This window comes from Columba livia, chromosome 20, assembly GCF_036013475.1.
Source record: "Columba livia isolate bColLiv1 breed racing homer chromosome 20, bColLiv1.pat.W.v2, whole genome shotgun sequence".
NCBI classification, from domain to species: Eukaryota; Metazoa; Chordata; class Aves; order Columbiformes; family Columbidae; genus Columba; species Columba livia.
In genome coordinates, this window is record NC_088621.1 from 1,757,093 (window position 1) to 2,042,288 (window position 285,196).

General features: G+C 45.0%; 11 protein-coding genes and 2 long non-coding RNA genes across 39 annotated transcripts in view; 5 read left to right on the plus strand and 8 right to left on the minus strand.

Moving 5' to 3' along the window:
* Window positions 1–43,066, minus strand: part of LOC110359378 (uncharacterized) — a 201,331-nt gene extending 158,265 nt beyond the window's left edge. Inside the window, exons 1-7 of the long non-coding RNA XR_010467325.1 lie at window positions 43,022–43,066; window positions 29,477–29,640; window positions 26,590–26,672; window positions 17,311–17,468; window positions 14,830–15,663; window positions 11,380–13,579; window positions 8,058–8,152 (exon numbers count right to left, since the gene is read on the minus strand). This is a non-coding gene — a long non-coding RNA (uncharacterized LOC110359378). The remainder of the gene's footprint in view (window positions 1–8,057; window positions 8,153–11,379; window positions 13,580–14,829; window positions 15,664–17,310; window positions 17,469–26,589; window positions 26,673–29,476; window positions 29,641–43,021) is intronic.
* Window positions 43,067–58,332: 15,266 nt separating this feature from the next.
* MRM1 (mitochondrial rRNA methyltransferase 1) lies at window positions 58,333–65,654 on the minus strand. The gene is made up of 5 exons (XM_021288684.2): window positions 64,689–65,654; window positions 64,164–64,257; window positions 62,294–62,414; window positions 58,901–59,020; window positions 58,333–58,769 (listed from the first exon to the last, which is right to left on the minus strand). The coding sequence occupies exons 1-5, from the start codon at window positions 65,435–65,437 to the stop codon at window positions 58,720–58,722; spliced, it is 1,134 nt and encodes a 377-aa protein (XP_021144359.2). The 5' UTR covers window positions 65,438–65,654; the 3' UTR covers window positions 58,333–58,719.
* An 854-nt stretch (window positions 65,655–66,508) lies between these two features.
* DHRS11 (dehydrogenase/reductase 11) lies at window positions 66,509–87,688 on the minus strand. Its single transcript, XM_065036769.1, has 7 exons — window positions 87,496–87,688; window positions 76,784–76,993; window positions 71,565–71,659; window positions 71,003–71,132; window positions 70,573–70,665; window positions 69,894–69,959; window positions 66,509–69,159 (listed from the first exon to the last, which is right to left on the minus strand). Exons 1-7 carry the CDS (start codon window positions 87,625–87,627, stop codon window positions 69,118–69,120), a joined length of 768 nt encoding a protein of 255 aa, XP_064892841.1. The 5' UTR covers window positions 87,628–87,688; the 3' UTR covers window positions 66,509–69,117.
* Window positions 87,689–88,411: 723 nt separating this feature from the next.
* On the minus strand, window positions 88,412–110,830 carry GGNBP2 (gametogenetin binding protein 2). 5 transcript variants are annotated; one of them, XM_065036761.1, is made up of 14 exons: window positions 109,127–110,830; window positions 105,926–106,043; window positions 102,118–102,198; window positions 99,921–100,174; window positions 98,857–98,955; window positions 96,401–96,514; window positions 94,550–94,759; window positions 93,403–93,577; window positions 91,736–91,930; window positions 90,940–91,090; window positions 90,639–90,764; window positions 90,406–90,557; window positions 89,760–90,008; window positions 88,412–89,068 (listed from the first exon to the last, which is right to left on the minus strand). In XM_065036761.1, exons 2-14 carry the CDS (start codon window positions 106,016–106,018, stop codon window positions 88,865–88,867), a joined length of 2,103 nt encoding a protein of 700 aa, XP_064892833.1. In that variant the 5' UTR covers window positions 106,019–106,043; window positions 109,127–110,830; the 3' UTR covers window positions 88,412–88,864. The 5 variants fall into 5 exon arrangements, with proteins under 5 accessions (XP_064892833.1, XP_064892829.1, XP_064892831.1 ...); XM_065036757.1 differs by lacking the exon at window positions 109,127–110,830 and adding an exon at window positions 106,966–107,086; XM_065036759.1 differs by lacking the exon at window positions 109,127–110,830 and adding an exon at window positions 106,966–107,085 and having other exon boundaries at window positions 94,556–94,759.
* MYO19 (myosin XIX) lies at window positions 106,944–128,935 on the plus strand. 15 transcript variants are annotated; one of them, XM_065036736.1, is made up of 25 exons: window positions 106,944–107,105; window positions 114,220–114,310; window positions 115,592–115,736; window positions 116,486–116,634; window positions 116,868–116,981; window positions 117,738–117,870; window positions 118,080–118,149; window positions 118,503–118,605; window positions 118,788–118,884; window positions 119,367–119,443; window positions 119,789–119,879; window positions 120,026–120,197; window positions 120,383–120,456; window positions 120,546–120,667; window positions 121,367–121,480; window positions 121,812–121,988; window positions 122,430–122,576; window positions 123,056–123,163; window positions 123,831–123,901; window positions 124,288–124,397; window positions 126,170–126,342; window positions 126,836–126,965; window positions 127,151–127,236; window positions 127,590–127,904; window positions 128,090–128,935. In XM_065036736.1, the coding sequence occupies exons 2-25, from the start codon at window positions 114,299–114,301 to the stop codon at window positions 128,216–128,218; spliced, it is 2,919 nt and encodes a 972-aa protein (XP_064892808.1). In that variant the 5' UTR covers window positions 106,944–107,105; window positions 114,220–114,298; the 3' UTR covers window positions 128,219–128,935. The 15 variants fall into 15 exon arrangements, 12 of the variants coding, with proteins under 12 accessions (XP_064892808.1, XP_064892812.1, XP_064892809.1 ...); XM_065036740.1 differs by having other exon boundaries at window positions 126,179–126,342; XM_065036737.1 differs by lacking the exon at window positions 106,944–107,105 and adding an exon at window positions 107,148–107,330.
* Window positions 110,922–113,359, minus strand: PIGW (phosphatidylinositol glycan anchor biosynthesis class W). Of its 2 annotated transcripts, none has more exons than XM_065036766.1 (2): window positions 113,048–113,359; window positions 110,922–112,458 (listed from the first exon to the last, which is right to left on the minus strand). In XM_065036766.1, the coding sequence occupies exon 2, from the start codon at window positions 112,445–112,447 to the stop codon at window positions 110,927–110,929; it is 1,521 nt and encodes a 506-aa protein (XP_064892838.1). In that variant the 5' UTR covers window positions 112,448–112,458; window positions 113,048–113,359; the 3' UTR covers window positions 110,922–110,926. The 2 variants fall into 2 exon arrangements, with proteins under 2 accessions (XP_064892838.1, XP_005503297.1); XM_005503240.3 differs by having other exon boundaries at window positions 113,087–113,356.
* Window positions 128,888–135,490, minus strand: ZNHIT3 (zinc finger HIT-type containing 3). Of its 3 annotated transcripts, none has more exons than XM_065036767.1 (5): window positions 131,171–131,311; window positions 130,949–130,980; window positions 130,796–130,882; window positions 130,647–130,727; window positions 128,888–129,310 (listed from the first exon to the last, which is right to left on the minus strand). In XM_065036767.1, exons 1-5 carry the CDS (start codon window positions 131,248–131,250, stop codon window positions 129,120–129,122), a joined length of 471 nt encoding a protein of 156 aa, XP_064892839.1. In that variant the 5' UTR covers window positions 131,251–131,311; the 3' UTR covers window positions 128,888–129,119. The 3 variants fall into 3 exon arrangements, 2 of the variants coding, with proteins under 2 accessions (XP_064892839.1, XP_064892840.1); XM_065036768.1 differs by having other exon boundaries at window positions 129,284–129,472; window positions 131,171–131,330; XR_010467331.1 differs by lacking the exon at window positions 130,949–130,980 and having other exon boundaries at window positions 129,283–129,310; window positions 131,171–135,490.
* Window positions 135,491–141,201: 5,711 nt separating this feature from the next.
* On the plus strand, window positions 141,202–159,218 carry CA4 (carbonic anhydrase 4). The gene is made up of 8 exons (XM_005503238.3): window positions 141,202–141,409; window positions 152,248–152,301; window positions 152,630–152,800; window positions 155,353–155,510; window positions 155,744–155,836; window positions 156,100–156,163; window positions 156,273–156,436; window positions 157,494–159,218. Exons 1-8 carry the CDS (start codon window positions 141,352–141,354, stop codon window positions 157,680–157,682), a joined length of 951 nt encoding a protein of 316 aa, XP_005503295.2. The 5' UTR covers window positions 141,202–141,351; the 3' UTR covers window positions 157,683–159,218.
* Window positions 159,219–169,895: 10,677 nt separating this feature from the next.
* On the minus strand, window positions 169,896–223,326 carry USP32 (ubiquitin specific peptidase 32). 6 transcript variants are annotated; one of them, XM_065036725.1, is made up of 35 exons: window positions 222,551–222,785; window positions 217,567–221,456; window positions 207,924–208,051; window positions 206,760–206,865; window positions 206,058–206,176; window positions 202,876–203,035; window positions 197,915–198,046; window positions 196,323–196,430; window positions 195,434–195,549; window positions 194,993–195,055; window positions 194,060–194,143; window positions 191,685–191,746; window positions 191,461–191,563; window positions 190,552–190,744; window positions 189,356–189,531; window positions 188,973–189,113; window positions 186,914–187,073; window positions 184,635–184,789; window positions 183,849–183,930; window positions 183,523–183,597; window positions 182,264–182,402; window positions 181,873–181,978; window positions 181,029–181,202; window positions 180,561–180,735; window positions 180,132–180,283; window positions 179,393–179,504; window positions 178,680–178,891; window positions 177,103–177,287; window positions 176,439–176,525; window positions 175,715–175,835; window positions 174,895–175,086; window positions 174,030–174,318; window positions 173,157–173,590; window positions 172,732–172,824; window positions 169,896–172,212 (listed from the first exon to the last, which is right to left on the minus strand). In XM_065036725.1, the coding sequence occupies exons 2-35, from the start codon at window positions 217,601–217,603 to the stop codon at window positions 172,039–172,041; spliced, it is 4,845 nt and encodes a 1,614-aa protein (XP_064892797.1). In that variant the 5' UTR covers window positions 217,604–221,456; window positions 222,551–222,785; the 3' UTR covers window positions 169,896–172,038. The 6 variants fall into 6 exon arrangements, with proteins under 6 accessions (XP_064892797.1, XP_064892799.1, XP_064892801.1 ...); XM_065036727.1 differs by lacking the exons at window positions 217,567–221,456; window positions 222,551–222,785 and adding an exon at window positions 223,306–223,326; XM_065036729.1 differs by lacking the exon at window positions 217,567–221,456 and having other exon boundaries at window positions 186,956–187,073; window positions 190,699–190,744; window positions 222,551–222,784.
* Window positions 223,327–237,198: 13,872 nt separating this feature from the next.
* CHCT1 (CHD1 helical C-terminal domain containing 1) lies at window positions 237,199–243,921 on the plus strand. Its single transcript, XM_005503269.3, has 6 exons — window positions 237,199–237,397; window positions 238,143–238,271; window positions 238,804–238,979; window positions 239,444–239,543; window positions 242,331–242,504; window positions 243,677–243,921. Exons 1-6 carry the CDS (start codon window positions 237,347–237,349, stop codon window positions 243,701–243,703), a joined length of 657 nt encoding a protein of 218 aa, XP_005503326.2. The 5' UTR covers window positions 237,199–237,346; the 3' UTR covers window positions 243,704–243,921.
* A 5,858-nt stretch (window positions 243,922–249,779) lies between these two features.
* APPBP2 (amyloid beta precursor protein binding protein 2) lies at window positions 249,780–269,858 on the minus strand. Its single transcript, XM_005503237.3, has 13 exons — window positions 269,681–269,858; window positions 260,176–260,264; window positions 259,610–259,761; window positions 258,943–259,066; window positions 255,094–255,262; window positions 254,318–254,407; window positions 253,779–253,846; window positions 253,593–253,698; window positions 253,157–253,281; window positions 252,882–252,967; window positions 252,437–252,627; window positions 252,035–252,200; window positions 249,780–251,220 (listed from the first exon to the last, which is right to left on the minus strand). The coding sequence occupies exons 1-13, from the start codon at window positions 269,819–269,821 to the stop codon at window positions 250,967–250,969; spliced, it is 1,761 nt and encodes a 586-aa protein (XP_005503294.1). The 5' UTR covers window positions 269,822–269,858; the 3' UTR covers window positions 249,780–250,966.
* On the plus strand, window positions 269,849–275,834 carry LOC135575902 (uncharacterized). Its single transcript, XR_010467332.1, has 5 exons — window positions 269,849–270,016; window positions 270,372–270,481; window positions 272,294–272,519; window positions 273,168–273,258; window positions 274,712–275,834. It is a non-coding gene; the product is annotated as an uncharacterized LOC135575902 (long non-coding RNA).
* Window positions 275,835–276,512: 678 nt separating this feature from the next.
* PPM1D (protein phosphatase, Mg2+/Mn2+ dependent 1D) overlaps window positions 276,513–285,196 on the plus strand; it is an 18,800-nt gene continuing 10,116 nt past the window's right edge. The window contains exons 1-3 of the mRNA XM_065036764.1: window positions 276,513–277,114; window positions 282,589–282,817; window positions 284,706–284,830. Coding sequence (XP_064892836.1) covers window positions 276,676–277,114; window positions 282,589–282,817; window positions 284,706–284,830 — 793 coding nt within the window. The 5' untranslated portion in view covers window positions 276,513–276,675. The remainder of the gene's footprint in view (window positions 277,115–282,588; window positions 282,818–284,705; window positions 284,831–285,196) is intronic.

Consider the following 285,196-nt stretch of genomic DNA (forward strand, 5'->3'; position numbering starts at 1 on the left):
CTTTGTCTCGTCACCCTCCCTGCCCCAGCCCGGCTCAGCGCCGTGCTGCTCCTTTAAGGCTCGCTGCCTGTAAGTGATTACTCTTGGCTATCACTTTTTCTATATCAGACATGTCATGGTGAAGAATCTTCAACCTTGACTCTTACAGCTGCCCTAATTATAGGACATATTTTTGGTGCTGTGTCTTTATTCCTTTCCGTGCTGGCACTCTGACCCCGGTGCTTCCTCCGTCGCGCTTGTGTTAACAAGGTTGTCCATTCTACAGTTTCCTCACTCTGATTTGTAACTCGAAATTACCATATCTGGCTTTCACTCACTGACAACCGTCACTTTAAATAGGCCTTTTAAAGTTAATACGATGTCCATTCTAAAGTGGAGTATTACTTTTCAGTGATGTTAAATGAGCAATTTAAGGAGCTATAGGCTTTTCTTATAAGAAAAATTAAATTTTATCTGCCACTTAATTTATGTATAGGGCTAACCCTAAACAAATCTGTCATAAGCTGCTGCCATCCCTAGAAAAAAATAATAATACAAGAATAACTCTAGTTAATGGTGGTAAAATACAGAAGAAATACGTGAGTTATTCATAAAAACATGTCAAGCTCACACTTTTTAGAGCCTCAGGTACAGGCTGCAGCAGGAATATACTCCCTTTCAGGTCTCATCCAGTGGGCCCAGTGGATGCGTGGCCAGCAGGGACAATATCAGCGACTGGAAACGTTTTGTCAGTGCTATCATGATATCAGCGGTGCCTCAGGAAGTAAAACAGCTTTTGACTTACTAGCTCACACTGTCTTAGAAAAGGATATTTACACTAATGCAGGTTTTTGCTGAGAGGGATGGAGTTCAACTGCCGCTGCAATGGGCTCTGTCCCATTCCTTCAGTCCCCAGGATGATCAGTGAGGAGCCCGCCCAGCTCTCCTCCAAAAAAACCTGTGGAAGAGGAAGGGAATAATGATGATATTCACCGTCAGATGAAATCAGGGGAACGGGAACCGCAAGATCCAGCCTGTGTCCGTGGTTTCTCACTCACACCCTGCTATGCCGTGCTCTCTGACCAGGCTTTTCGGAGCAATGCATGGGTGCCTGATCTCCTCCGAAAGCCTCAGCTTCCACCCCTCCACCTTCCGCCACTGCCTAAGTGAGGCCACAAATCGCCCCACTTCTTACTGGGTCACAAGACCAAGTTCCCTCCTATTCGGGAAATTATTTGAGAACGAACCTCCCTTCTTGAAGAAAGTCCCTTATCTCCAGGCAGCTCGAGCAGCTCCAGCCTGCCTGAGATTTCAGTGTTCATGTGGGATCAACATGCTGGGCCTAATGCTTTTCCCCTGGCTTCCGAAAGGTCAGGATGGCAGTATATTGAATCTCTAAACATACTGATCATACAGCTCTGCTAGCTCACTAGAATCCATTAATATCCAAGATACTGGAAGGGAAAGGGAAAAGAACCTTCCTCCACGAACTTAAATCAATTAGCTGGGACTAAAAAATGTAGATTCTTGTGGAAGAATAAAAAATGGAAAACACCAGGCCTCATTATCCTGTCCCTGAAGTGCCAGAGGGTAAAATTATCCTTCATGATGATGTTCTGCATTGATTAGTCAAACATGGAGGAAATCATATTAAAGAGTTGACACCCGACGTGGGATCAGAAGAGCTGCATGCTACAACAGCACATGCAAACGCTGTGGCGAAGTGGTTTGTGCTCCAAAGGAAAGGAAGACGAGAGAGTGTGGAAGTATGATGGGATAAGAAAACCTGGAAAATTCCTTGTGGAAGAATCTTGGAGGTTTTAACACTCAGTTCAAGAAAAAAAACACCAAACTTTTTCCATAGAAGATACTTCAAGAAGCTATATAATAACTTCCAGATCGTTTCTTCTTTGCTTTTTGTTAATTATCCAGTAGAACCCTGTAGCCAGAAGCTGATTAGATGCATTCAGGTTCAACAGGCAGAGTAGGTCCTAGACAGCCATAGGCAGATACCCAGCACCCTCAAAGAGCCACGTTATCGAGGGTTATAGCTGCGGAGTGACCCCACTGCGGATTCAGTAAAACAACAGATAAAGCTAGAATTGACGGAAAGAAATATTGCCCTGAAACGGGAGACCAAGATCTACAGGTGAACTGACTTAACTTCAGAGAAGCCACAATGAGACAAACCAGCCCCCTTATTGGCAGAAGCCATTTCACTGAACTCCACAGATATTACAGACCCACAGCAGGAAGGGGAAAGAAAGAATTTGTACCTATATAAGTGATGCCACTACCAGAGTGAGGGATCTGGCCTGAGCCAAGGCCAGAAACGTGGCTTTGCTACAAGAATCTGCAGTTTAACATTATTATTAAACCAGGAAACCTGCCAGAATGGCTTTGCTCATGATTCGACTGGTGGTGAGGATCATAATGTGCATCTCTCTGACCAAAATGCTGACTGCCTTCAAAACCACACGAACCATTTGATGGAAACGTTGTATAAAATCATTATAAGCCTATGCTCTTATCAGACAACCATAATCAGCAGCTCTGGGATCTTCCAGCACTTCAGGGCTAATTTCTACGTCAGAATTAAGTAAATTCCAAGGCATGGATAACCTAAATTATTTGGCAGATTAGACTGCAGGAAGCATAGCAAGTATTACTTAAAGCATTTTTCAAACTGCCGTACAAAGTGCACTGTAGTGATAAAACAGAGCAATACCTAATTAATATGCACAAAAAAGCCCTATAGTTAAATAATTTTAACCCCTTTCTTACCACTGACTCTGGAGGGTGGCATGAACAGAACACATAACTGCAGTCAGCTAAGCAGAAAACCATCTTGGTTATAAGATAAGGCTGCCAGGAGTGCAAGTCTCTAACAGAAGAAAAGCGCCTATTAACAGAGTGATCGAGACTTTCCAATTCAAAACGGTATTTTTCCTCTTATTATTCTGATGGTGGCATCAGTCTAGCAATTCATCCAACTCTCATAGCATCAAGCTCCTTACCTCAAGTTCTCTCTCCCTGTTTCTTTCCATCACCTTTTGAGTATGAACATTTTTATCCCTTCTGGACCAAAGAAGCCAAGAATTTTTACTGTCGGGCAAGACTCTGAACATTATATGGCCCACTGCTTCAACTGATATGTGCTCCCTACTTCATCCCACCACCCTACCGTGTTCTGTCTCCACGTGTTGTTCCACAACACAAAGGTCTGCGCTTGATGTATGGCGCACCCACCTGCCGAAGGTCCATGCTGCCTTCAGCAAGGTTCTCACCATGCTGCTCTTTCAGGAAGATCTCCCCTTTCTCCTCTGGCTTTACTTCCACCTCACTCTTGGCATTTAGACCCAGCGACAACCGTCACAGTCCCTGGGCAGTTGTCCCTGCAGATGTGGGGCCAGCAGCAGAGCAGCTTTCCAGATGCTTTACAACCCCACGCAGCTGTATTGAGACCGAACACTTGAACTCCAAACTGAGCAACTGAACTCACATCAGAATTGCTGCTGACAGTGTAACTAAATAAAAGAGCTACTTTTCCAATCCCTGCGGCCAATGCAAGAAACAGTGGTGAAGAAATGGATATTTTTCATCCATTTGTCTACAGTGATCGTCATTAAATTTGAACATAAAGCTCAAAAGACCCATGTAGCGTCACCAAAAATCCTGGAGTGGACTGTCACATGGTAACAAATCACTTGGAAATGACTTTGTGGGTGGAATCATAAACTGATTTTGGAGCAAAAGTTTGGTGGAAAGTCACTGAGTTCTGTGAGGAAGAAAAGTTTGGATTTTTCCTCTTTCTCCCCGTTTTCCTCTCAGCCCAGCCCAGCCCACCAACAAAACTAACCAGAGTTCAGCACCCACTGTAAAACATCTGGGGAAACATCCTTCTGGCTTGTTAGGATTTGCAGATGGACAGCACGTCCTGCTGAAGACCACGACTTCCTGGTGATGCTTGTGTCACCCTGGAGCCAGAGGTGACCTAATCGTGTGAGACAAGCAGGTTAAATCTGCAGAAAATGACTTTATGGGCACAAAGTTACCGAGAACCACTGACAAGAAGCCAGCGTGGCTGATGCACTTTCCTGGACTACTTAGACAAATGGTCCACACAATATAGTCCCACTGGCAGCTCATGAGTAGTGGGGTAGCAGGAGGCAAGTACAGTATCCATATATTCACAGGTACCTCTAATGTACACAAAAATATATAATAAGCATCAGCAGTCTTCATTAGAGTACAACCAAGAATTATGGAGATCCTAACCTTGCAAGCCAAATAATTTATTGCCAGAGGATTATTATGTATTCTAACAATATCTAATGTACCTCTTTGTCTCTCATAAATTACAGGGCATCCTCTGACTCCTAGAATACACTCTGTCTCATGCATAGGGGCTATATAGTCTTTTTTTTCTCTAAATACACGCAATAGAAACTCTAATCTGCATGGTCTTGCATAAAGATTTTAATAGCCGGGACAAAACATACTTGTAGTCACACGTTCACTGGCCTGGTGGAACTATTTCATTTACCAAAGCAAATGACCACAATTTAAATGTACTGATAAAGGGGAAGCTCATTTGCAGTGTGTGTGTAAGAACATCATTATTAGCTACGCACACACCCCTGTTCACGGTTCCATGAGAATTTTACCATTGTACAAAGTATCCCCACCCAGTGTAGGCGGCAGCAGAGTCTCCATGACCTTTGGACTTTCTGCCATCCCATCAAAAAATCACCAAAACCACCTCCTTCAGCATTGACTTATCCAGTGCGGACTTACCAACGACTCCCAATAGTGAATCATCTAACTCAGTTCACTCCTGCAACCAAACTCCTGTATTTTAACACCTTCCACTCACAACCGATTGGAAATGACACCTCACAGGGAACACCGGCTCTCCGTGTGCATCAGCACCAGCTACGCTACCTGATTTACATCAATAAATAGCTGGCCCTCGGGTGATCTTGAAATTAGCAGAACCGGGTGCATTCCCCTTTCTTTGCTGAGTGCTTTCGTCCACATCCGGGCAGCAATGGAATTGACTGACAACTATTTTCCAGTAGATTTACCCAGACATTGGATACCTGCTTCAAAATTTGTAAACGTCTAGATATACCAAAAAGCACCACAGACTTAGAAAGTTCCGTACCCCAGAACCAGCTCTTTTATTGTCCATTTATGCTGGGAAAGACAGGAAAAACACATTTGATTGCATGCTGCATTAAAACTGCAAAGAAATCTAAAATTACTTTTAAACGTTCCGTTCCATTTACAAGGCCACAAGGACAATTGTTTTGCATTGTTCTCTCACGTTCTTTCTGTTTCAGGTTCCTTTTACCACTTAGACTGTCACATACACACACACACACATTCACACCCTCCTTCAATATGAAGACTCCAAGAGGGGTATTGTGCGTAAGCCTCCATGGGCTGTATTTTTATTATATATTAACAAGATGACGGATACCCTGAGTAGAATGGTCAGGGAAAAAAAAATGAAGACAAGAAATATTCTCAGGGTATTATTGATTAACTGTTTTTCGGAACAGAGGGAATCATTTTTGACTGGTTTAAACTATGATGGACTCAAGTGGAAAATGCAAGCAGAGTTAGCACAGAGCATAATTGACTGGGCATGGAACTAAGTAACCTCTCAGCACGCTGGAGGTGGTGCAGCCAGGGGGGCTCCAGCCGGGGCTGCACCGAACCCAAAGCCCTTTCTTTCCAAAGTGAACTCTGCCAGCAGCCAAAGACGACGACGAGTAAAGGGAGGAGGAAAAAAAGGGAGAGAGAGGGGGGAAAAAAAAAAGGTCCAGCCACTCAGTTACATGATCTAAATTCTAATCAAACATCATTTAAAGCATGTTTTATTTCAGCCTCTGGAGAGATAGTCCCTCCTGACTCCTCACCATGGCAACCGGTGTCTCATTTCAGAAGTGTCATGCCACATTATCATCTTGCCGGCTCACACACTCCTGCCTGACAAGTTCTCTCTGCCCCTTGTGACAACCGTTCCAGGCTTATGCTGTTTATTTTTGGTGTCAGGCTGGCCCTGGCAGATTGAAAGGCAACCTCAACCCCTTGAACAACAAGCACCACACCCCACTCGGTGGTAAGAGATGATTTGAGAAGATATTTGCTTACATGTGTATAAGCAATTTGCCGTAGGATGAAGCCGCGCTGTCTGTGTGAATGCACGCATATGCTTATGTGTGCAAAGGGGAAGGAGACAGAGAAGTGTTAACATTTCATGAGAAAGCAAACAATTCATTTCAGATCCCACACAGTAGATTTCAACCCTTAGATTCTGTTACTTGAGGAGAACAATATGAAATATGGGCCAAAAAGGCATCGCAGGTAGTCTGTCCTAAGAGACGCAAAGCTAGACGTTGTCTCTGCCAAAGACCCTGGCGGTGTCCCTGCGGAGCGCTGCGGGCTCCGCAGCAAGGGCACTCCACGGCAGAACGGGGACAAAACCTAACGTTAATTTGCTGATGGAACACGCTAGAGAGACACTGTGGGCCATACTCATCTCTGCTATCGAGGTGTAAATTTGGAGCAACATCATTACTGTCAAATAATTACTTGGGATCATCTGCAATCAGAATTACAGAATTTCCACTCATATTCAAGTAACAGATTCCGCTCATCGCAGCCAAGAGTTTAACTATGCGTTTTGTACAGCCTCTACACAGCTAGGACTAAGTCTACAGCTGGGCTTCTCGGTGTAAGCACAATGATAATGCTGATACTAATTATAAAAGCATGTATTACATTTGCTTTTAATAGTAAACATAAGAAAACAGCAGGATTTCTGACAGTCACTTGACTGCTGAGACAGTGGCCTCTCTTCAAGTAGGCGGAGAAAAAAGTGTGCTTGGATTAATTGTTTTGCTGCTACCATCACTAAGCCAGGAGGCAAGCGCCAGGGAGGCAGATACCATGTCTACGTAGCAACAGCACAAAGAAATGAAGGAATAGGTGTTGACAATAAAGAGGTCAGCACAGATTTAATATTTACTATCCTGACCAGTTTCTTTGGCCCACAGGTGAGGATCCACTCTGGAACAACACACTAAACAACAGAACATCCCTCCCAGCTGAAACAAAATGAGTCACAGAAAGTGATTTTTTTCAGAGAAGTCACAACTATGCTGGGACAGTTGGAATCTTGGTCTCATGTTAATCAATAACTGATTTCCCAATTATCATTTTCATGGACAATAATCAATCTTACTGTTGCTAATCAAATTAATTGAATATCATTTTCACAACGCCACACAAACGCAGCAGAATATCTGACTGTGATGGGTCACTCAACACTGTCACAGTCGTGAGAAACATCGTTATCGTAAGACTTGTACACTTTTTTCACCAGAGAGCCAAAATAGTAACTTACAACAGTGAAAATCAGCCAGTTGCTCGGGAACATTTTACCTGAAAGGCGAAAAGGAGCATTAAATGCACTATGTGTGATAAAGGGCTTGTTTATTTCAGGACATCTACAGACACTGGAGCTCCCATCCACACATTTCATGGGATAACAGAGCATCATCCTCTGATAAGTAGCCAAAAAGGGCTGATTTCTGGAAACTTTGTCATGATATTTTTACGCAAGTGATCAGGAAGCTGGTTACTGACAATGTGCCACAAATACAATTGCTGCAGTGATCTCTTTTTCCTCCTTCACACAGGTCATCAAACCTCTATACCAATTTCTCTGCTCAGACAGATAGCCAAACTCCTCTAGCAAAGATCACCAGGCTGTGAATAATATCTGCAGAGTTGTTGATGGAAAAGACTGATTCAAAAGTCAATCCATACAATGGGACAGCATGAAAAGAAAAAGCTCTTTGAACAACTTCTGTTCAAGACAACCATCCCACGGACACAAACGATGGTCTCTAAGCAACACAGCAGTGGGACAGTGACCCTGGTAAGAAGGTCCCCACCAGCACCAAGTGGGACGATATCGAAAGCAGGGGTTGGAACTACAACACAACAGTGATAACTGTTGTGGGCAAAGCTGGCGTCAGCCATGCCTCGCAAATTGTTCTCACCTTCTCAAAGCTGTGCGGTGAGGAAGGAGCCCGTGGTGGAAGAAACGAACGTCGGAGAAGGTCAGAAGAGGAAGAGTCTGAAGCCGGGTACAGCACTGCAAAACAAGTGGCAACAGCATTGAAAAGATGGCCAAAGGCTGCGATAGTACAAAGCAGAGCTTCTCCATCACACACATGTCATTAGGGATATCAATGAGTAGCACACTGTGAGTGTGGTTTACCGTGGCCTTTATATGGGTCACAACGCGAACAACACCTGACCCAACATCTTTGGTGCAATCTCAGAGAAAGAACCGTAAACTGGGCAAAACCCCACCATGAACTCAGATGCAATCTTTGATTAAAATAAGGAGCTAATTGTAAAGCAGTTTTCATTAAAAACAAACAAAGCAATATGTTCATTTAATTTTTAATCCATTTTCTGGTAACTGTACCATAGAAAGAGGCTTACTACAGCAAGGCATCTGTAAACAAAATATGATCATCCCAAGACACACTAATGGCATTTTACAGAGTTTGTAAAAGTCGAGCATGTATATTTTTAAACCCATAAAATGAAGAAAATTAACATTTATTATGGAGCAGCAATGAAACTCCGGAGTTGCAAGTCTCATAAAAAGCTATAAACACAGCAAATGCTACGGGAGGTCTTTCCAGCAAAGACAAAAGGAAGCCAAGGGGAATATTTCACAGTGCAGAAGGAGCATCCAGGGAACAGGGAAGGAAGCGAAGCCTGTACGGCTGGAGGGACCATGGGCTCAGTTCTGCCCCCAGCAGCACCACCTCACCAGCTGCTGTTTCCCAGTTTCCCTATCAAATGTATTCACATATATAGAGGCAGAATTTAACCCGCTCCCTCAGACAACACACAGCTAATGGAAATGGACACCCGTTGTGGCAAAACTTCACACTGCCCAGCCGCTTTGCTTTGCTTTGTAGGAAACATACGGTACTTTTTTCCCCTGAAAGTTCCTGGGTACATCTACTCACAGCCATATGCACAATCAAGTGCATAAAAAAGTATATCCATGCATATGTTGCTACCATCACACAGCCCAGCCTGGGAGACTTCCATTCCAAGCTCCAGCAAGCAAATCCCGTATTTTTGTCTTATATTTGCAGTTGCTGGTGCATATCTGTACATTCACCTGTACACCTATCTTCATAAAAACCTAACTGCAACAAAGTAAATAATCATAATTCTGCTGTTTCTCTGTTTCCGATATTCTCCACCAGAAAACGGGTAATAAAACAGCAAGCTCTCTAAAGTAGACATTATCAATCCAGGCCATGCAAACAAACACTTCACCGTTTTATAATCTCACATGTCAAATGAACATCATCGTTCCCTTTGGTGCCTTAAAATATCAGGTCCATAAAATGACTAAAAGGCAGCTCAGCAATGCTGCCTAACGCTAGGACTGCCTAGAACAGACACCAAAGCTGACGGGGCCTTTGTTCCCCAGAAAATCCCCTTCCCCCCACAGACCCAGGCAATGGGTCTCCCTAACTGAACAGCTACATTTTGATTTCTCACATTTTATATACCAGTTTGCCATGTTTTTCCCCTTAAAGTATAAAAAGACCGCATGATGTATCTGCGCCTCCACAGCCCTCCTAGCTACACACAAAGATACAATCACACCTGCCTCTGAGAAACTGCAAGTAAGCCCAAAGCCTCCAAGCCACGTCTGTATCATCTTCACTCATTTGCGGCTTCGAATTTGCAGAGTAGTGTTTACTGTGTGCAACGGGCAAGTGATACCCACCCTGTACAAGAACTTCCCTGGGACCTGGAATCAGCATCTCCCCAGCACAGACACGAGTGCTCAGGCCAGGGGATGGTGGCCAGATGCAACCGGAGCCACTCTGTGTAGATACAGTTAGACCTGCCTGTCTGCAAAAACAGGATACCAGCACTTCTTTAACGTTTATTTCTTGTTTACCCTTCCTATGCACTTCTCAGCAGCACAGGGAGGCTAAACAAGAAATACTGCGCGCCACTGAATATGGGAATTAGAGTGGGAGAAAACCCTGATGTAGTCTGGTCTGTCCATTGCAGCACTTGTTTTAAAATAAAAGTGTGCACGGCATGACAGATACTGACAGAGAGAAACTGCCTTTTACAGGAAATGGATAGGGCTTTCCAGCTTTATCCTTAAAAAAAAAGGTAATAATTATTAAAAAAAAACCTGGACCAACGTCACTGATGAAAAACACAAAATGAAAATATCACTGCTAAGGGCTCTCCTTAGTTCAGAATGTCATGTTTACGACAAGGCTATAATTTTACAGACTAATAAGATCAAGTTGGTGGCAAAAGAGGAGGGGGGGAGCGGAAATAAAGTCTGAGCTTTGGAGAGAGGAGGAAGGAGGCTGGTAAAAATGCTGATATTTACTTACTGTAAATGTTGAGCCTATAAAACCTTCCCTCACACAGCAGCCTAAAGTGCCAGGCAGACAACAACAATAGCATGCTTGAATGAAGTTGTATATTGTTTTGTGAAAGCGGCAGCTCACAGCAGAACTGAGATTAATAACAACCACAGCTTTCTTGGTGTAAGTTACACAGCACAGCAACACTCGCTGATGGCGCCGGGCCCAGCACGGCCATCGCTGCAGCGCCCGGGCCGCTGCTGCCACGAACCCACCAGCTCGGGGTTGGTTTGTTGTTGTTTTACAAACCCAAGTGAAAAAGGAATTAATATCTGGGGTGCAGTCTGAACAGCAACACATGCACCAGTTCCTCTGAGACAAAGGAATTTAGCTCACAAACAAGATCTCACGCAAATCTTTCTCTTGGGAGATGTTTGCAAGGGGCGCCTGTTTAGGTGCATTTCTTGCACAACTGCCTGGCAAAGCCACCAGCGATTGCTGGGATCCCAGAGCAGAACCCTTGCTTTATATAAATATTTTTATTTGAGGCTCTAAATTCTTACAGATATCCCCACATCTTTCCAGTACATGGGGCAGGGGAGGCCAAAATCTCCCCGTTCGGGATCCCTCCATCTGCAGAGACCCTCAGGACGGCGGCCATGGCGGCGGCGGCCGCCCCGACTTCACCCCGACCCGCCGCCAGCTCCGGTTGGCACGGGCTCCTTCATTAATGGTTGTTTGTGTTTATTTAATGAGGTGAGGAGCAGCCTCTAGCGGCGGCTCAGCCGCCGAGCTCGGCTAAGGAGCGGCCGCCCGAGCGCCGCCGCGGCCCCTCGCAGCCCGGCCGCCATGTCCACGTGTGCCCCACGCAGCCTCACGGAGCCCGTGTCCCAGGCAGGGACAGAGCCACGACCCGCCCAAAGTCCTCCCCCGCCCCGGGCTGTACCTGAGGACAACGTGCACGGGAGTTTTGGCCTCCCCCTCGCAGGGTGCCGGTCCCCGAGGAGCAGTCCGAGATGGGGCATGGGGCAGCAGCCGTGCCACAGGCAGCACAGCCCGGCCCAGCTGGCCCTGCGACGTGCTGGCCTCCACAGAGACGTGTTTCTTCTTCTTTTCTTCATTTCCTTCTATCTGCACAAATTAATCAGTCTTGGGTGGGGATGGGGTGGGGAGGGGGTTCCTAAAGGCGGCACAGTGTGGGGCAGCTGTCTCCTCACTGGCAATGGTCTGAGGCAGGTGGGGTGTGCTCCCTCACAGCCTTGCTGTGGAGCGGCGCTGCAGAAACTGCCTTTTGGTTCTCTTTCCTTTTTACTTACTGCCCCCAATGCCGTGCAGAGCTCCCTGGAGCTCAGAGGAGGGTCCCCGTGTAGCCCCACGTCGCCCCCCAGGCCAGCACCGACCCGGGGCTGCTCAGCCCCCGCTGTCCTGCCCCTTCCTGCTGGGACATTGCGAGTGGATTCATCCTGGAAAACTTCAGTGAGTCTGGATTTACAAGACCGACCTAAGAAGGACCAGCTGTGGGGCACGGTAGCAGCTCAACACGTTGCTCTTGTCAAGGCTGCTTGCAAATACAGATCCTGGCTCCCATTTTGTTCCTCTGTAGAAGAATGGGAATTTTTCCTGAAACAAAGACATAAGATTTAGAAGGCAAAGTCCTTCCCGTGGTCCTTTTAATCTGGTTCCTGTAGGCAAAATGCATGTGAGTGCTTTAAAGTTGTTTGGATACCAAATAAATGGGCATCATACAGCTGGAGAGAACCAAAACTATTCTGTTTTCCTCCCAAACACTTACTGAGGTTTTTGAAGAGTGGTTTCCCCCTGGTTAACTGTTGGAAAGTCGAATGCATCATATTGGATGGTAGCTGTTTAGCTTCTACTTCAGGATACTTGGAGTTTCAATTAATTAAGAGTGTGTGAATCAGAAATCTTTCATTGCAATTTGTTGCAGAAACACAGAAAATTGCCCCATCAGTGCTTGTGTTGACCTTGTGCTCGCTGGTTCCCCAGCCAGGCCAAGTGCCCTCAAACCCTTTGAGCATTTGTTCCCTTCCTCTTATCTCTGAATTGTGCCTCCTTCAGTTAAATTCACCTCCCTAATCACTTTATGTTGTGTCCTGAAGTTCCTTCAGCATCACACCTCCCCGTTCTCGGCAGTACAAGCCAGCACATCCTCACAAGTAGCTCTGCTGCACGGACCCGCCAGCCCAGTGCTCAGCCAGACACGTGTCCCACACTTGTTTTACTCCAGATTACACTTCTTGACTGTGTTACATCCAACCTTTCCTGCCACTGCAGAAATTATATCTTTTGGCTTTCTCTGGCCTGTGATTTGCATTAATTCCTCAGAAAGCCACTGTCAGTGTTCTTCTCCCTTTATTGGCACAGCTTTCAATTTTTTAATCCTTGATGGTTTTCCTTAATTAAACTCATAATTTCTCCTAACTATTTCTCTACTGCAACCCCCAGATTAAAGTGCACATTGGCCTCCCAGCCATGCAAGGTACCTTCCTCTGTACCACCAGCTTGCATTGCTGGAAATCTTCCTCGGCGCTCCGGACTTGACATCCGCAGGAACTTCTCCATCTCTGGGCTTCAAAGGGTCTTCATTGCCCTCGACAGTTTTCCTGGGTTTTGTTGACTCAGCTCTAAATCCTGAAAGGGATTTGACATGGATCACATGCTTTCAGGGTCTTTTAACACTCTTAATTTCTCCATCACCTTTGCTCAGTTTCCTTCAATATTTCTTCTTTATGCAAAAGGAAATGTATCTTTCATTCTGCCACTCGCCTTTGGGAACATGAAGGCAAAACCATCAGGGATTATTTTTTTCCTTACATAGTGTCTATCAATAACTCTCGGCGGCTTTTAGAGTCTTTCCATCGCTGATCTATTATTCCTTTGGCCCGCGCAACATTTCTGATTATTTATTATAACCATTTTCAGAGTCTTCCCTTCATTTCCCACAATGGCTCGTGTGTCTTGTCACTTCTTTTACTCCTCGCTTCATCCTGAAGTTGCAGTTTCAGGACCAAACGCTGGCACATCCGTGTTCTCCGCACGGGCAGGGCTGCGGGAGCTCCCAGGCAGACACCCAGCTCCTTAGAGCGGGGAATTCAAAGGGTGGCAAAACTCAGACCATTTTGATCCTGCGGATATACAACATATGAGAGGGAAGGCAGCAAACACCTTGTGTTGATTGTGAATGTCACTTGCCACTTTAAACTAAGTATATTTATCACATCATAATATTGTATGTTGCATTTCTGAGACCTACCCTTGTATATTTAGCACTTCTGTTTCGTTCTGATTTTCTTCCAGCTTTCCAGTTATTTTTCCCCAAGAAAAGATCCCCTAGTCCCTTTCCTGAAACCCAGTTTATCTTTTGTGACAGCGGTCACAGACTGCGGTTGCTCCCTCTAGACAGTATAAAGCACCAGCCAGAATGAAACCAAACCCACGAGTTTTAGTTTCTGGGTGATGTACACTACAAGGGCTCTAAACACCTGTAATAAGTAATAAGTAATGCTCTGCTCCATCTCAGTAGAGCTCCAGGAGGAAAAGGTTTGGCTCTGTGAATTTGCAATTGGGTACCTAAGAAAATAAATCACTCCTTTTACCAAAAAGCAAATTGCCACCACCTATGTAAATAAAGCCCCTCACTTGAGGGCAATTTCAGATTTTGATCGAGCTGAAACTTCCAGTGAGATCTTCTTTGGAAACCCTATTTTTTTTCTGTTATCCTCACCTGAAGTTGTTCTCAGCTCCTCTTTGGTTTTTAATGGCTGTGACCACCTTACCTCCTACAAAAGTAAGCGCTAAAAAGCCACAGCCCTGAGGGTCAAAGTAGAAATGCTCTTTATTTATAGGGAGCACATTTAACTGTCATGCAGTTCCTGCCCGTTCTGCGTGTCACCGTTATTCACGGGTTTCTCTGGTCACTGCTGCTGGTGCTCAGCTGCTGGGGATGAGCAGCACCACCTTGGACACTTTGTGGGACAAGGGAACCAATAAAAAGGCATCCAGGAAAGTGACCATTTCAAGGGAGATAAAATATCATTATGTGAAATGGATTTGCTGGCACTCCTCACCAAATTTAGCACCTATTAAATTATAGAAACCATTATTCCTCTTATACAGAAAAGTCTGAAACTTTCCCTCAAAGATATATTTTATTGTTTTAAGTGGGGCTTAAACGTATAAATTTATAGTGATAAATTTCCACATATGAATTTTCTTAGAGATACAACAGGTTATTTTTCTGCTAATAATTTGATTGATCAAACAGGACAATACTTCTCTTTTCCCACAGCCCAGGAATATTTTCCTCCCAAAGTGATACAGCTTCATTTAATTAACAACACAACCTGTCTCAAGTAAACCAAGTGCTTTTACATACAAAACCGCTGCTGCACGTCCCACGTGTGATCCATCTACTTCCTCTCCCTGCACTTTCCTACTGCGCTTTCTGAACTGTGTCCTCACTGGCCTTGTCCAGCGTAGCGTTAAACGTGGTTAATGCGGGATGGCCCGTTTGGAGCTGCAGGAAAGGTTCCTGTGTTTGTTTGTTTGTTCTTCCTTTGGCTGAGCGAGCACTCTGGGAAGAGCGGAGCCTGCAGAAGTATTCAGAGAGTCTATAATCAAACTTCCCCTGGCTGGGTGCAAGAGGCCAAACTAATTAAACAGAACATCAGCACAGCGATGCAGTCAAGTGTCTGCTGAAAGGTGACGGGAGAAGGAGCGGGTTGGAAAAGCAGGTGCCTTCCAAAGGAAGGAAACGTGGCCTTGCAGGACAAAACTAAAGTGCATTTGTACAAAAATTTTCTGTGGATACCTGAGGGAAATGCATGCTGCAGATTTTTTTTGCCCCTGAGGGTGGTGAGAGCCTGGCCCAGGTTGGCCAGAGAGGTGGTAGATGAACCATCCCTGGAGACATCCCAGGCCAGGCTGGACGGGGCTCTGAGCAACCTGAGCTGGTGAAGATGCCCCTGCTCATGGCAGGGGGGGCACTGGGGAGCTGGGAAGGTCCCTCCAACCCAAACCATTCTGTGATTCTATGATTCCCAGCAAGTGCTGGTATGGACGTGCATCCAGGAGGCAAACGTGGAGGGGAAACTCGAGAAGGACTGATCCCGTTTGATCACCAAGCGTAGAAAAAGCGGAAAAGAGCAGATGCACCTCTGCAAACAATTTTTTCCCTCTTCCTTTTTAACATCAAGAAACTTTGAAACACCTGCAGTGGGAAACAAAAGGTTAATTAAAAAGAAGCCCAGTCTTTGCACTAAACTGATTGCTGGGACTCCTGCCAGCCGGGGAAGGTTAAAGAGCTCAAGCATGCGTGGGTTGCACGGGGAATGGCTAAAATTTACAGCCAGCTCCCTGGAAAGTCACAGTTCAGCTGTTCTCCCCGAGCAGGTGCTCATGGGAGCGGGCCTGTCCCTTTCAAAGCGTGAAGATTGATGAAGCCTTCGCTCTCACCAACTGTAAATATACAACCAGCCTTGTCAGAGCAGGTTTGTAACATCACTTGCTGACAGCAAGAGATTTTTTTTAACCTCCTAAACACACGCACGCCTGCCCCACACAGACTCTCACACACAAGTGCTAAAAACAAAATTAGTAAAAGGCTTACCCAGGAAACAGAGAAAAGCCAATAAATAAAATGGTGGGAAAGGCATTTATGCTTTCCTTGCCCATAAAGGCAATAGATAGAGGATGTATGCGGGGTGATTTCATCCTGTCCTGAAAACAAGCAACGTCTTCCTTGGGCTGTGGAGTTCATGGCCAAGTCCTGCCCGTCAGCTCAGGCACTGGGGCAGGAGAGGCAGCACAGGAGCCGGGCGAGCCGAAATCAGCCCATGGACAACAGCAATTCCTAACATTGCAGCCAGTTTAACTAAAATAATTCTGCAGCCTCCTTTGCTAATTGCTTTCCCAGGGAATTTCCTTCTGTGTGATCATTTCTCCAAGGCAAAATTTCAGTGTAATAGAAAACATTTAGCCTAATTCCCTAAATTTCTTAAGTTTGAGCGTGTTTTTGGTTTTGCCTTTGATCCACTGATTCTGTTAACTACTTTTATCTACTTATCATTAACAGATTAGCAGAAGGCTGCCCTTCCCTAGGGCTCAGTGATATATAAACCCTGTGCAGCTCGGCAAAAACAGGCCTTGGATAATTTCCTGAAATTTTCAACGCACTGGAGATTCCCAAACCCATTGGAGATCCCCCCTAACCCACTGGAGATTCCCCAACCCATTGGAGATCCCCCCTAACCCACTGGAGATTCCCCCTAACCCATTGGAGATCCCCCCTAACCCATTGGAGATCCCCCCACTCCCATCGGAGATCTCCCAACCCATTGGAGACCCCCCCAAACCCTCTCTTTCTACAAGACAGAGAAATTCCCACACGTCTAACATGAAGCTCCAACAGACCCAGCTTGCACATAGGCTTGTCCAGGATAAAATTCATTTGCATTTCCTTCCGGATACTTAAAGAACACACCTATGAAAAAATCGGGCAACTCACTCAGTGTTTGCAAACTGTCACATTCTTCCTTTTGCTGTGTTACGTCCCTTTTCTCAAATTCTTTGACTGACGTGGCTGTTTGAGTCGCTAACGCTCTGTGATAGGACTGTCACTGTCATTTCTGCTGTGTTTACCCAGTGCTGCTCACAACCAGGTTCCCCTCCCCGGCACAGTCCCTCGCACTACCATACATGCTAATAAATAGTAAGGAAAAAAAAGGTACTTCCCTCTTTTCAGTGGCAGAAATATAACAATCATCCTGATGAATAGGCCAGGAACTGGGAATGTTTCCAGAAGCTCTAAGGAAAAAAAGAAGTAATTTATTGCAGGTGCTAAAAATACATCATATACCTGTGAATACAGGTGACCATCGCTTGCTCAGACTACTGCTGCTGTCCTTGGAGGGAAAACACCACGAAGGTCTCTTGCTACCGTAGTGAAGAACAAACTGCAAAGTCCACCCCGAGCCGCAGGAGGGGCCGGCATTGATGTTACACCCCACAGGAAACCTGAAACACAATCATATTTTCTCAGTAAAATGGCATTTGGCTCTTCCATGAGGTCCAAAATGGTTAAAGCCATTTTTCTATCAGCTTAATTATTCCCCTCCAAACAGTGTTGCTTTATTTTGCGTATTCCTTCACTAAACTCCACCTGCTAATATTTCAAATCCACACTTATTTGCCTGTTTGTGCGCTGGCTCCCTGCGCCACCCTGCGCTCAGGACAGGCTGGGGCTCTCCCTTCCCTCGGCAGGGGAGCAGTCGAGGTTGGGGTCCGTGCACCCCCTTTCACACGGGTATAAAACACCCTGTACCATCAGGCTGCCCCAGCAGGGCCCTGCTCTTCCTTGCACTTCTCTCTTTACACCTCTGGGATCGAGCTGTCATTCCCTGCTCCAGTCCAAAACCAGGTCCCCAGTGTCAGAAATCTAATACAGCTGTCCCATTGCCATCAGCTGAGGGTCACATCAAAACCCCTGCTTTCATTTGCTCATTTTTGCCCAGATGTTACAAAGAAGGCGGCTAAGGCATCGTCCCCATCCCCTCCCTCACCCGTCTCCCTGTTCAGAATTGGTACCGTGAAGAGAAGGATCCTGAGACCTGTTCAGCCCCCGCTCCCCCAGCCCGCCCGTCCCACCTGGTTAAACACAGGGCATTACAAACTTCTGCAGCTGGGAGCATCTGATTATTTTTATGGAAATTCACTCCAACTTCAGAAGTGGATCAATGACAATTTCTCAAGCTGGCTCCATTTTGAGAACCAAAATTGACTTTCTGGAGAAGCTGCTTGATTTCCCAGTTTTCCCTCACCAGAAAACAGATTATTGCATAGGGCAGGGGTGATACAATTCAGCTCCAAATAGGTTCTGGGCCTATTAGACCCCAATATAAAACTCACCCAGGCTCCGAGGAAAACAGAATAGCTCCCTGCCATACTCTGCCTTGTCACCCCTTTACACCAGAGAGACATGAGAGTGAATCCATTGGCTAATATTCAATATGCCACACAGATATAAATGGCAGCTCAGGACATAACACAGGAGAGACTCATTTTGAGCAATTTAGTTCAGCTATTCCTTTTCTGAGCTCCCCAGTTTGCCCTATTTCCATTACCCAGCCGCGCCACTTCTTCGCCTTCTATATTGTCTTGCTGTCTGCTCATCTCTTTGTTCTCCTTTCTTTTTACATTTGAAAAGACTTTCCTTCCACTTCCAAGGTCTTTCACTTGTGCGCAAGTCCCTCGGTTTCCCTCTCCCCGCCGGGTCTCTGCATCGCGCTGGGACCACAGGAGCAGCGACTCGCTCACTTTTCGGCACTGAGCATCCTCGCGATGAGCAGCTCCCAGGGCCGTTCTCCCCGCATGGAGCTGCACAGCCCACAAGACAAACTGCCAAAGCTTTTCTCATCTCTTTGCCCTCACACAGCCCTACAGAATTCAGTTCACACTCACGGGCTCTTTTGCCACCGTGTTTATCCTGGAGAAACCTTCTATGATTCTGTGAAACCTGATTCACCTTTTGCTGCTAAGTGCCACAATTCCTATCGTTTAGGAAGAGTTTTAATTGGAGATTCTGCTCGTAAAAGGTAGTGCAGTGTTAAAACTGCATTTTTACAGGGTGTAACTGAGTCAGTGGAGTGCATTCTGCACTGGACAGGCACAGGAGGATAAGCAAAGCTTATCTTAGGTTCAGCTTTAATCTAGCCAGCACCTCCCCAGGCCTTGCTCCTGCCTGGCAGTCACCGTGGTGCACAGCCTGCACCCCAGCCCAATCTGGTGAACAAAGAACAAACCCAGGGGCCAGAATGGTCCGATGTGGTAAACTCACATTTCGTGGTCTGTCTGCAACAGAGCGAGTGACCCTGGACACTGTCTTAGTCTCCGGGTGTCCCTGATGGCATCACCTGGTGGCACTGACAGGTTGTCCTGCCCCACGGCAAAGGCCCCTCTGCAGCTGGGAAAAGCAGTGAACCTCTTCCAGCTCTCTTTGATGGAAGAATTCAGATTTGCACATCCTTCTGCACATCTTTCCTCTCAGCTTGGCCTTTCTCGATAGCAGGATCTGCCCACAGAACATGTTGTGCTGCAGGAGAACGGTGTTTGCTTTTGCTGCAGCTCTGGTTAACAAATACATTCACTCAACATGTTAAAATCATCTTGGAGGCACCAGAGGTAACCAAGATTGAGGCTGTTAATGCAGATTCCTGGCTGCAGGTGAGCACAGCGCAGCGCCTTCTGCAAGGCCTCTAGAAAGAGGCTTTTAATTTAGCACTAATAGGGAGGTTATTGTATGTTAAATAAATACTAATTGATTATTTAATATATATGCGTTGAGGGTTAACTGCTATGTAATGAGCTCCTCTCCATTAGTGGAGCTGCTAAACGTCAATTAATATGGGTTTTATAATCAATTGATATTTAACATGCCCTAACTTCCTTGTTTAGGCTTAATGGGTCAGCATTTCTGAAGTGGCCAATGCTGATAGTTTCTTTAAAAAATTAAAAAACATTTGTCGGAAGATTTACGAAGGGATGGAAAGTTATGATGCTATTAAATGCTGAGCTCGGCAGAACTGGACGCAGCAGAGTTATTCTGTCTGATACCCAGAGCTGCGCCAACCAGAAACCTCTGGAAAGGGCAGAGGAGCCACGTTCCCTTGACTTCTGCAGGACTTGGGCTTTTCTATAAAGAGTTTCCCTGAAAACGCTCTGTATTGTTTCAAAGCTTTCTACCATCACCCTCTCTCCTTCCTCAGAACATTAAGCAGTCTATGGCAAAGAGCTGGGCTTAGCCCCTGTGTGATCCTGGTTTTACTGTCCGTTTGCACTTACACACGCTCTGGAGATGGGGTGCGCAATGCCCCGTTTGGAAATGACTGCGAGACGAATATTAGGGACAAGATTTTCAAGGATGACCAGGGGATTTAGACACACAGTTTCCATTTATTTTAATAAGCATCATGTCTCTAAATCTCCCAACTGCCTTTTTGAATGAAGAAGGCTAGGATTTTGTTCCCTTTGCCTCTCCTCCCCAAACACACACAAATAAACCACATGCAAGCTGTTTGTGGTGTGCACCAGAGAGAAAACAAGGAAGTTTGTAATGAAAGAGGTGATCTAACATGCCATTATCTAACACTATTCCTTCTCTAATTTCCTTACTGGCAGCTTCCAGGCAGTTTCTATGATGTGTCAGAGTTCAGCTTTACCTGCCAAAAAATCCGGGCTGGAAGAGGACATACATGGAAGTGCAGAATCTTCTCCCATTTGAGAGCGTCTTTTTCAGGTTTGCCCTCTCCTGTACCCAGCCAGACCCCTGCACCCTAGCAGGCCATTCCAGCAGCTAAATGCTCCATTTAATTAGGACTATATTTCTAATCAGCAGGGCTGGATGCAGGATGATGGATTCCCGTTTCAGCGCTCTCACTCCAGTACGCAACATCACTCATTAACAGCAACTCCATCACTTTGCCGCTGTGGAAAGCAGCTCGTGTTACCCACACTGAAAGCAGGTCAGTCTTACTGATATGAACATCGCAGCCTAAATCCTAGTCTAGACAAAGTCCCCACGTCCCACACTTGCCTGGTAGGTTCTGTAAAACGTGCGGCTGTTTAAAGCAATAAAAGTCTCTGTGCAGAGCAGATGAAAGCACAGGAATAGCTTCTCTCGCCGCATTTGTACAGCACAAAGACAATGGAGCTGAAAGCATCATTGCAGCTTTCAGGCAGTGTTATGATGCAGATAATAAAGATGAAGAAAGAACAAAGAGGAGTACGTGGCCTGATCACGGTTTGAAGTCTACAGGCTGATTTATGTCATCTGAGGATCTGGCCCAGTTAGATCTAATTTTAACATCCTTGACAAATTCCCTTTAACGGCAAACTGTCAAAAGGGAATCTTTTCTCCGCCCCTCATCCTTCCGTCTCCACAAGCTGTTCCCTGTGACAACACTCTTCTCCAGCAGTAATTGGCACTATCATTCTATTATCACTTATTCTTAAGGCCTGAGGATTTCATTCCTGTTGTACAAATTCTTGTCTGTTAGTTTAACACATGTGCATGTGCGTGCATTTATTCCCTGCGAGTATGCGCGTTTGTGTCCGTGGAGGAAAACAGTACTTAAACCTAAAAGGACCACTGTCTTATAAAAGATCTGAAGGAAGTAAAAGAGCTAATTGCTGATGACATGTCACTGTGACTTGCAGGAGGAGGTGCCCCTGTTGTCTCCAGCAAACAGTCTCAATTCTCCTTATAAGCATTTTGAATGGATGATGATCCTAATGAACTTAATAGCATCACTATCCAAGGACAGCATCAACTCATTGCCATCCTGCATTTTGCAGAAATAGCTTCTCTTTAAACAGTGTGCCCCTGCTTTGAACAGTAATGGTTTTTAAAAGTGTCTTAGCACACAAAGGCAAAATCTTTTTTGAAACAGGGTGGAATTGGTTGGTGATTATCACTGAAAAGCTGGCAGCCACCAGCTAACCTTCTAACAATGAAATATGGGAATTTACCTTCATGCTTCAATGCTTGCTATTCAGCTGTCTACCAGGGTCTAAATCAATGATTCTACACCCTCCACTCAAGGTTTCTCTTTCAAATGCTGCAGATATGACCTTAAGTTCATCATCTAAACAATGCAGTTCACGTTTAATTTCATTAATCTAAGATCTTCCATAAAATTGCAATATGGCACCATACCTTTCAAGTACCTTCATTAAAATCCATGTTATTTCTAAATCCTATGCATATCTATGAGGTCATACGGTGTTTTATTAAAATGGATTTTTGAAAGGCTCAGCTCTTTTATAACCAATAGTCATAAGGTAGTTTACAATATTTTTTTATATAAAATAAATCCTCTCCCATTGCTCAGATGATGGACAGATCACCGTTTCCTGCAAATTAGCCCCTTGCCTAATTTTTAGCCTTTTTCCAAGGATTTTACATTTGGAAAATAAATACATTATTAAACCCTCTTTGTTCATCTATATTCTACTGTTTGCCTAGTGCAGTTACCCTTTGGAAATGTATCATGCCATTCAGATCAAGTGGACATTATTTACAGGGTTTGTCCCCACATGTCTATATGGCACCATGTTCTCAAACCACACATTGGATTTCTTTGCCGTTCTTGGAAAAATACATCGGCACAAGTTTATTTTTCTACTGCATCCCTTTCCCTGTCTCTCGTCTATATTATATATTACTTGGTATTGTGATAACACTTTATTCAGGAGCAGGGACCTCATAACAGTAGATAGAAAAAGCACAGAAGAGAGATCTTGACCGCAAAGCCGCCCTCTCTCAGCACTTCCCACCCATTTAGATCAGGAGATATTCAAAGGAAATCATTTTCCTCTTTATTTTGTGCTCACAGTGAGCAGACGCACTTTGTGCGGTGAAGTTCTTACATAATTCAGGCTTATGCGCATAATAATAATAGCAGTAATGCGAAATAAATAGATTAATCATCTTCCTAATAAGTGTGCCCTGAGATCAGCCTCGAGTGCCCTGATCCTGCACAGGTCCCTGGGCACAGCTGCCCCCGGACACCCAGACCCCAGACCCTCCTCCTGGCCGCTTGTTCTGCACAGGAATATCTCCAGGATCAGGAAATAAGTTAATCCTGCCGATACCTGATCTTACCTGAGCTGTGCTTGACTCTGGGCGTTCACAGACACCCCCCCAGCTTTAATAAGCAACATCCCAGCAGGAAAGGAGGGCGGGAGGGCTGAGCTCCTCGGAAAGCATCGCAGAGGTGGGGCACGTCCCCCCAGCCTTGCACAGGAGGTGCCAATTTGGCCTCTTTATTATTAGCACTTGCTTCGCTCCCTTCCTGTCACAAAAGGCAAAATAAAGTGCTGCACTCCACCATTTAGTGCAAAGCCACCAAAATCCACTTCCATAAGGAATCAAAGCAACAACATATTCCTTAAAACACAGATGTTTTATGTGTCTCCGTTTGCCACTGGGGAGCAAAAGTGCCAGAAGAGCCTGGCTGTAAAAAAATGCTGCTATGAAAGACTCAGTAAGTCAAACTTGGTTCCTGCACCGTGAGGGAAACCAGCAGAGCGGTACCGTGTTTCCAGCGGGACCGTCCCAGACCGCGGGGGTACGAACAACGATCCCAACCTCTCGCGTTTCCCCAGGCCTTGCTGCACTTCTGGTTTCCATCTGCAAAGCCTGGAGTCTACCGAAGCCACTGTAAGACTTCTCTGTGTGTATGGGCTCGGTTTAGCCCTCATCCTGTAATTAATTGCAAGTGATGCTGCATTGGAGCAACCATTGCTCCCTCCTTAATTAAACTTGCCACTGAAACGTAAGTTCAGCACCCGTTCTATCGATCTCTTCTGGAAAAAATCCACCCCTTACATTAGTGCTAAACCAAAATAGATCCCTGGCAAAACTTAATGCAAACAGTCAAGATTTTTCACAAAGGTAAAGAGGACACAAATGATGATATCTGTGCCCCCTCCCAAATAACATTCCACAATGTTTCCGTCTCTTAAGCAAAATATTAAGCAGCTTGAAGAGACAAAGCTGTCCCATGGTCCTGCCTCATCCTCTGCACTATTTTACTGAGGCTCCAGCAGGAGACACGGAGACACTGCTATTGAGATGTCACTTGTGACAAACCTTCCACAGTTAATATTGGTTGATGACTTCAACCTCGCCTTCCTTCATCCTTCCATAAAAACATACCCCAGCTGCAGTACCGCGCTGGCGGTGTAACATTACTCTGAAGAAGCAATTACAGTGAGCAGAGCAAGGAACTAAAGACAGGTCACCTAAATGAACTGAGGGAAAACTACATGAGAAAACAAGAAAATGTCTTCATCACTTTTCAGGCTTCAAATTGGAAAAACAGGGATCAATACAGCAGAACTTCATTTAATGGTGTGAAAAACAATCCACCCCAAGACAGGCAGGAATCACTTATTGCAAAACAAACAGGCCAATTAGGGCCGGGCAGGGCGCAGCGGGACGCGGCACCGGAGCCATTCCTCCAGCCTCACCGCCCGAGACGCGGGCACAAGGGACGAAGCCACCAATGCAGGATGTTCTGAGACCACACAGCAAAATATCCACCTACACAGGCCCACATGGCAGCAGTTTGCTGCTTTTTGTCACCTATTTTTTCACCCATGGTACTTCCCATTTGCTTTATGATCACAGGAATGGCATACAGCGCTGGCTGATGAAACACCAAGAGACCTGGGCTGGAGATAAGGACATGAAATAGAATCATTTTGGTTGGAAAATACCTTTAAGATCATTGAGTCCAACCATCGACCCAACACTGCCAAGTCCACCTCTACCCCCTGTCCCTGAGAACCTCATCTCTGTTGAACCCCTCCAGGGATGGTGACTCCACCACTGCCCTGGGCCACCTGTTCCAGTGCACAACAACCCTTTCCAGGAAGAAAGTGTTCCTAATATCCAATCTAAACCTTCCCTGGCACAACTTGAGTCCATTTCATCTCGTTCTGTCACTTGCTGTTTGGGAGAAGAGACCAACACCCCCCATACTTCAACCTCCTTTCAGTTGTAGTGAGCAAGAAGGTCTCCCCTCCACCTCCTGTTCTCCATGTTCTCATACGCATTGAGGTTCAGCCAACACCTCTGGGCCTGGCCCTTAGTGTAGCAAGGAGAACAAGGCTGTTATTGCTCCGTGGCTTTATGTTGTCCCCAACGATGGGGATGTGCAGGAGAACCCCACCACCGCAGCTGTCACCACTAACTAATACCATTCCTCATTGAAAGCCACAGAGCCATGATTGCATCCTTCCCTCATCCTTCCTCAAGGTTTGGTCCAGTGCAGCCTCAGAACTTCTGGTATCCAAGTCCAGCCCCCTCCTCAGTCAACTCCTTCTGCCGAATGGCTTTTAGTATGTTGGCAAGTTTCTCTTTGTACATAAAGGCAGCTCCTCTCTCCAGCATGACACTGTACCTGAATACAAACACCTGCCACGCGAGGATTTTACTGCTTTTGCTGTCGTTGCCACCTCCAGGTCCTGTAGCATATTAAGCAGATTAATGGGAGTGATGTAGAGGGAGTATAAAACCCTCCAGTCTTCACTGCGGGCCAAGTGCCGCCAAAACGGAGAGAGAGAGGCTGGAGCTGACATTTGCAGAAGTAACGTCATGTTATTAAAACAAATTTGGCAGGAGGGGAAAATATGTTTGCTTTGCACTTACTAATGGCTACGAGAGCATATTCAAAATCAAATATTTGTAAGGCAGTAAGTTCGTGTTTTCTCCTCCCTTTCTCCTCCCCCTGGCCAGTCAAAACCATTCTGTGTGTCACCAAGCCACAGGGCTGCTGTTTTCAAAGCACATGAAAATGCAGAGTGGACATGAGGCCTAAATCTCAAATCTAACTTTGAGTTGATATTTGCCTTTGGGAAAGTAATCAACCCCAAAACATGTGGCCACAGTCTTGGCTGCATTTACAGAAAACTGCTACACATTGCAGTTTTTCTCTCTTCTTTTTTTTTTTCCTCCTTCTACTGAAACATTGCTTGTATTTTCTCCCTTTATTTATTGGAGTGCTAAATGGATTATTTCAGTAATAAATCAGGCCCTTTCATTACATTTTTTAAGGTGTTGTCACTGTTATGAAGTACAGTGTGCCATCAAAATTAAGCTCAGATTGCATTACCACCTATTTTATAGATAGAGAATTACTTGATGGATTTTTTTTCCAGCAGGCTAAGCACTTTGTATCTTCCCTTTGAAGAACAACCGGCTCCCTGGTTTCACAGAAACTTTCCTCTACAAGTTATGAAGTTTTCATTCACGTTTTCTCACAAATATCTTTGCATTACGTTTTAAAACAGAGGGCTTATATTTCTTTTAGCCCAGGCTAACTATTCATGTAAATGCAAGGAGTTGTTCATGGGAACAGGCAATGCTTGAGCAGAATTACCGGGGGTGTCTGACCACTCTCTCACTTCCCAAGGTATAAATCAGAAGTTACCTGACAGCAAAAAGACCAAAATTGCCCATTTGACAGTGGAGCAGGGCAGCATTTTGAGCAGGGCAGCATTTTGGTTCTGCTGTGTTGTAACAGGGGCGACTGAAGAGACGCTGATTTCCAGGGTAATTTCTAGTTGAGTTCACCTGAGCACGAGTCTGTCTCCTTGCCCGCTGTTCCTGGTGGGGTTACGGAGCAGTCTCCATCATCCTCCCATTCCACAGCTTCACTGCAAGGGACAAATAGCATTACTGGGGCTTCCTTTCCAAACACATCTCCATCTATGAGAGTTTGCTGTTAACGTTCTCTAATTAGCAATGGAAACTTCTACTTGGCTGTTTTAATATGCAACAATCATATATGAAGTTATGTGAACTATATGAATATTAATAATAACTCTGCTTGTGTGCATGCCTGTGAGTCAGAGGCAGGACAGCTCAGAGAATCCAAGCTGACATCTCTGAGCTGACACAGGGGACGGTGGGAAGAGACATCAGACATCTCCTTGTGGCAGATGGAGCTGTGCTGTGTCTCCATCTCCGAGCTTGCAGGCAAGTGCAGGCAGGAAAACTTCCAGAGAGCTTGCTGGGGTGAAAGCCCACGCTGCACCCCACGTTCCGCACCCCGACACAGGCATGGGACACGCACACCCCTCTGGGCCCTCCAGCAGATAGCCCACGTGCACATGGGGTGGGACGGACCCACCTGAATCACCCGTGACAAACCCCAAAGCAAAGCCCCTCTTCTGTTAAACACTTCAGCTGCAAGGAGCATTAAAATGCTGCTCCTTATAAGTGCTGGAACTTGAGCATATGTTTAAAGTTAAGTGCGTTATAAAAGGCTTCCTGAATTGCATCTTTATGAGTATTATACTTATCTGAGATGTAAAACTTAGAAAAGAGATCCGTAATGCAGTCAGCGTGCTTGTTGCGCAGGGGAACGGCCCGAGCTGCACAGCTGGGGTCCGGCAGATCCAGGAAGGTGACTTTTAGTCACGTAGGTTAAATTCAAACCATGGACCCACCGTCTCCTTCCCACCGCTGCTGCGGTGCTGCTGGCTTTAAGCAATAGGTGGCACTTGAGGAAATAATTTCTTCTAAATCTTCAGAGCGCAGAGTTTTTAGCAATTCCTCCTCTGTGCCTTCCCTTTAAATTAACAGTAGCGTTTTTATCAGGATTTTTAGAAACTCAGATGTCCCAGAAGAAACTAATAAAGTGTGTCTCACCTTCAAATAATACAACACCCTCCAAGCTCCACTGTGCCTGCTCCTTCTTCCACTCCCCCAACACAAACTGGGAGCAATCCAGAGGAATTAGTGACATTACCCTCCGGTAGCCTGCTGACACTTATGTTCCAGTCCTCAGAAAAGTAACTGCGGATCTGTGGACACGTCTGCCTAGCGCTGCAACAGTAATTTTAGCCAACTAGCTGCTGCACATTATGGGCGATACTTTGAGAGCCGTACATGGTAGTGAACTGCTGCTGCATCCTCTGCCAGAGCTTTTAATCGGTGCTCGCCGAGGAAGGGCCGGCACCCTGCGGGCCCACCAGAGAAAACAACTGTTTACAACTCCAAACTTTCCTTGTTCATTAAAGACATAGCAGAGGACAAAGCTGCTCAAGGAGTTAAATGTATTAAGCAATTTACAATTAATATAGAACTCATTCCAGAGATATCTACTAGAGAGTACAACAGGGCAATTAACCCACTAATACACTAGGCTATTACATCGCTATGTCTCTTATTTTAGCCTGAGGTGATTTGAAACGCATTGGATTAAAGGATATTACAGGAGATAGCATGAAAAATAGCTTAATGTAATGAGCCATCCCGTGATGTCTGCTATTAAAGATGATTTGCAGTTGAAAACTACAACATACAGTGGTTCAGCCATTTAGAAACACGAGTATATTTAACCCTTTTCTAGCCCATGTCCCTTAGATGAATCAGTGCAAGACTTTCTCCCTCTCCTCCCCCACACTTCCAGTGCCTTTATCTGAAGATTATCAAATGCACCTTATTAAAGTACAATGGTACTTTGGGAGATTGGTGCCTGAGGTTGATAGAAAACCAGTAATCTGCTAATAACTTTTAAAAATAGATCCCCGAGAGAGTAAATAGGCTCAGGCGGAGGGAGGCTATTCGGCTGGTGACACGTTTGCGGAATGGGAACTTGTAACGAATTTCTGTACTAGCCTTAGGCCTGTCATATCAGCTTCAAATGGTAACTCAGAGCCGGGAAACTAAAGCACCTCATCTTAAAATCTATAACCGTACAGCTTAGCATGGAAACAGTGGCAGCAGGGAGAGGAGGGCTCGGCGGAGGGAAAAGATCCTGCCCGTGGAGCAGAATTGCCCCACACACCTCTGACAGCTCGGGCACGTTTGGTGCTGGGTTTGGACCACGGGCAGCCAAGGGTCGTCAGCTCCTCTCCTCTGGTTCGGTCCAACTTCGGTGAAGAATCCAGCACTAACAAGTCTGGGCATTGAATAAAGGCATCTAGAAGGCATCTTGCTCCCAAAGAGAGAAGCACATGTGAGCAGATGCTCAGCTGCAGGCACAGCGCTCTGGCCACGGGCTCCATTCGTCCCTGCCAGCATGGGGAGGATGGTGCCACCGATGTGCCAGTTGGACGGTGAGTGCACGGAGGAGCTGGGGGGCAGATCCTGCCCGTGTGAAAGCCCCAAATCCATGTTGCAGCCAAGGTGGCTTTCCATAAGTCGTTTTAGCACAGTTATGCAAGGTAGGTTTTTTTGCCCTTGTTCCTGTGAAAAAGTGTCTTTCCTCAACAGATAGAAATTTAAAAATCCCATGCAGCCCATTAAGGACATTCCAGGGTGGCTGGGAAGCCAAATTAAAACAACGAAGAGAAGATACTCATAGTAAAGGCAGGATCTTATGAACAAGCCTGTGTGTACCAATGCTCCGCTGATTCCTATTTCCATTTTCTCCCTGGAAACCCAGCAGCAGACAGGCTCTGCACCCATAAAGCAGCATCGGGGCTGCCCCAAAATGTCCTCCTGTCCTCACCAGCACCCGATGGGCTCCCCACGCTGCATCTCTCCAAGTGCACGTGTGCTCCTCGGCATCCCGACAGGCATCTACAAAGGAGCATCGCTGCGGGATTCGGGCTGTTGGTGCCGGTTCCTGCCCATGGTGAGGGCCTCTGCCCTGCTCACAGTAGCACTCTCTGCCTGCAACCCAAATAAAAGCACTTGGTTATAAAATATCTGTTAGAAGGGTCAAATGAGGATTTTCATGTTTGCATGGAAATAGAAAAACAAGTAACAGTGCAAACCAGACCAAACTGATCTCATGGAAAGCACCTTGTTAAGGTGTGCCTTACACAAGGGGTAAGTTCAGGGGAGCCAATATGAAGAACCAGCAGGATGGTTTTTGGGAGGACACGGATGCTGCCTCCACCCACACCTCCCAGGTATCCCCCACTGTGGCTGCAGCTGCTTGGTTCCAGGGTTTCCATCGCCTGCACCAGCACTCCGCTTGCACAACCTTCTCAAAAGCATGTGTAGACAGAATAACCAGTTATCCAACAACTAAAGCAGAGACACAAACACCACCGAAAGTAACTCTCCACCTGAGAAAACACGACCCTGCAGCACTTGCCACCTCCCAGCCCATCCCAGCCCCAGCCACGCGGGCAGGGGAGGTTGCCCAAAGTAGGGTCGGTGGCTACTTGGGGATGCTGCCACTGATTGCATTTCCTTTTGATTGTTAACCCATGCCCTGAGATTTAAAATATGTGTACCGACTTGCACTGAATTATGAGGAGGATGGATGGTATCATTATGGTTCCTCCTTTGAAAAGTTTGTGAGGAAGGAGAAACAGAAAGAGAAAACAGCCAAAGGTGCTCGCAGGCTGAGATCCTCCTGGACTTGAGCTGAGACACTTTTGCACCAAAGTGGAAAAAGAAGACAAAATCAAGTCCATTTCCCCAGCTGAGCCCCCCGCAGCAGCGTTCAGCGGGGATTTTAGGCAAAGGGACATGCTTTCCACAAACCTTCCGCAGGGGCCAGAGGAAGGAGGTGCTGGGGAACCTCTTCCTAATCAAAGGACTTGTCACTGTCACTTTGGTGTTAGCAGATGCCACGAACAATAACCAGGATCCGGTGCCTCTGAAATGCATTATTAACAGGCGACATTCATTGCTATCCACCCCTGCTCCAACCAGCTTTCCTTTAAGCTTCACTCGGGGCTGCCTGTGTCCCAAGTGGCACAGGAACCTGTCATTTCTCATTTCCATCCAGAGGAACAAGTGATTTGGGAGAAGAGGAGAGGATGACCAAGGCTTTCTGACCTTTTCTCCTTCAATTTCATTCCTCTCCTTTGTGGGGAGAAAACGGCAATCACGCTAGGTGGAACCGACAAACTCATCTCTGCGTCTCCCGTCCATGCACAATCGCCATGTCACTCGGCATCAGGGATGAGGAGGCTGCCATGGGATTATGGGCCCATGATGGTCCTAATCTGGGGGCAGATTTAAACCTTCCCCATGCGCCCTGTTGGTGTCGGCTGCGCTGGGGTTATTTAATTGTGAACAGCGTTATGCAAAGTGCACCGAAGAAATCTACATGCCCTGCGTGTTTTCCCTGCCCAAGTGGGGCTGGTAAGAGCTTGTGGCTGCTGAGGTTGCGAAGATCTTCTCGTTGCTTTATAAATTAAAGATATCTCAGTGGTAGCGATGGGGAAACAGAGGCACAGACATGAAATGGGGCTGTCTCAAGGTCATGCCGTACCTGTGAGGGTACCAAGCACCCATGTCCCTGTTCTGCTCACCATGGTCTGTCCTGCAGCCAAGTATACGGGGACAGACAGCGTGGGAAGGGGGACAGATGTGTAGGGACAACCTCTGCTCAGCAATGGGCACCATATTGTGGTATTCCCCTGCCATAAGTGCCAAGACCCCAATTGTTTTCTCCTTGGGAATTCCAACTCAATCCTTTCCTTGTGACAAGAGCTCCCTGGGCCTGATCCTTCATGCTGGGAACAGCCAAATTAAATGCATTGCTGAAAAGCCTTTATCTGGATCTACACTGGCCACAGGTTGGCACCCAAAGAGCCACAGGGTCATCTTTTTGTTTTCCTTCACAGTTGTCCCCAAATCCTTCCAGATTTGCCTTGGTCATAGTATCCATGAGCTTGCGATGGTAAGGAGACCCCCAAACCTGCACCGGCACAGCTCAGCCCCGGTTAACACCGCGGAGCCACCGCCACAGTGGTGTCACCGGTTTACACAAACCATCAGCTGCACCTGTTGGACGGGGACGGACAATTCACATCCACCTGGGAGCTGCGCAGGGTTTGCAAATGCACCTTGATTTGTGAGGGAGGTGGTTTATGGTAAATTAGAGACATCGCATTAAAGGGGATTTCTCTAAACCACTCTTAGCCTCAAAAGACTAGAGCCTAACACAAAACCGCCGGAGAGAAGAACAAAGAGCAGCTATAGCATCGTTTTAGTCCATTGTAACTAGTTCTAGATGAGCTATGGTACGACAGGTATTGCATTCCTGGCCGGCATGATGCAAACCAGCTGATTACTCCTAACGCGTGAACAGAGAAGCACAGGAAGGCGAAGGGAGTGAAGCAGAGGAGAAGGTTTTGTACAGAGAGATCTGCTACAAGAAAACTCCCGTTTTGGAGGGTGGGAGGGATATTAGTTGGTAACAGCAAGAGCACAGATTTTTGCACTCCTATAAATCATTATTACTGGAATGTCCCTGAGGGGATCAGAAGAATGAATCAGTTACACATGCAGCCAAACTTTGAGATGGAGAAAGAAAAGAGAAAGAAGAGGGAAAAAGAAAAAAGATAAAGAGAGGGAGAGGAAAAGAGAGAGAAGACTAAAAAGATAGAAGAAAAAAGGGGAAAAAGAGAAAAAATAAAGAGAAAGAAATAAGAGAAAAGGCAAAAGAGAATGAGACAAAGGGAAGAAGAGAGAGGGAGAGAGAACAAAAGCAAAAAGAGAAGGAGGAAAAGAAAGGGAAGAATGAGAAGAAGGGAATGAATGAACTTTGGAAGCGATTTATAATTCCTTTCACCTACATCATGAATTGAACATGCAAAAAAAAAAAAAAAGGTAGGAAGGAAAAATATTCCGCCCAGCATGCAGATTATCATTTGAAAAGATTCTGTTGCTGTGTTTTTGTCCCTGGGTGATGAAAATGAAATTGTCTGATGTGAGCGCCGTGTTAGATTTACCTTTGCAGGGTTCACCCACAATCAGTGGAGAGGGGTCATGCCACAATATGTCATCTCACAGCTCCATCACACCAACTCCAATTTATACGAGGAGGTATTATGCATTTCAAAGGAACCCCCTGCGCGTGGCTCTTGTTACTGATCTATATCACAGCCCAGCTGAGGGAAGATTAGTTCTGCTGCAAGGGCAACCAGACTTATTTGTTTATGATTATATTCTCCTTAAAGACGCACTATTCCTTTTTTTAACGTCTAATTTAAAGTGTGCGTTAAAGGCACCGGGGAGAGGGTGGGATGTAAAAGGTGAGAGAATTCTGCACTCTCCCACAAGGAAACCTAATAGTCTGAGTCTCCCATGCATCCTGCTCATTAAAAAAAAACACACCAAACTCCATTTAAATGCAAATTTGAGTTTTAGCTGGGGACTCCCCCAAAAGCTTCTCTGGGAAGCACCAGGGAAATAGGATTCAGAAACCTAAAATGGCTGACAGCAGCGGAACGCCTGCAGAAACGCTTCCCATCCAAACACCCTGCTCCTTCCCCTGGGCAGCCCCGGTCCCCGCGTCACATCCCGCACAGCCCGGCTGGCTCGGGCACAGCATCACTTATCACCGCTCTCCACCGCCGGATTGTTTTACCTCAGGCAAACACCACCCCAGCGAGCTAAAACTGATAATATTAGCCTTTCAACTCCTGCTCGCTGTTGCTTTAATCAACGTTTTCCCAGAAAGTCGGCGGTTTTGTCCCTGATAAAGGCTCTGAAGGATTTAATGAGGCCGCTGAGCTCTGCAGACCCCGGGAAGCCCCGCGATCGGCTCCCTCTGTGCTCCTGAATGTGGCTTTAGTTTGAGGGGCTCCAGATGATGGTGGTACCCAGGGCATCGTGCAACCCCACAATGTTAAAAAGCCAGTGAGTCCTGGGAGGTTTTTATGGTGGAAAAGCAGATTTGTTCGATGAGGACAAGACGCAGAAGAAGGGGGCGGTTGCAGCCCATGGTCCTGCCTGCGGTGGTGGGACGTTCACAGCTGCCGAGCAAACCCCACGGCTGCTACCAAACCTGCCCTGGGATGTCCCCCATGAGAAACACCCCTAAAAAAAGGCAAATGCAAAAGACAGAATCGGCGGTTTCTAAAGCAAAAAAGTAGAGTGGTGGGATGAGGGAGGTGAGGACACCTGTGAGCGTTCCCACTGTGTTTGCACCCAAGTTCTCACACAGGGACACTTCAGCTTGTCATCGCTGGGCCTGTTTCTGACTCCTCGGCCCATGATTAACGTATCGCTGGTTATAATAAATAGGCCCATTCCCATATAGGAAATAAACGGGTCCATTGAGGACCTGCGAGGAGCGGAGACACAGAGATGCTGCTCTCTGGCCCCATCTCTCGGCACCTCCCACCCCTCCACAGCAAAGCCAGCAGTGCCGCTGGGGTTCAGCAGAGGTTGTGTGGCCACCTCAAGTTTTTCTGACTGTTTTCTTGAAGCATTTTGTCAAAGTTTGCCAAATCAACATGCAATCAGAAGCATCGAAGCTGCTGTTGCCTTGGCTTCAAATTATTGTCAACCACGTCAATTAGATGTACAAGACTGAAAGCGGGATGCATCCCTCTCTGCAGTGCCATCAGCACACTGGAACAGTAGATGAACAGATAAACACATATGGAAGAAAATGAGCATATTGATGAATGGTGGAACGGGCTCATATTTCGCTTGAGGCGTACCCTGCCTTTCGTGGTGTTTCCCCTCGCCCGGGTTGGAGCAGTTGGAGGGACAGCAGGATGGCTGCGCTGCCCTGGGATCCCACCCCAAAGAGCTGCCAGTCCCAAAACAGATCCCACTCACCCAGGGGCCTGATCCTGCTTCTCCGTGTGCTGGGGAGCACCCAGGGAACCCCCCCATGTTACTGAACCGCTGTGCGTTAACGCAAACAGCCACGCTGGGAAAGGAGCACTCCTGGCAGCTCAGACCTCAAGTGTTAAATACTTTCCTGCTTAAGTGCAAAATCTTTACATTACGGCTCATTGAGTTTCTCCCTACACCAACTTTCACCGGAAAATGAAAAACTGAGACACCAAGGGCCAGTCACAGATCCCAGAAACCCAGGTTTATCCAAAGAGCTTCATGGCCATTGGGCTCTGACCTGAGCAAACAGCCCATCTGTGCCGGCCATGGCGTCACCTGCACTAGCCACATCATCACCTGCACTGGCCACAGCACCACCAGCCATCACCCCGGGCAAGGAGCTGAAAGCTTGACGCAAGCAGGGAGGTGTCCACCACTGCCACCACACCTGGACTTCCAGGAGATCATAGAACAGAATCACTTTGGTTGGAAGAGACCGTCAAGGTCATCAAGTCCAACCTAACCTGACTCTAGCACTGATCCACGTCCCTGAGAACCTCATGTCCATTTGTCCAACCCTCCAGGGATGGTGACTCCAGCACTGCCCTGGGCAGCCTGTTCCAGTGCCCCACAGCCCTTTGGGGAAGAAATTGTGCCCAGATCCAACCTCAACCTCCCCTGGGCAACTTGAGGCCGTTTCCTCTGCTCCTGGCGCTTGTTCCTGGGGAGCAGAGCCCGACCCCCCTGGCTCCAAGCTCCTTTCAGGCAGTTCAGAGATCAGAAGGTCTCCCCTCAGCTCCTGTTCTCCAGCTGAACCCCCCAGGTCCCTCAGTCTCCATCACACTTGTGCTCCAGCCCCGTTCCCTTCTCCCAACTCGCTCCAGCACCTCAAGGCCTTTCTTGGTGTGAGGGGCCCAAAACTGCCCCCAGAATTCGAGGTGGGGCCTCCCCAGCAACCCTCCAGGGAGAGGAGCCAGCCTGCCCCCTCCCCGCCATCGCCTCCCTTGTTCTTCATAAAACCCACACTCATTTCACTACTTTGGAAAGCTCATAATATGATGGGTGAAAACAATTAAATGAAATAGACTGTTAATACCCATGGGAAAACATTTTTAGATATGATATTACAATCTTGTTTCAAAATTGGATTTTGCCAAGAGGAAATACAGTTTATTATAAAACACATTTTCTTTTAATTTAATTATATAATCTTTGGCTTCAGAGAAGGGATGCTTAAATCAGACCCATTTAATTTTCAAGTGTATTCACCCATCACCTAGGGCAAATTGGTTTAAATTAGCAGGTGACTATGTAAGTTCTAGATACATGTCAGACAAAAATTTATCTGGAAGTCTGTATAAAAGACCATCTACATCAGCAGCAGAAATTACAGGGGATGCACAGACAAGTATCCAAAGAGTAGTATTTGCTCTTATTTCAATGATACCCACTACAAACCCCGATCTAGGCTTAGGGTTTTTTTACCTTTGTTAATGTTTTGCCAGATCAGTTCATCACACTGCATGTCTGCACTATGCCAATAAAAACTGATGACCTGCAGTTAGTTTCTACCAGGTGCATTAAATTCCCATAACGTGAACAGATCTTGCTAAGTCTACCATAGCCTCTCCTTTTGCAGAGATTACATTTCCAACCTAATGACAAGAGCGGTTTGTTCAGACGCTGCACTCACTGAACTCTTCCTCTGATCCATCACGGTGACCCGGCACATGGTGCTCGTGCAAAACAGCTCAAGATGGACAATACTTGGTGAGTTATATCGCACGAATCTCCTCTCAACCCACACTTTACCCCCATTGCTGGGTTCCCAGAAGCCGAGAGTGGACCTTCTCACAGCTCACTAGGACACAGCACTTAGAAGTGGCCAAAGAAAAGGCCTCCAGACCCGCAGCTTCATATGCAAACATGCTTTTGCACAAGCAGCCGTGCACTTACAGATCCCAGAGCTTAAAAATCTGGGGTTTACTGCTGCTCGCTGTGGTTTGGGATAATAGCTCTCAAAGAGAGGAAATTCCTCAGCAGAGGGAAAATACTGCAGTGCAGTCAAGTCTGACTTGGCGAGAACAGTACAGTAATAATAAATAATAATACATGGGGCTTGTAAGGTGTTTTTCATTGCAGGTATCAAAACGCACTGTGAGTGCTGGCTGGGGGAGGATGAACCCCAAGCAGCCTCACCCCGAGCATCCTTCTGCCCGGGGGCTCCTGCATGCAGAGGTTCAGAAACCTCCTGCTCCAGAAATGGTTCTTAAGACCCAGCTGAAAGCCTGGATCAGCCCTGCTGCATTTCTGCTCAACTGCCCAGCAAACACAGTTTTCTGCAGTAAAAATGGGCACCAAAACCAGGCACAACCATCCCACCAAAAGCAAAGGTTTCTGCCCCCCATCCGGTGCCGGCTGGGCCAGAAACCCAACCAGTGTCAGGAAACAGGGAATAAAAGCAGTACCGAAACACCATTTGGTTATTACGATTCTTGCCGGGCTGTTTCATTTTTAACAAATTACAACAAAAATGTCTCATGCTGGGTAGTGAGCGCAGGTCCCTGTAGAAGATGAAGCCTGCAAAGGCGCCCACTGCCGTAGCACCAGAGGCACGTGTATGGATATAAATATGTACATAAATATACACAGGGAAATCCTGCAAAAGTGATTTGAATGAATCAAATGTGCTGCTTGAAAGGCAAATACTTAAACTCCATCAAAATGTTATTGGCAAAAATAGCTTATTTGAAAATACAGCTCAGGAATCCAGAATTCCCATGGCCAAGGGCTGAAGCCAAATTCCAGGTTAGACCCAACTCTGGTGTCTTCTGCTCCCTCACCAACACAGCGTTTCCATGGGGTGGAAACTCACTTGTGCCCAATACGCGTAGGTGCACATGGGTGCGTGCGTAATCGTACCTATATATATATAGGTAATCCATGAATAAATCAGTATTATTATTTCAACAGGTGCTGGACATGCGCCTCTTTCCGGGTCATTGATGCTCTGCCCCTCAGCTTCCCAATTTGGAGGGGTATCCACATCTTCCTACAAACCCAACCCCGAGCCCACCAAGTGCCGAGATGCAGATGTGCTCCAGGTGTTATGAGAACATATGATCTCAGCGATGTCTGGTAAATAAACATTACAAGAGGCTGTTTCAAACCTTTGTAGTAGCAAATCTCAGCACTTAACTAGTAATGCAATAAGTCCTATCAAGAGCATGCTGAAAGGTGGAATAAATTTCCCGGAGAACAATGCGGGTGATGTATGCATATGACCACGGCACAATAAAACTGTAGAATGGGAGGAAAAAAATGCATACAGTCAATACAATAAAATCAGCACAAATATAGGCTGTGTAAGCAAATAAATCTAACAATCCAAATATTTTACAACACACTCACATGCAGAACATTTTTCCCCCAGAAATCTTAGGGTGAAAAAGAAAAAATTGGACTGTTTTGCATCTTAGTGTATTGTAAAGGCATCAGCGGCTGTCTGCACAAATTACCATTCATCTAGGCGTTGTTGTGGAAATTTTCAAGGGATTTGCAGTAATTATATGACAAAATGCTTGCAAATCTCACTCATTGCTGAATAGAAACACACGGGTCAAAGATTGAACACTCTCAGCTTGGTAATTTGTAAATGTCAATCAGACGGGGGCCGCGGGAGGCACGGAGGCGTAAGCAGTGAAAGGCAGAGCGATTCCGTAGCAACCAGAAAAAGCCTTTTCAATGCAGATTATAAAAGGCACGGGATAGTTTTACTTCCCAGCCTCTTTATTTTTTTAAGCAAACTGATCACCTTGCACCAAGAGGAGGAGGAAAAGGGGGGAGATGAGAGGAGGGAAGTAAAGAAAGGAAGGAAAAACAGTTTGAATAAAACTGGTGAGATTAAATTAACTGATACATACATTCGCAGAGGTAGATCGTTTGCTCTGTAATAAATATGGACTCCTATCTTCCCTTCTCCGCGACAGCAAGGAAAGCAAAATAAAATTAAAAGATATAACAATAAAAATTATAAATGCATTGCAGTCCCGCGGACCAACAGCTTGTAATGAAGGCTGCTGAGGAGCTGGGTGGCGCGGTATCTCTTGGGATCATAAATAGGTACAGGGAGGCAAGGTGAGGGGCTCCCATGTCCCTTCCCAAACTGCCACCGGCCTCCCACGGGGACACAGACCTTCGGGAAGCCAACTCCATCTTTCGCCCGTTTTCCGGAAAGTGAGATTGGGAATGAAATTGTTTTAGAGTGTACAAAAGAAATAATCCTGGCGTCTCCCACTCCCCGGGGAATACATTAAAGCGACCTGGTTCGCTGCTAAAGCATCGTCTGTTCTCCGTGGGGGCTGTTTCAGACACAATTACACCCCCGCTCCTCGGGCACTGGGAATTCCTGGCACTTGCCCCCGTGGCTTTTCTGCCGCTTGCCCTCTATTTCAGTACTAACAAAAATGACATTTTTGTTTAAAAATGGTGATGTTTGAGGCCTCCTGAGGTTGGTTGCCTTGGTTTTTTAAAAAATAAGTAGAGAAAAAACCCACAGAATGACAAGATGCTGCTGGTTTTGCCCCAGAGAGTACAGTTTTAGAACTGAAAACCCCATTGCCGGGGAGCTGCAAACACCTCGAGGAGCCACCAAGCCATCACCATGTGTCGCCAGGCTGGTGACACGGTGACGGGCGCCTCAAGCTTCCCCCTCACTCTTGCCACACAGCTGTGAAGCCACAGCTGGCTCTGGCTACACCAACACTTCACCTGCTTTGTGTCACAGCCAGCTTTTCTTAAATTCAGCGTCGTATTGGGAAGATTTCAAACGCAGAAGGAAGCGCCAAAGCCAACAAGCTGTGGAATTGTTTTCTCCCTACAAACGGTCCCTACGACCACAGCGAGATGCCATCACACACCAGAGGGGTTGGCATCAGCCAAACTGCAAGGTGAGGATTTAACACCATGTAACACCCTCAAAACAGAAACCTGGCTTTGGTATGTGGTGCCAAAGTTTGGCTTGGAGGGACCTTCAGCATTCAACCAGTGCCACCCCCGCCATGAGCAGGGACATTGTCACCAGCTCAGGTTGCTCAGAGCCCCGTCCAGCCTGGCCTAGGATGTCTCCAGGGAGGGTTCATCCACCAGGGCCGGGCTCTCGCCACCCTCAGGGCCAACAATCTCTTCCCCATGACTTCCCACAGGTTCTCCTCACATGGTGTGAACTTGGCCAACACCTGGAGCCTCCTCCTGCTCTTTGCAGAGGGGTCACGGGTGGCTCGGTGGCATTGGGACCGCACCACCTGCTCTGCCATGGGCTCCACCCTCCACTAGATTTAATGAATCTGAGAAAAAATTATGAAGTATCATAAAGCCACAAGTATCATAAAAAGTATAATAAAATTGAGAAAAGCTATTAAGTTATAAATACAACCAATACATGCAACATCACTCAGATGGCAGAAACTAGCTATAAAATAAAGTCATTTTAAACCATCATTCTACAAGTTACCAAGTCTCTTAATTCACAAGTCACACGTCCCTTTATGACACACAATCCTATTGTCTGTATCGAGAGCTATATAACATATATCTTCCCGTACTGGTTAAACATACACACACCCTCATAGAGAACGTAGGACAAAGGGCTCTGGTCCACAGCCTCCCAGTAAGTAGTTGTGCAAATCTCCACTTCATCCCTGTGCAATGTCTTATTTGACCAGCTCCCTAAATATCTCACAAGTGGAGAAAACACCTTTGGAATTATTGCACCAAGTGAGGATGCAGCGGAAAAAGGGTTTGGGGAATGGGGAAAAAGGGGCTCCAGGCACAACTTCAGCAAAAAGCCCCAAAGCAGGTGGTTTTACAGGAATCAGTGACCCTGTCTGCAGCACCAGGCTCCAAATACTTCTCCTATTTGAGACCAAACTTACTCTGAATATACCCAGTGTCCATTTAAAATAAGTGGTTCTCTTAATAAGTTGCTTAGTAGGAGGTGTATTTATTTCTTAAACACATATATATAGCAACTGCAAAAGTGGAGATTTACAGTGCAGGTGTATTCAGTTTGGCTCACTCCATTTAAAGCTGAGACTTTGCCTATCAAGCTCCCAATCGCCATGGAAAATTCCTTCTCTTTATTTACTCTAAAGGTCCTGTATGTTATGAATATCCATGAAAATAATTAAACACCCTGTTCACAGCTTGTTGTGTTTACTGTTAGCCCAATAAAAACCAAACAGGTTAATGATGAGCTTTAATATGGGAATTTAATATTATTTCATCTATATATCGGCTAAAAGTTTAGCTTCCCCTTTAAGCCTCATCAATTTACTGGAAATAAGTAACCACCATAACAACACGCTATGGACTGTGAGGCAGAGGTACGCGCCTCTCTATACACTTGTCTTCTGTGCTTTTCTTTCTGAATTTCTCATTTTGGTGTTAGAGAGAGGAAAACAACAAGGTGTGATTTCCACCCACCCAAGAATTATTCACGCAATGGGGAGTTCGCCGCAGTCACGAGCAAGTTGGGCGGAACAGGAGCACAGTGTGGCCTGACAGTGGAAAAACCTCGTTATGATCCTGCAGTCATTAGAAAAACCCGTTTAGCGAAGCTTGTATCCTAGCGAGGAAGCCTCTTACAGCAAAACATGGGAGGAAGGGGCCAGAGCAGCATCCCAGGCTCCTCGGGAGATGCCGCCCAACCCAGGGCTGGTACCTGCTAATTAACCTGCTCCGCCAAGAGCTGCTCGTTAGCTATTTAGAACGGGCTGTCAGAGCCACGCAGTGAGAATAGAAAGGACCAGCACAAATCAGGCGAGTTTATGAGGAGAACTTACATTAATTTTATCCTTTATAGGTAATAAACCTTTGCTGGTTCATTACTGGCCACTGTTAAGTTTTAAGGGAGGTTTTTAACACGTGGGGGGGCTCTGCCCATCCCCGCGGGTGCTGTTCAGCCTCGTGCGGTCACCACAGAGGAGAGGGGGGTTTGGGGACAGCGGAGGGGACACGCGCTGGGGTCTCACCTGCGGGCACAGAAGGGACATCACCAACCCTGGGGACAGCATTTGTCCCCAGATGGTCCTGTCCCTGCTGGTGGTGGCACAGAATGGGGTCCCCCCACTGAACCTCCTTTGCTCACAGCTTCCTCTGTGTCCCGGCTCAGCGCTCCTGAGCTTGTTGTCTATTTTGGAAAGGGTGCGCTGGCTGGTTAACTCTTTCCTTTCTGCTTTCAGGACATCAACCAGCGCCAGCAGCCCAGGAATGCCACTGCAACACCCCAGCGCCACGGGATTGCCCCATAATTAAAATGCAGATGCCAGGGCTTCGTATTCCTTTCTCACCCCTGTACTGAATGGGACACAAACACCACCACGTGTAATCAGAACTACACCCCGAAAGGGCCGGGGGCAGAACCCGGCTGCTCCAGCCCATCTCCTCCTCGGCACCACCGGCTCTGCCATCGCACAGCAAAGACAAACCTCGCTTTGTTTGCTCCTTCCCTTCTTCAGCTTAAACACCCAGTGAAAGCGAGTGCCATTAGGTCAGAATACAGAGCAAAATATCCAGCTGCAAGCAAAAATTATACTAAAGGTGCAAAGCTGGAAAATAAAGAAGAGGTGAGGTGGAAACCTGCACCCACCACGACTGCCTTAGCTGGAGTTTTGTGATTAAACAGGATCGACTTGGCTGGAGACTTTCCCTGGGTCTTGAACATTAGAGAAACATTATTCTCAGAATTACCTGAAGTTTTATTTAATGCAATAAAAGCTCATTTTCTATGGGAATTAGTCCTGAAATAGATGACTATTAAGGAATGCTGGGTGATGTATAGCTCAGCCCTCTGAACTAATGAACTCCCAAATACCTAGTGGGGAAGCACAGGGGAGGGGGCTGCGGGGGGACTGGATGTCTTGCTGTCGGAGAGGTGGCTAACAGGACAAACAATTAATAAAATGTCTAATTTAGTGCTGGAATTAACAGAGCTCTCAGAATTCACATAAGCTCAGCTGCTCTTCCTCTACCAGAGCTTTAGTATTTGAGCCCAAGCAAAGTTCCTCCCTTTTCCAAACTACTCAAGGGAGATGAGAAACTGAAACCAAACCAACAAACAACCCCCACCCCAGAAAAAATACAGAGCAAGAGAAAAACCCCACAGATATTACCTCCTTCATGGGGTTTTACAAGGCATTTTCTATTAATAGAATTGTTAGCATCATTTAATGAGACACTATTCCCAGGGTCCCCTCCAGCCTTCACCAAAGAGGGTTATTGCTAATTTTAATAGAAGACATCAGCTGTTTTTCAGTGTATTTCCTCCCCATTCTTGGCACCTTTTAATAAAGTGAAGGAATCCAGGGCAAACGGAGCAGCCAGAGTGGGGTCTCAGGGGTGCACCCCATGTCCCTGGGAAACTCAGCTTGCAGGAAGAGAAAAAGGCAAGAAAATCACTACAACAAAACCAGTAGCAAGGAAAGCAGATCCTACCCCCACAAAGACAACAACAAACCTCCAATTCCCTCCAGAAGGCTCCAAGCTGAGGGCAGGAAATAAAACAACCCAAGGAGATAATCTGCGTTGCAGGTATTTATAACCTTCAGTGATCCTTACCTGAAACCTGGCTGGGGGAGCGGAGGTTCCTGAGGAGAAGCTCCACCCGAGCGATAACTGGGAGCACCTGAGCGCTTCCTCCGAAGCTCTCACTGAGGAATTAAGGGACCAGTTCACTTAGAAATCATTTGTTTCTCTGTAATTTGCTTTAACTCTGCAGTGGTCCCCAGCACACCCTCCCCAGCAGCAGCCAGGGCAGCTCTTTAGCACGTTCCCTTGAATATTTCTTTATATAACAGGGATAATTAACCCCATTTCCAGCAGAAAGTAAAGGAGGGGCGGGGAAGGGAGTCAGGGCCACCCTCCGTGGAGCTGCACTTTGGGGCAGTTTGGCCCAGAATTGGTGTGTTTGGCACCAGGGCTCCCGGGAGCATCCATCCCTTCCCGCCCCTGTTCAGAATAGGGTGGCCAAGCAGAAATTCGGAGCTCCATAACAAACGACGGAAAGCAGAAACAACCCAACCTAGAAAGACAGCTCCTGTCCACAAAGTAAATGCCATATCTCATGAAGTTGTCCTTTTTAGTTGTCTATATAAATAAAAAGGCTCCCCTTCGTCTCCATTTTTTTTCCCGCCGAGCAGCCTGTGTTCATTGTAGCAGTAAATGGAGTTCTTTAAAGAGCTGTACAGGAGCTCTCCGTACTACGGCTGCGACGCTGATGGACACCATAGATCACACGTAACACAACGCAGTGAGAATGCAGGGTCTGATCCTGCCCAGTGCTGTGGGGATGCGGAAAGTTCCAGGAACCCGTGGCCCAAACGAGGGGGACGGAGCCCCGAGAGCCTTGGGGGGCCGCGGTGCCCAGCGCTGGACTTGGTTCCTGCGTTGGCAGCACCTCCAGCACCTTTACAATGAGGCTCCAGCTTTATCCAAACAAGCAGCCAGGTCCCCGTTCCCAGCGTGCAGCAGCAGCATCCCTGGTGCTGCAGGTACCAGCCTGCGGTACCAACCTGCGGTACCAGCCTGAGGTACGAACCTGTGGGTACCAACCTGCGGTACCAGCCTGCAGTACCAGCCTGTGGGTACCAGCCTGCGGTACCAGCCTGCGGGTACCAACCTGCGGTACCAGCCTGCGGCACAGTCCTGCCCTCAGCTTTTCTGGGGTTTTAACAAGCGATTTTTGTTTGCTTCACGAAACCAGAAGCTGCACATTTTCAAACCATCGGGTTTAAGAAAGAAATAACAGAATCACTTGTATTTCTGAAAGCCCAGCTAGTGTGTATATACATACATATATTTTTCATATATATATATTGCTTCAAAAGGAAATTACAGTAATTAGGCTTCCTGTTCTACCTCTCCAGACCGTCTGTACCGAGGGATGGGGACACCTGGCCCGTCCTTTGGCCTAACCACCTGGGAATGGGGAGGGTGCCACCATCCCGCGGTCCCGATGGAGAGCAACCCTGCGCAGACCGAGCTGCCCGTGGGACTTTGGCCTCTCCAAGTATCCGAAGGCAAAAAGCTGATGAGTGGATGTGACAGTTTTCTCAGCCACCTCAGCTCAGGCGCTGGCCTGGGCAGGTGGGGACATCGCAGCAGCAGCGTCTTTCGCCCATCCCCGAAGCAGACCCTCCATAACTAATGAAAAAATGACCCCAAAAAGGGTGTTTTGTTCCCATTTGCTCAGTGCTGTGCCACCCCCAGCACGTTTCTCAGGACAGCCCCGTTCTGTGTCTCTCATGGGAGGAACGTGCCACCTCCAGTGGCCAGCGAGGACCTCAATGCTTGGGTGTTCCCCTCCCGCTCTCCAAAATGTCGTCCTTCTGGGTGGTCGCAGGGCCCCAGGACTCACCTGTGGGTGCCCATGAACCCCCATGTCTAATATCAGAGCTCCATCTAGCGCTGCCAGCCCGGCCTGCCAGGGCGAGGGGAAAGGGGGAGGAAAGGGGAAAAAAAAATTAAAACATATTAAAGGTGTTAATAAGCGACTTATTTAAACGGAGTATCACATATTGAACATTAATCACCTTGCAGTAAAAGTGTAATTAAGGAGTCACTCTGCCTTCTGGGGAAGGCTCGCTTGGAAGCCGAGAGAAAATGGTCTCTTTATTAACACAAATTATTTTATTTGGCTAAAGGTAATAATTCTAAGTGAGGTCAACGGGACTCGCGCACACGCGAGCGGCGCCGGGTCCCGGCCAGCGTTTCCATGGCGACTGAGCCAAGTTCATCCTCCACGGTAATGGCTTTGCTCTCCCACCAGCGCTCGGGATTGTTTCTTGGGGAAAAAAACAGCCTTCGATCTGTCAGCGGCGTCTCCTCGTCAGGGGCCGCGGGAGGAGCCCCCACGGCCTTTGGGGTGGTTTTTGCACAAGTGGTGTGTTTAAACGGTGGCGGCACCGTCCCCCCAGCCACTCGGTGCAGGGGGTCGTGGCACGGCACCCACCAAACGTCCTCCCCGTGAGGATGGCGTTCAAGAAGCAGGACGAGCACACCATATCGCTTTCTGTATTTTGTAGCCCAGCTGCAGCGCCTTTGGAGTTTCCCCGTCGCCTTCCCAGGGCTCTGCGGAGCTGCAGCTTCCCCAGGGAACCCCAACAAGCTGCAGACCCGCAGGAAAAGCCGCGCCCGGGATGTGCCCCCAGATGTTTTCCAGGCAGAAACACGTTTTCCTCCCCATTTTAGCGCAGCTCCAACTAATGCGTTTGGCGTCCTAATGGGCAGCAAGTCATTTACCTGTGAGCATTTCCAAGTTCCTACAGTGCTGAGTGTCCATTATGAGCAGGGAACGGCGTATTTTGAAGTATATCTAATTCCATAAAATCAAACTCTAATAAACATACCAGTAAAAATCAGAGAGGATTTGGGCTGTAAAACCCCGTTTTCCCCAACACATTCCTATGCTCAGAGAGCTCATGTGTTATTCTGTCTCCTGCAGATTATTGTCTGAACACAGCGGTGATTTATCTGTCTCCCATGTCATGTCATCCGTTTATGTACAGTATTATATGTAGAGTATGGCATTAACATTTTACTATTATTCTTACCTTTCAATGCAAAAAGATAAGAGTGTAAATCTGGGAGGCGAGGGATGTGTCAGCAGAGCTGAGCCAGCGCGCGGGGCTGTGACATGGTGGGGACATTTCCATCACCAGCCCCCAGCGGTGTGATGGGTGCGCTCGTGATCCCCTCCGATAAAACAAACCCCCTCAATGGGAACATCCCTTTTTCAGCACAAAACATCCCGTGTGCCACAAACACAAACCACCTCCCTGCCACGCCAGACGGAGCAACAAACAGCCTGTTCACAAGTTACGGCCGGGCCCGTGTAACTTATTAACACCTAGTCGAGATTAATCAAGCAGGGAAAGCTAAAGCAAGTCCTTAATTAGTTGCTGATGATAACTATATTTGTCATCCTCTCCCAATTAGTCTACTGTACGTTTTGGAGTTTAATTGCACCTTGTTCTTCATTATGTGCATATATTCTCCTCATTCTTTAGAAAATTTGAAAAAAAAATGACATTAAATATAGATTATCTTTAGATTTTCATAATTAACACAACTGAACTGTCGTCACCCTAAATATATCTCCTTATGCCATAAATCTGGCCACTCTCTTGGAAGTGGGTATTTGCAGGGGTGCTGTGGGTGTGGGTTTGCATCTCCCGGCACTGGTGACACTGGGGCCCTGCACAGGTGGCACTGGTGGCCATGGTCAGGACGTGGCCTTGGGATCCCCCGCAGAAGGAAGAGATGGGGCAATCCTTAGTTTTTCTCTCTTTTGGATTCCTTTTTTCTTAATTTCCATAGCTGTTATACTTTTAGTGGTCCAATTTGCAAACGGTGGGTCAGATTATACTCGGGGAAATGAAGAAAGTGAGGGGACTGTCCCACGTCCCTCCATCCGCTGCCAAACCTGCTCCAGGCAGCCCTGCTCAGCCCTCCCGTCCCACATCACCCTTAGGACAAGGCACATCTGCTGCGCTGCGTGGGTCACACCGGGTCCCCGCGGATCCAGATTAGAGGATATTCAATATATTGACGTACAAGAGAAAGCTCTGACCAAAGCTGCTGCCCAGTGACCTGCGCCTCTGTGTCCTGCTGCCTTTAACCCTTCAGCTGCTGCACAGAGCAGCCAGCAAAGTTGTCACCAGGGCTGGGGACACGCAGCTCACATGCACCCGCTGCACTCCCGTTTGCTAACCTGCTGTATCACCCCCAGGTCCCTGAAGCAGCTCGGAGGGAGGACGACCTGGGGAATGACTGATCTGGAGCAATTCCCAGCATCACGGTGGGATTCAAAACACCATAGGAGCCTTTGACCTGCCATAACCAACCTGCCCCAGCCGCAGCCCGGACCCCCATGTCCCCACCCCAAGCCCCCAGCCCAGCGCTGAGCCACCACTGCGAGGGGACGACACCAAAGCGAGGAAGAGGAGAGGAAGGGAAAAAGCAAGGAAGGAAGCTGTGTGGTCCTACCTGTGCTTTAGAAGAGTGTCGGTGCACAGTTCATCCCTATTGACTAGTAAGAGCAAAGAACCCACGGTGGGCTGTGCGTTTCCCAAGTGCTGCGGGGCTCGGCGTGTCCAGCGCGGGGCTGCGGCCGCTCGCTTCCACGGGAGGAGGCTGCTGCTGTGTGAGCAGACGGGGGAAGGAGAGGAGGAAGGAAAAGTGGGGGAAAAAAAATAAAATAAAAAATCAAGGAGTAGTCAAAAAGTGTATTAGAAGCAAATTTGGAAAGAAATCAATGGCGTGTAATTAGATTTGATTTTTCTTCACGTTTTGTTTGGCTGGGGGTCATGTATAGACTCTGTATGAGCAGAGTAGAGAGATTAAAGCGCAGGGAACAGGTGCTGGATCATGAGCCGGTGGCCACCAAAGCATGACAGCTCCATCACCGCTGTCAGGAGGCACGGCAAAATAAACATGTAAATAAATAAAGGGGAAAACATGCAGGGGGGAGACAGGCATTTGCTTATTTACTATTTTATCTGCTGTTCCCCCTACCCACTCGCAAACCTGTCCCATCAGCAGGAGAGGGACGTGCAGGGACCAGGGCTGTGCCCAACACTAAAGCCCTCCCGCCACCATGAGGGATGCAGATGAGTCCTGCCCTGCATGGAGGGGCACACAGAATTATAGCGATGTCCCAAAAACCTGTGTCCCTGCTGTTGGGAATGCTCCTACATCCCCAAACCTTCACCATCCTGCTCCAAACACCAGTGCAAGCCCAACACGGGTGTGTGGTCACCAGGAAAAAGGAGAGCACTGTGCCAGTTCATCCCGTATCTCCACGCAGCATTGACACGTGCCTTTAAAATCAGAGCTGTTCCTGTGCGAGGTTTTAGTTCTCCACCTCTAAACAGGAGAGATTCATATGGTGTTTGGGAAGCGAAGCCAAATCCCTGCCCACCGTGGCACGGGCTGCACACAGGGATGCTGCTTCACACAGGGATGCTGCTGCACACAGGGATGCTGCTGCACCACGATTCCTCTGGTAAAAACAGCAAACACGAGGCTGAAAAGCATCTCCCACACCCCATGGCATGATCTGATAAACCCGGACTGACCGTGACCCTCAGCCCTTTCCACAGGCAGCAGCACCGAGAAAAAGCTGCTTTATCCTTTATATTCAACCTGCTTCCTATGGCACCTTCGCACAGCTGGAGGGTCCGACCCTGCACAGCAGCGTTTTCCAGCCAAAACTTGGAAAATGGGAGGGAAAGAGGGTGGGAAGCGCTGAGTGGAGCATGTGTGCAGCCAACTAGAGACACACACGCAGAGGCTTGGGTGCGGTGTGGGTCTATATGTCTTTGTGCATATGCATATGTCTATACACACATACACCCCCTGCATGGCTTTCAGTGTTGCCAACCGTCACTCCTCATCCTCTGAAGTTGTGAGCTTTTTTTTCTTTACCCTTTAACCTTGAAAATTAACCTAAAACACAGGCCGCTGTACACATGACTCACTCAAATAAATTACATCCTTAATTATGAACACCCTCGGCTCCTCTGCGCTCCAGGCCACGCTGCCCCAGCGGACACCCCCCTCCTGATGAGTGGTTATTGAACACGCGAACAACAATCAACACTAATTAAATACTCAGCTGTTGAGAGGAGACAATGTTTATCAAAAAATGCAAGAGGAGGGGAGCGCATCTTCTGTTTTCTATAATTAGTTAGCAATATTCCCCAGGCAGTCTTGGAAATCGAACTCGGGTTTGTTCGCATCTGTTTGGCACGGGCAGACAAAGGCCAGCGCGGCCCTGGTCCCTGTGTCACCCCCCAGCTTACACCCCAGCGAGGCACACGGGGTGCAGTGCCCGCACGGGGCCACCACAATGTCCCCAGCCCATGGAGGAAGGGCACCCGTCCTCCTCATCCTCGCCGCGGGTGTCACCGATGAGATGAGGATGCTGGAGGGGAACGAGCCACCCCAGCAGCTGTTGGCTGTGGGGGTCCCATCCTGGGCAGTTACTCCATTAAAACCCCTCATCAGCAGGAAAACCACTTTGAATTCAAACTTATACCTGTTAAATGATTTCTTTAATTCTTTAGCGGTTTTCAGCCAGGGAAGGGGCAGGACGAGGCCAGTAATTTCCCCTCTGTCTCACATTATTACCGGCTTAAAGATCTACTCGGTGGCAGAGAACAAGAGTTAAAATTTCCCAGAAGGAGGGGAAATAAGGCGATTAGTGATGGCTGGGGTTTGCACACGGAAGCCTGGGAAGGGCTCCAGATAAGAAAACGCTGGTTTCATAGTCTGTACATGAATAAGGAACAACGGGAACACAAAAACCTCTCCGTCCTAGTCTGTGCTTTGGTATTTATCCAAGGACTGCTGAGCTGGCCCTGTCCTGCAGACCCAGACTAGTATTACCCACGCTGCTGATAGTACGGACAGTCTTGTAATGAAACTAGGTTTGCTAAAAACAAAACTACTTCAGGCAATGCACCGCAGTTGCTGTGCTGGCAGGCTGCAAGCTCTTTGCATATGCTCCTATAGGGACGGCTACACCTTTACTTCATACTTACTACTAGCACTTGTGGGCATGACTCTGTATGCAACTGTTTCTAGGGTGTGCATCCGAAGGGACACGACTGCCCTTCTGAAGTCTACTACACTACATTAACAGTTCATCTTTCCAAATACAGTATACAATTCAATATTAATGAATATTTCCCATGCAGCACTGTCCCCAGCCCAATTCCGCAGCCAGGCGGGATCCTGGTGCTGGGAGGACGCTTGGGTGATGCTCGGCTGCTGGTCCAGCGGGATCACGAGCCCTGGGGACACCCCCGCCGTGTCCCCCTCCTGCTCCCCGCCTGCAGCCGTCACTTCCCAGCCCCAGCCCCGCTTGTAACGTCGATCCATCAATACTCGTTGCAGTCATTGTTGGGGACATGGCTCCAGCCCCCATTGATCCGCACAGCCCCCTGGGTGCTGCACTTGTTGAGTGAGGCCGTGGTGGAAGAAAAAGCAACCACGTCTAATACATTCCTCCTCCATACAAACCCAAAGGTGCTGGAGCAAGCGAAGGGGCAGTAACACGGTTCGGAGTCTTGCAAGGGATGGATAACGGCAGCGCCAGCAATGCCGGGACCGGGCAGGAGCAGAGCCTGGGATGTGAGCCTGACCCACAGCACATCTGTATCACCGCTCCTGGGCTTCATCCGCTGCACCTGACACTGCTAATGATGTCCAAGCTCTGGTGGTAAAATACACCAGAAAAAAACCATTATACTTCATTATACTGCTGGGCCCCTTGTCCTGCACACTCCTGCTCCTGGTGACTGTCGAGGCTACAATAAACAACAGATAATACTGTCATGGTACTTTCCATCCCAGTGATCTCAAGTTGCTTTTATGAAGAGCAGGAATTAATCTGTACTACCGCCCATTGAGACAGAAGGAGCGGTAACCGCCGCTATCCCTGGGCCGTCGCTGCAGGTGGGGAAGGGGGGTTGGCACCGATGCCATGAGCCGGCATGCACCGGGACGTTGGCAGAGCAGAAGTGGCCACCACTGCAGATGCACTTTCTGACTTGCTCGGCTTGTGGCATCAGCGTTACAGGTTTATATAACCAGACTCAGAAATCCGTACGTTGCCCTTACACTCCACTGCGATCTGCCCTAAATACCTACAATATTTCTGGTAGTAAACAATCTCCAAGACTCATTTCTTATAGCAGCAGCAGATGGTCAAGAGCATTTCCTGAAATTGAATATTGTAATGAATTTAGGATCAAAAAAATTTACATAATAATCTGTTTTAGATTCTGATAGTGAAGAAACCTACACAGAAACTGCTTCTTTTCAGCTATTTGAAGTATAAATCTTCAAGTAGTTTAATTATAAATAAACTCTTTGCTATTGCAGATCCATGAAAGAGATTGAAAAATTAACTACCCAGTGAAGCTCAAGGCCACATGTCAGGCTTAATTCATTGGCGAGTTTACCTCTCGCGACCCAACCGCTGATCCTGAGTCCCCATCCAGCTGCACGGCCGGCACGATCCCACCACGCTGGGCGCCGAAACCTGCAGAGCTGCTCGGCAAAGGCAAAAGCAAAAGCTCTTGGTCTGGGGCACAAGCGTGGCCTTTGAGCTCTCGGCTGCAGGGGGTCCCCAGGTTTGCACCCTCAGCCGGGATGGGGATGGAGATAGGGATGTGGATGGGGATGGAAACAAGGATGGAGATGGATGGGGTGAAATGAGAGGGGAGGGATGGGATGGGATTTGGATGGGGATGGAAACAAGGATGGAGATGGATGGGGTGAAATGAGAGGGGAGGGATGGGATGGGATTTGGATGGGGATGGAAACAAGGATGGAGATGGATGGGGTGAAATGAGAGGGGAGGGATGGGATGGGATTTGGATGGGGATGGAAACAAGGATGGAGATGGGTGGGGTGAAATGAGAGGGGAGGGATGGGATGGGATGGGATTTGGATGGGGATGGAAACAAGGATGGAGATGGATGGGGTGAAATGAGAGGGGAGGGATGGGATGGGATGGGATGGGATGGGATGGGATGGGATGGGATGGGATGGGATGGGATGGGATGGGGTGGGATGGGATGGGGTGGGATGGGATGGGACAAGACCACGCTACCCTGGGGATTAGCCGTGCCCAGGTACTGTTGAAGCCAAATCCTCCAGAAGAGGCACAAAGCCCCGGTCACACACAGCACATGGCAAAACCAGCCCGGTGCAAAGCACGTCCCCAGGTGACGGTGTCAGGCTGTGATAGAGCCAGGGCAGGGGCAGCTGGAGCAGACACCTCCATCCTCCCGTCGCTGCGGAACCACAGGAAAATGTCACTTCCCGCTCTCGTGCCGGGAGATGTAGAGGGCCTTCTCTTTTAGAAAAGCAAATATTTAGTCTAGATAAAAAAAACCCTGAGAGCGTTTTCCCCAGGTAATACTAGTAACTAAAATAATCACATTCACTTTGCTGGTTTAATTTTATATTTCCATTTCTACCTTATCTTTTTTCTGCAAGCATCATTAAACCACACCATAACAAAAAATACATGAACTGTTATTCTTTCAAGAGAAGCCATAAACCACCTCAAAGCTTTTCAGGTTTATTCTTATCTCGTACATCTTCCTCTGGTTCCTTATTTTTTTTCCTTCATGCATTTCAGAAGGTAGTTTTCCCTAATGTTAAGAATAGTTGCATTGAAAATGAGATGCTGTCTCTGAAAAGCCCCTCTGGAGGATTCAGTAAGTAAAATATAGCCAGAAAATAAACTGGAACCTCATTAAAATAATTTTGCAAGAAGAAATCCTACTTTACAATAGGTTTTCAATATCACTTAGAAAATTCTTAGAGTCATATATATATGTTCTTAATTCAGGACCTTCCATTAAAAAAGACATTACAGGGGGAACTGAAAGGCCATTTAGTACCCTTGTTTATATAAAAATGCATATTAGGCACAGATGCAATCTCCAGCAAAAGACTTGTGAGGTAGTTTGAATAAGCTCCGCTTTGCCGCAAGGTGCTAATGAGGGTTGGCAAAGCTGCGAAGGCGCCGCCAGACACCACCAGCTCATTTATTCTGCCAGCTAACGCGACCCCTCGCACATCGCTCTTGCGTCCCCCTCGCTTTTAACTCTTCTCCCACTTACCGATTCCCCACCAGCACTGCTGGGAAGTGGGGGTTTGCCCAGGCTCCACTCGAGATGGGTTTACAGCACCGATCTGCTCCATCCTCAGTGGACAGGGATGGGGCTGTGCCTGCCGCTTGGTCCAGGGTTGCAAAACTGCCAGATTCTGCTCGTGGGATGGAGCTTGTGTGCCAGCAACGATCCCAAATGGAAAAGGGGTAACTCTGCTTGCTGTGACCCTGCTGTCACGTGTTTAATGTGTGATACCATCCCATACCTTGCTATAAGCGTGCACAAGGACACCTGGCTGCAGCACTGGTGGGACAACCTTCATCCCACAGCATCGCTCCATCGTCCCCCACAGCTCTGGGTCCTCAGCACAGGACACACATGGAGCTGCTGGAGAGGGGCCAGAGGAGCCACAGGAATGACCCGAGGCTGGAACAGCTCTGCTGGGGGTCAAGCTGAGAGAGTTGAGGTGTTCAGCTGGAGAAGAGAAGCTCCGGGGAGACTTTAGTGTGGCTTTTCCATACTTAAAAGGGGCTGAGAAGATGGGGACAGACTTTTTAGAAGGGTCTGCTATGACAGGACAAGGGGTGATGGTTTTAAACTAGAAGAGGGGAGATTCAGGCTGGACACAAGGAAGAAGTTGTTGGCCCTGAGGGTGGTGAGAGCCTGGCCCAGGTTGTCCAGAGAGGTGGTAGATGAACCATCCCTGGAGACATCCCAGGCCAGGCTGGACGGGGCTCTGAGCAACCTGAGCTGGTGCAGATGTCCCTGCTCATGGCAGGGGGGGCACTGGGGGACCTTTGACGGTCCCTTCCAACCCAAACCATCCTGTGATTCTATGATTCTCACCCCGGGACCCTCTCAATCCCATGCCCACCTCCAGCTCCCGCTACCCCAGTCCACACCAGCACCCAGCTGGGAAGGGGACGTTTCCCAAGGCACCAGCACCCAAGGGCAGGTGAGGGGGCAGTGAGGGGAAAAGCAATCACAATTTTGGGCAATGGAAAGGGGAGAGGAGGGAAAGCATCATTTTACTATTAATTGCCTCCTGCAGGAGAACCAGGCAGCAATTGCTCCCATGATTAATTAAACATTGGAGTGTCACTAATGATTTACATAAGCGTGGAAGCTTTGATCTGAGAGCCTCCCAGCTCTCGGCCAGCGGCTGCGAAGTCGCAGAGCCGGGGCTGGATCCGTGGGATGCGCAGGATGCGACGCTGGGATCTTCAGAGAAAAGAGCTGAGCTGCCGCTTCCCGGGTGCAGGAAACTGCTGAGTTTGCAGTTCGAAAACAGGGCAGCCAAAAAAAATTGGCAGGTTTCACTTTGCATCAATTTAAAGGGTATTGTTACATTTTTAAAGTGAATAAAACTATTGATCATAAGCAAGGCAATTACCTCTGCCCACATGTAAAGCCACGCGGCCAGCAGCGAGGAGCCAGCGCTGAACCCACCTGGCGCTCACATGAGGGGACGAAAGGTCTACCAGAGGGAAAAAATCACGAGCAGAGACCCCTCGTACATCCGCGGGGCTGGAGGCCTCTGAACCAGGGTCATGGTGAAATCACAGGAATTGTCAAGTTTTGGACATCCTGCTTAACAAGGAGATAAAATACACATGGCCAGTGGGTGGACCCCCAGCGTACGGACAAATAATTTATATCCAAAGGCTTCAAAAACCATCATTAAGCATAATTACTATTGCCAGTCCCACTGAAAACATGAGAACTCCTTCAGCTACCTCCAAACCTCCATCTTTTTGAATTTGGCCTTGGAATAGCTTTAATAATCCCGAGGCCGAAGCGCAGGAGAGGTTAAAGCATCTTCCCTTGAAGCAAAACCACCCCTGGCCCTCCCGTTCCAAACCGTCGGGATGGGGTCGGTGCAAGGTCCGAGTTCTGCAGGAGGGACACGCGGCCCGGCCGCTGCAAACGCCCTGTGGTGACCGGACCCCGTCGTACGCGATACTTGGGCAGCAAGTTTTGTAGAGAATAAATATCACACTTCAATTTCATGGTAACTTAGGCGGGTTTACTGGCAAATACCATGGCTTTTACATGGTTCTACCAATTACCAAGCAATTACATGTAACCTAGATCTGGAGGACATACAGTAGCGGTATAATGTATTCCTCTCTGTGTTAAGAAGAAAAAGGCTGTTAACAGAAAACACCTTTTTTTCTTTTTTACATTATAAATCCCTCCGCAATATTCCTGTGTGACATTATTAAAACTCCACATCAATATCAAAGCCAAAGCAAAGACTGCCATCCCATTAACACATCAGTCGTGAGATGATCAATAAAAATTTACTTGAAACTGTGCCATATGTTGCTCCCCACAAAGTTTTATTATTCAGATTCATCAGTTTGTACCTCGACCCCCGTGCAATTAAACCCCGTTTAGCAGCACTGACCTTCTGATGTGAACTTGTCATTCCTACAGCTGGTTTGGAGTTGAACGGCACTTTTAAATAATGAAAGCAAAATGTCTGTGAATTAATGGTGGGGTACTGGGAGACCCCCCCGTGCCGGAATGGGCAGAGCAGAGCGAGAAAACGCAAGAAAAAAAGAGTGCTGCACGTTTTAACATGTTGTAGCATATTTGTAAACATCGTTAATCACGGATTAGCAGATGGTAATGTTAATTGCACCTGTGGAAGTAACAAGACCTCAAGGTTGATTACATTTACCGATGCGATGGAGGATTCCCCGCCGCCGGCGAGGACGGGTGCGCGCTTCCTTCAGCCCTGGGACCACCTCCAGCTTCGCACAGACAAAGCAGCTGTTTCTGCCCCAAAACCTCCTGGTCTCAAGAAACCTCATTGGGACCCAGGGATGCGCTTGATGGAACGGGATTTCTTCCGATTGTGTTGATAATCTGCGCACAAACCCAAAATTTGGGGTATGAGCTGAGCTCCTCTTGCCGCTGGTTCTCCCTGGAGCTGACCTGGGGATGAAAAGATGGGTGTCCGCCCTTGTCTGAGGATGGAAAGGCCAAGGTGCAGCTTCTGAACCAAGGAGGACAAACATTTTGCCACTCTGCACAGAGACACTTTGATTATTGAGAAATCAGTTTGGAAGGGCAATTACTAAGTTTTAAAATCAATTTGGTAAATAAGCCTCTGAAATGAATCCATGACAAGCAGCAGGGAGGGAAACATTGACTTTCAAATTACACACACACACTTTATTCATATCTAAATATCAAAGAGACTGTATGTACAAACAGAAGTAATCAGGAAGCATGTTTTGATCTTGCTGATGTACACAAAAAATGACAATTAATGTCCTCCTTTATGATATAAAGCTGGCAGTTCTTTACAGTTACATTACAGGGACGATTATAGTTAAGCTTAAGGCTAAAAATAATGAAAGACTATAAAAACTGCATTTTAACATTTAAAAATATCCAGGAAATTAACTGGAGAAGCAGGCAATGATCCAATTAATGGATCGCATTTATTAGATTGGGGCGAATCACACAGCACAAAGCTCCATCTCCAAAGGTGCAAAGCGTGCAGGGGTCTGAGCCCGGAGCAGGATGGAGCTGGGGGAAAAATATATCAACCACAGGTACCCCCAAAATCCCGCCGGTTGATGGCAGAGGGGGATCAACGTGAAACAACACGGGACCAAAACTTCGCACCGAGGGAAAGAGGCTGAATGCGAACAGCAGAGTCCTGCGGAGCGGGAGTCACCGCGCTCACAAGAGCCTGTGCTGCCGTCTGAGCTGCAGCCGCGGTCACACACCCAGATTCCTGCCTCTCAAACTCCAAGCCTCACGCAACTCCCCATAAGCCTCATCTGATCCAGTGCCAAACCAAGGTGCTCCGTGGGAAACCCACGATGGCCATGGGGCTGAGGGACAACCACCGCGGGAACTTCGGTCCGTCGCACCCACCCCATCGGTGGAGCCGCCGTGGGCACCGAGGTTTGTGGGAGCCTTCAAGAAGTCAAGTAGCTGCTCCATCCTAACTCACCTGCCTCCTCCTCGGTGAGCCACTGCACTCTGATGGCGTCTGGCTTTTCCAAACACATGCAAACCTCCTCTATTAAAGTACTGCTTGAATAAATATAAAAAAAAAGGGGGAAACTACAGTTCCTATGAAATCGGAAAAATGTATGTACTTACCTATAGGTCAATAATAAAGGAATGCTTTATCCTCGTCCCTGCTGCTGGGAAGGAAGGCTCCGTTAGCCCCCAGCGCTGAAACGTTTCTCTGAAAATGAGCAAATCTGAGCCACGGGCACCCTCTGCTGGGGCAGCGCCAGGCGGAGGGGGCGGCCTGCGGCTCCCCGGCCCTGCGCCTCTTGATTTCAGCATTAAAACACACACGCAGCTCACAAAATGCAAGAGCTGCACACCCATGTGAAAGCATCACTCCAGCAATGCACCGGTTCACGGTTATCCAGCGACCAACTTTGCCTTCAGAGCAGGGCAGAAAAGCCTGGCTCATGCTACAGCTGTTGTTTAGGGGGAATTTGGGGTTTGTGGGGACTCCCAGCAGGACACAGGGGCACGCGTGGCCATGGGGACAGCACCGTGGCGGAGGGACGGAGACCACGGCAGGCACAGGGCTCCAGGCCCTGACCCCAGTGGGGCACTGGGGTGTCCCCAGCCCCACAGCACCCACCAACCAGGGCCCCCAGGGACCCATCTGAAAAACCTCCACATCCACAGACTTCATTTAGCTCAAAGTCCTAATTAGTCACCCCGAGTGATTTACTTGTTCATTTGGAAAGGGGGGAGGGGGGAGACTAAGCTGAATTGTTTGAAATTATCCCTAAAGGGCACTGTAAATTAAGTGTTAATGAGGAATCCTATGCAAAGGGCCGCAGTAGCTAAATAAAATAATTAAGGTGCTAAGTGATAACATTCATTTGGTTCTCAATAATCTAGCCAGCCTGGTTTTCAACCAGGATATTTGCAAATAAAGCCACCTCCTCCGTGTCATCAGTGGGACGGTGGTGCTGGGGCAGCTCAGCATCCAAGAGGATCAGGCCCAGCGTGGAAAGGAAACTTCGCCAGAACAGAACGAGCTCCTGATTCCCCTTCCCACCCGAAGGAAGCGCTCTGTTCCACTAACCACGCTCTGGATTTATACATGACACAAAAAGGACTGAGCGGAGCCTACAACCAATCTTCACAGAGGTTTTATTTCAATGGGCTGTGCTTTCCCCACTACAGCTGTTCTCTAACAGCTCGTGTCCATCCCGCCTCTCACTTCCAGCCCAAATTCTCTCCACATCACGAGTGATGCACAGCGTCCCCCGCGCAACAAGCACAAAGCTCACAGCAGTCACTGGCATTTCAGTGCAAGAACTGAAGGATGTGGCTGTTTTTAAAACCCAGCTTGGTGTCCCTTCCTTGCGGCTGCTCCTCCGAGGGGCCGGTGGGCGGTGTTACCTGCCACATGCTGGTCTCCGACTTCAGCATCAAACCAGGGTTCTGGTGGCATCGTGCGTCAGCCAAGGTGCAGCTCAGGACCATGGGAGCAGCTTCTCCCACCAAATGAAAAACACATTCAGTCACCATGCCTCAGCTTTTGGCTGCAGATGGAGTGCAGGAGAATACCTGTAGGAAAGTAAAAGTAAAGAAAGATCTTTTTTTAAACCACAAGAAAGTTATTCTGTGGGTCTGGATGTTTGATTTTTAAATACCGAAATTTGGACTGTGATGCCTTTGGGCATCAGAACCGTTTTTACCGGTAGCAACGGAGACGTTGAGCGACTCGATGCCGGGGTGCAGCGCTCTGCCGGGGGGGATGGTCAGCATCCGATGGCACAGGAGCTGCGTCTCTAGGGAAAGTCCGTCACCTTCGCTACCTGCGGAACAAAGACGTCGCTCAGGCCATCCTGCAGCTGCTGCCACGTCCCTTTCCCCACTCCCGAGTACAGTTCTTGCCGATGCTCTGTCACAACTACAGCCTTGCCGCTGAGCTCACCAGCAACCTCAGTAGCTCCCACGCAGCAACTGCCAAGAACTATGAATGGTGAGACAGGGACCTTGCCTGCCTTTCCTTCCTGGCCCACTCCAGCCTCCCCACACCTTTTAGATTGGATATTAGGAACAATTTCTTCCCCAAAGGGCTGTGGGGCATTGGAACAGGCTGCCCAGGGCAGTGCTGGAGTCACCAGCCCTGGAGGGTTGGGCAGATGGAGGTTCTCAGGGACATGGGGCAGTGCCAGAGGTGGATTATGCTTGGACTCAGTGATCTTGAGGGGCTCTTTGAACCAAAATGACTCTGTGATTCTCTCTGTTCTCCAGTATCTGGAGTGGTTTTGAGGAATACCTGTGCAACACCCCTGCGGGCACAGCGCAGAGCAGGGCCGGGCAGGCTGAGCCCCCGCACACCGCTGCTGCCGGGGGGACAAGGCAGACAAGGGGCCACAGGCCTGGTTTAGATCCAGCAAATCCCACATCCCTATCAACAGTGACGGGTTCTGCCTTTTCAGCACACAGTACCACCAGCTGGGTGCAACTTGTGAATGCAGACAGTTTAACCAGAGGCTTCAATTGATTAGTTGTTAAACCATCCAACAGCCCTGATATGTTTGGGCTGATACACTGGTGAAACAGAGTTGAAATCTATCCCAGGTCATTAGTAGTTGTTTGACTCACACTGTCACAAAGGGAAATGGAAAGGGAGAGGCTTTAAACAATCCTGCGCGCAGACAAGTGAAAATGCAGAAGAACATGGACCTCCCAGCCCGCTCGGCTCCCCAAAGATTTCTTCCACATTCATTATTTAAAGCTACACAGACAGCTACAGGGCTGCAAGAACAACCCGCTCATGTCAAAGACGGGCTCATGCTTTTCTGGCCTGATCTAACCAGCAAGATGTACTCTGTAAGGAAAAGAATGCTTTGGGTAACGTATCTTGCATCACCTTCCCACATGAAATAAGCCATAAAGGCAAAAGCATCCTCTGGCTAGGGTAAAGGAACCTTCAGAAACTATCCTGCTTTTTCCTGATTCAACACAGAAAAGTTTTACAACGTAGAGAGACGTGTCTGCTCTCAAACCACGTTCTCCCGGGACTCTCCAACTGGGGCAGCAGCTGTTGCCAGAGGTGCAAGGGCTCCCGGAGCAATCCCCCCCCTGCCCTGACAGGGTCTTATGATTCCTAATAAAGGCAGCAATTCTGCTTCCAGCTTTTACAAAGCTTTTTATGGCACTGGCTGCTTAAAATAATTAGGAACCATAAATTCAGGGCAAAAAGACTTGCACAGAGTGACACAAGGGAGGGAGTATTGACTGAATGAGATTAAATCTGAGTTTATTCTGGTGAACGAAACGCCTCCCACTTCTTTGGCTTCCATCTCTCAGCTTTGTCCCTCACCAACAGGCCTCAAAATTCAGAGTCAGGGCTTGGCTGAAACGATAAAACAAATTTCCTGCCCTGTTTACAATTAGCATCACTGTAACTGCAGTTCCCAGTGCAGGGAGCTCAAGACCAGGCAGAAGAGAAATATGCATGATGAGCATCTCGATAAAACCATTTCTTAAACCCTGAGCTAAAACTTGGGGGTGTAAGAAGAACAAATTAACCAGAAACTCCTCTTGCTCAGACATCTAAGCGCTCCCCATCCGTTCCTGTTCGCACAGGTCCAGCCTGCCCGTCACCTTTGGCAACCACCCCAGCACAGACCTGACGCTGGACTCTCCAAATCACTCTGCCAAGCCAGCGAGGATGTCAGGAGGGGGAATTCACATCTGCAAATGCTCAAGTTACAAGACAATCTCTGCAATGCCAGGAAGCTCACTACCATGCTAAATTATTTCTGCTGCTCTCTGTTTGCAGCACAGGTACGCTCCATATTCAGATGTAGGACATTTCTTCAAACAACCCCAGCATCAGATGACTGTAATGTTCAATTTTCTTTTCAGCGAAGAGTTAGTGCTCAGCAGAGAGTTGAAATGATTACTGCTGCAAGGTCCGGGAGCTCTCCTCATGCATCTACCAATCTGCCTCCAATCTCCCTTGACAAAAGGATATTTGGACTTTTTCCTGGAGAAATCTCTCATAATTCAAGGTAACGACACCACTGCCACTTTCACCCCCTTCCTTCCTCCTGGTGCTGTTGTCGTTTCTGGGATGCATTTCTTTGTGGTCCATCAGCAGCACTGCCAGCCTCCCTGCTCCCTCTCTGATATAGCTCCACACATCTTGTAGAGATGCCAGATTTGCGGCGTTGTCTTGTCAGTATTTCTAGGAGTTCAATAAACATTTTAATTAAAGGAATGTCTTCTGAGCCAAGGAAACCGCAGCACGGGGCAGGATTACAGCCCCTTGATGGCTCGTGGCCAGCACGACGCTACTTCCAAGTGTAAATGCTCAAACCAGCTCTTGTGGCAGGTGACACAAAGCGGGGGCTGAGGCACGGTCACACAGGGGGGCCTGAATTTCCTTCTCTAGCTGCCACGAGGCCATTATTCCCCTTCTCTTCACCTCCTGGGAGGCTGCACAACCCCAAACTCTGCCTACAAATGACAGCATCCTTCACAAGCATCCTCTACGCAAAGAGAGGGGAGAAGCAGGAGGAATCGCCCAGTTTGGGTGCTCAGGAAGCGGCGCCCGCTGCTCAAACTGCGCAGAGATACAGCCCTGGTTTTCTTTTTTAAGAGGAAAGATGATGGAGCAAAGCTGCAGCACAGCTCAGCATTGCAGCTCAGCGCAGCAAGAGCAAACACGCACCTCCTGGGTCTCTCATGCAGGTTTGTGGTTCGCCAACACAGAAAAACCAGGTTCAGGCTTCTAAGATAGGATCAAACTCAAACCAACACACTGTGCTGAGCCTGTCCTGCCCCTACAAACTGTGATCCAGACCCACAGCTCCTGAACGCCCGGTTCATCTGCACAGACCCGTTTGTTCCTGCGGCTCCTACTGGGAGGCTCCTCAGCCCCCCTCTTCTTCTGGGTCCCCATTTCACCTGCAGCCACATCATTCTGGCACTTCTTGCTCAGCTTTTCTTGTCCAGACCAAAGCGAGATGTAACATTACAGCCCTGCGATCAGCTCTGGAGCGCAACATCACCCTGATCGTTCCCTCACACACGCGCTTCCACCGAGCCCCAAGCTCTGTCACTTGAAATACCTATTACTAGAATAACGGGTTTATTCCACTGGAATTCCAAGCAGCTGATGACAGGAACATTTTCCACATCCTCAGGCTTGCTCACCGTCCCAACGACTTCCCAGCCTTCTGCACTTTTAGCCTAGAAAGGGAAAGGAAAGAAATGTTAAAAAATTGCCTGCTTTTCAAGATTAAAAAGAAAATAAGTCACACATGCAAACTTTTTGTTTGGATGTTTTCAGTTCAGCTGATCGCTTTCCCACGTTTTTGTAGCATCCCTTGAATTTTTACCACCATACCAGCACACAAACCTTGACTTATGAAAAATAACCACTAATTTTCCTTCTGGTGTTTATTCCAGTTCAGCAAGCGAACAAACAGCAACTGAAAAGCTGAGGTTTCGTTTGTTTTCCCCCATGCAACAGTTCTAGGAGGGTTTTTGCCAGGAAAGCACACAAAACAAGTAGTGTTAAACAAATTAGCATCAGGCTAATCCGCAGAGCAGGGCAGTGCAAGTCCTCAAGTGCACGCTCAGCCATCAGAACCCCCAATAATGTTTTCCAACCCAGATGCCAAAATTCGGCTCATACAAAAGGCCGGGCACTCAGCGCACAGAGAACCAGCCTTCCCTCTCACACCCTGGTAAAAAGAGCCTTCATTATTTCTCTTGGAAATCCATTTTAACAACAGAAGAACTGCTGCTTCTTGCCAGCCTTATTCCCTGTGAAACCAGCACTTTCTATATTACCTTATATCAAATTTACACCAGCCACGCAACGCAAAGGGTTAGGCCTGCGAATCCGGGTCCAATTAAATGAACTGCTGCAATGGCTCAAAATGTTAATAATTCAAGCTTTAGAGTAACAAAGTGATTCTTCCAGCTGTTTCAATTAAATATCAATGTCTTTTATCTACCTTTCATTTCACCATCACCCAGAGCTCCAGCTGCCACGGACCGACTGTACAGCTGGACAAGGGTTTTCCAGCACCAAGAGCCCAGGTTTACCTCTGCTCAGCCTCCTCGTGCTCACACCACACCACGATGATTGTCCTCAAAGGGACACAGACGACACAGACACACAGTGACCCCAGCTACCCCCGTTCTCCCGCGGATCTGCAGCCCCTGCCCTCCCACCCCACTGCTCCCCGGGTCTGGGGGACCCCACATGAATAGGGGAGGCAGAGGAGACCTGCAGCTCTCTGCTCCTCGGGCACAGGGAACCTCCACGAGGGGCCAGCGTGGTAACACGCTGCCACTCAGGTGATGGACGCACTGTCAATTCAAAGCAACATCCCTGGGTTTCAGTTTAAATCATGTTTTTCCACGCGGATTCCTATTTTTCCTTTTGCAGCACGTTCTGCAAAGAGCCCTGTCTCACAGGTAGAGCATGAAAGGATTCCCAGCAGCTGGCACCAGCCCTGCTGTCTCCGCTCTCCCCTGCTCCAAAGGCTGCCCAATGCTGCCATCGTGTGCCTGCGCCCCGGGATGCTGCCTCGGCCACGCGCTGGGCGAGATCTGCTGCAGGCAGCGCCAGTCCCCATGGAGAGAAAGGGAGACCGACCCCATCCTCATGGACAGAAAGGGAGACAGACCCCGCCTTACCGAGCTCAGATACACACGCAGCGTTATCCTGCTATCGCCATCCTCCAGAAAAAAAGACCCCCAACACAGCCCTGTCACCCCACGCGATGGAAGGGGACTGGGGGTGCGCACCTGTCAGAGCTGGTCCCACAGCACAGACCACCGGCAGCAAACGGGAATGCAGAGCAGGAGCACAGGGCACTGCAAGTAACAGGGTCCTTTTCCTGTACCTCCTCGCTGCTGGTCAATACGTGCAATATTTGAGATTTCTTGAAAGGAAAAGGAAACAAAAACCATTTATCATTGTACCTTCAAAAAGCTGCGGAGATCATCTGTGCTGTAGACATCGAAGACTTCCATAACTCCAGAGCTGGCTTTGCTCACTGTCGGTGTCAAGGGGCAGCTGCAAGGATAAAAGAGAAAGGAAAAGTGCCATATGAGAGCAAAAAAGGAAATCCAGGAGAATTCCTGTTGCTGTATTTTTTTTCTCTTGCTGGTACCACCCAAAGCCAATCAGTCCACTGAAGATCCCGCTCACTGTGTATATTGTTTTCCTATGGAGAATAGGAGGGCTCAGAAATTAACCCAGGAAAGAGGCTAGAGCAGTTTTGTGCACAAATGGGCAACTAAAACATCAAGTGGGCTAAAACAAAAGGGACCCAGAGAGATTCCTTGCCAGCCTGGAACATCACGTCCCATGGCCTCCCTGCAGGGAACGCCAAGCAGCAGTGAGCTGAGCTCAGCACCAGCAAGCCCTCTAAAGCAGCTGAGCAACGCAGGCTGGGAACCAGTTTGGGAGGCAGCAAGAGAAAAGCTGAAGGAGCAGCCCCGTACCTGTTCCTCTGGCTGGTCACCACCCTGTCCACCCCCAAGAAGTAGGCAGAGCGCAGCAGAGCCCCCAGGTTCATGGGATCCTGGATCTGCTCCAGCACCAGCCAAACCAGCCGTGGCTTCGGCCTCTCTTCATCCCCCACCTCGGGCTTTTCCGCCTCCTCCAAGCTCTTGAAGCGGAGAGGGGTGGCCTCCAAACACACGCCCTGGTGGACGCGACCTCTGCACAGGGCGTCCAGCTCCCTCCTGCGCACCCGCTGCACCGGGACCCCCCGCGCCGCGGCCTGCAGGGCGAGCTCGGCGGTCACCGGGCGCCGGGCGCCGCTGCTGGGCTGGAGGAACAGGCGGAACAGGCGCCTGCGCGCCCGGGCCAGCGCCAGCGCGCACGGCGCCACCCCGAACAGCAGCTCCGAGCCCTCGGGCCTGGCCACGGGTGGAGGTTTTCGCTCCAGCCGCTTCGACGCGCCGCTCGCCCGTGGGTTCCCGGGCTGGCCGTGCCAGGAGAAGGGCCGGCTCTGCGGGGCCGGGTGCCCACGGGACACGTTCAGCCGAGAACCCCCCGGGAGGGCCGGTGGGGACAACCGGCCGCCATCCCCGCCGCGGGGCGGCCCTTCCCCATCCCCACCCGCGGCTGCGAAGGGCGGGGGCCGCTCCTCCCGCGTGGAGCGGAACCTCAGCCCCCGCCAGCAGCGGGGTAACACGGGTGACAGCCCCACGGTCCTACGGACACCGGCCCGGAGCGCCGGCTCCATGGGTGCCCCAAAGGCCTTTCCACGCGGGGAGAGGGCGGCGCTGACACCGGCGGGCAGCCCACGGGAGGCGGCACAGGTGGGGTGAGGGGAAAACACCGAGCCCAGTCCCAGAGACAACCCGCAAAACCGGGAGCGCGGACACGTGGAGAGACACGGGGTCGGGGACACGCGTGGGTCCCGCGGCCGCCCCGCCCCTTCCGCCCGCTGCTTCCGGGCCGCACCAACGAGCCGGGGGATGCCCCGCCCCGCGCGGCAGCGCCGCCTGGCGGCGGGCGGGGGCGCGGCCGGGCGCACCGTCACTGCAGCACCGGAAAGTTACGCGAGGCCTCAAAACTATAACGAAGTTGGTTTTGCAGGTGTAAAGACCAAATAAAATCAAATAAAATCACGTTTTTCCGGCTCACAGCTCCTCCCCCCAAAAATGCGAGGTGAGACCAGTACCCTGAGATCACATAATCTGCTAATAAAACTGCCATACCTCCAACACACACATCAACATAACTGACGATATATACTCTATAGGACCAAAAAAAACCACCAAACCCCATGGTTTTAATGCTACAAATGCCCTCTACCTATTTACAAGGTATACAAAATATCTGCCCCAAATCCAGCAATGGCAGCCAGCTCACCTATTCATTAGATCTTTGCAAAAACCTTGTATTTTGACAGCAAAGCTGAGCTTAGGATCGTGCCTCTGCGTTTGGACAAGCTGAAGGAGGACTGAATGCCTTCATTTAACAACGATGATACTCGGTCTTGCTTAGAGGCAAGCATGAGAGACCAAAAGCAATTGATACCCAACTCTGGCTCATCCCTTGCTCAGTTTAGTTAAACCCAGCGTACCTGGGGGTTTCAGTGAACCCCTCTGAAGGAGGACAGGCAAGCCCAGGCTCCAACGGTTATCCCTGAGACAACTGGATGCTCTTCTGCTCTAGAAAGCAATTACAGCTTTTCTCATGAAGAACCAAACCCACATGTTTCTGTTTGAACTCTTCACAAAGGTTTGGCTGTGAACGGTAAAAAGGATGTTATGTTGTAACACAAAAACCACAATATACACAACAGAAGAACCACAGTGTGCCTCTCTTTTTATTCTTTATTTTACAGTTCACAATTAGGATCCTACTGATAAATTACAGAGTTTTAAAACGCCTCAGAGTTGTGCTGCCAATCCCATCTCATCCCGGGACGATGGCTCGAGGGGCAGAGCGACCACACTACCCCAACAAACCCCTCCGGAGGCCGCGCTTCATGCGGGAAGGCAACGGGCAGCAGGAACTATCCCCTAAAAACACACATTTGAAATGGAAAAATATACCGGATATCATTTCAAAGTTAGTTTATAGACTAGCAAATGTTACAAATGTTCTTGGGGAGGAAAATAAACCCAACTTCCAGGGCTGCAGGTCAGCCGGGTTGTATCTGCAGGGAGCAAATACTCTTTTTCAAGGCCCTACATCTTGAGCAATTCCCTCTGAATCCTCCTTCCACAGAGCAGAAAGATAAGCCAGGTCCCTCCTCGGCCAAGCATTTCAACATCGGCTTAACATCCAACACAGTTGCAGACACCAGTTCAGGTGTTTCACCAGTGCTACCCAAATGCCTCATTCGTTTGCTGCTCAGAAGTTCCTAATTTCTCAACTTTTCTCTTTCTTGGCTTCCCAGTTCAACCACCTTCTCCTAAAACGGCAAACACTGCACAGCGCATCTGCTGAACTTCAACAATCTCCTGCAAAAGCAACCCTACGAATTTCTCTCTCAGTCAGTTAAAAGGCCAAATCCAGGGACAAGACCATGGGTACTTGCCAGTAAAAACCGGTGGCAGATGAGAAACGGATAGAACACGTCATGAGCATCTATTCATGAAGAAGAAAAAAAGGGGCAAATTGCTTTGTTTTGTCATTACAAAGGAATGTTTCACCAGTTGTCTCCTTGTATCCTTCTACAGTTACTCACCTTTGGCACAAGGAATTCTACGTACCACGAGATTCAATTCATAATAATACTTCATATCAACACCCAGCACTTACATAGCGCTTCTCATATTCAAAGTGCTTTACAAAACGTTTGTGAGTCCTCACAACACCCCTGTGAGGTAGGTAAGTATTATTATCCCCATTTTACAGATGGGGAAACTGAGGCAGAGAGGTAAAGTGACTTGCCCAAGGCTATACAGGGAGTTGAAACTCATAACATAGTGGCCCAATTCTGGTCTCCCTTATGGTGGTGTAACACAGGTGAACTCCCACAGAGCTGTACTGGTGCAAGCAAAACCATCCAACCCAAGCTTCTCCGGCTCCTAATCCTCCACTCCGATCAACCAACCGTACCCACTCCACCAAAACCAACTATTCCACCTTCAAAACACCACAGGAAGTCCAGCGCGCAGCAGGAGCGGGTCCGCAATGTCAAGGCAATGCGTTCGTGAGCAGCCACGCAGCCCTGTGGTGAGCCACACGGCACAGGGAACATGTTCCTGCTGTGCCACAAGGGGCTGGAGACACCCCAGCGGTGCCCAGCTCTGTGTGTCCCAGCTTCGAGGCCGATCTGCTTCTCCCTCCGGTTACAATAAACCCAGAGCTAAACAACGGGGCTACACCAGCACAGAACTAGGACGAGATCTCAACCAGACCTCTCACCTGCTGCTTTGTAGGCAAGCGCCCCACTAATATCTTCTCGCTTTGGACAGCTTCAGCATGCTTCATTTCACTCTCTCTCTCTCTGAATTTGTACCTCTGCATATAAACAAACTTTCAACATTTCCAGCTCATCAGCACCAGCATTTAAACAGCACCATACATCTTTCTAAGACTGATCAATATTTCCAGAAAAGTGTCAATGCATGCAAATATCACGTACAAAAACATCGAGAGTGCTGGGAGATGATACCAAGGATAGAGGTGATCACAAGACAGCACACATTTAGTTTTTATTAAAAATACCAAACAACTCGCTCTTACTGTAACTATGCCACTTAGATGATCGTTCTAACCTGCAAAAGTACAGGTACTTTTCCTCCAACTATCTACCTACCTACCTAGAAAGAAAGAAATAGCAAGCACACACACTTATACTCCTCAAACCTGGCAGGCATGATTCATATGAATGGGAAAGGAGGGTTTGGGGAGGTGAGATTGTACACTGGGCTTAGGGCAGTGGAGTATGAAAGGCGTAGAAAATATCACATGCGTCATTACCATCAGTAATCAACCTGATGAAAATAAGCCCCAAAATTAGATGGATTCATGTACGACATCCATTGAAAATCTCAAACCCTACACACGCTGAAGCCGGCAAACACCTCGTGCCGCTTCACCTGTGTCCAGACACAGCATCAGCAAATCAGATCAAACAAACCTTGAAAAGAAAGCAAAAGGAAGAATAAACCAGCCTGGAGACAACAATCTTCCACAAACCACTTCCCTGCATTATTTTCAGATGCTTTTTACTCTTAAGCAGTTTCAGAAAGGAGTGGGGGAGAAACGAGACCCACTACGACTTTTTCTTAAACTGGCTCAGCACCAGCACCAGCTCAGAGAGAGGGAGAGAAAAACAGTTCTTCAACATGATCCTTGGTACTTGATTAAAAGGTTGCCAGCCAGCCGACGAAACCCTGAATTGCCAGAGGGTTCGAAGTGGAGTGGAGACACGGTGCTGCTCACGGTCCTCTTCATTCGCTACGATATCTGCTCCGTGGGCCTCATCTGTATATCTGCAATCTAGAAGAGACCAATGCAGGATTTTACTGGAGCACTGGAGTCCATTTAAACCCTGCATGTCCATGCTGCACGTGAAGCTCCCGTGACTAGAAATGAGCCTGCTTATGAGATATTAGAAAGAAATAAAAGTGAATGTGACTGCTCTGCCTTTAGCGGAAGGGATAAAAGCACAAACATGAGCATAAAAGAGCGTGAGATGACGCCGATAACAACTCTCATGGTTCACGCCTTCAGTTTGGGTCTGCTCACAGAAGGTCAAGCAGAAACACTGCTCGACCAGCCACGGGCAGGAGATTTTATCCCTTGAAGAACAAAGACCAGCTCTCACTACGGATCCAGCGTCAAGACGGCCACGTCTTGCTCCAAAGGAGCAGAGTTCACACGAGGGGCTGCTAAACCTCTCATGATCAAAGTTTGCTTTGCAACAGGAACTCTTGTGTTGCGTGTACTAACCTTTGACACCGCTCCTGCCTCCTCCTGGCTCCAGCTCAAATCTGGTCACTTATTTCTTGTTTAACAGGAGGGAAATCCCTCTGGCAGCTCAAGCACCTCACACCACCCCTGGGGAGGTGCACAGCACTCGGCAGGATGAGGCCCAACATGCTATTTGGCAACTGGCAGAACCCAGCTGCAAGAGCATCAGCAGATCTCAGACGGCACCATCCAAAAGGCCAGAATGCGCCCAGGTCTCCCTGCCACCCACCGCAGAGTCCTCCAACCCAACCACAGCCTACCTGTACATGGGGGGGGGCACTGAGGACGTAGATGACAGCGTTAGCCATATCTTCAGCTTTGAGACACTGGAAAGGCAGGAAAGAGACTCTCAGTCAAAGGGCACCTCGGGAAGTTTGCCACAAGGTCGCGTCTTTCCTGACCATCAATAATGAGTTTTGACAGTGTCAGTGGGGCACGTCAAAAAGATGCAAGCAAGCAGGTAGAAAAGAATCCATTAAAAATTTAACAAAGGACGTGTCTGGTGCTGAAAATTCTCCATTTGCTGTGAATAACCTTACTACAGGCACAGGAATTCTGCCATCCAGAGAAGCACATGAAATCCTGCGCTAGCCACCTGCAAGACAACACGCTGTCGCTCTTCTTGTGTAGGCATGTTTGCTTATTATGCCTTCTCTTCAATAAAGAAGTTACAGCCTGCCAAGTACCAAAGCTGGCTGATATTTATTTACAGGAACAACAAAATAAAAGGAAAAATACAGGGAGTGGGACACTGAAACTCTACATAGTGTGTAAATACGAGTGCAAAACCTGAGGTCTGAGACTTCGGGGATGCTGATCACATCCTGGAAAACACTGAGCACTCTGCAGAACTAGTTCTTTGTGTGATTAGCCAGGAAAGGGACTGTTACAACTAGAAACAGAACCACTTCCCTCCGTGTCCATTTCTCCATGTCCTACCCGAATGCTCTCATAGGTTGCGGCAGCTCTCTCGGGGTCATTATCATGAAGTTTAAAAGCAAAGCCCGTTTCCACCAGTCCTGGAGATATACACTGGAAAAAAGCAGAGCACATCCTAATAGGATTTGTAATTCCCCCTCGGTAGAAGAATGCCAAAAAAAAAAAAGAAAAAAAGGAAATAAAACTTTTTAGCACTGAAAAAGCCCCCAAATCCAGCCCCCTTTCTATTGTTCTCCTTCCCCACTCTGCCTGGGAAAGAGAAGTGGCCAGGGCCAGTTGGCCATAGGACTTGGACATTCCCAGTGTGCTGAGCCCTGTTTTTGCATTTCCTTGCCTGTTTTCCAAAGGGAAAACCCTCTGTCCCGTAAAATCTGCCAGTTCTCTACCACCCACAAAAGCAGGACTGAGGAGAGGAGCCCGCAGTACTCACTGTAGCTCGTATATGAGTCTTGGCTTCTCGGAGCTCTTGCCTCAGCCCCTCCGTGAGGGCTGTCACCGCGTACTTGGTGGCACTGTAGAAATGCACCACGGACTGCGGCACAACACTGTGGCCGTTCATGCTGAGGGGAGAACAACATGGAAAGTGCTGAGAGCGGGGAGGTCAGCGGAGACCCCGGAAGGAACCAACGGGAGACTCGAACCACCGTAACGCAGACAGAAAGAGATGGTGGCGCTGGGGTGGCGGCTCCTCTGTGGGGAACGCACATCACCAGAGGCTCCTCTCGACACAGCTCTTTCCTGGAGCTGGTCAAGAAGTTTGAGCCTCTAACCTCGCGCCATCGCAAGCGGTGGCATCAGCCTTTTCTCCTTGGTTTGGTCTTTCTTGCATTTAGACCAACAGAGGTTAAAAAAAAATGGTTTGAAAATCAGCCCATCGCAATCCTTGGAAAAGCCCTTCTTGGGCACCATCAGCCCACCCCGAGATTAAAGCTTCTCTGCTTAAATCCTCCCTGCGAGGCAGGAGGCTGATCCCACATTCCCCCATTGTGTACCTGTTAATGTTAATAATATGCCCATCGTCGATGTTTCTCTCTTTCATGGACTGGTAGGCCTCCCGGGTGCAGATGCTTACAGCCATCACGTTGACCTGGGGGATGAGAACAGAAGTAGAAACTCAACCCAGCAGCACATTGCACGCCCCACATCCCCCTGGCAACCCAACTCGGGGCTGCAGTAACAAGGGGTTTGGGCAGGAGAGGCAGAGAAAGTCCAGTTTTCTAAGCCACGCTTGGCCTCGGCCAGAAATAAATGGACTTAATTGTTTTACAGACAAGTGTGAGGGTAGAGTGCAAGGTAAGGCAGAATAAACTCACTTCCCCACAGTCAGCACTCTGTCCCAGAGACAAACTTGTTTATTTTGTACAACACTGAGCACACTGGAGTTTGGGCAGCTGACAGGGCAGTAACAGCAGGTAATTAGGTCAGCTAGTTAACGAGGAAATCCCCAGATATTGCCTGTCAGGGAGCCAGGCGCTCCGAGGCGCTGCGAACCGCGCAGCCAGCAAAGAGCTCCTGCGCACACGTGAAGCCAAAGATCACGCCGTGCCGTGGGGAGAGCCGGGGTGGGCCAGCGACCCTGCCGAAAGGAAGGCCACCGATGGCACGCTGTCTCTTGGTGTTCTTCTCAGCCCCAACTGCGTGAGCCAAGGAAGAGAGGACATGGCAATTTCTCTGGTCCTTTCGCACAAGATCCACAGCTTTCCAGGCTCTTGCTCTTTGGACCAGTGCTGCCCAGCACACCGTGGCTCGGTTAAACTCAACCTCTGCAAGGTGCCACTGCTAATGCTCAGGTGCCTTGAGCATTTGCTGACCGTAAACCACAGAATCAAAGTCTCCAGGAAGGCAGAGATGTGGATATTTCCCCAGCTGGAATACAAACCAGCCAGAGGCGTGTGGGAGACTGATGAGCAAGCTGTCTCAGCAGCAGTGCTAATTGCTCACGTTCGTAGGGGTCGAGATTTGGAAAAGTGCCTGAAAGGTAGAAAGTATTTGCTGAAGCTCTTTAGAAAGGGTGTAACCGTTTCAAGGCAGGACATGCTGGTAGGTCCTACCTAGTGGCATGTCACTTTGCTAACTAAATGAGCAAGCCAGACAAGCCTAAGAACACTGCTGTAATCTAAATATCCAGGCAGAACTAGATATCTGATGAATCAGAAGTCAGGTGCAACTGTAAGCGCCGCAGGAACAGGCCATGCGGACCGCGAGCGAAGGGTACGCGAGGGCTGGCTATCATCACCGTGAAAGCTATAAACAAGAACGGGACAGGCCAACTAGGACTTGCTAGCACAAAAGGACGTCCAAGAGACAACCATTAGTCTGGAAACCAGAAAGTAAGAGGCAGAAAGGGCTGAATTGCAAAGCTGTAATTACTGAGCAGCACACAAAGGATGAGCGGGGTCAGCTGAAGGATCTTCCGGTCACTGCTTGTATCTCAGTCATTATTTCTATTCATTACTAGAGGCCGTGCTTACAGGTTTTTGTCTTGGCAATAGATAAATAACGTGCTTATCTGATCTTGGAGCACCCAGGCAACACAACAAGTAGAGTCATCGTTCTCATCCAAGTGCACTTTGGCTGAGCACACAGTCACTGCCGGATCTCTCAGTCATCATACCTGGAACTGCAGCGATAAGTTCCCTGGCACCAGGTTGAAGATTTACCTGGGCTGTGCAAGGAAGAAAGCTAGCAGATGTGCCAGCTGAAGTGGGACCGTACAACGCCCTCAGCACTGCCGCGAAGCCCAGAGCAGGGAGTCTGATGCTTCTGGATTTCACAGGGAGGTGGTCAAGGAAAGTGGGAGTAACCTGCTCCAGTCTGGCACACCAACCATGTGAGGAGCCAGGTCTCTCAGATACAGACCTGGGCAACTATCAGTACAAAAAAACCTTGTTGACAAGCACCATCCCTACTTTCCTCCCTGTCCCAGGATGCCCTGAACCCACCAGGCGCTGTGTCTTTGGTGCAGCATCGCTCCCGGCTCCACTCCATCCCTGCAGGCCACTAGAGGGTAACATCAGCCTAAAGCCTGAGACCAGCTCCAGCGCTGGGATGGCACTCAGCAGCGCTTCCTTACGTTCAGCAGCGCTTCCTTACGCTCAGCAGCGCTTCCTTACGCTCAGCAGCGCTTCCTTGCATGGGGAGAGCTACATTTTGACAGCTACTGGCAAAGCGAGATACTGATCAACAGCCACATGGGGAAGTCCAGAGCCCGTGCGATAAGACACTCTGGTACAAAAAAACAACCGGCTGGAAGGGAGCGGAGCTGGGGCTGCCTCGCTGCCTTTTCCTGAATGCACCCGCAGGATTTTGGGGTGAAATCCCATTTCAAAACATGGTACAGGCACTCAGAAACCTACAAATGTGCCTGGAAAATGAGCAAGGCTTAGGGCTATATCACTTTGAGAAATAACCTAAAGGCTGTTTTTACAAATAACCACGGAAGACATTTCTCAGCCTTGTTCCTATTTTAAGAACAAAAGGTTCAAAGGTCCCTTAGCAGAGCCGGCCAACACATCTGCGCTGTGCCTCTGCACCAGGGCTGCGGCTGCCGCCCGCGTGCGCTCATGCAACAGAAACAATGAAGGCGCATTTTCTAGTAATTAATGAGTTCCAATTGCCAGGTTGGGAGAACATGAAAGATCCTGTTCCTGGAAGCGCTGAGCATTTCACTTCCCAGAATCAGCCTTTTCTGAGGCATCAGAAGGAGTATTCCAGCTCCTAAGCGCATATTAAAATGCAGCTTACAGAAAGCACATCTCTGCACAGATGGTATATAAACGCAAGAAGAACAGACCCTTGCTGGTCAATAGATAATGCCAAGAAGAATCAAATCCATTTAGTGTCTAGAGGAGCGAGAGGATATGTGCTGCAGCCCTTTGTGCCCCCAGCAGTGCAAATGCAAAGTTCAGCTTGAATTCCTAGCTGTAAAGGTCAGTAGGTGAAACGTGAAGGAGCTGTTTGAATCCCAGGGCCCGGAGTCGGTGTGTACACAGCATCCAGCCCCGGCTGCTTCCACGCCGAGTGGCGACGGCCGCAGGACTTTGCTCCAGCCCCATGTCAAGAACAGCCTCGCAAACAAGTAGAGAGAAAAGCGGGGAGAAGCTGTGAACCAAAAGATGACAGACTCAGAACCTGCCTGCGATGACAGGATCCCTCCTGCTAGCACACCGAGCTTGCTTTAAAGTAATGGAAACACCATTCCTAATGTGAGACTCCTGCAGCCCAGGGAGAAGCAGTTCCCCGCTTGGGAATAAATACCAGACAATAAAGAACTGGAACGTATGAAAAAGAAGATGAATAGGTAAATGAGAACATGATTTTTGACTGTTAGATGTATAGCAGGGTATTTTATGAAACAGGTATACTCAGAGGGGAGCCTAGGAGACAGAGCCCTTGTGGAGCCACCACCCTGCCTCTGCCCCCATCCCATCCCATCCCATCCCAACCCAACCCATCCCATCCCATCCCATCCCATCCCATCCCATCCCATTCGTCACCCCCAAGCAGCTCCAAAGGGTGCACGCAGCAGCACCCACAAGGATGGGGACCCCAAACTCTGAGCCACTGTAAGCACCAACACTGGAATGCCTCATGCAGGACAAACCCCATTCTGAAATCTTTCTCCCCAAAAGCGGTGGGAGGCGAGATCGAGGGAGCGCTCCCACCCCAGCAGCCAGGGAAGGGAGCACAGAGACGGGAAGGGCAAAAGCCACATGTCCCCCCCAGCCTGCCCACCTCACAAAGAACTAAAGGTCAGAGGAACAAAGGCAAATGGACACGCAGCATCTGCAGAAGACACAACAACAGCGACCGGGACACAGGGCTCACAAGGCGCAGGCGACCCACAGGGCCAGGCTTGCAGCGAGACAAGGCTGGAAGTGCCCTGCTTTATATCAGCTCAGCCTCTGCTACACTTCACTTAATTTTCTTTAAAGACTCCATGGCAACCGGGGACAGGGGGATGCGGCTGTGCTGTGACCCAGGCTGGGCAGTCCACAAAAGCCCGGCTGGACAGACAAAGCTGAGCTGAGCTTGCTTTGGCTGCGGTCACAGCAGCCAGCAGACCAGCCAAAATCCTAATGAGAACTTAATTAGTCGGGATATGGCAGCTCTTGCTCTGGCAGCAGGAGTCTGAGGCCTCAGTGTTTCTCTCTGGTTTGCTTTATTCAGCCCCTGAACCTGCTGCTGGATGGAGAGCTTTACCAAAAACTAAAAATGCCTTTAATTTGAGGCTCTAGTGCCTCCTAAATTGATAGATCGATGGATGTTGAGATGGGTGGAGAGCCAGCGGATGCTGCAGGAGCTGACAGATCCCGGCTCACTCCGCTGCCAGATGCTGTAGCCCCAAGCCTACAAGCTTCGAGCAGCTTTTCAAATAGAAATGTCTTCTCCTGCACCAGGACAAGTTGCTGGGGGTGCTGCAAGGTTTACTCCAAGCCCAGAGTTCGACTCTTGTTCCTACGAGGACGACACTTTCACGCACAAAGGGAGCACAAGAGGGGAACATCACCTTTGGGAAAAGTTTCTGTCACAGCATCTCACCAGCCAGAGCTGCAGAAGGCCCATACAAAAGGGCCACTGCAAGGGCAAGCAGGCTGGCCCGGGGTCCCACAGCCATGGCCACCACGAAAAAAAGGCCATCGCATAATGATGAAAGATGGAGAAGACCCAAAAAGATGCACAGCAGCACCTCAGGACAGCAACACCCAGGGAGAAGCGCTGCTGGTAAATGGCATAGACCGTTTGCACAAACTGCCTCGTTCACATCCAGCCCTTAACTAGATTATGGGCAGAAAATTAAGCTATAAAGACAAAAAGCATTACAGCTTTTTAAGCCAAAAAGAATCTGCCCATTTTACAACCCACTGCTACAACTAACAGGATTAGCTACAAAAGCCAATGCTTGGCATTCAATTTCATATTTTATTGAAGAAAAAAAAATACCACGAGGCTCATCACCCTGTAGAAAGCCATCGAGCTAAAGGAAAAAATGCTGCTGAAAGTCTTAAGTGATTTATACTGCAAGGTAAAAGCACATGGCCCAGCAGTGCACGATGTCTTTCCACTTCACAATCAGCAAACCCCGGCCATGGCAGAGCCAGATGGGAAGCAGGTTCCTCAGCTCCGAACACGTAAAATAAGTGGATGGGGACAATGGTGCTGGTGGCCAGAAGAAACAAAAATCTAGCAGGGTTCCTGTGGCACTACTCACGTCTATCATCGTCCGCCAGCCCTCCGTCCTCCCCGAGAGCAGGGGCTCCGGGCGAGCCAGCCCCGCGTTGTTGATGCAGACATCAACGCCTTGGTGAAGGGTCTTGATGGCGGAGAACATGGACAGGATCTCCTCTTCGTTGGAGAGGTCGCACTTGTACGGGATGAGGGTCCCTGGATAGCCGGCACTCTGGCATTCAGCCGCCAGTTTCTAGGGGAGAGAAAGGAAGGAAGAAAACAGCCATCAGCCTCCGATTCTCGAGGAGAAGGTTATCCAGCCATTTGCTTAAAAACACACCCCAGGGTTAGCAAAACACGGCAGCTCCTCAGCGAGCCCATCTTAACAGCAGGCACTAGGGAAAAATTATTGGAAATGCTAATTAAGAAAAGAAGAAGTATTGATATACATGAGAGTATGAGAGCTGCAGCCTCTAAGTTATTAAACTTGAGGACACACTCCGTGCTCATCCATCACCCCAGGCAATACAGGTCGAGGTGAGCAGGTGCTGGCAAAACACAAATAAATACCGTCGCAGTACCAGGCTGCACATCTGCGATACTGCTGTGTGGATAAAGGATGCGGCAATCGCATTCCTGACAATTCCTTGTTAGCCATTACCAACAATTATTCCAACCATCCAGATCTTTTATCAGACTTGATGATATAAAGCAAATGAAAGGCCAAGAGCTGCTGCCGGCCGCCTGTGTTAATGATGCGGCAGCACGGCACCGAATCCTCCGGAGGATGCCCTTTACCCCCGGATGCTAATGAGAAGCAGCATCTCATCCCCGATGTGTCACATTAGCGACAGCGACAGCTTCCAGCGTGAGGCGAGGGCCACGTGATGTCTGGTTCCTGCGGAGAGATGGACTCTGGCTACAAACGTCCACCGCATCACTCGAACGCCATCGCCCGCGGCGGTTCCACCAACGTGACATTTCAGAGGGTGCAATAAAGTCCCGCTCCTGCCAGGGGCAGCTTCCCCGCTCCTCCCAGCGCTCCCTGCACGCCAAGGACTGCAGTTCACAGCTGTTTGTGTAAAAGCAGGAGCGAGGCCCAGCACAGGAGGACAGGGAGGATGGTGATTGCACATGAAGGCGGCTGCCGAACATCCCAGCCCCAGCCGAGCATCTGCGCTCAGCCAGGAGGATGTGGGGAAGCTGGACCAGCAGCCACAGCACCCTGGACCACCCAAAACACCACTGGAAATCTCATACAGGAGGGATGCTGGCATTTTTGCTTGCTGAGGTCCAGCATCACCTCCCAGGCTGGCCCAGCCCCTCCCGGCCCTCCAGGAAAACACATGGAGAAATCCTCACGTTTTGGAGAAGGCAGATGCTGAAACCAGCATTTTCTAAATGCTGCTCTTGCAGGTTTTTTCCCCCAATTGTTTTCTCAAGTGTATACTCTGAGCTTTAAAAAGTATATATTTTTCTACTATTATCAGCACATAATCAACAAGATTGCATGTATAGCAAAGCGAAAGCAGCCCCGGGAGGGTACAGAGAGGTACGACTCAATCCCAGGGGCGCCTTTGTTCTCCACTGGGCAGAAATATTGTCTAGCTCAGCCCGAGCAGAGCCCTCCAGAGAGTGGGACACTGTTGGGATGTATCGATCTCTGGGCTGGACTCAGCACGTCTGTCCCCTTCTTCCTTGGTGCTGTGAGGGTAATAATAATAATACTAATGATTCTTGTGTGACTGCAATGGCTTCACCGAAGCGGTACCCAGAAAGGAGAGCAGCTTCTGGACCAGAGCATTACACCTGGGCTGGTTTCGGTGTGTGCTCAGTGAGAGCTGTGGGTTGCTGTGAAAGGCAGATCAGAAAAGCTCAAATTCACTGTTCAGGGACTTGGGGCACCTCTGTGGTGGTCTTAGGTATTGAGAAAAGTTGAAAATCATTTCCCAAACAGAGCCATTTGTCCCACAGTAATTAAAATTAATATGTTCGGGATGCAGAGAGGGGTTTGGAGGTCCTGGCTTGTCTGTCCCGCTCCCAGTGAGGATGCTCAGCCCTGCTCTGTGCCAAATGTGGCCAAGAGAAAGCGGGTCCAGCAGCATGGACGGGCAAGGACAGACAAGCTCATCCCCAGCCTGGAGGGAAACACCGTGTTTTGTATCTCCGCTTCCACGTTGGGCTGTCACTTTTCACTGTTCGGACAGCTCGATGGAGGCAGACGGGTCCTGAACACCACGGGCTGCAGCCCAGACGAAGGAGCAGGTGAACAGGGGAGCTCGGGCCAGCGGCAGCCCAGCCCGCTCCCCAGTCAATCTCTTCAGCTTGTGTCTTAGATACACCAAGAGAAAGCTCCTTCTCACCCAGAGAAGGGTTTCTCTGCCACGACCGACCACAGGAATCAAATCTCCCTCAGGATCCTTCTTTTCCTGCCTGGCATCTCGCCACCTCCAATGACTCAATGCGGATCCTTTCATCTGTCAGGCTACACTTGTGCTAACAAATTCTCTTTGAAAACGAGGTGCCGAACAGCACTGACATCCAGGCGGAGCTGAACACGCTTCAAACATCTACAGATAAAGAGTCATCACGGGCTCTTCAAAGAAGCGTCAACTGCGGGCAAGTTTGCAAGAGCAGACGTATGTAAAGCAACTCCGCGAATTAGGGAGCTCACAATATTTTTTCAGAACACCCATTAAGTCATTTAATCAATGCTCATTCCACTTCAAGCGCACACCACATGCACAAGGAAAAATTAAAAAGCTGTTTTTCCAGATTTCATAAGCAACGTGAGAGTCGCCCTCTAACGCAACATCACATTCTTCCAATAAAGGGTTAATGCTCTCCGTGCCTACAACACTTGGAAAGGGCACAGCGCATTTAGACTCAGTCCTGGTAAAACGGTTTTACACAACTAATTGATACAAACATTTAAGGGGAGTCTTAAGTAGAGGAAAAAAAAGAAGAGAGTCATGTAGGGCTTTATTTGGCAAACCATCCTATTAACTTCAGACACATTTAGTTCAGAGAGATTAAAGCCAGAAGAAACCATTAGGTAATTTTTAATCTGACCTGCCATTCATCACAGGGACTTGCATCCTACTGATTTAGCTTATGCTTAAATCCATAGCTACACCAAGAAACCAATTGGAAAGAAACCAAAGTCACCCCAATTACTTTTTCTATCTAAAGGAAATGAAGGAGAAAAACCCCTAACGAACAGCATCACAGTGGTGAAAGAAAACTGGGAGCTTACCCATCCTTTCATTCTACTGATTGGCAAGTTTGAAGCTTCTTTTAATTAAGATTTAATACCAGTGCAGCAGCACAATAGAGGCAGAGATACACGGTGAATAAAGCACTAGACTGGGGTTTATTTCCACAGCGTGGTCTGTGACCACGGGCAGGATTCAGAGCTGTTTCCCCACCTGTAAAATGGAGATAATCACATTAAGCCCCTTCCTAGAGCCGCTGGGTATCTGGGGCTTTGTGCCTGCGTATGACCCAAGGACAAGCAGTACTTCACAATTCTTGCCATTCCTTTTGCCTGGCTCCAGCTGCCCCAACAGGGCATCCATGGGAGTCTAAAGAGAGCTCTCAAATTAATAAAACACTATGTGATTCTCCTTCCCTCTCACGAGCTTTAAATCGATGCTTTTTGCTGGTTGTTTGCCAGTCGCTGCTCCCAGCTCGGATCCATGGCTGCTCCAGGACTGAGAGCACAACGGCGGGGATGGGCAAGTTCAGAAATAAGGTTTAAATGGAAAAGCAAACATGCAGTACCCAGCTGGGGGCACCGATACAAAAACCCAGTGCAGAAGGAGGACAAGCACCAGTTTTGGACCCTTTACCTGAAGCACATCTCAAGTACAAGCTGCCTGACCAGGGAGACTGAATCTTACACACAGCTCGAGAAACCCACTGGCACGGGGAAAGAAGAAAGCAATCAAAAGTTGGACAAAATTTAAGTCCCTGTGTGTATTTTTTCCACCCTGTATCATCCTAAATATACTGACTTTGCAGTCCTTGCCAAGACTCGCAGGTGGCACACAAAATCAGCACTCATATAATAAATAACCCAGAAAAATCACATCTTGTTTTGTGGAAGAGAAGTGAATAAAACCCTAGGGAACCTCTTGGACCTATTTGCTGTTTATCAGCTTCCAGCAGTGAGATGCCAACTGCGGAGCGACACTGAAGGGGTGACAATCTGAGCCGTGACCGCAGCCGCTGTCAGGGCTCCAGAGCTCGGCACCGCAGCCCCCGCACCGGCTGCTCCCACCAGCCACCATACCCACCACAGACAGCCCCAAATTACATCTTGGCATATCCCCAGCATCTGGGACATGTCCTGGATGCTGCGAGGCTCTGGACATGGAACATCAACATGGAAACTGCCCTTCGCACAGGCTGCGCAGGGGACAAGCGGCATCTCCTGCCCATCACCTCGTCACCTCCTGCCCATCAACCACCTCCTGCCCATCAGTCACCTCCTGCCCATGGCTGAACACAGCCCAGGGAGCCGCTCAGCCGGTGTCACCCCTGTCATTGAAGCCAGCCCTGCTGCTGAACCGGGCTCTGGTTGAGCAGCAATGCCTTCCCACCGCTGGTATGTGTCCTCCCAGGCTGCTCCAGACTCACGCCACTTCTTTTCCAAGCCCTCACTCCTCCCTGTGCTTTTTCAGTAGTCAAACATCCGAGGTTATTTTTCTTCCTAACTCGATTTCACATTTCCAGCATCACACACGCAAGCCAAATCGCCCCATTTACGCTGCCCTGAACGCCCCTGCTACCTTAAGGCATTCAAACAGTCGCTCCTTACGTCAAGGCTGAAGGCATTTCGTGTGTTTTTTCACTGCTTGCTCAGATCACGTTGCTACAGGCTGGCGTGGGGGAGGAGGAAATACGCTGCTCCTGCAATGACAGCTCATTAGAGCAATGTCTCTTGCTTATTCTGAGGTATGACTATCCTAAAACAAGCACCAGAGGTGCCTGCCTGCCCTTCAGCTCCAGCGTGCACGAAGCAGGTTCCCACGCAGCCAGGCACGTCACGCTTTCCTTCTTCAAGGAATCCCAGCGCTTTTGTGAAGCCTGGAGACGCTGCATTGCGGCCGCCCGTGGAGCCCACCAGCCTGCGGGAGGAGGCTCAACAACCACGCAGCTCCAGACGCCCAAGTGCCGGCACACAGCCGACCCGATGGTCTGTGCCGATCGCCGCCTGTTCGAGCACAGATTTCCAAGGCAACCTGCAAACACAGCGCTGGGAGGGCAGAGCTGAGCCCCAGCTTCAGCCTGGCACCCTCGGATCACAGCACGTGCCTTCTGTGTCATCTCCGCCGGGGCGAACACACCTGCACTACGCTCTGGGAGTCGAGAAGGAGACTTATTGATTTGAATCACAACAAAATCCACCTAATCTTGCAGCAGCGATGTATGAAATGCCCAGCGATGCTCTGAAATTACCACTAACACTTCCCACGTGGACAGTGGCAGGAGCGAGGGTTAAAGCTGGACTTTAGCAGAGCTGCTACTTGCTGCGGAGCTTAAACTATTCACAAGTCCCGGGAAAAACACCATCGCGTTTATTCCCCAACATGGTGCCAGGCGCATCTGGACCTCCCTGCCCTGGAACACTCTCCATAAACCCGAAACACCGGCCAGAAACCCCCGTGTGTCTGAGTCCTGCTCCAGTACAGCCCTCGCTCCTCCCCAGGGCAGCTGCTGGGTTTTACACGGGGAAACTGAGGCACGGGACAGCTACCTGATCTGCCTTGTTACACAGCAAGGCAGAACAAGCACCCACCGCATCTCTAAAAGGCTCAGTTATTAATTAGGGCTGCAAGCACAACATACCCCGATATCACTGCTCTATTGCGAAGCCAAAGGGAACAGCAGAGAAGCAGAGAAGGGGGTCTGCTGCAATAAGACATTTTTAAAGCACAGTTTGGGGGGTAGGAGGATGAACCCAATCCAGTTTAAAAGCAGCTCTTCCCCCACGTGCCTCCTGAGCTCCAAGGCTGAGGAAAACCATCGGGACATCCAAGCGTTTGTTCCTGCTGCTTGGGACAGCAATTACAGGATTTCTTTCGTATTTATGAGGAAAGGATCTGGTCAGGGACAAGTGGCAATAAAAGCACCTCAGAGGCCTTGAGAACCCTTTTGCCAAATACAAAACAAGCCCTTCCAGAGGCCAAGGAGATTTTGAAGGTCATTCATTTACATGGGGACTGTGCCTTGGGAGCTGCGACTCCTGCCTTAAAAACATAATTCATCGGGTTAACAGCCAGCTCAGCAGCTCTGCAGCTCAGCAGCCTGCGTGCCAGCAGGGCCAGGGGAACAGGGGAAGGGGAGATGGGGAGTGACAAGGTCCATGACGAGCATTTGGGGACAGCAGCTCGTCCACCTTGGGCATGGGGAGAACAGGAACCACCGAGCCCAGCACCCAAACCCACACCTCTCCCAAAGAGCACCAGCCTCTTCGGAGACCAGGCTGCTCGAATCTGCAATAAATAGCTCAGCTTATCAAAGGCTATTTCTTGAGCAAGACCTAACCTTGACAATGCAGTCCCTGGTTATAAATGTTACCTTTGATCAATAACTGTCACAAATGCATTAGAATTAACTGCCTAAGCCTCGTATCTTAAACCACATTTATTGCTTCCTGCACAGCTCACTCTCTGCACCCCAACAAAGACTTTACGTTCACCACAAACCCTCCCAAGTCTCCCCACGCCCCAGGGGAAGAACACTGCAAAATAAAACTGATGCATCACACTGAATAAAAGACCAGAGAGTGTTTTAGCAGCCAGAGGAGGAAACGCTTTGTCCCATGCCCGTGGAAGTGACCTGCAGTCACTCTCTCCTTTTTGTGCTGCTGCAAGAGGTCAGACACTAAATACAAATTTCTGGAAAGTGTCAGGAAGAAGGAAGTTGAAGAGCCTTGTAGTGAAGTCATCAAAGGCAACAGTCTGCCTTTTGCCTGCCGTTTAACGTGCTATCGCGTCCCAGCTAAGCTGGAGTAAGTCATTAAATCACAGCGACTCTTCTCACCGCTGGGGACCTGAGTGACCAGCGAGGGGGTCCCTGGGGAGGGGACATCCCACTGGGAGCAGCTTCCACCAAAGCTCGGCCTGCAGCCTGCTAAAAACTCTTGGTTGTGTCATTAAGGCACTTACGCTCGCTCCTGACTTGGAACGCGTGTAGGTATCTGAAGAGCAGAAAATACTCAGTAAGAACACAAGCCAAAAAGTCTGTGACAGCTGTTAGTACCTCAAGGCTTCTCACTTAAAACAAGCTTTCAACCCAAATTACCTCCTGGCAGGCAGAAGTAAAATAAAGCCATTTTAATTATATTTTATTCCTCGAAGTCTGACTGTAGTGAAAATGTTACTGTTGGACAACCCACACACAGTCTCCGCTCACAAGAGCGTCAGGACGAGGGGGGAACATGAGCAGGGGCTGGAGGGGGTGAACACCGCGCTTGGGGGGTCACACCTGCACGCGATGAGAGGGAAACCCAGTGCTGGAGCCTGCGTTCGCCAGGTCAGCACATGAGAATGGGACAAAAGAAGAATAAAACCCAATTTTGAATCAGCAGCAGCCAAGTCAACCCAAGCACTGACTCAAGGCAAGCTGAGCACGTGGCTCTTCTACAGAGCCAGGGCAAGAAAAGATAAAGAGGCTTTTGCAGGGTTCGCAATCCATTAACATTTTTATTTCCAAAGTCAAATAAAGAGCACTGGAGTCAAGACACGGGTTTAAGACTAAAACTGCAACTTTGCAACTCCTTCATTATCTTGCCTCGAGCCCTTATCTGATTTTCCAATAGATTAAGAAATCTTGACACAGCTTTTATTGCCTGAGTTAAATTCCCCACAAGACAACATACTATTTCAGTCACCAGTCAGGTTACAAACCCACCATATAGAGTGGTTCCAGCCTCCTTGTGTTAAAATGGATAACTGCTGCATAGCACTAACGAAAACGTACGCTTTTGTGCTACAAAATGAGCACCGTATTCCTGATTTTAAACTATACCCTTTGCACTCTTTCTATTGCAAGCTGCCTTGATTTGTGTTTTGGGTTTGCTCCTCAGAACACCATTATCCACAGTGGTATGGCGTGAACTGTTCAGTTTTATATGGCAACAAGATTTGTCCTCCAGCGACTACACCCATGATGCTCTGACCTCTCCTTTATTCAACACGGAGCCCTCGGCTCCTTCGTGTTTCTCTCCTCCCATCCCTTCATCACCTGAACACCAGCGCAGCTCCCCCATCCTGCCCCTTGTGCATGAGCCGCTCTCCCTGAATTTGCGCATCCTTGGAACCCCAGCAAGGCTTCCCGCACGGATGCCGGCCTCCAACCAACGACGACTTGTAAAACCAGCGCTGGGAGGTAACGGGTGAGTGGATTTTGTGGCTAGATCAGGTAATACAATAACTAATCAAGGCAACAACACACTCGCAGAGCAGCACAGACCTTCCCACTGCCCGGAGCATCCCCAGCCCGTCCGGTGGGTGGGAGCCCCAGCGGCTCCCGAGCCGGGTCCGGCTGCATCGCAGCATCGTCACCCCCGCACCCAACACCGGCGCCTGCTCCTCCGGGTGGCTTCTCACAGCCACGGCCAAAGTCCCAAGTCCCAGGTTCCAGCATGAGCTCAACAGTCTGAAGCCTGAATATCTTCCTCCATTTTTTTTTTTTAATTAAAGAGAGAAAATAGAAGAAAAAAGGAAGGGGAAAAGGAGGGGAAAAAAACCCCCACCAAACCCACAAAGGGAAGCTCCTGGAGAAAAGCTTAGTTACCATCGCACCCCCTGCTCCGAAGGCCTGGCAGGACTCATCTGTGCCGACAGAAGTGTCCCTGGCAGCCCGTCCCAGGCCATGGAGCCGTTCCCGGAGTGACCTGGGACCACCTCGCGTTCCGCCGCCATCCCCTCCCCAGCCAGCAGCACCTCTGGGATTTTCTTCCTCTTTAAGGAAACACGCTTCGCAATAAATAAAACCAGAATAGCAACAGCGCTAAACACAGTCCAGACACCTACCAAAACAAACGACCACGTGCTGCAAACACAATTGGGTCCTTAGACAGGACGGGAGACAGAAGCAAGCAGGGACAAACATGAGCAGTGGAGTTAAAGCCAAGGTTCTGAAACAGGACGGGAACAAGAGACTTGGAAGATGCCAGAGCATCTGTACAAAATGCAACTGCATCTTGTGCAGATTCATATAAAAAGGTAAAGCCTTTACAAGACTACTCTCCCTTAAATTCACACTGTGTTTTTGCCAGAAAAGTTTCAGAAAAGAAGGAAAGTCCTCTGTAGCACTGGAGGAAAACAGAAGTTTCATTGATTTTCTTTACCAAAGAAAAATCAAAGTATTTCAAAAGAAAATCAACAGAAACGGCAATACTGGAAATGGCTTTTCTTTCCTTTTTGGGGGAGAATGGGAACCAACAGCATCCTTTCCCAGCCACTGTGAGGCCACAGCAGCCTCATGAAGCCAGGGAAGGAAAGGTCATTAAACACCATCCGTCGCACGTGGGAAAACCTTTGGAGAGCTCGGCTTTCCCTGGAAACCGCAGCACCACCACGTCAGGAAGCCCAAAACTAGAAGCAAGCCCCAAAGGACAGCTGAATAAGTCACATCAGTGTATCTTCTCCTCTCTACAAGTGATGCCTTTCCGATTCATGATGAAGAATGGAAAAAGTTTCGCTTGTTCCGAGTGTTTCTTTATTTGACCCCACTTCTCAGCGCCACCAGCAATGTCAAGCCTTGTTTTGGTGATTTTTTGGATGATTTATGATTTATTCTTCATGTGGTCAACTGTGCACAGTGAGTCCTTATCACCTTTGCAAACGCTGGCTGTTTGTACAGATCTCCTTTGGCTCGGCAGGGACCAGATCACCAAAATGACAATATTTAATCTGTCTGACTGTAACTTTTTCATCCCACAGAGGAAACTTCTTAAAAAGTAAATTAGCTCTTGCCACTGCAAGGTAAAGCCTACGAACGTATCCAACTATAGAAAATCCAAGCATCCCACAGAAACTATTTCTTTTAAGCATTTTTATTTTTAAGCCAATGTCATGAGGTTTTTGACTTAGCTCTAGAGATACTTCTTGTAGGGGCAAACACCACGTTAAGGGCCGAAACCCTATTTTAACATTAACTCATAAGAGCATCCCATCTCTGAATCCAGCGTGTGGACAGAACATTAAATCTCACACCGGGGGGGTTTAAGGTGCCCTTAAGACACTTCACACAACCTCAGCCCGCCGGATGCTATTTTTGACCTCGATAAGAAGCAGCTCAAAAAAAAACACCCCAAAACCGAACCTGCGCCTCGGGCAACTTCCAACCAACCGTCCCGGACCGCCCGGGGTGCGAAACCCCCCAAGACTCCGTGACTGCGCCCGGCCGGGCAGCCCCGCACCCGGCTCCTCCCGGTGCTCCGGGAACCGGCTCCCGCAGGGGGCGAGGACCGACCCGGGAGCTCGGAGGGCGCCGGGCCCGGCGGCCACCCCAGCCCGGGGACGCTCCGGTACCGGTACCAGCCCCGCCCGGCCCGGGGCACCGCCCGCAGCCCGGCCCGCCGCGCCCCCGCCTCCCGCGGGCCCGGCCCGGCTGCCGGGAGCAGCTCCCGCCCCGGCGGAGCCCCGTGGGGAGGCGGCAGCGGCGCGGCCCGTGGGGCGCTCCCGCCGTGGGGCTGCCCACGCCCCGGTCGAAAGGTGCCCGCGGCCCCTGCCCCTGTACCTCGATCTTGTCGACGCTGCGGGCGCAGCCCACCACCTTCATGCCGTGCTGCACCAGCGCCCGCGCCACGGCCGCGCCGATGCCCACGGAGGCGCCGGTGACCAGCGCGACGCGCCCGGTCCAGCGCTCCATGGCCCCGGCCCGGCCCCGCCGCCGCCGCCGCGCACAATGCGCCGCCCGCCCGCTGCCGCCGGCCACGCCCCCATCCGCCGACCACGCCCCGGTCACGCCCCTCTCCGTGCCACGCCCCCCCCGCCTCGCGCGCCCCGAGTTTGTGGGGGTTCGGCCCGGTCCCAACCGCCTTGCACTGACCGGGATCGGGGATTTTTCACCCCAAAAAACGTCCCCAGAGAGGAGGGTGAGTCCAGAAATCAGAAAGGGGAAATGCTGTTAAATGGCTTTTTGGTTTTAAATGTAAAACACAATGGCAGTTGGGTGAGAAGTAGAGATGGGCCAGTTTAAATCTTAATAGCTACTTATAGCATGAAATATATACCTTAAATAAATAGGCCCTTTGGATATTAGTTAACTTGGAAAAAAAGGTGTAAAGAATGTCTTCCTCCTGCCTAACCTGAACCTCCCCTCCTTTAGTTTCCAGAGCACAAAGCTGCTCGGCCCCAGGCAGCTCTGCACTGAGCTCTTATCTAAGGTCCTGGAAGCGGAACAGCCGCTCAGGCTGGGCAGGTTGTGTGCAGGGTCACGGTGACACCGCCGGGCAGCGGGAACAGAGCCAATAACTCCGAGATCCCAACCGCGTGTCTGCGGGGAACGGCGGGTTTTGAGGATCCAGGCACCTCCAGGGGGTTTATCCACCTTCCACCCACCTCCACGCAGCTCCAGACTGAAGCGACCGCTGATCAAACAGCAGGAACTCTGAGCGCGGGGACGTGTTTAAAGCACAAGCATGTACACCCACTTTTACTATGCATATTAATAAATATTCTTTATTTAAATTTTGCACATTGCGCTTTAACATATTACATCCAAAACATTTTGCGAATGGATGTCTACTTTGTAAAATCTTATATTCAGCTCATTGTCATTCTGTACAGAATTATAGGTACAACATTACTTTGCCACTAGGTTTGCTTTTTGTAAGTCTCACAGTAAGAGAAACATTTAATGAAAAGAGATGGCTTAAATTATAAGAGAGGCTTGCACAGCTACTCAACTAAAGATACAAGCCTGAAGAAAGAACAAAAATTAATGAAATCACCTCCACCAGCCTCCCCAAAAAAAAACAAGAAAAAAAAGAATCACATTAATTTAAGATAAATTTTGCCATAAGTCACTAAATTAAGTTTTTGAAAGAGAAGGCGCAGTAGTCATCTTGAGAATTTCAGTGAAAGACAGAGCTATTTTATTGTGTTTAGTTCGCTCCAGCCGTTGTCAACCAACCATTACAAATTGGCCTCTTGTGATCGTTTAAGCGGCAGTATTTATTAAATTTCTCCTTCAGATGCTGTCGGTATTGTTCTCTATTGCTGTAAAAAGACTTGTTGTTTGCCATGAAGGACTGGATTTCATCTTGTGAGATAAAGATTTCCTCATCAGAAGTGCATTCAGACTCATCCTACAAATGAAAACAGGCACGTGAGAACTCAGGCGTTGCCCTTCCCGTGCAGAACGTGTCCCAAATCGTACCCATCGTCACGGTTGCTCTGAAGAACGACGTGGCCTTCGTGTCACAACAGCACGAGGCTCTGCTGGCTAATCCAGTCACTCCAATCACACACAAAGCTCTGCTATTTTTTGGGTAAGAGGCAGCCCAGACAGTCACAAAATCTAACAGAATAAGGCTTGCACTCTTAAGAGGCTTCCACTGAAAGAGGATGGGTTTATCAGGGGTTTTACAAGGAAAAAGAAAGGAAAAGAGATGTAAAGCAAGGGGAAGAGAACAAAACTATCCAAGGAGCCTGTAGTGGGAAGTAATATTTGAGGCACGACAGCAACAATAATGCACACTTCATTTTACGGAATAATACGATCCTTGATAATGAATACTTATAATACAAGTTCTGTCACTTGCATTCCAGAGACAGGCAATTTCTCCTCCTCTGCAAAGCGTCTGAGTTACACACTTCACAGAGAACACGCAAAAGCAAACAAACTGAACACTGAGGGAGTCAGCTACGGATCTTGGCTTCAGTTACATGCTCTTGTAACTGCTCTTCACTGGGATTTGAGTTCCAAACACCATCCTCAATCCCAGGGATTTAAAGCAGCATGCTACAACCTAAAACCCAAATCAAGTGGCTACTTACAAGGAGTTCCACTAAGCTCTTGGCACCTTTTCCAGTATCAGGAACAAGTGACATTTCTGTCGGTTCTGCAAACTGTGACACATTTTTCATGTGCTCAAACCAAGGCAACTGCTGCCCGCTTTTTTCTGAGCTACAGCAGCTTTCAGCATGTGTGTCTTTGGTCTTGTCACGATGAAACTCTGTGTGCATGATGTTTCCTGAGGTCTCTCTGCTCCCTGAATCTGCCATACAGCTTCCAAGTTTCTGAATCTAAAATGGAAAACAGCCTGTAATGAACAACCAGCAGCATTAAACATGAAACACCCCAGTTTTACGTGGATGCAGGGGGAAAGAGGAAAGGAAAAAGCTCAAAAAGAGACAAGGATATATATTTATGTGTGTGTGCCTGGGGAGAAGGGGGGATAGTATATTAATTCATTGAGAGTGCACAAAAGTGCACATGCTGAGGAACATGGGAGAGAAAAGATTCCTCCTGCCACAACCGATTCAAGGAAGGACCTTGATTTCAAAACTTGGATGGAGAGGTAACAGAAGATCCACATTACCCAGTCACAGCATTAGTCACAATTGAAATTTGAAATAGCTTTGTAACTACTTCGAAATGTCTGCATTTCAAGAAGCATTCCAGAATAGCTGTGCTCCTTACGTGTTCATTCTCGCACTTCAAAGTTTTACTTTTCTTTTTCTTCTTTTTGTTTTTGCCTTTTGTGTTATTCTCTTCTGAGTTAGCCCAACACTCCACACAGCTATCTCCATCCTCCTCTTTGTCGTCGCAGCGATGGACACACGAGTCATCTCCTGCAAAACACGGCTCATTTTCTTCTCACATACTTAAGTTTTGTGGACGCTAAACCAACACGACGTTGTTACCAAACCCACCGTTTTCATCGTGGTTGCAAATGCCTTCAGTGCAGGCCACATCCGATCCCTCTCGAGACCCCGTTTCGCTGCCCTCCATGCTGGACGAGTAGCCGCAATCGCTGCCGTTACAATGCGGAGATAAACCTGAGACAAAGGGAAAAGTGACAGTAAGCTATAGCAGCTGTTGCGTATTCTTTATTTATGCCTCTAACAAGGAAGAATTATTAAAAAAAAAGTTATTTTTACAAACAGCTGAGCGCTGTTTATCCCACAAATCCTACATGTTTTTAGAAATTAAGAATAATGTCATTCAACCTACCTTTCTTGATTTTAGGTGAACCTAATAGGGTACCACTAGTAGGACAAGTGCAAGAAGTGCTGTCGTTAGTAACAATTACTTCTACACAATTGTTTGCTTCTTCGGTGCTGCCACAGGCTTTGCAGCTACTTTCCGTGAAGTTTGAATTTTCCTTAAAACACAAACAAAAAGAACATTTGCAAGTACTGCAAGCAGCTCAGCAGCGTCTTCGGAAAGGATTCTCCTTCCACAGGGAAAAACAGCTGACGCTGGCTGATAACAGCCACAGCACTGCTTATAGTTCTGCAGAAGTACAAGACAACAAAAACACACACCTACTTTCCCCACAATAACCTACAGTTAGCTCAGTAAGTCCCATCAACAGAATAGTAATTGCACTCAGTCAATTAGAGCTTTCCCCTTCCCAAAAATTGAATGGTAATTGTCTGCAACTAGCATTTGAATTCCCATATTCTAAGTGATCTTTATGAACCGATAGTTGAAAAATATTCTAGCATAACCCGACCCCCTACATTTAGGATTTAAAAACCCAATAAAATACACCAAACCAAAACAACCCACAACAAAAGACAACCCACCAAAACCAAACCCCAAAAGCTACGCAGTTCCAGACAACTACTTTATAAAAGACTGTGCTAATCTGAAAAAGCATTCAATTCCACCAGTGATCAAAAACCAGTTGCCAAAACTGAAACACAGTCAGAACCTCTCAAGAATTCTAACACGGAACAGTGAGCTGATGCGTGAAGCACCAGGTCAGAACTGCCGTTCTTTAAGCCCAGCTCTCAGTGTTCACCTTGGCTTGACTCAGCTCCTTCTCTTCTGTCGCCGGCAGAGGAGCAGGGATCTCACACACACACTTATTTTTCCGTCTGTTCTTTCGTTTCTGCCGCTTCTTCTCTTGTTTAAGCTCCCGCACTCTTTCTTCTTCTGAAAATTCTTCACACAGCTGTTCCAATCGACTAATACCCTGTACTTTTTCCACAGCCATCTGTTTATAAGAGGTTAGATCTATTTATAGATGTTAACACAATTCAACTTTTACTTTTATAAAAAACGGAGGAGGAAAATAGCTGGTAAGGACTATTTATTATAAACTCACAGCAACACAACTATCAGCTACAGGAGAAAAATGCCCATCCAGATTTAGTCACTAAATTTACATTGCTGGGGAAGAAGCGTGTAAAGAGGGAGCACTGCATTTAACTTACAGCCCAGATTTGCAATTTGGACCTGTGTTTACACGGTAAATACTCTGATTATTTAACACAACAGCACATTAGAGCTACTGCTACAGAAGTCCTGCAGTTTTTTGTCCAGGTTAACCAGTGAAAAATCAAACCGATTTTCTAGGCAATCCAGTTTCTGAAGTGTAGGCATATCTCAAAATATAGCAAGTATCTAAACGTGCTCCTTAATACTAAATGTAGAAGAAATATCACAATGGCACGTCTACATAGAAAGTGACACAAATGTAGTTAAACTAGTAAATTATTCTGGATCAGTGCTCCTGCAGAGGTACAAACACGTTCAGTGAGGGGGAGAGGGGTGGGTTCCACATCCCTCTGGGAACTCCTGAGGCCAAAATGAGACATCACGGTTCCCACTCACCTTAGAAAACGTACTCCATAAAAAGAAATAACAGATCTGTATTTCAAATTCATAGCCAACCTTGCATACCAGTATAATTACCCGAGTTTAATGACGTAAATGCATTTTCAATGCCATACTTTACTAGGTTAAAACACCTAGACAAAACCTAACAAAAATGCCAGAGCACACACAGCCCAGCGTCACTTCCATAGCATTGTAAGTCTTTAAAACAACCAACCAACTAACTGCATTAGCGTCCCTCTGTCATCTTTCCCAAACTGATTTTGTTCTTCCTCCTCTGATGTTTTACAAGTTTTTAGAGACAACAGTCCTTATGAATGGATGATAAACAGAAGCAAAAGGATCTGTGTCATGCCAAAGGGCAAGTATACTACTGGCATACGTTAAAGGAACGCATGGAGTTCCCTCTGAAGTGCAAGTTCCCACAGGATGGAGTGCACTTGTATGCAAGAATAAGCAGTTGTGTTTGTAATTCAAAAGCACATCCTCCATCTTTACTAATAAGTCAAATAAAAACTGTTGTAGCCAGAGCTACTTTAAATGCTACCAGATAGCAAAACCTCCTTTGTGAATTAAAAACACAGATCTCCCGTACTGTAATATGCAGCTTGGAAATTAAAAGCAAGCCTCAACCTTTTACGTTCCGGGAGACTTCCCGTCGGAACGCGACTCGGTTGTGCCGTGCACTAGTATTGCACAACTGCTGCCTGCAGGGAACACGGCATTGAATGCAACACCCTTGAAGCTCCTTCCAGCCCAACATTAGTAGAAAGCAGAAAGATCATTTCAGTGAAAACACACACAGTCACTAGAGCAATTCAAACAAGTTAGATAAAATCTGATTTTTACCTCAAAGCTCTTGCGTAAAGCATCAACACCTAGGTAAAAAAGCATCTGCCACGTTTGTTCCTCAGCTCGCAACTTTTGCCAGATTCGGTGCAATCTTTCATAAAGATGAATACCCAGGCAGGTCAAAACTTCTTCTTGGGCTATGTCTATTGTCTTAGCATGCCTTTCTCTTCGTCTAAAGGAAGAGTCGAACCAAAGTACAGTACGGTTAAAGCAGCTGGAAGTCTACCAAGAGATCAATGCACTTCAATGATGTATTTTCTGTACGTACAACTGAAGCTAAGTTTGCACAAACAGCTTTTTAAATCGAGTTCTGCTGTGCTGCATGCAGATGCAAAATAGAAAGGACCAGGTCAAAACCACCACTACACTCCTGACTCGTTAACCTGTGCTCGGCTCGTTCTGCCGCGCTGTGCCTTCCAACCCGCGACTTCTCAAAGTGCTGCCAGGAAGGACCAGCAGAGTTTTAATGCCAAAGAGATGCAGCCATTCTTTTGTTTCCTAGAGCTTGTATTTAGTTCATACAGCAAATATTTCAGCTTCCTAGACGTTTGCACATCAGTTAACTGAAACTGAATAAATACACATAGAAGTTTATATATTACTTACCATACAAAGTAAAAAGATTTCAGTATTAATCTGTACCTACTAAGGCAAAATCTTTATAAAAGGATTTACCTTCCTAATCAAACAGTTCTAAAGATACTGGACTCAGAAATGTATTTTTCATTGGAAGATTTTAAGATGCTAAAACAGGTTCAGAAATTACTATAACACACAAATGGTGACAAAACTAAATTGAACACTTGTCATTTCGTAGAACTGTCAACCAAGGCTCTTTCTATTTCACATATTTCGAACACCTCAATGGAAAAGCAGGCAGCCCTAGGGAGGGAATAAATGAACTAGAAGACATTTGGCAATTTCTTTCAGTCTTGCCTTCAGAGCTGAATGCACTTTAAAGGCAAGAGCACACATCAAATCTTCACTACTTCGAAGCACTATCTTCAAAGTCTACTTCAATACAAATATTTACATCCAGAAGTTTCTTATGCAGCAAGGAGGCAAAAATCACTTTTGCAAAACACATTCCGTAATAAAATAAAGAAGCAAAGCGCTAGATAGCCCACTCTAGCAAATTACATACTCATACCCTCCTGCGAACTCTGGTTCAGCCCGACCCAAGAGGTGTGCGATGAAATCTGTTTCACAGCATACGTGTATGTGCCGTTCATGGGGACAGCAGCGCAAACCCTCATAAAGCGCGGCGCAGTAGCCCTTTTCTTTGCTGCAGTCCAGCTCACCAATGAGAATATTGTACGCCCGAAGTACTTTATTTTTGCAGTCAGTGCAAAACCTGTGTTAAAACAGAACAGAATTCTTAGTCAAGCAGAAATGTCGACCCGCTTAGTCTAAGTTATAACATACAGAGTTATTTAATAGTGCATGCTATATTTAAACTAGGTCACATAGGGTTTATGTTACTTCAAATGGTAAAATAGTAAGGCTTTGGCTGCAAGCCACGTAAGTTTACTATATGTACTATACTACCTATCGTATATTACAATTCTGGATGCTTCATGCTCAAATCAGGCTAGTTGTTAACATGGAGAAATTCCTATATGGATATGCAACTCCGTATTTGTTCAAAAAATCCGAAATCTAATAGTGAACAAAGTGAATCATTAGTGCAAGCCAGGCAATATTCTCCTCGAGTAACACACTCCAAGTTACGTTACAGCAATTATTTAAAGTATACTCAAGCGAGTGATAAGCAATAAGAAAAAACAAGTTTCCTTTGTTGTCTGCTGTATCAGAGTGTTGTTTCCAGTACAAGCACCTTCAAACATACTTTAAATTATTAGATTACCGCACAGATAGCCAAAGAAGGTTTATTTCAACACAACATATTTGATTTAAACCTGTGATAGCTCAGACCACTAATCTGAGAACAGTTATGAAGTCTGTTATAATTAAAATACGACCAAATTAAGCTCATTCTATTTTATAAGAGGAAGTAATCTTCAAGAAGCTACAAAACCTCTTGCTGTATTATTTTAAAAATGCAAGTCAGACAAGCTGCTCACATTTCAGCTCGAAAAGCTGGCTCTTCAGGCCATCTCTGGATGGTGTTTTTCCCTTTCCTAGTCTGTCGAGTCACTTGACAAGACTAAGTCAAACATATTTGGATGTTTGATACAACTATGATAACTGGCTAGTTTCTGTGGTGAAAGGAAAGAAAACAGCAATATTATTGCAGGTTAGCATCAGGACCGCTGCCATCACCATGTTTAATGTCACCGGAGATTAAAGTTATTTTGTTTCCAAAGTGTTATTTCCACACCACCACCGCCCCCACACCCATCTGTGCTCTCACAGTTTGTATGAGAACCTTGAGACTACTGGAAATTAAAACTTTTTAATCAGCTTGGTAGCTACCGTACACATGCAACAATAATTTAGTGGCCTGTTTTTTCCCTGCAAGAGAGACCTAATAGCACTAGCACTACTAAGCCATAAACAACTGTTTTAAAACAGTGATTTACAAGCCCCAAATCTGCTTGTACTCATTTAGTTCACTTTATTTTGAAACCACGCATGCTCCCCATAAGCCTAAAAGAAGACATAGTCCCAAACAGAGTAGGCTGTATGTCAGAGAATGAAAGAATATGCAGAGCTTTAATACATCAAGTTGTCAATCAGAATTTAATCCTGACTCAAAAAATTGAGACAAGCAGTTATGAGTTCATTGGAGGTCTCTGCACTTCCCCGACAATAACCCAGAACAACAAGTAAAACAAAGATTATTTCACCATCTCTGTCATCACCTGTCGCAGTGCAGTCTGGCAATGTTCCAGCACCACGAAGCTCAGATTTAAAGTTTGAGAAGAATGCTCTACACTTTTAAACATCGTGTGAACTCTACGTACACTTTGATTCACAAAACAACGCAGCGTGTGTTCCTCAAAATGCAGGCGTCTCTGTTCTTTTAACATACCTGTGTTTTCGTAGATAGGTTTCTAACGTTTCTAGAAGACAACTAGAGTCAATTAAAACTACTTCATCCCTGCACTCCTGGGACATGAGCTCCCACACATCCATCCAACAACCCCTGAAAAAAATAGCAGAAGGAACAAAGGCTGTACATTACCCTGTTAGTGCTTTAGAAAAGACGCAAAATAAAGCACTGTTGGTTTACCTGACTGCTCCCTGGAAAGGTCCACAGTGGAAAGTGATGCTACACTTGCTCTCTTCCTTCCTGCTGTCTTCACTATTTTTCTTATCTGCACTTATTTTCTCTGTACTGAGTGTGTTACTGCTCCCTTCACTGTCACATAGTATTAAAAAACATTTTTTTTAAACCTATACCGTATCTATTATGAAGTAGTTATTTCTCCTAAACAAATGCTATGTAAATGCTACTGTGTTCCTTAATTTACTTTGAATCCTTTACAGGCTAAGTCTTAACTTCCACTAAAGTCAGGCTCAGACATGAGATACAAATTTTGCTGTCCATGTTTATAAACCCAGATTCATAACAACTTTTTAAAGCTACAACTGAAAGCCAGCAGTAATTTTCCAGAATATTGCCTTAAATATAAGCATATGCAAGTTTTAATATTCCTGGCAGATTACATTTCATATGACAACTTATTAAAAGAAAAAGGAACCCCAAACTTCTACACATCTACCACCATAAGAAACCATAAAACACCCTACGTTACATTTCCAAAATTTGTTTTTGAAAAAAGAAACCCAAACAACTTTACACCACACATTTGGATATGTTAAAACTACGCTTATAGAGGACAGAACAAACTTTAAATAGCAAGTCATGTTGACTTACAGGCTTGTCTGCACTTGACATTTTATCAGAACAGTCATTTCTGTTTAAGCTCGTGTGTGGATACAACAGCACAGGAGACCGGGGAAGAGGCACTCCTATTTAATAATTAGCTCCTCAAGACTATTTATGTACACTATTATCTACTTTGCCAGATCATATGGCTTTTTTATGAGAGGTTAAAATGCTCCGTAGCCCCGAATGGCACCGAGTAGCCATAAAGCAGGCAGAGTGAAACTGCAGATGCCATGTACCTCTCAAGCGGTTTACCTAGTTAGGCAACTTGGATAATTAAACACACCACTACAAATCAAAGCCCTTTTTTCTGTGTACAAAATGCCTAACAGATGCAACTCATCTGGAGAACTTCTCTGTAATGAAGTCAAGCAGAAGCTTTAAGTTGATAAAGAACGTTTGTTCTGTAAGACAACTCTACTTGATGCCTCTACATCTAGTTTGTGAGCATATTTGTTTCCACTTAAAGCGGCAGATTTATTTGGAGAAATATCAGTACTGATACACCCTGATACAAACAGGTATCAACGGAGCAAGCAGAGCGCAAGCCATGTTTCTTTAGGAAATGACACTCATTGTCCACACACCATATTGCCAGATAAAGCTGAAAGCTTTACTCACAATATATTTAAATACTGCTTTTCCACATATTCCCTATTAACCTTCCAGCACTCAAAATAAACCCCCACATTTTCATAATGCTCTGAATTTACTTTATATTAAAAATATATACCCCTATGATCTTTTGCTTGTGTAACACAAGCTTTCAACTAATTACATGAAAGGCCTGTCTGTAACCAAAATGTAATAGGAGATAATGATTAGCTACCACTGTCCTCAAGCAGCACAAGTAAAAATCAAGTGTCAAATTCCACATCTCAGGGGATTTAGCTAAATCCAAAGAGACTCAACTCTGCATAGAAAAATACATATCCTGTAACTGGAAACCATGGCCGAGCTTTCCCAGGTTGTATGCTTAACAAGAAGCAGAACACAACTGACTGAAGGTCAACTAAGCATAGTAGTCTAATTTATTGGTTATCATTTAAAAAAAAGAAAATATACAAAAAACATGCCACAAATCTGAAAAAAAAAACCAAATCCGCAAGAGATTTACAAGGAGTGTTTTTCTGGTTAACCAGTTGGAATAAACCATTTCAAGACAGAGGCGTAGATGCATCTTTTTCACTGGTATTCAAAACACGTTGTCATGTTTTGAGAAAATACATTTTACAGAGTTTTAGGTTTAACCTTGCAGCTCAGCCACAATAAAGCCCTTTATTAACAGTCGCATGGGGCATTTCTAAGAATCCCAAGCAAAATGATGTATATTTGTTCAGCATGTACCCTTTCACCTCAATGTGACAAAAACTGCTGAACAATCATTTTGGTGTAGAGCACAAAACCCAGTTTGTCTTTGCAGAGCATTGTTTTTATCACAATGCAGGAGCCATCCATGCCCTGAGCAGAATATATGCCAAGTTATGTCAGACAAGATGTGACAAGCATGTCAGAGGGCACTGGTCTGTAATGGTCAAGCTGCATTTGGGCAACTGGTTTTGAAATTAAACATGGATATTTTCATACAAACTTACCCCAAAGGTTTTGGTTTGTGTGTGTCCAGGGAGTGTAGCTGACATCTCTTGTTCTTCTTACTTTTTGGAATTGCATCAATCATATCATTCAGTTTGGACCTATGGAAAAAAAAATGTAACTTAGTATTCTGAAAACATGGTGATCCAGAGAAATTTCAAAGGGATTGATTCAGCTCATGTATCAGAAACAAGTATGCTGATGAACATGAAATCTAAAACTTTCTTCCTGTCCCGAATTTTTACTTCTTAGGACACACAATCCTGCAGTACACAAGGAAAACACAGTATAGATTTTCCAGACAAATCCTAGCAAGCAAGACCATAACCCACATCTGAAAAGCTATTGCGTAACTTCCTAAGTACCAGACCTCAAGCAACGACACCCATTTCAAAAGCATGGGGAACCCACTAAGACCCTTGTATAGAGTTACCCTACCTCACCCTCCAAATCTCAATATCCGCAGTCCTGCACTAACCTGTCCTGCTTCTCACTGGCCTGGCTAACGGGAGCAATAAGAAGCTGAAGCCAGCAGGAAGGCCAAGGCACACAGCGGGGAGCAGCCGCTGTTTGGGCCGCCGACAGCTGGGAAACAAATGGCACTGAGACCGAGAATATTTATTGTGCTGCCAAACCCAGAAGGTTTCGCTTTCTCAGCGTTACCTTTCTACTCAAGAGTGGAAAGTTTTTTAGGGGGAGGGTGTTAATATTTTTATAATTTTATTTTTTACATGCAAAGCAGTGGGGCGAAGAAACACTCTTTTTCCAGAGATCATGAAAAACCCACAGTGCTCATTTCAGATTCATGACTAAACAATTTCATAAAGGTATATTTCAATTGCAGTCACTGCACTGCAACTGATGATATGAAAGTTTAGGTCTTTCAAGTTTGCTTTTTCTCAGTTTAGGCAATAACTGGTTTAATGTGGCTGTAAAAGACAAGTATGGGTTGTAAGATTCAAACTTCCAACAACTGAGTATCACCGAGAAAGCAAAGTCAGGTGCACAGAAGCTGGCCTGCCTTTTCCCCCAGTAAGAATAACCTGAGCAGTTCCAAGACACTTACCCATGCACATAAAACAGTGTGTAAAGCTTCTTTGCATCAGTCATACAGCTCCGAGTTACAGAAAGAACCCCCTTTGGCCCTACTGTCAGGGGCTCAAGCGCTGGATTTCCAGACTCGACGAGCTGAGAAAACAGCCGCTCCACGCTACGGCGACAGCCAACACACGGGACCAGCTGAGAAAGTGCACTCAAGACTTCACGCGATGTCACCATCATGGCGATGTTTAGATCCTGCTGTTTAAGCATGCTATGTCTCTAAAAAAGAACAAGAAATTAAATAATTAAAAGATAAATAAAACCACAAACAAAACCACACTTGCTAATATCACAGGAGCAATCCTGCTTCGAGTCCTACAGTTTACCCTCTGGAAGGAAGCTAATATTTTTCTCCTCATGTTCCTTCCTCCTGCCACTCAAATCTGTAAACGCTGCCTCCTACCAAACGGCACAGCTCCCTGTCCTTGGCAGGAAACCCTTTTTCCTCTCCACCTCAGCACAGGTGTTTTAGTAAAGGGTCTCACATACAACTCTGCAAGTTTTCATCTTCTACTCACACTTATTTTATCTTTGGCACATAGAAATGAAAATTCCTGGACACTCAACGGCATATGTGGAAATCTCATCTACAACAAACTTGCTCTGTTCAGACCAAGACAATTTAGCAATATTTCTCCTGGAAGGCTAAATGCCATTTCACATTACAATTCTGACACCTGAAATTAATTTAAAAAAAAAAAAGCATGCATTGCTATTCAGGGTGAAACATTTCACTTCAGCAGCAAACATTCAATTTGTGCTAATAATAGAACATTAAAGAGAACACCTTCTAATATTTCTTACGTCAATAAACAATTTTAGGAGCTTCTCCTGGTTCCTCTGTCAAACACATCCAGGCACACAAACACACAAAAAGCACATGCCCTTCTATTTCTTCTTCTAACTGTTAAATCACTAACTTGGACTTCACCAGCACTGAACTGCCGGTAGCACAGCTACACAGAGTGAGAGCCCCTTCCTCGCACACCAGTCAACACATCTGCACTTGGATTATCAGAACTACTGGCACTTTCCAACATAATCTGTAAAAGCAGAGTCCTGTCAGTATATTCGTTGACATTTTTCCCCGGTTATACAGCTTTGTAAGCATAGCTGTATCTAGACGGGGAATATTTTGCCACGATGGTATTTTCTGTATTATTGCCGCATCACACCACTTAAACACAACTACTGTAGAAATGACTTGTCACAACTTCTGGGGAGAGAAAGAGAAGACCACACATTACAGTGAAACTAATCAGTCCCTTGGAACGTGTAAATACATCAAGTGAAAAGAGAAAATACTTTCAGCTCATTTTATGTAATACACGTTTATGAAGAGTAAAGCTATTATCAGACAACATTTAATGTTTGTGCTCTTCAAGGCAGGCACGTTAAACAATCTGACAAGTGATATCACTCTGCAATAATCCTCTTTCCTGTAATTAATAGTACTAGTCACGGCAACAGCAGGAATGAGCTATTTTCACAACACAGCTATACTTTATATGCAGCATATGTCTGAACTGCTGCTGGCAAACCACGAATGAAGACGTGCAAGCTGCCTATCAGCAACCTGACCTGCTCCTTTGGACATCAAATGGCACAATTTTTTAGTTACTACAGGTGCTACAGTGCTACAGTTATTTACCAGAGATAAGCAGATAAGTTTCTGTAATTAAAGCTTCAGGGGCACCACAAAACGGTCTCTCCCTATTCAACTGTGTATAATCTATAAACCGGCACATTAACTCTATCTTGGTCTGGTACTAATCATAAGAACTTGATCTTAAGCAACGCACACTTCCACTTGAACAAGCAGTTCAGAACTGTTTAGAAAAAAATCAAAATGTATTTAGAAACTGTAGTTTCCATGTAGTATAAAACTGGCAGTAACCAGAAGACACACTGTTTTTACAAGTTTTCAGTTCTAACTAGATATGCAGCAAATGCTTCCTGACATGATAACAATGTATAAATCCTGTTAAGTACAGAAACCGAATGCTCCTGTTGTACTTTGGTACCAAGACATAATCGCATATACATGCTGACGTGTCTGAAGTCATTCCAGGAGTGAGAATCTCCCTGAGAAGCAAAAGCACGAGTCTAAGGAAAGCAAGATCTGATATGTGGCTGCCTTAAAAACCAAAGGATGCATTTACCTGAATGAACTGTTTTAGCTGCGCACTGTTATTCTGATGTCCATCAAGGTTTAGCACGTTATCAGGAAATTCCATCACCATCTATGCAAGAGAGGAGAAAAAAGCTTTCAGAAAAGAGTCAAGCACAGAGCATCAGTTTATTTTACTTTTTTGGGGGGAAATAAGGCAGGAATTATGTTAAATCCTCATACTTTTCACGTAACTATCAGAAGCTTGGGAAAGGACAAAAGTAACAGTTTAACATAGTGAATGTTTCAGCAAATTAACTAAATGTTTCACTAATATAATGTCCTAAAGGCAGTTTATAAATGGCAACTCAAATAGCTGTTACAGAGAAAGCAAAAGTTGCTAAGTGGAACATGAGTATTCACTCTGTCTACATGACTTGAGACTCTGTTTCATTAAAAAACCCCCAAAAATAAACCCAACGTACTTCACCACAGTGAGATCCAAATTGATGCAACAGCCTAACTCGATTTATAAAGCTATGAAGAAACAGTCACAACAGCTTAATGACCGAGTGGACTCCTTCAAAGGCTAATTTAAAACCATATTAACCCAACGAGGTACTCCAAGGTATACTTTGTTTTGTACAATTGCAGCTGCAACTCTCAAGAGGCTGAAAGTAAAATGTTAAGCCTACAGAACAATGCAATTACTCGTAAGTAATTAATATTTCTCTTCCAATTACTGAGCAACAAAGACAGCGATTTCTTGGAGGAAGGAGGAAATCAGTAGAATAATTTTCAGTCAAAAATCCAACTTTGCAACCATGGAAATAAATGAAACCAACTAGAAAAATGAGTAAAGACTGGCTTAGTTTATCCTCTTCGGACAAACTGAGAAATAAAGAATTTATCGGTATGAATACTGGAAGTTCACTTTAAAATCTGAAAGACAAAATAACAACTTGGGTTAATAACTCTAACACCAACCAAGAGCAAATGAAATGGTCCAATTCATCCTTTTCCCCTCTCCGCCTTCCCTCCATTGTCTGGTAAAGACAGAATTCCCCACAGTCTTCATAATTGCTGATCCTACCTCCAGAGAACTTAGGCATTTACTTTCACAGACACTCAACACTGCTCCAAAATAAACACCTATTCTCTAAGGGCAGAAAGCAAGGAGATATTTTGATTTCACTCATGCTACAATTGGAACATGGGCACAGCTGCCCCATCTCTGTGCAGAACTGTGCCAGTCCATGCTACTTCTGACCCCCCACAAGTTTCTTTCCCCATTTCCCTCGCCCCGACCCACACACGCTAAGCTGCAGCATTTGCTGCAGAATTACAGGTCTCCTACATCGCTAATCTGATATTTCTGTGGGTAACAAGCTGCATGCAAAAGTAAAAGCTGTATCTGCCAATAATGGAGAAGAGAGATAAATCGGTATTTTTTTTCCCTTTACCTTCATCTCCCACTATCAGAGAACACTCTGAGGTGTTTTGTACAGCAGAGTGAAATTATCAAAGATTAAATTCATTCATGTGTCTGATGAGATTTTATTAAGTGGTTACACATCAACCACCATCACTCCCTGAACTGGAAGAAAAAATTCCCATAATACCACATCAAATGGAATGCCTTCTAGAAATCATAAAGGCTGCTGAAGAAATGAATGGGGTTCAATATTTAAACTTCCTCTAATTTCTAGCTGAGCCATAACAGAAAAGTCAGAGTGAACAATTCATTGAGAGGAGCAGTATCACACTGCACCTACACAGCGTTCTATGCTACTACAAAGCAACGTTGCACATTTAAGAGCATAATAGGCCATTCAGTCACTAATTTGCAATTACTAGTTCACCATTTCTAGATTTAAGGCATAGATGAAGTCTTCCAGCTGGCTGATAGAAAGAAGTTCCATTATTTTTAAAGTCTGAGTTTAAAAGAGGTCAACACAAGCCAGTTACCACCAATAAACACCACTGCATCTTAAAGATAATGCTGCAGATGTTAAATGATGTTTCAAAGACAACCGCATCTCTTACAATAGCTCTCATTAAGAATTTAAAAAATACATTATAGAAGATTCAGAGACAAGGAAGGTAAGAATTCATTTACCTGCTTCTGCAGGTTTATTTAATAAAAGCCTCCAGAAACCACCTAGAAATCTGAGGACATTGTAACAACATTAACAGAATTAAACAAAAATATTGACCTGAGCTAAGATTTCTTCATGGTGAGGATGACTTGCACTTACATAAATGCCTTTGATCCAGATGGATACAAAACTGATTTACAGCTATGGGAACCTCTTCAACCACGAGGACAGCTTGCCTCTGGTGTAAAAAGTAGAATGACAACAACAACACCATGCAATTGCACAAAGTTTGGGCCTGGAATTAAATTCTGGAACTAAATCACAACTGGAATTTTAGGTCGGTTGAAGCCATCTACCTGATGCCAGGTTTAGCCACATTTTCTCCCCCAGCTTGTTAAACAGAAAGGTAACAACAGCAACGACTAGGGACTCCAGGGGAGGGAAGTGAAAAGAGAGGAATCTAAGATCTTCAAACTACACGGGGAGGTGTGTCCAAGACATGAGAAAAACCTCCAAACTTAAACGGTTTCCAGGTAACCAACCACTCTAGGAGAGGCAGACATTGCTTTGGACAACTTAAGGGGAAACTTTGCCCAATGTACAAGCACAGTTAACTGGAGAGGACAGACTACCTAAAGCTAAAACCAGCGATGATATTTGGCAATTCATTATTTAAAGCAATCAAAACTAAAATACAGCAAAGACCCTTTCTTCGACTGTAGCAGAACCAGATGGGATCAGGACAGATCACCTTTAGCAGTGGAACGGAGGGTTTAGACACTGTCTGAAGATACTCAATTGTTTTGTTCTGGAAGATGGAGGAAATTACATTACAATGTTGATCAAGTTAGCTGATGCAAGTCAGGCGTTCTTCCACATGAAAGTGTGAAATTAGGAATTTAAAGCACACACATTTTACATCATCAGAAGTAACAGCAGTTACTGTCACACCACTGACAGCAACAGAAATAAAATATGAGTAAATCAGATGCCAAATTACATTAAGTCCAATTTAATTTTCACCCCAACGTTTTCACACCTTAAGAATTAAAACAACCAACAGGGCAGTAAGAGAATTTTTCCATTTGCTGTGTGTTCACCTACGATGCAATTTCTGAGCCTTCCTCTAGACACACGAGGAAGAGAAGCGAGACTAGAGAGCCTCCAAGCTGCAGTTAGTTCATTTTTCCACTGAATCTTCTGGAAATGGCAAAACTCCCATGTTTTTCAATTGAGAATAATCCGCTGAAACGGAAACTCTCTCAGATTTGTTGCTGTAGACACAGCAGCACGCTATTACAGACTCTGTAACCCTCACTTTCAGCCAAAGCTTTCAGAAATGCCTTTAGTCTTTTCCTACCTATTTAAGGGCATAATAATTACCTAGTTGTAAACCTGGGGTTTAACGTTAATATGGCTCCTTTCCTTATTAACTGTAAAACGGCTTTGCTCCACATTTGGGCACCGAGACACGCTTGCCACCCGAAAACAAGTTATGTGCAGGCCCCAACCTGGCAATAACTTTATTATTATTATGCGGTTTCCGTGTTTTTAGAGCCGGGAATCAGATTAGAAAAATAAAAAAGTTGCCACATTAAGTGCTCTTAAGCCGAAGTGTTGCAAAGTCCCCAAGATTAAGGCTGCGGCAGCCAAGGAGGAGCCTGTGAGGCCTGTCCGGGGAAGAGGCCTCGCCTGGGGATTGCAACACGCTGCGAGCTGGAGCTGCGGGGACAGGGGCGCTCCCGGGCCGCGGGGACTCACCGTGAGGGTGTCATCGATGTAGAGGGGAATCTGCCTCTTCTCGAAGGGGAACTCCTCCTCTCCGTCTCTGCAAACGGCCACCAGCCGCGCCATCTCCGCCGCTGCCTCCAGCTCCGGCCTGCGAGCAGCCAAACCCCGCGGAGGTAAATACCCGCCGCGCTTCCCCGCCACACTTTCCGCAGCCCGGGAAGCAGCCTGCGTTACCCCATCGCCTGATTCACCACGCCGAGCGCCGGCCCCTCCGCCCAGCCCACGCCCGCCGCTTCCAGCCTTGGAAGGGACTCAAAAAGACTCCGGGCCGGGAACGGGAGAGGTGGGCAGGCAGCGAAATGCGACATGAACATGGGAGGGAGGGGACGGGCCGGGTGAGGGAGACTGGGGGGGATGGGGCTCCCCCCGCCCCGCCACCGGCCCAGACAGGCCGGGGGGACCCGCCCAGCCCCGAGCGGGGTTTGCGGCTCCCGCCGCCCCCGTCCCGCCCCGCGGCGGCCGAGGCGGGGGATGAACAGCGGCGAAGCGGGGCCGCTTCTTCTCCCGGCAGACCCGCTGCACCCCCAGCCCCGGGGAGCGGACCCGCCGCCCTCCCGCTCCCCAGCTCCAGCCCGGGGGCACCGCCACCAGCTCCCTCCGGCGGCCGGGAAGGAGAGCGAGCCCGGGGCTGCAGACCCACCCCTCTCCGCCCTGTCCCCGCGATGGCGGGGAGGCAGCTCCGAACGGAGGCAGCCGGCGGGCCGGCTCCGGGCCTCCCTCCCCTCCCGCTTCCCTTCAGCCCCGCTGGGGCCGCCACCCTGTCCCCTTCGGGCCTTTACCGGCTCCTCCGCGAGTCGGCGGCCCGGGCGCTCTGACAGGCGGGCGGACACCCCGGACTCCGCCACAGAGCCGCCTCCTTCCTCTCCCCCTCCCGGGCCCTCCCCACAGGCGGCGGCCGCGGCCCCAGGCCGCCCCGCCCTCCTCTCGCGAGAGCCCGCAGCCCCGCCGCTCCCCCGGGCCGCGGCCCCGCCTCGCCGCCCCGGGCCTGCCCGCAGGAGGCGCCCGCTCACCCGTTACTTCGCGGCCCCGCGTGCCCCCCGCCCCGCGGGCTCGGCCGCCTGAGGAGCTGCGCGGCGGCCCCTGTCACAAACGGCCGGAGCGGCGCGTTCGACCTCGAGTCACGGAGGTCGCGGCCGGGAGGGAGGCTGAGGTAGGGGGGCGGCCCCGGGGCCTGAGGGCGGGGACGCGGGAGAGGCCTGGCCCTGCGGGCGGGGGAGCCGGGCGGGCCTTCCCCGCCGTGAGGCGATTCCCGCCCTGGGACGCGGCGCTGAGGTGCTGGCGGGACACAGGGAGCCCTCGCTGTGGGAAGGCGCCGTGTCCGCGGTGGCTTGTGAGGAACCGGCCCCAGAGAGGTTTGCGAGCGACCCCCGATGAGGTGCGGTTGAGGCGGTGGGTGAAGGGGGCGGGTGGGGTTAAACCCCAGAGCGTTGGCGGGGTGAGAACCCGTCGCTGTCTCGAGTGGGACCGGGCCCGTGTGTGGAGGTTTTGCTGTGGGTGCAGCCGGGAGCACAGGCTGACAAAAATGCATCGAACGCCTGCACTTCAGACACAGCCCGAACATCAAAGTGCGGCCGCAGATCTCCCTGCCAGGGAGGCGGTAATTGGACTTACGGGCTCTAACTCCGGGCTGTTGGCTTTTGCAGCAGCCTAGTGCAACCAGCTAGAAATCCCGTGGCTGCTTAATTCAGGCAGCCAAAAAAAACCCCAAAGCCTTTCTTGAACTATTAAACAACACAGTTGATCTGTTCATTCTTGTTATTTATGTAGACAGATACTGAAGTCCTCACAAGAAAATGCAGGGGAGGCAATTAGGGAGCAGGATTTCTTTTTTCTTCTTTCTGCATAAAAACCATCTTTAGTGGAGGAGTTAATTTACTTGAACTCATCATGCAGCATCTCTACCGCTAACGGAAACATCGTGCAATGCCACATCGCTGCACAGTTTGCAGTTTGCGTATTTACATGGGTTTTTTCATTAAAAAAAGAAAGTTGGCATTTTGTAGCAGGGGACGGTTTCTCACATTAGTGTCATGAGCACATGGGACTGTGATGAGCAAACGTTGTCTTTGCAGGGTCCATTGGGCGTGCAGGCTCCTCTGTCACTTCTGCCCCCGCTCCCGGAGTGTGGTGGCATCACATTAACAAAACAGCAATGCCCCACATGTTGTATTCTCAGGGTGCACATTGGTAAACTATATAGGAGAAGCACCGTAACATTGCATGTATGTTTTATCCATGGAAAAGGGGTTTTTACATGGCTAGAAAATGCAGCACGTTCTCGTATCTACAAAACACTGGGAAGACCAACAGCCCCTTTATGCTGTTCATTTGCATGCCGCATCTTTTGCCTGGAAGAAATACCTGTTCTTTAGGACAGAGCAGCTTTGAAATAGGATACTGCCCAATATCTTTATTGTAACATTTGACTTCAAAAGAGACACTACCGGGTTGGAAAGAAAGGCATGCCAGTGAGTCGATCCTTAAAAATAATTACATTTGGTAAGAAGCTACTAATGTTTAACAAACAACAAGGTTAGGGATAAATGTAATCAGCTCTGTTGTCCCACCACGTTTTTTTTCTGTCCTGCAGCCTTACAGAAAGGTCATTTGGTGGAATTATGGCATTAAAGAGAAAACAAGTTATGTTTTCCCAGTCCTCTGCTTTACTGTTATTATTGAAGTCAGCGGTATGCTATAGTTCAGCCATTTTAGTCTTACTAGTTGAAATATCTTTTTACAAATTATGTAACAGCTAAATCAAAGTTTCGTATTTTTTTAAAAATATATCTTTGATCTGTACAAGCTTACTTGTCTAAAAACACCCCAAAGTGAACTGAAATTTACTGTTCTTGCTCCTACCAACCCCTGTGCTAACAACAGCTATTGAGTGCGTGTGGCAAGAGTGTCTACAGCAGCGTCGTGGTAACTTCTCTCGCATCTTTTCAAACTCACTACGGTGCCGTTTCCTCGTACAGACTCCGTGATCAAAGGCTGCCAACTTGCATTTCTTGGTTCTTTCAGAAGCATGGTTAATTATCTGCATCTACTCATAGCCTAAACATTCAGCATTAATAACTATGCTGGCTGCTTCAGGGCAGAGCTCGCCACATTTATTGACAATAAGCAATGGGAATTAATTGTCTCTCATTAATTCAGCAGTGAACAACTTACGGCTTTAGAAGCGGGAGACAGCCTCACGACGCAGTGTTGTGCTGTTGTTGAGAGAAGCGGATTGTTCCCACTCTCGTCGTTACCTGTGCACCGCAATCCCCCGTATTTGCCGGCTCTGTTGCAAACCGCAGCTCCCGTCCTGGGCTGGGGGCGAAGGAGGCTCTGCGCAGACACAGCAGACCTCCCACGGAATTTTTGCTGTGCAAAATGGAGTTGGCATCTAGTTTGCTGCTTGTCCAGACACAACTCTGCTTTGTCACACCCAATTAATGCCTTAATTCTGAATCACATTGATAGACTTGTGCTCACAGGCAGAACTCATTGCAGGTCTTGGGCTTCAAATATTTCAAAAATTAATACCCATGAGTAATTTTGCATAAACATATAGTGCCATTCAGTTCATGGCGGAGGCCTCTTTTTCCTAGGAGATGTTTTAAAATAAATACACCAGTTACCAGAAGGCTGTGCTATAAACTGCAACAACTATAAGACATTGTTGCCAATTCATTGCAGTTGTCCCCAAGATAATACAGGCTGTTTTTCTTTAATTCTGGAGACTATAGGGCTAGAACTGGGAAGTAAACAAGCATGAAATCAGCATGGCCACAGCCTATAATCCTCAGACTTCACGTTTCCATTGGCCAACGGCTTAGAGAGCCTTATAAATTTAAGAATATTCCCCAGCATGTCTGCCTCAAGGAATCTGATTTAGTGGCTTAATCTCCATAGGTTTTATGACTCATCGCACTTGATTGACAAGAAGTTTGAAATACGGTCCACATGGACTTCTTAACTCCACTGACATCAGGCATCTATCAGCAACCACCTTTTATATCCTACTTCTTGAGTATTTATATCTGCCATTATTGAATTCCTCACAATATTTAAATGTATTTATCTTCTCAACAACTTAATGAGGTCAGGAAGAACTGTCACAGTTTGGAAAGTGAACAAAAAGGGTGTTCTGCTCTGGGCTTGCAGAAGGACTGTGATAAACTGAGCACAACTCTTGCCAGTGCCCTGACCCACCGCCTCATGCTGCTTCCCATCTGCACACCGTTTGTTTGCTAATGAAAATTAATACAGCATGTTCGCACTTGAAGACATCTCAGCTGTCAAAATACAGTACTAAATGAGCTGCTGTTTAAAATCATTTTATAGACAAGTAGGTGGGCCCTGAGTACTTTTGAAGACCGTATTTTACACTGTTCCTAAAGATGAGCTGTCACAACATGTTGGTGTGCAGGCTGGGGGTGAATTCGTTTTGGATCTTTGTATGTTCTGATAAAAGGCTGTACTGCTCGTATTATCTGCTCCACAAATTCCCACATCTGCAGTTGAATTTTATCCTTCAGAGCATCATACTTTATCTAAGGTCTTCATTTATATTCATTTGTGAGGATGAAAATAAAATTTAGCTTTAATTCAAAGGCTAATTTAGAGTTCAGTATATGATTAACATTCCACATGCAATTACTCTCATCAAAGTTGAGCACATGCATGAATCTTTGCAGGACTGGGGCCAAAACATTTTTAAGTATCCACTTTTTCAACATCTCAGAACTTAAGTTTTCAGGAAAATGTGTAACAACTCCAACAGCATTGACTGTATGATTTGGAAAAACAAACCATTAAAAAGAATCAATATTAAATCATTAAAAGTTATGCTAAATTATAAATTACTGCAATACGTACCGGAAAAATACTGTTTTTTCCATTAAAATACCATAATTCAACTACAGTTGTAGTCAGCTACAGTTGACTACAAAGTTCAACTAGTCCACTTGAGACAGAATGGAATCACCAAAACTTTAATACTATATTTTTGGCATGCAATATATACATAATTAAACAGTTAACAAACATATACAAGTGTAGTATACACAATGTAAATGCAGTCCTGCTGTGGATTGTATCTATCAGTATATTCACAGTACCTGTCATAACATTTGCTAGCAAGAAAAATAGTAATTGATTTTTATTAATAGCGCTAATTAAGCAAATGTGCGACAGCGTGCCTGCCCTCCCCACAGGCATGGCCTCTGTTCCGCGCTTTCCACTGGTACTGTGCGGCTTTAGAATGTTCCAGCAACAGGGCACGCTGGAGCCCTTCACCAGCAGCTTTGTGAACACCAGGGCGAGATCGGTCACCACAAAACAGACCAGGAACATTAGGCTGTGAGCAACCACCCACATGCAGTAGGATAAATTAGCCATCCGGCGCGACACGGGGTCCGCGTGGGCTTGTGAGAAGTGAAGAATTAGGAAGAGCATGAGAACCGTGAGCAGCGACAAACACACCACTTGGATCCAGCCTCGCACTGAGTTCCTGCACTTGAGCAGACACAGCCCCACTTGCACACTCGCCAGATAGATGGCTAAATATCCAAAGAGAGAGAGCAGTCCTTCCCTGTTGGCATTTAAAAAGCCAACCCTGGTACCTCTGCCGTCGCCGCCATGCAAGATAAACATCTTCAGAGAGGTAGTGTTAAGAGTAAGCTGATAAAGTACAGCCAGGTTTATAGCAACGATCCAAGAAATATTTTTTGGAAATATAGCTAAAAGGAGAGATGCTGCAAGCCTCACAAATGCTAAGGTAAAGAAAAAATTCCAGTGCACTCCATACTCTGAAGTATGTTCGTGGTACTCTATAGATTTGACACTCAGCAGTCGTCCAACGCCAAGAAAAATCAACGGCCAAACAGAAAAGAACTGCCTGGCCAGACTGGAAAATTTGGATTGTGTCACACAAGACTTTTGTCTAACTTCAGGACAAACAAGAGCATTACCAAAAATAAAAGCTCCAACCCCAAAATCCATAACTCCTGTTCCATAAGTCTCGGCTTTGGCAAATCGCCGTGGATATTGCGGGAAATCCACTGCTAAAATGCTGATTGATGTCAACACGTTGACATAAACACGAAATGCGGTTATTGCTGGAATGTAGTCTGGATCCAAGTACGTCTCCTGGAAGTCTTTTACAATTTGCCTAAAAGGGACTCTAGTCTTATGTTTTCTTTGGCTGTATATTTTGGAGAATATTCCAGCACAGAAGGCTATGAGGATAGCTGGCACGCAACACATGACTGGAGACAAGACTGTGCAGGAGAACACGAGAGGAGACACTAGCACAAGGAAGTCTAGCAGCAGGCTGTATTTCCTTGAGTTTAAAGGTCTCCCGTAGTGCAGGTAATACAGAATCAAGAGGAGCCCTCTGCAAAGCAGGCAGAGTGGAGCTAGAGTCAAGCCCAATGAAATTTCCAGCAAGCTGGTCCCATTTAAGTTGCTGATGAAGGCTTCCTTCAGGTGCTTTTGCGACATTCTTTCTTCCTCTGAAAATACAAACGTGAACTTGAGTTAGTTTTGTAAAATGGGGCTCTTAGAACTGCGTCAAAAATGAAACTTACATTAACATTAACACATACATTAACACATACACTGATTAAGAAGTCATCTGTTCTTCAGTTACTCTTCAATTTAAATAATCCAGAACAGCCCCGGTGCTGCTGGGAGCCTGACCCACTTTCACCATCACAAACCTCGCTGTCCAAACAAGATTCTTAACATATTTTTGCTAAAGATCTCTAAATGTCAAGTATTCTCTGGAATATTCACATTGTGAATAATCTCACTATATGTCCTGCTCTGTAAGTCGTATTCTCTGTAGTATAAATGAAACAGATACATAAAATATGTGGCCCTAATGGAGTTTCTGGTCAGCAATAAAACCAGCAGCTAAAATCCCCGCTTGCAACAAAAGTGCCTTTTAAAAAAAGGCCCCAGACCCACAGGCTCGGGTGAGCTGCTTCAAGAGAATGTGTTAAATGCGAGAAGCATTATTTAGAAACCCAAAATTGTTGGATTTGTTTAAGCCGCAGTGTGGGGTCACAACAAAGACTTTATCAGCTAAAACCCACTGACCTGGGCAGCCCTTTCCCCCCGCGGGGCGGCATCGCTTACCGGCTTCGGGGTCAGCTACCGGTTTCTGGAGAATTTCTCGGTTTCCGGAAAGCTTCTCGGTTGGGGAGATGGATGTCGGAGGGACCGAACCCGCATTTCAGCGCTGCCGTCCCCTGCAGAGGCCGAGGTGCCGCCGGGGTGGCAGAACAAGCCCCGAAGCACCCCGGAGTCCGTTCATCCCCTGCCCTGCGCATCCCGGGCCGTTCCTGTGGTCCCGCCGGTGCCGGAGCCCCCGGCGCGGCTGCCGCAGCCCCAGCTCCGCAAGTAAACGCGGCCCGCGCTCGCCGCCCGCACTTTCGGCAGCGGCCGCAGCCTGCGCTTCCGCAGCGGCCGATTCGCTACCGCCCGCAGCCCCCGCCCCGGCTCCGCCTCGTCCGCCGCCCATTGCCCGCGGTGAGTGCGCCCGCTCCCGCTCCCCGGTCCCGTTCCCGCTGTCCCGCACCGCCGGGCCCTGGCCCCGGAACGCGTGGTCTCGCTGTGGCCGGGTGAGCGCCGGTGGGAACGGTGCTGCCGTGCGACCTTGGGGGCCGGGCCAATGTCGGATCTGCCCGGGAAAAGCCTCGGGGAGCGGCTGCAGCAGCGGGAGCTGCGATAGTCCGTGTGCTTCGGGGAACTGGTTTAACCGGCACAAAGAACTCTGCCCGCTGTAAGCAAGGCTTCTCCCAGGAAAGCGTAATAAATAGGTTAGAAGCGCTTTGGAGGGTCTCGGTGATGGTTGCGTGTCCCGTGAGCTCCACACGCTTCAGCTCATGGATCAAAGTGGTCTCTAAATGGTGTTTTCATGCCAGGTAAGAATAGACTAAGACTTAGAAATGGAATGGAATGGATGGCAGTCTCAGCTGCTGGAAGAAGACAGAATTCTTCCTGGCTATGTGGCCGGAATCTCTGTTTATCGCAGAAATTCAGAGGGCAAGTTTGACTCACCTTGGGTTGGCTCCCACTGATTTTCGGAGGAAGCAGGAAGAGGACGGCAGGCCAGCAGATCTTATTTCTGCTGCAACGCAAAACTTCTCTGAGTCACTGCTTTCCCAAAAGCACCAGCTTCTCTGAGGCCATCAGACCCACGGATCTTTCAGGAGTAATGCAACAAAAACAAAGTTATTGTATTTTAAATGCCCTTTTTTTTTATTTAGGGGCTCTTCAGTCTGATTTGAATGAGATACCCGAGAGTAAAGGCCATCTCCAGCGTTCCCGTCCATAGGGCTGAACAAGATGCCAAAACAGGTAAAAAGAAAACTAGAAATTTTGTGTGCTAATTAAATTTTACTGCCAGGAAAGAATTCTTGGCTTGTTTCCATGCAGTCCAGATTAGGTAACTGCTAATGCATATTTACTCCTACCATTAATTGACTGGACTTATTAACTGTGTGGTTTTGGGCTGTGTTACTAACACCAGCATGTGATTTTTGTTATGGTATTGGTTTTAACGGGGCAGGTGTTAATGCATGTAGCACATACATTCTTAAATGTATCTTTTCAGTTAAAGTAATGGACGCATGAGTTACGCAGTGTAGGTATGAGAAGTGATAGTATTTTCAAATACTTTTTCTTTTGGCTAAGCGATCACCATCTCAAATGAAGCAATGTCGAGCAAGGGGGTGCAGGGGATCAAAAATAAGCCCTTTCTCAGGTCGTGCACTATCAGCTGCACGGTGGATTGAAGAACTTGGCTGGTGCCACCGTAATACAGCAAACACATGGGAGGGCATGGGAAGAATGGGCGATTGGCAGATACCCATCTTGTCTGTGGAGTATTTAATAATTGTGTCTGTTCTCTGTGAAAGCAGCAAACTTCTCAGAGTTCATTGAGAATTACAGAAATCAGTCTGTTGGCATTACTGAACAGAAAAGCAATGTCCAGAATGCAAAAAGCAGGACTGGCATCTTTCCCCTTCTTCATTTTCCCCTATAGCTCCTCTCTCCTTCCTCCCAGAAATTACAAAGAGAACCTGAAATCTCTCTGGCTAAGTTTTCCATTACGTTTGCACAACAAATGTGTCCTTCCAACTAATATTGTCAAGGGCATGGGAGCCCAGAGGCTAAGATTTAAATACTTGAGGTGATTCAAAAAAGACAAATCTTCACCTAATGCAGGCCAGCTCTTACGCCACCACCACCAGAAATACGCCAGTTAAGAACATTGTGTAAGTGCGTCTGTGCTAAACGACCTGCAAAATTGCAAGTGCTGGGTAGCGTAAGGACACATTCTTTCCAAGTGCCTTTGCTTACAGCCAGAAGTCCCAGCGATGAACTCAGTTCACAGACAGCACTGTCGGCCTGCCCTCTCTCATAGGACGGATAATACCTTTCTAAATACAGAGCACCCCATGGGAACCGTTGATGCCGGGGGACGGCAGCTGGGAGGAAGAGCAGCTCAAAAGCCCTAAGTTGTGGCTCCTGCTGAGGCTGAACTTCTGTTACATGGAAGCAGCAGAAGAGCTATACATTATAGCAGACAGGTGAAAGTCCAGCCTTTGACTGATGCTGATCTGCCCTCTTCTCCAGGAAAATGGCCAAAAAGAAGATTCCGTCATCCAGAATGACCTCAGTGAGGCATTTGGAGAAGAAGTTAGAGCGTTCCTCAGTGATGAAGAGAAACTACATCTTTTTGATGACCTCACGAAAGTTAATCCGGTGACAACTACAACAGGTAAGCAGCCAGGCAGGGGAGTATGTCCTGAGGAGCCACTTGCCCTGGTGGCTACTAACATATGGTAGTTACTGTTCTCATTGCACTCATGCTATCATGAACACAGGATTTAACGATTCAAAGCCTATTAAAGCCTGTTCAAAGCCTTAGAGATTCACATTTGGCTTGGTTGAATTTTTATTTTAGATTCAGCCCTGCTGATCTCTTATCAAGTTCTGTGGAACTCATGTTTGTATTGTTGGTTCAGGTCGCTGGGTGCTGGGAGTTAATGCTGTTGAAGGGCTCCTGCATGACCTTGTGGTTGCAGTTTGGTGCTACACGAACATATCAGAAAATGAGGCTCTAACTTAGATTAAAAATACATTCATGAAATTGGTTTTGAAAAGTAAATTCCACACTTGACTTTTAAAGATGATGCTGTTAAGGGAAGCTGAGGCCTGTTTCTAGTGCAGATGGGGAAGTCTTGCCTCTGCTCTGCAAGGGAACAGATTTACTTCCTAGGACTATGTGAAACCTCATAAAAGCACAGGATTTATTGAATGGAATAGTTAGCAGATCCCTTAAGATTTTTAAGAATGAGAGCAACTCTTAGAGACATTGTTATGTGTCTTGATCTATAGCACTCCCTTGATCACCTCATTCTCTATTAAACCTAATAGGTAACATTTCTGAAGATTTTTGTTACAAACAGGAGCAGGAAGAGTCAAAGACACTTTTCAAAAGATGCTAACAGAAGGTGTGTCTTTCAGTTCTGAAATGTCTTCAAGCAAGATATAGAGTAAACTTGTTTTATACAAATGCTGGCTGCAGCCTGGTGGCTTTAAATCCATTTCAGCCTGTCTCCTGCCTCTATTCACCCGAGCTTATGAGAGAGTACCATGGTGCACTTCACCCTCAGGTAATCCTTACGTGTGAAATAACTGTCCTTCCGCAGAACCCAGATGTCAAGTTCTTCAAAATCTATATGAGCAAAATAATCCTAAAGGATAAAACCCATTTCTACTGAAATACGAGTTCTGTTAAAAGAGCAATACTCTTTTCAGACAAATGTGAGAAGAACTTTGCTGTCCTTTGCTGTTGAACTGGGTAATTACTGTTCTCTGAAATATGAATATTCTCTTTTACTGCCAGGATTTAAAACCTCACATCTTTGCGGTGGCTGAGCAAACCTACAGAAACGTCCAAAGCCAGAGAGAACCTGTAAACCAGTCCATAATTGTGAGTGGAGAAAGTGGTGCTGGGAAGGTAAGGAGATTGTTTTCTGACATTGCTCCTAAGTTTTGAGATTTGCAAGTGATTTGTAGTTTATAGTATTTCAGTGAACATGCAAAGCTGAAGAAAAAAATCTGACAGAGCACGTAGCCAGTCTGCTCCAGCGTGACTCCTGAAATATGCATAAAGCATGAAGTGATTGCTGCAGTTAAATAGACTCTGCTTAGTAGAGCTGCTCTTGAGGGGACATCTGTAATTTCTGTGAGGGCTTGATTTGAATAATTCAACAGGAACCGCACCTGAGTTAATGTCTCATGCTGATCTGTCGTGGGTCTCAGCAAACCCTGTGGAGAGACTTAGAAGCAGCAGAGAGTTCAGATCCTGTCCTGGGCCCTTCTGTAGTGGTCTGTACCTATTCAGGAAGAAATTGAGGATATTTTTAAGCCTGAGAACAAAATGATATGCTGAGTGCTAACGACTCAAAGTCAGTTTATATTCAATTCATCTTAAGATGCCAGTTTTTAGTTCTAGCTGAGCTTCCAGATGGTTACATCGTGATAAAACTGCCATTCAGCGAAGCACTCCAACAGCATTTAGATGTGAGGCTGTTGCACATAAGCATATGCGCAGCAAGTTTCCACTGAACTAGAGCTGTAAACCTGACGTGATCACTCTCTTTAGCATCGTTGCCAGCTGCATACTGTGTTTTCAGAAGCCAGCACTGTTTTACTAACTGACATAACTAATGTGGTAAAAACAAAGACCTATTGTGAAGCCTCTCTCTTGCAGACCTGGACATCTCGCTGCCTTATGAAATTCTACGCTTCCATTGCTGCTTCAGTTATCTCCCCAAAAGGCAATGAAACCGTGGAAAGGATAGAGAAGAGAGTGTTGGATTCCAACCCTGTCATGGAAGCATTTGGTAAATGAGGCTTTTTTAACAGCAAAACCAAGTAGCAGCTGCTGTGGGAGTTGTCTTTGTTAATACACAAGTCTAAGTTAGCTCTTGGTCCTCTTCTTAAAAGACAAACTCTTCAAATACTGAAGATATGTACAAATCACCCTTAGTTCTGTATGTCCAACATGGAAGAGTCAAACCACTCTGATTATCTGTCACTGGCAACTTCACAGGAAATGCATGTACCCTGCGGAATAACAACAGTAGCCGTTTTGGAAAATACATCCAGCTTCAGTTAGACAGGTAATAATTACTGTGTAAAAACCGTATCGTTTTGTTCCTTTGAACCTTTACAAGCCTGTTTCTGAGAGTCTGCCATATTTTATCTGGTTTTAGAACCTGTTTTGGTTTGCTGGCAGCTTACATGATTATGAATTCTTTTTTCTGCAAGCTCTCACCCTGATCTCTAACAGAGAGCAATGGAAAAACAGAGAGGCAGTTAAGAACTCTGAACAAAATGTTACATTAAACTTGTATAAAATTGAAGGTGAACTGCAAAGCATTCATAGTCCGTTGGTATTGTAACAACACAACACCTATCAATCAGGTTCTGAGAGGAAGTTTTGTTGAAATCTTTGCTTGTTTTTCCACTCCAGATCCCACCATCTGAGCAGTGCTTCCATTCAGACTTTCCTTTTGGAGAAGACCAGAGTTGCCTATCAGGCCCCCAATGAAAGAAACTTTCATATTTTTTATCAGGTTTGCCTTTAGTTAATTTTGCTCGATATTTCTGATTTAGCACAGTTGCAACTTCTAATATTTAACAGCTTTCCTGTCTGCCATGCTTACAAATTCAATCATGCTCCTGCTACGTTATTCTTCATTGTGAGCTGTAAAGACCAAAGGCAAAATTCAGTTGTTAACTTGTTTTCTGTTTCCAGATCACAAAAGGTGCCACTGCAGAGGAGAGGCTGGAATGGAACCTTCCAGAAGGGGCTGAGTACCGCTGGCTGCCAAATTCTGAAAGAAACTTAGATGGTAAAGATTATTTTCACAGACTGTCCCTTAATAACAGCAATAACTTTAAAGGAGGGCGGGCAAAATGTGTCTGTCCTGTTAAATGCCATGACCCAGGTTGGTTAGTGCACAGCAGGCGTTTTGCAAAGGCGCTTGCATTAATGTGATTCTTTTAAAGTTTCAGTTTGCGCTATTCAGAGTTTTCACCTGGCTTAAACCAGCGGTTTCTGGCCCAGCGAATTTGCGTCTCTGTGGCTGTGTTTAGAAACTGTCTCGTCTGTGGGTGTGCTTCAGCAACCTGCTGCCTGACTCAGAACCACACAGAGTCTGGATTAAGCTGATGACTTGGTTCTCCAGCTTGTGCTGTGGGATTTACCAAGGGAGCACCTGGCCGCCTTGATCTCCTTTGGCAATCCCAGCTCAACTGGACATGGTGTAGAGCGTTCTGCTTGCCTGGTTGTGTGCACGGCTTTCTTTTAAATAGCACTTGTCTGGCTTTTCAGAGGACTGCTTCGAGGTGACCCGAGACGCAATGTTTCACTTGGGCATTGACCGCTCCACGCAGAACAATATTTTCAAGGTCAGGTACAACACACAGTCACCGGGAGGCTGCTAATGACGTTTGGAATGTCTTTTTAGTGTGGGAAGTAAATCCGTATCAACGTGCAGAGCTTGGGTTGTTCAGTACTCCTGACCAGAGGGCCTGCAGTTACACAAGAGGTTGTGTAGCCATATATTAGAGCCTATACCTGTGAACTTTAGTTTCCCTTCAGTAATTGGAGCATTAGGAATTAACATAAAGCTTGAAATGTGCTTGCTGTTTTTGTGCAGAAATGTGTTGACTTGTCCTGTTTGTGTGGCTAAGAGGACACTGCCTTGGAGGGGAGCTCTGGTTCAGAAAACTCAATGCTGGATTGTATTTCAGGTGTTGTCAGGCCTTCTCCATCTCGGGAACATTCAGTTCTCTAATCCAGTGGATGAAGCTCAGCCTTGTGAACTGGAAGACAAAACCAAAGGTGAGGCAACGTCCACATTTGAGTTGGTGATTTCGCAGAAGTGTCATTTTTCCATAATCTCTCCAGACCTTCCGTAGGTTTAAAGGGGCTGCATTCATTTGACACTCCAGGTAACCTCGCAATGTCGTTTTTTTTTCCCGAACAAGATTTTGTGAAGACCTCTGGAGATTTGCTGAAAATACCTGTCGAGGAGCTACTGGAATCATTAAGGATTCGAACAATAACTGCTGGAAAACAACAACAAGTCTTCAAGAAGCCGTGCTCCAGAGCCGAGTGCGAGACCAGGAGGGACTGCCTGGCCAAAGCCATCTACGCCAAGTAAGGACACGCAGGCCTGGCTGCTCTGCTGAGCCCCATCACTTCTGTGAGGCCAGAGAGGTTTACCTTCCCTGGTTTCTGCTTGGGCTCAGGAACAGTGTGACCCTGGTATAAACAACAGTAAAAGAACATGACTGTGTTGCGAGCAAGCACTTCCCAACTAATCCAGTTGTCATTGTCTGCAGATTGTTCGAATGGCTCGTTCTGGTCATAAACGAGAGCATCTACGCAGATCCATCAGCATGGACCAGCTTCATAGGTACGTTTTTTCACCTTGGTTTAACTGAGTAACCGTAAGTCCTTCAAGCTCCTAGACCCAAGCGTACTCTCTTCCCGTACTCCTTCTAGGTTTGTTGGATGTTTATGGTTTTGAAGCCTTCCCTGAAAACAGCCTGGAGCAGCTTTGTATTAACTATGCCAATGAGAAGCTGCAGCAGCACTTTGTAGCGCACTATCTGAAGGCACAACAGGTAATACCCCACTAACATCAAATGTTAAATATCTAATTTTAAACCAGCATATTAAGCCTCTATAATTGTATTTCTGTGCCTCTGGGCAGATTGCAGCCTTCAGTCAAGTAAGCAATGCCACAGAAATGAGTAGGATGTGCCTAACAATCACTTTTTTAAAGAGGAGAGTGTGGGGCAGTTGGTGGAATGAAACAGCTTTCTCTCTTGGGTACTGGAGATCTGTTCTTATTATACAGCTCTGACATGATGGCACCTTCTGCCTCCCAGCATAGTTTTATCAGTTCATTCAGAAAATAAGTATCTCTCTGACCATAATTTGTGCTTTCATATGCCCAGCCTTTTTTGCCTGCCTGCCCTTGTCACTATGCCAGGGGTTAATGGTCAGTGAAGATGAAAACCAAGTTCAAGCACACAATTACTTTCCTTGAAACTGATTCATGCCCCGTGTTTATAGAACCAGCCCGGTAACCGCCTTTACTGCAGCCTGCTCTCCCTGGTCCCGCACGACCAGCTGCGACGTCCTCAAAAGCTACCTGCGGCAGTGTTTTAAATCAAGACTGCCATAGAACATGAGCTGAGCTCTGGATGAGCAGGCTGAGCCTGGGATTAACCTGTTAAACAGTAACTGCAAAAAGGCACGTGGTTATTTGAGCTCCAGTGCCCTCTGCTGCAGAACAAACCATTTCTCTCTGACCGCAGGAAGAATATGCAGCAGAAGGGCTCCAGTGGTCGTTCATCAACTACCAGGACAACCAGAACTGCCTCGAGCTGATCGAGGCCAATCCCCTCAGCATTTTTTCTCTGCTCAATGAGGTAAGTGTGGATCCAACCCTCTCGTGCTTCTGGCCTGGTTGCCTGCCTTCCATCCCATGCTGCCAAGGAAAATGCTGAATTAGTAGGAAACTTGTCAGCTATAAAAATTCTGTAGAACTTACTTTTTAGAACAATTATGGCATTGCTTCATCCTGTTCTAAGTTCTAATGCAAATAGGAAGCCTCACTTTTTTTTTTTTTCACAGTATTTCAGGGCTTGCATACTCAAAGCAATTCTAAAAAATAAAACAGTTGTGATTTAAAGCGTCTCAGCTTTTAAAGACCGATCTTTATGACAAATATGCTGCAGTTTTGTCTTGTTTGTTCTGCAGGAGTGCCGTCTGAATAGACCCTCGAACACCCACCTGTTCCAAACTCGGATTGAGAAAGCCTTGTCTAATAATCAATGTTTAAGTCGAAACAAGTTTAGTAAGGAGCCTAACTTCATTATTTCACATTATGCTGGCAAAGTCTGCTATCAGCTGGCAGCAATGGTGGAGAAGAATAAGGTAGGTGTTTTCAGAAATAGCTGCTTAAAAAATGAAAAAAACACACAAAATCTTACAAACTAAAAGCGATTTAAATCAAAGCACCACTAACATGTATATTCAGTGATGTTTACTGGATATAGATGGCTTGTGCCAAATAAATCCTTCAGGCCATGTAAAACTGGGTAACGCTCTTGGTCTTAAGTTGTATAAAGAGAACAATGTTAGGAACAGTTGTATATTTGACTAGATTTGCTGGATGTTCAGCCAGACACTGTTTTCTGTTCCTGAATCTGACTATGAATTAATGTATGTAGTCGGATTCAAAACCACAGCTGTGGTTAAAGCAAAGTTTGCATCAGAAATACTATTCCATCTCTATTTGTGGAATTTCTAGTCATTTCAAAGCTGGCAGGTTTCTGCCTAAGTTCAAATACTGATGAGTCACGTTTGTGTTGGCAGGACCCCATTCCACCAGAGCTGGTCAACGTTTTGCAGAATTCTAAGGACCCTTTGCTTCAAAAATTATTTCCTGTGGCAGAAGGGAACCAAAATAACATCAAAACCCAGAACAGAGCAGCTGTTGTGACAGTGGTGTCAAAGTTCAAGGTACATCCTATTCAAGTTCTGTTTTCTACTGCTGTCTTCATAACTAGACAAGAGAACAGTAGGGTTGGACCAAGATCACTAAATGTCATTAAAATTAAACAGCTGTAAAACAGAAATAGCTCCAGATTCCTGAGATTCTCTGGGTTTTTGGTTGTAAGTCACTCCAATTTTGCCTTTAACAGTTGGACATCTGACTTTGTGAGGCTCCTTCCTACCTGTTCCTCTTGAGGGGTTACCTTTGACTAGTGGCCCTGCTATAATTTTGGAAATGTTGTCAATTTACTATGAACAGTTTTACAAAAGCATCCATAGAGTGGGTTTTTTGCTCAAGCTGTCCTTATGGAACAGCTCGAGTAATACTGAGTCTGTGAAGCCATCCTTGCAAAAAATGGCTTCATTGTTTTTATAGATGACCACCGGTGAACTAATCTACCTGTGGCGGAGGAGTCCCTAATTAAACCTGTGTTTGTTCTCTACAGGGTTCACTGGAACACCTCATGCAGCTTGTGAACAGCACCACGCCGCATTACATCCGATGCATCAAGCCTAACGCTGGCTGCAAGGCAATGACTTTTCAAAGAGAAGAGGTAACCTTCCAAAAGCTTTTCCTCACTCAGTTGACGAGAAGCTTCCTGGAGACATCACATGGGGCTTTGCATTAGGTCTCTTACGATCTTTAGTCACTTGCAAAGCTCTTTTCCCAGCACATCTTGAAATAGCTTTTGCTCCTTTCAAGATGAACATCCTTTCAGAATCACTGATGATGCTTGTCCAAAATAGAGCTGGTGAGCACAGCAGCTCTTCCAGATGCAACTTACTTGTTGCTGTATGAGAAGTTCTCTTACCAGAGCACTCCTGGGTTATTTGGGGTGATCCCATCCCAGTCCTCAAAATACATAAAGATGATCTGAGTGCTCAGCAGTCGCACAGGTGAATGCTCACAATAAGACTTTGCTTTCTCCTGCAGTCTAGTCTAGGACTAGCGTGTCTCTGGGAGCAGAGCAGCAGGTGCTAAAGCTGCAGTTAAAGAACCTCATCTGATGCAGAGGGCACACGAGGACTGTCCCTCTGTCAGTGCCGCCTTGACCCTGCTCCGCGTGTTCCTCAAAGCAGCATCTCAGTGGCCACACAATCCCCTTCTCTGCCCTCTCGGTTCATTCCCCAGCGTGGGGCGCACCGGGCGAGCTCCCCCGAGCACAACGGCTTCCACAAACAGGACAGTGGGTACCTAAACCATCTCCATTTGTGCCTCAGGTTCTCAGCCAGCTCCAGGCGTGTGGGATAGTCGAAGCCATCACCATCAGCGCAGCGGGCTTCCCCGTTAGGTAAGTCCAAACTTGTTAAGCAACATCTTCCAGTGTAAGCAACATCTTGAGTGCCTCTCTCATGTTTTTGGAGACAAAAATACCTGTTGCGTATCTGGACTGCTCTTCAGTGTCTTGGATGATGAAACTCTGCTGGTTGTGTGAGCCCAGAAGTGCAGCAGCAGTATAGAAACCAGGGCAGCACACCTTGCACTCAGGGCGATGAGATTCTTAACAATATACCAAATACTAACGAAGTCCAGAGGTGTCTCTAAAACACCCCTGCTCTTAGAGCTCACTGCGCTGGATTTTTGAAGCCATTCTGCAGTTTTTCCCCCCACAAAGGATAGGTTTACACATGTAGTCAGTGACACTTGCCTAGAATTAACTGTACATTTGTCCAACAGGATCCCTTTCCAAAGTTTCACTGAGCGCTATGAAATACTGAGAAAATCATATCCGTCCAATAAAAACAGAGTGTGTGATAAAAGCAACCACCACACTGCCAAGAACAAAGGTATGTTTCTTTAGATAATCCACCTGCTGTCAAGTAAAATCATCACTGCACCGATTTGATATCACATAGACCAGATACAATTACTGTATTCGGCACTAGGGACCCCACTATTCTCAAAATACTTTTCTAATCTATCACCAACTTGAGTTTCTAATTTGCCCAATTCTTGCAGCAGGCTTTTTTTAAAAGTGCAAATCTTTCATCTTAATGCTGATTTTCTTTGTTCCTCTTGGGTAGAACAGTTAAAGTTACAATGGTGTTTGGGCTTCCCCCCAATAGATTATAATTTGATTTAGATTTGGTTCTTGAGTAGACTTGAAAACCACTTATCTTTTTGCTTATATTCCTTCTCCTTCCTTTCTTTTTTCCCCACCTTGTTTTCTGGCTCAGCACACTGACTTTCTAGCTTACCTGGATTCTGCTGCTTCTTCTGCCTTTTGCAACCTTCTGCATGCGATTCTTTTTTCTGAGCGAGGATGGACTTTAGAACACACAATCCAGTCTACAAGGTAACATCTTTGGTATGAACCCCTGAATGAAGGAGCTCATCGGGTGGTTACATTTAATACTGGAAGTTACTGCAACCCCTTTCTCTTCCCAGATTAATCCCATCTTCACCCCGTGGGTCTGTCCAGCAACAGGTGTGGGAAGCAGGACCAGTAAGCACCAGCCTATGTCAGATTAGTAAAATGGCTGGAAATCCATTCGCCTTGCGGAAATGGAATGAAGTAACAAAGTACAGGCTGGACAATTACTTACAGACCGTATCTTCCCAGTTATAAACCCATTAGCTGAAGTGCCTCATTGCAATAGGCTACTAGTCCTTTTTATCTTTAGCAGGTAATAAGCCCCAAACAAAGCCAAACAATTTCCTAAACACAGGGATAAGCTTTGGTTCCCTTATCAGCCCAGTCCCAGAACGCCATCGTAGTCACCAGATGTCTTCCTGTAGGCAAGAATGGCTTATATTTGTTTTCAGTACCTTAAAACACTCATCTCCTTAGCAATATTTATAGAAGAAAAACAAACAGTATCCAGGATGGAAAGATTCAAAGCCCATCAAGTTCCGGCACTGGGCATGCAGCGACTCATGCAGCGTTGCCTTGAGCAGCAGAGTCTCTGGCAAGGACAGGTCTGAATTTGGTCTCCCCCTGTTTCCAAACAGATTAATCTGGCTAACCTCTTTGTCTCAGCATGTAAAAAACTGTGTCCTACGTCCCAGAAATGGTTTTAATAAACTCTTATTGCTGCAATAAACTCCTGCGTAGTACATGTCCCTGTAGCTGCTTCCAATGCACTATGGAAGCTGTAGAATTGCACAGAAATGGTTTTATATTCCTGCATCTTTCAGTACATTCAGGCTGTGAGTCTCATTCCTTGCTTTTTGCTCTTTCCCAACAGCTTTGAGTTTTGGATATTTCATCAGATTTTCTTAGGGCCAATCTGCTCAAAATCTGTTCTTAATTGCATCGCTCTTGCTTTCTAATGTTTCCATGTAGGATGCTTTAGAGGACGTGGGAACAGCCGAGCCCTCCGTATGTCTGTGTCATTGTCTAGATCTCCCCAAATGACGTTTGTCACCTATGGACAGGCTTAGCAGTGGCAATGAGACAGCACCCAAACACACCAGGCTGGTTATCTAGTTACCAGCACACGGCAAAATCTGTGCTCTCACATTTTCCCTTAAGCACAGCTCGATCTGGTAATGTCTGAGCCGTCTCTTCCCCAGAAAATCTCAGTGCAAAGACAGTTACTTGGTCCTGATTTCCCAGTTTTTGCAGGTGAGGCTCCACTGGAGGGTGATGCCGAAGCATCACGTTCTGTCATTTTTGAGATCCTTCGGAATGTTGTTACGGGACAAACCGCTGCTGAGCAACCGCGGAACAGAGCAGAGAACACTTCAGTGTACTGCGGCAAAACCAAAGTGTTTATGGCTAATTCCGTGGTAAGAGCGCTGTTTCCTTGGCTAACGGCTCTGGAACGTAATTGCGTAAGGGGGATTCTGGCACCAATTATCGTAATGGTTTAGGCAATACTTGAGCTAATGCCAGCGTGACCAGACTTTGGTATTAACTCCAACAGGCCCGAGTGGCTGCTTTGTGAAAGATGAAAGAGACAAAGGCACTTTTACAAAGATCACACACTGGAGGGTGCAGCCCTAACAGACCCCCCATAAAGGCAGATGGTTTAAGCCAGCTGCTGCTTTGAGAGTATCCACTTTTCCCCCCACAACGCTCTTTTTGCCCTTGGATACTTACATTTTCATTTTACATGTTATCAGATAAGCATTAATGAAGCGCTTCCACTTCAAGTCCCATCCAGCACTTGTGGGACACAAAGCTGCCACGGTCCTGCACCAAGGGACTGCAGGAGGGGGGAGGGTTGTGAACAGCGCTCCATCCCTGAGGATTAAGTGCGGTCTCGTATCCCCAATGCAGCTGGAGCAACTCGAAGCTAGAAGAGCCCAGGTGCTAAATCAGAAAGCGTTTTGCATTCAGTGTTGCTGGAGGAGATTTAAACAGAAGAAACTTGCCAAGGAGAGATGGTCTGCAACTGTCATCCAAGCAGGTAGTTTGATAAGGTCGTTGCTGAACATAATATAACAAGTAACATTTCCAGTTACACTGGATGTTTAAGGTGGCAGGAGCAGTTATGTTAATGGTACATGGAGAAAGCTTAAGTGCCATCTCTCTTAGTATGTGCAAGAGCTTTGGAGAACCTTTGTACTCAGATTTCTTTAATTAAATCTTCAGCTGTTCGCTCCTGGTTAGCCAAGAATCGCTTCCAAAGGATGCGCAGGGCTGCTGATGCCATTAAGCGCAGCTGGAGGAAATGGAAAGTGAGTATGTTGGTACAGGAAAGCATTGAAATCGGGTGACTGAGGCTTTGTCGTGTTGGAGAAAGAATCCACCTCTGTCAAGTAACTGTACAAACCCAGTGCTGTCGGTTCTCCAAAAACTGCTCCAGCTGCAGAGCAGAGGAGGGATGCCAGTCTTGTACAGGGTGGCAGCGCAGAGACTGCAGAATAAACTCATTCCTTACCTTCACAAAATGGGAAGATGTCCCAAAGGGTGATGCGGGGGTCTCCTTTAAGATGCCTTCTCTTTTAGACTCTTAATTTTGCAGTTTTACATTTTGTTCAAGATGTTTGAGAATCTTTTCCCAGCATATTGTTCTGCATCTCTTCATCAGGCAAAAATGGCTGCGTTAGCAGCAGCAGAATTGGACGAGGGTGAAGAAACGGCGTTTTTCTCAGTTCGCGGAGCTACAGTCGCCTCAGCCAAACCACCTTGCTCCTGGGAGACGCCTTGGCCGCTGCCCACGGTGACTCAGTTCTGGCCGCTCGGCCTCGTCCTGGCTGCTGCCCCCGTGACCGTTCCGGGGCTGCGGAGGGACCTGTCCCTGTCACTGCTGACGAGCCTCCGGGTGCTGCGCGAGAGCGACTGCTGCAGGGTGGAAAGCTGCTTCCTGGGCTGCGGCATCACCTCCGTCAGAGCCCTCCCGCAGGTACCAAACCCCCCGCGCCCCGGTCGGCAGCAACTCAGCTGCCCTGAGTTGAGGAACCTGAGCTCTGCTCTGCTCTCCATTCCCACTTAGATGTGCAAGGCTGACACTACTTGAGTTTGAATAGCAAAATTAGCTCCAAATGTGGCAAAACCATCACCTGACCTCTCCACCTCTTTTCCTTCCAGGGCTCTATTAAGTTCCACTGTAAGAAGTCTCCCCTGCACTACGCAGACGTCAGCCCGCACACGGCCGCCTACTCCATCACCGGCTTTAACCAGATTTTGCTGGACAGAAAAAACCTCCTGCCAACGTAGGTTGTGGCCGGCTGTACTTTTTCCTTCAGGGAAGGACCGTCTGCAAGCTGCTGCTTTCAAATTACTCAACGTCCGTATCTGCTGCTACCTCAGAGCTTTCTCTATTGATGCATTGTAGGTATAATATATTTCAAATTTAAAATGCATGAGGGGGGACGTTCCTCCACTCACACGCACATGCGTTTTAGAGGAAATACCAGTACTAGGAAAACACTTAACATAATCAAGTGCTTTAAGCAATATATACTTGAACTGAACATTTCTGGCACTACCTGGGAGAAGGAAGAGGCTGGTAACGGGAGAGCAAATAAGGCAACTGGTTCTGGTGCGTGCTGGGTTCTCGCTGGAGGTACCACCAGTCAGTGGTGTCACAGCGCTTCTGACTGCGGCCAAGGAAGGAGCAGCAGCCAGGCCTAACAGCACAGGCAGATGTCTCAGGGAAAAGCAAAACTGGACTCTTTATCTATAGGACCAAAGCACGGGTACGCTCACCACTGCCGCGCGTTTCTAACGCTGCCGAGTCAACAGTGTCACCTCTGCCACGGTTCCCATCCCTGTTGCTCGCATGGGTCTTGAAAATGTTCAGCTCTCCTGTGTATCATTAAATACCTGGTAAAGGTGTCTGAGCATCTGCAACGAAGTTTAGTTAATGAAAACATATCAAATTAGTTTGTGGATTAAAATAAATGCAAATAGATTTAATATTGTTATTGGAAAGCAGCATTTCCCATGTCTGACAGTATTTCTGCACAAACAGAAAGTCCACAGAACATCAAGTTGAATTCCTCTTCTCCAACACTATGTCACTGTGAATCAACTCTAAATTGAAAATGAGAGCACTGAGATCCATGTGCTGCCAAATCTCTTCTGTCAGAGGGAGAAAAAGAGTTCCCGAAGTATCTCACTCAGGAAGCACGTTCTCCTTCTCCGGGGGTTCGACAATGCCCAGACAGCAGTCTGCAAACTCCACGAACAACGGCTCCTGCATGTACTTCTTCATGAGGGAGCTTTTATCTTTTGCTTGATCGAGTGTCTGTAGTAGCTGCCTGAGATGTGGATTCAGAAGCAAGGCTCTCAGTTCTTCCGATTCCGCTTTTTTTAAAGAAAAGATAAATAGTAGTAACCTCCATTACAAATGCAGTTGAGAACACCCTTGTTTTCCATGTGAACTTTCAAAGAAAGACAGTGAAGGACCGGGTATATGATACTTAAATCTGTGAGGGCCTGCGGTGAGGACTGGGATGGACTGCGCGGCTCCATGGAGAATTAAAGGGCATTGTGTGTCTGCCTGTTGTGCAGCCAGCCCCAGCGCCCTTGACCCCAGCGCCCTTGACCCCAGCCCCAGCGCCCTTGACCCCAGCGCCCTTGACCCCAGCCCCAGCGCCCTTGATCCCAGCCCCAGCGCCCTTGACCCCAGCGCCCTTGACCCCAGCCCCAGCGCCCTTGATCCCAGCCCCAGCGCCCTTGACCCCAGCCCCAGCGCCCTTGATCCCAGCGCCCTTGACCCCAGCCCCAGCGCCCTTGACCCCAGCCCCAGCGCCCTTGACCCCAGCCCCAGCGCCCTTGATCCCAGCCCCAGCGCCCTTGACCCCAGCCCCAGCGCCCTTGATCCCAGCCCCAGCGCCCTTGACCCCAGCCCCAGCGCCCTTGACCCCAGCCCCAGCGCCCTTGATCCCAGCCCCAGCGCCCTTGATCCCAGCCCCAGCGCCCTTGACCCCAGCCCCAGCGCCCTTGATCCCAGTGCCCTTGATCCCAGCCCCAGCGCCCTTGATCCCAGCGCCCTTGACCCCAGCCCCAGCGCCCTTGACCCCAGCCCCAGCGCCCTTGACCCCAGCCCCAGCGCCCTTGACCCCAGCCCCAGCGCCCTTGACCCCAGCCCCACCGCCCTTGATCCCAGCGCCCTTGACCCCAGCCCCAGCGCCCTTGACCCCAGCCCCAGCGCCCTTGACCCCAGCCCCAGCGCCCTTGACCCCAGCCCCAGCGCCCTTGACCCCAGCCCCAGCGCCCTTGACCCCAGCCCCAGCGCCCTTGATCCCAGCCCCAGCGCCCTTGACCCCAGCCCCAGCGCCCTTGACCCCAGCCCCAGCGCCCTTGACCCCAGCCCCAGCGCCCTTGACCCCAGCCCCAGCGCCCTTGACCCCAGCCCCAGCGCCCTTGACCCCAGCCCCAGCGCCCTTGACCCCAGCCCCAGCGCCCTTGACCCCAGCCCCACCGCCCTTGATCCCAGCGCCCTTGACCCCAGCCCCAGCGCCCTTGACCCCAGCCCCAGCGCCCTTGACCCCAGCCCCAGCGCCCTTGATCCCAGCCCCAGCGCCCTTGATCCCAGCCCCAGCGCCCTTGATCCCAGCCCCAGCGCCCTTGACCCCAGCCCCAGCGCCCTTGACCCCAGCCCCAGCGCCCGCAGCCGCCGCTGCCCCGTCCCCCTTACCGAGCCGCCGCAGCCGGTGCAGCGGGACGCGGTCCTGCTCGTCCCCGTCCGTCAGGATGTCGTCCACCGACCAGGGGCCGCCTGCGGGGAGCACACGGAGCTGCAAGGGGCCCGGGCCGCCCCGCACCCGCCCCGCCCGGCCCACCTACCTGCCCGCTGCTCAACGGGGCCGCCCGGCCCGCCCGCCCGCTCCGGCTCCGGCTCCGGCTCCGGCCGCGGCTCCGGCGCGCATCGCTCTGCGGGGACACGGCGTTAGCAGCGCGGCGGGGCGCTGCGGCCCGCCCGGCCCCCCCGGCACTCACCCTTGTGCGTCCTGCAGCACGGCACGGAGCAGCTGCGGGGACACCGCCCGTTAGAGCCGCCGGGGCGGGAGGGGGCCGGCTCCGCACCGACCGGCCGCCACCCCCCTCACCGAGCCGCCACCCCCCTCACCGAGCCGCCGTACCCCGCACCGACCGGCCGCCGCCCCCCACCCCGCCGCTCCCCGCAGCCCCCCCCCGCCGCCCCGGCCCGGCCGCGCTCACTAGGCCGCGGCGCAGCGCGGACACCGGTACGGGGCCGCCCCGGCCGCCCCGCACACTCCGCACGGCCGCGGTGCCCTCATGGCGCTCGCTTCACGTCACTCGCGGCCAGCGGAGCGCCGAGCGCCTCCACCCAGGCTGGCGAGTCAACCGCCGAGCGGCGGGCGGGCCGAGCCCAGCGGTTATTCAATATCCATGTAATGCAGGGGGAGGTTCCGGCTGTTTTCCAGCTCTCACCCTACTTTCGAATTAACAACCACTGCAATAGACAGTGATATGTTAAATATTCCGGTCACTACAACCACCTCGCCCATGTAAATCCGGAGGTGAATAATAATAAATATCACCTAAATAAATACCTAATAAATATCACACCATACAGCCAGCTCCAGGCTGATCTTCACCACCTGCCCGCGGGAAGTTTGGGTTGAGTCTCCTGTCATTACATGTGCGGTGTCCTGAGGTTGTTGGTGGCCGAGTTACCGGAAAACACAGACGGGGCATTTGGTATAAAAGAGCCCCAATTGTCTTGCCCGAATTACATTATCCATTCAAATAATTCATTCTAATTATGTGTCATTTAGTGCCATCCATTTTCCTAAATGCCTGAATTAAAACTGAGACGAAAGTTCTCCCACAGCTCTGCAGGGTAAAGTGGCACAGAGGGGTTTGGTGGCAAAGAACATAAACCGCTCAGTAGCGGATTTGTTAACGTAACATTAGACAGTGAACCCATTTCTAACACAAACGGGCTCTTTTCTCATACCTGCTCACAAACAGACTAACGGGACTTTGTTCTTAGTTCACTCGAGGCTTTTGAAACGCTGAAAAAATCAGAACAAAGAAAACAAACCATAAATAAATCCCTGAAAATCGCGACTTGTCCTGGAAGGGCCGATGTTGGTTGGACTGTGTGTGTGTCTGTTTCACGACTGTGAGAACACCATCACAATGTGGTTTATCACACCCGTGTCAGACCACTGAGCAACAGTCGAACACACTGCAAACCCCAAACACAAGCTGATGTCACCAGGATCTATTCCATCAAGGCTTCTACATTGGTAACTGTGCAAGAGGAAAGAGAAGAAATTTAAGTATTGGGATTCTTCTAGATAATTTCCCCTTGTTAATAAGAATAAACATTAATTTTTACTGGGGTTTCTTCTAAATCAACGCAAATTTCAAAATCCATGGACTCAAATGTGCCTCTATTTATAAGCAGAAATATGAAAAGCGTAGTCACAGCCGTCTCACAAAAAGCGTTATCCAGCTGCATACTGCATTCACAATTACAACAGCGAAACAGTGCTGAGTGCCCCATTGATAAACACATTCATCAAGTATTTAAAGATACAATTTGACTGGCTGTAAATGAGAAAGCAGAATTACGTTTCCCCCACACCACTGAAAATTTTCTAGCCGCGTAGCTGTCCCCCAAACCACACAAATAACACAAAAATGGGGCAAATCGCAGCGGCAAAGCGAGCGCAACCGCAGACTGTTTTCAGACAGAAAGCAAACACGATTCTACGGCTAACGGAGATATTGTTATCTGTGAGTGAAGCAGCTCCACCGAGGAAAGCTGCAAAACACCGGCGCTCAGCACCACTGCCAGAGACACGGAAAGATGCAGAGAGAAGGCACAGAGCTCCAGTGCTCAGTCCCGGCGCTGTTTCCGTGCCCCGGAGCCGTCCCCTGGCCGGGATGCTCTGAGCACACCGGTCCCCGCTACGTGTGCTCGATGGCGCAGGCTCGAGCTCGGCTCAGGGACAGACATTTCAGAGCCTTGAGCGCAGCCGCCGGGGGTTTGGCTTTCAGGGTGTATATGACGGGGTTTCCCAAGCAGTTTGTGGTTATCAGCATCGCCGTGCAGTTTCGGAAGATGTAGATGCCCGGGTAGAGATCGGTGTGGCACTGGTGGTTGGTTGCATCGAATATGACGCCTGCGACAAAAGGAGCGTAGGAGATCAGCCCCAGGAGCCAAATGAAAATACTTGTCCTGGCAACCTGGATTTCAGCCGATTTGTAGGTGCCCGTAGCTTGTCCACACGCTTTCATGCGCAGTTTTCTTTTCCTCAGGATGATAATGATTCCAAGGTAAGTGAACAGAGGTATAACAAACGCCACCACAATATGGGGAATGATCATGAAGATGAGGTAGTTGACGCAAAAGGGACTGTAGAGGACAGAGATATTCTTTTCTGCATGTAAGCAGTTCCAGCCCATCAACGGCAAGCAGCCAAAAAAGAAAGCAAGGACCCAGTTAATTAAAACCGCAGCTATGGAATGGTTTCGAGAAACCCTGAGCCTTGTCCTCATGCTTTCAGCCACAGCCAGGTAGCGCTCAATTCCAATGCTTACCAAGTTATAGATGGTGGATAAAATAGATGTAGTGTGCAAGGCATAAGGTGCAAGCGTATCCTTGGATCCAAAGATTGTAATGTCAGGGTTGGTGATGAAAAGTACTGAAATCCAAAAGCCGGAAAAGCTGGTGAAGAGATCAGAAAAAGCCAGATTGCAGAAGAGTATGGAGATGGGCTTGTGCAGATCCTTTGTCACCATTCTGGTGACGATGACCGTGCAGTTGAAGATCACAGATGCTATGTTCATGGTCAGCTGAGGGATGCCCAGCGCGAGCACTAAATGGTGACTCCAGATTCTAGTGTAGTTAGTGGAGCAGTTTGGGTAGCTGTTCATGGTGCAAAAATCTTACTTTCGACCCCAAACGAGGTCTGGCTCACACATCCCGTGTTCCACGGGAGACCACACGACACCAGTGGTACCGCCACCTTCTCCAGGTGACGAATGAATCCTGACACACAGCTTCTATTGCGCTCATGACACTGGATTAAACTTTAACCACTCCTGGTTTTAAATATTTGGGTTACCAAGTCAGAGCACAGCCAATTAGCTTCAAGTTGCTAGGATAGCCAAAAGTGGAGAACATATTTACCGCTGTACAGATGATCTGCTCACAGCAACCTTTATCAAAAACAAAATCTGGCCGGTTCTTGTGGAGCTGTGTGATCACACCAGTGGGTCAAGAGTCTTTGAGCATATTCTAAAATTGGAATTAGCGTGAATTCAGCTTTAATTCACAAACAGATCAGTTAGACGAAGGATTAGAGTTGGACAATGGAGAGCAGTCATATTTTTGTTTTGGAGGGGGGGAGAAGAACATCACTGTTGTGTCCCAACCCTGGACTGCAGGTCAGTGAGGGATGTGAGTCCTGATTTCGGATCAACCCCACTGACACTACAAAACTTCTACAGTGCTCGAGGTTGAGCAAGAGACAAATCCGGTTGCTCACTGTCTCTTGCTCACAATCAGAAACCCATGTGGCCAGCAGTGGTGGTTTTTCTAAGAGCAGTTAGGTCACATCCACAGAACAAACCCCAAACCCGTCAGCACAACCGTACGATGAACTGCAGCGCTCCAAGGGGAATCCAGCGAGGTCGGGGGCTCTGTGTCCACAGACGCTCTTGTGCTTGGGCCCACAGAAGTATCCCTGCACTCAGTACTGGAGAACTCAGAAGCTGTCAGAATACACCTGAAACTGTCTGGCCTTTCTTTCCCTTGTGTAAAACCAGATGGACTGATTCTTTATAAGCTAAAAAAAAAACATATTGAAAGAGTTGTTGAATTAACTATTTTCAAACAAGGAAATGCGGGAGAATGGCTCAAATCTTTAGTGGATTAATTGTTTTGGAGACTTAAGATGCCTAAGCAGCCCTGAAAATGCCATTTTTCCACCTTAATTGTCGGATGAGAACATAGTCAGAAAATGAGAGACATGGATGTCCATACCTTTGTTCTGGGATATTCTGTGTTTCCTTGTTTAACGTCAGGGTGTAACTTGTACGTTAATAAACCAATGCGTAATGATATCATTTCTTTCTGCATATTTTCAAAAGCAAAAGATTTTCAGAACCGGGTTTAAAATCCGTGAGGCCCGGTGGAAATCGAGCGCTGGACGCAGCGGACAGCAGAGGGCACCAATGGAACAGACAACGCAGGAGGCGGCGGGGAACGCGGGGGCTGCAACAGCAAAGCGGCTCGGGTGGGCGGCACCTCGTACATCAGCATCAACAGCACCAGGGGTGTTTATCCGACGCAGAATTGGCTGCTTTTGGTTGCTAAGGCTGAGTGCGGGTCACCCGCGTTTGATTCAAAATGCCCACGTACAAGGATAAATCTGCGGCTGCTCTGGCTGCTCCCTGGCATCTGCAACTGAGCCGAGTTATTGCAAGCTTTGCTTTAGCAAAATAGCCCAGGTGAAGCCATGCTACTTACAAATGTCTTCTGAGGTTTGGTTGGTTGGGTTTTTACCATTACCCTAAGAAAGGATTAATTTGCATTAGTAACAAATTTATGGCATGATATCGCAACAGCAGCTCAGCTAAGTTTATGGGCTTTCCACATTCAGTCCTGACATCTGATCTTTATAGCAGCAATTCCAGCTCTAAAACTGTAAATCTGTGAACTATATGATAGCTCTGCCAGAATTTACAATGTAAGAAATTTGTGCTAAAATATTTGGCTTAAAAAGGAAAATTCTGTGGCTTCTTTTTTCTGTTGAAGTTTCAGATGGTCACAGGGAAGTGCAAAGAATGATAATAGAGAACTGATGGGTGAAAACTGATTAATCAAGTCTGCTGATGTAGTAACATCCTATAAAATATCCTTCTCAAAGTGTCACAGATAAACCGTTCTTTGTGCATCCTATAAGGAGCCTCATACAGACTTGTCAACCACATCTTTGGTGTGTGGTTGCTGCTGAACAAGGATTCTGCTATTTCTGTCACCTTGTCAGCGCCAGCACCGCGAGTCAGCAAAGTCCTTTCACCAACGGTGACAGTGTCAGCAGGTGACGTCCACCCAGGCCGACGTCGCTTGGGGACGGCAGGGGACACCAGACCGGCCACGCGCTCCTCATCCCCTCTGGTTGTGGTTCCCAGGGCTCTGTGAGCTCAAGAAGGGGCCGGGGGCTGTGAAGAACGATGGAAGCATCTGCAAAAATATCCTACTTACTAGGAAGAGCATATCCTTGAACTCGGACCCCAAAGTGCCCTCGATATTCCCAAAAATGCTACTTGAAATTTCTCTAATTTGAAAATTTGGTGTTCAGCACGAAAACGAAATGACATGAGATCACAATGGAATTTAGAATAATATCAAGCAGTACAAATAGCTCTTCACAAAAGCTCTGTAATATTATTTCCCTAATATAATTGCATACAAATTCACATAGCGTTACTGCTTTAAAGGAGACAATATTATTGCGGAAACTGCTTTTTCAGTGTGCTTCAACACACAGAAAACTGATTTGTATATTCCAGCCCTCAGCAATGAAGACTGAGCTCTCAAAACCAGATGAAATTTAGTTTGAATTGAAAACAGTGTGTGGAACAGAAGGCTACTGCATAAACCAATCTTGATTCAAGGATATTCTCATCCTCCCATGTTCTGGGAACTTCACAATCTTCCTTGTATTTACGCTCACAACACACCCACAAGGAAAGTGTGTTATCTACATTTTTATGAGTGGGACGAGAGCAATCAAATGATTTGCTTAAGGTCATGCAGAAGTTCAGTACGGAGCAAACTGAACCTAGTCTATATCTCAGGCTAACACTCTGAACACCAGCTGTCCCTTGCTATGGGCAACCCTCCGATCAAGATTTGTCTACATTTCACCTTCTACAACACTTTGTAGTTCTATAATTGTTTTTATGTTTCTTTATCTGAATGTCCAAATTGCTATCGTTTTTATATTTGTCAGTAAGTAATGACATTATGTAGTACAGGATCTCAACATTCAATAATAATTCTCTGACAGTTATGCCTGTGGAGAAGACAATAATCATTGAACATATTGAAGAGACTGAGAAAGACACATGGGAAGCTTCAGGCTGGATTTTTAATGACCATTCATTTCAAGTGGCTGTTGTGGAAAATCCAGCTTCACGCAAAGCGCCCGTAACCCGCAGCTCTCGGACGCGCACAGCTGTCCCCAGCACTCGGCAGTGAACAACAGCTCCAGCTGCGAGCGCCAAACCTGATTTCAAAACAGGAAATCAAGTCCAGGAGCTGAAAGTCTTAATTCTGTGCAGTAACCCTTGGACAACATACACTTTTGCCTTAGTGTCATTCAACAGCAATTCTCTGTGTCCCTTATGGTGATAATAATCTTGAGCTATACTTGAAACTACAGGGAAAAAGCACCAATTCTGCACCTTACCAAGCGGCGGACAGCACACAACCCGAGCCAAAACATCCCAAGCGACATGCAGGCTGACTGCGCATTGGGGAGACTAATTCCTGCTTGCCATGACCTTCAGCAAAGCCTTGAGACAAGAATATCCGTCTGCTCGGTCTTTCAACAGGCATCATGAGGCCTGCAAGTAAGGAACATTCAGGAAAGTGAGTAATACAAATAAGGAGTCTATTTACCCAGTTTATGTTTTAATTTATGCAGATTAAAGTCTTCCTCTTTGGAGAGGAAGACACAAATGGGACCTATGATCTCCTTCCAAGATTTTTTCTGACATGTTTTCAAACCAGAAAGCTCCCCGCTCCTCCTCCGTCCCCTCTCCTTGAGGAATTTTGGCCTCACAGGTTCTATCTGATGTCCCAGCTCTGCTTTCACACACCTCCCCGGGAAAATAAAGCATAGACAATCGTCAGGCTTGAATATCTCTGAGTGCTGTCCAATGTTACACCAGCTACAAGCCACAAAACAATGGCGAGGACAGCTTGTTGCAAGAAAACCCCCACAAACCAGACCCTCTCCCGTCTACGCACAACCTGAACATTTATTTGAGATACCGGAACTGTTGTTTCACCTTTCAGGAGCTTGTATTATGCTGTCTAATGGGAGACAAACATTGAGAAATCCTTGAAACCAAGGTTGTATGCTAAACAAAGCCTTTCACCGATAATTCGTATGTAAGGAAGCCAGAAAGCATGTTATCCCTTTAGATATGAAACAGTTCACATAAAGGGCATCTTCTTTCTGAACTAAGCAACTACAGCAGTGGTAAGAAATGTGTGTGCTTCAAAAGAAGCAAACTAACCAGCCAGGAGAGCAGAAGGCCAAATAAAAAGCTATTGCAAATGCTTCTGACTGTTTCATGGAAATGACCTTGTATTAGAAGAACGTTCCCAACAGAGCAGACTCAGGGAGACTCACAGCCAAACCACATTTTCACATGGAAGATTAAGACTTAATGTTTGATTCACCAAAAGCTACTGCTCATGAAATTCCAGATTTCCTGCTCAGTGGTGAGGGAATTCTAACGAAGAAAATTACAATACACAACTAAAGGAAGATCCCTTGGTGTGTTCTCTCACTCTGAAGGGAAGGTTTCCCAATCACCCAGTCACTAATCAAGAAATCAATCTGAGTTTCAAGTCTCTTGGAAGTGCTTCCCTCTCCCACTGCAGGGACGATTCCTCCCAGGTCAGCTCGTCCGCAAACAGGATTTGGTCTCACAATCCTTAGATCTTCCTTCTAAGACCAACAGCTCAGGCTCCCGGCACAAAGAGCCGTGTCGCACCGTGACCTGGGCTGCCACGGCACCGGACCCGCTCTCCTCCCGTCCCGCCTGCGCTGCGGGGACACGGGGCTCTGCAGCCGCTCGGTGAGGGCTGGGAACAGCCTGGGCCGTCCTCCGGCAGCACCTGGTAGGATCATTTGGCTCAGACACATGTGAGCTTCATCAGCCGTCACGTCAGCCCCGCCGAACTTCCCGTGAAGCCCTTTTGGTAGCAGCGGGGTGGTGTCTGATCTCACGCATTTCAGAAACCGGGCTGGGGGGAAACCTCCAGAATCTTTGCTGCTGTGGCTCTCAAGGCAACAAATTAAATGCAGTTTCACTGTTTTTGATATTTCCTCCTGTTCTTACCTATCCTGGAGCTACACGCGTGACTGCCATCATTGTGCCAAAAGAAACTAGGCGTGAGTTCAGTGATCTGCCATACACTCTCTGCATAACTTTGTCTCAGATTCTCCAACCAATATCCTCATATGTATTTCGGTTCAATGTCCAAAGGCCATTATGTAAAATCCTCCTTCAGTGCAATTCCTTTCAAAAATACTCCTGAGTACAAAGTCATTGAGAACTGATAACCAAGCACCTGTCAGGTAAGTTTCTTTAGACAAGAAAAGTGGAGATCACATGATGTCTGCCCTGTTTATTTAGATTACAGACTTTCTAAGGAGCGGAAATGTCTTTCCTTGAGTGTGCCTTCAATCTCTTGCACAAATAATAACTAAGTTAACATGACTGTGGTGCTGTTTATTATCACTTTAATACTGGCAGGCTAGGAGGTTGACAAAAGGAAAACCAAAAAAATAAGAGTGAATCCTGAATCTCAAGATCAAAATTTCTAACTCTCAGATTTTTCTAGTCCTGAACGGAGGGTTTCTTGCAGGCTCTTCAGAGAAATCAAGAGAAATATAGAGCACAAATAGAGCAAAAAGAATTCAGCTTTGGTTCAGCTGCCCCACTGCAGACCTTTCCCAGAGAAGAAAAAATAAGCCCAAGAGTAAAATATCTTGTAGATGCCCTTGAAGGCTGACACGACACCACCCCACGCCGCCACGTTCACGCCCTCATTTCTCTCTACGTGCTCTGCATGCACCTTGCTTAGATTGCTCCACCGAGACCGCCAGACTAGGAAGTGCAAAAATGCAACAAATTCCCTCATTGTTCTTGTCACTGCAGCAACTGTTTATCTTAGCACCATGTGCTAGGCAAATCATCGTCTGTTCATGCTTTAATCTACCTAATCCAGGATGGAAAAACACTACCCAGCAAACCTTCATTGTTGGAATGTTATTTATAGCCATCCTTTTTATGAATAAAAGCCCTCCTCATAAGTCAGCTGTCAGATTTCCCATTGTTACTACAGGTCCCGATCCTGTGTGACCCTACTACAAGAGCAGAATGGCCATGCTCCTCAACCGGTAAAGGCAAGAAGCGCTTTCTTGGTTCTCTTCTTTTCAATTCAGCCCTTGCTGATGACTGGGCTGGCTCAATGCTGACAGCACAGCACCGCTTGGTTTTGGCCACCCCTTCACGAGGAGCCCCGGGTCAAGCATCCCGCTCTCCTTGCACCGAGCCCCGCGTGTGGCAGCATCCCCATGGACAGGGAGGAATCCCCATGGACAGGGAGCAATCCCCATGGACAGGGAGCAATCCCCACGGACAGGGAGGAATCCCCATGGACAGGAAGCAATGCCCACGGACAGGGAGGACTTGGGGAAGGGGAGGAAGAAGTTGCAGCCCCCCCAACACCTCTTTTGTTTTCCTCAGCTGTTTCAAAATCCAACCTCAAATGAAAAGATGAAAATTTGTCTACAATAGGCCAAAAAGTAGTAGTGCCACTTCTCTTTACACACCTTTGTTTGTTGAACATAAAGCCTGAAGTGCCACTGAATCAGACACATGCAATTAAAGCATTCAGATAGGAAAGCAAAAGGGGACGAAAAAAAATCTGTATATATTGTACTATAGTACTAGAGTCAGGAATTATTTTTTTTAAAAAAGGGTATTATTAAAAAAGGAGAAAGGACCAAACCATCCCCCCAAACAAACAACAGGTGTGCTCTGAGTTAACTCACAAAGTGCAAAAGCATATATAAGTAAGGTGTTGATATGCCACCTAATAAACATTTCCTGTTACTGCCACAGAAGTCCCGTTTTCCAGTCCTGAGCAGCTGTTAGGAGGGTTGTGGGGGTGACCGAGCTGGAGTTTTGCTTGTTTCATGGAGGTTTTTTGAGGCAAAACACTAACCTTAATACTCACGTTAACTGAATGTCATGTGGGCTGTCAGGAGAAGGAAAAAAAAGCTACCAGTAAATAAAAATGTAACATTTTAGTACTAGGTTTATAAATGTGCGTAGGTTGCAATGTGCCAGTTATTCACTGCTTGCTTAGTGCTAGAAAGCCTTATTCCTTTTGCCATTCGCTTTGGAGAAATGAATAAATTTAGGCAAATCAGGAGTAGGGTAAATCTGGAGAAATTACAAAGGGGAGGAGTTCACCTTCCTGGCTATGGCTTTCAGGTCTGTCCAGGACTTCTTACTCCAGTATAAAACTGAGAGCAGAAATATGATCACATCCTAAGAAGTCTAATCAATTCTGGTTTCAACACTGAGCCTATTTAAAATAGAGAATGGAATTGCTGTTCCTTGTTCTGTTCGCTCTGCACATTCTCAAGACAGAGGCACTAGGTAAGTCCTTGCCTGCTCTTTCTAACCCCATGTACCAAGGTTACTCTTGTTTGTGATCTGTGTCTGAATACCGGTGCACACAGTACAGACTCTCATTCTTCTATATGACAAACGAATAATGTTTTATTTATTTCTCTGCATTTTATGATTTGTGCTAAAAGATGAAGTATAGACTTTTCTCATGAATGAATGAGTGGGGTTTTTTCCACCTTTAGAGATTCTAGTTGCCTTCCTCCTCCAAGAAAAATCAATGAGGTTTGACTTGATCTCTGTAGTTAACTACATACATAAATTTTTAAAAATCAAAATGCATATTTATTTACCTGTAAACTTCTTAAAACTTCAAATAGCTTGGTTTTGTTTTCTTCTCATTTTGCTTTGCTGTTTATGATATGATTAAATTCTTGTGGTTCCCTGCTGAGAAAGAACAATATGTCTTTTGCTGCATTAGCTCAGCAGATCCATCTATTTTTGCACTCTGTGCACTATGTACATAAGTACACTATGCACTTACGATGAGTAGATTCAATATCTATCTATAATTAATATCAAAAATGCATAAGGTATTTTTTGCTTCTATTAGATCAGCAATGCTATAACATTGAATAAACCACCTTTCCAATGTAAATATCAGCACACAGCCTCAAAATTAAAGATAAACACTGCAGTTCTTAATAGTGATGAAGGGTCTATTGTTTGCACTAAAATAGACTGGACTGCATTAAGGGAAAAAAAAAAGAGATACAATATTATCAGAGGTATCAGAGGGAAGCACTGCAGCAAGAGCAGTTAAAGGGACAGGGTTTGGGTTGCCAGACTCGCAGTGACACAGGTCTGAGGAGCTCCGGAGGGGCCTCAAGGAGCACAACCCGAGTGCTGGGGACGCACAGGGGGGTTCCCACATTTTATTTATCTGTTCTTTATGAATTCTCCTTATCCATGCCTCAGTAGCTCGCCTTTTCTAGATTCTTCCCTGACAGGTCAAATACCTTTCCTCTTGTTTAGTCTGTATTTTGTGTATTTTGCATTCTCTCTCTGGAGAGCTTCCCACACCTGCTACAACCGAAACACAAAGAACCTTTGCTCTTCCAAAGTCTACAAATGTTTGCTCTATATTGATTACCAACTGATTAACACTTTGCTAAATGTGCTGCTCTATTAAGGGATTTACTATAGGGTCTTGAAAGACTATTTAGAAAACCCTTATGGGCTTTATTAGATTAGCATTAGTAATTAGTGCTTTAGCAGATGGAAATAAAAAAGGCAACGCATATCATATTTTGTATTGCTTTTTTCCCAAGCATGATGATTTCCACTTTCTTCCCTCAGTGCAGAGGCAAACTGCACAGTCATTAATGTGTGAGAAACCCCCCAGCTTCTTTTCCAGGCTTTTTCCAGGGGTAGAAGCTTCACAGGATACGTTGTGATACATTAAAGGCTGAACATTTCAAGAAACCTCAACTTTTGATAATCAGCCTAAATTATTTTTTGTCATATTTGGAAGGTAATTTTAAACAAGCATTTCATTTATATTTTATCACTTTTCAGAACTAGCTTGAGCGATATCCACTTATCGGCTCATTTAACATACCTCCACCAGGGCTGTTTTTCTAATCTGGGCAGCCTCATAATTCATTGCACTTAAATAGCCAATAAACCTGATTGCTAATCTTTCAAATTCCTTTCAGCCTCGACCTGTCCTAATATCATAGTACATATATTTTTAAGTTATTACTAGGAGTCCTTAAAGGGCTTTATAGAGAAACAAGCTTCATTAGCCCCATTCTACAAAAGGGAAACTGAGGCACATTGGTGCAGCCGCCTGCCCAGAGATCAACCAGCACCAGGAAGATAAACCATCTAAGCTTGAATCTGTCCAGCACCTCACCCACCAGCTCGTACGGATCTCATTTTGCATTAATGTCTGCACTGCTGCACCCCGGCTTGCTTGAGTCCTTCGGGAGATCAGTGACCCTCTGGTGCTGCTATTAGACAGGAAAAACATCTGCAATGTTCCAACAGGAATATTCCAAATCTTTGGAGAGAGAAGTTTCATTAATGGCAGGTTCAATCTGGTGCCATGCAGAGAACAATTGTAGGGAACAGTAGTATCTGTCTGTCTAGGAGCTTTGTAGTGGGCTTGCAGCAAGCTCCATGTCTTACTGAAAAGTAATTTTCTTTAAGAAGAAGGGAATGAACCCCAGCCTTTTTCATCCTTTTTCTTTATGACAGAGCAGGACTCAGCCATAAGACATTCTCCCACAGTCCATGCTCTAGTGCTCCAAAAGATTGATACATGATAGAACATGATTCCTCTAATTTTCTCTATTTCTACTTACATACTTTTAACTTTCATGAACATAAAATTTACATAACCATGCTGGCACTGACGTCGTCAGCATTAATTCTCGGTCTGATGTTTCCTCAGGGTTATTCGAAGTATACCTGATATCTCTATAAGCAGCATAAAAATAAACAGTTTAACTTCTTCCATTTCTACTTCTAATGGTATAGAACACACACATATTTGTGTTTCGAATCCAGTTTAGGGTTGGCAAAATTGGGATGCCGGTTCACTTTGATACACTCTGGGATGAAAAGTTGCATTTTCAGTTGTCTAAGAAAGAATAATAAGGACAATATGAGACCTAAAACACACAGAAAAGGCAATAAGCTGTAGCTACTTTAGGTAGTAAGTCATAGGTGCTTTCAGAGGTGTGGATTGTCTGTATTTCCCTCTCTCCACCCACCCAATCCACCATGTGATAAGTATAACTCCCAAGCAATCACTGCCTTTATCTCAAAGTAGTTACCTCGACCATCTCAGTGCAGACAGACTTTTGATCTCGACTTGTGATCTTTATGCAGAATACATTGCTTAGGGCTTCCTTCTCTTTCCTCATTGTAGTCATTCCAGCTGCCAAAACAGATCAAAGGCTTATCTGAGCCTGCCTCCCATCATTCCTACCGATCGGGGATCTTGTCAGATCCACCGCGTGCAAGATGGAACGAGAGCTCACATGTGCCAGGCTGCTGAGTGTGCACCGAGAGCAGGGGACACCAGTGACACGGCTGTGCTGTTCCCTCTCTGTACAGCTGCACGGGCTGCACGAGCGGGATTCAGGCAGCAGAGAATGTCCCAGCTCCATCGTCTGTGCTGTACCAGTAGCAGTATTTCGTATTTAATACCTCTGAAACCCTGAATATTTTTTTTATAACTAATGAACTTATCCACTACACTTGGATCCTACAGTTAAATTTTAACAAATGAACTCTATAAGAGGGACTGTTATGGTGAACAGAGGTTTAGCCACTGTCACGTTACAATTGGAGGAGGTTTAGGGCTGAGAGAAGGATGGACACAGATTGCTTGACCAGGACATCTTAGGGTGCAGATCCTGTGATCTCAGAGTACACTTATTTCGTTCAACAGCTTATGATAAAGGCACAAAGTGGTGAGGTATTGTAATAATTTCATTCTCACTCTCTTTGACACAAAAATTCAGCAAAAGGCAGAAAAACACTCACGGCAGAGCAGCAGATGAGACAGTGGAGCCACAGAGCAGCTCCTCGGTTATCTGTCACGGCCTGTTTCATTTTGGGGAGCAGGGAACCAAGCCCAGCAGGCAAAGAACCAACACTGGGCGCTACTGGAAGACTCCCAAAAGGCAGCTACTAGACCGTATTTGAGTCACATATGGAATAAACTTTGAAATGTTTTTAATTTCTTACATTGCTGTAGCCTGCCACGTGTGGCTTTCAGAAATATCTGTGTTGCACAAATGGATAATTTGTCTCAGAACAGGAACACCTTGATTCTCTTCAAATTAGTCTGTGTGTGAAGTTATTCAAGAATATGTACTGGGCAGTCACACCTTGCTGTAATCTACACTCATCTGCAGATCCCAACTTCCCCTCAAGGAATAATGCATATAAGCTTTGCGAGATACCTCTGCTGTCTCCATCACTTATGAGTTCAACAACTGTCCCCCATCCCCATGTGTGACTTGTAAACTGCTGAGCAGCGAGTGCATACAGTGTGTAGAGATGGATGACCGATGTCCCCAATGACATGACTCCTGCCTTTTTTAATGTGTCCTGTGCCCAAGGCAGCATCCATCTATGTGATGCCTTGACAGGCATCGAGGTTCTTGAGCAGACAGGTTTTTTACAAGGCTGATGCATCCAAGGGCATCACAGCTCCAAGTTCAAAAATCATCGTTCACTAGTTTGCAGCCTGTTTCTGGCAACACGCAGTGAGTGGACACTTTTCCATGTACACAGTGGACCCAATTACATTATTAATGCTCCATTTAAGGATCAGCCTGACTAGCCTGAGTACACTACATCATCATCAATTTGTATTAAGCCACTGTTGAGCTGACCTCATGCAGAACTGCAAGGTGTTGCATCACCTTGTCCTTCTCCATGCAAACAGGCTTTTTTCCCTGTTTGCGGTGTTGCAGAAGGTGCTTTGTTATGTTACAGAATATATCTAATGGCCTGTTATTAGACTTTCAGATACGTTTCTAGCTACAGCACCAGTCGTCATAAACCCAGCACGAAAGACTACAAAAAGACAGTAAAGCCACAAATTTGAATTGAATTTTTAAAGTACTAAAAAAAGGATTTGTGAATTTTATTTGACACTCCCTCTGTTGTAAACGAAACAAAGCAAAATACTCCACTGAAGCAAATCACCTTAGCCCTGGATACTCCTTTTTTGTTAAAGGCCGGTTTCCTTCAATACAGCACATTTATGAGGACACGTGACAGAGGTTAAAATAGTATCACAGGTCACAGCTAAAAATATTTTCCTCACTCTCTGACACAAAGAAAGTAGTTTGTAAGTGTTCATAGGGCATATCTAGAATCCTCCAACCTCTTTGGTTTTTTCCTTTAGTTTATATGTGCTACAGACAAAGGCCTCATTGAGCGCGTGATTTATGTATACATGTGCAAATTATAAACACTCTGCTCAAATCAGATGTGCTTACTTGTAAAGCTTCACTACTATAATAAAGCTTATTTTCAAGGCTAAGCCCCCACAATATCTTGGGATTTATATACATACAGATGTATATCTTTGTGAAAAACAAAATTGTCAGGTGAAAGTGAATAGGAGAGAGATAAATGATCACAAACGTTTGGTTTTACATGCTTAGAGACACACAAATCTAGAAGTAAACATTCGGAACTGATTTTGCCTGTCAAAGTAGTGGATCAGGACTTCCTAAGGATGTGTAATACTTAAGAATGTATAAATAGACTTATGTATATAGCTCAGTTTGTGTTCAGCGATCTCATTAATTAGAAAGACAGGCTTAGATTCCATTTTCTTTTAAGTTGCTTTGTCTTTTGTACTAAAGATAATAAGTTTCACAAAACAAGCTAAAAATAGAACAAGCCCAATACAAACCAAAGCTAAAAATATACCGCATGCAAAACTAGCTTCGCCCTGCTGCAAAGCCAGCGCTCACAACTGATTGTAGGGATGGGTTTGAAACCAGTGGGCGACAGAGCAGTAATGAGAACTCTGGCATCCAGGGCAGGCTGGGTGCTCTGAAAAGCAGCAGAGCGGAGGGAGCCCCATCAGCTGCGTGTCTCAGCAAACAACGAATTGTCAGTGAGGACATGGCTGAAAGAGGGTGACAAGACATCGAAAGGGACAAACAAAGGAGTCAGTCAGTGAAAGAGAAGGGATTTTAACTAAAAAGCAAGAGAAGATACTCTCACTGTCTCATTACTCCATGATACTCGTGGTGTAAAGGTCATTCACACTTCAAGAGATTATATATGGTTACTAAAAACACCTGTCAGCACAGAACATTAATAGATTTCTAATCACTTTGTCCAGAAGGACAAAACCTGTTTTAGCGACTCTTGTGTGCAGATGGATGAATTAAAAGGGTGGTTTTGAGCCAGCCTGAACAGCACTTATCTCCCAGCACTGACTCAGAGGAGCTGTGGCCTTCCCAGCGGCAGCTCAGCAGGTCGCAGTAGAGCAGCAAGTGGGGAACAAGTAGGACAAAGTAGATTTTGGAACTTTTATGGAATGCAGGCAATCTGGCCACGGTCCAAAGAGCTTAAGGGTCTTTTCCTAAATCATACAATAGCACATCGGCAAACTGCAAACACCCGGGCTCCCAGCCAGCAGCCCCGTCCTCCCTCCAGCTGCGTAAGTGAACAGAAGAGGGAGTACTCAACTGAAGGGATTTTTTCCTCAAGTTTCCATGCTTGGTTTGATAGCTAAAACAATTGAAAACATTAACAATGAAATGAAAACAATACTTAATTGTATTGTTTTCTAGATCTTCTGGTGCCAAGAAACAGCTTTGGTCAGGAAACCAGTTGTAAATTTGACAAGGAAGAAACAGAGATAAGTAGGACTGCTCACTTGCCAAGAGAGACTCCCTAAACTTCACTGTCTTGAACTCTGTAAAGGAAGAGGCCTCCAGCCCAGTTCAGCCACACTCTGCATTACACCCAGTAAAGTCAAGGTGACACCTAGGATATGGTGTATTGCCACGTAAATCAAGAATCTATACTACAACGTAAGAGCTAGATAAAATTGATAATATAGCAATCGTAAGTCTGGGTGTATATGTATCCTGAATGTATATGTATACTGAATTATATTACTTCCAATGGTGATAACAACAGGAATGTCTCTATTTAATGTCAATTAGGCAAGAAGTTTTTGGAAATCCTGGCTGGCATCTTATACTATCCTGAGAGAAGTGTGGATGCTCGTCGTTTAACTCATGTGTACCAGCAAGATGTGGGAGTAAGCCATGAAATCCTCCATAGCAGCTCATATGACAGCAATGGTTTCAGCACCTTCACTACAAAAATAAACAGAAAACCTCCCAAACACCAAAAAAAAAGACTTTCTGCTGCATTTTCCTGGGCAATAAACAGCAGAATGGAGAATGGGGGAGCTGAGGTTTGATCGAAAGAGCATTCAAGTGAGAGGACTGCAGGATGGGATCTGATATGTACTGGGTCCCTGCAAGAAAGGGGCTTCAGAGAGTGAGGTGAAAGTCTTTGAGGTGGAAACAGTGGAAAGGTGAAGGGCACACTGTCAGGAGATGGGATGAAGGATGGATGAAGCGGGAACAGGAATTACAGATAAAGAAGGAACTATTTGAATGCTGTAGATACCAGGGAGGGAAAAGAATTGTTTAGGGTGGTTCAGTGATATTTCTAGGAGTGATGGGACACAGATAAGCAAATGGAAAATATAAGCTATTAAACAGGAAACATTTCCTGACAGTGAAGGCAAATAGACTGTGGAAAAGACTCCTAAGGGAAGCGGCAGGAGACACTCAGACAATTAAAACTAGACTAGACAACACACCTTAGGGCACAATCATGCCTAAGACCACAGACAACTGACTGGATGTGACAAGTGTCTTTCCTTCTTGCTTCAGAAATAAAGCCATAAAGCCCAGGGGGGAAAAAGGACCATTATAAATGCAAGCTCCCTATACGTAGGGAGGAATCACAACTTTTTCTGCCCATAATCTTGATGTACAGGCTGAAAGGTTTTAGTGCGCTCATGTGTTGATCTACTAAGACGTGATTGAAACCCACAAGTTTACCAGAGAGAACCTCCCAAACGCCTATCAGCTGGAAAAACGTCAGTGGTTGCTTTGTTTGAGAAGGGCTGGATCCAGACTCAGCATGAAAGGCTCTGTAACCCACTTTCATTTCACTCCTCTGGTACAGAGACTCTGGATCAGAACCACTGACAATGTGATTTGGTGATATTTCCCTTCCCTCAGTGTTTCCTGTGGTTGTCACTGACTCTCACTGTTCTGTGGTCACGCTCTGAAAGCTCCATGGCCTTTCAACCCAATGAACTTGCACTTACTACTAATTGTGAATCATATTGACCGTAAAATTTGATTTGCATTACAGTAATGCCTTGAGGTCTAAGTCACGATCACGGTCCCATTGTGCAAGTCACTATACAAACCCAGAACAGCAGACCTTGTTCCAAAAGTTTACAGTAAACAGACCGGAATACCTCCACCGACCTTGATTTCTCACCTGACAACGTTCCTCTCTGTTTTAACTCACATCCCAAAGAGCTTGAGATGAAATCTTTGCGGGTAACTGTCCTCTCATGCTGCATAGATGCTGCCACCTTTAAACATTTGTGTCCAGGCTATTCCTGCAGTGCAGCATGTTTTGTTCTGGAGGTTCATGCACATTTAACTTCCACAGAAAGGCCACCCCAGCCACGGGGTGCTGGTGCAGTGACTGTTAAAGCAGATCCTGAACACTGCGCTAGAGCTCTTGCCAAAAATACATCTGCACCCATTCATCCATTCAAACACTAACACATGCGAAACATAACATCGTGAAGACTGGCTTACCTGGTGTTTGCGAGGCATTTATGGATTCAAATATCGATTAAGGCACTTGGAACTTGTGGATCTGCAGTTTCCCCGTGGAGACAAGAAATGGCTCGGTGCTCCTGCAGGTCTGGCCATCATCTTGTGTGCACGGGCCTGAAAAAATGCAAGGACCAGTTTTAGAAATGACAAATCCTAAAGCTAAGGTTTGCGAATGTTTAGAGGTGTGTCAAAATAAAACTTTGTTGAACCAATTTTTTAAATAATTACAAAATATTGGTGAAACAACAACGTAGAAATAGCTACAGTTCTTACCATACAAATGTAGTGACGTTGTTTACTTTTCTTCTCAATATTACTAAATATTTGCTAAACCAGAAAGTGAGTCAACATTATTTATAATTTTCAGCATAAATTTAGCTTTTTCAAGATTTTATTAATGTGATGCCACAAGCTCATTCAAGTCTCTCTCTGTCATTATAGCTATATTAAGATTCTATGTATTCTAAACACTTAATACATGGATAGCATTGCTATGCTATGGATCTGAAGGTAAAGGTGTTAAAAGTGGTTATGAGCCTTCCAGCAGATGGCTCATAAAATATCACAAATTATGGTAATTAGCAATCTAATGACAGGACCCCTCCATAACAGTTATTAAAAACTGACTAGCTATTTGTTAAAAGCCTATAATTTACTAATCAGAGACAAAAAGCCCATTGTAGTATTAATCAAGCTTATAAGAGCTTTTGAATTGTTATTGATTAAGTAGGCAAATAGAACAATTCCTGTGAAAGTCAATTTAGGCTTTATAACTGCCATAAAGAGCCACTGCAGCATGCTGTGATAACCAGAGCGGTGCTTGCTTTCCTGACCAGATCAACACACGGTGAAGTTAAACCAGCAATCTTCCTCTGAATTGTGCGTTTCTTCTGACGATGAAAAAGTAAGATGCAGATGTTCTGTTGAAAAACTTTGCAACCATCTGTGTGGGATCACAGTTGAGTTAGAATAAAGATTCTTCATGTCTTTCAGGAAATACTTTATTTCTTAAAATTCCTTATTGCACCAGGTAATCTTTAAAATAGTTCCTGGAATGGACTGAGATAAGTCATCTTGCGCAAGTGAATTTACAAGCATACAAAAGTATAGAACCAACAAAAGGAAATTTATTTTAACACTACATATATTCAGATGTGGAACTTTTGCCTCAAGATATTGATGAAGCCAAAGTTTCAAAATCAAATTATTCAGAACTGCAACCACAGAATCCCAGAATGTCAGGGATTGGAAGGGACCTGGAAAGCTCATCCAGTGCAATCCCCCCATGGAGCAGGAACACCCAGATGAGGTTACACAGGAAGGTGTCCAGGCGGGTTGGAATGTCTGCACAGAAGGAGACTCCACAACCCCCTGGGCAGCCTGGGCCAGGCTCTGCCACCCTCACTGAGAAGAAGTTGCTTCTCACATTTAAGTGGAACCTCTTGTGTTCCAGTTTGAACCCATTACCCCTTGTCTTGTCATTGGTTGTCACCGAGAAGAGCCTGGCTCCATCCTCCTGACACTCACCCTTTAGATATCTGTAAACATGAATGAGGTCACCCCTCAGTCTCCTCTTGTCCAGCTCCAGAGCCCCAGCTCCCTCAGCCTTTCCTCACACGGGAGATGCTCCACTCCCTTCAGCATCTTTGTTGCCCTGCGCTGGACTCTCTCCAGCAGTTCCCTGTCCTGCTGGAACTGAGGGGCCACAACTGGACACAATATTCCAGGTGTGGTCTCCCCAGGGCAGAGCAGAGGGGCAGGAGAACCTCTCTGACCTACTGACCACCCCCTTGTAACCCACCCCAGGTACTATTGGCCTTCCTGGCCACAAGGGCCAGTGCTGGCTCATGGTCATCCTGCTGTCCCCAAGACCCCAGGTCCGTTTCCCCTACGCTGCTCTCTAATAGGTCATTCACCAACTTATACTGGAACCTGGGGTTGTTCCTACCCAGATACAAGACTCTACACTCGTCCTTGTTATATTTCATTACATTTTTCCCTGCCCAGAGTTCCCATCCAGAGTTCTACTATTCCATGCTAACGCAGTTTTTGGAGGGAATAGTAACAGGTATAAACGGATTCATTCAGAACCAGGAGGAGATCTAGAGAGGCAGAGCTGCCTACTGCAGGATTTTTATGGTTTCTTCTGAGTGATTTGATATTAAAGCCAGCTAGACTCGCTCTATGATGTGCTCCACACTTCACAGCAGAAGCACTCAACTCTCATCAACTTCTGTTGTTAATATATTTAAGAAAGGAAATACCTTACTCTAATAACATTGGGCAAACAAAACCAAGAATTTGCCGAAACCGTATGCCCAGTTATCACTCTCTGAGGATCACAAGTTGTGAATCTATTTCACATCTGCTTTTTGGGGGACAACTTGTACAGCTTTTCATTCACCTAATTTGTAATATCTGATTTCTTTTTAGTTGTAAGCCATTGGTGCTATCAGTCACAGAAGGATGAAGACCCACACTGTCAAGGTACTGCACCACCACCACCGCTTTCTTTTGGTATTGTTTTGTTATAGTTTCCGAGTCTTTATAGTGTCAGTAGTTCACTTTCTATTTTACAGCCGTTTACATGTGCCTATTAAGCTTGGCAGAACATCCTTGGCAAATTGTAATATTTATAAATATACAAAAAATTATATGCTAAGAAAGTTCCTGTATTAGATTCTACCATCCAAAGATCTTTTCTTCAAAGATGTCTCCAGTTTCCCAAGCAAGAATCTATTCACTGTTTGGTAGTTCAGCTTTATCAAGGATTTGCAGTCTAAAGAAAGAAATTATTTTCTTCATTCTTAAATAGATCCTCGAAAATGGTACCAAACATATGCCACCTGCAAAGGGAAAAAACAGTCACCTATCAATATTGTCACCAAAAATGTCGTTCTGGACAAGAGCCTTAATCCACTGAGCTTTGAGGGATATGATGTGAAGGGATCTTCTGCATGGGACATAGAAAATAATGGACATACAGGCAAGTACTGTGAAATTCTTACTGTTATTATGAGATTTACTGGTGCCTTCACTTGGAACCATCCATTTGCTTCTTCCATGTCCTAGGCAAGGTGTTAGATATCACTACTGCTTCTTCAAAGCAAGCAAGCAAAAATAAGATAGCAGCCCTGTATTTCTGAAGCGAAACGGTCTGAACCAAGGCCTCCTGGGACCTCTGTGGGAATTATCTAGGTTTTAGATCCTGGACATGGTCCTTGAATGTCTCAGCAGAAATTGGTTCTGTGCATATGCAGAAAGAGAACTTGAGATGTGCAGGGAACCACTGGGACTAGGAGGCAGGTGAATACAGAGGGTGAAGACACCGCTTTTGGCAGAGGTAAATAACTTCTGCTGACTGCCCCTGTACCCTTTATTTCTGGCCTTGCCTTTTCTTGCTCTTGCTTCTGCACAAAGAATAATTCTCCTGAAGAGAAGGTCATCTGGGAAAGTCATTCCACAAGTGGCTTGCTGGGTGTGTTTCTTACTAATTCTTTAAATAATGAGCTGAAATCTTCCCGAATTTCAACCTGTTTCCTCTGCACACAGAAGTAATCAAATGTGAGCTTGTTGGTCACCTACTCACTGATTCAATAAACAGTGAATCGATGAACAGCAGATCAGTAAACAGTGCATGAGTCAGTGAGCAGTGATTCTGTTTCACTTCCTCCACTTCGCTTCACTAAAAGCGATAGCAATGGTGATGCTTCAACAACAATATTTTGCTAAATTACAGTAACTTTTAAAATAGATCTGTTGTGTTTGGTTTTTGTTTTTTGGTTTTCTTTTTTTTTTTAAATCTATAGGTGTTCTTAGAAGCTTTAGATGGATTGTTTTAACTACTAAAGCCCTAAAATGGAAAGTTGCAAGTGCCAAATATTTTCCTAACTTAAAAAGGAAAGGTGGGAAGGTAGACAGCTGGGTAGATTTTCACAGCCAGCGATTCTAGTTTAAAACAACAGTATTTTGACAGGCCATAAGAAAAAGATAGGTTTTGATTTTTCACTAGTCTATGGGTTAATGACTTTCTCGTTACAGAATGATATTCTGGAATCTCCACATTACAGTCGCTGGGCATAGAAATACCTTTTACACAAGAATTAATATTCATACAGATTGGACAGAATTCTCATCTTTCCCAGCTATCCAAAAGGATTAAGTTTTCAATCTGGGATTTTTAAATTGCTGCTTCTTGCTTCTAAGGACAACCGGTTTCTGTGCTACAGTGAGCACAGTACTGGAACTGTTACTGCTTAAATCACAGCTGCAATTAGAAGCTCTGCATGCAGTTAGACTATCATTATGTTTGATGTGCAGATAGTAAAGGTCAGTGTCTCAAAGGTCCTACAATCTAAATAAACAAAGCTGACAAAGATATGTTTCTCATCCATTTACAGATAAGAAAGCAAAGTGACTAAATGACTCGAGTGAACTTCCAGTTCATTTGGAATTCAGAACAGAAATGAAATCTCTGGGGCTTCAATCTAGGTCAAAACAATCTTTCCTGTAGAGAAAAGTACGGTGCTTAATGTAGAAGTCTTAATAAGTAAATTTTTAAAATATATCCCGAATATCTCAAGCACAGGAAGCGATGGTGATAGACATGTAGAAATATGTCTCCTAAGAAAATTCTGCTTTGCCGTTAACAGCAGATCAAACATCACACTAAATAGATATGACAACTCAGATGCTTAGGCTTAAGTTGCAACACTAAATTAAAACAGAATACCTTTAAATCCAGCCTAAAGCAAACGTTACAGTGCAGAAAACAGGAAACCAAAAGAACGCTTAAAACCCAAATAAGCGGTGTAAACGGTGATCGAGTTTACTTTTATGAAAACTTTGATAGAGGTTGTTCTCCTAGACAAAAAATGAAGGAATATATTATCTTCTGAAAGGTAGAAGTAGCTCTGAGTCATGGGGTTTTAACGGCAGTGAACAAATCCCTACCAATCCCCTCAGTGCACTCAGGGAAATACAGTCTATTTCCCTGTTTTCTTCAAAATGTAATTAGCCCATGATGCTCCGAATGACACATCAATGGATGCCATAAATCTATAAAACCCTTACCCCAGAACAATCCAAAGCAGCAGTCTGTCCTTTTCTTCCCTTTTACAACGGGAAACAAGTATCATCAGATTGATTTTGCTTTTTTATTATTTATTCAGCTGAAGTAACAGGTAGCTCAGCTCAGCTCTACGTGAGTCACTGAAGATCACAGAGCAAATCCAAGGCAGAAGTGGGAGCGGAAGCTCCAAGGGCTGTGCCACAGAGAGGTGCCCAAATGCTGTTGCGTGGTCCTGGGAAGTGGGCTATGAGATTTCTCCCTTTCATCTCAAATCAGCCTCAGCTAGCATTTTGTAAGAGTTCAGCTTCTGCAAAGTTGGATTTCTGTATTGTCCAGTATGAAAAACCAAGCCAGAACTCCAGAATAAATTTTAATCTCAAGAACATGCATCTCTCTACTCTCATACTATTAATGTATGATCTGTTTGTTTTGGTTTGTTTTTTTAACAACTTACTTGTTTTCCCCAGTTAAAGTAACATTAGATACATCCCCTAAAATTGGAGGCGGAGGTCTGGGAAGAAAATACAAGGCTATAGAATTTCATTTGCACTGGGGAGTCCGAGTCGAGCAGCAATACCTTCCCGGGTCAGAGCACAGCATAGATGGAGAAAAACAAGCCATGGAGGTAGGTGAGACTGTTCGTGGATTATGGCTTTTACTCAAGAAATCTGGCTTTTTAAGATACTGTTGCACACAAACTATTGGCTGGTTCTCCTATGAAACCCCAACAGAGGGAACAAAGAACTGAGAACAAAACAAAGCAGCTCCGGCCACGCTGCAGGGCAACCGGGCTGCACTTACAGCAACAAACCGCAGAGCAAACTGAACAAATGATTTGCCTTGGCTATTGTGTTACAGCTTCATATTGTCCACATAAGAGAAGATGCTTCGGGTATAGAAGAAGCAAAGAAATATGCAAATGGAGTGGCTGTGTTAGCATTCTTCATCAAGGTAAGAAGCCTAATCTTTAATTGCCCATCTCAAATCTCCCAGCGCTTTGGTGGAGTGGTTGTGTTGATGTTACAGCAGTTCGAGACCTGAGCCTCCCTGTCCTCTCAGGCATTCGGTGCCAGCACTTAGTTCCTTTACCCTTTTTATATTGTGCTTGCTGTTATCTTTTACCCTGTGGTTCTTTTCCATTTTATTTACAATTAATTTAAAGCAACCAGTTGTTGAGAAACGTATGATTTGGAATAAAAATATTTCCATTTCAGATTGAAGAAGAAAACAGAAACTATGCAACTCTAATAAGTGAATTAGAGAATATTAAATACAAAGGTAAGACACTTGTGTTGGTCAAAACACAACATATATTTATTTTGAGCAGTGTTATGACTAACTTCTGCAGCCGTGCTTGTTCCAAGCAATATTTCCCATGGTTTTCCAGGGCAAACAGCACAGATGGAGCCTCTGCCACTGAGTTCTCTAATCCCACCTAAGGAAGACCTTGGAAGGTACTATCGGTACGAGGGCTCCCTCACCACTCCCGACTGCTATGAGGGTGTCATCTGGACAATCTTTGAGAAGCCAATTGAACTCAGTCTTTCTCAGGTGAGTCGCAGAGGGGCAGTGCATATAGGTCTGCTTACAGTCATTTTGCCCCTTCAGCTGCCTGCTCAATCCCACAACTTAAAACAATTTATTAGTTGCTCCACTGCTTTGCTCCTATCACACACCCACTTGCTTGGCATTAGCCTAAACATAGTCCCTAGTGCCAGTTTTTTGGCACTATTAAATTGTCTATCAAAAAATGGCAGGAAAGGGGAAGGAAGGGGAAATGACGATGTGGAAAGAAAGCCAAAACCCCTCCACAGGTGAACACCTAGGCCTTCCACTGCAGTCACCTGCTCAGCCACAAGTTTCACTGCATTTCTCCTGCTGTCACAAGTATCAGGATAGCAGAACAGAATACTTCAAAATCCAAACTTTAAGTCTATCACTATCAGCTTTAAGCAGCCCATTTTTGTCCTACGGAGAGGAACATGAGGTTAATCATGACTGCCTCTAAAATACAGATTGTTCAGCTGGCAGAGTGCGTGATTAAAACAATTCCACTGTCCTGGAGTGGACTCTCAGTGCTACCACCAGCCAGCACAGCCTGGCCAAGGGCCAGCGTCTGTATTTCAGTTCCTGAGCTGCGGTCTGCTCACCATCGCTCCAGGCACAGCGCAGTGCTCGGCCCCACGCACGGCAGCACAGCGCAGTGCACCAGAGCGAGCGGCTGCTGCTCGGGGCCGGCTTCTTGCTGAAGCAATCAGAAACCTGAAGCGAGGAAAGAAATCCTAGTCCCCACACTTTGTGTCACAGTGACGTGATGGACAAGGACAGGACCGTGTGCGTCAAGAGGACTGGTGTAACCAGGCCCTCGAGCTGGACAAAGCATTTGGCTCGCGCAGAAAGGAAGTCCTCGTGATGCGCAAGGCTAACAGAAGTCATCTGCTGGTGACCTCTGGCAGTAGCCTCCATCACGCTGTTTCCTGTGAGGTTTAATGCATCCATACAGTTGAAAACAATGCCACTGAGTAAGGCACTGCAGATTTATATCACAATTTCCAGTGTTCCACGGAAAAAGGTTTTAACGAACTGTTTTTTATTTCGATGCCTGCAGATAACTCAGTTTTCAACAGTCCACTTTGATGGGAAGAACTCAACCCCCATGGCTGAAAATTTCCGTCCTGCTCAGTTTCTGAATGAACGAGAGGTGTACTGGTCCAGTGCCAGCATCCTCCTGCCTACTGCTAAGCTTTTGCTGTTGCTCCTGATGCTCACGTACATCCTGACTTCTCTTTGCCAATGAACACTTCTCACCTCATTCAAGGTTCTGGCCTTTTTGGAGGGTTTTTTATTGTTGTTGCTGTTGTTGGTTCTTTGTACCAAGTAGTCTCTCTAACTGCCAGCTCATGAATCATATCTCAGTACAGGATTTCACCTTGCCCTCCACCAGACACTGACCTAGGACTTCTCTTGGCACTCCTATAAAAATTGAAACCCATTGCACTAAATCACAAGAATTCAAAAGAACGGTAAGATAAAGCTACAAAGATTCAAATTAAAACAAACACATACACACAACACACTTAAAGAAAACATTAAGATGGTTTATCTGCAAGCCTGTAGTTTTAACACAGCACTGGAAGGACAGTCTACAAGCTATACAGAGGACCTTGAAGAGGAATTTGCTCTTAAGTGCCTATGAAGAGTTTTGTTTGCAGTATGTTTACATTCAACACTGTAAATCAGAAAGACAGTAACACGTGGAGTCATTATCATCCCTGCGTTGTCCTACACGAAAGTACAAGACAAAGAAAAATTGCTCACACGCAATTGAGAAATATCTGGGTGGTCCTAGCGAGTGAAGGATGTGTGACATCTGTACTAACACTATTTTACCCCTTCTTGCTTCAGAATGTCCACAGTTAATTTTTCAGTAAGGAAGCTGGATTCCTTTCATCTAACCTACTGATTCTGGACTTCAGGTTTCTCTATTAAGCCTATTTATTCATCCTAGTATGGAATCCTGCTCTGGGATGCCCAGGGATATGATGTGCTAGAAAGAAGAAGGGAAACTCAACCACATGTACCCTTTGCACATCTGTGGAAATTCCCTCTCTTTGGAGGGCTGCGTTTGAAGCATGAGACTTTGACGATCCTTTACAGTTTTCATTTGCCTAATAAAATGGGACAGTTCAAGAAATGGCTCTTTCCAGTATCACATTTCAGAAGTTTTTAAATGTCGGTTTGAATGTATCTTTTTTTTTTAATCATAACATACCTGCAATATTCCCGTATGATGAAGATTCACAGTTTGTCTAAGAAGATTGTGATTTGAACTTCAAATTCTTCAGATCTTACCCTATTTACTCACAGAAAAGCTCAGTATATTGGGAAATGGGATTTGCTTATATTATTCCAGTTCTCTCTCTGAAGACAGACATAACAGTTTTCTCTGGCTATTGCCATGTAACATGTTACAACTACTTTTAGAATTTTAGATTTTGGCCACACCAAAATAGGATTTCGTATTAGCAGGTTGTATTTTGTTCTCTAGGGCAATATTCGCAGAGGTGCCTTTATGCTACAGCTCTACGGCCATTTTCAGGAAAATCACATCAGTGAGACTAACCACAGCTCACCAAAGGAAAAAAAGCAGGGTGAGAACTTATTTTTGGATTTAACCATCAATTATATAAGCTTCAGAAAACCACAAAGGAAAGCAAATTCACCTTTTGAAGTTTAGAGGGATGATTAAGACTTTGACTGTATTTTTAGCTAACCGAAAAACTTTTGAGGAACGGACATAAATATTAAAGTTGAACAGAGACCTATAGTTTCATTGCCTTGAGTTTTTGTTTCTTCCGTCCTTGCTGAAGGTGAATCCACACAACACTCATTCAGAAAACGAATGCGACTCTTTTCCCCACTTTCTTCACAACGTTCAGGGTTGGGTTTGCATTTGCTGGGGGGGAGGGATTCGCAGCACGTTGGGATGTTTCTGGTGTCAGGAGGCTCTGGGGATTCTGCCTCACATGGGTCATATGGGATGATCTGTGTTTGAAGGAGGACCTGAGTTACTATGAAATATATTAAAACATAACTAAGAGGAGGAAACAAACAAAATCTTCTGAGAAGATGGCTAGTCCTCTATAAGTACTCTTCCGCACAAGCCTTGGCATGAATAAAATCTGAATAGACAAGTATGACCATTTTTACTGGGTGAATCTGAATGTTATGCTGATGAGGGAAAGGCAAATGCTACAATCTGCTTGTGCCAACGATTTAGCTCAATTTGTTCTTTGTCAGAGGCACCTCTTGCAACCAGGCAGACACATTCTGTTCTTGTGCAGGACGTGACAATTACAGAACTAGTATCAATGCAGCAAATCAACACAAATCGACAGCAAAAGCCATTCAATTTAAAAACTGGTAAAAGACAGGAAGGCTCGAAGTGGAACATTTGGTTTTCTTTTGTAAAGGTAGTTATGGAAAAGTAATCTGCTGTTCCACAGGTAGCTTCAGGCACTGATTTTCAAGAATTTTGTCTATGCTACATTTGGCATGAGACTTCTTGTATTGCAAAGACGCTAGGAAGCGACGGTAACTCCTGAAGAACTAATAGCCAAGCTGTGACAATACAGGAAAGGGTGGAGGAAGGAACAGGGATATTTAGAAAGACCCAGAAAGAACAGTGTTTTCCTATGTACAGAAAAGTTAACACAGAACTTTGCTAACACATTTCACATATGTTGGAGCCAGAGTTGAAGACTCTGTCCTACAGCAGCAGGTTGTGTTTGGTTTAGGGCACATGGCTCTCACGGTACAGTCCATTCACCATGAGGCTGAGCAGCATCTGGGGGCTCACCAGACTTCAGCAGGTCCTTCCCATTTCTACAAATATACCAAGCTGAGATTACACGGTGTTGTATAACGCATCCAAAGAGCAATCCTTTCCCAGTTCTGGGTCAGACCTCGGTTTGGGTGCCGGCCTTCAGAGGTCCGAGAGCTGCAGGAGCAGATCTGCCATGTGAACACAGGCCCAACTCCAGTCCTGCCGCAATCGTCTGACAATCACCAGGGGAACAGGGAGGGATGACAGAAGGGTCAGGCACACAAAAAAAATAATAAAATATGTTTTCAGCAAAACATTTTCTCAGGAAGCAGAAAGAGACAAGGAAATGTAACCATTACTCACAAGAAATGTATTTACATTATCCACAAAGAATTTCAACAAACTTGCCAGCTTCATTGTATGGTCAGCTCCTCCTTCTGACAAACTCGAGCTCAAAATATACTTTTCCTCTGCACAGAATTATTTTTCCATGACTCCTTGGAGAAAAGGATAAAGCTTTTTGCTTTTTCTTTATCTCCTTTGCCCATCCAGAGGTGGATTTCATAGGGAAGACAGCATTTGCTGGCACAGCCAGCAGCCTCCCCATTAAACAGATGTCACCTTGGGAATCATCATAAACATTTCTCTATCCACCTGCAGTCACAGAAAGGATACGGAGAAGTCTACCTAGCTTCCCAGGTTGGTTTTGAAGTTTAATAAACGTGTTAGTACCAGGTGTAACTTCAGCCATCCCCGATCCAGCAACGGGGAGGCCCATTCCCTACACTGCCCCTTGCAAAAGAGATCACATTGCACCACAAAAACAATTATGCTTGAAGACACGCAGCTCCTTTCAGCAAAGTTAAAAGCGGACTGGGTGATTTTCTTCCACTACACACTGCAAATGACATAAGACCTAGAGATGTTTCAATGAGAGAGAAACAAATGTCATGGTAGCTCTGTGCAGCCAGAGGTGGCTATGGGAAGTGTATCATATAGGAGACAAACCATATACAAATTATTAAAAAAAAAAAAAAAAGGGGAATGTAAGATTTACTTATACATTAATGTATATCTGTAGAAAAGCCAACAAAACTCCAGCTGAGATGCACCGAGAAAAATACACATGAGGAAACCGAGGCGGGAGCCTCCTGCCACCCTGCCCAGTGCTCCCCACAGACACGGGGTGGCATGGCCCACCACAATCCGCTTCTTCTACAAAAAGCACCTAAAACCCACCTCAGTCATAAACGTGACTCTCACTTGCCGCTTAAAAAGCTTTACAAAAGCATCTGTTTCCACATGAGGCGATGCACCCACCAGGAAGAAGCCAAGGCAGCCGGGATGCCCATCTGAGGCGTCCTGTACCCCGGGGCTGTGCTCAGTCTTTGTGTCCATTGTTTTTCCTGGTGTTTTTTCCCCATTTGAAATCTCTTTTACAGACAGGAGGGACTCACGGCTTCGCTGTTCCCGGGCTGTGGGAAGCGGCAGCGTGGCCGGGCTGGGGCCCCTCTGAGGTGGCCATGGCGGGAGAGGCAGCTGCAGCACCCGCCATTGCCAAAGCCGGGTTCAAACAGCAGGTGGAACAGCCCTGCTGCTTAAAAACTGATCTGAAAGGAAAAAAGGAAGGGGGAAAAAAAAAGAAAAACAAAAGGGAGAAAGGATAAAAGGGCCCTCTCGGCGTGGCAGGGGTGGCAAGCAAGGGTTGCGTACCCACAGACCTCACCTGCTCTGGCCGCCATGTTCTGAGGGCGCGTTCTGCCAGGCTGAGGGAGCACAACAAGCTGGGTGATCTCCTCGCTGCCGGTGTCTCCTGGGGGAGATAAAACAGCCCTGTGCTGCCTTCCCCACCATGTTTCAGGTACTGTAGCGCTGGGGTTTCGGGTGGCAGGGACACAGCAACAACCGCTGTGTGATAAACCCCTGGCGCAGCATTGCCTGGGGCTGGCGGGGGAGACCCCCGTGAAGTGCTGCTCGAGCTCTGGTGACCGGGAGGACATCTCCAGATCTGCCGACACCTCGGGGCCACCGGTGCAAACAACGTGCCCATCGCAGGATAAAAAAGCAACCCCAGAATTCGGGAGCGTGAGCACCGGAGCAGTATTGTGAGGGCAGCACTGAGCTCCAGGCCGGGCTGGGTAAACCGGGGCGGTTTGTGTTCTCAGTGCCCTCCAGACTCTTTCTGAACAGACACGACTCATTCAGGACAACTGCGGAGAACAGGAACATGCACTTTTCATTGCGAAGTTTAAATATGTTTCCTAAAACTAACCCGCTGTTTGCAGCTTTTAGTGTCAGAAATAAATCCATATATACCCATAAAACCTGATTATAATTAGTCACACAAGTAAAATTATGAGTCCAACTAACTACAGCAATTAATTGAAATGCCTTTGGGACATTATTTCCCTTCTTGCAGTTGGATGCAATTTGCAGTTAAAGTTATATTACAAATGGTATACGATTGTAATAAATTTGGGTTGTTTTATTATCTTTTACCTATGAATATTTTCTGAAATGCTTTAGACATCTAGAACTCAAACACAGTTCTGATTTTAAAAAATCCCGACAGTTTACACTATGTCACTAATTATGGTTTTTGTTTTCTTACAATCTATCTCCTCCTGGCTCAACTTTTCCATGCCCTTTCTTTTCATCGTATGAAGAAAACCTCGCAAAAAACTATTCATTTCCATCTACTGAAATTACCTTTGTAATGTCAACATCCATCCACTTCCCACATTACTAAGGCTGCTCGTTGTTCCCAGCATGTAGGAGAAAGATCTTGATTTATTAGTTTACAGATATGTGTGGTTATGAAGAATTCATGAGAGAGAAAGGGAGGCAGAAGTTGAACATTTTGCTGATTGTGCTGATGCTGAGATTAAGCCCTAAATAAATCATAGCAATTTTCTATTGAGAATGCTATGCCTTTGAAAGCCTAGAATAACGTGGTTTTATTGTACGTGAAACTCTCGGCATTATACAAAATGCTTTCTTACGTGCATTATACATAATGTTCTATGTCCTCAAACCCATCAGCCACTGCTGAACCAATGAACAATCCTGAGAAAAAACCAAGTGAACTGCCTCAGGTAAAGGAAAGCAGGACGAAGACACAAAGTCAGCCACCGAGGTGCTGAACTCTTCCTCCAGATGCACACACGGAAGCACCTCTGATGGTCAACATTCATTTACAAAACGAAATGAGCACACACAGTAAGCAATATAAAATATAAACCTCTCAATAGCTCATTTCCCCCCCTTTGAGTAAGACATACATGGCTAAGGAAGTCTTAACTTCGCCAAAAGACAGAGCTGCCTCGAGTTTTCAGCTTCTTGGCTAAACAGAATGGAGAGACTACAAAAATAATAAAGACAGAGATAAGGGTAAAAAAGACCGTAACATATGAGAAAGTAGAAGGAAGTTTTTGCAATAGTTGCCTCCAGCAGAGCCTATAGAAGTGAGGGCATAACTTGCCTCTCCATTTAGAAAATCAGGAAGAACAGCACAATCATAAAATCTGCCGGTCGCATGGGCAGGGGTAATAAAAGCTTCACTATCAGTGCCTGCTTGGCTGTACCTCACTGCCAAGTTCCTGTCAAGACAGCTGAAACGGAGTGATTAACATATCCTGCACCCTCATTATAGCGCATTCAATTATCTCAGAACACTCTGTGGCAAATAGATCATTTCCAAGCCGGCTGCGGCCCCGCGCTCTGCACCGCACGCTGGGAGAGCCGGCCCGCTGGGCTGCTCTGCTCCGCATCCTCAGCACAGGCCTTCGCTCGCTTGTTTTCTCGTCTTCAGACTTACCTGGAAGGGAACGTGAGGACAGGCAGCGCTGTTCTGCCAATGCTCTTAACGCTCCTGGCGTTGAATTTATATTCAGCAATTTTTATAGGCAGCTCCTTGCAGCATGTTCTCAATCAACAGCGCTGTTTGTTCTTATTAAGAGGGATTTGATTGTCACTGCTGGTATCTAAGAGTACTCTGCAATCGGTGGCATTATCTCTAATTCTGGAGGGACAGTAGTTTCCTCTCCTTCCACCCCTTGCTCCTTTTTCTCCCTTTTTTAAAAATCCATCCCAGTATTACAACTGGCACACAGAAAATGCACCATTACCAGCCTTTCATACGAGCAAACCAGCTGTGCTGCTGCCCACCGTTCGTGTTTCCAGGGTCACACCTTTGGGCTCAAGACACCAACAGCACTTCAACCCAAATCAATGCGGAACACTGTTAAAGCAGGCTGGTTTTTACACGTTAAATCAAAGTGATTTACGATGTGAATCTGTAACCCAGGCAGGATCATCTGTGTAAAGGCCAAAGGTTCCAAAGCCGATAGACTGAAGCGCACAGCCAGGGAATAACCTGCCACAGGAGGGGCGCTCCAACAGAGCTGCAAAGACCACATGAAAATACTCATATTAAAAAAAATAATCATCAATTAGGGCCCTGACAAAAGAAATGAAGTCCCATTTGGGGTACAGCACAGCACATCAACATTAACCCAGCCGTGCAGCACACGAGGGGCACGAACTGCAGAGCAGAGAGCAGAGCTTTAGTCACTGACAGCAACTGCATCGTGTGCTGGGACAAGGTAAAGTATCTAACACATTTTTCAGACTGACCATAATAACGCTTATTGGAGAGCTGCGGCTTTGGGGAATAACACAGGCGAATCGCAAGGCTTTCAGTGAAACTCTGAGGACAGACAGCGCCAACCATTGAAAGAATCCTGGCAAAAATAGAGGCTGTGTGGACACTCGGAAACTGGTTCACTGGGAATCTATTCACTGAGAGCCAGAGCGTACAGCCCTGGACGTGGAAAAACTACAAACGGCACAATTGACCGCCCGTAACACACTCCATTTTTGCTGTTGGTACTCCAATTATTTAGGGGATCTAAGTAGTAAAATTACTGGAAAATATTTGGTACAGCCTGCAAGAAATTGTCAACATGAGTCAGTTCAGCTAGGGTGGGTATTCTCCACCCAAATTGTGGTAAAGGCTGTAAGCGGGTTGAAGGTCTCTGTAAACCGTGCAGGTTGTTCTCTCGCTGACAGACCAGAGCAGCCAGTCAAGATCAACCTGGCCTCTCTCTGCAAGGGCCCTTCCTCCAATGCCTTCCTTTGGAGCAAGCTTTTATTTTAAGCAAAATACATAAACAAAAGAGAATCATGTCAATGTTTTACTATTGTACACATGAATCCAAAATATCCGTTATAATCGGCACCAAAATAAATTATTGTACTGGTTTGAAAGCATGGGAAACCTCAGTTTTCCTCTCATTCAGATGGAGAACATTTTAGAGCAAGACGTTTCTCTGGGATCATCTGCATTTTCATGGACTCAGATAAAATATATCATACATTTTTTCATATCAAGTGTAGGTATATATGAAATTTGAGTGAATGTAGCCCCTTTCTGTAGGCTTAGTAACTCCGCGTGGCATTTTTCCAGTAAGCAGCTTACTTTCAGTAACCTGAATTATAAGACAGAGAACCCAGCTAAGAAAACACTCCCCTGTCCCCCTTTTCCACCTTTTTTTTTTAACCACGGAGCAAAGAAAAAGCAGTTTTGTTTAACAGCCTGGAGCAATCCGAAAAATCAGAGCTCAGGTTGCGTACGTGTCAGCTTTTCCATCGCCGCTACTGTTTCCTTCAGCTATTCTGCATTTATTTTTAAAAGGTCGTTGAGCAAGACACAAAAGGTGAAGTGCAATGTTACAGATTTATAACCTGCCCGGGCACTTGTTAGAAAAGGGTCAATGGTGCCTCCAACAGAAAAGCCCCGGTGAAGCTGGCGTCTGCTTTCTACCCTGAAACATCAAAGCCCAGCAGTTAAAAGCAGCGAGACCAAATCTAGTTAAGAGTGAAATGTATTAGGAGGGGATATTGACACCTGTGTTCTGCCCCTTACCTCCCTTTAATCAACTCTTAATATATTTTATTTATTTGAACTCTACCGTTCTTCACACTCAACTTGTCATTGCCTGCTGTCACAGCACAGAGAGGGCAGCTTTCAAATACAGCCAGCGCTTTTCCCCCAGTTCAATTAAATAAGTTAAACAACAGTCCAAGCTTCTTACCCCTCTGGATTTTGTGCTAGAGCTGATCATTCTTCAGGTCACTCTTCATTCTTCCTACTTCAAACTGCTGCTGGTTTGCCTCACGCCTTGTTGAGCAGTCAAACCTCTGGATTATGCTAAAATCAAAATTTAATGACTTCTTTAATTGAGCCGCTATTTGAAAATATCGTGTACACTGAAGGCAATCATTATAGCTTATATTTGGGACATAATCATCTAAAGAAATATAATTAGAGGGAAAGGTAAAAAGTTTAAACCCCCAGTGTGACATCATTGCTCACATCTCATGGGCAAACTGGTCCTCTGATATGCTGCCAACTTCTTATCAAAAAGCTTCCACTAAAATTCTCATTGTTACAAGTGCGATGCTGGGGCTGCCTGTGCTCTGAGCCTGTGGGCCCAAAGACCTATTCCCTTGAGTGTGTCTTTCAAACAGGAACATTTTTATAATCAAAACTGAAGATAAAAAGGCAAGCAAACATTTAGTGTTCACTTGGTCATGAGCAAGGTCATAAACATGAGCATCTGCTAATGGTCCATGTGCATGGTTTGGGTCTTCCTGTGTGGAAACCCTTCCTGCCCCTTGACGAAGCACGTTGATAACGATGAGATTGATTTTGATTAAAAAGACTCCAAAGGGGTTTTGTTCCATATCAAAAGGAAAACATCGTTAACCAAAATTAATCTTTCTGTTCTGTTTGCTGGTGGGTCACAACAGAAAACCTCCAGTATCTAGATGAGGCGTTGAGCTACGATTTAAATTGCTGCCTGAACACCCGAACATCAGAGCTTAAAAATTCAGCCTGTTCTACCTTAGTGAATTTGGAAATGAGTTCAAGGCACAGAATTTGGCCTGAGAGGCCCCTGCGAGGTCTCCAGTCCCATCTCCTGTAATCACATTGTTCCTTGCATTGTCTCGTTACTCCAAACATCGTAACACAAACATCATTTTGAAGGCTTTTTTAATTTGCCACTGGTGGTGCTGGATCCTGTTCCTGGCTCCGAAGCAGCAGCTTTCCTTGGTTGTCATCCAGTTCCCAGCTGACGTGCACTCTCCACTTTTCCCGCAGTTTCTTATCGGGAGACTGAGGTTTATCTATAAAACAGATAAATATTTGCTACATCAAAATGCTTCACTAATGAAGGGACAAATTTTCATTTGCATATCATCTCAGCCATTGTATGCTAAACGTAAGATTCAGATCCATACGGCACTTTCTGTATCATATTTCAGCAAATTTTAAACAGGATTACCCACGTACCCAGAGCTGCTGAAATACCTGGGCGGGCTTCTCTCTGATGGCAAGACTGAGTTAAGCCTGTTACCACAAACTATTCCTTTGAGTCCCACCACAGCCTGCAGGTAACCAACCACCTTCCCAATGTATGTGTCAGTTTTGTTCCTTTCTTCTACCTCAGTTTGACCAAAATGCTCTCAAATGGATGGTGGTGTCGTTTGTTTCTGAGCTACTGAGACTTATGAACAACCCTTCTCAAGAGCAACATTGCTTGATTCCACAAATATGCTCAGAAAAGTTTGATTTATATTAAGTGTCCTTAACATATATTTGAACAGGCGGCTGATTTTGCTAACGCGACCTTATCAACCATTGCTTTTGATTTTCACAAACAAGAAATCTTTTACACACGAACAAGGAAGTCAGAGGCTGGGCCCAAACAAAAGGCTCAATCTTCCAAACTTCTGTCAGGTTGTTATATTCCTGAAATGATAAATCAGCACGCACGGACGACTGCATTTCACTAACTTCTTGCTCCAATTTAGTGGACCTAAGGGGCAAAACCATTAACAAAAGCTGCAGTTAATCCCTGGGCTGCTCCTACGGGCCCTCGGTGCTTTCTCAGGACACTTAATGGCCCCGACCTGTAGATAATGGATAATTGATGATATAGAGAAAAATCAGCGACACAATCTCCTGTGCCGACCGCAGGAATTGATAAAATCTTCACTACTGAAAACAGCACGTATGAACATTGTTCAATACCTAAAAAGCCCTAACAGGGGAAACTCATTACAGGAGCAACCGAAGATCATATTCCTTGATTCAAATTACATTTTCTATTGGAAAAGGCACCAATGACTCAAACAATACTGTGGAACTATCACACTTGTGAAGAACAACCACTGTGAATGCTCTGAAAACTTCTCACTAGGCAGCAGCAATGGCTGCACGGAGCAAGTGTCGTCATTTACCGCTGCACAAACGCTCCGGTTACAGCTGATAAACACAGCGAGAGTCAGCAGCTTCTCTGATCATCCTCGGTTAAGTATCCATTTAGCATCTTCAAGGGCCATAAAATAAGAACGGTAATTCATTTCCAGCTAAATATAACCACATTGTTTTTGGAAACATTCAAAAACCAAACAACCCCAAGTGCTATGTGACTGCTAATAAACCAGCTTACCGTGGACTTTGGTCCAGTTGCCAACTCAACCAGATTTACTTCCTTTTTGGAAAAAAGCATGACTACAATTGTAGTCACATATAGACAGTGTCTGCTCAGAGGAAATGTCTCAGCACCATATACAATCAAGAATGGAATACGTGAAGATCAGCAGCACACCAGCCTGTACAGAAAGTACCTTCAGATCCATGTTCCAAAGGCATCGCTTCCGAGAGCAGAACCTTCGCATCCCTAAGGGATCATGATTCACTTGCTTTTGAAATGGATTGTTTTCCAAGTGTCATGACTATGAACAGCAGTACTGAACCAGGGATTCAACTGCAAAAATATCAAACCTATCTTTTGTAAACAGAAGAGTTTCAGACGTAAATACAGTCCTGGTAGCAGCGGCTGAACGGAGCTCCCGGAGTCACCGTTTCCTTTCTTCTCAGAAATCCCACAACTGGATTCACTTTCTGAAGTTTGATTTTACTTCTGAATTGCTATCGATCTGCAAGTGCACATGTCCAAGCAACAGCAAGATCAATTTTGTCCTTATTCCTGTAGACTGTCTCAGAGTTGTTATCCCTCCAGTGACTAAATTAAGAGAATTTTGCCTTTGACTTTGCACTCTGTCAACCTTAAGTCCGGCATCAACTAGAACCCAGCAGGATACATCTAAACCCACAGAATCCCAGAATGTCAGGGACTGGAAGGGCCCTGGAAAGCTCATCCAGTGCAATCCCCCCATGGAGCAGGAACACCCAGATGAGGTTACACAGGAAGGTGTCCAGGCGGGTTGGAATGTCTGCACAGAAGGAGACTCCACAACCCCATGGGTGCATCCCATCCGGACCCTGTGGATTTATGGATGTCCAGATTGCCTAACTGCTCCCTAACGCAGTCCTCATTAACTGAGCCATACATTAAAATAATATCAACAGACATACATCATGAATGGAAAACATTCTAGAAGAAAACTAAAATAACTTAAACCCAAAACTTCAAAGAGCTGCAATATCTTGGCACTTAGAACAAGTGCTGTGCTGGACAAACTGCTGTTGCTTGCTCACACGTTCCATCATTAGGACTGACGAATCCATTCAAGCTTCATGAAAATAGTACAGAACCAGCAAAGCAGGAACCCAGCTAATAAAAAATAACTGATAAGAAGTGACACTTCATCTGCATCCACAGTATTTAATTTGTTTGAATAATATAGTTACAGATAAACAGGTTCACTCCATATACAATTACCGATACCTTTTTTTAATACAGCTCATATTCCAGTACATCAACACTATTTTATTTACAAGGTATTTATGTACATTAACATCTTTCTAAAGTCAGTGCATTGTCAATAAGTTTTATACAATAATTTACAAAGTGAATGTAGTTAATAGTTAACTTAATAAATTTACTACTAATTCATGAATTAATTTAATTTAAAAAATTAATTACAACCAATAGAACAAACACAGAAGATCAAATAACATTAGTAGATTGTGCTACCTGCTTAAATAAAACATTTTAAAGTAAATCAGTTGAAAATCTTTCACTTTTCATGGAGTTTGCGTAGGGAGGAGTAGACAAACGGGTATTGAAAAAGCTTCTAACCTAGAAATCCACGAGTCAGGTTTGCTTCGCTTCAGTGTCAATGTTTAGGCCATTTTAAAGATAAAAGACCACGTAGGATGGGAGCGACACTTCCCAAGTAGGACACCACTTGTTCTGGAGCTGATCTGCTGCGGCGCGACCTCCACCAGAGGCACGGGGGGATCTGCCCGAGCAAAGACAACTTCCTAAATGGATAAAACTGGAAATCATCAACCCATCGGTAGGTTGGGCATTCTCGTAAACCACATTAAAATGAATCCAAACTTCTATTTCAGAGATCAACCACGTAAGCGTCGATTTTGTTAGTGAAGATAAACACATCTAAAGAATTTGGAAGATGACATATGGCAAAATTAGTGAGCTCCTTAGACTCAGCTGAAGAACAAATGCCCGAAAGAGTGAAACTTGTATCGTCATTCAGATATGCAAACAATTTAACACTGAAAAGGTTTAAAGGAATCTTTTTTCCAGTGTCTGCCAAGACTCGGCCATGCTTTCCTTCATGCAATGAGCCCATCGACTTCCAAGAGCATGTTGCGAGGGCAGGGAAAGCAATTCCGGTTTAATTGCAAGTATAGAAATAACCTGCTGCAAAAAAAGAGAATTTGAAAAGGCAACCAAATTCTGAAAAAAAGCAACTCCATTAAATTATGAAACCGCTAAACAAACCATCCATGAATGCTACGACAGCTACCCGACAGCCACGGCTCCGTATTCGGTTGAAATACACAGTGGATAATTCACAGCCATTCACTCCAGAGCCCTTACAACAACAAAAAACAAACTATGGTTTTGAATTCAATTATACGACTTTTTAAAAGTGCAAATTCAAAAGCAACACCAGTCATGAAACATCAGCTCAAGCATCTTTCCTTCCAAAACCTGGGAACACCTTGTGCAATGTGCACGTTAAGATACCGCTCGCGTAATCACAACTACTCTCTTCAACCTGAAGTTTCTCTGTGAGGCATCTCGGAAGGTTGAGACGACTCTCTCCAGGCAGAAAAGCCGTTCCTGAAATATGTTGATCTGCACAGCCAACACATGGAGAAAACCATTATCATAAGCCATTCAAGTGTAGAAATTAATCTCTCCTCAAATGATGATTTGGTTGTGCTCCCAACATACAGAAAGAAAGCAACCGACACACATTAGTGGTGGCAAAACTGGAAACTTCTACTCTTGATGATAATTCTTTCCATTTGTGCACTTCTCACTCTCTTTCTTTCCCTGTTTTGCCAATAAAATGCAATAAAACTGCAGGAAAAAGGAGGTAGCAATATCACGTTGTCCAAAGACAACACTACAATTTTTATTTTCCCCGTTATCTTAAACCTAAAGAGAACCTTAGGGGTTTGTTAGAACAGTTGGTAAACTTTACACTACTTCGTTTAGCTCTTATTTGGACTATTTAATTTAGCTCTTATTTGGTCCTAGTCGGCTTTTCTCAAACCATTTTGTTTAAAGGCCAATGGCAGTCTCAGCCTGATGTCTGACATCAGAAATGTTTAGAGCATGTAGTGAGATAACAGAACAAAACAATACTATCTTTATATTAACTTCTATTTAATTAGGGTTTTCCTTTTGTGCTTTCAGATCACCGGGTACAATAACTACACTTAAGTCATCCGTTTCAAGAACATTTTCGCCAAAAGCAAGCTGCAGGATGTCATCCCTCACGCTCCCAGAACAGCCCCCGGAAGGTTATCTGCTCACTGCAAAACGCAGTATTTCTTATAGTCCGACTCAAAATCCTCGTCCATGCTGCTCGTGTCTGCCATCTTCTTGCCGTCGATCTTTGGCAGAAATTGTGCATAGTCTACCCCCTGCTGCTCGTAGAAAAGAATGTAGGCAGAGTCGGTGTCGATTTCATCGGGATGCAATTCCTGCAACAGAGAAAACCACCCTCTGAAATACCCAACAGGACAATCGTGTTGCTGTCTCTGAGCTTAAAATACACACAACTGCCCTAGAAACAGTATTTTTAACTGGCTGTTTACAAGAAGAATCCCATTTCTTGTCTCCCTTATTACAGTTATCAGCCTCCGTTATTTACTTGAAAAGTACGCATTTTATAGTGATAAACACGCACACTTAGAAATGTCGGAACTTAATTATTTGGGAATTGAACGCAAAACTGCCAGCATCAGGAAACAATACTCTCAGGCTTCCATTTTTAGTAATTTTTCTATCTTTGTACAAAATAAGCATCTTTCCTTAGCCACGGTAGCAGCTGATGAACAGATGTTAACCGGAAAATAAACTCATCTACAGTTTCAGTTAAGAATTCTAATATTTATCGGATGCAACATTTGAGATGCTCAGGATTTCAAAGAATGGTTCTCATTTCTTTGGCTCTAGGTAACAAAGATGAAAATTATTTGCCACAAAAGCAAATGCTTTACCTTACAGCTACTGTCATTGTAGCAGTACCACTTGTTGTTCGGGTTTTTGGCATAAGTGACATAATGACCCCCTCCCATAATTCCTGAATGGCACTGAAGAAAACAAAGAAGAAAATAAATTCTGGATCAAATATCAAAACTCAAAATTCACAGAATGAATGACTCACAAATTCAGGATCTTTAAGTGAGTGACAATGGTTCATGACAATCTATACACTGGGAGCTGACTAAGCTTATATACTCAAGCAGAAAAGACATTACGCGCAGATATACTTTTCAGCTGTACTCAGTTGTATTTTGCTGACAATGGCTCTACTTTGTTCTCCTTCTCAACAGATTCATACTTTTTGTAATGAAAACAACAGAGTGAATGCATGTAGTCCAAACAATGCCACATAGCTCACTGATACAAAAAATGAACTTACCGAAATTGCATATAGATTGTAAATAGGGTTAACACACAAGTCTTCTCTTTGGTCATCGGCGATATCGTCCTCGCTGTGGTTCTCGATCTGCCCGTTGATGCTGCCGTTGCTGTAGGTGTTCTGCTCACAGATGTATCCGTTGGCCAGGGTCACCTCGCTGTCCTGAGCAGTGAACAGTTCACTCTGGCTACCGCCCAAGCTCTGCCCTCTGGTCAGAGCATCACCTTGCTCAGCGGACAACCTCTGCTCCTGGTCTGTACCGTTCTCTTTACTTGCATCCAAATTTTCTTTGCTACTCGACAGTTTGTTTTTACCCAGCTGCGGCAGCCGCAGACGCCCTTTACCTCTTCCTAAAGTCCTTGGGCTACTATTTGGGCTACTGGTTTTACTTGAAGGACAGCTGGCTCCACTCTTCCTCCCCAGAGACGGAGATGCTAAAACAGAAAACACATGGACTACTAAGATAAGTAAACACTTAGTCTAGATTTCTTTCTTTAAAAGTGCTTTTTTGAATAACCAAACATTAAAGCCCACTGTTTCGCTATGGTTAGTATGTATCAATATCTTTGCACACATGTATACATACACCTATAAACTGAAACTCAACCTTTGTACGCAGAAGCACGTTCCTCACTCTTAACACAGCCACTTACACAAGCAGACAGTGCCAATACCTGTCGTCACTGAGTACCTTTTCTTTTTAATTTTTGTTATATCTTCACTAAGATTTCCAGGGCAAACACACCAGAAAAGAGTGTTTCAAAATAAGTCTAGCTCTGTAGCGGAAGAAACATTAAAATGTTGCTCATAATAGATTTTTTTTCCCCTTCCACATGTCAGTATTGACCGGAATTTTCCCCCATTGTGACCTACCTTTGATATTATTCAAGACAGTAGTGCTGAGGGAGGACGGGCTCCTGTTCAGCGCGTCTCCCTCTCCTGCTGCGTAAGTGACCTGCAGGTCTGTTTTCCTCGGCTCCCCTGCGGGAGCCCGTGGTTCAGGACTCTCGGCCGGGAGCAGGAGCTGCTTTCTTTGCAAATGACTTGGGTCCCTTTGTACCAAAAAGGCACTTGGGTCAAAATTTTCTCTGGGGAATTTAACAATTTTCTGAGATTTTATCCAGCGGCCATTTACAAACTGAAATCTTTTCAGGTGAATGATCTAAGGAGAGAGATGTCAGAGAAAATTAAAGGAGGACAATTACATCACAGTGAATAATCCCACTGTTTAAAAGTAATTTTTCACAAAACAAACAAGTTCTATCATATGCTAATAAAAAACCCTGTAACAATGCTGTATGTGACAATTTAGATTTTGGAATCAAACAGGAACTAATATTCTGATGGGGAACCGATAGAAGAGGTTGCTTCAGCTCAGCGACCTGTGTTTTGAATAACCTACCAAATTGGGAAAGCAACAAATGCAGGTGTGATACAACCAGACAAAAGATCACGTTACCAGCAAGAGCTCCTAAGGGTGAACTCCGTGTCAGAACGGGTGACACTGACTGCAAGCACCATTTCCTGCAATTTATCAGCTAAAAAGATTCAAAAGGATCTGAGGTTTGTTCTAGTCGCCTGCATTACAGAAATGCACGCAGCAAACTAAGGCAATGCCGCTCCCGAGACTGTGAACAAAAGCAGATTTTCTTATTCAGAACAAGGAGACATGCACAGCAATTCACATCTGTGATCAATGTACTTTAGTTTTGTTGCTGTAAATTACACAAGATCATACCAAAATAGGGGGAAGTCTCCAAAGATCCAGTTTTTTGGTGGCCAGACAGTGGGTCTTGCACTTGGAGCAGTAATACATCTCATCCTCGCCCAGCTCCTCCTCACTGGTGAAGGCTCTGAGACAACTGTCCAGATTGATGGGCTCTGCTTGCGCTCGGCGGCTTTGCTCAACACTTTCGTGTTCCTCTACAATCTGAAGGGAAATAAAACTGTATCTGACTTGGAAACATATACGGACTGCTCGGAGGAAGGCTCTGTTCAGTGTCGTACAAATAGCATCACATAGTTTTTTAGGATTATAGATAAAAACTAGACGCACTAAGTTCTAGTAGAAATTTTACTTCAATTATGAAGAGGCAGCCATACGAATCAGGCACTGGCCCTATTCTTGGGTTCTGATTACAAAACAGACTTATTGATTCAACTCACAAGTTTGAACAGCTATTCTAGCTTAACTCAACTATAGCTTTACCTTTAGATATGCTTTGTTGATGCACATAACCGTTTATAGCACTGTTGTGCTTAGAAAATTTATCAAATTAACATATTTTGTAATATATTGTGGAGGCTCGATCAAAACCAACTCACAACAGACAGAAAATACACTGCTGTGGTTTCTTAAAAGCTTCCCTTCCACTTCGTGGTCATGCCAGAGGTCTAACATTAAGACATTAATTTATCTAGAATATACTGTTCGATGACTACTGAGTTCAGTTTAACAGAAAATGGACAAAAGAAGCATCCAGTTAAGAAAAAGTGGTGAAATGGGTTTTGCTTCAGAGCTATTAACAAACAACAACAGGTTTACGCTGAAATTGTACCCGTTCTTGCGAGGTCTGGTAGCGCAGATGGAGTGCAGTTGGGTCCCAGTCCACAGCGATGTACGCGTTCCCAACACAAGCTCGATCTTCTGTGCACTCGATCTTACAGCCACGGCAAAATCTACATAAAAACATTATGCGTGGTGAGTAAACTGTCTAATAAGTAAGTCTGACATTACTTCACACTCCAGCTCTGCTCCTTATTTCATAACATATGCACCCTCGAAGTCCAGGTCTTGTCTTCAGTGAGTTCCTTCCAGCAAGGATCTGGAATTTTCCATAGTATATCTTTGTTTAGGGAAAATTCCAAGCATGCTTCCAGGGTGGATTTCTTACTGTCCATTTTAATTGTCACTCCTTAAATGTCACGGGAACTAGCAAGGGTAGATGATTTACATCATCCAACTACGGACATGTATGTGCCTGCATATACGTATACACACACATGCACACAGAACATTGTGGCAGGTTAAGAGGGTTTTTGATAATCTCATGTCTGTCTCCAAATCTCAAGTTTCTGTGTCAGCAGAGCTGTCAGCTCTCCAGGTCAGGAAAGCCACATTGCAGTGAAAATCTGCCACGTGAGAGCTTTGGTTAAATTAGATTCTAGATTCTTTTTGTTTGATATTACCTCAGAAATCTGAAATGCAGCACAAAGCCATTACCATAAATCACCTTTCTGCTGCACTGATTCCTCTCCTTAAGTCTAAAAAGCACCATTTACCTGTACCATGGACACCAAGCACAAGAATTTCCATCCTTCTGGACGACCCTGAGGGTGAAGGGATACTGGTACCCCATGCTGTCATCACTGAAACAGAAGAGAACGCAACATGAGACATGAACACGCAGACTGCCAATTACCTTCCTTCACTATGCTTGCTACGTTCACTTCAAAAAAACACCGAAAACCCTCTCCAAATTGTAATTTTGATGGGATTAAGCTACTAAAACAAGACCTGCCTTTGTATCACCGAAATTTGCCAGATATACTTCATTATCAGTCACTGGATGCGAATGAGTCAGCCAATTTGTGTAAAGCCAACCTTTAAGTACAGCTAGAAGCTATACTATATTTAAGTGCACTTAAAAGGATTAGAAGTTATTTTTAATTATTGCCATTATTAAATTGCAGGACTCTGAAATTACTTCTTCCAAAAATAACCCACTAGATGGAATCTGCAGGCAGAAAGCATTTGGGGTACAAGCGCACACAATCATTCCTAAAGTTGTTGACATTCAAAGCTTAATTATACGTTAAAAAGCACAGGTTCATTAAACAGAGGTATTACAAGGAGTCAAAACTGATAAAGGTGAATGTAGTTTGAAATCTTGTAGGCAAGTGAAGGCCGCTGTGTGAAGGCCAGAGGCGGAGGTGCCGCGCTCACCAGTCCTGTGCGTGGTTACTGGCCTCCTGTGGCGGGAGCGGGCTGGCGAGCCGCGACACCTGGATCCACACGGCATCATATAGATCCTTCTTCCGTGTGTGAACCGTGCACGGAACGATCAGTGGCATTCCAAAGAGACTAGGTCGATTCTTCTGAGATGAAAGAAAATATAACTCTGTCCGCATCTGCATACGTGAAATAAAAGAATGACTCAGATGTAAGTGTGCGTTAATGCATGTTACCATGATTACTAGGATGCCGACCTTGTTACTTATTTCAGACTTTGGCAATTAAAATAAAACGTTAATTCTACTAAAAGTACTCTACTTCAGCATTTTTTCCCCAATATTAAATACTGTAAATTTTTATCATTGACTTGAAAACTTTTTCATGTTATATGACGTTATGGCAATGTGATTTAGGCATTAGACCACAAACACAAACCTGTATTCCAACCATGTACAGTAACATTTGTATTTCTTATAATGTGTATTTCTTACTTTTCCCACCACATTGTAACGGTGACATGCACCTAAGGAAGCTGATCCCTGTCCTCTACACCAGGGAAGTGCATGTTTGCTAGAGAAAGAAAACCTTTACGTCAAAGGAGGCACAACAGACTCGTACACAACTTATTCCAAGCCAACTAACTAACCTTCGTGCCACAACTCCCATTGATAAGATAGATTTAACACGTCAACTTAATGACGCCGAGGTACAGCAAACTGCTACCGCCTTGCATAGGCTTTATACAATTAACCCTTTCCATAAATGGGATTTCTGACGATGACAAGCGTGGATTCCTGCAATTGCTTCCACAAACAACTTGCCGTACAACCAGCAGCTTGTAATGGCTTAGAAGCATTATGCCAATCACCTAAGAGATGGTGCAAACTTTGAATCAAGAGAACGGTGCTAACAGTGGTGAGCGGCCACTGCTTGAGAGAATGAAGCAAAAAAGCCTCACAAACCAGGCAGTAAAGATGGGAGTCAAATGGCCTCCTGGCCCACATCCCCCGGGCTCTAAATGCCCACAGAACCAAGTCTGGACGCAGCGCACACAGAGCACGAGGCTATTTGAGGTGTTCGGTCCCCCCGCTTTGACATTTAGAGTTCAGCTTCACTACAGATGCTTTTACAAAGAGTAGTTCATGCCAAGAGAATGACCCAAGAATGTACACTGTATCTTCACTCTGTTCCCGTGTAAGAAATAAAGCTTTTCCACATAATGGGAAAAAAATGCGTTTCTCGTAGCTCAGATTTTTTTTCTGCTCAAAGAATCTGGAACATTTAATCAGGGAGTTCGTGAACGCCCAAGTATGCATCTCGGCATTAAAGAACTGGGAAGCATGCCAGTACTAGGGGAAGAAAAATACACCAACATCAGACATTATGATTTAAAGTTACACGAGCTGTGTTTCTGTAGAACTTGGCACTCGCTTAGGAGGGAAATGTATTTATGATCCCTCTTCTTAAGAATTAAAGATTAATTTATCATATGGACATAAAAAAATCCTCACTGACGTTCGCTCAAAGCGCGTTATGCAAACAATTTATAAGAAATGCAAACTACCAACCATTTTTCTGTGCACTGCAATGATATACCCCGTACACGGGCTGTCAGCGAGCGATGGCACGTGGCCGTTGAGAGCCCAGCCGGCGACGTTACGCTCTGTCCCACATGGCACTACAGTATTTGGCATTCCGTTGGGAATCAGGGTTGGTTTGGGAAGGTCCCCATTCATGATGATGTTGGGTGCTCCATTAGCTGACGGCCCAGTTGAGACATCTGTAGACACAGTTACATTCTCAATTATCTACAGCAACCAGAACTGATTTATCCTTTCTGTTCTGTTCTATGCACTTCATGAAATATCTTCTTCTCTCCTCAAGACCAACATCTAACCTTTTATTTGCCCACAACCTTGCAAAATCAGATCACGCAAAAGCAAAGAATAGCAGGTGTTACAGCCCATATATGAAACCACAAACAATAAAACCAAAACCATGCTTCCAATGTTTTACATGTCCTGCCTTAGAGCCAATCCACAAGTAAAAAAATACTTTGCGTGTTTCTTGAGTCTTTAACTAAAATAATTATACAGCAATCACAGACCATCAGCAGACACTGAGACTGCTCGCAGATCCTCTGTGGATAAGAACTATAACTTATTTGTCTTTTCTTTAATCCTCACGGATACTCACTACTAAGAATTTAGGTTTTCTCTTGATGTTCCCCAGTATCTAAGCATTTTAAATGAATAAGAAAATAAATACGTTCTTGTTTTACCTGTCTGCACGGGACTTGAAGCTGACGTAGGGGATCCTGGAATTGGAATTTCAAACGCACACAAAAACCCACTCACTGATAACCGGACTTTCTGGTTGTCTTGAGGAAAGTTCTTCAATAAAAAAGGGAAAGCTAGTGAGTCATGTATATACTTCTGTCTGTGACTCGGAACGTTTTGTTCTTTTGAAAACAGTGTGTCTATCAGCTCATCACCTTTCCCCTCCCATTCGCTTTCTTACGCCTTTCTAGGAGACAAAAAGGGAACCAGCACGCACAGCCCTCTGCAGATCCCAGACCTCAGCGTTATTGCTGGTTCTCTAAGCAGACTGAGAACACCCACTGACAAGCAGTTTTAATCCTAGTCAATGACAGCAAAAATAATTTCATATACATATACGCACACACTGACATCGGTCATTACTTACGCCTGCAACATCTTGACAGTGTTTCAACTCCGAGCACTCTAACTTGAGATTTATCACCTCAAGATGATTTTAGCCTTTTGCTTCCTAAAAATATCAGTACTCAATTCATTTAAACTTCTGCACACTTCTACATCACTATTACTTTTGTTTATAAGTGGTCTATTTTGGTTGTTTACTTTGATTTTATATCTATTTAAAGCAAACTTTACTACAGTTTAAGAATGAAATAAAAGTTCCTACAGAGATATAACTTGGTTGACAAACAAAAACATGGAAAGTATGTTGCAGTAATGATTAATCTTTCTTCTTCTTACCTTTATGTTGGAGCTATGCACTTCTGCAAGTAGAATCTGTTCTGGTTTTAGCCCACAAAGTTCGCTTAACTGTTTTTTCAAACCCGTATACTTTTCATCCATGTTCAATCTCAGGCCATACCGAACAGGAGTAGTACCATCTAATTTAATTACTTTAAACGGGGAAAAGAAACACACGGGTCAGCAAGCCAGGAAAGTCCTTCGGTCAAGACTGAAAATGGGCCATCTATGCTCTGTTTTTAAAGGGTTTATTTTCATTTAACTGCATTCCAATGAAAATTCCTATACTGCAGTATATTAAAACAGTTACACTATTTTTAAGTGTAACTGCTAACACAAAATCTGGATTTTTATAGTTGTTGAAGATCTGTTCTACATACACAATTATTTTAGCCCTGACAAGTTAGAGAGTTAAACACTCCTACTCACCTGTAATTTCTAGGTGCATGTAGCTGTCCATTGGCAAAGGCAAGGATAAAAAATTAAAAGGGTCAAATCTAACGCTTATATGTCCGCAAGTTTTACATTTGACTTGTGACTTCAGCTGCCCATGAAATAAATCTACAACAATGGATCTATTTCTTCTCAAATGGTTTTCCCAGGCCTAAAATGAAGTACAAAAAACACAACGCAAAGTTAGAAACTGAAGGCTACTTGCTGAAACTACAGAAGGAGGATATGCTGCGAGACCTCCAAAGCTTCATCAACCCATGGAAGTCAAGTTATTTCCATAGAAGTTGCTTACCAGTTTCTAATAAATAGGAAGTATTTAACTTCAACATGAGTAAAGAAAATTTCAATTTACACAATAATCAAGGTATGACATCATATAAAGCACTTCTGAAAGGACCCATCAGCAAACAAACAAACCCCAAACCCAAAGCTGTTAACCCATACCTCTGCTGCTACCTCCCAGTCTGGCCGACCATCGCTGTCTTTCAGTTCCACATACGGCTTGTCATGAACTCTGTTCAAATCTTCGTGAAGACCATCCAAAAGAAAAGCCAGAAGCTCCTGTGAGTCTTGCTGTTGAAAGCCATTAAATCTTGGAGCATATTTTGCTATTGTCCACTATAAAAAAAAAGCCGGAAAGTTAATTTTACATCATGTAACAAAAGTCATAACAATAAATCAAAATATTGTAGCCAAGACTCATGCTGTCAACAAGAACAAATTCAATTCCTAAACCCCTGATTCTTTCAGAACAAAAGACGATTTGCAGGCAAATCCATGATCTTCTGTCCCTAACAGGGCTATAAAAGCCACGTTTTATATCATAATCCCTGATTCATATCAGTAACTCCTTTGACCTTACAAGCACTGAACCATTATTATATTCCCCAGAAAGCCGCTCAGGTCCTGAGCACCAGCCCTGCTGAGCTCTGGCCTCCTCCAGATGTGCCTCTTGTCCCCCCAAGATGCACCTCTTGTCCCCCGCTGAGATGTGCCTCTTGTCCCTGCACAGCCCTTTCCTGAACACTCCCCGACATTCCTTGCAGGCAAAAAGCAAATTCTGTGACCAGTCAGGAGTAAGGCAGGTGATGACTGATGGCCAGGATACGGTTACTGGCCTCTCAGCCAACTTCTAACACTTGAAATGTATGTCCAAAGTTTCCCCTCTTTCTCTGCAGGAGGTCCTGAGTCCCAGAACCACCTCAATGCAGGTAAAATCAGGAAAAAGTGCATTAAAAGATTTCTGTTATCCAAAGAAATTCTTGCTTTCCACCTCTAAGTAACCTACCCGCAACTTTAACGGTGCTATATTCTTCTGAGTTCCACTCCACAGCTCCTGCACCAAATCCCCATAGCACTTGGCCATGTGTCCTTTCATTCCTATTGGATTTGTCCTAGAAATCATAAAGTAATTAATATCATACTGAAATTTAAATAAAGTTCAAGCATGGGGATATGCAGGGATGTGCAAAGGCTTCTTGCTGAACTGTTTCAGCTCTCTCAGGAACAAAAGCGGTTTATACTTTTGTGTATCTAATCTAGTATTTGCTGTATAAATGATGGTTGGTAACACTGAACTTCAAAGGATTTATTCGCCCTGTCTACTTCTGAAAGCTGGAGCTCATTTTAAAGAAATGTTACAGCATTTAAAATGCCAATGGTCTCAGTCAGAAGATTACCTGTTAAGTTCATAAAGATGTCTTCCTGAGATGAAATACCGAGTGAGCGGTTGGGTGTTACTGACGCACTGGATACTGGAGTTCATGAAACACGTGTTCCCCAGGTTGCTTAATCCGGTAGCACCCTTTTCAGTAGGAACTGAGACAAAGAAAACAATTATAACAGCTGTGCCAACGTGAAGAATTCAGAATAGTGTATCAGTAAAGAACACGACCTTTTCACAGTAACCAGTTCAGTTTATCCTGCTCCCAGTTACAAGACTACAGCTACCACAGATACAACAGGTCCAGCCTGTTAAAAAAACTGTGTTCTCAACTCAAGTTAACAGAAACCGAGGCATTTCGGTACATCCGATCGACTGTGGACATCAGTATAACCCATACAAACTATTTTCAGGTTTCTTCTCAAATTTAAGTGGAACCTCTTGTGTTCCAGTTTGTACCCACTACCCCTTGTCCTATCATTGGTTGTCACCAAGAAGAGCCTGGCTCCATCCTCCTGACACTCACCCTTTAGATATCTGTAAACATGAATGAGGTCACCCCTCAGTCTCCTCTTGTCCAGCTCCAGAGCCCCAGCTCCCTCAGCCTTTCCTCACACGGGAGATGCTCCACTCCACCATCACCTGCGCTGGTGAAGCCATGTTGACTGCCCCTAATGACCCTCTTATCCCTGATACACCTTGAGATGGCACCAAGGAGAAGTCGTTCCATCAGTTTCCCAGGGATGGACGTGAGGCTGAACGGTCTAGAGTTACCTGGGTCCTCCTTCCTGCCCTTTGTGAAGACTGGAGTGACATTTGCTTTCCTCCAGTCCTCAGGCACCTCTCCCGTTTCCCAAGACTTGGCCAAGATGATGGAGAGCGCTCCAGCAATGACCTCAGGCAGATCCCTCAGCACCCGCGGGTGCATCCCATCCGGACCCATGGATTTATGGATGTCCAGATTGCCCAACTGCTCCCTAACCCAGTCCTCATCAACCCAGGCAAACTCCTCCACTGTCCTGCCTTCCTCTGGGGCCTCAGCGGTGCGGGATCCTCAGGACAGCCCCCGGCAGAGCAGACAGAGACAAAGGCGGCGTTCAGTAACTCTGCCTTCTCTGTACCTTCTGTCACCAGGGCACCCACCTCGTTCATCAGTGGGCCTACATTGCCTCTGCTAAGTTAAGAGCACTAATATTAAAATAATTGTTTTAACATAATATAGTCTCTTGGATTTTGCTTCTCATCATAGTACAACTACTACACGGAAACACTCACCTTTATGTCGGTCTATTTTACTGCTGTTGGCTATAAAAGACATCTCTTCTGGCCAGCTCATGTCTTTGTTTCGAACTAGAAAGAGATACGGTATAGGATTTTTTTAAATTGTTTGTTCCTTTCTCCAGAGAGCTTACACAGCTCAAGAGGTTTAATTATCATTTTCTATATTTAATTTCAAAAATAAAATGTTTATTCAGGAGACCTGTATATTTGTGTAATTTGGGCAATTGCAGAAATGGGTACCACACGCAATTAACCGTGTATCTACTCATACAAAAATATTTGTTTCTAGTGTGTAAAGCAATTCTAGGCCATCTTTATACCTTCTATTACTAAATGCTGCTCATCTTGGATTTTAAGATACTCCAGTCTGTGATCTTCATCATCCAGCAAAGTAAGATAGTTCTGCGGGGGAAAAATACTTCATGTAGTTATTACTTTTAGATTTAAAATTCTCTGAGGATATTTTAATCTCAAAGCAATGAAATTAAAACAGCATCAACAATTTCTCCACAATAATGAGTACTGGTTTCCTACCTATGTTAATTAAATACAGTAGTACACTGATCTCCAGGAGCATTGAGTTCAACGCTCTGAGTTTATGTGGTGTTCCTTTAGAATGAGAGAATTACATGCACTTAATGATTTGGAGGAACACATTCTGCTTGTTCGTGGTGATTTGTTCACATACGCACTTGGAAAAGCCCCTGGACGGCCGCTGGTTTCTGTGCCAACAGAGCCTGCAGCATCATGCGTGGCAGCCAGAGAATCTATTTTGGTTTCTATTTAAAACAGTTTCTGTGACACTTCCTATCAAGTCTTTTAATAGGTCAACCAATTGCCAATTTTTAAATACACCACAGGATAATTTAATGTTTGTCAGGCTACTAAGAAAACAGAATATAAGTTTTCTGGGTCAGTAAGACCAAAATCTAAATTTCACTGCTAGAAAATAAGTGGCAGGAGTTTTCCTACCTGGGTGCTTAAATGGCAAAGGAAACTTAAGTCCACTTTTTCCTGTGTGTGTGTGTATTTAATAGTTTCTAGAAAAGAGTACGATAAACATCCAATACCTGATTAATAAAAATAATAAATAAGACTGATATTACCTCACTATTGTATAACCAGAGACGCATATCTTCTTCTTTTATCCGTAGCCTCTGGGAGAGATATTCGTGTATCTCTTTAATAGTCTGCATTCGACTGAAGCAGCCTGTGTAAGCCAACACCCTTTTTAAAGGAGCATTCGGTGAAGGTACGTTCCCTGGATTCACAATCACAAGAAAAGGGTAAAAGATAACGTATATACCCACAGGCCAACTGAAACCAGAATAAATTTACCTCCCGTCTTACCAAAACTTCTAAGAATCTTTGGGGAGCAATTTTCTAATAGGAAATAAATAATTTCAAAGTAGTTTTAAAGGACTGGACTATTCTTGTTTGCTCTTAAAGACAGAGTATCAGAGACAATGGTGATTCTCAAAGTAAAGGACTTGAAAAGGTCATGAGGAATTTCTTTTTGAGAGCACATTGTAAGTAAAAAATAAGGTCAAAAAACCCAGCCTGGCTGCTCCTGGAAGCAGCGTGACTCTGCTCCAGCTCTTCTGTGGAGATGAATGCTGGTCTGTGCAGATGAAATCAGCCTGGCAGCTTCACAATCAAAGTATTCTTCAAAACTAAATTCCTCATAACACATTCTGTGAAGATGCTGAGGATTTTCACCACAATTTTTCAATAATCTCATGTTTGCAACACAAACTAATTCCATCAGTTGAGCTTGTTCCTCTTCTCTATACTATGAACTCATCTTTAAATAAAACATTGGTGCAAGCTCAGGTTGAAAGAGATGAGACCAGCTTTACAGGCTTTAGTTTTTGAGCTTCTTCAGTTTAAACTTAGCAAGTTTGCCACTTTTCACAGACAGGTCTGTAACATATTCATGAGAAGCTTTTATTACACAGCCAAACCCATTTGCACAACTGCATTACTTAAGTAACCAAAGAAGTGACATTGTTCTACTGTCACTGTCAAAAGATGAAAATAAAATAAATAGCACCATATGAAAAGACGCAAGATTACATGCAATTTGACAAGAGAGTAAAACTATACTGTAATCATCTTCTAAGTCAGCAAAGCATCACTTTTGCTTCACTATACCAAGCAAAGTACTCTTTTTTTTTAAAGAAAACAAAAAAGCATTTTCTGAGATTAGGGATCAGAGGATTAGTTGTAAGATTACAGCAAGAAAGCATATTTGAAAACTCAGAAAGATTAATAACTGATTGGACAAATAAATTAGTGCAGAGCAAAATAATTCCAAATCAAGATCAAATTTGGCACATCAGAAGATTCTCTTTATCTGAATTTGGGCATTTTCAGATGTCCAAACAAAGCGGTTTCCATTTCATTAGGTCAAGTAGGAAAAATTAATTTGGGCAGCAGGCAGTTTCTGTAGCGGAACTTGATCAAGCAGGGAGCCGCTATCGACACACGAAGATTTAGAGTCTACCGAAGCAGTGAAAAATGGAGCATCTGCATTTTGAAACACAGGCTAACACCCGCCACACTACAGGATTTAATTTCCAGTAGTTAGGTGCACCCATTTCTGGACACACGTTACTGTGGATGTATATCTGTGTGTATCCAAACACACGCACGTGAACTGCAGGTATTTCTTCAGACCAAAAGTCAATGAGGTTGGTCAAGCACAACTTCCCCTTGGTGAAGCCACGTTGACTGCCCCTAATGACCCTCTTATCCCTGATACACCTTGAGATGGCACCAAGGAGAAGTCGTTCCATCAGTTTCCCAGGGATGGAGGTGAGGCTGACCGGTCTAGAGTTACCCAGGTCCTCCTTCCTGCCCTTTGTGAAGACTGCAGTGACATTTGCTTTCCTCCAGTCCTCAGGCACCTCTCCCGTTTCCCAAGACTTGGCCAAGATGATGGAGAGCGGCCCAGCAATGACCTCAGGCAGCTCCCTCAGCACCCGCGGGTGCATCCCATCCGGACCCATGGATTTATGGATGTCCAGATTGCCCAACTGCTCCCTAACCCAGTCCTCATCAACCCAGGCAAACTCCTCCATTGTCCTGCAAAGCAGGTAGGGAGGTGGGGTTGCCCACAGCCCCGAACTGGAACTAACTTTCGACCCTCCTTTCTCACTGTCAACTCAATCTATTTACAATAACTATGCGTCTCAACTGACTTCACTGCAAATGCTCCCTCACGCCTCTTCCTTTCAAGAGAAAAATCGGAGCAAAGCGTCGAAATGTCTCCCAAAGGCTGATTGTGCCTGACGGGTGATTAGCTGGTGCACAAGCACAGCGGCAGCAAGCTCCTACAGCTTCCAAACTGCGTGCTCGCGTTCTTGCTGCATTCTTAAGTTACCTCTAGGTAAATGCTGAGGAAACATTCTCAGGCTCATCATACCCATATTGACCCAGATGTTGGACTGCTGCGTGCGAGCGGCCGGCTGCTGTCGCAGGAAGAGCAGGTACCGAGGAAATAACTCCAGCTCGGGCACGTTTGTTTTGCTGTTTTTGATCACCTAGGAAAGGTGTTTAAAGCACATTTGAGACACAGCTGTTGCAAATATGTAGAAAATCCCAATAAGAACAAGAAGTAATGATTAATGGTTAAAAAAGCAAACTATGTTTTACTAGGAGACAAGAAATGTTCTGAACTTCTTATGGGGTCTTAAGCAAATATCCACAGGAATAACATTGGAGTGATTTCTAAGCACTTTTTGAAGCTCATTAGTTGCAGACTGTCAAAAGCAAACACCTTATTTAGTGGAGCACAGCTTCCTGTACACCACCACAGAAAGAACATCGTTATAATTCCTGAAATATATGTGAATCTACAACGAACCTCATTAATTCTGCTCAGTGTATACTTCAATATGACATTTTGATATGTTGACCAAAAAAGCTGAAATTACCCCAGAACACAACCTGCGGCTTTTCAGTCACCATTTCTACAAATATTTTTCTGTCCAGATCCTCCCAAACACAGACACATAAAAATGGCAGGAACATCCACTGTTTTTGTGACCACGTGAAGCAGAAGAAAACACCCTGAAGTTGTGAGAAGCAATATAACGCACTGAAGTATCACGGTATCAAACTTCAGTTACAACAAAAACAATAGTGATGACATGTCCTGGAAAAAACCAACACAACAGTCCCCACTGCAGGTGTGAGACTGGGACTGTAAGTGCCTGTATCCACGGATTCAAGTGTTCAGGTAACCAAGTGTTGAAACATCCCTTCATTATGGATTGAAAAGCTAAAGTTGATATATACGTTATATTTATTTTGCAGACAGGATGCTCAAACTAAAACTTATTCTGGATAGAAGTCACTTTCCTAATGGCCCCGTGGCAAAGATCTCAAGCACATGAGTTTGTGCTGTGCATAAAGAGATGTGGCCTTTTCTGGATCATGAAAGGTGTTTGTTTCCATGGAGAATGTGTGGGAGGAGGGGAACAGAAGCCCGTGATTTTTCACTGTAAAATAATCGCCAGTTCTACGGCTAACAGACCAAATCATCAAAAATCATACCGCTAATTCTCTTTCATTTGTGACACTGAATATTTATGACACCAACCACCGAATCTCTATTGCTACCATAAAAAAAACAATCCCCCCAGTACATTTTTTAAGTGTAGCTCCTATAGCAGAACACCCAGTATGGAATAAACCAACCACTATATAGAATAAATACACCCAACAGAAATTAAAGGAAGTTTCCAAAGCCTCTAAGCGAACAGAGCAAATTACTTCAATATTTCTTGCTTCTAAGCTCAGCCTACTTTTTTATAAATTCAACATTAATAATTCAAGGCATGCCAGCTCCAGCTCCAAATCATTATGACCTGTTAATCGTTTTGCAGTATTACACAGAGAAAGAGAGATAGCTCAATAAATTGTGAGTAAATTATATGATTTAACAATGACTATTGCTATATAATTACTGCTTCTCTTTCAGAAATACTGTTGCTGTTTTAACTGCAACAAAAAAAAATCTCATTGGGATAACACAGGCTAATTATTAGTCCACTTAGTCAATTCCATTTAATTTATAGCACTTTCATATGTGGAAGTTATATCCTGCAATACATTCTGCATTGTGCTCAAAATTATTTTAATTAAAGACATTACAGCTTTAATATAGAAAATACTAGTGTTAGTTACAGAAAGTGAATTTCAATTCTTCAAGGGTTTTTTTTCCTCTTTTAACAAAACTTCTGTTGGCTGCAGAAGGTAAATCTTCTATGGTCATCTCCCGCTTCATCCAAAACCAGCGGTCTACATGAAAAGTCTTGCAGAGCGAGCTGGGAAAATGCCGCCTTAGGAATGGACCCGGGTAGGAGGGAACACATGAGGTTGTCCTTATTATTCTCAGTGGTTACGGCAAGACAACAGTGTCTATAATCACAACGTACCGGCCTGGGCAGGGACAGATTCGCTCCGTACCAATGGTAAAGTGCTCTCCAGACGGGTTCTGGTACCATTACGTAGTCCTTTCCTTCAACGAGCTGTGGAGATCGCTTTAATCTTCCGCCCTCCATTGTTAATGATGCAGCCTTGAAACAAAACGGGATTTTGTCAGATCTCAAGTGGAAAAAAAACAGTATACAGCTACAAGGATTTTAGTTCAGAAACGCAGAACACTGTTTAATTATCAGACAAAAAACTTTGTTACGTGACAAAGCAGTGTCAATTCAGAACTAGGCCACAAGCTGAAAAAACCCAACAGATTCAAAGCTGTGACGAACATACGCTAAAAGACACTTTTCCTGTATTCATATGATTGAGATGCATTTACCTTCACTGGTTCTTGTGTTACGAGGGGTTGGTTATCGATAGCTCCTGGTTTCTGAGGATTAAGTTGTAGCAAATTACTCCCATTGGTTCCAAGGAAACACTGGTTATTATTGTCCGAAGTATTATGCTGCTTAGCAAAACACACATCAGTCCCTGGTGTGCCAGGGTACAGAGTATCTGAAAAGAATACAAGGAAAAAATAAATCTCTATTTCAGTTCATGAGTCCGTAACATAAATAAATCAGTTAAACTGTTGTATTGGTTTTTATTGGTGTTTTTAAAAATCATTGTTGAAGAAATTTGCTGTCCTTCACACCTCAAGAAAACATGCAACTCTACCAAACTACAGAGTGACAAATATACCAGATCTCCCAGAAAAGATAAAGAAGTGGATATATGAGATCCAAATACCAAAGCAGATACTTAGACAAATAGTGGTTTAAACCATCCTAACTAGGTTTGCGTGAGCAAACGTTTGCTTGTTGTCTGGATGTTCAAATGTCAAACTCTCAAAAATCTTACATACAACTTGCCTCCCTTCCTGGCCTTCTGCTATTCCCCAACCCCACCCCAAAGAACGACCACTGTAATCTACCTACTTTATATTGAACTTACAGTTTTAAGGTACAGATTTAAAATAGCAGATGCAACACTCAGCTGTCTTATAAGAAAAAAAAACATCATCTCAAATTCTCACAAGAACTGACTGAAAATCACTACTAAAATAGCTTCTTCCACAGTCTCCTAGAATCTGCACAAACTCAATTAAATCACATGCCCTGTAAAACTGTAAGTACATTTGTCCTATTTTTATTCTGCTTCTTCCCTCTTTGTATTATCTGAGGTCACCCCATTGCAAGACACAGTACAATACCAACTAGGCGTGAGCTAGAAACCACTCATTGTGAAGGGGGGCGGAAAACGCACTCAGAAAATAAGTGATAGGACAAAAACGGCGTGGAAAAAATTCTGAAAACTAATCATAGCATAAAAGATGAATTGCTATTTAAACAAGACTCTTTCTTGTTTACCCACCACAGACTAAAAAACCCCAGTAATTCACTGACGTCCACATATAGGACACTTCTGCAATGTAAACCGCGTTATCTTTTTGCCTGGAGGAATCCATGCAGTGTCTAAGTTTTCTCAAAACCTGTTCTACGTTAAACCTCCAAGGAAATAAGATGTTATGCTTACTGCTGCTAGTAGACTCTGAGGCTTCTGATGCAGTAGAAATATTATCTGAAAACTTTTCTTCTGTTGCACTGAAGTAATTAAGACCTCCCACTTTGTCTTCTCCCTGTTCTGAAGTATTGGCTGCGGCAGCTACGAGCGAGTTCTTACCTCCACTCAAGACAGATGAAGGCTCTATCACAACAGGGTCTGCATCCTAAAATTGGTAGGCAAGTAGAAAAGTTAATTATAAGCCAATATCCAAGACTTTTAGCAGCAGCCAAACCAATCACCAAGATTCACAGCTGTGTGACCACTTTTGCATGTGACAATGAGCTTTAAAAAAACCAACTCGTATACATTTTCTTAAATTTAATTTTATTAAATATGCCTTATTTTGTAAAATTCATAGGGCTGCTTTTACCTGAATATTATAGTTGAAGGGTATTAAAGGGCACTCTGTAACTACAAGGTTTTAGTAGGACTCCTTTGATCAGCCTGGACTGGACTACTTCTCATCATTCCCTATAAATCACATTATATCAATTCCCTCCTTTCTTTGTGCAGAAAAGGCACAGTGTCTGTTTGTGGCCCAAGCAAAGTTAAAGCCAAAACAGGTAGCTTTATCATCAAATGGATCGATATATTTAAGCGAAATACTATTGTGAGAGCATGTTTTTATTCAAAAAAGTATTTTGGCACACAGGAATGATGAAAAAGTCCAGAAGGAGCTGACAGTTTAACAAAATTATAGCGGAAAGCTCATCATGTAACAGTGATTCAGCACAACAATTATTTTCCACTGAGAGGCAGAAGATGCTTAATTTCAAGCATTATTGGCTATGCAGTCATTTGCTCCCCACTCTTTTCTCTTCAAGACATTCACAAATACAAATAAATCACTTATTCGGTATAAATTATTAATCTACTTACATATTTGACATATTCTTTCCACTGGTGCCACCATGGCATCGCAATAAGAAACCAGTTGTGCCCCGGCTGAAGGCCGTACCTGCTTTCTCTTTCTAACCAGCCCCTGCATGTGAAGAATGAACAGCACAAAGCATCAGTTGAACCAGGGAAATCACAGTCCTCCTTTTGAAAATACTGGAAAGGTGATTCTGAAACCCATTTAAGGTTCGGAGCAAAACACGCACCTAATAATCTGTCCTTCCTCTTCTGGAGTGGCTGGTCGTAGCCCCAAAACTATATGGCATACCTGGAAAAAGAAAGTTATTCTTATTAACTACACCACTATGAAACAAGTGTTAGGTAAATGAAAGAAGAGAACAATTGTAGTGGGACTCTAGAGAAAATTCTTCTTAATTACATAGCAAAGATGACCTAAAATTGGACCAATCACTAAAAAATAAGTATTCTGAGCTATGAGGTTCGCAACCTGTTTCCACTGTTAAGACAAAGATACCAAGACTGTCAAATGCTCCAAGGCAAATTAAGGTCAACAGAAAATGATTTTTCATTATTTCCACATCTGGAGGACATGCTATGAAAGATCACAGTAATGACATGGATCAGATATACATTAACATGTCTATAGGTACTGGAGAGAGGGAATGAGGAATTGGGAGAAGGCAAGCGGGTGGAAGCTAAAGGTTTAAAAAAAAAAGAAAAGGAAAGGGGAAAAACAGGGAGAAGTGGTTACATAAAGGACTGGAAGGAAAATGAGCACATGAAATTCAGAGCAGTCCAACCAACCAGTCACCACTGAAAACGCTCTCGAAATTGCAGAACGTTCTCTGAATGCCTGATGCTTTTTTTTTTTTTCCCTCTTTTTTTCATTTTGAAAGAAATAGAGAAGAAAAAGGCACCACTCCCCAGACAGCCACTCGATTGGGTGGGGTTTTATCCCGAGTACAAGCCAGCAGTCCCAGAGGGCTCCTGTTCTACTCCTCCCAACACAACCAGCTGGCCGTGGCTGCAGTGTGGTGTCTGGTGTCCGGCTGGTCCATCCCAGAGCAGGGTTTGCTGAGCCGGGATCAGACCCTCTCCCACGGTAGGAGGAGGCTCAGCCGCCTCCTCACCCACACGCGTCTCAAACTGGCTGCTACTCCTAACATGATCTACAGGCTTTTCCTCACGTCTCTTTTGAGGCTGCTACTCCTAACATGATCTACGGGCTTTTCCTCACGTCTCTTTTGAGGCTATCAATTTGCATCTCAGCTGGAGATTTCTAATGACTGGCGAGATATCTTATTTAAATTTATATTACAGTGTGAGAGACCATTTCATATTCTGAATAAAACAAAAGCCATTAGCTGCTGGGAAGCAACAGATTTTCTAGCATGCATAACACAGCTGGCTCCGGTGTTTGTTTCGAAACTCATGTAACACTGTCCTAATATCAGGTTCTTCATACAAACTAACGCCACTGCAAACAAACCAATTTCTTGCCAAGCATTCCAAGGTGCCCCACTCGGACCGCTCAGCTTTTCTGTCTGCACAGGAGACACACAAGCTCACGACAGTTCAAACCAACGTCCAGACAAATCAAAGGCAGACTGTCCTGCACAGCACGGGACGTGGGGGCTTCGTTTGATAAAGTTATCGAAGGAAATAAAAATAAACGTCTAGCAGAAAGAAAAAATAAATTTGCTATTCGGTATGCTCTCTTAACAATTTCTTTTTTAAAAAACCTACACAGCTTCTTTCTGATGAAATATTTTTCTGCTACAACCTGACCCTGTAACTGATGAAGCTTCACTGGTAAGATGAGAATGGATCCCAGGGGTTCTCCCCAGCCCTCCCTGGAAGAACTGAGACTGGTATACGGGGCTGGAGTTGAATACTAATTCAGGGCAAATCTTCAAGGCTCCATTAGGATGATTATTATTTAAATTCAAAGTATCAGCCTCTACAGAAAATGGGTAAGGAACAAACTGCAGTGAAGGCAAATACTCTTCAGGGGTTATTTTCTGCACAAAGTGAGATACAGCTAAAATATAACTGGTTTAAGGATTTATAAAAATCCAGTTCAAGCTCAATTAAAACCAAATTCAGTACACACTTAATCCTCAGCTTCTGCACCACAATAGTGATATGATATCCCAGCTTTCAAGGGCTGCTCCACTAAGAAAGCTATGAAAGGTTCCTTAGACGGCCTTAATAGAAAATGTAAAGGGAAAGTGGTAGTAAAGAGTTAGAAATACCTTTTCTTATTTCTGGTGTCCCTTTCTCGGCAAAGATTTGCAAGAACAACTGTTTAAGAACAGAGTCTTTTTCTAATGGAAAATATAACTGCTGATACACTCGAAATTCCTTTTCATTTTATAACCAGTACACTATGTTCACTTTAACAAATAAGGCTTTAGGCATGCCCATACACTATATGAACATAATCAAATACAGAATCATTCTGTCAAGGAAATGTGGAATTGCAAAACCACGTAATTTACTGCAAAAGCCAAAACTGTAGGCACGGTGACACAAATGCTGATGCTGCACTTCCCGGCTGTGCAAAAAGCTCATGAGTTAATTACCATAATTTTCAAGTTTAAATTTCCTCTAAACATACCTGAAAAAGTAGATTTAAAAACTCGTTGGCAAGTGCACTCTTCACGCTCCATATCTGGTAGTCCTCCAGAGTGAGGTGTCCCAGCTTCGTTAAAGGGAGAAGGCAAGGGGAAGGAAAACACAAACCATTAACCTATTCCTGTTAAAATGATAAAGCCAGTAGCTTGATAAAAATTAGCACCTGCCGCTCTGATAATAAAAATTGATCCAATGAAAGAAGAAAAATCTGGTTTTAGCATAACATATGCAACCTGAAGAACCAAAAAGCTTTGAGGACAGAGGACGACTACGCGGAGCAGGTGACATTTGCTCGTGCTCTCCATCATTCAGATTTCGGATTCACGCTCAACTGCATAGTTGGACTTTCTCAAACCATGAAAGCAGCAGAAGCAGAATTTGACTGGTCAGGGCAACCACACAACACAGAATCACACAGAATCCCAGAATGTCAGGGGTTGGAAGGGACCTGGAAAGCTCATCCAGTGCAATCCCCCCATGGAGCAGGAACACCCAGATGAGGTTACACAGGAAGGTGTCCAGGCGGGTTGGAATGTCTGCAGAGAAGGAGACTCCACAACCCCCTGGGCAGCCTGGGCCAGGCTCTGCCACCCTCACTGAGAAGTTTCGTCTCAAATTTAAGTGGAACCTTTTGCGTTCCAGTTGGAGTGCAGAGTCGTGCATCCCTGCTCCAGCAGGGCGATTGGACTGGATGACCTTCTGAGGTCCCTTCCACTCCTTAACATTCTGTGATTCTGTGATTCTTTCTCTCACAGAACAATGTGGAAAATTTTAATGGAAAAACTGACATTTCTTGAAAGAGATTCTATTATTGACACATCTCTGCTTTAAAAAAAGCACAAGATTTTACTTTCTCATAAATCAAGTGAAGATACTAGGGTATAAAAATGACAAGGAAAGAACATGAAATTCCTACCTTTGTGGTATCATGCATATTCAAAATATCTTCTACAATTTCAGACAAATCCATGTCCAATTCCTTAACAAACAAAAGGATTAGAAAACAGTTAAATTCTCATCGCACTCGCTGGAGCAGCATGTGTTCAGAATACAAATGTAACTATAGCAATGCTGATGATACCTCTGCGTAATTCGCACCCGAGTCCTTCCAGACAGTTGCGTTTTTGTACCTGAGGTTTCTTTATATGCAGCAGCAGACACCAGAGTCGGACATTGCGCTTTGGTTAAGGGAAGTCTCGGTTACGCAAGGTAAGTTACATCAATACTGCTCCGCTAAGGCAGTTTGAGGAAGCTCGTGTTGCACCCAAGCCACGTTCAACCAACATTCAGACTCCTACTTTTGAAGTATGACTTTAAGAAACAGGAGCAAATTCATAAAGAACCAAGTACAACTTACAGGTATTTTATCAGTACGGTTATCTTTCCAGACCTCTAAAAGTGCAACCACCATTTCTTTAAGTTCAGTGCGAGACAACACACCATCCCGGTCGATGTCAAAAACCTTGAAGCAAACTGAGAGAAAAGGAAATTACTTTTCTGTGTTAAAACTACTCGATAACTCTTTTTTTTTCTTGTAGAATGTAAGTCTGCAGAGTCACAGGAAGATGATTTAGTGCTGACAGTTTTGATGAGGCAGGATGCATGTGTGGTAGTGAGGAAACGGAGCAGCTGTGTTTAATAAACTGAAATGTAGATTCCTGCAATTCTGTGCTGTGTTTTCTGATGTGACATAGCAGGGAACATATGTGCATCCGGAAATTTCCAGTGAACGAGAGCTCCTGAGTTGCAGCAATATGGCTTTGGAAAAGTACAGAACAAAGGTATTTGAAACATAAGAACCTTGCAGGGAACCAGCTGAAAACTGGACAGTAAAACAAGGCAGAACATGCTATTTACCACAAGACAATCAAATAGGACATTTGTTTTATATTATATATAATGAATAGATAAGTTCTTGCACTTTCTATATTGATACATGCTTCTGCATCATAATGCAGAACACTGTGATATAAATTCTGAACTGTATTTTTTTCCAGACAGGCTGATAATGTATATGAAGCTGTGGATCAGTTATAAAATATACAGAATTACGTTTAATCATCCTGTATAAAAGGCAGCCTAAGTATTTAAAATTCCTTTAGTTTCTTAACTTTTGAAGTCTGTTGCCTTTCACAGACACACACTTGTTCCGTGGAAACAATTTCCAAAATGTGGAAACAACTAAACTTCATTGCTCAAACTGAAAAACTTCTCTAAAACGAAGAGTTAACATTTTGCATACTTACACTTCTGTCTTTCTGCCAGGGGTCCCCGGCAACATGCTGAGAGCCCACAGGAAATTTCTTTAAAATCTATGTGATTGTCTCGGTTTTCATCAAAAGCATTAAACAAACCTGCAAACCACAAAAGCATCTCCTGTTACAGCATCTGCTGGAACAGCTGACAATCACACTTAGCATGACAGGAAGGGTAACGGTTGACCCTTGCAAGGACAAGTACAAACACTTATAACTAATTCTTACTAAGTGCAATAAAGACTGTTAAGCACTACCTAGATAATTTTAAAGGTGAAATAGCTCGCTGGTGTTCGGGTCGACAAAGGCAGGGGCAGAGTGGGGAGGGAAACAAGGATTCTAACAGCAGCCTCATTCTCATACCTTCCTCATCATGACTGATTTACAGAGTGCAAACCAGTGTGGTCAGGACAAGCAATTTCATAAAAGCTAAAGGACCAAAATCATAAAGGTAACTCAGATGCCAAATAATTTGGCTTTTCCAAAGCGCCTGATAGAAACTGCTATGAAAATCATTGAGTACCACTGCAAATTTGGCCTTCAGTGAGTCAGGAGTTTTGGTTATCAGCCTTCGGAAGATTTAAGAGTTCTCTTCATTCAGCACATGTAACTTTTTTTACCCCATAAATTCTTTTTTGTGACGATGACTCAGTTGTGCTGCCCACAGAAGACATACAGAATGGCCAGAAACCATTCAAGTTTCCCCATAACAGTAAATTTATATCACTAAGTAGACAAAACACATTTGCGAGCAAAAGGATGTGGGGATACATCCCTATTGAATCAAACACAAGTTCTAGTGTCCTAACAGCCTGCACCCACTGCAGATAAATTTCCCATCTTCTACTTACTTGTCAGTAAAGTTGAGCCTCTGGTGACAAAAAACTGTCACTCCAGGACTGCAGACAAAAACTAGCATGTAAATCGAATGTTACTTAATGTCCTTATGTTGTGCAGCAAAGGGCGGTTAGACAATTGCAACCTCCAGTTACTACCAGAGTGGCTTCAACTTGACCAGTTTGGTTATTAATGCATCTGTATTGCAACAAATAAATCTCCTGACCAAGTCTTCTGAACAAAATCTTCCTTAACTTACACTGTAAGGGAAGACAGTTCCATTGACTGCATGACAAACGTTCTGACTTGTATGCTGAATGGTCACTTAACAGATTAAACTCACATATGTCATTTAAAAAAATGATCTCCTATGTTATCTTGTTCAGGGATATCAGTATATTTTGTCATTACGGAATCTTAAGAAACACAGTTAAAAATTTTAAGCAACGACAAGTCAAATTATACAGAACGTTTGTTGTATTTCCTGACAACTACTAAGAATGCGACACACAGAAGCGTCACTTCCTTCATCATCCCAGATTCCCCAGCAAATAGAGACTTCTCAGGCATCTTTTCTCATTTTCGAACATTCCAAACGCAGTGGAACGAATCTCTGTAACTAAAGCTTAAAAGACATTTTAAACCAGGCCCACTTTTAAACCTCTGCAATGTGGGTGTCAGTGGCCATCAGGTACCGAACGCCACAGCACCGTCAGCTCCTCGCGCGTGTGCCGAACGCTCCGTACCTTCACTCAGAGACGGGTGGATGGGAGGGGAAACTAAGGGGGCAAACGTTTCCAAATCAAAACGTCCAGTTCTTGATTGAGCTTTTAGCAGCCAGTATCGTTTTTCGAGATCGATGATGTCGGATTCTTCCACTGTACAATCAACAAAATGAAAGGAGTTCAATAACACGTCATCAACGAGTGTTTAGAAAATACAGAAATGAACTTCTCCCACAATGCTTTTAACCTTTTTACATATGCAAATGTGCCACAACGGTGCTTTAGGTCAGTGCAAATTAATTGGTTCTCAAATAGATAAGTAATGACAAAGCTGTCTATATTAAGAACCACTAAGTGTGATCCCATTCCCAGATGGTTCTGAGCCTTTAAATCCACGCCAGCTTTCTAATAGGTTTAACTTGAGCTATTTGGCCTGGTTTAGTCTACAGAAACAATAATAATCCTATAAGGCTTAAGAACAGCAGAGACCCAAAAAAAGTTACACGTCAAACTGAAATGCTATTTATTTATTTTCCTATTTCTGTCATCAGGAGTAGTAATTCAATCAGAACAGTAACTTGGGTAACCTACAATAAGCATTTACTACTTGTAACTACCCAGCAGACACATCACGCAATGCACCACAAACTACACGATACCCTCATAAGGAGAAAGTCTGGAAAAAAAATTACGAAATATTAATATTTGAAGTAGTTAGAGGAGTGAAAGGGGTTTGCATCTTCCTGCAAAACACTTTTAGACAGTCTAACTAGAAAGAAAGAGTGAAAACACGTCCTCCTTTCCCTCTGTACGCGCAGACCATGGCCAGGCAGCCCGCGGCTGCGGGACACCCAGCGCTGCAGCTCCAGGGCTGCGGGACACGACACGGGACTGAAGTTCCAGCATTCTGCTGGGAATCAAAGTGCACTCGCCGAGTTCCAAGAACAGAAAGAAACAAAACGTAAAATAACGAATGAGAGGGAAAAGCCACTTTATGAGACAGCACCTTAAGTACAGGAAGAGAATCCCAGTAGCATTATAGCACCTAAACAACTGCACATAAAGGGCATGTTTGTACTGACATTTACAAGAATCGCACATATACATTATTGTCCTGATTAGCAAATACAAAAGCATTATGCAAACTCTCTTGAGCACAAGCATGTATATCACTTTGTTTCCTTGTAATCTACCCTTGTGACGAGGAAGAACAACAAACGTGTCAGTTGTGCTTCATTCTTGAACTGACGCAACACTGAGAACATTCTAAATGCGAAAGGAAGCTCACACGGGCTTCGTGAGGAGCAGATCTGCAGAAACCTGCTCTGACTGGCAGGTGCGCTATTTATCTTCAGTAATTAAGAATGGAAATGTTCTCTAGCAAAATAAAACATTCTCAAGTATCTCCAGCAGAAGCCAGTTGTAGTCTGCTTTTTAAATTGTACTTCACAGGTAGTTTCTACAGCACTAACGTAAATGCTTTGCCATTTTAATCTCAGAAAAGACGGGTTATCAGAAAGCAACTTATGTGCCTTTCTGCCAAGCAGTGGTTGCAATTACATGGTCATTTAAAAACCAAAGGATTTTCAAATAATCTTCAAAAGAATAGCTCATAAGTATTGGTATAAGTGCTACACCGGTAACAGTGACAAAATGTGACAAAACGCTGTTTTCTATTCACAATAACAAGGAATTGTAGCCCACTGCAATAGTTTCACTTACATAAAACAGAGAAAGACTTATGAGATTACAGCACACGTGAAAGTTTAACCCTGCGGCTGAAAAGCCAACTGTTACGTCATTTGATTTCTCCAGAGTGATTGTTCTGCACGTATTAATGAAATAGAACAAGGGCGAGTGTAGAGTCTTGAATCTGGGCAGGAACAACCCCAGGTTCCAGCATAAGTTGGGGAATGACCTATTAGAGAGCAGCGTAGGGGAAAGGGACCTGGGGGTCCTGGGGACAGCAGGGTGACCATGAGGTCATCCAGTCCCATCGAGGTCCCTTCCAATCCCTAACATTCTGTGAATCTCGTAAATCAACCTCGGTATACGTAGCGCACCATCCATTCCTCAGTAAATGTAAACTAAAAGGAAACTTGCAATTTATGATATATACACATAATAACATTTGTTGATGAAGTTTAAATCAAGTGTGAAGAAAGCAGACTGTACTTATTATCCAAATATACTAACATTTATGAAAACGCCAACTTCTTCTAAAGAGGTTTTATATGGACAAAGTATTTTACCTTAAAACTTTACTCCTAATGCCTGTTCAGATCACGACAGGAACTGAGAACTGGGCTTTCATTCTGTAGTTCAAGTTTCAAATAACTTCAGATGACTGTATACAATAGAGTCCAAACCATCAAAACAGACCGGCTTTCTAGGCCAAGTACATGCTCATTTTGTCAACTAAATCTATGAAACGATTATTCAAGGTCACATGGAGATATTACGCACCTGTGAAATTTAAGCATATACTACCAGTTTACTACCATCTGCTATTTTATGTCTCCCTCATCACTTGTCCATTACAAATATGAAAACCTTTCAGATACGAATAATTATGAGTCATGTTTCATAGTTCAGTTCTCGGAGAATTAGACTGATAATGTCAAGCACACCTCAAGCCACAGTCTTCATCTAGTGAAGGAAGAACAGGTAAACAAACACGGTCAGCAAAAATATGCAACTGAGAAACCGTAAATCTACTAAAAATGAGTTAATTTTAAACCAGCTGCCGTACTGTGATTGACCGTCAGGCTGCATGGCAGCGATAAACACTACAAAAAAAACCATCCTTCATTTTAATGCTATTTTCATGAAATGCACACCCTTCTTAAATATTACATAGGGAGCAAGCCATGAATTTTCTTCTGTCTTAATAAAAAAAACCAGTGTTTTCATTTCAGGCACTATCTACTAAATTCTTTACAACGCCAGAATTCACTCTGTATTTCAATATATTTTAGAGATGTAATTTTTACCCACCTATTGGTACAATCCTGTCTGGTTCGCAGCAGTAGAAGCATACCATATTCCAAACATTTTACCTGGAACTCGGCTTGTTCTCCTGTTTACCATGACATCCTGCACGCAAGCCCCGGCCCCAGCGGCACACAGAGCTCTTCATCGCGGCTGAGTCAGAACCACAGACCCAACGACCAAACACCAAACGGCATTTCTGACTAAATACGCTTTTTCGATGCTTTCGAATCAACACACAGAAGACTCTGGGACGTGGGCACAGAGGCTGCGTTGCAAGACATAAAATAGCCTGGGAGCTAAGAGGATAACGAAGTGGCAAGATGCAGATTAAGTGACACTGAGGCTGCTTCTTATTGGCCTAGTCTGCTGTAATCTTTCATCTTTTTCTTTTTTTCCCTAATTAAAAAGCAGACACACAGAGAAGGGAATATTGTAACTTCAACCAAGACCTTTGTGTGTGTCAGACACAATTACCCAGGTGTTTACCGAGCAGAATATAGATTATCAGTGCCTTAAGACGGGAACCCATACAGAAGAGTTATTAGACACCATGGTTGCTCTCAAAGCACAAGTGTTCAGGCACTTGGGAAAAAAAAAGCACGGAATGAAATGTGCACCTAAAGGCACATTTAATAAATCCAAAATCTTCAGAAGTGTCTTCTAGCGGCCTTCAATACATGACTAAGAGGTGATGTTTCAGAGCGGTACCACAGCTGAAGTGGGAAGGTACAGAACGTGTGTTTAACATCCAGACAAGCTTCTAGTGTGAGTGAAGTTACGGGATCTCTTCATTTCACTTTCCTTTTACATACTCACATCTTCATCTGACCATAAAGCCCTACAGGTTTATAAATCCATCTCTGACAGGTTATTTCCACACCACTGAGTTGGTGTTCTACCATGTTTCAAAAACTCTTCCACTTCAACCATGTTGTCTGGTTGTCCAGGGCTTCTCTCATTGATTATGTTAAATTAGCAATAACCGTGTGTTCTAAAAGGTAATCATCATACTGATTACAGACTGTCTTATTGCATCTCAGTACATAAGAGCTGTCAGAAAAAAAGAGCATTTTGATGCATTTTTCAGGCAACAGAAGAGAGCCTCTTCAATTCAAAGCAGAATTAGGATGCTATTTAGCAAGGAACCAGATAACAAAGCAGCACAAATTACGTGGTCTGTCAGTTTGAAACCAGGAACTCCTCTGACAAATGGGACTATTCTCCCCACAGAAAAGGACTGAAAACCTGAGTATATAAGCCCACTTGGACTTAGAGCACCAGAGAAGATTAAATGTTTAATTCATAATTATTACGGATGTATAATGATTTGGGGGAGTATTTAGGATAATTTACATGCTCCACTACAGTGCTGTTCAATACCTGAGAAAATCCCAACTACTGCTAGTTGGTCAGTACTCAGGTGTAGGACAGACCCATATTCCTGAAACTGGTTTTTAGGAACAAAAGTCCAAGAGGAACTTAAGTTATTTTGGTAGCTTTCAGATGAAATGATTCATATTTATGATTTAAGTGAAATGGAACAAAATTTGATTAAAAGCAGTAAGTGTGTGCGACTTTCTGGAACTTCAAAATTTCACTTCTAATTATGTTTTGAGAAATGTAATTAAAGCCATCTGCGTTTAAAAAAAATCTTATTTACAAATGAAAAATCAGAGTTCCCTTTTTCCCTGCTACCTTGGTTCATCAAGCAAATTTAAATGGAGTCACTGATGCTTTGCAATAAAATGTTCGCTGTCTGTTTCTAAATCAATGTTAATAACTTTCACTATTTTTATCACCGCTATTTTTCACGTCTCTGACATATTATTCAAGACGTTTGATGGGAAGCACACTGCGAGAGGAGGTACGGCTTGGCAGGAGGGTCTGAAGCTTGAGTCGGGAGTGGGCGACGCTGCGACCCAGTCGAGAAACTCAGAATGGCACTAGCAAGTTTCACAAGTTACGTTTCATTTTACAGCTTTACTCACAGTGTGTGACTCCAGCCAGGGTTTGGTAGAAGGTGGGGGTATCGCTGTCGTCGGTCAGTGTCACATACACACCTCCAGACAGCAGCCAGCGGGAAAACGTGAAAGCATCTTTGTTGTGCAACAGCCAAACCCTGAACTTCTCATAGTTTACCTTTTCACCCTATAAGAACAAAAAAGAAAATATGAACTGTTTTTCTCTGCTTTCTCAGTACCAGTAAACAGGAACCATCCAGCTGCATGAACAAGAATTGGGACGATCTATAAAAATAAGTACTAAAATAACTTTTTTTTCTTGGGAGCCACGCCTGTTTTTCCATTTCTTTCTGAAATACAGCACTGGGAGGGAAATCAGACTCCTCAGCTCTCTCTGCATTTCGGCCACCTACTCAATGTGGCCTTTGGAAAGTCATTTACTCTGAATCTCAGGTTAAGGGCATCAGAAGAAAAATGGTTGCTTACAACTCGAAATAAGAGAGGTTATATTTATGAATTTAAATTTATTATGATAGATAAAAGCTCTTATGTGCCAAATGACAGGTGCTATAAAATCACCGACATTCTTGAAGAGGAGGTAGGTGAGGATGTGGTGCAAGGCCCATTTTCAAGGCCACATAGAAAGAGGCAGTTGACCCCACGCCTCAAAACCACCTCAAATAAGAAAGAAAGAAGGGTAATTGGAGTAGGCAACTCCCTTCTGAGAGGGACGGAGGGCCCAATCTGCAGAACTGACCCTCATTGTAGGGAAGCGTACAGTCTACCTGGAGCCCAGATCAGGGACATCACCAGGACACTTCCCAGTCTGGTGCACCCAACTGACTCCTACCCACTGCTGATCTTCCAGACAGATGGGGAGGAAGCTGCATCCCGCAGTCCGAGGGGAATGAAGAAAGATTTCAAGGCCTTGGGACAGATGGTAAAAGAGTCTGGGGCTCAAGTGATTTTCTCTTCCCTCCTTCCAGTTTTGGGTGATGATATGGGACGGAATAGAAAATCCCAGTCTGTAAACAATTGGCTCCAGGACTGATGCTACAGGCAGGGCTTTGGGTTCTTTGATAACGGCTGGTTTTACAAGACACCAGTCCAAACAGTGATACATGGGAAAGGTTTATCTTGCAGGGGCAAAAGGATGCTGGGACAGGAATTAGCAGGGCTCATTTGGAGAGCTTTAACTACACTCAAAGGGGGATGGGGTTGTAGCTGGGCTTGCATCAGTGGGGCATCACTCGAGTTTGTGAAGGCTGGGAGGACCCCCATACCCCTGGGGTGAAATCGGAGTGCTGAGCTCGCTCTCTGAAATGCCTGTACACTAATGCGTGCAGCATGGGGAATAAGCAGGAGGAGTTAGAAACCTGTGTTAGGGCAGGAGATTATGACCTGGTGGCAATTACAGAGACATGGTGGGACAGCTCACATGACTGGAATGTGGGCATGGATGGCTGTGTCCTTTTCAGGAAAGACAGGCCAGCCAGGCGTGCTGGTGGAGTTGCTCTTTACGTGAGAGAGCAACTACAATGTATTGAGTATTGTCCAGGCACAGATGAGGAGTGAGATGAGAGTCTATGGGTGAAAGTTAAGGGGCAGCATGGCAAGGGTGATACTATTGTCTGTGTCTATTAGAGGCCACCTGATCAGGGTGAGGAAGTTGATGAGGCCTCTACAGACAGCTGAGAGCAGCCTCACAATCACAGACCCTGGTTGTGGTGGGGGATTTGAACTTCCTTGGCCTTTGGCCTTTTCAGGCAGTTGCTGGGGGAAACCCATGGGCAAGGCTGCATGAAGGTAAAGGGGCCCAAGATAGCTGGTTAGTGTTCAGGGACTGTTTCTACTGGGCACAAGATCAGAGCATCCCTACACGTAGGAAGTCAAGGAAGGGAGCCAGGAGACCAGTGTGGTTAAACAGGGAACTGCTGGAGAAGTACCTATAAAACATCACTCTTGAGAGCACAAACTCATCCGTCGTACAGCAGCAGAAACATTAAACTTTCCCACTCTCCAGCCATGACCGGCTATGATTAACAGCCCAGTAAATTTTGCTAAGTGGGTTATTACACTATTTTCATTTTAAAAGAAAAATCAATATACAGCATTTTCTTGAGCAGGAAAATGGTATGAGGCCAGATTGATACTCCTCTTCCTGCAAGTCTTCATAAAGTATTTCTGGATTTCTTGGACAGTGTGCAATTAACTCCTAGGGTATAATTCATCTCGCCATATTGACGGGAAATTATAAATAGGAAATACTGAAGTGGGTCAGCTCCAGAAATTGGCCTGCAGTATACATATGATTTATGGTTCCAGCCAAGAATGAAGAATGTAATCACTGCCCACAGAGCCAAGATGATACCCCTGCCAGATTAGAGGCGTCTGCCTCAGCCAGTGCCCATAACCAAAGTCATCTTCAATAGAATACAATAAAAATTAAGGTAATTAAGTAATCTAATATCCACAAATGAAGCTTCTAGTCAATCAGTGTTTCAGTGGAATGTATAACAAGGACTAGATTTTGCTGATTTGTAGTCCTCTGATACCGAATGAAGCAAGCAAAGCACAAGAACTTGACAGTTCTTCAGGATCCCCAGTGCCAAACAAATACCTGTGAATATTTAAAAGTAACGACAGTCTGGTTTAGAGGAGGACTTCAGCAAGCTTCATAAAGATTACATCTCTCAAACAGCCTAAAGTATAAATAAATGTTGCAGGTCCTGGCAGGCACAGGGAGACAAAAGTAATGTTATAAAACTAGTATTTTTTAAGCAAGCAGTGCTGGCAGGCATTTCTAAATCCGGGGTGCAGATTTTCTTTCCCTTCTCAGATCTGTGTTCTAGATTTCTTCCCCAATTGCAATAAAACGTCTGCACTAATTAATAAAACTCCACTAACAGTATTAGTATTTAAATTCACTTGACAACATGATTATCCTTGGGGAACGGTATCCATCAAACTAGCACAGAAGGTAAAGCAGCATGGAGAATGCCCACACTTATATACCAAGCTGCTATTTGCATCAATACAAATTACTTGTAATATTACAACATAAAAAACTATGAGCTTTTACCCAATTTAAACAAGGTCAATTTGTTCCCAGACATGCACAAGCAAACACATCTCAGAGAAAAACAAACTACCCAATGTAATTTTTCACTTTTTTGTAAAAGCAATAGGAGAAAAGCTGTAGGAAATACCTCAGAGAAACATTTCTTGAGTGACTCTGGGACCTTCCCGTCAACCACATGCAGCATCTTCTCCATCTCTTCACGGACAACATAACTCCCAGATTCATTAGAAAAGAGACTGAAGATGTCTGAAGAAGTAGAGAATATGTTTAAGCAACTACGGTAGTTACATTCTTCAAGTATTAGGCTTACAACTGGCTGAGAATGCCAAAAGCTGTGCAACCAAAGCACTACAAACTTAGACTGATTCCATTTCACTGCAGCTCAACAAGGTTAAGGTCAAGAAGTGTCTCCTTTTTAATTTACCATTGTCCACTAATCAAAAGGAAAATCAATATTATCAAGTCAGATTAACAATGAAGACAAAACAACAGAAGTCAGTAGGCAGATGCTTTCACTTGTTTTGAACAATATCAATGCCATCCTCCTTCCTCTGCCCACATACAGTGAATAACAGTCTTTCTGTAGGATCCTAACATTTACATTCATGACTTATCAAATGTTTCATTTTGGTTGAGTATAGAAAACTAAAATGCACTGAATTTCAAAATATACAGCTAAACATTTCTAAAAAACCTACTATATTGACAATCGTATGCCCTGGTTATGTATAAAAACAGGGACTTAGTATCTAACACAGTTTATGTTTGGTCTATGTAAGTGTATTTTACACTCACTACCCACTGTTTTGTGGATAGTTCCATTACTTACATTTTGCTTTCTCTTCCTCTTTGCCTCTTGTAAGTAGAACTAATCCGACTATCAAGTTATTGAAGTGCAGCCCTTTGGATATTCCTCCAAATGAACAGTAGATAACCTAGAAGAATAAAACAGACAAGTTAACATGGAGAACAGAGTTGTCAGAACTAAAAGCAACAACTTATACTGAGACAATACATTGCAATTTTTCCTGTTAAGCACTTGAACACTCACATAAAAACTGAACCGCTAACTATATTACAGAAGCAAGTAATAATCTTTTCTTTGTTCTTTTTTTCTGTGATGTTAAGCTTAGGAAAAAAAGTCAATCTACCACAGTGTTAAACCTTTTGCAACGCACACTTCCCTACTCACATTATCTACACAAAACTGGAAGACACAGACATGTACGCTGCTTGCGAGGTCAATAACACAGAAGATCCCAGAAATAGAAGCTGTGATTAGAACTGACATGGAGCAAGATATCATTGGAAAGGTCTGGCTAATCTTTTTCTTCTCTGCTAACAATATTTTAATTTCTCTCTCAAGACAGGGGCCACACTATGAAAGAACATAATTTTTTAAACATGCATGCGTGCAGGATGGATTTTTTTTATATAACTTCCTGATGCAAAGGGTGGAGGAGCCGACTAGAAGAGGTGCAGGAAGGCCAATGGTACCTGGGGTGGGTTAGAAGGGGGTGGTCAGTAGGTCAGAGAGGTTCTCCTGCCCCTCTGCTCTGCCCTGGGGAGACCACACCTGGAATATTGTGTCCAGTTGTGGCCCCTCAGTTCCAGCAGGACAGGGAACTGCTGGAGAGAGTCCAGCGCAGGGCAACAAAGATGCTGAAGGGAGTGGAGCATCTCCCGTGTGAGGAAAGGCTGAGGGAGCTGGGGCTCTGGAGCTGGACAAGAGGAGGCTGAGGGGTGACCTCATTCATGTTTACAGATATCTAAAGGGTGAGTGTCAGGAGGATGGAGCCAGGCTCTTCTCGGTGACAACCAATGACAGGACAAGGGGTAATGGGTTCAACGTACATTGTGGTATTGTATGAAAAAGAGAAAGAAATTAAACTAGCTCGTAGATCTGTGCAGGCATATTTGGGTGTGCACATCTACAGATGTACGTTATCAACTGCGTATGCCTGCCCAGAAAAACAGCAAGTTCCTGGGTTACCTCAGCAACTTTTGGGGGGACTCCATCGCCAAGAACTTCCCTGATGAAGCACTGTTGAGTCATATAATACGAGAGTCCACAAGTTCTCTTGAAAGCATCTTTCAGTCGCTTTAGCTCTATGTCTGTAACTGTGTTGAGAACGTAGAGAAGAAAAACATATAGTTGGTCAGCAAAAAGGTCGCAGAAATGTAATGGCTTAAGGACCCTCCAAATCCTATACACCTTATATTTTACCTTTACAATGAAAAGATAGAGAGAAATTAAATGCATTATTTTACCTCCATAGCGGGAAAACCTGACTACTAGCAAATGAGATCTAATAACCTAATCTTCCCAAAAAAAGAGACGTGAGGTAGACCTAAAGTTAACATCAATTATTACAACAGTTCACTGCCTAATAGTGTATTATAATTTGTTCTAAATTAAGCACCATTATTGTCACACAAAAGGCAAATAAGCTTGCTTTATGATCAATTTTATATTGCATATAAGCCAGAGAAACAATCTGTAGCCAACAGCAGCGAATATTATCAAGAGCAGCTCCAGCAGCGTGCTTCAGGTAGCTTCATCTAGCAACCAGTCTATTGTTCCATATGAAAAAAATATCACCGCTTACACGCTGATAAGACAGTACAATGAAGCATGAATTTAATGGAAATAACACTGTTAAACTTTGGAATAAATGTAATTCTTCACCTAAGATCTTCTTGCACAGTCAGAATCTGATTGTCAGCTACAACCTGTTCAAACTTGTTCACAATCTGTAAGCATGAAAAGTTCGATGACGTCCCGTTCATACTTGCACAAGAGCTTCCTGAAAAGCAGTCCCCGCGTTAGGGTTTTACAAGCACACAGCAGCTTTCTAACAAAGTGTAGAAGTGAAGCATCTCGCTGAACAAACCAAGTCCTTTGTCAGAAATCAGAGAACACACCGTGACCTGGCCCGATGCAAGTTACCGTGTGGTGCAGAAAGAGCGACTGACCATCTCGAGGCCAGAAGAATTGCTGCCGTACATGGTACCTACTTCACTGTATTTATAGCAAAGCATTTTCCTTTCCTTGATATAACAAGCCAGACAGAAACATCAATGACATGGCCAAAAGCTTGTAAAGCTTTTTGTCAGCCAAAAGAAAACGGAACACTCTGAGTTTAATCCAGTACTGTCTCTAAAACTTCTACATTTCAATTCATTCATTCATTAAAAAGTCACAGACTATGTCATTCTTCCTAGGCAACTTTCACTCATACAAACCTCCTCTACGTTACCTTGGCTGGATGCTTTCCAGTGGAGTTAACGACAGTTTAACAGAAGATTAGTGCTGCTTCCAGCTCTCCAGGGAATATTTGAGCTCCAGTTTGTTTAATAAAGTTTAAATGAAACCATGCAACCTCAGCTAAAAATGTCACCACAACTTACAGTAATTGTAACAAACCTTCAGCTCATTCAACTGCCGAGGATATTTTTAGTTTAATAGTGTTACTTAAACTTACTGTTGTTTATATGGATTTATGACTCCTAGTATTTTTTCACCTCACATCTGTCCAGGTAATGATTTGTGTAATGCCTTCCAAACAATCCTGTGCTGGGAACCACCCTCTTTCCACCGCTTGCACTCCACATATTTATCACCAAGTCATCCTGGAGTTTTCCTCTTAGAACAAAACTCTACCTGAAGCTCAATCAACCACTCTCAAATCTAAAGTCTGTTTTGTATAAAAACGGCTGTCCAAACAGTGTACATAAATAATGTTTGCAGCACAATTTCTCTTGAGGCAGCAGATATTGTTCGTTTTGCTTACCCATTGTGTAACAGTGAAGTACACCCTTAGATGTGCCTTAAGTTCTGTGTAACTGAACTATGCTGGCGGAAATCATCCTTACAGCAGAGCTCTGGCCAGTTGTGCAGATGAGAAAGGCTGTAAGAAAGTAGTTAAAATCTACCTTTATTTTTTCAAAAGACGCAACACTAGGAACACTCCTGCAGTCAAGAACAGAACTGCCACGCACCACAGGCTCTGCTTGGCACCAGCCACTACCGTGCACCTAAAGCAAGAACCACCCGAGTAGCTTATCTCCCCATCTCCCAGCGAGTGGCTGCACTCCAGCCACCTTGTGGGGAAGTTCAAAGACTTACAGATGCACCAAAATTCACAAGCGAGCACAGCTACATAAGATGGAACTGTTCACACGTCAGCGTTACGCACTGTAAGAAAAAACCGTTCCTTCTGAAGGTTAAAAGAAGTGGTCAGTCAGGCTTAATGGATTTATTACAGCTTATATGACATAATTACTATGTACCTTGCCTGTGACATGCGCAATGAGAGTGAGCACAATAAAATAAATTCCTATTTATTTGGAAAGTTGGACCAGCCGCAAAAAATGCCTTCCTTTCCAATGCTTCTTCCCCTGCGCTTCAAAACCCAAGCACAATCATGTAAAACACAGCGGTGATACAGAGTGAGATGCAAACCGCAGCTTTCAGAAGCACACACTTATCTGCTGTAGCAAAGAATAAAGGTATAGCATTTGAAATTTAATACTGCCCAAGACATTCAGGCAAGAGACACTTAAATCTTCACGTCTTAAATGTCTCGACACTAAAATGAATGTAAATTCTACTCTGCATCAGGCAGATGTTTGATAAATGATCTAAGATACTCTGTAAAAGTACAATAAACTACTACTGAGGAGCTGCTTTAATCAGTGCCAAGGACAGAATCCCAATAGTTTCACTGAGGGTAGGAGTTGTTAATCTGCCACGGCTGCTACAAACTGGGAGCCAATTAACATCTGTAACTAACTGGACACAAAGAGCACGTGTATTTGTTTTCTTCCATCTAATTAAAGTAATGCCTGCTGAAAACACATCAGTGATTTGGTAACCTCTGTTCACAGCAGAATCACAAAAGCAACGTGCAAACCCCAACTTCCATTAGCATGAGCAGCAGTAACAGCACCAAAAACCTGATAAAATCTTTAGGTCTCAAAAGCCTAAAACATTTCATTTGGCTCTATCAACAGAAATTATTTATTCTAGTTTACGGGTGACCAGGAGAAAAAAAAAATAGCGCCAAATCAAGACAGAAGACCACAATGTATCGACAATGGTGAAAATCAAAACAGGAAACTAATTACTGCGTAAACAGGAAGAAAAAAACAGAAGATAAAAAGTTCAGTTAAGGTAAAGGGTCAAGAAACTTTGATCTCATCTGACTAAAGCATCTTACAATGTATCTAGCAAGGGCTGATACTGTTTCCCTGAACTGTGGGCATCAAAATGCCCGCGGTGCTCTACAAATACGCGTACAAAAATCTGAATTCCCAATGTCACTTCAAAAAATAATTAAAACAAAGCCAACGCAGCCCTGCAGATCTCAAGTATACCAAGGAAGCAACAATTTGCAACCATCAGCATAACACTGCATTTACTCTCTACTAAAAATAACCAAGCCTGAATTTTAATAAAACAGACAACTCGATCATCCTGCAGAAAGCAAGCAAAACTCACCTACCTCAGGCTCTTCCTGACTTCCAGCTTGGGTTTTAATAATTCTAATATTTTGATATTTAAGTGATAATTTTACAGGTTCAATATCAAACTCACAGGGCATATAATTCACTAACCAGACAATTATCTTGCCTGTAATCACTTGCTCAATATTTCCCCCAGGAATCTTCATCCTAGTTATACATGGAAATTTTATTACTTTTTCCATTAGTCTTTATTGTGACTTAATGGCTGCAGCTATGAAGTTGTCAAGAACCAAAGCAAGGCTAAAAAGTTTCAAAGAGGTAAAACGTGCAAGTGAATGTAAAGCACGTTTGGGCACAACCCCAAAAAGGAAGAATAAACTGCAAAATGAGATAAATGAACCAGCCATGGCTAAAAAGACAAGCTCCAGAGCCAGCCATCCCTGCCAAAAAGGAATCCACTACAACACAATGAAAAAGTCCTGCCTCCCCTAATGGAAAAATTAATCCGCTCTTAAGGAACCTTTCATAAACGTAGTCTCAAAAATGGCACCATTCAAATGACACAGTGCATCTCGCTAAAGACTTAACAATGTTAACATGACATTTACCAATAAAAGGAATGTAAGGATAACAGCACCACAGTTCTGGTTTAAAAAAAAATAAAAATCAAATTATTCCATCCATTTTTTTCCCCCCTACCTACTCTTTGTGGGTTTTTTTGGTAGCAGTGGCTCATCCTGGGGATAAAGCTGTTCTTGGTTCTATTAGACCTAACCATAATACATATCAAAGGTTTAACACCTTGTGTGTGCAGAGCGGAAGAAGATTTAGTTATTACAATAGGATTTGCCAATTTTCTGTAACATGAATACTTACCATTTATGTGATGCTTTTAATCTTCAAAGAGCTTACTTCTCACAGTTACCACTCTCAAAAAGAATGCCATTAAGCATTATTAGCCTGTTTCATCCATCTGTAAAGTCTCTCCACCGGGGCGCACACTGTCACATCGCTATTTGCATTATGTTTGCCCCAAGCAAAGCCCATCAACACAGGTTCTGTGACAACCCTCCCCACAAGCCAGTGTGGACAGGAACTGCTACATAATAGCCCCAACAGGGAAATAATCCTCCCACCATCTGAGCACTTCAGTGTTATTGGCTGTGTCTTCCATCCTCGGGAATTAAAGGAGCTTGGTTTTATACGCTTACCAGTCCAAACCTATGAGCTACCAAAGAAACCTGGAAGAAACTGAAAATTCAGGAAGCTAAGAATTAAAGTAACATTTACCATACATACAGCCATTCATTTAAGTGCAATAAACTGCAATATTAGGGACAGAAGTAATTACTGCTATCAATTCAAGAACTGGTAAACTCATCCCCAGTGACTCAATAAAGGCATTTCTAGCCCTCATTAATCACAGGGTGTCACCTTTGTGGCCACAGGCCCCTGCCAGACCATTTACAGCTTCTTCCAATAGAAGGTGCTGTCCCTGCACTGGATGCTCTGAATCGGTTCTTGGGGACCCTGGAGAAGACACAGCGGCCCAGCACGGGTCAGCGCAGAGGGGCATGGTTTACATGGTTTTAAACACAGAGCGTAAGCCATCTTGCAGCTACACTATGCATTGTTCTTTAATTTAAAAAATACAGTCTAGGAAAAGAAAAATCATGTGGTTAGGTCCAAGATTGGAAAATAGAGACCAAAAAGTTCTTATATGACTTTTCCACCGATAAGAACCTTGGTAACCACCCTCCCCAGAATACAGCACATGCTGTTCTGACTGCGCCAAGCACTGCTGCCGACTTTTCTTACGGTAATGCTGCCTCAGCGATGGGGAGTGCAAATCCACTTCTCCAATTTATAAACTAAAATCTAGGGTTTAACTGCAACACATTGCTGGGAAAACGTGGTAAAAGCCATCTAGAAAAGACTAGGAACTTTCCAGTGCAGAATAAGATTTAGTTTCTGGTAACACCAGAAACATGGATTGAAAGGAAGTGCTTCTTCAGCCCAGAATAGACCCATGATGCTATATTCAAGTTCATTTTTAGAACAAATCTAATCTGCAAAACTGAAGTTCTCATAATTACTATCCCGATACTTTCAGTTCTTTTTCTCCACATCCCGGACTTATTAAATTGGGCACTTCCTGTTCTGCTCTGGCTTCTGAGTTTCTTCCACAATTTTTTCCTTCAGGCTTTCAGAATTTTAAAAGAACAACATTCCAAACTAATGCGTAAAATTGACATTTCAAACAGCTGTCAAAAAATCCAACTTAATGAGTCTTATGATCATTTGTGGAGTTCCACTGAGACAGTAGCATATACCTGTTAAAGTATTTCAGTTCATGACTCGCTGCCAAAGCAGTCTGCCAGAGGACAAAACCTGAGCATTTCCATTATCACTACAAATTAAGATAAGGAATATCAATTCAAAACACAAAAGGAATGTAAGTATACATTCTATATTAAATACTTTACATGGAATTGAATTGTACGAGTAGGTGACAGCTGAAAGATCAGCTAGCAAAAAGATAGACACAATGTGAATAAAAACACAGCTAATGAGGAAAAATTCAAAAGGGCTTGTAATGGGTTTTAGTTTTAAAGGATGAAGAATACATTTTTATGCAGAATGCAATGATCTCTTGTTTTGACCTGCTGACGTTGCCTCTCGTAACTTCTGGGTCCAACTGAGACTTCAAACTAAGCAAAAGAGCTTCAAAGGATTGTCCAGTGAGTTCGAACCGCATCCGTGTCGCAGAACCTCGGGACGGTTTGCGGTGCATTCCGCATTAACACACTGGTAAGCTCATCCACCTGTGCACCTTATGAATACTGCTCCAGAAAAGGGGTCCTGATTTTGCTCCCAGTACACCCCGTGGTAAGCACAACGTTGTCAGCCCCAGCACATCTCCATGCAAGAGTAGAGGAGAGGCTGCTACGTGTTGTGATGGGCTGAAAGGAGAAGGGAGAGGAGGATTTAAACACCCGAGAGATCACGGCATGTCACTTGATATGCCAGGACACCCTACCTGTGACAGCTAATCGCTTCAGTGCACGCAATGATTCAAGTAACTATTTCAGTGCTTTTGCCATTTTATGTATATAATGGGAAAGAAACCCTGGTCATTACAAACAGCTTTATCGTTCATCCAAGCCTCTCTCAGACATTTCCTATTTTGCCTCAAAACCAAATAAAGGCCTTACTGCAAATGTTAGCGTATTTTTTAAAGTAATTTTCTTAAACTATTAGATTATTCAGCCAAGAAACACACATCTCTATCTCCTAGAACTCAGCCACATGTCAGTATTACACTAAGATAATGAAGGACTTTTCTTTCGTTGTCATTATAATGAATGACTTAACGGTCACCACAGAAAAAATGCTGTGATTGATTATAACTCGCATCAGTTTGTAAAGAGATTTGGTGAACCACTACAAAAACAAGACACAGACACATTTTGTTTCAAACCAAGACCTGAACCCAGCTTATACTCATTAAGAATCAGAAGTCCAGAAGTGCTTTTACACCAGCTCAATAAAACAGCAGTTAAAAGAGATGCACTCATTCCAAACATGATCCCACCTATAAGAAGGATGTCAACCCTGCTCAGCTGTAAACACAAGCTCACCAAAAAAACCCCACAAACACACTTCTCAGAGGTGTTAAAATTCATTATGTAAAAAAGAAATGCTAAGCTGAAAACGCCAAGGCTACATAGACACAGTCATCACTAACCAAAGTAAAATGTCCCTGAAGAAATCATAAAAGAGAAAGTGCATTAGGATTTTGCCACTCTTTAGGCTAGCAGGGTACTTTTTATTCTAGTAGGCACTAGAAATAATATAGCATTCAAAGTTTTGTGAATTAGGCCCTTTCAAACTCTTAAGCAAAATCTACCTTAATGGATTTTTCTTCTACATTCATCTTTGCCCAAAGGCTTCATTGCGTCATTATGTAAATGACCTTTTCATAGGAAAATTAAATGTTAAAGTTGCTTTTTGTAGTTCTTCAATACTGCAAATATCACATGGGCATTCACGGTCATTCAGACTAAGTATAACTTAAAGAAAAAGCAATCACTCCAAGCAATAGAACAAATTAAGAAATAACTTGCTTTTAAAATTGAAAGTCTTATTTAAAATTAACCTCCAGAACTTTCCTGTACAGTAACTTACACTAGGACATCCTGAGTTCTATTATGAACAATATTTGTATTTGGAATTTCTTCTTGGACCAAAAGAGGTCGGGATTATTGTAAAAATAATTAGTAGCTAAGCCATACAGATGCCAGGGATAAGAGCTCCAGGACACACAACTCATTAGACCTACCTGGCACTCCACACATACTGAATTGTTTAGAACTACTGTATGTGTTCACAATCTGACCAAAAATATACTCAATTTTCAGAAGATAGTCTGTCATTTTAAAAATGACAGACAGTAGTAACATCAGGTTTTTTCAAACACAGAAAAATCATAATCAGTCCTATCACAAAGCAGCAGTTATGCAATAATCTTAATTTCTAGAATTAAATAGACATATCACGCCTCACCTAATCACATTACTTGCTAATGCTCTTTTTTAGTCTCAAAAATCTTGTCATCCCTTCGCAGGCCCATTTTTTGAATGTGATTTCATTTTTTTGAGTACTAACGAAATGAATACCGTACTTATTTTATGCAATGAGACAGGAGGCTGGCTTCCCTTTGAGCAGAAGGAAGGGGAGGCTTCTCCCATAGTGCCAGCAGCCAGAAAGCCTGATACTGTTACAGGTCAAGTACAACAGGACTCAAGGAGCCCCTTCTTCTTTCTTTTCTTTCATCTTTCATTAGAGATGCTTCATATCCTTTTGAAAAGCTTCCTAGTTTCTATTTTTGTCTTATTTTAATTTCTCTGTAGGACACTGTCAGGTAGATTTAGAACTCTGATATTATATTTCACAAAAATAAGGCTTTACAAAATTTAAGACGAACAGAAATATTCCACAGGAACTATCAGGTTGGAAAGTATCTCAGGAGGTCACCTAGTTCAGCCTTGTGCTTGGAACTGGGTCAACACGGCACTCCAACCAGCCTGCGGAGGCCTTTGTCCAGGCAGGTCTTGGAAACCTCTAAGGATGAAAGTTCAACAACTTTCTCTGGGCATGTATATTAAACAAAAAAAAGAAAGGCCTGCTGTTACCAGAGTGAAAACTAGAACCTGATTAGAAAGAATTGACCAGGAAAATAACTGATTTTATTGATTAAAATACAAGAACAAGCCATGTTCACTTGAGTAAGGCATTTGACACAGTCTCCCACAGCATCCTCACATCTAAACTGAGGGAGTGGGTCTGGATGAGCGGGTAGTGAGGTGACTGTGAACTGGCTGAAGGGAAGAAGCCAGAGAGTCGTGGTCAATGGGGCACAGTCCAGTTGAGGCCTGGATCCAGTGCAGTGCCTCAGGGGGCAGTGCTGGGGCCTGTATCATTCAATATATTCATCAATGATTTGGACGAGGGAATAGAGTGTACTATCAGCAAGTTTGCTGGTGACACCAAGCTGGGAGGAGTGGCTGACACTGGAAGCTGTGCTGCCATCAGAGACCTGGACAGGCTGGAGAGCTGGGCAGGGAAAAATTTGATGAAATATAACAAGGCTGGAATGATATTATCTATTTACACTCATTTGGCAGCTTTCCTGACCACTCTGATTTAAGTCTCTAGGAACACAATAACAGGATAAAAATGCACCTAATATTATGAGAGTACTGTTATTTAGAGACACAGTTCACCTGCTGAAGTGAGAAACCAGAAGGTCCCCCAACATTTACTGAATCATATTTCAAGGTTTTGAGGGCTTTTTGCTTTAAGATGTTCAATTGTTTCTTGTTTCTGAAATGCCTGCATTCTTAAATCCTCTTTTAACACTTATATCCATGAGCACAACCAGCACGTCCAACATCTGAACACCTACTTACCAAGTTACTGCCATGCTTGGTCTTGGAAACCATCTAAGAATTAGTAAAACTCTACTAAAAGGTATGCGATCAGCTCCCTCAGAACCACAGCGCCAAGCAGAAGGCAATGTTTTCCTCTAATTTGTACGTTTTCAACTGGTATTTTGTAAGGAACTTTGAAAGACCATAAAAGGCATCTCAGGAAAGGAAACTTACTGTTAGTTGACAAGTTCACTATACAAATGTTCCTCATTTCCAATAGGAAATAACTTGGGCAGTTATAAGAAGAGGCTGAAAACCACTGAGTACACTTCTCTAAACTTGGAACCTGAAGTACAAGAAGAGAAAGTGGTCACTGCAACTTAGCACATGAAAAATCACAGCTAAACAACCTCTCTTCTAACAGCAGCCTCTTTTCATCAGTTCGTGGAAGCTGTAGTAGAATTCCCCGAGCCACTAGTGAATTGTAGTACACATTCAGCAGAGACTACCGAGGTATCCTCCCAAAACAAGCATCAGAACCGAATGCCAAAGTTGTGAAATAATTACTGCTCGGTGAGTTTGAGTGGCTCCTTGCAGCTCTACAGATCTATAAACAGGAAGTATGAAGCTATGCATTCATACCTGCTTTCATCATATGACAGAGCCCTACAGCCATCACATACTGGCTGACAGAACAAGTCTCGCTGTATGATCCAGACTGTCTCAACAGTGGATCCTATTCATTCTGATAGCTAAAAAAAAAAAGCAAGCTGAGAGAGATTTAAGTATTTTCATCACATGCGTCTCAAAAATCAAAGCTTCTTAAACAGAAGGGCACGGGTTTACACTTCTAGAAAACAACATATACTGAAGAACATTCACCTACCTATGGTGTTGTTCAAGCACTGTTTTTCAGATAGGAGAGAAAAAAAAGCAGAGCAACTGCCTTTGTGGGATACAGAAAGAGGAGAATAAACCAGTAAAATGGCTCCCTGATCATTTTTCCTAAAAATGCATCTGCGATTTAAAAAGTTAATTTCGTATTCTGGCATAATAAAAAGTAGTCTTGTATGGGCTCAAGGGCTGAGCCCATGGATTTTGTCACCAGGTAGAGACCAAGACAACCTCAAATAGATGACTGCATATTTGCACAGGTTTTCCATCATCCGTTTGTCAGATTTATTACATCTGTACGCTTGAGGATGTTAATGATCAGACATCAAATATATATGCCTTGATTTAAATAAAACAAATGTAGCTATTTTTCAAATTCAATCAAGACACAAAAGGTCATTAGCAAGATTTATCCCCTGTCCATCACGTCACATTAGTCTTTGCTGGAAAGCATACTAACTAACCTTTTAGTGGATTAAAATGGGTTTTCAGTGCTTCGACAGGCTTGTTGTTCTGTAATTGGTAGCATCTTTGAGATATACAGAAAACTGTCTTCAAAAACTACTATTTCATGACCTCTCCAGAGGCAAATCCTGTGAAATTGATACACCTGCAAGTTTTGCCTCATTATTAGCTGGTGTTTTAATTGCAGGTACATTTTTTTTTTAAATACACTATTTTTGTTGTTCCTCTTTTTCTCAGAGATCATTGTGCACAGAACAATCCACAATGTAATGGATCTATCAGCAGCCCTCATTTCTCCAAAAAGTACACTCGCTGGTCACACTGATGCTGTGGCAGTTCCCCCTTCCGCCATCCCAGCAAACACGTAACAAAAATTCATTGTGCTTTAAGCAGAGAGAAAACTCCGCCTTCCTCTATCACACAAATTTGACAGATCCATTGTTCACTGACACCTCTTTCGTTTAAGTGGCTACCTGACTAAATATTTAGCATACATAAGGTGAAAATGGTCTGAGTTAGAATGACCTGCTCTAAGTAGCATTCATAGAAACTTAGACTGTAGGTTCTATAATCTCATCATTTTCAAGCACCTTAATAAATTTATGCTCAGTCTGTGATTATATTCTAAAAGTTACTTAAGCAGAACACATGAACAATCACTGGAAAATACAGTCCTTAGGGATCTAAATAAATTGGCTGTCAATACCACATAGCCACCTCTTTCCTGGGGAATCCTTATTAAAATATTCTACACACAACACAGCATAACACAGGAGCTACTGTGCTGGAGCTAATACAACAGTAATAGAAAGTTCCTCCTTTTATTGGCCCAAAGACAGCCCTCTAAGGAGTCAGTTCAAGGCTGCCAGCAGAACAAGATAAAGCAGACTCTAGAGCCTTGGCATACGGCAAGGCCTAACCCCGGGCAGTGCTCAGAAAGAGCAGCCAGGCAGTGGGATGGACAGACCGACAGTACAGGAGGCAACTGCTCTTGGAGCTTAGGGTAAGAAAAAAACAATGAATTTAAGATCCACATTACTAGCTTATGCCGTCACAAACTTAGTTTTACAAAATAACCGACACCATATGCCCAGTTTGGAATAAAGCGCTTCTTTTACTTCATCCATAAGGACCTGCCCGTGAATTTCACCTCCTCTCAAAGCAGCCGTCCTCAGAAGGAGGAGTACAGGGTCACAAAGAGCCCTCACCACAAGTTCAGAACCAAACCTGCTCCACGGCAACAGGCAAAGCAGCACCCCTGGCTACTATAAATAAGATGGCTATAATTTGGCAATCTTCATAACGAGATAAGAGACATCTAAAATAGCATCCCGTACTTTTCAGCCCCAAACTACGCAACCAGACACAGGTTTTACAGGGCATGAGGGGAAAAAGGGAGATCAACAAGACTCAGCGTGGCCTGCTCTGGTGGACACAGGCAATTTCAACACGCCCGTTCACAGGGCCACGTCATCCCCAGCGCAGTCAGCTGGCTGTGCCAACCAGCAGGGAAAAACCTAAAACATTGCAGTTCTGTCTCATGCTCTTGGGTGAAAAGGGCCATTAACATGAGACTGCTCTCGCATTTTCACCTCCTTGAATAGAAGTTACATTTTAGCTACAGTTATTTATATTGTGAGTGCTTAACCACAAAGACTATCCTCACCTTCCCAACCTTTGGTTACTCCCAAAATGGAACTGCAATAAATAAAATTGCAGCCATTCCCAACTCGAAAGTCAGCCGTCTTTTCTGAAGCCTACAGAAGCAGCAGCGCCCACTGCATTTTTCTAGATATTCTGAACAACTGAAATTAAAACTAGCGTTTCAAAAATATGATCACGACATTCTGAATGATTACTACTTCTACAAGTACTGATAACCACTATTGATTACATATGAAGAATCCACAGTTGAGGAATACGTACAGTATCACCTAATATAAAACCTTCTCAGCATCTAATGACACAATGTTAGAGAAGGCAGATCTAACTAGACATAAATATATTTAGCTTTTTTTTTTTAATGTTTATGTTTATCCATTATCGCTGCTTGTGTTCACAGAAATGCCACGAGTACCAGCATGGTTCCCTGCAAGTAAGAATGGCCTAACAAATAATGTTTTGATAACTAGCCTGTTTTATACATACAATCCTTCACTGGTTAAGTAAGCAGTGTAGTTATTTAGCAAAACATCCATTTATATTAGAAAGCCTAAAACAACCTTTCTGTTCTCCTACAGAAAAATAGTATCGAATGCCTCATACAAACAGAATAACATCAAAGAAAAATATTACATTCGCTGTGCAAGAAACAATTTTAAATAACTTTTCAAAGAATCATTGTTATTTTTATGTCAAGTAAACTTTTAATTACGAAACATCCAGATCAACATCTTGGATTTTGAAGCAGTATGTGAGTTTGAATCTAACATCAGAATTCAAAACATCTGTTTCTTCTTATTTATGAACTTTGGAATATACATCTTGACCAGATGAATGTATTTTACACCAAAGGGCTTATTTTAAACACTTCCTGTTACATTCAACTTCACACCTCTACCAAGTTACACGTATGGATCCAGCTCTTCCAAAAGGATAAACACCATCGCTTTCAAAGACTTTCTCTGCTTTCACTAGAAGTGAAATTCTTCAATGCAGTTATGTTTAAAATTTTTAACGAAAGTGAGTTTGAATCACATGTTTGGTTCTTCTGCTTGACAGTACGTTGCTCCATTTCTTATCTGACATGGCATCCCTGAGAGGCTCTACCATTAAAAAAAAAAAGTAAAAAATACTTAATAAAAATACCATTTCACGTTAATTTGTTTCTCCTTCAATTAACGCTCAATATTTCTTCCCAGTTTTCCCTTATCAATCATTACATGCTTCTCAGATGTAAGCAGAAACAGAGCAGCCATGTATTGCTTTGAGCTTCTAAATGTTATCAATGCTTTAAATATCAAACAGGTGAACTGCTTTAACAGTCTGTCCTACATCACATGAATCCACAACAGACCAACAATCAGGAAAACTACCCTCCCTGCAAACCATTTACTGCTGAAAATTACTGTGCCTCTTTGTCCTTGGACTTGGATATCAGTTCTAGAGCAAGGTAGCTGGCAGGGTGCAGCTCACCCGTCTCCTTGGAGCCCTGCAGCTGCAAGCATTCAGCGCTTAGCTTGTTTATGTTTTCCCTTCGCTAGTTCCTCTTTAAATTCTCCAGAAGGAATCTAGAAACGGACTAAACCAGCGACATATATAATAAACCACGCAAGCTACATCCATCTTTCAAGCTGGAGCCGCAGATGCGTGCTCCCTGTCAGGGCCAGCAGCAAGTAAACATGAGGAGCCGGAGGATGTGACAGCGCGGGGACAGGAGCAGCGCGGCCAGGGCTGTCACATCGGGCTGCCAGGGCGGCCGGGACACCGGCAAAGCCCCGGGCAACGGCACGGCCGGGGCTGCGGGGCAGCGGGCGGCTCTGGTGGCGGCAGCGCCCGCCGGGTGCCCCTTCCCCCGCCCTTCCCGCCGCGCTGCCGGCCGGCCGGCACCACCGAGGGCCACCGGCGGCCGCTGCCAAGGCGGGGAGGAGACCAGGGAGAGGAGATCCTCCCCGCGGCTGCTGCCCAGGCCCCATTATTAAATAGGGGAGATAAATAAATAAATAAGGGGGTGGGGGGGGAAGGGGGCGGGGAAGGAGCCTGAGGGAGACGAACGGCGCAAGTGCCTCCGCGCCGGGGTCTGTCATGGTGGTGCGAGGAGCCGCCAGACGCCGCCTCGCCGCGCCGCACGCTGACAGGGGCAGAGCGGGGCCCCCCCTCCCGCCGCCACCACCCGCCCCCGCCGCAACCCCCCCCTCACCCCTTCGCAGGGCCTCGTCGTAGCTGAGGAAGCCGATGCGGGACTCCTTGGCGCCCATGATGCCCCTCAGTCCATGGCCTCCCCCGCCGGCCGGCTCGGCGCCGCGGAGCCCGGGCTGCGCCGCTAGCGACTCCGGAGCACAGGGCGCGGGCGGGGGGAGGCGGGGCGGGCCGGGCCGGCCGGGGGGAGGAGGCGGCCGCTCAGCGTCCCCGCCACCGCCTCCATGGCGGTCACGTGAGGGAACCCGCCCGCCGCGTCACGTGACGGGGGCGGGGCGGTTACGAGCCGGCGCCACCGCCCTTGGCGCCTCCTAACGGACGGTGCGCGCCGGAGTCTCCACCCTCCCGCCTCGCGTCACATGACGCGGCCCCGCCCCGCCCCCCCGGCGGCCCGCCAAAAGCGGCGGCGCGCGGCCGCTCCCGCCCCTCAGGTGCTGCCGGGGAAGGGGCGGCTGGCGGAGCGGATCTGACACCGACACCGAGCACCGGCGCCCTTCTCCCGGGATAGCGAGGGGCACTGGGGCTCGAAAGATGCGAGGCCTTGCCCGGCTACAGGGGGGAACGGCCTGTGAGGAAGAGCTCCCTCCCACCTGCCCACACACTTCGAAATCTGGCACTCACGACAATCAACACTTTCCAAGTGTGCACACGCATCCACCGAGGACACGCTCCGACGGTTCCCCGGGCAAAAAGGCCTCTTGCCTCTGTGGAAGTGCTCCCTGAGCACCCTGTGCTCAGCCCTTGAGCCCCTCATACCTCCAGGGACCGCAGCTCCTCAGAAACGACTCCCAGGAGAAGCACTGCAGGCATGGGGAGACAGCAGGAAGCTCCTGTTCCATTAAAATGGCTTTGTCTGAAAGAAAGACACAGGGTGAATTGTAAAAGGATCAAAAATACATCTGCCCTTCACTGTTCCTCAGCATGTTTGCTTTTGGTATTCACTCCAATACTCATACAGAATGGGAGGATTTTCAAAACATCTTTTGTTACAACATGAAGGCTGGTAACATACCCTGGGTCACTCTCAAGCAGAAAATAAGGAGTCAGAAAGAAAACATTGATTTCCAAGGGCAGCTCATTCCAAGGATTGTTCCTGTACAGAGACAAAGCCCGTGAAAACACCAGTTGCAAGTCACTCCCTCAGTTACAGTTTCCATGCTGAGTGATCTTACCACATCAGAGCTGGAGAAAGGTCAAGCCGAAGCTACTTGCTCACTGATGTAAGTTCACGTGTAGGTATTTTTATAGCAAACATTCCAAACAAATTTCATCTCTGATATGTAAAGCTAGGAATGCTGCTTACAGAGAAGCAGCTTGAAGGACAGATTTCTCCTCATCTAACACTGCTCAAGTGCAGAGACACTACAAAAGAATGAAGCTTTGTAAAGCCTCCTTACAGTTTTTTTTTCTGCCATCATCTGAATTGTTTATATTCTTTGTCACGAATCTAAGAGAACAACTATTACACTCAAGCATAAAATTGCCACAAAGGACCTTTTACCTCTGGAATATAGGCTGTGGGGATGAGGGGGAGCTTAAGTGCTTTTTAAAAAGAACATAAATGAAATTGTTTGGACTATACTTCACCCACCAGCCACTTGTTACATACTTATTTTTTGAAGATAAGCTCTCTTATATCCCCTTGTTCCCATGCTACCTTTACATATCTCCTCTTGATACAGTCTCTCACTCAAACAGCTCTCAATTTAGATACAATATAAACTCTTTAAAATATTTGAAGGAATTCAACAAATATAGCAACATGTCGATCAAAATATAAGTTGACAGTAACAAACAGCAGGAGAAGTCAGTTTATCTTGTGATTAAATGAAGTGTTCCAACCCCTAACAATGGCATTCCTTGTGCCGTGCTCCATTTGCAGTGGATCACTCTTTAGAAGTATTAACTCGCAGCTGAGGAGACGTGTATAATTCCTGACTTCACTGGGGTAATTCCTGTGTGACTTTATGTCTAGTAATAATCTTTATATGTTTTGGTTGCTCCTCTGAATTACAAAGATAACAGAGAGTCCCATTTTGCACGGAACAAGCTGCACCGGGATATAGCCAGACCCAAACCAGCAGAGCAGTTACAAAAAGCAATTAGAGCAGGAAGCAACGCTGATGGTGTTGTAAGACTGCTATACACTGATTTCTTCTAGTTTTCACACCAATTTCTCCACGTCTGTTTATCCTTGACTCACCTCCCTTAAGTCTCTTACTTTCAGTAAGTTATATTATTAAACAGCAAGAACAAAACTCCAATAACAAGACTCACCACAGAGCTGCCATTAGACTCCCAGGCCTGTTTCACCTACACATAGAGGAGTGAAGGAACCTCTCATGCAATTGCAGCCACCACAGTTTATAACTGCTGTCCTGCATCTACTCCATTCCATGTTGCAACATGGAAGAATTACCAGCACCCCTACCTGTATTTTACAGAAACTCCTCTGTCTCTTTTCAGCTTTCAAAAAAAAAACTCAACTAATTAAGCTCTTCCACTTACCCCGCTCTAAAGAAGCAAATTATTCCATCAATTCTGAGCGGAATCCCTCTATGCCAGTTCCAGAACACTTTCTCGAGTATGGATAACCAGGCTGTTATTCCATTTTCAGCTAAGGCCTCACCAACACTTTGAAAATCTATTCCATTTTTATCTATTATGTCTTGACAGAATCTCTACTTGTAGCATAAACAAACTCTGTTCTCAGGCAGCAGAGACTATTCGGTGGTATAGGGGTTTTAATGACAACTGGTTTACTTGCGAAATCATAAAAAACAATGCCTAAAAACTATAATTACGAGTCAGGTCCTGCCACCATCCCAGCTTAAGAGTAGAGTCACCAACAGCTGATTGGTGTTTGATGCAAATGAGGAAGCAGAAACATCTAGTGAGATCCTTCCTCATGATGGTTAATGATGATGGTCAACAACTCCCATTTTAAAAAATGCTCTTTCCAAAAATGGTTAAATACATGTAATACCTTAAAGCTTGCTCCTTTTCACAGCTAGCTGTTTAGAATGATACTGCGTTTTTGTATGACATTTTTAAAAATCCAAACTAAATTGACACATCTTTCATGTCCCAGAGATATAAATGATGTCTAACAAGCAGTAGAATTTTGTCTGAAGAGTCCTTTAAAATAATTTACTTGATGCATTGTATGCTCCATGGCTCGCACCAAATTTAATAACAAAGATATTCTAGATTGGAAAATCAGAGTGGAGGCTAACGATGGCAGTGTCTTTGTTCAGATTAAATTAAGCATGTTCTCAAAGGCACTGAAGCAGCAACCTAGAGATAAGACTTTGTGTGCTAACCATGGATTAGATCTGGCAGTGAGTTTTTAATGAAGCCTTATTGGGGAGCAGAAGTTTATAGATGTTGCTACTATTTAAATGTTATGTCAAAGGTAAATCGAATTAAGATATAGTGAATTTAGACTTGTATTAGATGAACTGAGCTCCTCTCTTCTAGTAGAAAAGTGCTATATATGCAAATCTAACTAACTGGAGACAGGGAGGGGAGGTCCATCCAAGGCATTTAACCCCCTCAAAAATTAAATTATTACTAAAACCAAACAAGCCAACCCATTAACCTGAATAAAACTACACTCCCACACTAGAACCATGTAGAAAACTTCATTTTCTCAAATGATTGCAGAGCAGAAATATAAGAGTAGAATTTGTGATTGTATTTAATGGATTCTGGTCAGACAAATCCTACTCACTGCACTAGGATTTATTCTTTTGAAGACATTCATATGTTTTTGAAACGTAGATCCCAAATCTCCACCACAGACACAGCTAACAGAACTATCTTCACCACCCAGGCTGGAGGGAAACTTGGTGAAGGACTATGAGAGCTGATTATCATCTGTAATTTGCATTTATTGCCACCAGTGAGGATTTGACACGCACTGTACAAACAGCAGACACCTCTTCCCCTCGCTGCTTCGCAGACAGTCCGGAGCGGAGGGCAGCAGAGCTCAGCTCAAATATTTGAAAAGAGCAGAAGGTGGGAGAGATACCAAGCCGCAGCGTTCAGAGCTAAACTATTTCATATCTTTCTAATTATAATGAACTGATAAATGAAAAAAAAATACCTCGAATCATTATCTGCCAATCTAATTTTGATGTTACCAGAGTGAGGGAGAGGGGAAAATGCAAAAGGTTTCCATCAAGAACAACAGAACTACATATGCAAATCACAACTGTTATCACATCCTACGTTTTCTAGGAAACAAGCGGTTTAGAATTGTAGTCAGAGGATGACATTTTGCTACAGACTTCTTCGAACTAGAGGTAAAAAACCAAAACAAAACGTTACAAAACAAAACCACAAAGGGATTCTTACCAGGACCCTCCTGTGTCACATTGTTACCATATAAGCAGCACTCCCACACTATTGCCAGCAGGAACTTTGTAGCAGAACATTGCAGGGGTAAAGGTCGTGGCTTTTAGGATCAAAGCTGAATTTAAAAAAAAAAAAAAGAGAGAGAGAAGAAAACATGTAACTTATAGAATAGGCTTTTAATAAGCTCATTGTAACTAGCAGCATCAGATAAGAAAATGAAGTCTTCACATTCTTAGGAATGCACACCCTATTTTTAATAAATTTTGTGTTTATTTTTTAACCACGAATACTCAAGCAGGATTTCTGCAAACCCAGTAATCATCCCTCTTGTTGAAGGGAAGTGTTAATGAACGCAGCACTCACCAGGGTTGCAGTGTGATATAGCAGAGGGACTCTCAGAGTGAGAGGATTTGTATTTTTCCCCCTTATTTTCAGTGTGAGCGCAGGCCTCTCACCCCTGGCCTGACAACCGGCCCCTGCCCCTTCCCGGCAGCAGAGACACTTCACACCTTCCTCTTTCCTGGTGAGTGGGTGCCATAGGGGCAGGGTGGGGAGACAGAGAACAGCGTGTCCCTCTGCCCCAAAGGGCTGAGCTCCAGTGACAGCCCAGCCTGGAGGTGACAGGCAGCAGTGCCAGGAGCCCTGCTCTCCACACCCACCTGTGGCAAACACCACACCTGTGGATCAGGTTGTAGCTGAAACAGGAAGAGGGGTTTGGGCAGCAGTTACCAGTTCTCCACAGGAACAGACAGCAGGAGAACTGGAAGCATCCCACAGGCCTTATTTGGGCTGTGGGCTACCTCTTCTTAATTTTGCCACCCCTTTATAAGATAATTAATCCATTCTTTTGCTGAGCCACTTCCCTCTTGGTGTTTTCATTCAGAGCGTTCATGACAGGTTTATAGCCACTCAGAGCTGCTGCTCGTATTACTACTTAATGCGTAATTTCAGATCATGTTATTAATAGCATTATCTACACAACCAAAGAAAATGAGGTACGTCACCCACACTCGTAACTATTTTAAGATTTGTGGGTAACTGATCCCCCACTTTTACTGCAGTTGCCTGTGAAACACACAGAAGAAAACACCACAAGGCACCTTCCAGTCTTGATCTTCTCTTAAGTGAAGCTTCCCTGTGCGTGGCAGGGTGACACAATTGCACTTGAGGCCCACAAAGAACAGTAAAAGACCTTTTTTTTTCCCCTGGCAGCCTTTGCTGACGTTTCTCCAACCCAGAAGAAAAAAAGGTGCCACAACTAGTGAAAGTCACAAAGTGTAACAAATTAGAAATTTTTATAAATATCACATCCTTCCCAATTTTCTGTCAACCTGTTTGATTATGCTTTACATAGGGAAAAGTGTGATAGAATTAATCAGCCTGTTGGAGTGAATGCTGAAGGAACAGATGAGGTTTGGCAAGTCTGCTGCTGGCACTGAAAAACTGACACCAAAAAAAACGCAGACCTAAATCCATAAGCATGTCATTCAGAAAGTGAGACATGCTACGATTTATCAACGTAACAAAAACTGATGGCAACATAGATCTCCCATTTCAAAATGTTGTCGCTGTGTAAATTAAGAGTAGTATCTGTCATCAGGAAACAATGGGAAAAGAAATATGTTTGATAAAAGCAATTTTGTACTCTCTTGTAGACAGCAAACCACTGTGTCGTTGGAATGGCTGCGGTTCTACCCTCAGCAGCAAGAAAAAGAGAGATGTTGTGACAAGAGGAAGTGCAAATAATTAATAACAGAAGATCAAAAGAAAGGAGTGGCTTTGCAAGAAGTGACTAATGTTTACCCCATTCCAGAAAAGTCCAATTGCACTGTAGAAAGAGGATGCTCGCATCGCCCCCAGAGCGCAAGAGCAAACCCAGCGCCCAGCAGGCAGCGGCTCACCACTGTGGCACAACGGGGCAACTTTCCCTTTCAAAGAAAGAGCTGCTTTCTTCTCAGCAAAACAGCTGCTGCACACAGGGCCTCCAACATCTTAGCTGTTTGACTGTTGTGTATAGAAAAAGCAATACCAAAGCATAAAACATGTAACAACTTCATGAACGTTTTGCCAGCAGCTGATACAAACACATCTCAAAACAGCAGGACAGCAGAGTAAAACAAAAACCATGGATCCAGTACCATCATGTCATCTGGCACGACGTCCTTGCACTTTCATTAATTTCGTTTCAGATCTTGGAAAGGGAAGTCAAAGCATCTTATCTGCTAATTAAGGTTTTGCATGATTCCAACACTGAACAAAGGACATCACCAAACAGAAACCTGCCAGCCTGCATGACCCTGCCAGCAGACTGATGTCTCAGTCCAGTGCTTTCCCAGCACAGGTAGTGAAAGAACTCTGGGCAACTGCATATACAAATATGTACACACACACTACCATTGATCATAATCCAAAAGTTACACCCCCCTGTTTGAGCCAAAGACACTCCAGACTCTCTACAGATGGGGTAAAAAAAAAAAAAAGTCAAAATGACAGACCTTTACGGTCTAATGATAGTGATTAAGGATACTAAAGTTCTTTACGAATTGCACTGAGTTGGTTCCCTGCCTGTAATCTGCCCCGAGTCAATGAAGAGCTGCTAATCAAGCCAAGAAGGCAACAGAGTCGGATGGCTGGCCATCTGCTCAAACCAAAGCATCACACCTCACTCCCCAAACACAGCGCTAAGCCACAACAGGATGCAGATGACCAGATTGTTTAGTTGTCATTGCAGCTGAACACACAGCAGTGGTTGATGTCTTATGGTGGACTCTCAAAACCAAACGTGACATATCGCCGCTGGACAAATAGCTGCTTCAATGTTACACCTTGTCATTTTTGTGGATTGATTGCACCCATGCAGCAAGGTAAAGTATTGGAGGTTAACCAAAATTTTTCCTACTATATTAAGTATTTGCATGTGGTTTTATTACATAAAACGTACTGTTAAATGATCCATACAAGCCTTTGGCACTGTCTGCCTTTGGTTAGAAGCCCAGCTACTCCTATAAGAGCTTTTGGCCTGGCAGCTCCTTTCAGCTACAGTAATAAAAATTAGGCCTGGAATATTGAGCAGACTCTTCAGCAGATTCTTAGCAATAGAAGTTCAGAGTAGCTGAAGGTTGCCAAATTGTTGCAGCTTGAAAAAGGAAATTGGTACGTTCAAGGGAGGGAGCAATTTGAAGTTGTTATAAAGCACTTGGACACCACGATGATGGGCAAGAGTTTCTCCTCTTGTTTTTCTTTCTCTTATCACTTCCTGGCTCTTTCTTCCACTTTCAGGTAGTTTCATTTTATCCTTCTATTTTTACCCACACAGTTAACTAACAGCCTTCCAGTTGAGATTCTGCTGGTTTCAGTGATGAGGTACCAGCTGTGCATCCCTGCAAGCTGCTGCATGTATGACCTTGAAAATTTCCACGTAGCTAATCAGAAAATCCCTTTAAACAGTGTTTCCTGTCTCCCAGAGAGCACCTCTCAATTTTTAGCATTAGATACATATCACTTTGTAACATCCAAAGCATTGTGCAAACATTAGCTAGCTAATACCAACAAAAATCACTCCTTTCCCAGCCCATACCCTGCGACTGTCTAAGTAACAGTTCCTCCATTTCACTGAAGCCAGCCCAGGGAGTTCTTTTTGCTTGCTTCTCTGCAGGAATATTAAAACAGAATGAGAATGAAAATAGCTGTTAATTTGATGTCACAGCTAGGAAACCAAAGGTCTTCAGATCACACTTTCTCCTCAGTCTTTTAATTGCAAAATTATACTTCAAAATTCGACACAAGTTTCTCACCTCCCTATTTCAAGCTACTCACAAGCAAAACCAGACAAAAAACTACTTTCCTTTCCTAAGCTGTAGAGCCTGCACAATGCTTTATTTCCAAATAGGTAAAATACTGCTAAATTACTAGCACATTCTAACAGTCCTTGCAATTTTACAGACCACTATGTCAAACCAAACCAAATTATAGGTCAGAATGTGCCAATCTTCTCACTATTATCACTAATTCCCTTTGTGTTTTAGGCGCCCCCACCCCCAACATGTGTCTTACCAGCTTCTTGGAACCTCTGGCTAGCATTGCTCAGTCACTCCATAATTATTTATCACACTAGATCCAGCAACAAGGCATTCACAGCATGATCTTCTCACATTTTGTTTAAACATTAAGTACAATAGCAGATAACAGGAAAATTTAGACTTAGAGGCAAGAGACACTGGAATTTCAATGGAATCAGATGGTTAACACAATTACTGTTAAAAAAATAAAGGGGGGAGTCAAAAAGGATTTGTGAACAGGACATAATGCCTTTCATCTTTTTTTCTGGAGAAACACTAATCTAGACGTTCAAATACTCCCGCATCTAAACATGATGCTTAGTAACCTGTTCGTAATTTCATAGTAAGTTTTAATTTAAATAATAGATGCATTCCCTAAATAAGTTACATCATGACTTCCCTTCCCCTTCCAGATCCCGCACTTTTTGCCTTCGCCATCAGCTCTACGAAAACTCCACAGTGCTTTGGGCAGCGCTGCCCGAGATCCTTGCCTGGCACCCCGAGTTGTTCAGCCCCACCGTTCCCTGTAACCACCCACGCCCTCTTTCCCTGCGCTTGAACTCCACCTTCTCCAACAGAGGTGTGTGCCCCACATCTGCACGGCACCTCACACAGCAGATCTTATCTAGAGCCCTGGCTGTGAATTACACGAGCAATAAATCATCAAAACCAATTTTTTCTCTGCAGATTAAGGTCATATAAGTTCCGCCTGCCATAAAGTATAAACAGCATAAAATGCACCTCTTTGCATTCCAGAGTGTTGTGGAAGATCATAAAAGCACTTAATATATTATTTAAGCCAGTTAAGCTAGATAGCACAACTGCCTTAATTAGTAACAATTCGCCAAATCCCCATATGCCAGACAAAGGATCATGTTTAGCATTTTCAGGCTGGTAGGAGGGAATCAGAACATTGCAGAAACTAAATGGCAGGCACTGGGGTTTTTTTCCTTCCTATCTCAGTAGAGCCCACGTTTCACTACAGCTACCCCACTGCGCTATCAATACAAGAGACTGAAACCCACCACATAAAGAAGGCTGCCCTTTTTTGGTTTTATTATTTTAAAGCATAACAGGGTGTTCAATGCTTTAAGAAAATAAGCCACTTGTCTTGATAGCTACATTCTGAAGGCTGGAGGGGAATTTCCTTGCCTTTTTGTTTTCTGTTAAGTAAAACCAAAATAAAAATACCCCCAAACCTGACTTCCTCTGGAAAAATCCATGAAACGGAGTAAGTGTTAAGTGGAAATTTAAAAATACTCCAAGCATTAGCCGCCCTTCTTGCATACAGGGTCACATACAGGACTGGGAGAAAGGCAGGAAACACAAGGTGGGATGTGCATGAAAAGGGCATTGGTGACAAGAGGGATGAGACGTGAACGCTACCAGCAGCCTGACCTTCGTTACCTCTTGCAACCCTGGCACGCATCACGCGCCCCGAAGCCTCCGCACGCTGCGTGCCAGCGGGCAGCCAGCCCAGCCGCACCGATCGCCCTGGGAATCGCAGCCGCGCTGGCGCTCCCGTGCAAAGAACAAGACCACTGGAGGCAGATATCAAAATCTGAGAGCAGATACAGATTTGAGAGCCTCTGCCATAAAGGGAGGCTTTGGAATGGAGGGTGCCATGACTCAGAGAGGGGAGAGACCTGATGCAAACAGTCTCCTGGCTTGAGCCCCAATCGCTCCGACCAGTTGTTATTTTCCATCTTGTTCATGTACACAGATACAACACAGCAGAAATTTTTCCTCATTGAGCTGTTCAGAGAAAAGCCTCAAGGCTGGGAATAAAAAGCAGGACAGGAGAACCCCTTCTGGTGGCCTGACATTTTATTTGTCTGTTGCGAAGAGAGGAAAATCCTTTTTTATTCTTCTTCAGTTTTTATGATTTTATTATTTTATTTCTCTCCGTTGCAAAGAGAGGAAAATCCCTTTTTATTCCTTTCTGTTTCTTATTATTTTATGATTTTTTAATGATTTTATTGCTCTCCATTGCAACAAGAGGAAAAAAACACCTCCTGGGAGAGCAGCTGTGTGCTGCGGAGGGCTCACAGCACGCCCAAGGCACAAACAGAGACCCGCAAGCTCCTCGCTACGTCTCCCTGGCACAGCGCTGTGAGCAAGGGGCTGGCACTTGGCCCTCCCAGCCTATTTCAGTTGACATAAAAGCCTGCAGAATTCTGAAGCACAATAAGAAGGATAGCCCTTAACTCTCCTGTTTCTCCCAGGCTGCAAGTTGTAAAGTATGGAGGAAGCTGATAATGCCCTTTCAGTTCCTGAGGACTTCGAGCAGATTAAATACATGACATTAGAAAACATCATTAATAAGCCACTAACAGCTGGCTGAAAATATAAAAGACAAACATCTACAAAACTGTTGAAGTGTACAATAATGTCAAAACAGCTCAGGATCCACCTATTGACAACGAGGTGTCCGGCACAGAAGACTGGTCACTAGGAGCTTCGAGCATCATGGAAGGTTTGGCTAGCTGGGTCTTCCAGTATGGGAATACTTGGATCACATCTGATTTTGTAAGAGATTAACTGCATGGAATTGATGCAGATGTATTTGTGGCTTCCACACACCACAGCTCACAAATCGTATTTGTGTTCTTTACCACATTAGTTCAAACAAGTGATTAAATGAGCAACTCCCAACACTTAGCAAAAAGGGACTCCTCTGGTATATTAGGTTGCCTCTAATAATGCCACAGCAAAACAATAACTAGGTCCAAATTCTCTTTCAGATCTCTTCCTTTGGTACAAGATTTATTAACTTAGCTGTATTTATTGGCATCCAACTGCAGGGAGAAGATGGGTTTCCAGTTGGCTGTGAAAGTTTTCATCATCCTTAAGCACCAGGAAAGGAATTTCCAAATCCAATTAGCAAAGCCTCCGCCCCTACAGTCTGAGCAGTTGTGCTCAGTATCATTAATCACTCTACCAAATGAAGCGTTCACCACTCTCCTGGTAGGAACAAGTTACTGAAAAACATTCCTCATTACCATTCCTATTTAGTATTACATTGCAATATATCTGGCAACGCTGTTCCGTCTTTATGTTTAACTAACCACATGTAGATGCAGTTGGTTTAAGTACAATGTAAAATACCTGTATGTTTATCTGTCTCTATCAGCTCTCCTTCCCTGTGACCTACCAGTAAATAAATATTGCATCAGATGCCTGCATATATTATATGCAACCTGACTCATCACATTGGACGTGTCTTTCATGCTAAATCTGCCTAAACCAGCAAATAACAAACAGCAGCATAAGCAGAGCATCTTCACAACTGTTCCCTTTTTGGCTACATGCCTACTCTTGTACGGGAAGAGCTGCTGTACTAGAGAAGCTGGTTAATGTTTGCACTTGCACAGCTCCTGGAAGACTAAAAGACAACTCAAATAGTAGAAATTAATATCCACAAAATAGCTGTCAAGGGAAAAGGAAAAGCTTTCCCTAAGGTGCACTGTTACAGCACAGCGTGTTTGACTGGCACTCAAGCTCCCTTTCCTTCACGGGGAGAAATATGAGACGCATAATCTGTTTGTACTCTTGACTTTTCCCCATCCAATTAGAATGTTGTTTCAATGGATTCCTGCCCTTAAGTAGGTAATATAATCTGATAGATTTACATAATACGTGGTCTGGGTTATGCCATCTTCTGAGACGACAGGCTTCAAAGTAGAAAGTAATGTTATCTTCCAAAGGGGCAGAAGGAAGCGATACAACCAGAGTCTTCTGAGGACTCAAAGGCACATCTCATGCCTGATCTCGCAGGAGTGGATTCGTCCACAAGACCTACGTGATGAGCAAGATGAACCGCGACCTGACTCAGTGCTGCCGAAAAAATAAAAACCAGAATGCTTGCAGCTTCAGTAGTCAGAGCACAGCTTTAAGTGTTATTATACAGCTCAACAGTGAAAAAAGGCATTTTGCAGCCTCAGCTGTCTAGTCTGCTCTGCTACCTTACCCAGTAATGCCAGAGAAGACTACTAAGATCACTGCTCCACTGCAAACCAGGTTAATGGACAACTCCTAAATACAATGAGAACCTCAGAAGAATGCAGGCCAGGGAAGTCCATCAATAACTCCTGCTTGTATATTTATGACTGTTGCTGAACTCCGAGTGCAGCGTACACAAAAAGGTAGAAGGACAAAGATTGGGATTTTTCAAGGGGAACTCAAGGCCTTCTCCATCCTCCAAAACACTGAAGTGTACACATGATAAAGCAGGAGAGCCACTCCATACTGTAGTCACATGCTCCGAGGAAGCTGTAATCTCACAAGGACACAGATACGGCCATGCAAATATGGGTTATGCCTATGCTAACAACTGGCTATGTCCCTAGAGCTCCTAAATGGCTTTTAATCTAGCTGCCAACGTGTGTGAAAGCTTGTGCTGAACCCTCTTTATTTCTCTTGTGCTTCTTTTAGCCAAGAACACGCTACCCTTCAATACCCTGACTGGAGAGGTCAGAGCATAAACTGGTAACTTCTTCGTTTAAGCCTCTGGAGGCTGCCACACCAGGGACGGATGTCACGATTACAGGCAGAAAACACAGCAAGAGGGCAGCCGGTGACAGGCACTGGGAAACTAGCTGCATTTTCAACATTCCCTTCAACCAAACCACCTCTAACATAGTCCTCACAACAATCAGGCTGAAGCAGCACAGGTGTTATTATCCATGCTATCACCACTGCTTCACTCAGCATAGTTCATCTTGTGTTATGTAATACATAACATACTGTAAAATCCTAGTATAGGCTAAACAAGTCACAATGTACCGCAGATGGTCAAAGCAAAGCAAACTGCAAAGCATTAGAAGGAAATTGCATCTGCTCAGCACCAGCCTGTGCAAGGCTCCTGAGTCACAGAGCTGACAGCAAAATTTCAGACATGAGGCAGAAAACAGATGCAGGAGGGAAAATGCTGCAAACATCTTAAGGGGAGGGCTTGTCTTAATGGATTTTTGTCATTACTGAATTCGATCACAGTTAAAGGCCCAACTTCCCCAAGACAGCCTGAAAATAAGAACGTGCTTCTGTTTTAAGACTCGTCAATAGGTACTTTCCCAAGGATGCTACCTGCACCAGGCATTTTGGCTTGGTGGGTGCTCAGCATTGCTATCTGCAGAGAAACACCTGACCAAAACCATCCAAACTTCTGCCAAGAGCAGCGGTGGTCTGTGCACAGCCATGCCCGGGGGACCTCCGAGAGAGGGGCCTTTGTACGGCCCTCGAGAGGCCTCCCGGTGCCAGCAGCGACCTGGCACAGGAGCACAGCTGAGTCACAGCTGCAGCAATCGCACTAATTGTCCAAGGGACAAAACAATTGCAGTTGTCTGACTGGTCAGGGCATGACACGAGCCCGACACATTTTTCTCTGTGAAAGCATTTTGCCTTGAAGTAAATTACTGAAACAAAGTCCCTTTAACTCCAAGCCTTTCCAGACTTCTTCCTGGCAAGGACAATTTATTCTTTCTAAAAAGGAGAGCTTTAAAAGAGATGTTACACAGGAGAGCGAGATCTCACTGCATTTGGCTTTCACTACCGCCTGTGAAGAAGGCAACCTTGAATTTCCATTACACTGTGATGGGAATTGAGGTTTCAACTCCAACCAGCTCCCTGAAAAACACCAAGGATGCGGCCCAAGGTCTCTTTTCCTGGTCGCACCTCTGCTCCCCATCAAATGGGACTGTCTCTGTGATGGAGATCATCCCTGGCCCCATGTGAGCCAGGTTCTCCGGCTCCTGCCTGGGGCCAGTACACTTGATGGTGCACAAGCCATGGAGGAAAACCGTGGTTGCTCAAACCAGGAGCCGCACCCACACTCGCAGATAGCAACACAGCACACACAGACACACGTGTGACTCAGAGCTGCACTTTGTACCACCTTCAGAGGCCAAAATAATCCAAACAGATGCAGTTAGAGTTGCTGGACTTGCTGCAGGTGCAAACCCGGTGCCAACCAAGAGCCCCAAAGATTCCACCAAACTCCCACAGGTACAAACAAAGTGAAGGACCTTTCCTTCCCTTTGCCCACAGGAGCCATTGGTAGAATTGAACATCCTGACCACTACCAGCATGGGCAAGTTCCAGGATTTTCTGTCTATTTCTTTAGGACCACAAACTGATGGTACAACTGACCAGGAGAAGTTATTCTGCCCTAGAGGGCTGCAGTGTTGTGTGGCTGGAGGACCCCAGTGGTCTCCATGGCTGGCAGAACTCAGAACCGGTGTCCAGGCAGCCCGGTCACCTTGGTCACCCCGGCACATTTTGGTCCAAACACAGCCCCGTGGCAGCTTTCCCTTCCTACCTGGCGTGAGTGAGGAAGGGAGAGGGGTCTGCGCCCCATTGAGGAGACCGGCTTTAGGGACTAAATGGATGGTGCCAAGGCAATGGATGGCAGCAGGGACGGCATGCATGGCCAGGTGAGCAGCACACAGAGAACGTAAAGCGGAGTCTGGCTTCAGTTTCGTCTCCGAAATATGACTTGGGTTCAAATTCACAGAGGAGCAATCCTCCAGGAGAGTAGAGCATGTCAGAGAGGAAAGGACATCTCTTCCTACACACTTCAGTTTTAAAAGGCAACATAAGCTTGTGTTTAAGTTATGTAAGTGTTGCTTTCTGAAAGATAAGTGGAGGAGTTACCTACACAAATGTTGACACAGGGAAAACAGTCACTGCCCTTTCCAAGAGAAAATATCCCCCTCCCTGGACGAGGAGATGCAAGTGCAGTGGCTGATGATTTTGTTTTGGTTTCCATCTGGCTTTGCAGTAGGCCAGCCCTGGTACCTTTGCCATCATAAAAGGTGCGGATGGAGCAGCATGGCATTACAACGAGCCCATTGTAACCACATATTTCCACTTAACAAGTGACTGCCAGCCCCTGTTTGATTAATGCCATTAGGAATGAGTGGCCACTGTTTACCTTGTAATTTATTAGAGGCAGGGTTTCCAAAAGGCACTTCAAGTAGGCATCTAATTCTTATGGTCTTTTAATTAGAATTGAACACCTAGCTTCATTAAGCACCTCTAAAAACCCAATCTGAAATGATTTGGCAGGACGAGAAATGCTTCTGAGCCTTAGGACAGGGTTAATCCGTGGCAGTTTAAAGAGAGGGTGCAAGTTTTGCATGAACTGAAAGACTAACCCGTTTTTTTGGCAATTTGTAGAGCACAGAGGAGGACCCGGCTGGCCCAGCGAAGGAGGCAGCCTCCGTAACGGGCAGTGAGAGCGCTCCACCATGCAAGAAGCCGCTCATCTGCTGCGCAGACGGCCTTGACCAGGACACCTTTAAAATTGTGAGATACTGAATAGAATTTAGCAGTAAAAAAGAGTCAGTGGCATCTCAGGTTCTCAAGGGAGAGGGAGCAAATAAAACCCAGGAGTTTGGCAGTGGGAGCAAAAAAGCAGGACAAGACACTGTGTTCTGTAGTTTTCTTCCATGCTTGAAAGTTTTTACCTCACCACTGTTTTCCAGACAGCTGGACATCGCATTTTATAACAACGACAAAAAAATTAAAACAAAACCAAACGAAACCCCACCAAACTACAAAGCAACGGTTCTCTCAGTTCCCTCTTCCTGTCACTTTTGACATGCTTTACCCAGTTGTCACCAGCCTTGGAACATGCAGAGCGCTGGGAGCGCCTGACAGGGGTCCTGCTGAAGAGCCATGTCAGCTCCCCTGCGGCCACACAGAGACACTCAAACCATAATGCTCCTTCACAGCTTTCCCAGCCAGCCATTTATCAGTTTATTTAGTGAAGAGGAATTCCTGAGACCCGGATTTAAAGTGCTGAATACTTCCACTAACATTTTTTTTTTCTTTACAGTGCAAGGAGCTTTTCAGACCCTTTAAGAAGTCACTTCGGAAACTGCATTTACCCCAGCACCTCCCCAGAGAGAAAAAACTGAAGTACTTGAAGGGAAGTTTGGCCATAATTGGGGACCGCATCGATCTGTTTCTCCAGCGGTACTGCAGAGCCTCGGAAGTCAAGCACTGGCAGAAGTAAGGGTTCCTCCTACCCAGCACCAGTGATGCCCCCAGCACGCTGGGCTCCTGCCCCGCTGCTCCCAACGGGCATTTAGACACATCCCACACTTCCAGGCACTGGAGATCAGGTTAGGTATCTTCAGGAGATTTGTATAGCTTGCTCTAACTGCTGGATGCTCACAGATTTTGCAGGTAATTTTAGCAGGGGCTGTGCGGCACTAGTCCTGTCCAGAGCAAGGGCAATTTCAATGTGCTATCAGCAACATCCCTTTGCAAGTAAAGGGAGTCCTACATGGCCCCCCTGAGCTAACAGATAATCCAAGCTCAGGGAAAAGCATTTCTTCAAAAATGTATAAGCTTTGGGGAAGACAAAAGCTGCGCAAAGGGTATGTTAGTGGTTACACTCACCAAGCCAGAACGAAGAAGAGGATGAAGTTTGTACTTACATGCACAATCCATGTGTCTTTTTTTTCCCCAAGGATGTTCTGGCGGTTTGTCTCCCTCTTCTCAGAGATGGATGCAAAGCGGCTGCAGAAGCTGTATAAGTACATCAAGAACAACCAAATGGACAAGTTTCTGGTAAGCAAACAAGGAAGTTAATATCCCACAAGGTGTTCCTGCCGCACTGGCTTTAAAGGAATAACTATACCGTGCAGCTTACATGGGTTGACCCATGTCAAAGGAGAATCCTGCCACTGAGTCTTTATCAAAAGGCCACAAATCCTGCAGATATTGTCAGTTCCTACCTAACGCAGGCGCTGAGCCATCGCAGCCACCAGCAGCTTTCCCTGGCAAGCTCTGGGAAGCTGAGCTGGTGTCCCCAGCACCACGGTTCGCAATTTTGGAGCTGTTTGCTGACCCCACGTTTCCAGTCATGTTTTACAGACCAAATCTGGTTCATAGTTTTATCTGATGAGAGTTAAACTTTGAAACAAGCAACTAGATCAGGTAAAGACTGTGCTTGCCAAAGCACCAGCTGTACAACAGAAGGAAACTGTAAGTGTCCTAAGAACACCAGCTCCAAAGGGCTAACCCGTTTAAACACACAGTCAACCAGATCTCCTGAGCGAAGGCTCAGTACACCAGGAAGTTCAAAGGTCCACAAGAAACACATACTTTAATAAGTTTGTTAAAAAGAAATTAAAAATAGATCTACCTAAAAAAAATACAACCCATATAATAAAAAAACCCCAGGAGTAAACTAGGAAATTGTTTCAAATACATTAGAAAGCAGTGGCAGGCAAGATTTCATTGAGTAATCTTTGCTTCACATTAAAAGGAGAGCTGTGGTCATCTGATAGCTGACAGCGATAAGGCCATAAATAAATTTGAAGCCACAGGTGAACAGTTCTCTCCTTTCCAGTTAGAAAAGGGGGCAAACATGGGTTTTGTTTTTAGTTTACAGGGAAGCAAACCCATTTATTTAGAAAAAAGCATTCCAACAACAAAGAAATCAGACTTATTGCAAAGAAAAAACCAAACACAAGTTCCTGTTGCTAGCGTGAGACACCTGAGATTAATTGGGAGATATTAATCAAACAAACAAAACAAGCAGCCCCAGAGGCAGGCGGTGGTGGGTGTTCTTGCTCCCTCAACTCGTGAGCACTGCGAGGGTGAATCCAGCTCCGTTTCCAGCACGGCCCTTCTCGGGGGCTCGGCCAGGCCCAGGACAAGCCCCGCTGCTCCCACGGGGCGCCAGCCTGAGGGCAGCTCCCCGCGCCACCTCAAAACAAGTACTACAAAGCAAATAATCCCCCAAACCCTCACATTGGTTTTCTCCCCTAAATCAAATCCACAACCAAAACACAAAATTCCACATCATCCTTTCCAAGGAGAAAATAAAAAAGACAACAAAAAACCCCAACAAAACCAGCAAAACAAACCAACCGCCCTAAAAAAATCTACCAAAAACCCCAAAGGCACAGGAACGGTGGGTGACGAGCATTAGTCACGCTGCGTCGTGCGCTGTCGGGATGCACCAGCCTGCAGACAGCGAGAGCCTCCAAAAAAGCCGCCAGAAGAAGCGACAAATTCTCTCATTATGTAACGGTTGACAAATGCCTTTTGTTATGCAAGACAAGTGGGAGAAAAATAAGCATCTTTGCCCTTTGTGGGAAGGGAACAGCAGTTGGCTCCCTGCTAAAGCATAAACAACAGGCTGTGGATCCGGGGGGGACCGGCACACTCCATGCAACAGAAATAGATTATTTGGAAGCGTCTTGTTATTTAGATGAGTGAGCGTAAAAATATAGAATCAATACGTAATTAGTGAGTGACAGAGGTTGTCAGCATGGTAATTTGATAATTTTTTGTGTTTTGTTAAAGCAGGGAGGTTAATGAGCAGCCATCCACTAGTCTTGCTCGCCCGTCATCTTAAAATCAGGGATCTATGTCCCCTTTCCTCACATTTGGATTTTTAAAAATTATTATTAGAAAAACCACCAGATTTGAATTGAAACACTAGTCCCAACTTTGGTTTTGGACTTACTGAAAATGCCAGATCAGACCCACTTCTCAGCTTAGAGCTAAAACAGAGCATCACTTTCCTTTGCAATCTGCTGCCTCCTGCACGCTGCTGAAAGCTGCAGGAACCAGCCCCACACCTGTCTGAGAGTACAGGAACAAGTCTTCTGGGCTGAGACTCCAGAAGTTTATTTGAAAAAAGAAAAAGACACAAAACTGAAACAGCACGATCACTGGCAACTCAAAAATCGCTCTTCCCTGGGTAGCCTGGCAGGACGCGCAGTCAGGCAGCTGCTGCCCTGGCGCCATCCCACCACCCTCGGGATGTTCAGCGTGGGACCCATCGCCACCCCCAGCCACCCTCCCGGCGCACAGGGTGCCGCAAAGCGACAGTGACATCCAGTGGCAGTGTGTGCCTGTCCACAGCACCCCGTCCCACCACACACCCTTGAGCCCGGGTTCAAACGCAGCCACCAAACGGCACCCTCGGCCACCGAACATCTCCCCGAAGCGCCTGAAAACCAACAGTCCTGTGGCTAGCGCGCCGAGAAGGGCTCTGGCTTTAACGCAGAGTTCAGGTGCTCGGGTAGGCTGTGCTGCACAAACAGCTGGGTTGGACGTGCACTCGGGGAAACCGAGACTGCACAGAAAACAACGTGGCTTTGCGGAGGGCAGCAGGACCCGCTGCCGGGTGGGATGGAGCCTCAGAGCTCAAGTGTGAGGAGCCAACACATCAGAGGGTGAGGATTTGTGCAGCCGGTACAGTCATTTCTCAGCTCATTGCTGCTGCCACCTGACAGGACCATGGTTAAGCAAGAGTTATTGCCCAAGCATGAGTCAATGGGTGCTGCTTGCTCATATAAATATCTTTAAAAGTGGCTTTTTTTCTTTTCTTTTTTATAGCAACTTTGCTGTCCTTCAGAAAAAGCTCCAGGACTCAAAAAAAAGAAACTGAAGCAGCTTTACATCAGCTGGGGGCTCCACAGAAGTAGAAGAGACCTGTGGGAACAACCAGGTCAAAGACATGGTCGCCACCAACACACCCTCACTGTCACCGCTCAGCAGCAAGGACAAGAGGTGAGAGGTACAGGCACAGCCAGCGTGTCACACGGGCACCAAGCGGGAAAAGCGTTGTCCTGCTCAAGTAGAGCTGTCCGCACTCGGTGTTTTTGCAAAAGGACCAGCAGGTGCAGATGTGACCAGTGGTGGAGCTGGAGGAGTTGGGCAGGTTGAACTGCTCAGAGAGACAGGAGCAAGGGAAACAGCAGGAAGAGAAGCTACTATAAGCATAAGGTGGCAGTAAGGAACAAGACATCCCTTTGTTGGCCCACGTCAGTTGGTGTTAATTAGTGTCTCTACCTGGCAATCCAGATGCTCAGAACATACCTGTGGTTTTGCCTTCAGGCCCACCCTGGCAAAGCCACACACGCTTGTGTGCTGCAGCAAAAATGCAGGCTGACCTGTAGCCGGCGTGTTTGCAACCGGAGTCACCGACAGCCTGGCTGCTCCAGCACACAAAACCCCCAAGGAGGAATGAAAAAGGGCCATTAGAAGCAATTGTTGATGAGATCAGCTTTGCCACAAACAGGTGCCACAGGCTGCCTGCAAAAGGAGTTGTCCCACATAAGCCTATTTTCAAGCTGCTAAAATGCAATCACATGGCCTGTGGGAGTTCTCATGCACTCATAACCATCTTGCTTTTCATCTCTTTTCTCCAAAGTCTCTTTATTTACCTCTAAAAAAGTCCAATCTGGTGTGTAACACCTCTGAGTTACAATCCAAATTGGTAAACCAAACGTCCAAAAACAAGAGCAGGCCAGACAGCGCGATCCGGGAGGCTGAGTAGGAGTCCCACGCTAACCTGCCGGCTGTGACTCCCGGCGATCCTCCTCCGTGTGTCTGCTCCCCATACGAACGGAGAAAACACCGTCCAACCAGTTCTTACATAGATAAACACGCCACAGACACAACGTGCATGAAATACTTAAAATTACCGCAGCTGAGGTGTCATGAACGTAGCAAGGGCTTGGGATTGCTGGAGAGCCTGGATGGCGAGACACCACCAGCAGCCTCGTGTTCCCAGAGATTTCTGGAGACAATGTGTTTGGGGAATTGAACCATATGCAGAATCCACGCAGTGAAGCCCCCAGAGGACAGCTCAGGCTCACCAGCACCAGCTCCTGGAGCAGACGGAGCTGCTCAGAGGAGTTATGTCTTGCATTGACGCTTTTTCTCATTTGTTTTCTAAGGTTCTCACAGACAACTTCAGAGCTTGACAGAAAAATAGAAATCAATCCATATGGTATCATCACCTGAACAAAACACAAGGAATAAAGGCAGTCTTCCTGGTTTCCCAAAACCACAGAATACTGAAATACTTGCAGCGTCATAGCAACAAGCCTCAATCCAAGCAAAACGAAAATTAGGCTGTTTCAAACCATGTGATCCTATTTATTATTATCCTGGAGTTGCCTAACGGCTGCGCACCAGCACTGACACTTGGCCAAGGATGTGTAAGTATCAGACCTACCTTTCCTACCCGCTTCTTTCTGTATAAGCCCCAACAGCGGCAGAGCAGCGTGCACGGACGCAGGCAGCTGCTCCTGGCCCTGCTCTGGCAGAACCCTCCTGGGAGCGGGACAGGGGCTGCTCCCCACGCGTTTCTGCTCAGACTCACAAACCCTCTGTGTGCTCAGCAGCCACACTGACCGGGGAGGAGGAAACGAAAGAGGAAGGCACTGCTGTACACAATATATTCCGGTAAAAAAGTTCCGTAAGTTTACACATACACGTGCCATTTCTCACTGTTTTAGGTAAATAGCAGCCGTGAGCCCACACACACACCGATGTTCTTGGCAGATGCAGCTGCTGCCTTCCCTTGATCCAGACTGAGCCCACAGCCCTGTTTGCTGCTGGAGGAAGCAGCTCAACTAGAGCTAATGCTGCAGGATAGAAACAAAGAGTAACAGAACTGGCTGGTTTGGTCTTCATGGTTGGCTCAATTTGATTTACAGCGGAAATCCAGGTTTTAAGAAAAAAAAATCAGAAACATCAATAGGTTGGCATGGAAAACTTTTAGTCTGAGTAAAAAACCAAAACTAAACACCAAACCCACAAAAAACCCAAAACAATGAAGAGCCTTCCTACACGCTCAAAATCAGATGTTTGGGTAGGGGGCTTAGTTATTGCTTTCAGATCTGAATCCAAGCAAGAAAACCCCTTCCCAGATCCCTTTGGAAGGGCAGATAACACAGGCCATTTTTAGAATCAAGACAACAGATTTCCTTTTTAAATGGCATCTTGGATCCCACCCACGGGCCTTGGCAAGAGGCTGGAGTCCCTGGCAGAGGCGCCGCTGCCAAGCGCACGCAGAAAATCGCTTGTGAGAGGTTGTGCAGGAGGATGTCGCACGCTGTCTACGCTGGGCGACACTCGCTTCTTGCACTGGGTTTCATTGCACGCACAAGCAGCTGCTAGAGTGGTACGGACCTGGTTCAGCAGCGGAACACAAGGAATTTTCTTTGAATAATCAAATATTTCTTTCAGCTACATGTTTTGAGCTTTCTCCGTAGCACACACTCTATAAACCAAATGTAGCAGCGGATGTAGCTGTGTCAGAAAAATACTGTATGCCCTCAAAATGTCACACTCGCTTAATGCAGAACTGAGCAAGATTAAAGCCTGCTCAAGACTTGGATTACTCTACCATTTTTCCAGTAGGACTTGAGGTGACTTAGAAGTGACAGAAAAACTCTCCAGGAAAGCTGAGCTCTGCCAGAAATAACCTCACTGTTTGCTGACCAGATGATGTGGGCTAAGAGAAAAGATTTCACCTTCAGAGGTCTCTGCTCTAAATGTTCGATGAGAAAACCCTGGGTATAAACTCCAGGATGCGTCGGTGCCGCTCAGGCAGCATCGCAGGGGTGGCTTCTTCCTGCTGTTTGGCTTTGGAGCATCAGGGAATCCACAGAAGCGCTGCACAACCTTGGCTCTCACGAAAAGTAACATTTTTCATGCATTTTATGAAGTGTCAATGTGTAATGCAGAACAACAATACCCCACAAACACACACACAGAACCCCAAAGCCCACAAAAACCAACCCACAAACCCCCATGCTGGTGTCAGGGGCTGGACTCTGCTCAGACTAACCAGGGAAGACACTGCTGGGAAGCAGCTTTTACCCAGCTTGATAATTCCCCCCAAATCACCACCGCTGCCCTCATACCTGTTTTCAACACCAGGTCATCTTCCCCTGGGCAGGAATGGTTTTGGTTTTTGTTCTCCCTTCATACCAGCTCAAGCTAGCAGGCTTTTCATTAGATCTCCTGTTGGTAGTTTGGCTTCAGCACTCCCAAAACACCAACATTTCCCTGGGGAAAAGGGAAAGAATTGAGCAAGCTGCAGGAACACAGGCAGCTACCCAGGAACTTGCATCTTTCACCCATTTCAGCTCACACGGACACAAGATATCGGGCTACACAACCCCAAAGAGCTTCAGCCTCATCACCTCTGGACTCATCCTTGCTTTCCAAAGGGTCAAGTTACATTAAAAAGTGGATACAGCCAAATCCCCACTTCTCTAGAAGGTACAAGAAGGCACGGGGAGCAAGAGCAGGTATTTGTCAAACGCCAACTTTTAACCAAATTCAATGCAGATACTTCGAAGCGCGGGAACACTATATTTATTAGGTCAATATTTCATTTTAGCAATACAGTTACAGAATATCACAATGCTGGTTACAAACATAGGACGGTTTGATGGTTACAAATAACGTCGGGCACTGCAGTCTGGGGGAACAGGGTACGAAACGTTAGTCTGGACACGACAAGTCGGGCGGTCTCCAAACTCCAGTGATGGCCAAGAAACTCATATCAATGAACGTGGCACTACAGGTAGAGATTCTGCTTTAGAGGTGGGTTTGGGTGAGTTCGATTTATACAGTTATACAGTTCAAGCAACATCTTTGTCAAAATGCTATTAAATTAAAATCCCCTGTAGTTCAATAAAGTATAAAAATAGTACTGAACCTGGTAATATTCAATAAAATGTAGAGTTCATTCACATCATTAAGTAGTAAAGAAACGGTGAAGTTGTAGTTACCATGGCAACATCGCTTCCCATAAAGGAATATACATAAAAGAAAAAAGTTACACATATGGTACCTGCGACAATTATTTAGCGATCCAACACTGAACTTGTGCACCACAAACCAAGTTTCTAAATATCTCTATATATTTATATAGTATATATCTTTTTCATCTTAAAATTTACTTTTGAAAAACAAAAATGTGCACTTCAACAAACTCACTAAGGCCACTCATGCTATAGATACCTAGGATTGCAATGAAATATCCTTAAACGAGACCCTAGAGCACGCACCTTTAGATCACCAGAGGGAAACCTGTTCCACCGCCTAAAACATTCCTGAGATCCAGGGACAGAAGCGCCACCAGGTTTCCATACGCCGTTTAGTTTATTTCCAGGTAAAAAAGGGAATTTCTTCCCCGCTTCTCACAGAATCCAAGGCCGAGAAGCACAAGGTGCAACCGGCCGGTCGTGTCAAACACGGAAACACCCACAAAGAGTCAGATTCACACTAGCGCTTGACCAGGAGTTTTCTTGTTATAAACCATAGAAAGGGTACAGGGACCTTCAGATACCACGAGGTTTCCGCACAGGCGGAGGGAAGAATCTCCATCTACCGACTGGTGACAGCAACACCCGCCCCGTGCCACCCGCCGCCAGCCCGGAGCCAAACCCCATCCGCGCACACCAAAGCTTTTGCCAAGAGCTTCCATCGTGTTTTAGGCACAATGCATTTTCCTTTTTGTGCTCTACCAATACGTAGGACTGTAAAAAGGAAATCAAGATAAATGTGCATTTTTTTGTACCACGAGAAGCAGCGCAATGGCACCTTCAGCGAATTTCAGACTGCAGCACGTTTAAAGAAGAACTTAATTTTAAAAATTACAAAATATCATTGTCACCCTAATAAGTTAGAATTCAACAACAAAACCCCTTCACAAGTATTTAACAAAACCCATGTGCAAAAAAAGTCTTAAGAGGCATGGCTGTAGGGTGAGGAGAGCACGGGAAGGACAGCGGGGAGACACCCGGGACACGCAAACGACTGAGTCAAACATTATGCTGGAAATGGAGTTTTAAGGGTTTAATTTAAACAATAATTTAAATATTTTTCCTTAAGGGCGCACCTGCCCTCGCTACTTCCATCCAGTCCCTCTGGTGTGATAAATTACTTACCTTCCAGGAAAACTCTGAAGATGCATTTCACTGGATTTCCACTCACAGTGCTCCCCATTTAATGCCAGCACCAAACAGCACCTGCTCCACTAGTGGTAGATGAATCGTGCATCTATAAAATGCCAATAATCAATTAACTTCAGCAAGTGTTTCACGGGGGAACTCCCCAGCTCTGCCCCACGGGGAGGGGGCGCAGGGTTTGCGTTGGCAAGTTGTGCACCGGAGGACAAAGGGGACAAGACCCTCTGCTCCCTCAGCTCCGCACCGGGCAGGAGTCGGGAAATACTGAAGTCACACCACAGGATCTACTGCAGCCCCACGGTACCGGGGGACAGGTCGCTCACAGCCATCCCATCGCACTCCTGCTTACTCAAATACATCAAACAAACCGTAACAGCAGAGACATCTGAGAACTCGGTTTAGGAGATACAGAACCAAAGCCTAGCAAGGTCAGTTTTATGTTATGACAAGGAGAATATGAGGCCTGCAGCACGGAGAGCATCGCAGCCGCCGTCCTCCAGAACTGCACACCGCGGCGCGACCGGGGCTGTGAGCTGCTACAAGGGCAAGTTCAACCCAAGAGGTAAGTCAGGATTTCCCTCAGTCCCACGAAAATCACACCGGCAGCACCACAACACCACAACTACACCGGGCCGAGTCCCCTTTCTTGGCCCAAGTCCATTATCACACAGAATCCCAAGTGACTTTTAGGACCATGACTCCTTCCAGACAAGCCAATGCACCAACATTAACAGCCTGCCAGTGATGTCGCTTTAGGAAAGGAAGTACATCCACCCAGCAAGATTTGAGAACAAAGCTACCAATTAAACTAATACAACTACCACATCTGGTTCCCTGATAGAGGTCCAACGCCTCCCTAACCTGCCCCGTGGCCGAAGTTCTCCTGGATGCTGTAACTTGAAGGCAAAGCATGAAACACGTACACAACCCAGAGCTGAAATCCAGCAGTGACACACAGGAACCTGTCACCACTACCAAAGCTGCTCCTCACCCCAAACCCCAGACCTGGGAGGTGCCTCAGTCAAAGGCTGGAAATGGAAACCCTGAGCAAACAAACGGTCTCCATGTAAGTCTAAATCCACGTACCCAGTCTGAAGCTTTTAATCGCTTTGGCAGTACAGAAATTACACAACTTCTCGAGGACAAGTCTAAGCACACCTTCCCTGCCTAAGTTCTGACCCTAGCATTACATACTGCATTTAATTTTAAATAGTTTTAACAGAATTTAAGAGAATTCGTAAGAACTTTCTAATTCAGTGATCTGCTGTATGAGCATTCAGGGATAAAAGCATTTCACCTTGTAGACAGCCAAATTTGTAGTACCTAAAGTAGTCAAACAAAAATTGCTCTAAATTAACTAGATTGTAAATCCATGCATAATTTTAAGTTGGATTTTCACTGACCAGCCATTGAGGATACACTGCAGTCTAAGACTTAATACCACAGGGTTTTTTTAACGCAAACACTTCTTTTCACATCAGTGAAGATATTCCAAGTATGCAATCGTTAATTCTGCATTCCCTAATTACATAACCGCATTTTAAAGTTGGTATTATTCAGCCTTTCCCCCCAAATAGTTAAAGGCACCAGTATATGAACTATTGGCCTGTAAGATTCAGTTCTCAAAAGAGCCATTAAGCTCAGAGTCGCGTGTGAAACTTGTTTCCTCTCCGCACTCTTTTGAAGACCAACGAGCAGCTTTCCCTGTCCCGAACTTCACCAATTACAAACCAGGCCCCAAACCAACCAGCGGCCCCAGCCCTGGCTCAGCCCCTGAAAACAGGGGAGGGAGAAACCCCAGTGGGGCAGAGCCCGACCCACGGCAGCCCCGGCTGCGAGGTCAGAGCCCGACCCACGGCAGCCCCGGCTGCGAGGTCAGAGCAGCGCGTTGTTCTCGTGTGTTGCGGTACAGGCTACAACTCAACTACCGAAACCAACACTCAAACCAAAACCCACACAACCAAGCAGCCCCCCCAACATAAGAAAAATTAAGACAAGCTAGTGAGATAGGCATTGTTACAGGATTTTACAGATGACTTCTGGTTTTAAATTAATATAAAGGAATCGGTTTCTGGTTGTACTATTGTTTAATGTAGAAATGAAGCATCACAAAAAAAAAGTGTTGTGCTTTTTGGCATTTTCCGCTGACCCCTGCGCACTGTACAACAAGTTGTGTTCTCCAGAAACAAAACTGAGCTGGACTGTAATACAAAACTTATTAACTGGTATAAACAAGTTATGGCCTCAATTATTAGAGTGAGCCCATTCAAAAAGGAAAAAAATGGCTGCAGCAAATAGTTAAGCATTTCTAGTTTTGCTTGTGGCATTGACATTAATATTGGTATAAGCTTACTAGGTAAACACATGCCATCGCAACCGCTAAAGAACGTTCACTTCCTAGTTTTGTATCTATTACATGAATATAATTTTGCACTGATCATACATCTAAAGGAAATAATTCTACTGTAAAAGTGAATGCAGGGGCAGAAATATTAAATTAAAGCCACTGGTCCAAAAACTGTTTCTAGCAGGCTGGTCCACTCGTGATTTTCCTGGTCCTGTTCAGATTAGCACGTGTGGTTGGTACCAACGAAAACTACGATTGCTGGTCTAGCGGATCCTCCATCCATCCCTCCCAGATGAACACTGGTCCAGCGCAGGATGTTAAACACAACATACAGCGGTTACTCACTCAACGACCTACTGCGGATCACAAGGGGTATGTTGCTCTCCAAAGTGGTTCTTTGCCACTTTTCTTCATAAGGCAGCAGCCACGGCCGGGACATTCTCCCTTTTCTGGATATTTACGATTAATTTTGCTACAATGCGTTCAGCAGAAAGACCTTTCTCACGTAACTCCTATAGTACAGCGTTTATTCTTTCTATATTTCAGAAGCAACCTCTTGATGAAACCTTCCATTCATAATAAGAATGCAACTCTTTTGAACTCAAACAGTTTTATTTCAGGTTTTCTTGCAGGCTTTCTGCAAAAGTAGCTTCTTTTGAAAGAAGAGAGAAAGACGGGGTTCTCGGGAATACCAAATTAAAAACGTGAGCCGAACTAAACATGCCATCCACATGCTGATAGGAATTGAACACACATTCATCCACATGGGCGCTCTGCAGCAGACTGGACCAGTGTTTCAACGCAAATTCCAGCCCCCAGAGAACTACACGGTTTAGAGATTTCACAGTATGACTTTTCCCCCTGTAACCCGGGGGAAAAAACCCCAAACTGGTTGACTGACCAAGTTCTTAGCTACTCTGTCCGTCCGCGCTCTGAGACATCAGAAAAGACTGGACCACTTCTTCAGTGGACTGGGGGCTGGTGCTTACGTCCTCCAGAGCATCCGTGACCGAGAACTGCCGGTCCCGCAACCGGTTCCAATTGGCCAAAATATTGTGGTATTCGAAAACCTTCTCGTAATTGCCAATGGAATTGTACAGTTTAATGAGACCTCTGTAATCGTATTCAAGTCCACTGTATCCTTCACCAAAAAGCTTCTTCCCTAAAGAAATCCAAAAGAAAACAAAATTCACCCATATGCTGCATCTTATTTATCATGACATTTTTATCAATAACATGAACTTTTGTTACGGCAAACCACCATGTTTATAAGCATTAAATCAGGACACAAACACCACACGAGCTTCCTCGAGGATGGTTTGAGTTCTGCCTTCTCCTCCCAGGGTCTTGTAACCTGTCCCCAAGGACTCTACAACCAGATCATTAATTGCACCACAGCTTTACACACAAAAACCTACCAGTTGTATAACAAAGGCGGCCACCTCATTTCCCAATTTCACTCCAAATTCAATTTAATGAGGAAGTTGTTTTTCAGTTTTCTACCTTAAAATCATAAATCCTTCTATAACACACTGCACAGAACTGTATAAACAGTCCCAAAATCAAGCTACAGTGTGGCCCAAAGATGCATTTGATTTGGAATTTTAAGTCCACTGCAAATGATAATGGGCAAGGAAAACAGTCAATGAGAGTATAGTCAGGCTGATGGGCACAACAGTTTCCCATTTCTTTCTAAATTCAACTACATTCTGCACTTAAATTTTGGGCACAACTGCAAAATGTACTCTAAATACTAACAGGCCAGCTATGAAAGCAGTTGTTTCCAGATGCTCTCAAGAGAGAATTCTGAAGGAACACTAAAAACACAACTCCAGAATTCAGTCCCCAGGAGAACATTCCAGAAAGTGCACAATTTTGTAAGCATTTTCAATCTAAACACCTTGCATTTCATTAAGTTCTTTACTCAAAACTGTAACAAGGTTTTTCACAATAACCAGGTTCGCAGAATCACCTACCGATGGCTATGGATCTCAAATAAAGCTTTTCGGCGTTTTCATATTGGTTCATGTCGTAGTTATAGAGAGAAGCCAAGTGACCCACGGACAGGGCAACTTCATAATCTTCTTGACCTAGAAGCTGCTCCTTAATCTGAATCGCCTTGATGTGCATTTCTTCTGCTTCCTGTGAGGATCAGATTCAGAGTCAGACACCTCTCAGCACACCATAAAAAGAGGGGAAAAAGGAAGGTTTAAAGAAATGTAACTATGTAGCGGCTAAATAATCTGTAGTATTCTGTGAAAGGCAGAAAGTAAGCAAACCAAATCCAAATCTGCCAACAAATTCTGAATTGTAGACACTGAAAATCATCATTTGCTGTAGCAGATGTCGTGCAGATTTTTACACCAACATCACCTCACCTTAAACTTTCTCATGGACTGATACAGTCTCCCAAGGTTGCCGTAGTGTTTTGCTGTTTGTACATTAAACTCCCCAAAGGCTTTTTTAGCCAACTGGAGCGAGGACAGGTGTAAATCGTGAGCTTCCTGAAGTAACCTCTGCTCCGTCTCCTTGTTGTGACAGTCTATTGCAATCTCCTCCAGGATAAGTGCTGAGAGAGGAGAAAGAAACCCAACATTACTGCGTTCCAAACACGAGATGTCAACTGTAAGGAGCAAAAAGCCAAGCACCCAAGACATCAAATCATTTGTGTTCATTACAAACTGTTTCAAATGGGTGCAACAGCTACCCTGACAATTTGAAAAACACAAAACCAAAAAAACAACTTGAGTTGTGAGGGAACAGGATAAAAAGATCTGAATAAGACATTTTAAATGGTCCCAATACCACAATGAAGGGTCCCACCTTTAACTCTCTTGGAAGATGCCAGGAGAAGATGATCTTCTGGGAGAATGTGAGTTATGATGCCAATAGCACGTTCAGCGTGGAACCTGAAAGAGTTCAAATTAAAAATTCAAGACTCATATATTTAAATTAGTGGCTGACTGATAAAATATTTGAAACCTTAATGCAACAAACAGATGCATTTAAATTCCAGTTGGAAAATCTGTGTATTTAAGAACACTTTTCTCCATTTACAGCACTAAATCTGCTGCCAGTACCTGCACAACTATACTCACAGCGCATTGTCAAATTTTCCAGAGCTGTACTGGTGAACATACGAAGAATAAGCCAAGTCTTCGTGAGCTGTAGCTACATGGATGTTTTTACCTCCAAATACTGACTGCCGGATATCAAGAGCTGTCTGAAAGAGTTACAAGAACACCGTTTATCAGTTAGTACAGAAAAAAACCCCTAAATTAATCTCTCTCACTGCTAAAAAGGGGGTGGTGGGGTGAAATCTATTTGCTCTGCAATTCTGCAGCCCTATACCTACGTACTTGAGGTGGTAAATACATAAAAAGGTGTGTTTCTTTTTTTAAAGAACTAGCATTGCAGTAATGAAATCAACTATTATCTCTCTCTGAATTAACTGTACGTGAGTTTCAGTGGAAACATCTGAGAGATGCTGGATGTCAAGAGCACGAGCAGGCGGCCACCGAGCCCTGTGCGTACCTGATAGATCGCAACCGACTGGCAAATATTGTCTACGTTGAGCAAGTAAAATCCGTAGTCTAGTAGCGTATCGGAATATTTGGGGTGCTTGGCTCCAAAATGCTCCCTGCAGAAACATACTTACATTACAAATTGAGGCAAGCTAAGCATAATTTTAAAAGGTTTTTGTTTGGGAATGCTACTTACCGGGCAAGGTATACCGCGTGTTTTATCAGCTGTTCGGCCTTCTTAAACTCACGTTTTACAACACAAGCCTAAATGAGTTGAAGTGAAGCACATGAAAAGGGGTACACTCAGAACCTGCCTCTGCCAGATACCGGCCCAATTGCTAACTACTGCTTTTAATATCAAAATATCATGATGGTTACTAAAGGACTTTTCAGCTATTTAAGAAAAGCTTCACAGATAACATTAGTAAACTTGCGTTTTACTCTGCCATAGTATGGTACCTAGTCTAGATCAACCGGGAACAGCCCCTTCTGATGGGATGCTCTCGGGTTAACCATCCTGGTGGTCACTTGAGCAGCTGTAACTCAGTTTCAGGAAAAAAGGCAAAAAAACCCTCCCAGGTCTGAGACTGAGGTGGAGCAACTAAACCAAAACTACAGAGTTATGAGGCTCAAAAAAGAGCCTGGTCACCCACGTCTCCTGGAGGTGCCACCTATCCACCCCCACTCCTGGTAGTAACTTAGTTACAATGGAAACGCTGGAGACTTTAAATTCACCTTGGAAGCTTGTCGGAGAACGTCCACTACTACTTTGACAGGCAGGCCAACTGTGATCTCCTTCATAGCTTCTATGCACCACTTGTAAGCCTGTTGAACAAACAGTTACCGACAGAATGAAGTTGGAACTTTACTGTATTGCAACATAAAAAAAATTACTTGGTTCTGAAAAGTAAACTGTTCATTTACATTACAAAACTTGAAATTCTGTTTAATTGCTTCTGCGTAATGTAACTTGTTCAGCTAAGTCTTAAAAGACAGGCTTAAAAAGCCCTCTTAAGGTTAATAGTGGATGCGTATTGTATGCTAGCCTAAGGTATGTATTATTACAACGGCTTTTACAACTAAAAAAGGGTATTTGATAATCTTTAAGTAATTCTCACAACTCCTATTGTGTAGGACAGCTTCCTGGCCAGACAGACTGCACTTTATACAGCAGCGATACTTAGGTCACAGGTTTTTATAAAATAGGTGCAAAGAATTGTTACCTGTGTTCTGCTATTCATTTTTACCTATTAAAAATAAGCTTTTAATAATATCTCATTGACAGATTGGTAGTGTGTGATGGTTATCTATCACACGTCATTTCTTAATGTTGGCCAAAGTACCACTAAGCGCTTGCAGACTAACTCATAGAAAGAAAAGCAGATAAATGTCACACAGGTACCAGGACCGGTAACTAGAAAGATAATGTCAATAATGGGCCAGTCAGGGAATGTCCTGAGAGATTCCACAACCAGTTTTCTGAGGGAAAACCAACCCCAGATCCCACTCACCTCATCGTAGTGGCTCTTGGCAAAGAGCAGCGCACAGAGCTCCCCGTAGAGCGCGGCTTTGTTCGCTTGCTGGCCGTGCTTTGCCAGTTTGTCCATGTAAGACTGAGCGAGTTTGAATGTTTCTTCTCCCAAGTGATATTTACAGTTACCATTTCGAACATGCAGCAGCCTTAGGAAGATACAAAAAGATCTTCTGGTCTCTGAATGGTCTCTGAATAAACCATTTCGATATAGAGCAGAACCAGGGATCTGCGATTTGGTGTTATCCTCACAACAGAACTGGGCTGCCATCCCAACAAAACCGCACTGTCTGAACTCAGCAACACAGAAGAACTAGTCACAGAATATTGTTTCAGTGCACTGCATTTTGTCTCTTGCACCACAAGAATTTGTACTGTTGGAGATGTCAAATGATTTTACGTACTGATGCAGTTTTACATATCCAGTGTTTCAATCACTTTGGTGTGGTGGCTTTGTTTTCTTTCTCATAAAAATCTGTTCTTCTCAATGCTCAACTCAGCATCACCAGAAAATGCCATGTTGTTGACCCAGTTCACAACAACTCTAAACCCCTCTCCTGACCCCAGCCCTTCCGTCTGAAGGATTCACAGAACCTTCACGAAGCGACAGCCAAACACCTCGCACTACTGGAACGTACTTGTTTCTCTAGAGAACTAACAACTTCAGCTTCTGGCATCTATTTAAAATAAAAGAATGTTTTTTTTCTGAGTGTAGGCTGATGCTTATTTACTTTAAAGAGATGCATTAGAAATGTGTGTGTTGTCATATTGCAAGCCTAAAGGGCAGAATTATATTCCTACCCATCATGGACTAAGGAGGGACAGCTGGTCCTGCGCTATTCCAAACGCCTACCATTTAGCACACATGAAATTGGGGTAAATTAACCTCGTTGTCCCTCCTGGAAATCTGTTATTAGACACTGAGTAACAGGGACTGACAAACATCAGGCAGGTCTTTGCAAATCAGGAGGATGACACAAAACAGGAAGAGAAAAAGTGAAACAGAACGTAAGGCTGGATTGCACAGAGGCTGCAACTCTGAAAATGGGAGCTAACGTACAGGTACAGCACTTTATACCTTTCATGACACATTAAGATTGATCTTCCAATAAACTGTCAAGAGGAGAGGAAGGAACAATGAGGTTTTTGATCAAATATTTCTCTAAACCTGAGTAGAGACTTATAAGTTTTGCAGCCGTTTCCCCTGCAACAGCAAAGTCACTCAAATTTGTTCTGTACATCCAGCTTCCTCCTCCACTTTCCTATTGAAATGTATCATGAAATTCAAACACTAACAAGAAAGAAAATAAAATTCCCATTTTCCCAAGAAGGGAGTGGCAGGCAAGCACCCAGCAGACGTGTATCAGCCAGGCAGAGAGAACATCAAAAGACCTTTAAAAAAACCCCTGAAATGAGCTAAGCAAACACCAGCTTTCCAATGAGAAACACAGCAACACGGCTCAGGAACAGAAAGAAAAAAAGAAACAGCCACATTTTTCCTTAAATAAGGTCTGAGAACTACACACGATGCAGAAGCACGTAGAGTTCTTGGTCACAGGCAGCAGAAAACTATCCCACATCCACACAAGAGACAGGAATTATTAAAGAAATATAGAAAAAAACTAAGCAATTAGTTTCCTTAAAGAGGGAGAGCAGCGTAGGGGAAAGGGACCTGGGGACAGCAGGATGACCATGAGCCAGCACTGGGCCCTTGTGGCCAGGAAGGCCAATGGCATCCTTGGGTGGGTTAGAAGGGGGTGGTCAGTAGGTCAGAGAGGTTCTCCTGCCCCTCTGCTCTGCCCTGGGGAGACCACATCTGGAATATTGTGTCCAGTTGTGGCCCCTCAGTTCCAGCAGGACAGGGAACTGCTGCAGAGAGTCCAGCGCAGCCACCAAGATGCTGAAGGGAGTGGAGCATCTCCCGTGTGAGGAAAGGCTGAGGGAGCTGGGGCTCTGGAGCTGGACAAGAGGAGACTGAGCGGTGACCTGATTAATGTTTACAGATATCTAAAGGGTGAGTGTCAGGAGGATGGAGCCAGGCTCTTCTCGGTGACAACCAATGATAGGACAAGGGGTAATGGGTTCAAACTGGAACACAGGAGGTTCCACTTAAATTTGAGAAGAAACTTCTCAGTGAGGGTGGCAGAGCCTGGCCCAGGCTGCCCAGGGGGGTTGTGGAGTCTCCTTCTCTGCAGACATTCCAACCCGCCTGGACACCTTCCTGTGTAACCTCATCTGGGTGTTCCTGCTCCATGGGGGGATTGCACTGGATGAGCTTTTGAGGTGCCTTCCAATCCCTGACATTCTGTGATTTTGCCAACACCATTCAAGTGGAAGCTGCTACACAACAATAAAAATACAAACCCCAAATCCCATGTAATGGTCTAAGCCAGAACGGACAGAGCTGCAATTGAGATAAGCGCCTGGCAGAGATAATATCCAGTATCTGGACGCTTCAGTGATAGCGTCTAAAAGCAAATAAATCAACCAAAACCCCAAGCTAAACCTAACCCAATCCTCTAGGATAAGCAGAGTTGATGTGATCCAGTTTTGAGTAACAAAAAAAATCCTTTATTAAGCCAAAGGAATTTTAGAAGATAAAGCCAAGAGGAAGAATAAATGCCTTAGGACGTTTATGCTAATACCTCTGGATTGTCTTTGATGTCTGCAATAGCAGCTTTTGGGGAATAACTTGTCCCTCACCCAAAAAAACCCATAATTCTCCAGGAGAATGCAAACACAACATCACACAGCAGCTTAGGAGGTCAAACAACATCGGAAAAAAACCCCAAGAATCAGCAAAATGAGAAATAATGAAGTGGGAGACCCACGTATTTGTATTATGTATTTGTGCCTTATTGCTTAATATAGAATAATGAGAGAAAGCAAATAAAAATGAGTGAAACACATGCAGGAAAGTAGTATCCAAGCTTGTATAAATCTCAAATCTTCTCATTTTTTCAAGTCTCTCCATAGAATTTACTTTTGCTAGTACAAACACCCAATTATGTCTACACAACACAAAACTTTCCATGCTTTTAAACTGCATTATATTAGTAATGCAATGTATTAAACTCCCAGACTTTCTAGCTTGTAGAATAAGAGCAGCCAGGTTTTTTTTTTTTCGGTATTTTTCAAAAGCTAGACTTAAATTTTGTTGTCTTAAAACTACACCTAACTCCAATGCAAGCACAGCAGTAAGAAAAAGATATACCCCAGCAGAGACTGGATGGTAACAACAAAAAGTTTATCCTATGGCCTCATGACTTTGAAGCTGAGCACCATCACAGTGCGGGCTGGACACTGCTGCCCAGAGACAGGTACCTTTTTTCCCTTTATCTTTTTCCCTCCTCTATTTGGAGAAGGCGAGGGAGTCTATTTTTAAGGCTCCTTCTCCAGCTTGCCAAACAGCCTGACACAAGTAGGGAATTTTTTGTAGCTGAATTAGAAGGCAAAGGCCCAAGTCCTCCCAGTGGCGCTGTACCCATCACTCCCAGCTCCAGAAGGTGGGGACACGTACCCAATGCTCTCCTGGCATCACCCCGTTTCTGGAGCTCGAGCCAGCAGGAGCTGGCAGGGCACAGCAAGGCAGAGCAGCCACCGCTGCCACAGCCTTCTGGTTGGCACAGAAAATAAGCAGCTCCTGGCAAAGCCTATTTACTCTTCGCATTTGCCCAACCATAAACAAGATACGGGTTTTTGGGAGCAGTTTTTCAAAACGAGAACACAAAGCAAGCACCTGAAGCTTGATGGCTCCAAGGCAGTTGGTAGCATATTACATTAATATGCATTTCACAGCAAGACATAGAGGAATTAAAGGTGAGCTCACCTTACGCAACATTCGACAGCACGAAACCAGTGAAGGATTTCATCGTGAAGGGTGCACAACTGAAGGCAGGAAAGAAATACCTTCTCAGCATCACTGTACCAGCCTGCATCTGATAGGAAACCCCCTGGAATAAAAACAACAACAAACAAATTGGAACAGCCAGACACCTTCTTAAGACAAAAAGGGTTTGCTCGAGTCTTGTAAGAAGACAACTTTTTGCCTAGAACTGCACGCTACACAGGGGAATCCTGGCAAGTTTCAACCATCCAGTTTTGAACTGAAACGGATAAAATAGAAATTTCTCCTTCAGTTGAGGGTGACTTTGTGGTATTACACAGTTTTCCTACAGTTATCTGTCACGAAATACTTGCCAATACGAAAGTTACGCAAAGTCTTAATGTTAAGCATCACATCTACTGACAAATTTTGTATCTAAAACATTTGTAGTAGCAAAGACACGCCTATATCTTCTTACATATTAAAATCCAAGATATTTTTCTTAAAACACCAAGTAGTTTTCTAAAAATTACAGTCCCAAAACCACACACATCACAGGTTCTTTAAAAAGAAATCACAGACATTAACATAAAAAGAAATGGCATTAGCTTAACTGAAACCAGCAGGAAAGAAAGTATCATATGTTAAACAGCCTATGGTCACCAGTTACCTAAGACAAAACCAATCTGGATTGCTTTTTCTTTTACAGCAGAATCAGACTCTGCTATGTAGGAGCACCGTCTGCTGAAAGAATAGGCCAGTACGGAAGCAACTTTTACTCCATGGTCCATCAAAGCCTGAAAACAGTGATGAAGCAGATGTCTGAAACAAAAGAAAACAGAATTAGATTACACACAAAGTTTTTAAAACACTGCAGTCAGTTGGCTCGAATGCCATGAATTCAAATGAGTGGTGATTCAGAGAAAGAACTCCAACCCTCTCTCAAAGCAAACCCAGATGAATACGAGCATAATTGTCAATCTCGAGGCTAATGGAATACAGTTGTTGGATTATCCAACAAATGAAGTGAGTGTACACAAAGTTCTCTGCAAGGACTCCCTCCAGCGTACGCAGAACACAACCTACCCACGCAGTATTAAAACTGGAAAACAAAGTTTTAGCTAAAGCTAAGTAGGCTAGTAAGACCAAGGAGATTAGAGACATCTTCCAAATTCAAAACCCAGATCAAGAGGTTAAGAGCTGAAATGAGAACTCTCAGAATATTCAGATACTTACCTTTTATCTAAAGCTCGTAGCACCTTTGCAAAAACTTCTAGTTCACAAAATTCACTACCCAGCTGACATAAGCGGCCCTGTTGGTAAAGCTGAAAGAAGAACACAAATATATTTAAAAATTTAAGACTAGGAGTTCTTCTGGGAACTTTAGCTTAATATTTAAGATGACTTATGATGAAATCTAGACTTCAAAGTACTGCAATACAGCAAACTAAGGAGCAATAGTTCTATCTCCACACAGAAACACAGCAGTACCAATAAACCCCAAACCCACATGTTCTGCAATGGGTGACTCACCGATCCCCAGAGCCCTGGCCCATTAATACCTGTGTGTACACAAGCGATTCCTGCACAAGTGAAGAGGAAAACTTGGGCGAATCCGTTCATGTATTTATTCAAAGCAACGGCCTGTTTTATGCCCCAAATTGATTTGTGCCTGCAACTAAGTAAATACATCAGCTGACTCTGATAGAAAACAAACCATGGTTAAGTTGCAAAACTATCTGCCACATTATACTATAAATACTAAGAACGTGATCTACCGTGACTTGAGCAAGGCATTTGACACAGTCTCCCACAGCATCCTCACATCTAAACTGAGGGAGTATGGTCTGGATGAGCGGGTAGTGAGGTGACTGTGAACTGGCTGAAGGGAAGAAGCCAGAGAGTCGTGGTCAATGGGGCACAGTCCAGTTGAGGCCTGGATCCAGTGCAGTGCCTCAGGGGGCAGTGCTTGGGCCTGTATTATTCAATATATTAATCAATGATTTGGATGAGGGAATAGAGTGTACTATCAGCAAGTTTGCTGATGACACCAAGCTGGGAGGAGTGGCTGACACGCCAGAAGGCTGTGCTGCCATCAGAGACCTGGACAGGCTGGAGAGCTAGGGGCGGATGGCAGGATGAGCATGAGCCAGCACTGGGCCCTTGTGGCCAGGAAGGCCAATGGCATCCTTGGGTGGGTTAGAAGGGGGTGGTCAGTAGGTCAGAGAGGTTCTCCTGCCCCTCTGCTCTGCCCTGGGGAGACCACACCTGGAATATTGTGTCCAGTTGTGGCCCCTCAGTTCCAGCAGGACAGGGAACTGCTGGAGAGAGTCCAGCGCAGCCACCAAGATGCTGAAGGGAGTGGAGCATCTCCCGTGTGAGGAAAGGCTGAGGGAGCCTTTAGGTGTTATTTTAGGTGTTTCAGAAAAAACAAAACCAAACCAATCCATAAATTGTAGTATTTCTCAGTTTTAATAACTTCTTAAAAACCTTGTATTGATAAGCAGCTTGTGTCCGGTTCATCTTTCTCTCCACAAACCCTGGAAGCAGCTGAATTAGCGTTCCAAACAAAGCATGTGAGAACATCTTCCTCCAGCCAGGAACTTAGTTTTAGTCAGCTTTTCTTATAAAAGCACATGACACTGATTCTACAGCACAGCAAGCTTGTTATTTTAACAACAGAACCTACAAAAAAAACTTCAAAAATACTTTGACCTAAAAATGTCAATTGCCAGAAATGAATGTTTTCCTTTTAGTCACCTATTTTGTTGGGGAAAAAAAAAAAAAAAGAAGGAAATATTTTAAAAAGCAGTGCAAGTTTGCATGCAAAGTTACTCCTCGGATAAAACAGTCCGTGTCCCTGGACTTCAAAGGGATCAGAATCTCTTCTGATGCTATATTCGCTCTGGCAGGGAAAGAACAGCCAGAGTGATGGATTTACTGCAGTCATGGTTAAGTGTTCTCATTTTCTTCAACGCAGATGTCTAACGGAAACTCTGCTAAAACCTAACACGGACTTTCCACAAAATAAAAACAGAGGATTCAACCTCACCTAGTAGTCCGTGCCCAAAACTGAAGGTGAACATCTTATCAATAATTGTTAAGATAAGACCTTCAGTTTTGAGACATCAGTTATTTGAGGCACATGCAAAGTGTGGCTCAGAGGTCCAGGCCTGGACCTGCACATCTCTCAGCTCAAGTCAAAGGTGAACACCCACACCATCCTGGCACACAGGAAAAACCCAACCAGTTTTTGGTGGTTTAACCAGAAATACAGTATCCCTGGCACGTTTACCACACTATTCACCCCTTCCCTTGACACACTGGCAAACATTTTTAAAGAACTAACTCAGCTGGAAGTCCCTTGGAACTGTTGTAGCTGTTACAGCAATATTTTCAAACAAAATCTGACATTGACATATATTTCCTCACTATTTCCAACTGTGAAGCAATTCCAGGAGGTTCAGTAATGCTCATTTGTCCATTGAGAAGCAGTTGCAAGCACTGAGGAAATGGTTCTCTTGTTAAAGCTCCAGAGACACAAAATTCCTGATCACAAGCCTTGCTACGAAACACAAAAACATCCAAAACATAGTGATTCAAGGAAAACACGCCCCAGCAAGAATGGCAGAGGTCTGGACTCCTGAAGAACTATTCTTAAGAAACAAATGTCTTTCAGACATGAACTTATCCTAACTGGAGATCGACAGAGATTGACTTTTCTTTAACTAGAGAAAAATTAATAAATGCCTACAAGATGACTTCCAATTTCACCAGCTCACATTGACCCATTAATTCTGGCTCTGAAGACAGGAAAGAAGGTATAAGTTTTTTATATACGTATACATATGTGTGTGTGTGTGTGTGTGTAATATTACACACACTCTTTGGTATAACTGTGAGAAAAATCACCTTGATCCTCCTCCAGGATCTAAGGCTTAATATTTAACTCATAACACACACACCTGAACATTCAAAAGCTACATTATGGTGGTGTCCCCAATTAAACATATACCATTAACTTGCAAGTTATCTATTATACCATAAGGTACATGTAACTCTCTTAAAGTCCCGGTCAGATTTCCCTCTCAAAACAAACTAAGCTGAGCTCTAACTGCTTCCTAGCAAAGCCCTCAAAATAAAGACAAAGATCTGTTGAACTACTGGCAAAAGCAAAGCCCTAGCACAAGGGAAAAATGTATATCATATTTGTATCACCAGCATTCCAGGCCATTCCAGGATGTACAAGCAAAAGAAAAAAGACATTTTCTAAAGCTAATGAAAAAATAATAACTATGTAAAAAAAGATATTACATATTAAAGCAGCTGGAGAGTAATTCTAACCAGCTGTAAAAGGACCCTCTAGAAGAGGAAGCGTAGCATATGTAATTTGAAAAATATGCTCCTATTGCTCCAGTTTGGAAGAGGATTTAAAAATAAATATGGGTATTTCATTAAACATTAAAGAGACGAGGAATGCCAAGGAGCTCCCCAGCATGTTTAATAATGTCTAATAATGTAATGTGGAATATCATGCCAAATTTGCAAAGGACTGTACACTTAATCAAAGATCAGTATTTCGGAAAAAAGGTTGGCTGTAACCCAATCTTCCTTCCCTATTTAACAAAGAAGGAAAACATTTCTTGAGAGTCCACAGTGCACAGAATCAATCTGTTGACCAATGACTCATTATAGACAGAGCTGGGGAGGGGAGCAGAACAGCCTTAGAAAATCATCAGCTGGAAATTCAGGTACATTTGATTCTTTTAAAATCAATTTCGGAACCACCTACAAAGCCTCTGGACAAGCGCTAGTTCTACTGGATATTGTTTAGGGCATTAAAAAATCCAAACTTTACAGTTCTTTGAAAACACACTGTCTGATCTTCACAAACCTCAATCAAATAAATAATCAAGGATAAACAAAACAAACAACTCCCCACAAAAAACAAATACAAACCCAAAGCCAACCGTATTGAATGAGCCTAGCTTCAGTGACAACTTTCAGAGCTACTGCTCTCACACACTTCACACCCACTCTGCTTTCTGAGCCGTATCAGCAAACTCGTGTCACATCTACGGCTCCAGGACAAGGGACACGCAGTCTGAGCCTCTGTCACACACGTGTCGTTCTCCAAAGCGCTAAGTGGGGAAACTCAGTTTGCTTTGAAGTTAAATCACTACAAAGGAAATGAAGTGGAAATAGGAATTATTGTTTCAGCGATAACAAGAAACAAAAAGAATAAAACACAAAATATGCCGGCACAAAACAACACAAACTGAGTAATACGAGTTAGAAGAATGGTAAGTGAAGGCAAGAAGTTTCAAACCAGTAAAGACAACAAGGAAAAAAGGTTCAGTTCTAGACTAAATTTAGACTATAAAAACACAGCATGTATTAAAGAGTAATAATAATTGGAAAAACTCTTGAAGTGGTGATTCTCACTGTGAGGCTTTAATTTAAAAAGGTGATATGAGGATATCACAGAATCACACAGAATCCCAGAATGTCAGGGGTTGGAAGGGACCTCAAAAGCTCATCCAGTGCAATCCCCCCATGGAGCAGGAACACCCAGATGAGGTTACACAGGAAGGTGTCCAGGCGGGTTGGAATGTCTGCACAGAAGGAGACTCCACAACCCCCCTGGGCAGCCTGGGCCAGGCTCTGCCACCCTCACTGAGAACTTTCTTCTCAAATTTAAGTGGAACCTCTTGTGTTCCAGTTTGAACCCATTACCCCTTGTCCTATCACTGGTTGTCACCGAGAAGAGCCTGGCTCCATCCTCCTGACACTCACACTTTAGATATCTGTAAACATGAATGAGGTCACCCCTCAGTCTCCTCTTGTCCAGCTCCAGAGCCCCAGCTCCCTCAGCCTTTCCTCACACGGGAGATGCTCCACTCCCTTCAGCATCTTTGTTGCCCTGCGCTGGACTCTCTCCAGCAGTTCCCTGTCCTGCTGGAACTGAGGGGCCACAACTGGACACAATATTCCAGGTGTGGTCTCCCCAGGGCAGAGCAGAGGGGCAGGAGAACCTCTCTGACCTACTGACCACCCCCTTCTAACCCACCCCAGGAACCATTGGCTTCCTGGCCACAAGGGCCCAGTGCTGGCTCATGGTCACCCTGCTGTCCCCAGGACCCCCAGGTACCTTTCCCCTACACTGCTCTCTAATAGGTCATTCCCCAATTTATACTGAAACCTGGGGTTATTCTTACCCAGATGCAGGACTCTACACTTTCCCTTCTGATATTTCATTAAGTTTTTCCCTGCCCAACTCTCCAGTCTGTCCAGGTCTCGCTGGATGGCGAGATTAAATATGATTTAATTCAAGTAGGACTCAGAAAAGTGTGACTGCACACACCGCTCTGGACGTTGAACCCGATGATGGCAACGGTTGTATGTGTCTGTGCACACATGAAGAAATCAGGATAATTTCCCACATATAAATTTAATTTGTGACCCCCCCAAAATACAGCAACATGAACGTAATTAAATCTTTGGGATGTCCCTCCAAATAACAGAACATGACCCCTTTGCTCTGAGACTTGTGCCTCCCTCAGACAGTGGTTATGACCTTGTTTCTACTCCTCTAGTCAGGACACCTCCAAACTACAGCAGCACAGCTGCACTTCATGGGTAGTTTATCCTCTTCACCCTCATCAAACACCCAGGAGACTGAAACCTCAGGACAAGTGCTAGTTTTATTCTAATCTTCTAGAAATTATGCTTATAATGATTCTTCATCAGTAAAACCGATCTCTACTGCAATGCAGAGAATGAACATTCTATTGCTTGGTGTGAAGAGTCAGCAAATTCCTGTTTGTTCATTTGGTTTGGTTCAAATAACACCTCAATGCGATACAAGAGCTTTTCTTAGCCATGCTTTTTTTTTTTTTTTGACGATAATACAGTGAGAAGACACAATAGTGCAGCTACGCTCGTTGTTATAGAAGTTGGAGCTATCAAGATCTAAACTCAAAATCTGCTATTTTTATTCTCGTCGAGGTGGAGCACTTCAGAAGTTTCATCCACCACTTCAAAGAGGAAGCACGATAACAACCTCCTGGATTTTGCCTAAAAATTTTAATGCGAAACAAGTGAGCATAGTGCAATTACTAAAGGTTACAGGTCTGCACTAAATAGAGAACCTAACTAGTCCTACTAGGAAACAACACAACTGGGATATATATAAACCCAGCAACACAAAAAGGAGACAAAATATTATATGTTTGCACATTTATATTTTTCCCCCTAGATGCAGGTGTTCCTTGTGACAGTACTAGTTATTAAGCTCTTCAAAATACAGCTGTGATAAGACATTTAAATATTTTTTAGCACAAATGTAACCTGAAAATTTCCAGGATACCCTTACAAGCATTCTGCTCTGCCGCTATCATTTTTATTATATAATGGTTGCAAGGAAAAGTCAAACACCGCTTGAAAAAAAATTCAGTAAGACCCCGCGGGACCATTACAGGTTCGTTGTCTTACTATGATCACAATTATTTGATATTGCCTTTTTTTAAGCTTTAGTCAAATGTTTAAGAATGCTACAGAAGGATAAATATGCTTAGTACTAGGAACCTGCCTGCTCCTGTCACCTTGCAGCAGAACCTATTTCTTACCAAGTCCACAACAAGGAACATCCTGCAGCTATCCCAGGTTTGATTCCTCATTGTGAACTACAAACCCACAGGTTTATAGGGCATGGCCTAGAAGTTAACAGTCCTGGAACACACAGAATTAAAAGTAATTGGATTTGTTAAGGAATGGGCAATAAAGGCAATATATTACAACGACAGAACTGAACATTAGATTAGATGGTACCTTGGGGGGGAAAAACAAACACCAAAGACCAAGATGCTCTGCTTGAATTTCCTGCTCTTTTAAAAAAGCACACGGACTATCTCTGCTGGGATATCTGTGTCCTGCCTACAACCGACCTGAACACACTGGCAAACTGGGCAAATATTCAGTTCAAGTGTTCATACCAACAAACATGACAAAAGAAGTCTTGTACGGCCACAGCTAATTAACATCTATGTATCAAAATAAAGTTTGACTGATACTACCTTGGATTTTTTTTGCAAAATCAGAGATACTTTCTCCTGTATCACAAACCATTACAAGTTAGCTGTGAAAGACTAGAAACATTGCTATTCCTTTTAATAACGACAGAAAGAAAATTATTCTCCTTTTCAAGGTCTAAATGCAAGAACATTCATACAGATCCTCAATTACACACACTTCCTCAGCTGTACTTAAAGAATAAGACTTTTCCATATGATACTAGTAACTGACGCCCCCTCAACACAGCAGCAAGAACCACAACCACATAGTCAGAACAAAGAATTAAAAGTCTCTAGTTTGTCTTGCTTTGAACACTGTTATTGACTTTAGAAATTCCACTTCTGCTTTAAAGAATTTGATGGTGAGGATGTATTGAACCTAGCTCACCAACCTGAAATGGTATTTAACAGCCACATGGTTTTGAAAATAACTGTGTCCAGAACCAACGCAAGCAGCACACACAAGAGGACTGTCCAAAGGTGTGATGCTGTCCTTGTTCTAACCCAATTCAGCGATGTCACTTGTATTGCTGTAGCCATCTGAACACCAAAATCAAGAACCAGTCGCTATGTGATGTATAAGTATATAGAAAAATGCAAACATTGTCGTCTGTGCTGGACTTCAAGGCAGCCACTGCAGGCAGGCATCACTGTAAACAGAACGCCCCTTAGTAAGGGCTGAGGATTTCCTTTCAGTACCCATCCAAGGTTTAGTTGCATTTATGGATAAGCTAATTTGAATGTGACTATTAAAAGAGAACAAATCCTACTACATAGAAAAGATTTATATATATACATAAGTAGTGAAGACATGGAGGACCACCCTACCATTGGCAGCAAGGGGAAAACACTCCCTGCACTGCATGGCCTGGTTTTATTCATTCTGTATGCGGACACCTCACAGATGTGTATTTGTAGGAGGAATATAGGTGCACCTTACACCTTTCAGACTATCAAAGATCGGTCTGTTGTAAAACACAGAAATAATAGGAAAAGCAACACAAATTACTGTCATTAATAAAAGTTATACTGGCTAGTGACTGGTACAACAGAAACGTTATTTTGAGGACTAGTACTCAGCATGTTTATTATCAACTGCCCAACAAGACAGCGTACTAATGTACACACATACACGAACAGATCAGAAAGTCTCTTTAGAAGATATATTGTGGGGTTTTTTTTTCATTATGAAACAACTCCATATGAATTTGATTCAATGCAACCACTCAAGAGTGCTAGTAAAAGGATAAGTCAATGATCTACTAAGCTTACCTACAGGTGAGTTTATAAACTATCTAGGAATAATATACACTTAGATATTCCTATCATTAAAAGGAGTTTCTGTTTTTATGCTTTTGAAAGCCACGGAGTTTCATCCTTTCACCTGAATGAACATCAGGACAGGCCAAGAAAGTTTGTTTATCAACGGACATACCTACTAACAGTTAAAAATAAATCTCAAAATAGTCTTCCACATTGTTAGTTCCACATCTTTAGTCTTTTTCTGACAACTGCCATATGTTAACCACATCCTTATCCGTGAGCATGCCCGTAAGTGCTAGAAATGGGGTTCCACACTTCTCAGACCATAAGGCAGACAAGTAACATCCAGTACACAAAAAATGGAATGCCTGTTTCAATGCTGTAGACACAATTTCTCTGTCTCTAGGGAAGATCAGCCTTCCTTATAAATACTAGTATGCTCTACACACGTAGAGGCCACTAGCCCTGGTTCATAAAAATTAATTTTAAGAATTAATTTGTCTAGCACATCCTAGGATTTTAGAAATTTGCAACAGAGGAAAGAACAGGTTATCCCCATATTTTTGTTGTTTGGTTGGGGTTTTTTAACATATTGTTTCTCTCCTAAGGAATGCACATTTCCAGCCGCTCCTGTACATGGATGAAATGCTTATTTGATGGACAATAGGAATTAATGGACCATCTCAGTGTACCTTTTACTCCGACTCTGGGTATTTTAGAGGCAGCTCAATGAGAAATTCCCTTTTCTAGAAAGAATTATTTAACACTAATAAACTATCTCATTAAATGAGTCTCAATTCTTTTTTCATCTGGTTCCTACCAGATCATTAAAGAAGGTAAAAGAGCATAGCAAGCTCTCCCCCTTCCACCACTGACATCACCTTCTCCAATACATTAAAAACAAAAAAAAAAAAAAGAAGAGAGAAAAGGAAGAAAATATATCTCGCAGCACAGACTGCTCGGTCTCACCCTGCCCCTGCCGCCTCTCCGGCTCCAACGGCGGGGAGGCCCCTTTCTCCCCCCCGGGCCCGAGCCCCAAGGTCGGGCCCCTTCTCCGCGTCCTCCCAACGGGGCTCCCCCGCCTTCTCAGGCCAAACGCCCGCGGGTGAGGGGGAGGGAGCAGAGGGGGAAGGAACTGAGGGGGAAGGAGCCGCGGGCCCCCGGCCCGGGCCGCCCCCCGGAGCCTCCTCTCGTCCAGCCGCAGGCGGCCCCACACAGGCCCTCACTCCCCCCAACCCATCCTCCGGGCCCAGGCGGCGGGGCGAGGCCGTGCGCCCCCTCACTCCCCGGGCAGGCCGGGAGCGGAGCTGTCCTCCCGCCGCCTCCTCCGGCCCGTTTCTCCTTCCACCTCCCTCAGGCCCAGCCGGGCCCGGCCTCGCTCAGCCTCCCCCACCGCCTCCCCGTACCTTGTAGTACACGTCGAACTGGATGTTCTCAGGCAGCGAGCGAATGTCCCGGCGCCGGGCCCGCCCGTAACTGTCCACCACGGCCGAGATCGCCGTGTTATAGAGCGTCTCGGGCACCCACTCCAGCTCCACCGCCGCCATCTTGGGTGTGCGGAGCCGCCTTCCCCCCCCGCGTGCTCGCCCGACCGCTCCAGCTCCCGCCCCTCACGCCTCGGGGCTCCCGCCGCCCTGCCCGGGGAGGGACCGGCGGGAGGTGTGGGGAACGGTGCGGGGACGGCAGGGGGAAGAAAAGAGGGGAGTAGTTATCCGCCTGCGCGAAGACTCGAGGGAATAAACGTGAGGCAGAGGGAAAAGCGGGGGGCGATGAAGAGCTGTGGGGGTACACGGTTATATCGAGGGGGCTGAGAGGAAATATGGGGGGAGAGGGTGTGTGAGAAGTCACTGTGGCTCATCATGGCCAACATGGGCCCCGGGGCTGCCCAGTCTGCGGGTCTCCGAGGGGTTTATTTGTGTGTGGGGAGCAGCTGAGCACCCCCAGCAGCCGAACTAAGTGGGGAGGAACCTTGAGTGTTCCCCTCACACACTGAGCTCCAGCAACTACCTAAGCCTGCTCCTATAGGTGGAAATGTCAGTATTTACAGCCTCACCTGTGGTAACCAACTGCTAATGTTGGGCCTTCTGTGGCTTTCAGGTGTGTTGGCAGCTCAAGCTGCTAATTAGGGAGCCTGGCACTTGAGGGGGTTTGCTGAGGTACCTGAAGTGCACCTGCCTCGCCTGGTGTTCCTCCTCGGCTGCCATGTGGTAAAAACACCCTTTTCCCTCCATAATTAACCTGTGACCCCTCGTGGAAATGGCGCTATATTTTGTCAATATCTCATTATCTTTACCAGGCTGTTTGAGGCATGTTTTTCTTCCTAATTTGCTTTCCGTGTGGGGCTTGCACACACCGCTAGGAACATATTGGATAGTTCTCAGACACAGATGGTAGACTTTTAGGCAGAGGCAATTAGGATCATTTGGTCTAAACCAGACTCACACTGTGTGCAGGCAGTGATTTAGCCACCCCAATGCAATACAGGGAAGGACTCTAAGATTACTACTTGGTGTAGATATTGATATTGCACTAAGTAATATCCCTCATGTTTGACTGCTCTAGCATGGTCTTGAGCAAAACTTCTATTCGGAGTTAGATATTGTGCATTTTTCAAACTTTTTATCATAGCATGCATAGAAAAAAACCAAATCCCTGATGCATTAACTATACTAGGAAATATTTCTCCTTCTGTCAAGTATTTTGGTTTTCTTAGCTAATGTAGGATTGATACTGTGACTTATTGTTTGTCCTTTTTTATTTTAAAAGTTACAGGAGGCAGAGGTTCTGCTGTTTCACTTCAGGGACTGTTTTTAATAATGCTAAATTGTTGCTATTCCTCCCCCCATCTTATGAGAAGACATTATTCTTTGTCCTTTACTTGCAGAACCAAATGTTATGGGGTGGGAGGGAAAGAATGTGACATAAACAGACCATGGAAGATTGCTTTGGCCTCCTTTTGCCTATTGGTGGCTTCAGTGGGTTTTTAAAGTTATTTTCTGAGATGGTGTGAGTTTTTGCAGTGGAGGAAAGCCAGCTGGTTTCTATTGGCAATTAGCCCCACAGGACACGGAGGCTATTTAGCCCAGTTACTTTCTAGAGAGTTGGCTTGAGAGGGTTAGAGGCCTATGGAGAGAGGACAGATAAGGAGCATTCCAGTGAAGGAAAAATAATTTATAATGCATAGACAATGGTAATTCTTGAGCTTATAATGTAAAATGAAGCAACTAATAAGATTTCAGAAAGTAATAGTAAAAGTAAATATGCTTTTCAAGATGGTGCTGTGGTGATGGACTTTATATTCTTGATAAGTTACTACATCTTGAAAAATTAGGCTACACCTTCTACTTTCTTGTAATTTTTTGTAGGCAAAACTATAGTGTATATATTTAAGGAGAAGAAATATGTATACCTATGAAAGAAGAACATGGTACAAACCTTTTCTGCAGTATATTATGTTATGGTTTGCAGTTCATTTTGGTAGAGCCTGAGGAATAATCTTTATGGCAAAAGTGATTTAATTTCTGGACAGAAATAAAATTTAGATACGGTAGCATTTGTTATTTATTAGTACTGCATGGGTTGATATATTTATGTATTGAACAACTTGGTGATTTTCTATTGTAGATGCGTATTTTGTTGGTAAAGGCATTATTAGAGAGCCGGCAGAGTCCTCGATTCAGTATCTGTGTGTTGAATGTTGAGATAGTAGAGGACTGTTCAAAGTTAGTAGTAAAATAGACTTATAAAAGTTTGTTCTCTTAAATAATTGGCTAAACTTTACAGTATCCTGATGTTTAATGGATTTTTTTTTTCCTTAAGCTATACTGGGAACTAATTAGCAAAATGGTTTTATTCAGTGGTGTGCTTTTCACATCCGTAAATTATTTTAATGCAATTACTCATTAATAGTTGCAGATGTTAGAAAATCCTTCTGTCTCCATTACTTGTTGGCAGAGGTTCTGATGGTTATTCTTATCTTTGCTGATATCTTCCTCTTTTCTTTTGCCTCCTTTATATAGGGAAACGTTTAAAGGACACTTACAAACACTGCCTGTGTCTGAAAGTAAAATGGAAGTGTATGTTGTTTAGGCAAAAGCGTTCAGACAGTCTCTCTTCTGTAATCTCTGCTTTTGAAGATGCATGTGGATATCTGAACAACTCACATGTAAAGCGTATGGAGTGTGGTGGTTCTGTACATCTGTGGGCCATTGTGGTGGATGGGGATGCAGACAAGCTTAATAGCGGGTAAATGTTTAAAGAAAATCTAATCATAGCCTTCTATTATAAAAACTGCCCCTAGAGATCAAATGATCTCTTGGTTGTCAAAATTCCTTTTGTTGAGGTTCATATAGAAGAGATTTTACATCTGCCAAGAAAAATGGTTGTGTAATTTCAACAGAATGTCAGCAGAGCCTGATGTTGTGCACCATGGAACCTCCTCAAAACCCTTAAAAAAGAAAACCCCAAGCACATATTGGTACCAAGTTACTATTTCTGGACAGCAGTGAGTTGCTGGAGTTCACCTCTGCTGGAGGGGGTTGTTCTCATGAGCATTTCCAAACCTGTATCACGGTTTCATGACTAACAAGTCAATTTGGTCTGCACATCACTGGAGAAAGTAGCAGTGTTGTCTTTGTCTCACAATTTTTAACTCTTTTTTTTCTGTTAGAAAGGTGGTGATTAGTGTTCACGAGCCCTTTCATTGACCCGGTGAGGAGCTGCAATGGGATGTCTGCAGGTGCTCTGCCTTTTGCATGCCTGTCTCAAACAGTTTTGGAAATGTGGTGTGATAGCATAGCTACTGCAGTTTCATAGTCAAAAGAATAAACAGTGCTATATAGTTTGAGATGTATAGGTGAAAAGTACTAAATAAATACTATGTCTGTTTTGCAGGAATATAGTTCTAGGAAACATGGATGAAAAAGATCAGATCTGTTTCAGATGCTGCCAGTGCAAGACTATTGTTTGCATGTTTTCCTTAAAGGTAAGGAATTGTCAAAGAGCAAGAATGTGTTTGCGAAATTGATGTGTTCACACAGGTGAAGTTCAGTATGAATGTAGTTGAAGATTCAAGCTAACTCATTAATGGAAAACCTACATTTGTATCATAATCTGGCATAGTTTAGACTCTTCACATGAGACAAGAGGTTCTCATTTTGTCATGGTTTAAATGTGGGCTTGTATATGTGAACAGCTTTGGTTTTTTTAATTACTGTAGCTGGACCTACTTAGTGGAAAAACGGCTCTAAGAAAACAATAAAAAACCTGCTGAATTTTCCTGCAATGTGCTTATTTTGAAGTGGGAAGGAAGTGAACTGACATGGATAACATATGAACCTACTATATCTCCTTGATGTGGATATTAAAGGAACCTTGAAAATAGTTTATGGGGAAGTTGTTGGAGGCTTCTAATTTTAAATTCTTAACAGGAAATCATTAAAGTGTAGAGGAGCCAACATAACAGACTGTTGCTCTAAAACAAGAGCTAAATGCAGAGCATTCACATGAACTTGTCAGGTTTTTTTTTTTAATGCTGGTATTTTTTTCTTTCATGTTTACTGCAACCCAGATAAATATGTTTTCATCTTTGTATTCTTCATGTACTTCAGTTTAGTAGTCACATTCTGGATGAAATACTAAAGCAATGCCATTTATGGTCACACCTTGGGGAATATTCAGAAACTGAGATTATATTCTATCAGACCCAGAGGGTGTTAACTCTGTGCATAGTCAGGTCGTGCAGTCATAGTATTACAGGGAAAAACCTTTAAAAATATGGATAATATTCAGTTTTATAGTCTTCTTTTACATGAATTTCTCATGCTCTGAGACTATTGCTGGGATGACTGACACATTTCACATAGTCTACGCAAGAGAGATAATAACCTGTGGTCAGTACCAGCTGGGCTTGTTGGAGCTACTTGGGGGCTGGAGGAAGGAGAAGGATCGTTATGTGGCTGGAAGCACTAAGATGTGAAGGTTGGTCACCAAACTCAGCTGAGATGCTTCGCACATGCAGAAGGCTTTAATAACATCGGTTTGCTGAAGCCAGATGTGCAGTGCTGCTTTCTGCTGTTCTGTAATTAATAAGTTTGAGTCCAGGTTGTGAGCTTTTTATGTATCTGAGCTATAGATAACTTTGTGTTTTTCATCTGTCAGACAAAATGAATCATGGCTTGTACAAAACATAACTTTGTGTTACTTTAGATAAAGCATGCTACTACAAAAGAGAAGGCAGGTGCTGGCCTCCCAGCGCTGGCTTGTGATGTGAAATTAAGCTGTGGTTGAATGTACCTGTGTCAGCTCTTTGGATTGTCTGCTGGGAGAGCTGGCAGTGCCTGCACAGCCTTTGTCCTGCCACTCCTGCTGAGAAGGAAGACTTGGTTATTCACTTAGTTGAGTGTAGACCTATAAAATGTTTAATTTCCGATTCACAGGAGGTGTCATTTGAGGAGAGATGTAGCGCATTGGTGCACAACGCTTTCTCTTGGTTCTTCTGTCTCCGCTACAACATCCCTCTCCTTTCCTCGGTGTTTGAGCTCCAGGCAGTTGACCTTGTGTATCTTGTTCCCCTTTGTGTGCTGCTTTTTCTTCTTTTTACTGTTCAGCTTTGAGCCTGCAGATAGGTGATTGTCAAAGATACCCTAGTGAGATGGTTGATGGTCATATCTAAGAGGCTGCACGGTACGTTAGTGAACGTTAGAAAGTAAAGCAATTCGTGGAACTCATGACAGTTTTCTTCTGATATCAGTGAACCTAACAGATTAATTGGGGTTTTAAACTACAGATTAATCTATTCTGGCTAAAGATGGGGTCATTCTTTTTTCAAAATGTAACTAATTTAATTTAGCTTAAGCCTATTTGAGATTTGGTTTTAGTTGCTGAAGGATCTGCTGGTTGTGTGCCCTGTAAATCTTGAAGCACTTTTGTTTTCCGCTGGTGGTTTTGGGGATGTAGTTGTTGCACGCAAAACCATCTTTAATGTATTGTAATTTGATTAAATCTGTGCATGTAGGCACGATATATATATATATGGGGCTGTTGTCTTTATTGTAAAAGTTAGTATTGACAAAAACAAAGTACTTTATTCCACTTGAAAATGCAGAAGTGATACTTAGATGTAAAAAGATGAGACAGAAAACCTCAGAGTTTGAACAGGAGTTTCTTTCATTGTAACCAGTTATTTTTTTCCCCTTTGTTTCCTTAACTTCTTCACAGATACCAGACTACCTAGCATGTGTTTACCTAAAGCGTGGGGTAGGGTCAATCTGTTTGATGCTGTTCCTGGAGCAGGCTATGGTTTTCCACTCTAAATTGTTTAGGCAAGTATTACCTATGTGGAATGGTACTAATTCTTCTGTAGCATCATCTCTGGCTACGTTTATTCTACTAAGAAATAGGGATATTGTGCTTCTCAGAAGTAATAGACTTCAGTTGTCCCTGTCAATTTTTGGCTGATGATCTGATGATTGATCTGATGGTATAAAGACCTGTAAAATAGGAAGGGATAGTTATTAGTGTGGATTAATTCATTAATGTGCGTAACAGGTTTTCAGATCCCTAGACACTCTAGAAATTCAAAGCTTTGCTGATATATTTCTTACTTTTAAATACTGTTGACTTTAATGCGGTTAATGGAAGGAAATCCAAAGTACTTGCAGTACTTAAGCCAAACCATTATCTCCATTTTACTGACAGTGGAAGTATTTTTGCAAAATTCAGTGATGATTTAGCTGTTTTAAGCTTGTCGTGGGAAGGGGCTCTGAGAGTTGAAAGTGGCGGTAGATTGTCTAGAATTGCAACTATAAAAATGAAATGTACAAAACCCTCCACTGTGCAGGGGGTGTCTTAAATAGTCCCGAGTGTAAAAAGTACATCAGGATGTGTAATTCCAGGGAAATTCCGGTGGGAATCCTTGTTGTCCAAGGGAGAAAACAGGGATTTAAGGCCAGGCGCAGCGAAAGACGGAGGGACTTGGAGTGACACTCTGGGACTGCTGGAGCAATGTGGGGAGTCCCGTGCTTTGAGTTAGGAGCTGGTGAAATGTGCCTGTCGCCCGGAGTAGTTGGGGGGCCCGCCTGGAGTAGGCGCCCGCCCCCCCTCTCCGGCTCGGCAGGGGGCGCTGCGTGCGCGCCCGCCGTTGGCCGGCAGGGGGCGTCGTGCTGGCCGCCCTTTCCGCCGCGGCGGGGGCGCGTTGCGGCGGGGCCCGGCAGGGGGCGCTGCGCGCGGAGCGGCCGCCGTTCGGCGGGGCTGGCCGGGGGCGGGCGGCGCGGTGCGGCGGCGCGGACATGCCCGAGCGGCGCCGCCGACATCAACAATAGTCCGCGGCGGCGGGCGGGGAGCCATCGCGGGCGGGGAGCGGCGGGCGCCGCCGCGCCGAGCCTCCCCTCCCCACCCCTCCATGGAGGGGCTGTACTCGCTGGGGGTGAGCGTGTTCTCCGACCAGGGCGGCAGGAAATACATGGAGGACGTGACCCAGATCGTGGTGGAGCCCGAGGCGGAGCGCGGCCCCCCGCACAAAGGCGGAGCGGCGCCCGGAGGCCCGCGCAGCGCCGAGACCCCCGCCGAGAGCGGCCGGCGGCGGGGAGGGAGCCCCCGGGCGCCGGAGGAGGGAGCGCTGCCGCCCGGCCCCGGCTCCGGCCGGCGCCCGCGCCGCTCCGTGGCCTTCTTCGCCGTGTGCGACGGGCACGGCGGGCGGGAGGCGGCCCAGTTCGCCCGGGAGAACCTGTGGGGCTTCATCAAGAAGCAGAAGGGCTTCGGCTCGGCGGAGCCGGCCGAGGTGTGCGCGGCCCTGCGCAAGGGCTTCATCGCTTGCCACCGGGCCATGTGGAAGAAGCTGCGTAAGTTCGAGGCGATTGGCGCCTTCCAGCCGTCCCCCGTCCCCTCCCGCCTCCTTTTCCCCCGGAGCAGCCGGTAACGCTGCCGGCCCGGCCTCTCCGCCGCGCCCGGCCGTGCCCTCCCCTGGGTTTCCCCTTCTCCTTTCTGCAGGGCCCTGCAGTGAGAGCTCAGGGGACAGCAGTTCCCCTGTCTGCCCGAGACGCCAATCCCTCCCTTCTTCCATGCGCTGGGATCCCCCGAGCGTGGGACGTCCCGCTTTTAGCCGCCTCTTTATTCCCCCCCGCACTATTGTGAGTTGCGTGCTTGAAAGCCCCCCCATCTGTGCTGAGGAGCAGGGCAGCATCGTTACTGCCTGTGTGCGGGTCCACAGGAAAAGTGGGATGCGATTGGAGATGTTGACTCAAGTAATTCGGTAAAACAAGGAAAACTGGAGAGCAAACTGTGGGAGAAAAGATAGAATCAGAGGATGAGGACACGTTGTGGGACGATTGTGCTATGGAGCTGAGGATGGTGTGATTGTAGAGCTGCAGCTTGTTTTCAGGGTGTTGCAAGTTGGATCTCCAAATTTAGTTGGGGGATCTCAATCTAGTGGAATGGAACTCCCCCTTAGATTTCCCTTGTCCAGAATATCATGAAAAGGAAAAAAAAAAAGAAGATAGATATATATATAAATCAACCTTAAGTGGGCTGGGACTGTTTTTCCTTAACTGCCCCTTGATTTGAACTGTTTCTACTGAGTCCCACTGGAAGGATTCAAAGTGCGACTGTTTCATAAAGGATAATCATTCACTCATTTTATGATTTGAGCATCAGGGAATATGAAGGGTACCTGCCAAAACAGAAAATACGCTCAATATCATGAAGATATTGGTTGCTTAATGGCAGTAGGGTAGAAGTTGGGGTCCCAAAAAGGTAAAGGAGAGTGACAAGACAGGTGACAGCGATCGTTCCTGTACTCTCCCTTCTCCCTGAGTAGTGGGACTGCAGAATTGAGATCTGAAAGATTATGGCTTAGAGTATGATTGTTTATGTGTAGTGTGTGTGTGTATTGTGTATTTATGTATTCAAAAGCCCCAGAAAAAGAAGATGCCGGAGCAGTGAATAGCAATGAAGACAGCCAGGCAGGAGGGGAACACAGTAACATTGGATCGAAAACACAGCGATACTGACAGTTGAGCTTGGGAGACAAACATAAAAAGCAAGAATTGCACTTAGAGCACCGTGCGGTTTCAACAAAGTGATTAATGAGGGGGCTTATAGTGTCAAAACAGTTTCGATTTCTTTTTCCTTTTTTCTTGAATAGCAAAATAGAGAAGTTGTGCGTATGTTAGATACTTGAAAAGATACAGGGGAAGGAATGGGAAGGTTGGGGGGATGCTGATATTGGCCAGAAAGGAAGGGGTGTGAATTTTAGAAGCACCAGGACTTGACCACAACCTTGATGTTGAGGAACGAATGGTGAGCGGCACGTGACCTCCTGGGCTGCAGACACGCGTGATAAGGAGAAAGATGAGTGAACGGTGAAAACGGCACCGGGAGGAAGATACGGAGCTGAGTTGTGTCGTTGTAGTACCCGTATCTGTTGTTTGTCACTGCAACTACGTGTGAATACAAAATGGAGCGAGGTGGAATGACAGAATGCAGGAAATACTATTTCAGCAGTGACCGTTTAGGAAATAGTACTTGGATCGTGAAACCAATTTAACTTGTGAGAAACATCAGAGCAGTGGCTGTGAGCCTTTGGTGGCAGGTTCAGGTAGGCTGGATACTGGACTTGTACAGAGTCCGGTCGTACTGATTTCTGCTGCTTGTGCATAGTAGCTAGAGTTTTGTGGGACAAAGCATTCCTGTATCTGGCTTTTAACTTCTCATACCACGTTATGGAATCCCAATGCAAATTTTACTTACAATAATGTCCCATATAATCGTATGTGGAGCAGGTCTGTGTGCGTTGGTGACGCTATGGGCGTGACAGGGCCACTGGGTATTTGGTATCTTGAAACGGGGGCGGGAGAATGGTTTGAATTTTTGGTGTAAAGGGTGGAGCCTTGATTGCTTCCAGTTGATGCCTGATCATTTTTGGTTTAATTATAGAGTAATAAAAATACCTGTATGCTAAAAAGCTTCTGGAGTGAAAGTTCTTATTTGAAACCTGTTTCTAGGACTGGCAGTGGTAGGAAAGGTGTTGACAAGGAGCCTCCTCGGGAGGGCCCAGCTGTTGATGTGACTTTGCTGAGGATTGCGTTGGTTTGTGTTTCTTTGGTAATTCATTATTTGTGTGGCCAAGAGCTTGTTTATAAATGTTATAGTTAGATTGATACTATTGAAAACATTTTTCAGCTTTACTAGTTACAATTTAGAAAGAGTTGCGTCCTTCTGCTTTTGTTATAACTCTTCCCATTAAATTTAATTGAAGCAATAAAAGTCGAGTAGTATTTTCATCTCTTATGTAATAAGTTTTTTTTGTAATTTTCACTGCAAAGTCCATAATTTCAGGACTATTCTTAGAAATGTTTGAGTTAATCTGTGTATTCTTATCTGAAAAGGACTTGGACTACTTGAAGCAATGCAGGTTTTCAGGATTATGTACAATTTTTACGGTCTTGCTGCATTGAAAGTTCATATAGTGTTTATTTTTGGAAAGTTTAATAAGAATTTTAGAATCAAACTAATTTCAAATGAGGCATTGTAGTTTTACTTCACTGGTTTTATATACATTAAGTCAAAATAAAATATGTTCTTCAGCAGTTTGTGCTTCCCAGAACAATCTCAAATAATTTTCAGAGATGAGCAGGCTTCCACAAATGCCTTTTGGAGCAGTCTGCGTATTTCAGATCACACACCAACCATCATGAGCAAATTTGCTTTTTAGACTGTGGCAGGGGATTGTTTTGTTACGGGTGTGATGTCCAGGTGTAGGATACGTGTTTTGGTGTAACAGATACACTGCTTGTGGGGGGGTGGTGCTATTAAACCAATTCTTCCCCTCCAACTTTCCAGTCCAGAAGAAGGGTGAAAAAGTAAGAAGTGCATAAACAACTTACAGGCCTGGAAAGCTGCATGGATTTGTCCCTTGAAACTGTCTTCTGCTAAAGGAACAAACTAGATAATAAATCTGATAGCTTCAGAACACTTAATAGGCATTCTCTTTTATTTTTTTTCTTGGAGGTGTGGGAAGTGCATCTGCTGAAGTGGAAACTGGGGGATTTTGTGGGCAGGTGTTGCGAGTGGGTCCCGGGCGGTTGTCAGTCCCTGCCAGACGCAGCTGTGGGTTTGGCTCCTGCTCCGCCTTGCGTCCGCTGCTTCAGCCTGTGCACGTGTTCCAGAAGACATGGGATTTTTCACATCTAAGACCTCTTAACCGTGGTGGACTCGTGTCCGTCCCAGGGTGTATTGAAAAGTTCAGGACTGTAAGTACAGAATTAGGGATACAGGCCCACAAGGAGACTTTGACTGACTCTGTTTTCCCAGAGGGCTGCCTAGAGGTATTTCTGCCGTTAAGATTGATAAAAACGTGCTTCTGATTTGTGGAGGAATCGGGTAAGTGACTTCAGTTTTAATACTTGAGCTCAGAAGAGAACGCGGGAGTTTTGATGGTTTTGCTCGTTTCTGGTGAGACACAGTCTCTAAAGAAAGCGTTATGCAATATATAATACCTTAAGGAGGAGCGAGGCATAAACTGAAACCCCTTGGTGACAGATTAATTTCTGGTTCTATTGGAGCCTGAAATCAGAGGTTGCTGTATCATTCTTTTTCTTGTAAGTGGGCGATTTCACTCTCTGTGCTCGTCATTCCCATAAAGACTGATTTTACTCTCTAATATATTTTATTGCTATTGAGGGGTTGTTACACTGACAGAAACTCATTAGTTGCAGCTTGTTTTCTGTTAAGTGCATGGTTGAAGTCCTCATTACCACTCGGCTTCCTCCCTCATTTTCTTTCCATTTGGAATGTGTTAGATTTAATATCCACAGTTAAAATTGCCAGACAAAGTACTTCCAATGAGCTGATTGAATGTTTGTGTTCTTGAAATAAAGCTACTCCTAAGGAGAAATAGTATGTTGGTATTTAGAACACAAAGCTAGAACTTTAAGTTATGCTGGATATCTTGGTAGCTAATGATAGGAAATTCAGCTTTTGTCACCAGATGATCTATAGAATTCTGCTTCTCCTTCAGCACATCTGCTGTTTTCTGCTTCGGGCATCTGAGCATCATTCAGTGGCACTAGAACCTATTAAATTCCTAATATTTTCCTTCTGCTTAAAACTTTTGAAGTTTAAATTATCTGTTTTCACAGAGGGGAAGGCCTAATTGTGTTTTGATTTTCTTTTTTTCTTATGTGTTTGTGCCATAGGAAAATAAACAATATCGTACTTTGGCAGTCTGGCTCGGGTATTTCCTGCAAACAGGATGTGTCTCACCGTGGAATTTTAATGTTGTACTGTGTGAGCGTGCCTTGCGGAGTGCAGAAGATAGAATGTGACAGGGAGATGAGTCTCCCTTCAGAGTTTGTCTGGAGACATGAGTGGGTGCAGCGAAGGGGAAACACGAGGTTGCTGTTGACACTTGAAATCAAGCGATTGCTGGGAGCTTGTTGGGTTTTCCGAGGGGAGCTGGGGTGGCACGGCTGATCTCTTGTAACTGGGGCGGTGCTGCAGTGGTTCTGTGGAGTTTTGGAAGAAGGTGAGCTTGGGTGTGTGGACAAGAAATAGACAAGAAGGGGCATGAAAGAGAAATTTGGATTGAATGTAGATGGACAGAGTAGTGTAATAGGTAATTACCCCAACTGTTTTGAGGGCAAAGCAGTTGAGAAAAGAGATTTCCCTAACCGTGTGTCTCACACTAGCCTAGGTATTGAGTTGTTCTGAATTCAAGGGATATCTTCAGAAGATTTGATGTTGGGTATGGATACTGTCCTTAAGTAGTCTGCATTATGCAGTCCTCCAAAAGGAAACGTGAATGAAACGGTTGATGTTATTCAACTTCAAATGTTCAACGTATAAAAGTAGCATAGAATTTTCTTTCCTTCCAAGGGGATCAGGAATGTCCAGAAAACTTGGTTGCCAGTCGAACGTCCAGACAAATGACCTAATTTATAATGTTTCTACCTATTTGGACAGGGAAGTGAACAGCAGATCTTACTGCTCAACACTCAAGGAGCACATCTTTCCCTCTAGCCTAGTGATGCTTGGAATATTACACTGGAGGAGACAGTTTTTTGAATCCTGTCTTGGTGCTTTGATACTCTCATTATATATGTATGTGTCAATTGAAGCTGCAGCTGGGGGAGTGATGGTAAAGTGGGGGGGGACCCGAGGGTACTGGTTTGCCTGGCCGTACTAGTTAAGTACACTCTGTATTGTGATGTTATGGGCGCCTCTGTGACACACCCTTCCTTTTGATCTTCAAAACATTTCCAGTTCCAGAAAATGAAAAACAAAAGTATTTTTACTTGCTTTTTTTTCCTCATTGCAGCAGAGTGGCCAAAGACCATGACGGGTCTCCCGAGCACGTCGGGAACTACAGCCAGCGTGGTGATTATCCGCGGCTCCAAGATGTACGTGGCTCACGTTGGCGACTCCGGCGTGGTGCTGGGAGTCCAGGATGACCCCAAGGACAACTTCGTGAGGGCTGTGGAGGTGACACAGGACCACAAGCCAGAACTTCCCAAAGAAAGGGAGAGAATTGAAGGCCTTGGGGGCAGGTAAGTGTCTCAGTGCTTTTTACTTCAGTTCTGATCTCTGGGTGCTATTTGTGTCTTTCTGACTCAACTAGGCTTAACCTTGCTTGGTTTAGGGAGGGGTGAACAAGCTGGTGAATCTCATGGTCTATTTATATTCCTTCTCTATCTACACTCCCCCCCCCCCAGTTTGGTAATGTGTTATAGCGATCCATTGTTACACTCTTGTGGTTTTCACTAATGGTTTATGATATAAACAAAATGTAAGTGTTTTGCTGGATTCCCCTGCAGCTGAGGTGTGGTTACAATTCTACACATTCACTGAAAACTTTGAGAGTGGAAATATTGGTATTTGTCCTATTTTTCATTAAATTCTATGGAATCGGAGGCTGTGGGAGGAATTGCCGTTCCACACAGATAGTGACATGAGCTCTGGAACACCCGATTTGCTGAATGGTGGTACCACAGCAGTTTCAACACAAAATAGTGTGTAATTCCTTATTCTGTGTTGTTCCTGTGGTGACAATGGCAGCCGTTGAGTTTCCAAGTTCTGGACCTCAGAGACTAAAAGTCTCTGAAGCTTCGAAGCAGCATTTCCTGGAGCGTTAATATATATCTATATTTTTAAACCTTGAATTTTACTAGTAGTCCTGTTTTTCCCAAGCTGGCTCTTACAGGCAGTGTGAGGTAGAACTGTGCAACTATGCTTATTAACGTCTTCTCTTTCATGGGAGTGGATTGGGGAAAGTTAGTGGGAGAGCATAACTGAATCTTTCACTAAAAATGGTGTTTTCCTAGTACCAGTCTCTGAGTGTGGGACGAGGTCTTGTTTCCAATAATGACTGGAGTTAACTTGGTGCGGTCATTAGTTGCACCAGTGGATTAGGTTGATTTTAGGATGTGGTGTTTGACTTTGCTGCACTGTGCCTGCAGAAGGATGGAGCTGAACATGCCCTTGTTGTTAAGGCCTTTGAAGTCATAGGAAATGCATCTTGAATAGCTTCGGTATGGGGAATCTTGAGGCAGTTCCAGAGCTTCTCAGTTTCTAATTACCAATGGCTGTTCCTCGGCTAAAAGCTAGCTTTTAAGTATCTATAATAGTTCTTAACTTGGTTGGGGCCAAACTTTGCTAGTTCCTCCTTCCACTGTCTTTTCTTGATGGCTCTTACTCTCTGTTCTTCTTTCTTCCCTGCCTCCCCTCCCAATAGCAGCTGCCCCATTTACTTGCTCCGCAGCTTCTCCTTTGACTTTCCTGCTGCCATCTGTGAGGACTAAAACCAGAGCTCAGTGCCTCAGAGCAGGTGTTAACACTCAAATGCAGAGCTGTTTCTTCATATCTCTTGCTTTCAGCAGATAGCAGCTATGAACAATTCCTCTTTTATTTCTGCCTCTTGTTGGTGCACCAGTAAGGAAATCCCTGCAGAAGGCTGCTCCTTTCTTTTTTCTTCCTTTTTGTTCCCAACTGTACTGTGCTGCTTTTTGCTGCCAGACTTCAGCAGATGGAGAAAACCAAAGGAGGAACCACATGATGTTTCCACCCGAGTGAGCTGGTGTTGATGGTCCTCATCTGAGGAAAACAAATTCAGTTTTGCTTTTTCTCTGACAGATTAAAAAGATACGCTTACATCTGGTGGTTGCGGCCAGCCAGAATTTCTTCCAGGTCTTCATTCCCCTGTCTTTTCTTGTATTTTGCCCTTTCTCTCTCACTCTTCCCTTTGGCTTAATCTGGAATGAAACCATCTAAGTGATACCGTGTGTTTTGAAATATTTGATTGTGCCGTGAACTTCCCCGAGGGTGCTGTTGTTATTGATTCCGTATTTGCATATTTAACTAGTTTGATGTCATTGAAACCAACTTTCATGCTTTCATTTCCATTCCTTTTTAACTCCTGCCTCTTCCTGGTGGTTTTAGCGTGATCAACAAGTCTGGAGTGAATCGTGTTGTTTGGAAGAGGCCCCGTCTGACCCACAACGGCCCCGTGCGCCGCAGCACCGTCATTGACCAGATCCCCTTCCTGGCGGTCGCTAGAGCGCTTGGTAAGTCGTGCCCGTGGCTGGGAAGTGAGACACCACCGCGTACAGAGCACCGGAACGGGATTATACGCTGCTTTGCCAAAACACATAGCTTAGGAGATTCACTCGCCTGCATTACAAGGCCTTCAAAAAATATTTTTTAATTCTATATGGATTTCATTTTTCAAATCAAGCTGTAGAAAGTGTCTCTGGTGAGCGAAGGACTCGCCCTGCAACACGTAGGATTTTCAATGTCAGTTTTACAAGGATGGTATTTCTTTCCATTGCAAATGAAAATGTGCGAAGCAGTATGTGTCTGAGATGGAGAGCACATTGATCTTTTTCTTACTGAAGTAATAGGACTGTAATTTTTGACTGAGTGGTGGTAAG

What these genes read in the sequence shown, in the direction of transcription:
- PIGW (XM_065036766.1), bottom strand. Translation starts at nt 112,447, where the DNA reads ATGTCGCAAAAGCACCTGAAGGAAGCCTTCATCAGCAACTTAAATGGG.
- CHCT1 (XM_005503269.3), top strand. Translation starts at nt 237,347, where the DNA reads ATGGATGGTGCCAAGGCAATGGATGGCAGCAGGGACGGCATGCATGGC. An exon ending in ACCAGGACACCTTTAAAATT is followed by an intron (nt 238,272 to 238,803) that starts GTGAGATACTGA and finishes TTTTCTTTACAG; the next exon opens with TGCAAGGAGCTTTTCAGACC. An exon ending in CTCAGCAGCAAGGACAAGAG is followed by an intron (nt 242,505 to 243,676) that starts GTGAGAGGTACA and finishes TTGTTTTCTAAG; the next exon opens with GTTCTCACAGACAACTTCAG.
- MRM1 (XM_021288684.2), bottom strand. Translation starts at nt 65,437, where the DNA reads ATGGAGCCGGCGCTCCGGGCCGGTGTCCGTAGGACCGTGGGGCTGTCA. An exon ending in ACCCGTTATTCTAGTAATAG is followed by an intron (nt 59,021 to 62,293) that starts GTATTTCAAGTG and finishes TTTGTTCCGCAG; the next exon opens with GTAGCGAAGGTGACGGACTT. An exon ending in CAACGTCTCCGTTGCTACCG is followed by an intron (nt 58,770 to 58,900) that starts GTAAAAACGGTT and finishes ACTTTCCTACAG; the next exon opens with GTATTCTCCTGCACTCCATC.
- GGNBP2 (XM_065036761.1), bottom strand. Translation starts at nt 106,018, where the DNA reads ATGGCGCGGCTGGTGGCCGTTTGCAGAGACGGAGAGGAGGAGTTCCCC. An exon ending in ACACTGTTTTATGTGCATGG is followed by an intron (nt 98,956 to 99,920) that starts GTAAGTGTCTTG and finishes TTTTTTCCATAG; the next exon opens with GTCCAAACTGAATGATATGA. An exon ending in CTTTACGCAAGAGCTTTGAG is followed by an intron (nt 91,931 to 93,402) that starts GTAAAAATCAGA and finishes TCTTATAAACAG; the next exon opens with ATGGCTGTGGAAAAAGTACA.
- MYO19 (XM_065036736.1), top strand. An exon ending in CGCAGAACAATATTTTCAAG is followed by an intron (nt 119,444 to 119,788) that starts GTCAGGTACAAC and finishes ATTGTATTTCAG; the next exon opens with GTGTTGTCAGGCCTTCTCCA. An exon ending in TTTTTTCTCTGCTCAATGAG is followed by an intron (nt 121,481 to 121,811) that starts GTAAGTGTGGAT and finishes TTTGTTCTGCAG; the next exon opens with GAGTGCCGTCTGAATAGACC.
- USP32 (XM_065036724.1), bottom strand. Translation starts at nt 222,608, where the DNA reads ATGGGCGCCAAGGAGTCCCGCATCGGCTTCCTCAGCTACGACGAGGCC. An exon ending in AGAGGAAGAGAAAGCAAAAT is followed by an intron (nt 206,177 to 206,759) that starts GTAAGTAATGGA and finishes CTACTTCTTCAG; the next exon opens with ACATCTTCAGTCTCTTTTCT. An exon ending in AGTAACCACGCACAGGACTG is followed by an intron (nt 176,526 to 177,102) that starts GTGAGCGCGGCA and finishes CTTCTGTTTCAG; the next exon opens with TGATGACAGCATGGGGTACC.
- APPBP2 (XM_005503237.3), bottom strand. Translation starts at nt 269,821, where the DNA reads ATGGCGGCGGTGGAGCTGGAGTGGGTGCCCGAGACGCTCTATAACACG. An exon ending in CACGCGGTATACCTTGCCCG is followed by an intron (nt 253,699 to 253,778) that starts GTAAGTAGCATT and finishes ATGTTTCTGCAG; the next exon opens with GGAGCATTTTGGAGCCAAGC. An exon ending in GGAAAATTTGACAATGCGCT is followed by an intron (nt 252,968 to 253,156) that starts GTGAGTATAGTT and finishes GAACTCTTTCAG; the next exon opens with GTTCCACGCTGAACGTGCTA.
- CA4 (XM_005503238.3), top strand. Translation starts at nt 141,352, where the DNA reads ATGGAATTGCTGTTCCTTGTTCTGTTCGCTCTGCACATTCTCAAGACA. An exon ending in TGAAGACCCACACTGTCAAG is followed by an intron (nt 152,302 to 152,629) that starts GTACTGCACCAC and finishes ATTCTTAAATAG; the next exon opens with ATCCTCGAAAATGGTACCAA. An exon ending in TTGAACTCAGTCTTTCTCAG is followed by an intron (nt 156,437 to 157,493) that starts GTGAGTCGCAGA and finishes CGATGCCTGCAG; the next exon opens with ATAACTCAGTTTTCAACAGT.
- ZNHIT3 (XM_065036767.1), bottom strand. Translation starts at nt 131,250, where the DNA reads ATGAGGGCACCGCGGCCGTGCGGAGTGTGCGGGGCGGCCGGGGCGGCC. An exon ending in GTGCTGCAGGACGCACAAGG is followed by an intron (nt 130,883 to 130,948) that starts GTGAGTGCCGGG and finishes GTGTCCCCGCAG; the next exon opens with AGCGATGCGCGCCGGAGCCG. An exon ending in CCCCGTTGAGCAGCGGGCAG is followed by an intron (nt 130,728 to 130,795) that starts GTAGGTGGGCCG and finishes TGCTCCCCGCAG; the next exon opens with GCGGCCCCTGGTCGGTGGAC.
- DHRS11 (XM_065036769.1), bottom strand. Translation starts at nt 87,627, where the DNA reads ATGGAGCGCTGGACCGGGCGCGTCGCGCTGGTCACCGGCGCCTCCGTG. An exon ending in GCAGCGTCGACAAGATCGAG is followed by an intron (nt 76,994 to 87,495) that starts GTACAGGGGCAG and finishes TCTCTCCCCTAG; the next exon opens with AAACTGGCGGCTGAATGCCA. An exon ending in GTGCCCCCCCCCATGTACAG is followed by an intron (nt 69,160 to 69,893) that starts GTAGGCTGTGGT and finishes GGTCTCTTCTAG; the next exon opens with ATTGCAGATATACAGATGAG.